At 41.3% G+C, this 228,823-nt stretch overlaps 2 protein-coding genes and 1 pseudogene across 5 annotated transcripts; 1 reads left to right on the plus strand and 2 right to left on the minus strand.

Moving 5' to 3' along the window:
• Positions 1 to 376: 376 nt before the first annotated feature.
• On the plus strand, positions 377 to 136,148 carry cfap46 (cilia and flagella associated protein 46). Of its 4 annotated transcripts, XR_015852520.1 has the most exons (61): positions 377 to 497; positions 1,363 to 1,437; positions 1,515 to 1,633; positions 3,037 to 3,168; positions 4,913 to 4,977; positions 9,480 to 9,644; positions 13,288 to 13,411; positions 18,184 to 18,278; positions 20,386 to 20,511; positions 24,914 to 25,013; positions 26,422 to 26,520; positions 29,473 to 29,663; positions 31,635 to 31,860; positions 34,564 to 34,681; positions 38,786 to 38,915; positions 40,266 to 40,390; positions 41,876 to 41,991; positions 43,124 to 43,230; positions 44,889 to 45,101; positions 45,604 to 45,790; positions 46,571 to 46,717; positions 49,431 to 49,535; positions 50,013 to 50,194; positions 51,744 to 51,875; positions 54,599 to 54,764; positions 55,309 to 55,375; positions 57,116 to 57,251; positions 57,328 to 57,511; positions 59,312 to 59,465; positions 59,548 to 59,562; positions 61,281 to 61,504; positions 64,262 to 64,354; positions 64,996 to 65,163; positions 67,153 to 67,301; positions 69,569 to 69,667; positions 70,745 to 70,805; positions 73,473 to 73,613; positions 73,694 to 73,894; positions 75,146 to 75,252; positions 76,849 to 77,031; positions 78,817 to 78,955; positions 81,585 to 81,779; positions 85,852 to 86,040; positions 88,953 to 89,075; positions 92,940 to 93,122; positions 96,108 to 96,281; positions 97,908 to 98,005; positions 104,665 to 104,735; positions 107,837 to 108,009; positions 108,325 to 108,431; positions 110,918 to 110,994; positions 112,697 to 112,861; positions 113,554 to 113,621; positions 116,384 to 116,489; positions 120,573 to 120,675; positions 120,735 to 120,847; positions 124,262 to 124,343; positions 126,141 to 126,277; positions 127,275 to 127,343; positions 128,671 to 128,833; positions 135,864 to 136,148. XR_015852520.1 is itself a non-coding variant. In XM_088351619.1 (60 exons), the coding sequence occupies exons 2-60, from the start codon at positions 1,389 to 1,391 to the stop codon at positions 128,778 to 128,780; spliced, it is 7,683 nt and encodes a 2,560-aa protein (XP_088207745.1). In that variant the 5' UTR covers positions 377 to 497; positions 1,363 to 1,388; the 3' UTR covers positions 128,781 to 129,232. The 4 variants fall into 4 exon arrangements, 3 of the variants coding, with proteins under 3 accessions (XP_088207745.1, XP_088207746.1, XP_088207747.1); XM_088351619.1 differs by lacking the exon at positions 135,864 to 136,148 and having other exon boundaries at positions 128,671 to 129,232; XM_088351620.1 differs by lacking the exon at positions 135,864 to 136,148 and having other exon boundaries at positions 65,005 to 65,163; positions 128,671 to 129,232.
• LOC148354519 (U2 spliceosomal RNA) lies at positions 63,863 to 64,037 on the minus strand (annotated as a pseudogene).
• A 30,364-nt stretch (positions 136,149 to 166,512) lies between the features above and the next one.
• On the minus strand, positions 166,513 to 194,523 carry valopa (vertebrate ancient long opsin a). Its single transcript, XM_088352109.1, has 5 exons — positions 193,955 to 194,523; positions 183,773 to 183,983; positions 175,695 to 175,812; positions 172,938 to 173,171; positions 166,513 to 167,274 (listed from the first exon to the last, which is right to left on the minus strand). Exons 1-5 carry the CDS (start codon positions 194,316 to 194,318, stop codon positions 167,044 to 167,046), a joined length of 1,158 nt encoding a protein of 385 aa, XP_088208235.1. The 5' UTR covers positions 194,319 to 194,523; the 3' UTR covers positions 166,513 to 167,043.
• Between the last annotated feature and the right edge of the window lie 34,300 nt (positions 194,524 to 228,823).

A 228,823-nucleotide genomic window follows, 5' to 3' on the forward strand; every position in this document is an offset into this window, starting at 1 on the left:
TTGATGTTAGTTTTGCCGGAGATCAAAGCCAGGAGAGAAAGCTTACCACGTGTTGTGAGTCATCATTTTATTCATATATAGTTTCTTTTGTCTTTTATTAGCATATTTGGTATTGGAGTCATCCAAAATTCATTGAAAGTAATCCAGTTAAAGTAACCCTACCCAACCCTGCCCAAATCACAGCAAAATTGTCAAAAAGGGTTGAAAAACACTGCTCTAGCTTTATTGGATAGATAAACGGGGTTTGGGAAATTTGGACGGACGGACAATTAGATCGTTTTTTCTAAGGAGTAAAACATAAATGAAGCGTGAGTGACGAGATGCAGAAAGAGAATGTTCCCCTTTAGTCACTTTTTGCTTGCCGTACACAACACAAAGCGACTTTGTTGCTAGGCAACGGTCACAAACGAGGCACTCATATCGCGTTGCAGAAAGAGAGGGGAAACTAATATAAATAGAAAAGGAAACTACATATTAACTAGATCTCTACAACACAGGTATTTGTAAAGTTTTGTTTTTTATAACCGTACAGAATCAAAGGTAAACTTAGCATAAAAATGTTACAAAGTAGGTCGAGGTGACATCATTAATTTCGTTCTGTTTACTTGCAAACAGGGTTGGGTAGGGTTACTTTAACTGGATTACTTTCAATGACTTTTGGATGACTCCAATACCAAATATGCTCATAAAAGACAAAAGAAACTAAATCTGAATAAATTGATGACTCACAACACGTGGTAAGCTTTCTCTCCTGGCTTTGATCTCTTTGTAATGTAGTAATTTTATTCATTTTTAGTTTCTCGTCTCATCTCATCTCATTAGCTGCACCGCTTATCCTCAGTAGGGTCGCGGGGGTGCTGGAGCCCATCCCAGCAATCATCGGGCAGTGGGCAGGGGACACCCTGAACTGGTTGCCAGCCAATCGCAGGGCATACGGGGACAGACAACTCACTCGCTCAGTCACACCTAGGGACAATTTGGACCGGCCAATTCACCTGAAATGCATGTTTTTGGAATGTGGGAGGAAACCGGAGTGCCCGGAGGAAACCCACGCAAGCACGGGGAGAACATACAAACTCCGCACAGTAAGGCCGGGAGATGGATTTGAACCCACGCAGGAGGTTCCCACGACCTCACCACTGCGCCGCCGTGCTCATATTGAGTTTCTTTTGTCTTTTATGAGCATATTTGGTATTGGAGTAATCCAAAAGTAATTAAAAGTAATCCAGTTAAAGTAACCTTACCCAACCCTGCTTGCAACAGTAGCAAATGGACATTATTTCGACTTCGAGTGACTTTGGTCGTTGTAAAGAAAGTCGCCAATAACTTAGAGAAAAAACTTGTTTATCACTGCTCTTACAGCGCAAGCTGTGCAGTCTGACTCGAAAATGGACCTGGACGTCCTCCAATATTTGGCCAAGGCCAGGAAGAAACAAGGTTTGAGTCCCGACAGCCTCGATTGTCGTTCAAGGACGATATATGTCGTACTGTATTGCCCTTTTCTTTGTAAACAGATATAGGAGCTTTACAAGCAGCTTTTAATGAATTGGAAGAGATGACAGAAGCCGACACAGGGGGCGCTCTCAGCTTTGACCAACATATGTACATCTCCTGTGCAGAAGTTGCTCTGGAGGTATAAAATTTGTTCTATAAAACAATAAATGAAATATTAAATTCTAACTTGTGTAGTTCATACCTGTCGCGCTCCAGGGCTCCATGCCCTTAGAAACGGTCGTATTTTCCCTTACAAAACACAAAATAATCTTATACCATTTATTTTTTTTCCATTTATGTCAGGTTTTCAATGTAAATCTCTTGAATTTCTGTCTCAAGGTAAATACCGGTAGCTTGTTTTTATATTCCTAAATATAAAAACAATCTTTCACACACACACACACACACACACACATGAAGTAACGTTTCAATAATCAGTCTAATTGCATCTCTTGTACGTTTGTCAATCTTATATTCTTTTATTGTGAAATGTTCATGTGTACTGTTTCTCCCTGAAGTATGATAAATTACGCTCGGGCGGGGTCTCTTTCCCTTCTTCAAGATCATGGAGGACATGAGTGAAATCTGCTCTTGCTATGATTAGATTTTAACAATATATATGTATTTTATTTGGGTAAATATGGCCACGAAATAGTCTTAATAATGATTGACTTTAACAATTTATGTAGTTTAACATGTTATATTATACATGTGTTTCCTTATATCATATATATTGTTAATTAACATTTTGTTGTGAGATCCTGAGTTGCTCAACGTGAATGATGTTTATTATAAAAAAGTTCAAAAATGTAGTCTTTTGGACGTTCACTGTAGAAGGAAAAAATACATGCAAATAGAATTTTCTTATTCAAACTATAAATTCATTTTCTGCAAAAATTGTTGTTGGTAATATACTGATTAAAGGGATAACTACAAACCTGTCTTTTTTCATCTTCTGCTTTTATACTTCCTTTTTTTCTTAACTGCTTTATAAAACATCATAGTTCGTAATAGAATGCATCAAAGCAAGTGAGCCGCTTGAGAGCCGGCTCTCTTGAATGAGTCGAGCCGAAAAAGCCGGTTCTCTAAAAAGAGACGGACTTCCTTTCACTACACATCTACCATGGAATGATGCATGATGGGAAATCCCCAGGCGGCATACGCATGCGCACAGTACCATCAAACCGCTGGCTTTGTTTGCAACAACAAAAAAAACAATACCGAGATAGAGGCTACCGCGGCGAACTCGTTTGACATGATTGAGTTGCCGTTCCGTGACAGTCGGTGTATACCTGATGGTACCTATAATTGACATATTTGCGTTTTTCCGTACAAATTTTCTTCTACGTCGTACACGTCTTAAAATGCATATTAAACGCACAGGTCTACAGGTATGACACTAGTCTCAATCCAAACCCATGCAAATAGAACTAATTTTTTTAACCGGATACTTCGTCTAATGCAGGTTTACGGTTAAAACTGCTTGATAAACAAGTGGAGAAATTCATTGAAATGCTAATTGTTGGCTGTATTGTGTTCTAGCTGGGTTGTTTGGAGATTACAGCAGCATGTCTAAAGAAGTTCTTTGATGGCAATCCACCGGCTGATCAATATCTGTGTCGAGCCTTCCTCTGTCACAGCCAGTTGAAGGTTCCCCCACCTACAGGGACCATTGTAAGTTGTATATTTAGGTATAGTTCAAGGGTCTCTTTGATGATTTGATAACATTTATAAAACATTAACAATGCCAGATCATGTGTCCCATTTAAAAATACTCAAGCGTGGTGATTCTCATTTTGACTGTCATTTGTGTCCTAAATAGCGGTTTCTAAACAAGGTGCGAGCAAAGTTCTTTTGTAAAATGTGACAAAATACTGCACATGAGCAGAAGAGCAGCTTCAGCGACAGACTGCTGTCACAGTCTTGTTCCACGGAGATCATTTCTTCCTCATGCCATGAGGCTCTTTAACTCCACCCGGGGGAGTAAAAACCCACAATAAACCCCACCCCCACATTTGCATATTAGCCTATTTTCATGACAGTGTGTATTTTCCGTAGCACTATTTGAATACTCTATATCAACACGTTATATTGGGGGATTTTGTATTCTATATCTTTTGTTTTATTATTTTATTTTTCAACACAAGGACACTGCTGGAAGTGTGAATTTCCCTACGGGGATGAATAAAGTATCTATCTATCTCTATCTATCTGTGTATCTATCCATCTATCTATATCTATCTATCTCTATCCATCTATTTCTATTTATCTATCTCTATCTCTCTCTCTTTCTCTATCTCTCTCTGTCTATCTATTTATCTATATCTATCTATCTATCTATCTATCTATCTATCTATCTATCTATCTATCTATCTATCTATCTATCTATCTCTTTCTTTCTCTCTATCTCTTTCTTTCTCTCTATCTCTCTATCTCTCTATCTCTATCTATCTACAGTGCATCCGGAAAGTATTCACAGCGCTTCACTTTTTCCACATTTTGTTATGTTACAGCCTCATTCCAAATTGTATTAATTTAATCTCTTATCTCAACATTCTACACAAAATACTCCATTATGACAACGTGAAAAAGTGTTTTTTTATTTTATTATTTTTTTTTTTAATGTATTAAAAATAGAAAACTAAGAAATCACATCTAGAATAGAATAGAATAGAATAGAATATACCTTTATTGTCATTGTTACAAATGGGCTAACATATTGTGACAACGAAATTGGGCATGACACTCCAGTTTTACACATTCATAGTGAGGTATGAGCAAGAAGATAAAGGAACAGAGAAGATAATGTTATAAGACAAGGGGGATAAGGCTATAGTTATAATTTACATGGTATTTACACAAGAAATCTCGGCATGTGGGATGTTACATACAGGGTTGTCGTGATAACGTTGGTATCTACAGAAGTATTCACAGCCTTTACCATGAAACTCAAAATTGAGCTCAGGTTAAACCAGCTCAGTAGCCTAGTTGGTAGGGCGCCCGCTCCGAGACTGGGAGGTCGCTGGTTCAAGCCTCGGCCGAGTCATACCTAAAACTTACAACATTGGTACTCATTGCCTCCCTGGCATTAAGGGTTGGAATTGGGGGGTCTGGTCACCTAATGACTCCCAACACAGCAGTTGGGTCTAAAATGGCGGCGCCCTGTTCGGCTGCATAGGCTCACTACAGTTTAACTGTACGGGTCAGGTGTATCGACATTTCCTTCTGTGTGCGTGTTTACAAAGAATGACAATAAAAGTAAATTCTATTCTTATGTTCACATGAAGAGCCATATTTGCATTTGATTCACACTAAGAATAGAGCTGCATGTCTAGCATTTCGGGCGATTTCAGTTGAACATTTTTTTGATCACTTCTAATAGCTAATGTACTATTTTTGTGTGGTTTTCTTTTACAAGGGAGACTTTAAAGACAACATACACTATTGTCTTAAGGCAATAGAGATATCCAAGCGAGAGAAAAGGTAAGTCATCCCTTTAAAACACTATTTTTGCTCATACAGTGGAACCTCGGTTCTCGACCATAATCCGTTCCAGAACCCTGTTGGAAAACCGATTTGTTTGATCACTGAAATCATTTTTCCCATTAAAAATAATGTAAATCGTTTTAATCCGTTCCAACACCCTGAATGTTTCCCTTGAATGTTTAACGTAAACATAAAGCTAACCCAGGCTAATCGTCCGTACGCGTTATCGTACTCTTTCGTACAAAAGATTCCCCTAACATGAACGTGTAAAAATAAAAAAAATCAGGTTTACAAGTGACAACAAGTGGTGAGCGGTTCGTTGGAAATGGGGCTCCGTTACAACACCCTCAATTTAGGGCTCCGTTCCAACACCCTGAATGTTTTACGTAAACGTAAAGCTAACCCAGGCTAATCGTACGTTCGCGTTATCGTAATCTTATGAATAGGATTTCTTACCTTTGTGGTGGTCAGCAGAAGGCGCTCGCACACCTTCTTCATATTTGGTTATTATTTCTTTCTTAAATGCAATAGTTGTACGCACTACTTTTCTTTTTTCACCTGTAGCAACTTTGCCGCTTGCACTGACTTTCTTCGGAGGCATAATTAGGGGCTAAAACACCTGTACGCCGCTCAGCATCGCACCCTAGCGTACGCACTCACGCATTACCAGCGTTCGAACTCCGATTTTTTTGACCGAACAGCAAAGCAAAACTTTCTCGAAATTTTTGGTCGGACACCGATTCGTTCCAACTGAGAGGCGTTCGAAAACCGAGGTTCCACTGTACTTGCAAACCAAGATGCAAAAACAGAAACGTGCCCCATGCATATGCAACCATACCATCTGTAGACAGTGTACACTATGAGTGTATATACTTTCAGATTTTCCACTACATGAATGTTTGAATGGCAAACAATGAATAATTAAACGGTATCTACTTACTTACCACATGACCTCTTATTCACTTTCTTATCTGTCTCGCGCACTGCCCGCACATTCTCAGCGCACAAGAAAATCTAGCCAGCGCACAAAAATCAGGGCTCAAAATTACTAATTAAGAAGCGACTTAAGTCAAAGTTACAGTGCATGAAGGTCAAAATACACGGGTTCCCCTGACATTGTGTCCTAAATGCGGTATTTTGAAGTCGAGTCGAAGGAGAACGAAGTTAAGTAAAGTTAGTAGAGTTTGTCGGGGAACCGGCTTCTTCGGCTCGACTCACTAAAAGGGTCCTAAAGGCTCTTCGGGTTGTTTTTGCTTCTTTAATCCCAACATGACCAAATATTATGTAAAATGATGCACAAAATGACTTAAAGGAAGGGGGGAATAGAACAAAAAAGAAAAAAATACCAAAATGAAAAAGTAGTGAAAAGCTGAGAAAAAAAGAAACAAAAGGAAGAGAAAAAACAAGGAACAATTTAGAAAAAAGCCAGAAAAAAAGAAAGGAAGAAATGTAGGAAAAAAAGTAAATAGAGAACAAAAAGAAAGAAGTAACAGCTCGTAAAAAATAAACACAATGAGATTTTTTTTAAAGGAATTTGAAAAAAAAGTGGGAAAAAAACACGGAAAAGAAGAAAAAGTTTGTGTTGCATTCAAATAATTTCCAGTTATATCAAGTGAATCTTGCTGCCAACATTGTACTTCCACTCAAAAATGTGATTAAATACAGTTCTGTATCTTGGAACCGACTTAATAATCCCCCAAAAATGTTAAAATTATACGACAAAATATATCAGGAAATAAAAAGAAATGGATATCTTGTGAAAAAATTGTAAGAACAAACGACGTTTGTAGGCCGTAAAACCTTTGCTATAGTACATGAGTCAATTCACTCAAAAGAGAAAAATAATTTTGCATTGCTCAGCAAAATGTAACTTGATGTCAAGTTTTGGACATGTTTGATCATTATTTATCTTGCCACACTTGGGATTGCTGTTGCCCACTGTTGTTTCAAGCGTTGCTCACCAACGTTGTGTGAACGCTCAGACCCCTGGAAAATTACAGGGAACATCGGTCTCAGTCCGCACTGGTTTAATTCAAACAACTTTGCGAGGGAAGTGGTTGTTTCACGAGCATATGAATTCCTTGGTGGTTTCTCCGTAAATAGTATAGATGTCAGCAGTGCCTCTTTGCAAAACAAACGCAAAATGTTTCGAGGGTCAAATGTACAAACTCTCAATTAGCACCTGAGGGAATATGGATGATAAAGCAATCCAAGACAAGTGCATAACCCAGTCTCTGAAGAATGTTTTAGTAACACTATAGTCGATGATTCAAAATAAACTTTTTACAAGTCGGGTTATTTCTCTACTGTTGCTCATTACATACAGTTGAAGAAAATAAGTATTTAAACACTGTTGTTTTGCTATTTCTCACTCTTAGAAATCATCATCATTTTTAGAGAGATAGACTAAAAAGAAAAATCCAGAAATCACAATGCATGATTTTTAACGATTTATTTGTGTGATATAGCTGCAAATAATTATTTGAACTCCTGAGAAAATGAATGTTATTATATGGTACAGTAGCCTTTGTTTGCTATTACCAGGGTTACTTTAACTTGATTACTTTCAATTACTTTTGGATTACTCCAATACCAAATATGCTCATAAAATACAAAATAAACTAAGTATGAATAAAATGATGACTCACAACACGTGGTAAGCTTTCTCTCCTGGCTTTGATCTCTTTGATCTCCGGCAAAACGAATGCGAGAGAAACAAAATAAAAATAAATCCAAACAGCTTGCCAACGTCATTTTTGCCGTTCCATGTATTCCGTTACTCCCCAAGCCTGCACAAAATGGAGTCATTTTATTCATATTTAGTTTTCTAATCCAGTTAAAGTAACCCTACCCAACCCTGGCTATTACAGAGGTCAAACGTTTCCTGTAGTCTTTCACCAGGTTTGCGCACACTGCAGGAGGGATTTTGGCCCATTCCTCCACGCAGATCTTCTCTAGATTATTTAGGTTTCTGGGCTGTCCATGAGAAACATGGAATTTGAGTTCCCTCTGAAGATTTTCGATTGGGTTGAGGTCTGGAGACTGGCCTGGGACCTTGATATGCTTCTTACGGAGCCACACCTTGGATTTCCTGGTTGTATGCTTCTGGTCGTTGTCGTGTTGGAAGGCCCATCTTTAATGCTCTGACTGAGGGAAGGATGTTGTTGCAGTGCACTTGTCTTGTCCCATGTGCAACAAAACACCACCAAGATATGATGCTACCACCCCCATGCTTCAAAGTAGGGATGGTGTTCTTAGGATAGTACTCTTCATTCTTCTTCCAGCAAACACCCTTAGTGGAATTATGGCCAAACAGTTCTATTTTGGTCTCAGCTGGCCAGAAAACTTTCTCCCATGACTCCTCTGTATCATCCAAGTGGTCATATGCAAACCTATGATGGGCCTTCACACGTGGTAGTTTAAGCAGGGGAACCTTTTGTCCCATGCAAGATTTCAAACCATGACGTGTTAGTGTATTACCTACAGTAACCTTGGAAACGGTGGTCTTAGCTCTTTTCAGGTTATTGACCAGCACAGTAACTATTTATGAATTAATTCATTCATTTTAGTGGCGAGACCAGATATTATAATGTTACTCTATGTTCTAGGAAAAAAAACATTTTGATTAAATGTATTTTTTATACAACTTTAGCCCTTACGGTCGTTTTCTATTCTATGCACCTCAAATTAATTTTGAAGGAGGGATGCACCTGAACCGGAACAGGATCGGGACCCAAATGCGTGACATTTCTCACAGCCTTTTATTTCTCGAGAAATGGGGAGTCATGCACGTTAGGCAGCAGTCTGGAGTGGAATGATAGGAAGCCAGAGGCTGACGAGATCGATTCCAATTGCCCGAGCAGATATCGGACGGATGGGGTCGATACCGGACAGGACGGGACAGACAGGAATAATATCAAAACTGGATATCAAAATTAAACAGGACAAACTAGACGGGAATGAAACTGGAAATTTATATTAAACAACGGGACAGTCAGGATTAACATCAAAACAGGATATCGAAATTAAACAGGACGAACTTGAGGGGAACGAAACTGGACACCGAATTTAAACAGGACAAAATAAACGGTAACAATACCGGACAGGAAATACCAACAGGAAACAAACCCACGTCTTGCGGGGCAGGGGTTCGTTGACTGACTGACGAAGGACGAGTGAGAACACCTAGCTTAAATAGACGGAAAGCCAATCTGTCAACAAGCCGCAGCTGGTGCCACATGGGCGGGGCCAATTGGGCGCCATGGCAACAGTGACAGGTGCACCCTATAGTGCGAAAAATACTGTTTTGCATTTCACGTTTCTTTGGTTTTTAGGTGAAACAGGAATTTCAATCCATCCCTTCATCCATTATCTGCACCGCTTATCCTCAGTAGGGTCGCGGGGGGTGCTGGAGCCCATGAAACAGGAATTTAAACCAATATATTTCCTTTAATAGACGTTTTTTTTAAAACATGTTGTTTTTCTTTGTCTCCTTGCAGATCTCACTACATTGTGTTCAATGCCTCAGTACTCTACCTCCAGATCGTTCGTCCTCTTTTGCAGCCGGGGCGGTGCGGCCATCTTGTATCTTCCCTCAGGCAGGTGGTCAAAAGTCTGGAATTGGTTGCAGACAAGGACCATAGCTGGAGAGCAGAACTCATGATGCAAGTGGTACCCTTTACACTTTTAAGGTTTTTGATGTATTTGCAGGGATAGCATCCATCCATTATCTGCACCGCTTATCCTCAGTAGGGTCCCGGGGGTGCTGGAGCCCAATCCAGCCATCTCCGGGCAGTGGGCAGGGGACACCCTGAACTGGTTACCAGCCGGTCGCAGGGCACACAAGGACAGACAATTTGTTTGCTCATTCACACCAAGGGACAATTTGGACCGGCCATCCATCCATCCATCCATTATCTGCACCGCTTATCCTCAGTAGGGTCGCGGGGGTGCTGGAGCCCATCCCAGCCATCCTCGGGCAGTGGGCAGGGGACACCCTGAACTGGTTACCAGCCGGTCGCAGGGCACACAAGGACAGACAATTTGTTCGCTCATTCACACCAAGGGACAATTTGGACCGGGCATCCATCCTATCCATCCATTATCTGCACCGCTTATCCTCAGTAGGGTCGCGGGGGTGCTGGAGCCCATCCCAGCCATCCTCGGGCAGTGGGCAGGGGACACAGGGACAGACAATTCGCTCACTCATTCACACCTAGGGACAATTTGGAACTGAAATGCATGTTTTTTGAAATGTGGGAGAAAACCGGAGTGCCCGGAGGAAACCCACACTAGCACGGGGAGAACATGCAAACTCCGCACAGGAAGGTTGGTAGCTGGATTTGAACCCATGACCTCAGAACTGTGCCGCACACGCGCTAACCACCGCGCCGCCGTGCAGGGATAGCATAGAAAGCTAATGAAGCTGCATTCTTTATGTTGCAACAGCATTGTGGCTCCCCAATTAATGGGCTTGTTTCTCATCTAATAGAGCGAGGAAGCTGATGTAAGCTGTCTCCTGTATATGAAAAACACCTCGGGTTCAAATGCTAATTTTGTTTTGGGATAGCAAAAACAATGTCGAATTTGTGTGGCGTTGGGTGTGATGTGACTTTTAATCACAATGGTTCCATTTTTGATGTTAATGCAATGCCAGGTATGCTGTATAATTTCTTGTTAAAAGTGAAATGCTGACACAGGACAAAATCATTTTAGTAGAAACAGAAAACTTATAATGGACTCGCAAAATGGGCTGTTAGAAAGATTGGATTCTGCTGCTTGAAGCGGTCTGTGTTTGGGAGTTTCACTACCCAAAATGATGCTTGCATTGGGGCGGCAGTGGCTCAGGAGGTAGAGCGCTCGTCTTGGGATCAAGAGATCGCAGTTCGAATCCCGGCTTCTCCGTGTTACATGACGTCGTTGGGCGTCACCCCAAGATATACGCAGAGACGAAATATGGCAGAGAGGGAATGCTCCACATACAAATAAACATGACTTGACAAAGGTAAATGATTTCTTGAGTTTCTCCACATAGAAGCTATATTGCTAAGTCACAATTCTTTTGATTGTAGTCCAAGGAACACACTTCAATTGAGGCGGCAGTAGCTCAGGAGGTAGAGCGCTCGACTTGGGATCAAGAGATCGCAGTTCGAATCCCGGCTCCTCCGTGTTACATGTCGAGTGTCCTTGGGTAAGACACTGAACCCCTAATACCCCCAATAAGCAGGTTAGCATGGCCGCTATTGGGAAATGTGAAGCACAATATGAAGCGCTTTGGGAAGTCTTGACTTGAAAAGCGCTATAGAAATGCAGATCATTTCATTTCATTCAGTAAAAAACAATCATGATGACTGATTAATTGCACCTGTGTCGGCTCAGTGGCTTCCTGATTGGTTCCCCGTCCTATCTAAGCTGAGTCCTGTCACTCACCTGTTGTTAGTCCGTCAGCGAACCTCTGTTTCTACAAGGCAAGCACTTTGACTCTGACTCCCGTCCGTCCCGCTTTTTGCACCCGTCCGTTCCTGATCTCCCCGTTTGTCTCCGGCTACAATCTGTTTTTTGACCCCGACTGCGATTGCTCTCCCGTCCTGGCTTACGACCGGTTTTTAAACCCGACCACGTTTTTGCTCTCCTGTCCCGGCTATCGGCCCGTTCTTTCCGTCCTCGACACCGCCATCTCCCGCTCCGGAAGATCCACTTCTGTATTCGGAACACGATCCAATTGTGTGAGCGGCTTGCTTCCTGCGTCCAGCGAGCACTGGATCGCGACGCTGTCCTTCCTTTTTCTATCAGTAAACTTGTGGCTAACGTTACGCATTTGGGTCCCGATTCCGTTCGTCGTGACACAAACATTGATTTGGAATCAAAGTATCATAACAAGGTTAATAAAAAAAAAAACTTGCTTGCGAAGTTTGTACTGATTTTACTTACCGTACATTCTGGACTATAAGCCGCTACTTTTTTCCCAAATTTTTAACCCCGCGGCTTATTCAGAGATGCGGCCAATTTATGTCATTTTTCTAAGGTAAGATTTAGACCGGTGAAATATATGTGCCGAGGAAGATCACTACTTATGAGCGTAAACATACTCTCGTCGTGCAAATTGCACAAAACTGGCTCATGATGCAGTCACTACATCAATGACATCATAATGACATATTTTCTTTACGACATTGAGAAAGATAACTTAGATGTCTTTACCAATAAGGAAGAAGCGGGTGGTCTGCCATGATTCTTTTGATTATGGCTTTAATTTCCTTTACAGACTGATCAGCAGTTATGCGAGTGTGTTACTAGTAGCGTGTTGCTACCTGTCACAGTCACGGTTTAGGATGAAAGTTATATTATTATTATTATTAAAGCTTTGAAAACCCTCTCGATGTACCGTCTTTCTTTGTCTTTCTCAAGGTTTCTCTTTTCTCCTCACACTGAGGTTATTGAGTTTTCCTTGCCCGCATGCTGGTTTAAGATCAGGTAATTGTGTAATTTTGTAACTGTAATCCTGTGCAGTCCTATGAGACATTTTTGTGATTAAGGGCTATATAAATAAATTTGACTTGACTTGACTTAAATATGTGTAATATGTATTTGCAACTGTATATTTTTGTAATGTATTTATTTGTATTTATTTGAGACCCTTATTCTGCACGAGCAAATTAAAAAAGAGGGGCGGAGCAAACGCCAACACGGATGGGAAAGTGGGGACCGGTAAAAGTGAGTTTTTGTGGACACGTCGGACAATAATGAATATATATTTTTCCCACCCTTACCTTTGGAAATATACACTTTTTTCCCTTGGATTACTATCAACAGGCACCTAGAATCTGCAGGTCTGCAACAAATTTTAAGTACCAATATCATTTTGCGTTCATTTTGGCAGCTATGAGTTTTGGACTGTGTGCTTCAATGGAGGACAGTTAGTTTCAATCGCGGGACTTGAAGTTTGGCTTGGATTAATCTCGGTTTTGTTTGGTGTGGGTTCGTGCGGCTTATATACAGGTGCGGCTTGTGTATGGACAAAATCAGGTTTCCTCTTAAAATGTGCGGCTTATAATCAGGTGTGTTCTATAGTCCGAAATGTACGGTAGTTGGTATTGCGGGTGCCTTGACAAGAAACCTAGATAAAGACACTTGCCTGCATTTGAGCCTGCTTTGTTTTGTTTTTGGTCCGTTTGTGTGTCGGACAACTTTTCTTTCTCAATTAGAGTGACAGATCGTCTACGCAAATAAGTTCCAACTTCCTGCTTCCCGACCCGTTTCAAGACAGTCCCGTTCCGTTTCTTGACATTGCTGTATACTTCTGTCCAGGTACCTGGTTGACTCTCTTTTGGATGCTGGAAAAAGTGATGATGCGGCAACTTATGCCAGACTCACTGAGGAATTCATCAGAAAACACTGCCCGCATCTCAACTCAAATGTATTTCGATTACAGGTATGTTGTTATATGTTTTACACATAAAACATCCATCCATTATCTGCACCGCTTATCCTCAGTAGGGTCGCGGGGGTGCTGGAGCCCATCCCAGCTATCTTCGGGCAGTGGGCAGGGGACACTCTGAACTGGTTGCCAGACAGTCGCAGGGCACACAGGGACAGACAACTCGCTCATTCACACCCAGGGGCATTTACTCACTCGCTCATTCACACCTAGGGACAATTTGGACCAGCCAATTAACCTGATATGCATGTTTTTGGAATGCGGGAGGAAACCAGAGCGCCCGGAGGAAACCCACGCAAAACTGGGGAGAACATGCAAACTCCACACAGGAGGTTCGATCTCATGACCTCAGAACTGTGCCGCACACGCACTAACCACTGCGCCGCCGTGCTGCCCGACTTCAAACATCACGATATAAAACTGTTATTTATTTTGAAGCATCAACAATAAGTGGGACACAATCGTGAAGTGGAACACACTTTATTGGATATTTTAAACTTTTTTAACAAATAAAAAACTATAAAATGATTCAGCCCCTTTACTTTCAGTGCAGCAAACTCTGTCCAGAAGATCAGTGAGGATCTTTGAATGACTCAATGTTGATCTAAATGACTAACAATGATAAATGGAATCGACCTGTTTGTAATCAAGTCTCTGTATAAATGCACCTGCTCTATGATCGTCTCAGAGGTCTGTTTAAAGTGCAGAGAGCATCATGAAGAACGAGGAACACACCAGGCAGGTCCAAGATACAGTTGCGGAGAAGTTTGAAGCTGGATTTGGATACAAAAATATTTCTCGGGTAAAAACAGGGGTTGGAGACTACGCGCTACAATAACAGCCGAACTATTGACACACACTGCTCACTCGATATGGAGTTTCTAGCAGTATCGTGCACACCCTTCTATGTACCGGGAGAGTTAACTGTGGTCTTTGTGTTTGCTGTTTACTTTACACCGCTAACCGTTTCACCGGATGCTAACGTTAGCATAGCGCTAAATCCCCTGCCCGCGGCTATCAATAAACAGCAGCTTACACACCCCAACGGAGCTTTATCGTCGACGGCGACTTTAATCAGGCATGTTTATGGACTGTACTCCCAAATCCATTCAATTGTGGACTGAGAAATTTGGAAAAAACACTGGACTATGTGTAATGTAAGATCAAACATCAAACATTCCGGTTGTATCCAGCAACTCTGTTTGTCCCTCACCCCCCTCAACATCTTTTTTGCCGTTCCATGTATTCAGTTACTCCCCAAGCCTGCACAAGATTTAGTCATTTTATTCCTATTTAGTTTCTTTTGTCTTCTATTAGCATATTTGGTATTGGAGTAATCCAAAAGTAAATGAAAGTAATCAAGTTAAAGTAACCCTACCCAACCCTGAGTATAGGTGATAGGAATGAGTGAAGAGGTGTTGTAAAAGGATAGTGGGATGTTTAGACGTGTTCTAAGGGATGAGCAGGGCACCTGTATGATGCGGGAGGGGTAAACCAGCGAAAGCTGTCGGGCCCTGCTGTTGAACAGAAGAGTGTGTTGTGTCACCCTGACCCGAGTGACTCGGCCGCTTTCTTGTGTCCCGTTTCATCTGGAGGGACGAAAGCATGACATACTTAAGTGCTGAGGTGCCTAACTTGTTTGGGTGTTTGGGCATGGTCAATTTTTTGTGTTTTTTTGCTACTTTTTCCTTTTTTTTTTTTTGTATATGTGTTTGTCTTGCTGTTGGTCACCCCTCTTGAGGGATATGACCAAGGTAGGTAGGTAGGTAGGTAGATAGATAGATAGATCATTTATTCATCCCCGTAGGGAAATTCACACTTCCAGCAGTCTACCCTGTTGTTTATTAACAGATTAACATGATGCTTGTAGCGGAGTGGATGACATCACACGCTAGTCCAAAAAGTTCAACATCCTTGCGGCAGATGGAATCTTTTTGCCCAAGGATACACCACCTCGTGTTAGCGAGTCCACCTCCACTCCGATTCCCGCAGGCTTTCGTGCCTCTGTATAGCGTCGCTGAAGCCGGATAGCTCCGGGTGGCTACACGTTAGCGTCCGGGATGCTAAACGTGTGCCACGTTTCCGTAAAAACACAGCAACTGCACTCCCTGTGCGCTTCGATGTTTTTCGCCAGCACAGCCAGTTGGTCTTATTTGGTAGTGATTTCACATTTACCATGATTACGGACGGTACCGAAGACTTATAACGCCGCTTAGCTAGCTCCGGCTCTTCTTCCAACGATAGGCCCCCTCATCACGCCGGTGTTGGAGAAAATGCAGGTTCGATCATCGTTTAAGTCTTCTCTTACGTGATTTAATCAAGTACACGGAGGCCTGCCATGAGGGGGAGCTCTTTATTGCGTCATCCCAAAGAACTCAGAGAACTCCAGACGTAACAATGCTTTTATAGCTTCAATTTGAGTACAACCCAAGAGGCGGCGGAGATCTCACGTAACAACAAGGAAGATGCTGTCGTACCCTTATTAGGACATGTTGTTCGCCTCAGTTTGCTCAGAGAGTCCTCGAAGGTCCCATGCCCTTTTAAGGCTGCCAAGGACCTTCCAGAAATGATGTCAACATTCTCTCACAACTGTAAGCAAGTCTTTCTACATTTCTAAATGTATGCAGATCCATTCTACAAATGCAAGTATATTTTCCACAACACCGGCACGAGAATTCTTCAGGGCAAGGAGTTGATTCCTCAGATAAACGTATTTTTGAGCGCTAAAACCCATGTCCATCGGATAGAAAGTAATCCAAAAGTGTAGTTATCAAACGGGAAGAAAAACACCGAAGATAGTAGCAGACAATAAAACAATAAATCACAAAAAAGTGTGAGATAACAGGGGAGCTGCTGGAAAAGGCAGCCGCTCGGTGGCTGCTATAGACAGATAGATAGATGAATAAAACATTTTACCGAAAAAGACAAGAGTTTAACCTCGTCCAATAATAGTGACGCTTTGGAATTGCAATTTTAGCTCAAATGAAACGTTACGAAACAGGGCTGCAAAACCTACACACCTCTCAGCTGGTATTTTGGACTGTGAGAAAGCAATCGGAGTTGTCTGGAATTGAAAAGGCGCATTCTGCAGATGGCGTGTTACGCGTTCTCCCACTGATGTTCAATTAGAATTCGATCGGGGCTCATAAAATGCCTCTTGAAATTACCCCGATGCTTCGTTCTTTGCCGTTCCCTTGTGTTTTCATTTGCGGTTTGCGACACATTTCTTTCTCTCGAGAATCCACCGGTAGTATTTTAAGAGATGGAACCTTCAAATATATTTGCACACAACTCCACTTTATTTACTCAGCACTTCAAGTCAAACATTACTGCGTATAAAATGTGAAAATACTACGACAAACAAAGCAGTAAATACTAATAAATAACCTAAAAACAGGAAATAACACAAAGCACTTCTTTTTACAGGCCCTGTGGATTTATGTTTATCATATCACGCCATTTTACTAGTACTAGTACTACTAATACTTATGCTACTCATATTAATCAAATACTAATACCTCTATTTAATGACTTATTTGTAATTAACTTCTTAACATAGGGATCCCTATCTTGAATTCAAAATCCCAATACCAAAAAATAAAATTTAAAAAACTGTGTTACAGCCGAAATGTGTAAAACTACTATTAATTCCCCAAATAATCAAGACTTAAGTTAATGGAAATATTTAGGAGAGCAAGGAAAGCACTTTTGACTTTGGGTCCCATTTTGATCCCGAACTGTTCCTGTATCCTGCCTGATTCCGTCCCCTGTTTTGGGTATCGATCCCCGACTACGCTTTGTTCTCCTGTCCCAGCTACAAGACTTGTTCCGATCTCCCACCTCGCTCTGTTCTCCCGCCCCGGCTACCCGACTTGTTCCGATCCCCCACCTCGCTCTGTTCTCCCGTCCCGGCTACCCGACTTGTTCAGATCTCTGAACATGCTCTGTTCACCCCGTCCCGGCTACCCGATTTGTTCCTTTATCCTAAACACACTTACATAGTATTGATTCTGGAAATTTACACTCACATCTACACGATTCTGTCACTTGCCCGCTAATTGCCTTCACCTGTGCCCCAGCTGCCACTCGTTCCCTAATTATCTGTCTCCCTATTTAAGCACTTCCTTCTCGTTCACTCTTGGTCAGTCCGTCAGCGAACCTCAGCGCATGCAAGGCGACCACTTTTCACTTTGGCTCCTTTTTTGATTCCCTTCCTGTATCCTGCCTAATTCTGTCCCCTGTTTCCGGTATCAATCCCCGACCACGATCTGTTCTCCTGTCCCGTCTACCCGACTTGTATTGATCCCCGACCACGGTTCGTTCTTCTGTCCCGGCTACCCGACTTGTTCCAATCTCCCACCACGCTCTGTTCTCCCGTCCTGGCCACCCGACTTGTTCAGATCTCTGAACAGGCTCTGTTCCCCCTACCCAACTACCCGATTTGTTCCGATCACGCTTCATTCTCCCATCCCGGCTACCCGACTTTTTGATCCACGACCACGCTTAGTTCTCCTGTCCCAGCGACCCGACTTGCTCCGATCCACGATCACGCTCTCTGCCTTGCAACCTGTCATCGGCCTCAGAGCTTCCTGTTCCACCTGTCCAGCGCGCACCAGATCACTGTCTTTTCCTCTCGCCCTGACTTCCCCAATCCCTTCATAAAGCATTGTGTGAAACATCACGCATTTGGGTCCATTGCTTGTTCCGGTCGTTCATTGATGATATTTGTGACTTATGCAAACTAATCTTTAACTTTTTTGCCGTAGGTGTGGCACAACCTGTCAAAAAGAGAAATCCTCCTCAAAAAAAGCCGACAGTCTACGACTTTAACTGTTATTTACAAAATGATTCAATTTAGAAGGTAAGGAAACCTGGTCCATAACTATTTGGTTTGTGTGTCTTGTTATTCCCGTCCTCTCTGCATATGTTTTTTCTTAAACTTAAGACTATGTACAGTTATCCCTCGGTTATCGCGGTTAATGGGGACCGAGACCACCCACGAAAACTGAAAATCCGCGAAGTAGCGGCGCCCCTTCAAAAATGCTTAAAAAAACGTATACAGGTATACAGTATACCCCCCCCTGTATACAGTACACCATATAGAATACGGCTAGAGAGAGAGTGAAATTCATGTTATAAAAAAAGAAAATATGTTGTATGTACACGGAATAGGACTGCGGCGAAACCACTACGAACCATTACGTATGATTGTATTAACCGCTCTCAACCACATGCAGCCATCGCAGCTTATTTGGCTTGTTAACACTACCGGTTACATATTGAAAATAAAAACGCTGAAAATGTGATATTGGATGAGTGTTTGTGAAGCGTTTTGGGAAACAACAGTTAAAAAAAATGGTCTGTGTTCATTTGAATGAAAGTGAAAGAGCTACCTTCTGACAATAACAACATACTTTAGCGAGCGGCATCGAACGGCTTGTACAACAAATACAGGAAACCACCCACAATTAGCCGTGTTTAGGTAGGACAAACAACCGCTCGCTTTTGGTATAATAAAGTCAAACTTGAGATGAAATGTGACAGAAGAGAATATACCGTATTTTCCGCACTATAGGGCGCACCGGGTTATAGGGCGCACCCCCAAAAAATAGTTTTTGGTCCTATATCTTCCATAGATAAGGCGCACCCGATTATAAGGCGCTACAATGGGAACGTCGACAAAACAGTCAGATGGTTCAGTCCAACTGATTACCCCCTTAACATTCCCAAAGCTTGCAAAGAAGCAAATACGTGTCGTAGACACGTGTCGATGCGGTGTCCGTACGATGTCACTCAAATGCATCGTTCCATCATTCGGAAGGTTAAAGTCTTGGGATTCAAGAAATGCCAACCATTCCTTAGTTTCTATTTTCTTTTTCGCTCGCAACTTTACTGTGCATATGACAATAAACACTTGGAATTGAGTTGAATTCACTCAACATCAAGATCTTTCTAAAACAAGATACCGGGAAAATATAAAGCCGCGTAACTCACCTAAGTTCTCACGTTCAATAATGATACGCAATCATGGTCTTATTACAACCGTGAGTGAAGTAAATCCAGGAGAGTAGACTATTTACAAATACAGACTAATGAAACATGTTCTTTATGGCGTCGTTTAGCAAGCTTGCTACGCCATTGCTAAACTCGGCCGATTGCAGGGTTTGTTTTGGCCATCTAGCCAATCCGAGGCTCCGAATAACTTCAGCCAATAGTGATCGATTCAAATGATGATTGACACATTGGTTAGCCAATGAAACGCCGGTATATAAATCCCAGCATACACCGCGGACTACTCCACGTTCGGGGTAAAATCGAGTCGGCGGCTGTTGAGTAAGTTGCGAGACCTTGCGAATTTAATATTGAGCCATATATAAGGCGCACTGTGTTATAAGGCGCATGGTCAGCTTTTTAAAAAAAATAAGACTTTTAGGTGCGCCTTATAGTGCGGAAAATACGGTACTTACGTTGCCGAGGTCCTCCATGATAAACAGCGCCACATAAGAAGGGGGTGAGGTGGGAGCAGTTGAAGGGGGGGTTGGTGAGCGAAACGGTAACTCACCATGACTAAGCATTGTGTCAGGGCCTCCCCCTCCCCTTCACAATAAGAGTGTCCACACCGTGTCCTCAGTTGACATAAGCCCGCGCTTGCTCAAGTCAATAAATGCTTTTATTGAGAAGCTAAGGTATAAATTTTAGACCTGCGAAGCTCTGAACCCGCAAAAGTGGAACCGCGAACTAGCGAGGCTCCACTGTACTTTAACATTAATTTTATGTCCAAAACGATTGTTCTAGTGATGTTTTATCAGATATTACAGTTTTAACTATATATGACCTTAATGTCTGACTGTATTGTAATTCCTTTTGTATTTTGATAATAAATAAACATATTCACCGCCTGTTATTCTATTTAATACACAAAACTGTACATGAGATATTGATGATTTCATCTAAAACCCCTGTGATAGGTGGTTGGGAGAAATCAAAGAGGAAGAACTTGCAAAGAAAGACTTGAATGAACTTGAGGAGATCTTCAGTTTACTGGGGGACTCCACAAAAGCTTCTCTTCGAACACCCATCCCGCCAGCTAACAGGTACGTAAGCACTACCTCAAAAGTAGAGTAGGTACTATTCTGTCTTTGCATACTTCGGTACAGTTAAGCGGATGACTCAGGAGCAATGTTCCCTGTCATTTTCCAGGGGTGTGAGCGTTCACACAAAGTCGGTGAGAAACGCTTGAAACAACAGTGAGCAACCGTAATCCCAAGTGTGGCGAGATAATTAATGGTCAAACATGTCCAAAACTTGACATCACGTTACATTTTGCTGAGTTTCCGGCAATGCAAAATGATTTTTCTCTTTTGAATGAATTGACTCATGTACTAGTGCAAAGGTTGTACGGCCTACAAACGTCGTTTGTTTTTACAATTCTTTCACAAGATATCCATTTCTTTTTATTTCCTGATATATTTTGTCGCATAATATTCACATTTTTGGGGGCTTATTTCGTCGGTTGTAAGATACAGAACTGTACTTCCTCACATTTTTTAGCGGAAGTACAATGTTGGCAACAAGATTCACTTGATATCATTGGAAATTATTTGAATGCAACACAAACCTTGTCATTGTGTTTATTTTTTCCGAGCTGTTACTTTTTTCTTTTTGTTCTCTATTTACTTTTTTCCTACATTTCATTCTTTTCTTTTTTTCTGGCTTTTTTCTAAATTTTGCCTTCTTTTTTTTCTCTTCCTTTTGTTTCTTTTTTTCTCAGCTTTTCACGACTTTTTCATTTTGGTATTTTTTTTCTTTTTTGTTCTATTCCCCCCTTCCTTCAAGTCATTTTGTGCACAATTCTATATAATATTTGGTCATGTCGGGATTAAGGAAGCAAAAACAACCTGAAGAGCCGATTAGGACCCGAAAGAGCCGGTTCCTTTTAGTGAGCCGAGCCGAAGAAGCCGGTTCTCGACAAACTCTACTAACTCAACTTCGTTCTACTCTGACTCGACTTCAAAATACCGCATTTAGGACACAACGTCAGGGGAACCCGTGTATTTTGACCTTCATGCACTGTAACTTTGACTTAAGTCGCTTCGTAATTTTGAGCTCTCATTTTTGTGCGCTGGCTAGATTTTCTTGTGCGCTGAGAATGTGCGAACAGTGCGCGATTGCGCACGCGCGCAGCTTAGAGGGAACACTGCTCAGGGGCTATAGTAACCTTTTTTTCTGACAACTATTAACACACAATCACATCCTGAAGACATCGTGCTGAAAAGTTTTAGTCTTTTTACAAAGATATTGTCATTTCTTACACATGGTTTAATGTAATTTACTGTTTATTTTCATTGTTTTTAAAATTCTGTTTGCTCCCCATGTGAATCTATTTTGACTTTTTAAAACCTACAAAGAAATTACTTAGGATGCCAGGGTTGGGTTAAAATTACTTTTATTTTGCACAGTTTTTCGTCATTTTTACTGTTATGGAGTGCGTGTGCACTGTTGCGTCATTGTCACTTTTGTTGTGGATTAAGCAGCTTTGGGGATGACAACAGACATTTGGCAGGATGTTATGAGAGAATGTTGATACAAGACATCACAAGTTGACTAAGCGAGTCGATTCAGAGAAAAAAACACTTTTGGTTCCGAGAAAATTACATGATCTTGTTGAACACAGTATAAATGCCAGCATCTCTTGGACAAATTTCTAACGTGGATGCAATCAAGAGCGTTCCCTCTCTGCCATATTTCGTCTCTGCGTATATTTTGGGATGACGCCCAACGACGTCCTCTCCAAAACTTTTTCATAATCATGTTGCAGTTCTTTGATACCCACACCCTTAAGGATTGATCTGCTTTTAGTAAACTATGTGATTTTAACAGAAAGAGAGGGTTCAGGAGAGGACTTTTAAGTCAAGTAGCCCTTAGTCCCAAAGAGCTGCACAGACTATTGCAAACCACAGACTAATATGACACCATCCCCTGATCTGGAACCAACATGACGGCAAGGAAAAACTCAAGAACTTCAACATGAGAACAATGAAGAAACCTTGGGAAGGGACTGCACATGAGGTTATCCCCCTTACAGGATGACCAGGCTGCAATGGATGTTGCAATAATAAATAATAAACAGATATTGTCAACATAAAATATAGGTTATTCATATGCTATTGAATAGAAGTGTGTTTTAAGTTGAGATTTAAACATTTCCACTGAGGTGAGCGTTCTGCATTGAGGCACCCTGGCCCCAATTGAGAACGCTCTCCAACCTGCAGATTTCTTCTTGGCTCTTGGGATCACTAGTAAACCAGCATTTTCAGAGCGAAGGCTCCGGACCGGGACATACGGGGAAATTAAATCTGAAAGATATGAGGGAGCAAGTCCATGCATGATTTTGTATACTACCAACAGAACCTTAAAATCACATGTTAAGCTAAAAGGGAGCCAATGCAGGTTAGCTCAAATCAGGGTCATGTGATCAAATGTTCTTGTCTTGGTTAAAAGTCTTGCTGCAGCATTTTGTACCATCTGAAGGCTCTTGATTTTGGACTTCGGGAGACCGGAGAGTAGTGCGCTACAGTAATCAAGATGGGAGGTAACAAACGCGTGAATTATAATCTCCGCATCCAACTGAGACAGCATAGGGCGGATTTTAGCAATTTAGAACCGGTGGTTAGATTTTTTCATCTTGAGAATTTTAATGGTCCTCTCCTGTTCTCTTTGCAAACTCAAAAGTCATTCATTTATTCTTGTTTCGAGTACCGTATTTTCCGCACAACAAGGCGCACCGGGTTATAGGGCGCACCCCCAAAAAATAGTTTTTGGTCCTATAGTTTCCATACATAAGGCGCACCGGATTATAAGGCGCTACAATGGGAACGTGGACAAAACAGTCAGATAGTTCAGTCCAACTTATTACCCCCTTAACATTCCCAAAGCTTGCAAATGTGTAGAATTTGTCCAGACTTACAAATACCTGGGTGTGCAGCTGGACAACAAACTGGACTGGACTGCCAACACAGAAGCTCTATGTAGGAAAGGGCAAAGCCGACTTGACTTCCTCAGAAGGCTGGCCTCCTTCAACATCTGCAAAAAGCTCCTGAAAATATTCTATGAGACAGTAGTGGCAAGCGCCCTCTTCTATGCGGCAGCGTGTTGGGGAGGCAGCGTCAAGAAGAAGGATGCCTCTCGTCTCAATAAACTGGCTAGGAAAGCGAGCTCTGTTGTGGGCAAAGAGCTGGACAGCCTAACAACAGTAGCTGAGAGACAGGCACTGAAAAAGCTGAGGTCAATCATGGACAATCCATCGCATCCGCTTCACAGCATTATCTCCGGACAGAAGAGCAGTTTCAGTGATAGACTGCTGTCACTGTCTTGTACTACGGACAGACTGAAGAGATCTTTTCTTCCTCATGCCATGAGGCTCTTTAACTCCACCCGGCAGAGTAAAGGCCCACATTAAACCACACCACCTACATTGGATATTACCGAATCTTACTGCATTATGTATTCTGTGTAGCACTATTTAGTTACTCTATATAACATGCTAAAGTGGGCATTTGCACGTCACACTGGGTATTTGTATATTGTATTCTTTTGGCTTTATTATTGTATTGTTCTCAGCTCAGGGATGCTGCTGGAAATGTGAATTCCCCTTAGGGGATGAATAAAGTATCTATCTATCTATCTATCTAAGACGCAAATACGTGTCGAGAACACGTGCGGATGCGGTGTCCGTACCATGTCACCAAACAAACATTTCTTAGTTTCCATTTTTTTTTTTTGCTGGCAACTGTGTGGACAGCAAAGTAAGAATTTGATTGTGCAGGGAAACGGGGTTCTTTACTGTGCATATGACAATAAACACTTTGAATTGAATTTAGTTTAAAAATAGACTCATCACAGAAACATCAAGATCGTTCGAAAATAAGATACTATAGCTCACCTAAGTTCTCTTGCAGCCATCACGTTCAATAATGATACGTAACCGTGGTCTTCTTACAACCGTGAGTGTAGTAAATCCAGGAGAGTCAAATATTTACAAATACTGAATAGTAAAAAATGTTTTCTCTATGCCTTAGTGCAACCCAACCTGTGATTCACATTCATCTTTTTCGGCCAATTGCAGGCTTTGTTTCGCCCCTTTAGCCTATGCGAGCCTGGAAATGAGCAAAAGGATCCGCCCCCTTTACCTCCGAATAACTTTAGCCAATAGTGACTGATTCAAATGATGATTGACACATTGGTTAGCCAATGAAACGCCGGTAAATAAATCCCAGCATACACCGCGGACGACTTCGCCTTCGGGGGAAAATCTAGTCGGCGGCTGCTTGCCTTAGTTGCAAAACTTTGCGACTAAATATTGATCCATAAATAAGGCGCACTGTATTATAAGGCGCATGGTCAGCTTTTGAAAAAAAATAAAGGCTTTTAGGTGCGCCTTATAGTGCGGAAAATACGGTATTTATTTATATATGAACTCTTCACCTTCTGTTACAGAGTGTCCTTTCTCTTGGAACTGGCTCTGCTGTCTTTACAAGCCAAGAATCACAAAGTGGCTGCAAAATGCTTAAAAAAGCTCAAGTCGGGAGGGGAGACTGTAAGTGTTAAATGTACTCCTTGAAGAAATAGCCTTGAAAAGAAGATGCACATTAATAAACATGTACAATATGTGCCTCTTTATGGGGAAGTCTCAACAAAACGTTAATGTTGTTTTTCCTCATAGAAAGGTGATGATAAGAAACATTCTACACTGCCATACATATCCATTTGTTATGTACCGTAAATTCCGGACTATAGAGCGCACCTGATTATAAGCCGCACCCACCACATTTTAAGAGGATAACCGCTTTTGTACTTACACAAGCCACACCTGTACATAAGCCGCATGCGCCCACATCATAACATGTAGCCCAATCACAAAATTAACCCAAACTTAACCTTAATTAACCTGAGTCCCGCGATTGTAACTAAATATAAAGTCCACAGTCCAAAAACCACAGCCGGCAAAGTGAATGGAAAATTATACCGGTACTTAAGGTTTGATGCAGACCTGCAGAGTCCGGGTACCCGTTGAAACTAATCCAAGGAAAAAAAGTCTATATTTCCAAAGGTAATGGTGGGAGAAATATATATACACTATTGTCCGCCGCGACAACAGGTCTCACTCACCTTTACCCCACTTCCCATCAGCCCGGGTTTGTTCCGCCCCTTTTTTTTAAATTCGCAAAACATATCAGAATAAGTGTCTCAAATAAATACATTACAAAAATATACAGTTGCAAATACATATTACACGTGGTTACACATATTTACAAAGAAAGACGGTACACCGAGAGAGTTTTCAAGGCTTTAATAATAATATTATAACTTTCATTCCAAACCGTGCCTGTGAAGGGTAGCAAAACGCTACTAGGAACACGCGCGCAACACAGCAAATGGGTGTGTTAAAAAAATATACGGTACTTGCAGAAATCACAGTAAACCGTCCTCATCTTCCTCCTTATAACTGACGTCATCAAAGTTGTCTTACCAAGTATGGGAAAGAGACCTTGTCATATAGATGTCGTCCCACGCTTCCTTATTCAAAAACACGCTAGCAACACACTCGCAAAGTCAAGTTTACGTGCGGTAGCTCTGTTTCCTTCTTTATCGGACTGCTCGATTGCTCTTAGCTTGAAAGCTGCGTCATGTGCCTTTCTTATTGCAATTTACATGGTGAGGATGTGTCTATGCTAGTTTAAATTGTGCACAAGCTAAGAAGTTGCAGTCTTCTTCGGCGCATATATTCCACCGGTCTAAATCTTACCTTTTGTACTCGAGCGCCGCTGGCGGCCGTTAGAAAAATGACATCAATTGGCCGCATCACTGAATAAGCCGCAGGGTTGAAGGTTTGGGTAAAAAGTAGCGGCTTACAGTCCGGAATTTACGGTATACATAAATAGCTGCTCGAGTTTCCGTTCCTTATTGCATTAACCACTAAACCTTGAATTGCTCTCTCCCTCTAGAGTATCGGTGAACAAATAATAATGGAGTGTGTCAACTGTGAAATAAACCTACGGAAGAAAGAGACCAAGATAAATGACTATTCCAAAGCCAGCGTGGAGGTGCTCCATCATCAGACACATCACAGGACATATTATTAATCAAAGAGTAACTTTCAGTCGTTTGATCAGCGATTCAAAAGTGAATCATTTTTACCTTGGTGGTTTTTGTCCCTGAACTTTAGCTAAATGGACGGTCATTCTTACTGCAAATTTCATTTACAGTCGCAGTGTTCATTTGAGCTGTGAAAAGTGATGGGTCCCGGGGACTCGAAAATCTATGGGTCCCAACAGAGATCTATGGCTCCCGAAAATTTAGTGTGCTCCATGCCCTTACAAACTGTTGTATTTTCCCTTACAAAACATATTTATTGATGTAGTTTAACATGTTATATTGTACATGTGTTTCGTTACATCATATATGTTGTTAATGAACATTTTGTTGTGAGACACTGAGTTGCTCGACATGATTCAGATTCAGATTCAGATCTACTTTATTGTCATTCTAGTACACGTGTATACAGAACGAAATGTCGATACATCTGACCCGCACAGTTTCCTTGAATGTACAGATATAAGTAAAAGTTGTATTGTATTATGGCTACGTATAGTATTTTACAATAGTGCCGATAGTGCAAGAGGAGTAGCTAACCGGATGTGCAAAATGGGCAGTCAGGTTAACAAGTCAGGTAAACAGTAACATTAACACTGTAACAATAACGCTGTAAGTACAATAGTGCAGAGAGCAAATGTGCAAGGAGTGGCAAGCTATAAAGAACTGCCAGTAGTGCAAAAAGTCAGATTAGCAGCCTTTTAGATTTCGGTTAACTATATGTTAGATTGACCATTTAACAGTCTAATGGCCAGGGGGACTAGACTACTGCGGAACCTGGTGGTCCTGCACCGCACACTGCAGTACCTCTTCCCAGAGGCTAGCAGAGTGAACAGTCCATGATGGGGGTGAGAGGGGTCCCCGATAATGTTCTTAGTATGGGATAGGCAGCGCTTCTGGCCAATGTCCTGAATGGAGGGAAGTGTAGTCCCGATGATTTTCTCTGCTGTCCTCGTTACCCTCCTCACACTACCCCAGTCGGTAGCGCTGCATCCTCCACACCACACAGAGATACAACTGGTCAGGATACTCTCTATGGTGCCCCTGTAGAATGTGATGAGGGAGGGTGGGGGTTTATTATAAAAAAAAGTTCAAAAATGAAGTCGCTTGGACGTTCACTGTAGAAGGAAAAAATACATGCAAATAGAATTAAGTAGAATATTACATTTTCTTATTCAAATTATTCATTCATTTTCTGCATTCAATTATTGTTGGTAGTATACTGATTAAAAGGGATCACCACAAACCTGTTTTTTTTTCATTTTCTCCTTTTATACTTCCTTTTTTTCTTAACTTTTTTTATATAACATTATCATTCGTAATAAAATGCATCAAAGCAAGTGAGCCGTTTGAGAGCCGGCTCTTTAATGAGTTGAGCCGAAAAAGCCGGTTCTCTAAAAAGAGACGGAATTTCACTACACCACTCGAACCCGAGATCGGCGTGCAGACGAAAACTCGAACAGCGAGACCAAAACAACAATGGCGGATCTGCCTGACAAAAAGTTTGGATTGCGGTAAATCTTTGTTAAAAAATGATAATGACAATTTGGTGTCAAAAAAGTTGCGTCCCGGGGACGCACGTTGATTTGACACGATGCGTCCCCAGCAAAAATAATGCGTCCAGGACACAGGGACGCGGGCAAACCAGAACACTGCAGTCGTATGCAAAAGTTTGGGCACCCCTGATTATTTTCAAGGTTTCCCTTTTCAAACGATTGGTTGTTCGGATTAGCAATTTCAGTTAAATATATCAAATAGCCGACAAACAAAGTGACATCTGAGAAGTAAAATCAAGTTCATAGGATTTACAGAAAATTGCAATCATTACTTAAACAAAAGTAAGCAGGTGCATACATTTGGGCATCCTAACCGAAAAATGACATCAATATTTAGTAGATCCTCCTTTTGCAGAAATAACAGCCTCTAAATGTCAAGTCATGTTTATTTGTTTGGCCCTTAATCACAAAGAGTCTCAAAGGGCTGCACAGACCACAGATTATTTTCAAACCACAGACTATTATTTCACCATCCCCTGATCTAAAACCTACATCAATAGCAATAATTACTTAAACAAAAGCAGGCAGGTGCACAATTTTACAAAATATTTGGTCATGTAGGGATTAGGGAAGCAAAAACAACCTGAAGAGCCGTTAGGGACCCGAAAGAGCCAGTTCCTTTTAGTGAGCCGAGCCGAAGAAGCCGGTTCTCAACCAACTCTACTAACTTTACTCAACTTCGTTCTACTTCGACTCGACTTCAAAATACCGCATTTAGGACACAGTGTCGGGGGAACCCGTGTATTTTTAACTTCATGCACTGTAACTTTGGCTTAATTGGCTTCTTAATTAGCAATTTTGAGCCCTGATTTTTGTGCGCTGGCTAGATTTTCTTGTGCACTGAGAATGTGCGAGTAGTGCGCGCAGCTTAGAGGGAACATTGATCAGGGGTGCCCAAACTTTTGCGTAGAATAGAATAGAATATACCTTTATTGTCATTGTTACAAAATGAGTTGAACATATTGTGACAACAGAATTGGGCGTGGCACTCCAGTTTCACATTTAACAGTGAGGACTTTTTATCAAATAATACAACTAATGGGATCCTCAATGTTGAGGGTAGTGCATTTATAGGGGCGGCAGTAGCTCAGGAGGTAGAGCGCTCGTCTTGGGATCAAGGGATCCCAGTTCGAATCCCGGCCTGCCTGTGTTACATGTCGAATTGTCCTTGGGTAAGACACTGAACCCCTAATACCCCCAATAAGCAGGTTAGCGCCTTACATGGCTGCAAGGCCGCTATTGGGAAATGTGGAGCACATTGTAAAGCGCTTTGGGAAGTCATTGACTTGAAAAGCGCTATAGAAATGCGGATCATTTCATTTCATATGTTGTTTTTTTTCATCCCAGGCTCGTTTAAAGGCGATAGGAAAGCTAAACCAGTGTCTGCAGGCTGCTGTCAGAGAAGGGGACCCTCAAGCCGTGCAGGCGGTCTGTGCAACCCAGTGGAGTTTTTGTCTTCCACTCTTGCAGCATAATCTCCGCAGACACGTCAAGGCACCTTTATCACGGGTGGCCCATGCATTAGAGGACATGAATTGGTAAAATATGGCATTGATTTTTTTGTGTTTTTGATTTTGGATGTAGTGTGCGCAGGGTTGGGTAGGGTTACTTTAACTCGATTACTTTTAATTACTTTTGGATTAAATAGGGTAATATGCAATGTGGGGGTTTGGTTGAATGTGGGCTTTTACTCCCCCGGGTGGAGTTAAAGAGCCTCATGGCATGAAGAAGAAATGATCTCCTCAGTCTGTCCGTGGAATCGTTAACTTTAAGCTATTATTTCATATTTTGGCAAGAAAAAACCCTAAACAGACATACAAAGTATAATTGCATTGCAGTAATAAGAACATAATATTTTTATATTTGTTGCTAGCTTGCCTGAATGTTAACTGAGGGGTGTTAGCTAACTTAGCAGGGAAGTTTGTGTCTGGTGAGGCCAGGGTTGGGTAGGGTTACTTTAACTTGATTACTTTCAATGACTTTTGAATTACTCCAATATGAAATATTCTAATAAAAGACAAAAGAAACTAAATATGAATAAAATGATGACTCACGAAACGTGGTAAGCTTTCTCTCCTGGCTTTGATCTCTTTGATCTCCGGCAAAACTAACATCAAATGCCACAGAAACAAAATGAAAATAAATCCAAACAGCTTTTTGCCGTTCCATGTATTCCGTTACTCCCCGAGCCTGCACAAAATTTTGTCATTTCATCGATATTTAGTTCCTTTTGTCTTTTACTAGCATATTTGGTATTGGAGTAATCCAAAAGTAATTGAAAGTAATCCAGTTAAAGTAACTCTACCCAACCCTGCATAAAGGCAGAACATAAAACAGTAACAAGTCCATGTGCCATAAAGGCAGGGTTGGGTAGGGTTACTTGAACTGGATTACTTTCAATTACTTTTGGGAATACGCCAATACCAAATATGCTAATAAAAGACAAAATGAACTAAATATGAATTAATTGATGACTCACAACACGTGGTAAGCTTTCTCTCCTGGCTTTGATCTCTTTGATCTCCGGCAAAACTAACATCAAATGCGGTACCAGCTCGGTAGCCTAGATGGTAGGGCGCCCGCTTTGAGACTGGTAAGTCGCTGGTTCAAGCCTCGACCGAGTCATACCTAAGACTTACAACATTGGTACTCATTGACACCGGCTGAGACGCATTGGACTGATTGCTCTTGGAGTACTTAAGTGCGCTCCTTTGTACTGTTCGTTGCTGGAACTTTTGTTAAACCTGGTTAAACTCCATGAGACTTCTGTTAAAACCTGTTAAATGCCTAGTTCTGCGAATCTGCCCGTATTTGATCCTGTTTTGTTTTTGGTCTGATCCGTTTGTTTGTTTTTGACAACTTGTCTTTTGTTTGGATTTCTAATCCACTCCGCGACCATGGATCCCCAGATCGAGTGTGCGCACCCTTCTCATCTTTCCCCCAATAAATTGGGAGTACGTCTACGCGAATGGGTCCTTTTTTCCTGTTTCCCGCTCCGCTTCCGCCTTTTTTTTTTTTTTTGGAACAATTTTATTGACACTTTTAACAGCAAAAAAACAATGTGAGGCTTGGCAAAGTATCCCGGAAAAACGAAGCAGCGTCAGCCATGCCAGGCAACTTGGGGACATTAGGGGTCAGTGTCTTGCCCAAGGACACTTAGACATATAACACGAATCGAACTTGCGAACCTTTGATCCCATGTCGAGTGCTCTACCTCCTGAGCTAATGCTGCCCCGAGGAGTCTCAAAGTATAAATGCCAGCATCTCTTGGACAAATTTCGAACGTGGATGAAAGAACGGATGCAGTCGAGCGTTCCCTCTCTGCCATATTTCGTCTCTGCGTATATTTTGAGGCGACGCCCGACGACGTCCTCTCCAAAACTTTTTCATAATCATGTTGCAGTTTTTTGATACGCACACCCTTGCTTCGTGTCACCAATGCTTCGTGACATCTATCATATATGCTGTCTTTCATTTCTTTTCTTTGACCAGCAATTTATTTTTTCCAGCTTGCTGTTCCCAGTTCGATGTCAGGTCCACGCAGAGCTGGCAGTGACCGAAGAAGAAGACGGACTCCTTGAGGCTTCCATGACTCACCTGACCAAAGCCATGCAGCTGGATAACGGCACACAAAAAGAAAGGTTGTCGTCAGCTTTCCATCTCCTGCAGCTCAGGAGAAACCTTTATCAAACGCCCTCTCGGACCGAGGATAAAGCCGCCATGCTTATGCAGCAGGTTAGCAGAATATTTTGTCACGCTTTTTTTGAAGCTGCGTGAATTTTTTTCCCATAAAAGGATGCTCGTCACGTTTATTAGGAAGTAATGGAGGCGAATGCAATGAAATCCATACCTTTGCCCGTAAATCACACAATCTATTAAGACAGTTTGATTGGTGGTGCTTGAATGAAATTGTTTTATGGAACAACATTAGTCATTGTTTTGAGGGCGGCAGTAGCTCAGGAGGTAGAGCGCTCGTCTTGGGATCAAGGGATACCAGTTCGAATCCCGGTTCGTCCGTGTTACATGTCAAAGTGTCCTTGGGTAAGACACTGAACCCCTAATACCCCCAACAAGCAGGTTAGCGCCTTACATGGCTGCAATGCCGCTATTGGGAAATGTGGAGCACATTGTAAAGCACTTTGGGAAGTCATTGACTTTAAAAGCACTAGAGAAATGGAGATCATTTCATTTCATTTTTTTCATTTAATTGTTGCTGCATTTCAACGCTAGCTGCAGTTTAGGTCAAAACTATTTCTTCTAAAACAATATTGCGGATTCTTTTTGCTGGGATACTTTGCCAAACAATTCATTCCATTGACTTATTGTGACAACCAGTGTTCCCTCTAAGCTGCGCGCGTGCGCAATTGCACACTGCTCGCACATTCTCACCGCACAAGAAAATCGAGCCAGCGCAGATAAAATGAGGGCTCAAAATTGCTAATTAAGAAGCAAATTAAGTCAAAGTTACAGTGCATGAAGGTAAAAATACACGCTGTGTTCTAAATGCGGTATTTTGAAGTCAATGTCGAGGTAGAACAAAGTTGAGTAAAGTTAGTAGAGAACTGGCATCTTCGGCTCGGCTCACTAAAAGGAACCGGCTCTTTCGGGTCCTAAACGGCTCTTCGGGTTGTTTTTGCTTCTTTAATCCCAACATGACCAAATATTATGTAAAATTGTGCACAACATGACTTAAAGGAAGGGGGGCATAGAACAAAAAAGAAAAAAAATACCAAAATGAAAAAGTAGTGAAAAAGCTGAGAAAAAAAGAAACGAAAGGAAGAGAAAAAAGAAGGAAAAATTTAGAAAAAAAGCCAGAAGAAAAGAAAAGAAAGAAATGTAGGAAAAAAGTAAATGGAGAACAAAAAGAAAAAAAGTAACAAAAAAGTAGAAAAAAAGAAAACGTTTGTGTTGCATTCAAATAATTTCCAATTATATCAAGTGAATCTTGTTGCCAACATTGTACTTCCACTAAAAAATGTGATTAAGTACAGTTCTGTATCTTGCAACCGACTCAATAAGCCCCCAAAAATGTTCATATTATGCGACAAAATATATCAGTAAAAAAAAGAAATGGATATCTTGTGAAAGAATTGTAAGAACAAGAAAAATCTTATTTGTTGCGCAAACATGTAAAACCACATACATTAGTTTTCACAGTCACAACCCATCAAAGGAACAGCATTGCAAAATCGATGTTTTGATTCATTTTAGTGTGGTCCGGTTTTATCCCGGTCTGGTTCTGTTCCCTTATAAACAGAAATAGACCAGTCTTGAATTAAGTACCGTATTTTCACGACTATAAGGCGCACCGGGTTATAAGGCGCATCCTCCAAAAAATGTTAAATATCATTAGGAAGGTTAAACTCTTGGATTCAAGAAGTGCCAACCATTTCTTAATTTCTATTTTCTTTTTCGCTGGCATCTGTGTGGGCAGCAAAGTATACATTTCATTGTGCAGGGAAACGTGTTTTTTTACTGTGCATATGGCAATAAACACTTTGAATTGATTGAAATGAATTTAAAAATAGACTCATCACAGAAACATCAAGATCAGTCTGAAACAAGATACTGGGAAAATATAAAGCCGGGATGGGATAGCTCACCAAAGTCATCTTGCAGCCATCACATTCAATAATAATACGCAACCATGGTAGAGTGTAGTCAATCCAACCGTGTCAAATATTTACACACCAAAACACGCAATAATGCCGACAAATATTAGAAAAAAATCCCCCAAGGAGCATCTGCATCGATGGACGTTTCCTGTTGCTAGGTGTCTGTTTAGTCCCATAATTCCCGTAAATACAGACTACAGTAGTAAAACATTTTTTCTCCATGCCGTAGAGCAACCGAACGTGTGATTCACATTCATCTTTTTCGGCCAATTGCCGACTTTGTTTTGCCCCGCTTTAGCCTATCCAAGCCTTAAAATGCTAAATAGGACCCATCTCCTTTACCCCCAAATAAGTGACCGATTCAAATGATGATTGACAAATTGGTAAGGAAATGAAACGCCGGTATATATATCCCAGCATACACTGCGGACTACTTCGCCTATGGGGGAAAATCTAGTCGATGGCTGCTCGCCTTAGTTACGAAACCTTCCGACTCAATATTGATCCATATATAAGGTGCACTGTATTATAAGGCGCATGGTCAGCTTTTGAAAAAAAAAGAAAGGCTTTTAGGTGCGCTTTTTAGTGCAGAAAATACGGTAATGAATTTCCTAAAAAAATTACTTTCAATATTGTGAAAAATTGAATTTCACTTTTGGTTATTCAGCTCATTTTCTTCCATTGACGGCCGTAAACGTCAACAATCCATTTTGAATTGTCCTAAAGTAAAGTCGTTAAAATTGTTCTACGTGTTATCATTTTTTTCCAGAAATTATCAACAGTTTGTAGTTTGGACACCAAATCTCCTTTTTTTTTCTTCCAGGTCAAGGACAGGCAGCCTCAACAGAACACAGATTGTCGCCCCTTACTCCTGACTGTGGGTCAACTTTTGGCCCCTGCTGATTTTCAGATGGTGCTCAATGCGGACAGCATTTCAAAAAGTACAAATTTGACATTCCATTCATATTTACAAAGTTGTAAAAAGATTTACAGTGGAACCTCGGTTCTCGACCATAATCCGTTCCAGAACCCTGTTCGAAACCGATTTGTTTGATCACCGAAATCATTTTTCCCATTAAAAATAATGTAAATCGTTTTAATCCGTTCCAACACCCTGAATGTTTACCTTGAATGTTTTAACGTAAACATAAAGCTAACCCGGGTTAATCGTACGTGCGCGTTATCGTAATCTACCGTACGAAAGATGACGCTAACATGAACGTGTAAAAATTTAAAAAACAGGTCGTTTACAAGTCATTTAGCACCCGGGTCTCCACAACAAGTGGTGAGCGGTTCATTGGAAAGGGGGCTCCGTTCCAACACCCTCAATGTTTAACGTAAACTTAAAGCTAACGTTTGCGTTATCGTAATCTTATGAATAGGATTTCTTACCTTTGTGGTGGTCAGCAGAAGGCGCTCGCACACCTCCTTCATATTTGGCTATTATCTAATCTCATTAGCTGCACCGCTTATCCTCAGTAGGGTCGCGTGGGTGCTGGAGCCCATCCCAGCGATCATCGGGCAGTGGGCAGGGGACACCCTGAACTGGTTGCCAGCCAATCGCAGGGCACACGGGGACAGACAACTCACTCGCTCATTCGCACCTCGGGACAATTTGGACCGGCCAATTCACCTGAAATGCATGTTTTTGGAATGTGGGAGGAAACCGGAGTGCCCGGAGGAAACCCACGCAAGCACGGGGAGAACATACAAACTCCGCACAGGAAGTCTAGAGCTGGATTTGAACCCACGCAGGAGGTTCCCATGACTTAAACTGTGCCCGAGCCGCAGTGTCTGCACAACGCGCCGCCACCTTGAATCAAGAGTGAACTCATTCGCGTTAACGATCAATTACTTTTATTAAGGAAATAAAAGTCGTCCAACACTCAGGGACAAAAACAAAAAAACAACAGGCTTACAGGCAAACAGGAACTCAGACTAGGAATACTCACAAAACAGGCTTTTACTCAGAACGGGCAAACACAGGTTTCCTCCAGTCAGGCAGAACAGATTAATGCAGAACAGAAAACGCAATGAACCGGCAACCGGCAATACCCACAACCTGCCATTATGAAGCACACAGACAAATTAGACGATCTGCTACAGCCGGTGCCCAGGGGGCGGGGCCAGCCGGTCGCCACGGCGACCATGCTGGACATGACATTTTCAGGAAATTATTGGCGAACATAAATCCATAACCACTTCGTCTTGCATTTGTTGGGAATGTAATAAAACCAAAACCATTCCGTCTTTGTATTTGTTGTGAATGTAATCGAACGGTAATGCACACTGTATATAAATCACTTTTGAGAACTGTTATGCACTCTACCATAAAGCTTATTATACTGAAATAGGCTTTATGGTAGAGTGCATAACAGTTTTAATACGAGCGATTTAAGTAGAAAAAGGAAAAATAAACATGTCACCTGCTGATTTATCTTTTTATGTCGGGCGTACAACTTACAAAACGTCTCCGCCCGGGTGGACGACAACTTTTTCAAGAAAAAAAAAAAAGATTTTTTTTTCAAATCAAACATTTGCTTTATTTTGATTTCGAAATCTTCGTTCGGTTTGTCAATTTGCACACTTGGCAAGCAATCGGAAGCCTGCATCGATTAACTTTGTGCTTCCGGACTTTTCCGAGCATTACAAGAAAAATGGAGAAGCGGTTAGGAATCAAGCCAAAACCTTAGCCCCAGATGCAAGATTCAAAAGAAGCTAACAAAATTGATGACGTTACAAAGCGTAAACGTACATTAAAAGCATGGTGGAAAGAGGGGTTCATGTGGCTTGTAGCAGACATTGCATGAATGAAGATGAGTCAATACAGGTACATACTGATGGTTAGGAATCAAGCCAAAACGTCAGCCCCAGAAGAAAGATTCAAAAGAAGCTAACGAAATTTATGACGGTACAAAACGTAATCGTACATTAAAAGCATCGTGGAAAGAGAAGTTCACTTGGCTTGTAGCAGACGACGCAACGCAAACATTGCATGAATGAAGACGAGTCGATACAGGTACATACGGATGGTTAGGAATCGAGCCAAAACCTCAGAAGAAAGATTCAAAAGAAGCTAATGAAATTTATGACGGTACAAAACGTAATCGTACATTAAAAGCATCGTGGAAAGAGAAGTTCACGTGGCTTGTAGCAAACATTGCATGCATGAATATGAGTAAATACAGGCACATACTGATGGCAGATGGAAAACCGCGATCTCATATACATGCAATGAATGTTATAAGTAGATTTGTAGTAAACTTGATTTTAAAGTGTTGTTCTGTTATATATTCTTATTATCGATCCTTAATACTTTGCAACAATGTTTTTTTTTTGCGATAAGTCGTCTTATTTTGTTTCAAGTTGTGAAAAATGGGGCAAGGCAGAGTTGTCTGCCCTGGTGTCCGCTAACTTTTTGTCATGAGTTCCAGACACTGTTTAAAGGCAATGACGAATGTAATCATTCTTTGAAATTGTTTCACATTTACTGTGGTATCCCCCTATTCAACAGCAGGTATCACCATGGGAGATTATTTCTAATTAAAAACTAATTTAGTTAACACAATGATGGTAGATAACAAATGGAGTGAAGGATTAGCAACAGCACGCATATCTTAGCATTTTAAACCACTCAAGTCAGAATCTCACATCTTAACCCAATTACTGCAGTAAATATTGATGTGACCGTGACCGATGTTCCCTGTCATTTTCCTTACGGGTCTGAGCGTTCTCACATAAAGTCGGTGAGCAACGCTTGAAACAACAGTGAGCAACCATAATACCAAGTGTGGCAAGATAAATCATGATCAAACATGTCCAAAACTTGACATCACGTTACATTTTGATGAGTTTTCCGGCAATGCAAAAATGTGTTTCACTTTTGAATGAATTGACTAATGTATTATTGCAAAGTTTATACAGCTTACAAACGTCATTTGTTTTTACAATTCTTTCACTAGTTTTCTTTTGCTTTTTTTTGTCGCATAATATTAACATTTTGGGGGGCTTATTGAGTCGGTTGCACGATACACAACTGTATTTAATCACATTTTTTTAGTGGAAGTACAATGTTGGCAACAAGATTGACTTGGTATAATTGGAAATTATTTGAATGCAACACAAACTTCTTCTTTTTCCCTGTTTTTTTTCTATTTTTTAATCCCTTTTAAAAAAATCTCATTGTGTTTATTTTTTCCAAGCTGTTACTTTTTTCTTTTTGTTCTCTATTTACTTTTTTTCCTTTGTTTCTTTCTTTTCTTTTTTTGTTTTTTTCCGGAATTTTTCCTTATTTTTTCTCTTCCTTTTGTTTCTTCTTTTTCTCAGCGTTTCACTACTTTTTCATTTTGGTATTTTTTTCTTTTTTGTTCTATTCCCCTTCCTTTAAGTCATTTTGTGCATAATTTTACATCATATTTGGTCATATAGGGATGAAAGAAGCAAGAAAAACCGAAAGAGCCGTTTCCTTATAGTGTGCCGAGCCGAAGAAGCTGGTTCTCGAAAAACTCTACTGACTTTACTCAACTTCGTTCTACTCTGACTCGACTTCAAAATACCGCATTTAGGACACAACGTCAGGAGAACCCGTGTATATTTACCTTCATGCGCTGTAACTTTGACTTAATTCGCTTCTTAATTATCAATTTCGAGCCCTGATTTTTGTGCGCTGGCTAGATTTTCTTGTGCGCTGAAAAGGTGCAGGCAGTGGGCGATTGCGCACGGGTGCAGCTTAGAGGGAACACTGACCGTGACACATCTCAATAAAATCTCGGCAACCTACTGTGTTTTAAATTGTGTTCTTGCTTTATAACCACTTACTTCAACAATACTATCATTGAATTAGGTTTAATCCCTCATACTGTTTTTTCTTTGCATAAACATGCATATTTAATGTATTTTAAATAAGTAATATCCTGTTACTGAAGTCTTGTAAACTGCATCATAACAAACAGAATATTCTGTGCATTTGTGACCTCCGCAACAACTCCTGATGAATTATGAAATAAAAACATTTTAACGCATCCCCTTCTATTTGTCTTGACTAGTAACCAAAGCCAGCGTCGGGTGTGGACCGATCGCTCAGCTCTCCGCCGAGGCTCATAATTACTACGCGGCGGTCCAGAAGTTGGAAGGATACCTCGATCGACAAGGAGAAAACGCAGACAACACAGAAAGGTGTTTTGCGTTTGTGTGTGTTTCCGTGCGAATTGGTTTTGCCGAAAACTGCCCATCTGAATACGGTTGCAATTTGAGAATCATGTTGATAATCTCCAGTTGGATGTGTGCAATATATTTTCGAGTCAAATCATGTTTATTTGTGACGTCCTTAATCACAAAGAGTCTCAAAGGGCTGCACAGATTATTGCAAAGTACAGACTATCATGACACCATCCCCTGATCTAAAACCGACATGAGAGCAAGGAAAAACGCCAAAACTTTAGCATGAGGAAAGTCAAACGAAGTCATGTTTATTTGTGACGCCCTGAATCACAAAGACTCTCAAAGGGCTGCACAGACCACAGATTATTACAAACCATAGACTATTATGACACCATCCCCTGATCTAAAATCTACATGAGGGCAAGGAAAAACCCAAAAACATGTCAAGTCAAATCAAGTCATGTTTATTTGTGACGCCCTTAATCACAAAGAGTCTCAAATGGCTGCACAGACCAGATTTTTGCAAACCACAGACTATTATGACACCATCCCCTGATCTAAAATCTACATGAAGGCAAGTAAAAACTCAAAAACCTCAACATGAGGAAAATGAAGAAACATTAAGAAGGGACCGCACATGAGGTTATCTCTAGGTTTAAGCCTAGATTTAAACAGTTCCACTGAGGTTGCAGATCGAATCTCAGGGGGAGTAGCATTCCAAAGTCAAGTCAAGTCAAGTCATTTTTATTTGTATAGCCCAAAATCACGAAGAGTCTCAAAGGGCTTCACAGATTGTTACACTATATTACACAAACTATTTTCAACCGACAAGAGGAGTAGGTTATTCGTATGCAATGGAGTAGAAGTGAGTTTTAAGTTTAGATTTAAACATTTCCACTGAGGTTGCAGATCGAATCTCAGAGGGAAGAGCATTCCACAGCACCGGTGCCCGGATGGAGAACGCTCTCGAACCAGCAGAAGACCTCTTTGCCCTCGGGATCATCAGAAGACCAGCACTCTCAGATCGTAGGCTTCGGACCGGGACATAGTGGCAGATCAGATCTGAAAGATAAGAGGGAGCATAGATTCAAAAAGATTGTTCTCGGATACAAACCTTACCACCATTTTTTTTAAATTAACATTATTATGATAGTTTGTATTTTTTCCCCAATATTCAAATGAATGTTTTTTGTTTTTTTTACTGAATGCAAGTTTATTTGTATTACTAAGGCAGCCAAATAGGGTACTGTAGCTCCCAAACACCAACCACTTCAAGCAGGAAAATCCAATCTTCTATCTCCCATTTTGCTAGTCCATTATACGTTTTCTGTTTCTACTCAAATTGTTTCGTCTTGTGTTTCCTAGATTGAGGCTGTGGGCCACGCTTGCAAAGACGGCAAGAAAACAGGAGGTCTGGGATGTGTGCAGAGTGGCCGGTCGATTCTGTTTACTGTATGATGAAGCTAGAACCAAGATGTCCAAATGTTATAGTAAGATACTCAAATCTTCTTATATCATACCTGTCAAGCTGTACGTTTTTACCGTACAAAGTACGTTTATTATGCATTTTAAGACGTGTACGACGTACGAGAAAATCTGTACGGAAAAACGCAAATCTGTTAATTATGGGTACCATCCGGTATACACCGACGACCACCAAATGGCAAACTAATCAAGTCAAACGAGTTCGCCGCGGTAGCCTCTATCCCGGTATCATTTTTTTCCGTTGCAAACAAAGCCAGCGGTTTGATGCTACTGTGCGCATGCGTCTGCCGCCTGGGGATTTCCCATCATGCATCATTCCGATGAACAAAGTGAAAGCGGAGCAGTAGGCCTACATTACAACATCGTTTTGAATTTTCTTTGGATACAATCATCGAGTCGCAATGGCGGAACCTGAATTAAAACGCCGTAAGTCATTTTGATCTGAAAACAACAGGCGGGGATGATTGAGTCAATTTTAAATACACGTGGTCTTAAAAACATCCATGTGGTAGTTGTGTAGTGAAAAGAAGTCCGTCTCTTTTTAGAGAACCGGCTTTTTCGGCTCGACTCATTAAAGAGAGCCGGCTCTCAAACGGCTCACTTGCTTTGATGCATTCTATTACAAATTATTATGTTGCATAAAGAAGTTAAGAAAAAAGGAAGTATAAAAGGAGAAAATGAAAAAAGACAGGTTTGTGGTTATCCCTTTCATCAGTATATTACCAACAATAATTGAATGCAGAAAATCCATTTATCTACCTTCCTTCCGTCCTTCCTTCCTTCCTTCCTTCCTTCCTTCTTTCTTTCTTTCTTTCTTTCTTTCTTTCTTTCTTTCTTTCTTTCTTTCTTTCTTTCTTTCTTTCTTTCTTTCTTTCTTTCTTTCTTTCTTTCTTTCTTTCTTTCTTTCTTTCTTTCTTTCTTTCTTTCTTTCTTTCTTTCTTTCTTTCTTTCTTTCTTTCTTTCTTTCTTTCTTTCTTTCTTTCTTTCTTTCTTTCTTTCTTTCTTTCTTTCTTTCTTTCTTTCTTTCTTTCTTTCTTTCTTTCTTTCTTTCTTTCTTTCTTTCTTTCTTTCTTCCTTCCTTCCTTCCTTCCTTCCTTCCTTCCTTCCTTCGTCATATCCCTCAATAGGGGTGACCGACAGCAAGAAAATAATTCTATTTGCATGTGTTTTTTCCTTCTACAGTGAACGTCCAAGCGACTTTTCCAAAATAAGCTTCATTCATGTCGAGCAACTCAGGATCTTACAACAAAATGTTCATTAAAAACATATATGATATAACGAAACACATGTACAATATACCATGTTAAACTACATAAATAAACACGTTTGCAAAAAAAATATGCTGTAATATTATTTTGCAAGGGAAAATACGACATTTTTTAAGGGCATGGAGCCGTGGAGCTTGACAGGTATGGATTCTAAATGATTTTGTCAATTTGTATGAGTTTAGACTCCTTAGTAAATTCCTGGACACGATTGTATATACGCAGAGTCAAAGTGTTCAGAGGAAGACAGTCCTGTGGAAAGCATCACCAGCTTTGAGGAAACTCAACCCTGTGCCAAGAAATTGCGCCTTTTAGCTGAAATCTGCTTCATCACTGCAGAGGTAGGTGAAGATTTCCTTGAATAGCATCTTCGATTTATGGTTTACAGATTTTGTCTATCAGATGTTCTGGAGCAATGAATAAACCAACAAATTGTTTTAATGTCTACCAACTTTATGACCAGGGTTGGGTCGGGTTACTTTAATTGGATTACTTTCAATGACTTTTGGATGACTCCAATAGCAAATATGCTAATAAAAGACAAAATAAACTAGAATAGAATAGAATAGAATATGCCTTTATTGTCATTGTTACAACATGGGATATGCTGTGACAACGAAATTGGACAACTCCAGTTCCACATTTACAGTGAAGATAAGGAAACAAAGAGACAAAGGAACAAAGAACTAACTGACTTTGTTGTAAGTAGGCTTTGTTTTCCTCCGGGGGGGTGATGAGAGGGGGTGAGGGTCAAACATAGTCGCCGGAATGTTTGATCTTACTTTACACATAGTCCAGTGTTTTTCCGAATTGCTCAGTCCACAATTGAATGGATTTGGGAGTACAGTCCATAAACATGCCCGATTAAAGTCGCCGTCGACGATAAAAGCTCCGTTGGGGTGTGCAAGCTGCCGTTTATTGATAGCAGCGGGCAGGAGATTTAGCGCTATGCTAACGTTAGCATCCGGTGAAACGGTTAGCGGTGGGAAGTAAACAGCAAACACAAAGATCACAGTTAACTCTCCTGGTACATAGAAGGGTCTGCACGATACTGCTAGAGACTCCATATCGAGTGAGCAATGTGTGTCAATGGTTCGGCTGTTATTGTAGCGCGTAGTCTCCAACCCCTGTTTTTACCGGAGTCTTCGTCTCGTTCGAGCCGGTGATGTAATGCGGCGTCGGGAAAGCCAAGACTCCGTGATGACAAAAAATACTAAACATGAATAAAATGATGACTCACAACACGTGGTAAGCTTTCTCTCCTGGCTTTGATCTCTTTGATCTCCGGCTTGCCGACATCATTTTTGCCGTTACTCCCCAAGCCTGCACAAAATTTTATTCATTCATTCATTTCATTTTATTCATATTGAGTTTCTTTTGTCTTTTATTAGCATATTTGGTATTGGAGTAATCCAAAAGTAATTGAAAGTAATCCAGTCAAAGTAACCCTACCCAACCCTGTTTATGACTCAGGCGACTGCCCAGAAGTTACAAATGCAAGGTGTGCAGCTCAACAGCCCCGCAGTCCTCCCACAGGATGTGGGCGTGTCTGAAGATGATCCCCACTGGATTATTTACAGGTGAAAGAACACAGTCAAGTTTTCTTGGTTGCCATGGCGCCCATTGACAGATTGGCTTTCCGTCTATTTAAGCTCAGAGCTCTCACTCTTCCTTTGTCTGTCCGTCAACGAACCTCTGCCCCGCAAGACGTGGGTTCTGACTCGGTCCTGTTTCCTGTTGTTATTACCTGGCCGGTATTGTTCTCGTTTATTTTGTCCGGTTTAATATCGGTTTCCAGTTTCGTTCCCTTCTAGTTTTGTCCTGTTTATTATTCTCTCCAGTTTTCGTTCCCGTCTAGTTTGTCCTGTTTAATTTCGATATCCTGTTTCAATATCAATCCTGTCTGTCCCGTCCTTTCCGATATCTGGTCTGACAATTGATATCGATTTTGTCGGTCTCTGGCTTCCTGTCTTTCCACACCCGTCTATTTTTGTCCTGTTTATTATTCTCTCCAGTTTTCATTCCCATCTAGTTTGTCCTGTTTAAGTTCGATATCCGGTTTAATATCAATCCTGTCTTTCCCGTCCTGTCCGATATCTGGTCTGACAATTGATATCGATTTTGTCGGTCTCTGGCTTCCTTTCTTCCCACGCCCGTCTATTTTTGCCCCGTTTATTATTCTCTCCAGTTTTTGTTCCCGTCTAGTTTGTCCTGTTTAATTTCGATATCCTGTTTTAATATCAATCCCGTCTGTCCCGTCGACCCCATCTGTCCGAAATCTGCTCAGGCAATTGGTATCGATCTCGTTGGTCTCTGGCTTCCCGTCTTTCCACGCCAGACTGCTGCCTAATGTGCATGACTGCCCCATTTCCCATAAAATAAAAGCTTCTGTGAGAAACATCACGCATTTGGGTCCTGATCCCGTTCCGGTTCATGACACAAGTATTTGTTAAGAGTTAAAAAAAACACTTGGTGTCCAATACACCAAAAACACTCTTTTATTTATTTTTTTTGTCAATTAGTGGTTGATGTTGTTTTTTTGTCCTGTGACTAAATAAAAAGCCATAACTTCCATCCATCCATTATCTGCACCGCTTATCCTCAGTAGGGTCGTGGAGGTGCTGGAGCCCATCCCAGCCATCTCTGGGCAGTGGGCAGGGGACACCCTGAACTGGTGGCCAGCCTGAGACTCTTTGTGATTAAGAGCGTCACAAATAAACATGACTTGACTTGACATGTTTTTGAGTTTTTCCTTGCCCCCATGTAGGTTTTAGATCAGGGGATGGTGTCATAATAGTCTGTGGTTTGCAAAAATCTGTGGTCTGTGCAGCCCTTTGAGACTCTTTGTGATTAAGGGCGTCACAAATGAACATGACTTGACTTGACTTTCCTAATGCTAAAGAATTTGAGTTTTTCCTTGCTCTCATGTCGGTTTAAGATCAGGGGATGGTGTCATAATAGTATGTGGTTTGCAAAAATCTGTGGTCTGTGCAGCCCTTTGAGACTCTTCGTGATTAAGGGCGTCACAAATGAACATGACTTGACTTGACTTTCCTAATGCTAAAGAATTTGAGTTTTTCCTTGCTCTCATGTCGGTTTTAGATCAGGGGATGGTGTCATAATAGTCTGTGGTTTGCAAAAATCTGTGGTCTGTGCAGCCCTTTGAGACTCTTCGTGATTAAGGTCGTCACAAATAAACATGACTTGACTTGACATCCGTGCTTTCACTTTTACGCAGGGACTGGATCCAAGATCTATCTGCCTACGCAACCTCAACTTTCCTGAGAGCAGCAGAGCTTGGCACGCAGATCAGGGAACCCTGGATCGTGGCAAATTCTGCAATTTATTTATGGAACTACAACAAACACTTGCTGGTTACCGGAGACTATAACTGTCTCATACCCACATTCCAAAGCCTCGTGGAGATGTTCCAAAAGACGGAGTGCACGGGGTAGGGAAGCTTTCTCCATCTTCACAGACACTGAGATTTTGATGATTTCATATTTTCCGAATATTTTTTTAGCTCTTAAACACTAAAATATAAACACCAAATTAAAGTCATGCAACTGTCCCGAATGTTTGGACGAAAAGCAATGGTTTCCCTGTCATGATTACTGATTTGACTCACCTGTTCCCGCTCCTTTGGCGCCAACTGCCTCGGACTCTGATTGGCTCCCTGTCCCTATTCAAACCCACTCTAATCCGTCCCCTTTTGTCAGTCCGTCTGCGAACCTCAGTGAACACTAGGCAAGCCTTTTTTCAATCCTGACTCCCGCCTGTTTTCCTCCCGCCTTCGACCCGTTTTAGATCCTGACCACGTCTACTCTCCTGTCCCGGTTTTTTTCCTCTTTTTGTCCCCGACCACATCAAACCCGTGGAAAATTAGAATGAACTTTAACCCTCAACTTACTGTTAGCATCGATTGCAATTTGAATTTTGTCATCCCTACACAGGAATCATGCTCTTCTGGTACTCCTCTGTGACGCCGTAGCTCGAGGTTTGTACCAGCATCTCGCTTTCCCAGACATGGACCAAGTTTTATCTCAAGACAAAGTCAAAGGCAAATCCGACAAGGCGAACAGTAGTCAAGCCGCTTTGCTCGACCCTGATGCCCTACTCAAGGTCAACAAAGCTTTTGAGGTAAATCGTCTCTTCATCTCAGGAACACAGTGTTGGGAATTAAATATCAAAATGTAGCGTTTACCAAATTGTTCGAATGAGTTATATGACTCCATTAACCTAACACAACCTACATTCACAAAACAATTTATGCGCGCTCATTTTTTGACGGAAAAGATGAACAGGAAAGCAGACATTTCGACACGGGGGCGGATTTAATTTCATTAGTCATTTATATTAGTGTACTCCATCGAAAACGGCCAAATTAGTATCGTTGGAGTCTCTGGGAAGCCCTTATCTCAAGTCCTTTAGCTCTTTTTTTTCTTGACCCATGTCCCCTGCAAGATGGTGTGCCGGCTCCTTCCATGGGCGTGCCAATGAAGCCCCCTGGGCTTCATCTCCGAGAAGAGCGTCGCGACGTCTGGAACAACCAAAACAACACCGAGCGTTTCTACGTCATCAGGGCCTTTCTGTGTCTGGATGTGCTGATTATCTTATCAGCCTTACGTCCCGTTCCCGCCATTGATGAAAACAATATTTTCCACCACAGCCCAGACAGTGAATATCTATGTAATTTGTATTCGATCGTATAAAATCCTTTATAGTCAAATGTATAAAATCCTTCAACAGTTAAAATCATTCCCGCCACAAATTCACAATATATTCACAATAAACCTATTATCAGTCGAACAAATATGTAACTGTTAAGTCTAACCATCAGCGCAGGGTTGTTAAATCAATCTTGTGTTTTCCTGACATACCATCAGATAAATTGTATTAGGTTTTTTTCTTCATGATTAGCTCTGCAACTACGCCCTTTCCATTTCCAACGGCAACACAACCGGAGAGGCAGTACCGATCGCTGTCCAGAAACAACTAGTGGCGACATGGGTACAAATCAAGAACCTACAGCAGCAGACTGGATGCCAAACGGACACTGATGAAAAGGTACCTACTGTTCTCTATGTATGCATTTTTTTTTTTAGTCCAAATCAACACTTCATGGAAAATGTACAATTGTGGAAATGTACTCAGCTTTTGTAATCCATAATTGATAAGAATTACTGATTGCACTAGTTGTTGTGATTAATAACATATAATCTAAATGTCAGAGATGTGGTGTGAGGTTTTTGTATGGTGAGGCACAATCTATCTATCTATCTATCTATCTATCTATCTATCTATCTATCTATCTATCTATCTATCTATCTATCTATCTATCTATCTATCTATCTATCTATCTATCTATGGTATCTATCTATCTATCTATCTATCTATCTATCTATCTATGGTATCTATCTATCTATCTATCTATCTATCTATCTATCTATCTATGGTATCTATCTATCTATCTATCTATCTATCTATCTATCTATCTATCTATCTATCTATCTATCTATGGTATCTATCTATCGATAATATCTATCTATCTATCTATCGATGGTATCTATCGATGGTATCTATCGATGGTATATATCGATGGTATATATCTATGCTATCTATGCTATCTATATATCTATCTATCTATCTATGGTATCTATCTATGGTATCTATCTATCTATGGTATCTATCTATGGTATCTATCTATCGATGGTATCTATGCTATCTATGCTATCTATGCTATCTATCTATCTATCTATCTATCTATCTATCTATCTATCTATCTATCTATCTATCTATCTATCTATCTATCTATCTATCTATCTATCTATCTATCTATCTATCTATCTATCTATCTATCTATCTATCGATCTATGGTATCAATCCATCTATGGTATCTGTGGTATCTATCTATCTAGACATCTATCTAGACATCTATCTATCTAGACATCTATCTAGACATCTATGGTATCTATCTATCTATCTATCTATGGTATCTATCTATCTATCGATCTATGGTATCAATCCATCTATGGTATCTATGGTATCTATCTATCTATGGTATCTATGGTATCTATCTATCTATCTATCTATCTATCTATCTATCTATCTATCTATCTATCTATCTATCTATCTATCTATCTATCTATCTATCTATCTATCTATCTATCTATCTATCTATCTATCTATCTATCTTGCACAAAGCCTCAGTTATTGGTCGACGCTGGCTGAAAAGAACGAGATTTTTCCGCTGGAGGAGCTGTCGTGATTCTGTGTTTCTGTAGCTGCGTTAAAACACGGATCTTTCCTCCTCTGCAAGGTGCGGCGCTGACACGCACTCACACACGAAGCAGAGGAGGAGGGGCGCTACCATAAAGCCCCTAAATAACACGGCGCTACTGAAAATGTCTAAATTTCAAGTAAAAATGCGCTTTAATTTTTTTTTTTTTATTTGAATTATTTTGCCGTGCGCTCGCGTGCCCCTGGTTAACCCCCAGCTAGTGTTCCCTCTAAGCTGCGTGCATGCGTAAATGCGCACTGCTCGCACATTCTCAGCGCACAAGAAAATCTAGCCAGCGCACAAAAATCAGGGCTCAAAATTACTAATTAAGAAATGACTTAAGTCAAAGTTACAGTGCATGAAAGTAAAAATGCACGGGTTCCCCTGACGTTGTGTCCTAAATACGGTATCTTGAAGTCGAGTCGAAGTAAGACGAAGTTGAGTAAAGTTAGTAGAGTTTGTCGAGAACCGGCTTCTTCGGCTCGGCTCACTAAAAGGAACTGGCTCTTTCGAGTCCTAAACGGCTCTTCGGGTTGTTTTTGCTTCTTTCATCCCAACATGACCAAATAATATGTAAAATTATGCGCAAAATGACTTAAAGGAAGGGGGGAATAGAACAAAAAAGAAAAAAAATACCAAAATGAAAAAGTAGAAAAAATTTAGAAAAAAGACAGAAAAAAGAAAGAGATGTAGGACAAAAGTAAATAGAGAACAAAAAGAAAAAAGTAACAGCTCGAAAAAAATAAACACAATGAGATTTTTTTTAAAGGAATTTTAAAAAAAGTCGAAAAAAAAACAGAAAAAAAGAAGAAAAAGTTTGTGTTGCATTCAAATAATTTCCACTCAAAAATGTGTTTAAGTACAGTTCTGTATCTTACAACCGACTAAATAAGCCCCCAAAAATGTTAATATTATGCGACAAAATATATCAGGAAATAAAAAGAAATGGATATCTTGTGAAAGAAAGACATTTGTCGGCTGTACAACCTTTGCAATTGTACATTTGTCAATTCATTCAAAAGAGAAAAATAATTTTGCATTGCCGGAAACTCAGCAAAATGTAAGGTGATGTCCAAGTTTTGGACATGTTTGATAATAGATAGATAGATACTTTATTCATCCCCGTAGATAAATTACGGATGGTACCGAAAACTTTTAACGCCGCTAGCCGCTTAACTATCTCCGGCTCTTCTTCCACGATAGGCCCCTTCATCACGCCGGCACGAGAATTCTTCAGGGCAAGGAGTTGATTCCTTGAATAAACGCATTTTTGTGCGCTAAAACCTATGTCCAGAGGATAGAAGTAATCCATAGTTGCCAAAACTTGGGATTGCCGTTGCTCACTTTTGTTTCAAGCGTTGCTCACCGACTTTGTGTGAACGCTCAGGCCTCTGCAAAATTACAGGGAACATTGCCCCCAGCAGTGGCACGCGTGTCATAGGTTGCCCACCCCTTGGGCATATTATGTGTTCAAGTACAATTCCTGCTCCCTCTTTTCAGAATGAAGAAATGTCTCCAATGATTCGAGTGCTGATCGCCGTGGAGATGCTCCAGTCCTATAAAAATTCAAGTCCCTCCGAGGGTTATGATCCCAGTCTTTCAACGGTACATCCTGGTATTTTAGTCCACTTCATCTGTAACAGTAAATTGAGCTATCTGATTCTTTCAGGGTTAATTCATTTGAAAAAGGTTACACCTGTCTAAATTGTCTTTAACCTTCATGTTCTCCCCCCGGGTTTCTATTCCTTTTTCAGTGTTATTTGTTTTTTTATATATTTCCCCACTGCACTGCCCTTTTCCCAGCTCAATCAACTCAACAAGTTCATAAGCTGTCTTCACCTTCGCATTTCTCCTTCCTTATTATATGTCACCGTCATCCTTGATTGGAGTCATTTTTTAACACTCTTTATTACCTAGATTTGATTAAATCCAGTAATAACTCCTCCGATTCCTGTCATTGAGTCTTCCCAGGCTCCCTCTCCCTCTCTTGCTTTCGTCACTTTCGTCTATCCCTCAGTAGATGATTGATCGTCATTTGCTTCCCGTCTTTCATCACTTTTTTGTCTCTCCCCTGACAAATAGCTGGTGAGCATGGTTTCTAATTGCAACTGGACTGACGCCGTGGTAGAGTTGCAAACTTGGTGCCAGCTTGCTGCTTTCTGCCATCATGCCAAGGAGTACGCTTTGGTCCTGAGTTGCACCGAGCGAGCGATGCAGCTCGAAGATGCTGCATCCAAGTGTCTTAACACCACACCTTGCCTTTTGTAAGTAGGTTGATATCTTGGAATCCGGCATACTGGAAGTAACAGCATTACAAATTATATATATATATATATATATATATATATATATATATATATATATACATCAGCCATATCCCCCTAGTGGGATGTGGCTAGAGTCACTTCTGAGTCTTTTTGGGAGATTGATTTAGAGGAGGGGATTCCCAGCCCCCTCGCTCAACCCAACTGAGGTGTTGGGAGTCATTAGGTGAGCAAACCCCCCATTTCCAACCCCTAATGCTGAACGCCAAGCAGGGAGGCAACGGGTACCAATGTTTTAGTCTTAGGTATGACTCGGCCGAGGCTTGAACCACAACCTCCTAGTCTCGGGGCGGGCGCCATACCCCCAAGGCCAATACAGATTTATATTTAAGAATGAGTGGAGATGTGTTGTAAAAGGATAGTGGGATGTTTGGATGCGTTCTGAGGGATGGGCAGGGCACCCATATGACGCAGCAGGGGTCTTTTTTGCTTCTTTCATCCCAACATGACCAAATATTATGGCAAATTATGCACAACATGACTTAAAGGAAGGGGGGAATAGAACAAAAAAGAAAAAAATACCAAAATGAAAAAGTAGTGAAAAGCTGAGAAAAAAAGAAACAAAAGGAAGAGAAAAAAAGAAGGAAAAATTTAGAAAAAGCCAGAAAAAAAAGAAAAAGAAGACATGTAGGAAAAAAATAAATGGAGAACAAAAAAAAAGGAACAGCTCGGAAAAAATAAACACAATGAGATTTTTTCTAAAGGAATTAAAAAAAAAAGTAGAAAAAAACACAGAAAAAAGAAGAAAAAGTTTGTGTTGCATTTAAATAATTTCCAATAATATCAAGTGAATCTTGTTGCCAACATTGTACTTCCGCAAAAAAATGTGATGAAGTATCTTACAACCGACTCAATAAGCCCCCAAAAATGTTAATATTATGCGACAAAATATATCAGGAAAGAAAAAGAAATGGATATCTTGTGAAAGAATTCTAAGAACAAACGACGTTTGTAGGCCGTACAACCTTTGCAATAGTCTCATCCCATCTCATCTCATTAGCTGCACCGCTTATCCTCAGTAGGGTCGCGGGGGTGCTGGAGCCCATCCCGGCATTCATCGGGCAGTGGGCAGGGGACACCCTGAACTGGTTGCCAGCCAATCGCACCTTTGCAATAGTACATGAGTCAATTCATTCAAAAGAGAAAAATAATTTTGCATTGTTTGATAATTGATTATCTTGCCACACTTGGGATTAGGGTTGCTCACTGTTGTTTCAAGCGTTGCTCACCGACCCGTGGAAAATTACAGGGAACATTGCAAACCACCAAATAATTTTGTTGACTAACAAAATATCGTATAGTTTTGTTAGAGACAAACAGGAAAATACAGTTATTTTATACACAACAATCCAAAAATGTCTTTCTTTTTCGACCCGATTTTATTTATTGTTTTGTGTCATGAGAATACAACACGTTATCATTGCAATATTTGGTTCCGCGTGGCTAATATTTTGGAATTTACGATGACATGATATCATCCATCCTCTAGGTATGGCTTACCTGCAGTAAATGAGATGCTGAGCACGGCAGCCTGCTTGAGGGGGTTGAGCTCCATCCACGAGTCCATCGGAGATGTCAATAATTACAAGACGGCTATGGACATGCTTCTGTCTAGCATCAGGTGATGTCTTTTTTTTAAACCCTATTACCGTAAATTCCGCACTATCAGCCGCTACTTTTTTCCCAAACGTTCAACCTTGCGGCTTATTCAGTGATGCGGCCGATTGATGTCATTTTTCTAACGGCCGCCAGCGGCGCTCGAGTACAAAAGGCAAGATTTAGACCGGTGGAATATATGCGCAGAGGAAGACTGCAACAACATACTCTCACAATGTAAAATGCAATAAGAAAGGCACATGACGCAGCTTTCAAGCTAAGAGCAATCGAGCAGTGCGATAAAGAAGGAAACAGAGCTACTGCACGTAAACTTCACTTTGCGAGCGTGTTGCTAGCGTGTTTTTGAATAAGGAAGCGTGGGACGACATCTATATGACAAGGTCTCTTTCCCGTACTTGGTAAGACGACTTTGATGACGTCAGTTATAAGGAGGAAGATGAGGACGGTTTACTGTGATTTCTGCAAGTACCGTATATTTTTTTAACACACCCATTTGCTGTGTTGCGAGCGTGTTCCTCGTAGCGTTTTGCTACCCTTCACAGGCACGGTTTGGGATGAAAGTTATAATATCATTAAAGAAAATTCTCTCGGTGTACCGTCCTTCCTTGTAAATATGTGTAACCATGTGTAATATGTATTTGCAACTGTATATTTTCTTCCAAAACGTCTCCGCCCGATTGGCCGACAACTTTTTCGAGATTTATTTTTTTTTTCCCCTCAAATCAGACGTTTGCTTTATTCCGATTTCGAAATCTTTTTTCGGTTTACACATTTCGGTGCGTTTGGCAATTTGCATACTCAGCAGCCAATCAGAACCCTGCGTCGAATAACTTCGTGCTTACGGACTCTCCCAAGCCTTACAAGGTCGTTCCTTTGTATATCATGTTCCAAAGTAGACGCACAGAAAACACAAGAAAAATGGAGAAGTGGTTAGGGATCAAGCCAAAACCTCAGCCCCAGAAGAAGAAATATGCAAAAGAAGCTTACAGAATTGATGACGCTACAAAATGTAAACGTACATTAAAAGCATGGTGGAAAGAGGAGTTCACGTGGCTTGTAGCAGACGACGCAACGCAAACAACGTCTCTGCCCGGGTGGCCGACAACTATTTTTTTAAAAAAAATCAAATCAAACCTTTGCTTTGTTCCAATTTCGAAATCTTTGTTTGATTTGGAAATTTGGGAATTTCGGTTCTTTTGCCAATTTGCATACCCGGCAGCCAATCAGAAGCCTGTGCTTCCGGACTTCCCCGAGCCTTATAAGGTTTCGCATTTGCATATCATTTTCTAAAGTAGACGCAGAGAAAACAAGTAAAATGGAGGAATGGTTAGGAATCAAGCCAAAACCTCAGCCCCAGAAGAAGAAATATTCAAAAGAAGCTAACAGAATTGATGACGCTACAAAACGTAAACGTACATTAAAAGCATCGTGGAAAGAGGAGTTCACGTGGCTTTTAGCAGACGACGCAACGCAAACATTTCATGATAAAGATGAGTACATACAGGTACATACTGATGGAAAACAGCGATGTCATATACATGCAATGAATGTTATTCAGATTCAGATCTACTTTATTGTCATTCGTGTATACGTGTATACAGAGCGAAATGTCGATACATCTGAAGATTAACCATGTCTTCGTCAGAATTTTAGCGCAGCAGTTCGTCATCTCGCGGTTCGATGTTACTTCCAGTTGTAAATGGTCCAGTTTATTGTCCAGAGAGCGAACGTTGGAGAGGAAAATGGATGGGACAGGCGTTTTGAAGGGTTTAGCCTTTAGCCTAGCGGTTAGCCCGGCCCGACAACCTCGCTTCCTCGTCCGGTCACGCCGCTCTCTTGCCGCTCTTCTTCGCTGCTTTGTAGGCCGCTGGTTCTTGTTGACATAGCAGACCGTGGCTAATAAACACTCCCGAGTGGTCGTAGCACCAAGCGCCTGATGTCTGGATGATCACATATCCAGCAAAAAAAAACTGCGATCGTATATCAATCTGCAGTTCGAGCCGACTTTGTGCGCCTTCAAAACTGAGTCGAAGACTGGGTCTTATGGCCGAAGTGTAAAAAACTGTAGCGAGCCGATGTAGCCGCAGCCTAACAGGGGCGCCGCCATATTGAATGTAAGTGCATATACGTAATATAAGTAGATTTATAAAAATACTATTATCGGCAGCACGGTGGGGCAGTGGTTAGCGCATGTGCGGCACAGTTCATGTCTTGGGAACCTCCTGCGTGGGTTCAAATCCAGCTCCAGACTTCCTGTGCGGAGTTTGTATGTTCTCCCCGTGCTTGCGTGGGTTTCTTCCGGGCACTCCGGTTTCCTCCCACATTCCAAAGACATGCATTTCAGGTGGATTGGCCGGTCCAAATTGTCCCTAGGTGTGAATGAGCGAGCGAGTTGTATGTCCCTGTGTGCCCTGCGATTGGCTGGCAACCAGTTCAGGGTGTCCCCCTGCCCACTGCACGATGATTGCTGGGATGGGCTCCAGCACCCCCGCGACCCTACTGAGGATAAGCGGTGTAGCTAATGAGATGAGATTATTATTACCATTCCTTAATACTTTGCAACAATGTTTTTTTTTTTTTGCGATGAGTCGTCTTATTGTGTTTCAAGTTGTGAAAAATGGGTCAGGCAGCTTTTCAGAGTTGTCTACCCTGGTGTCCGTTAACTTTTTGTCACGAGTTTCAGACACTGAATTGTACATCACGTTTTAATGTGTATTCTCTTAACAGGTATGCACAAAAAGCTGGGCATTCAGAGCTTTGTTTCACAGCGGCAAGGCATTACTGGAACAACTGCTTACCTTTGACACATTCACCGGAGGAAAGACAACAGCTGAAAGAGCCCTTGGAGGCCATTCTCAATGCCCTCCTCCACACTTATCCCAAACATACAAATGTAAGATTCTCTTTTTTTTTCCCACAACTTTTCAATGACACTTCCTCTTCACAACATGGCTGCACGTAATCTCGTCGCCATCACCGGCAGCCGGTATTTTTGTTAATAGTTAATGATATTTTTCCAAACGAAATTGGTTTCCTTCTTATCGTTCTTGAGTACATAGACAGCATGGCTGCAGACTAATCTATTATTTATGGCATGGTGAGGAGTTGGAAATGTTCTTCCATGCATCTCTTCGATCGGGACATAGCAGCATAACCTTGGTTAAATTTAGATTATGGCTGTCAGTTTGTACATTTTTATGATTAAAACCAATCAAACGCAATATTATCTGAAGAACTGAAACACTGGCACACACGGAGAAAATGGAAAAAGGTTACTTACAGGAGAGCTAAATATAGCGTGTCAAAAAAAATGTCAAAAAAAAGTGTCAAAAACGATAACCGGTGATGCACTTAAGTGCTTTTATAATAAAGAAGTGTCAATAAAGATAGGCAGTGATGCGCTAAAGTGCTAATATCTTTCACATGTCATGTTTCAGAAACAAGACAAAGTGAAACATTTGCAGAAAGGAGTCCCTCTCGGAAGTTCTAAACCTGAAGCACCAAGTAAGAGCTGCATACATTGAGCCCGTTGTGCTTCATTTTATCTTTTGAAGTCTAGATAGATAGATAGATAGTTGTCTAGATAGAAGTCTGAATAAATGTCTAGATGGATAGATAGATGGATAGATGTCTAGATGGATAGATAGATAGATAGATAGATGGATAGATAGATAGATAGATGGATGGATAGATGGATAGATAGATGGATGATAGATATATGGATGGATAGATAGATGTCTAGAAAGATAGATGGATGGATAGATAGATGTTTAGATGGATAGATAGATAGATAGATAGATAGATGGATAGATAGATAGATAGATGGATAGATGGATGTCTAGATGGATGGATGGATAGATGGATAGATAGATGGATGATAGATATATGGATGGATAGATAGATGTCTAGAAAGATAGATGGATGGATAGATAGATGTTTAGATGGATAGATGTCTAGATGGATGGATAGATGGATGTCTGGATGGATAGACGGATGGATAGATGGATGTCTAGATGATTGATGGATAGATGGATGTCTAGATGGATGGATGGATAGATGGATGTCTAGATGATGGATATATGGATGTCTAGATAGATGGATGGATAGATAGATGTCTAGATAGATAGATAGATTTCTAGATGTCTAGATAGATAGATGGATGTCTAGATGGATGGATGGATGTCTAGATGGATGGATGGATAGATGGATGTCTAGATGGATGGATAGATAGATGGATGGATAGATGTCTAGATAGATAGATGTCTAGATAGATAGATGTCTAGATAGATGTCTAGATAGATGTCTAGATAGATTTCTAGATATCTAGATAGATAGATGGATGTCTAGATAGATGTCTAGATAGATCAGGGGTGTCAAACTCATTTTAACTCTGGGCCCACACGATAGAACAAACATTCTGTTGGGGGCCAAACTAGTAGATTAAAGAGAAAGAAAAAGAGAGATAAATAAAAAAGAGAAATAGGCAGGGAAAAGGAGAGAGGGCAGGACGAAGAAAGAAAAAGAGAGGGAGAGAGCGTGAGAATCAAAAGATAAAAAGTCGGGAGAGAGGAGAAAAGTAAGGGAGAGGAGGGGAGGGGGGGGAGAGAGAGAGAGAGAGAGAGAGAGAGAGAGAGAGAGAGAGAGAGAGAGAGAGAGAGAGAGAGAGAGAGAGAGAGAGAGAGAGAGAGAGAGAGAGAGAGAGAATGTCTTTGTTCGAGGCACCTGGCTTTGGCAACATCAAGTTGACATATTTTAACCTGCAGCTTGTTTTTCTCGTAAGCTTCTCTGAGTGTAGTCTCGCCGGCTGGATTCAATCCTTTAGCGGGCCTGATCTGGCCCGCGGGCCGCCTGTTTGGCACCTGTGAGATAGATAGATGTCAAGATAGATAGATGTCAAGATAGATAGATGTCTAGATAGATATATGTCTAGATAGATAGATTTTATTCATCCCCATAGGGAAATTCACTTTTCCAACAGTATCCTTGTGTTGAATAATAAAATGAAAAAATAAAGATACAGAATACAAAAATACCCAATATACAGTTTTGCTATAGAGTATTTAAACAGTGCTACGGAAAATACACACTGTCATAAAAATAGGGTAATATGCAAATGTGGGGGTGGGGTTTAATGTGGGCCTTTACTCCCCCGGGTGGAGTTCAAGAGCCTCATGACATGAGGAAGAAATGATCTCCTCAGTCTGTCCGTGGAACAAGTTCTAACCCATGTGCCTCTGTGAGCAGACGAAGAAGTCCTAACCCTGAAATCCTCGATGTACTGTCTGCTGCTTCAAATTTACATCGATAGAACCGATTACAACGGCGCTTTGCAGTTATTAGACAACGCTGTTCGGGACATGCCCGGTACAAAACACAGACTGTGAGTACAAAGCATGGATTCAAAAAAAGAGGGAAAATGTGACAAAGTTAAAGAGTTTCTTATCTGAACTCAACAGACTTCTGCTGAAATACCGCATCCAGATCAAGGCGAGGCTGGGGGAGAGCGTATTGATGGATATGCAGACCTTACAAGGCAAAGAAGAGCAAAATTGTTCATTAATGTGGCACAAAGCGGCGCTGTGTTCTTGTAATTTGACTCAACAACTGACCTGCTATCAGAAGTCAGTCACTTCTCTCATGGTGAGTTCAAGCACTGCACAACTAGGGTTGGGTAGGGTTACTTTAACTGGATTACTTTCAATTACTTTTGGAGTACTCCAACAGCAAATATGCTAATAAAAGACAAAAGAAACTAAATAGGGATAAAATGATGACTCACAACACGTGGTAAGCTTTCTCTCCTGGCTTTGATCTCTTTGAACTCCGGCAAAACCAGGGTTGGGTAGGGTTACTTTAACTGGATTACTTTCAATGACTTTTGGATGACTCCAATACCAAATGTGCTAATACAAGACAAAAGAAACTAAATAGGAATCAAATGATGACTCACAACACGTGGTAAGCTTTCTCTCCTGGCTTTGATCTCTTTGATCGCCGGCAAAACTAACATAAAATGCAGGGTTGGGTAGGGTTACTTTAACTGGATTACTTTCAATGACTTTTGGATGACTTCAATACCAAATATGCTAATAAAAGACAAAAGAAACTCAATATGTATAAAATGATGACTCACAACACGTGGTAAGCTTTCTCTCCTGGCTTTGATCTCTTTGATCTCCGGCAAAACCAGGGTTGGGTAGGGTTACTTTAACTGGATTACTTTCAATTACTTTTGTATTACTCCAATACCAAATACGCTAATAAAAGACAAAAGAAACTAAATATAAATAAAATTATGACTCACAACATGTGTTAAGCTTTCTCTCCTGGCTTTGATCTCTGATCTCCAGCTAAACTAACATCAAATGCGACAGAAACAAAATGAAAATAAATCCAAACAGCTTGCCAACATCATTTTTGCCGTTCCATGTGTTCCGTTACTCCCCAAGCCTGCACAAAATGCAGTCATTTTATTCCTATTCATCTTCTTTTGTCTTTTATTAGCATATTTGGTATTAGAGTAATCCAAAAGTAATTGAAAGTAATCAAGCTAAAGTAACCCTACCCAACCCTGCTTCCAACTAGGTAGGGTTTTGGCCTTAAATCAAAGTAACTAAAGCAGAACCTCAAACAAAAGGTTTCAATTGCTTCTCAGGTTTCCAAGTAGGGTTTTGAAATATGTTTTTGGTCTATAACTCAAGTTTTAAAGTGTTCCTAGGGTTTACAACTAGGGTTCAAAAGAAGGGTTTTGACCTAAAACTAGAGTTTTAAAAGCACTGCTAGGGTTTACAACTAATGTCTAAAAGTAACATTTTGGCCTGAAACTAAGGTTTTTAAGTGCTGTTAGGGTTTCCAACTAGGGTTTCAAACTAGGGTTTTGGCCTTTAATCAGAGTTACTAAAGCAGAGCGAGGGTTTCCAACTAGGGTTACAAAGTAGGGTTTTGGTCTTAAATCAGAATTTCTAAAGCACAACTAGGGTTTTAAAATAGGTTTTTGTTCTATAACTCAAGTTTTAAAGTGTTCCTAGGGTTTCCAACTAGGGTTCAAAAGTAGGGTTTTGGTTTAAAACTAGTTTTAAAAGCACTTCTTGGGTTTACAACTAATGTCTAAAAGTAACATTTTGGCCTGAAACTAAGGTTTTAAAGTGCTGTTCGGGTTTCCAACTAGGGCTTCAAAGTAAGGTTTTGAACTGGAACTGGGGTTTTAAGATAAGAGTGTTGCATTTGGGGTTCAAACAAAAACACGTACTTGTACTTTGTAAATGCAATATTTGGATGGAGGGATTTTGTTCAACATTAGTGTCCTAAAAACATGACTTTACTACCACCTTGTGTAAGAAAGATGCCATCACAGTGGAGCAGTTGAGTGGAGCATATAGCAAAATAACCATCTAAATAAGTCTTCTGATGTCTATTTTTCACTGTTTTTCGGTATAAAAGTCTGAGGAAAACCAGTGGCAAAAGGTCAGCTTCCTGTTGGGATTCGGAGCTTGGCTCTACTGTCACAACATGTCCATAGAGGAGGCACAGCATCAAGTTCAGTGGGCCATTGATATTTTACTACATTTGGAAACAGAGGAGTCAGAAAAAACAGGTAAGAAATGGTCACCAAATTTTGCTTATTATTCATTGATTAAGGCTAATTTATTTCATTTGTATTTTTTTTATTTCTACAGGTGTTTCTGTGTCAGGTGAGTCCTTCTTTTCTGCTTTCGACGGTGTTAGTTTTGTCTTGTTTTTCAACTGGAGCTACAATAGCTTAGGATTTGGCAAATCCTGAAATTAAACAAACATTTACCGTAAGTTTCAGACTATGAGGCGCACTCAAAAACTCCGAATTTGCCTGAAGTTTGAACAAGTGCCTTATAATCCGGTATACCCTGTTTGCTGATGAAATTTAAAATGCACACCAGTATATTTTCATAATTGATCAGTTGATATTTAGAGCTGATCACAATTGCATCACAATGGTGGCAATGGGGATCAAACCAAGATAGTGGTGGTAAGAGCGCTAAGTTCTAACCACCAGGGCACTAGGAGCATACAGTAGATGACGTAGGAAAATGCATTAGGTCTTATCTCATTATTACATTTTAGTCACTGTACCAGGTACAAATGTTAGAGAATTTTTCAACCAGAAGTGAAGGATTTTATACATTTGACTATAAGGGATTTTGTACGATCAAATACAAATTACATTTAAATGAAAAAGATATTCACTGGCATAGCTGTGGGGCGAGGTCAATGTAACCGGTTGTCAGTCTGTCAGCGAACCACTGTTGTTACAAGGCAAGCCTTTTGACCCGGACTCCCGCCTGTCCCGTTTTTGCACCGGTTTTTCCACTCGTCAATTCTTGATCTCCCCGTTTGTCTCCGGCTCGACCTGTTTTTGTTTTAGACCGCGTTTTTGCTCTCCTGTCCCGGCTATCGACCTGTTTTTCCGTCCTTGACACCGCTATCCCCGGCTACGGAAGATCCACTTCCGTATTCGGATCACAATCCGATTGCGTGAGCGGCTTGCTTCCCGGATCCAGCGAGTACCGGATCGCGGGCGCTGCCCTTCCTCTTTTTATAAATAAACTTGTGGTTAACGCTATTGAAGGATTTTATACATTGGACTATAAAGGATTTTATACGATTGAATACAAGTTACATTTATTGAGTGCAATGAAGATTTTCACCGAGTAGGCTATAGTTCAATGACAGGTCACGCTGTTCCAAATGCAGAATATTTTGACTAGGGAATTTTGATAACAGGACTCTGACGGAAGACGGCAGGCGATGTTTTGAGAACAAGGCCCTGATGACGTAGAAACACTCAGTGTTTTTTTGAGTTTTCCAGACATCGCGACGCCCAGGGGGGGCTTCCTTGGCACGCCCATGGGAGGAGTCGAGACGCCATCTTGCGGGGGGACGTGGGCCGAGAGGAGAAAGCTAGAGCACTTCAGAGAAGGCTACACAGAGACTCGAGCGACACAAATTCGGCCATATTCGATGGAGTTCACTTAGTTAAATTGTTTATGAAATTAAATCTGCCCCCGTGTGAAAATGTCGGCTATTCTTGCTCATCTTTTCCATCAAAAAACGAGCGCGCATTGGGTGAATGTAGGTTGTGTTTGGTTAATAGAGTCAGATAACGAACAATTTGGTAAACGATACATTATAAAATTCAATTCCTAACACTACGCATTTGGGTCCCGTTTCCATTACTGTGATTAAAATTCTACGTGTCCTATAGTCCGGTGCGCCTTATAAATGAGAGAACATTTTACAAAACACTCGTTTTTTAGGGGGTCGCCTTAGAATACAGTGCGTCTTATAGTGTGGTAGATATGGTGAATATAAGAACACATTTGCATACTTATTCCTATTTAGTGTTCATTCCTAGTTTTCTGTTTTTCCCGTCTAGAAGAAGACTCTCAGAAGACCGATCCGGACTCAGTGAAATGTGAAACTCTGGCCCTGGTCCAAGGACTGTCCTTCACACAGTCGGTGTCCAGTCTGAAGGAGGTCCAACGCCTTGACAGTTTGGTACAAGCGCACACACTGCTCGCTGTCATGGCCGACAGGAATTCACCCCAGCACCAGTTGAACCTCCTTCGAGCGTATGATTTTGTCCTCCAAATATGGCAGGTAAGTCCGAAAAAATAACTGAATTCGTGAAATATTTTGCAATAGCATGCCTGTCAACCCCCCCTAAAAAGGATTGCAGTTACTCTTATCAATTGATAATTACCCTTACTAACACTATGTGGCGTGTATTTACACTCGGCAAAACAAAGATAATATGTGTAAAACAAGTTTATTTTAGCCCTGCGACTATCTATCTATCTATCCATCTGTCTATCTCTTTCTATCTCTGTCTCTGTCTATCTCTGTCTATCTCTATCTCGATCTATCTCCAACTAGCTATATCTCTGTCTATCTATCTATCTGTCTATCTGTCTGTCTGTCTCTTTCTTTCTCTTTCTCTCACTGTCTATCTCTATCTCTATATTTCTCTATCTTTCTCTGTCTGTCTATCTCTATCTCTATATATTTCTCTATCTTTCTCTGTCTATCTCTATCTATCGCTGTCTGTCTATCTGTCTCTTTCTTTCTCTCTTTCTCTCTCTTTCTATCTCTTTCTATCTCTATCTCTATATTTCTCTATCTGTCTGTCTATCTCTCTATATATATTTCTCTATCTTTGTCTGTCTATCTCTATCTCTGTGTCTGTCTGTCTCTATCTCTGTCTGTCTATCTCTATCTCTGTCTGTCTATCTCTATCTCTATGTCTGTCTGTCTATCGCTATCTCTATATATTTCTCTATCTTTCTCTGTCTGTCTATCTCTATCTCTGTCTGTCTTTATCTCAGTCTGTCTATCTCTGTCTATCTATCTCTATCTCTGTCTGTCTATCTTTATCTCTATCTCTGTCTGTCTATCTCTATCTCTGTCTGTCTATCTCTGTCTCTCTCTATCTATCTCTCTGTCGGTCTCTATCTATCTATCTATCTATCTATCTATCTATCTATCTATCTATCTATCTATCTATCTATCTATCTATCTATCTATCTATCTATCTATCTATCTATCTATCTACCTAGACATATATCTATCTATCTAGACATCTATCTAGACATCTAGACATCTATCTATTTAGACATCTATCTATCTCTCTATCTCTCTACCCTTACCATGAAGATGAAGGGAATTCAAGGGACGTTCAGTGAGCTGTATCATGGATTTACAATATTGTGGCATGCATACCAATCAAGCAGCACGGCAGAGCAGTGGTTAGCATGTGCACCGTTCTGAGGTCATGAGATCGAACCTTCTTGTGTGGAGTTTGCATGTTCTCCCTGTGCTTACTGGGGTTCCTCCGGGCACTCCAGTTTCCTCCCACATTCCAAAAACATGCATGTCGGGTTAATTGGCCGGTCCAAATTGTCCCTAGGTGTGAATGAGCGAGTGAGTTGTCTGTCTCTGTGTGCCCTGTGATTGGCTGGCAACCAGTCCACTGCCCCAAAATGGCTGGGATGGGCTCCAGCACCCCCGTGACCCTACTGAGGATAAGCGGGGCAGATAATGGATGGATAGACGGATGGATGGATGACCGGTCCAAATTGTCCCTTGGTGTGAATGAGCGAGCGAATTGTCTGTCCCTGTGTGTCCTGCGACTGGCTGGCAACCAATTGAGGGTGTCCCCTGCCCACTGCCCGAAGATGGCTGGGATGGGCTCCAGCACCCCCGTGACCCTACTGAGGATAAGCAGTGCAGATAATGGATAGATAGCATTCCAATTATATAGCAGAAGCTATTAGAAATACAATTCGAATTGTCTTTATCGTCATTAATAACAACATAGTGAAACATTGTTTACAGCTACATGTGTCGGCCTGGAGAGGGGATGGGCACCACCAGTCTGTACTTGCCCAAGACACACCACAGGAAATGGTGCCTCGACCACCCTAGTTGTTAAGGGATCCAAATCATTATTCATTCATATTCATACCAAATTAAAATTTCAGTTCATCCATATTTAAATGCTGTAGTGCAATGAGATTGTTCTTACACTGAGTGTTATCGTAAGTTTTTTTAAAGGATATTGATATCCACTTTTATACACAATTTACACATATTTCTATTTTAGCTGCTTAAGACATAAAAAATAAAAAAAACAATCAATTTTTAATGGTATGTCTGGCTATGTAAAGATATATTAATTCGCACACTGCTTTATAAATGTTTTTGATCATTTCAAATCGTGTACGCCATATTTTATATTTAAATACACAGCTACATACATGGACACTAAATTCACTACAAGTGGGGAAAGAACTAAGAAAGAGGGGGGGGGGGGGTTGTAAGGTTTATTGTTCTATATTCTTTATCAATTATCCATTATCGGTCAAATCATAATGCGCTACAAAGCCAAGAGGCCGAGACATTTGCTCCCAGCCAAGAGGCTGAGTCAAGGTCCTAGCCACATGGCCAAGCAGCGATCAGTGCGAATGCACCGTTCCCGGAGGTACTGCAATACCGGGCCGATGTGTGGAGTGGACAGAGCAAGCTCTTATTCCATCTCCCAATTGCAAAAATCAGAGCAAGCTCCTGACCTATCCAACATATACCGTAACAGTTGGAATCCCACAGCAGGCTCTAAGAAAGATGCTGAAGGAATTGTTTAGTTTTTTATTGTTAAATAATATAAACTTTCAGTCATTCATTCATTATCTGCACTGCTTATCCTCAGTAGGGTCACGGGGGTGCCAGAGCCCATCCCAGCTGTCTTCTGGCAGTGGGCAGGGGACACCCTTAAATTGCCCGTAACAGAGGTTATGAATCATAAACACACTGTGATTCAAGTTTTTCAAAATAAAATAAATTTTCTGTCTTTGTATGCAGGTATCAACAACAGTAGTTTCTGTGACACCAAGTGAAAAAGGCCAGTGCCCCACTCCTGCCGGTAACAAAAAGGACAAAGGCAAAGGCAAGAAAGTAAAGGAAAACATCTACTACCATGTTTTTTTTTTTCTTTGGCTGTACAGTGGAACCTCGGTTTTCGAAATTCTTGCTTCGCTGTTCGGTCAAAAAATCGGAGTTCGAACGCCGGTAATGCGTGAGTGCGTACGCTAGGGTGCCATGCTGAGCGGCGTACGGGTGTTTTAGCCCCTTATTATGCCTTCGAAGAAAGTCAGTGCAAGCAGCAAAGTTGCTACAGGTGAAAAAAGAAAAGTAGTGCGTACAACTATTGCTGATCTTGCCTGCGCCTTCTGCTGACCACCACAAAGGTAAGAAATCCTATTCATAATTCTCTTCTTTATCCTTTTTTTTATTTTTACACGTTCACGTTATCGTAATCTTTCGTACGGAAGATTACGATAACGCGAACGTACCATTAGCCTGGGTTAGCTTTATGTTTACGTTAAACATTCAAGGTAAACATTCAGGGTGTTGGAACGGATTAAAACGATTTACATTATTTTTAATGGGAAAAATGATTTCGGTGATCGAACAAATCGGTTTTCGAACAGGGTTCTGGAGCGGATTATGGTCGAGAACCGAGGTTCCACTGTACTTACTTTTAACGATTGATTGCTACAAACTTTATCAATATCATTGTTTGTTTTTTTCATCTGGTTGCCCAGCCAACCCCGCCGGACTCGAATCCTAAACCTGTCTTGGATTTAACGCTTCCTACTACTCTGGAGTATTGGGTGAAATACACATGCTCGGATCAGGTCCGTTACACCTTCAAAACAAATTCCAACCCACAATGCATCAGTGTTCACAGCATAACCAATCAGGTAAGGCCTAGTTGTTTACGACTCGGTTGAATTTGAAAGGATATTACATACATGTCAAGCTGGACGTTTTTGCCGTACAAAGTACGTTTATTATGCATTTTTGTACTACGTACAAGAAAATCTGTACGGAAAAACGCAAATTTGTCAATGATGGGTACCATCGGGTATACACCGACTATCACCAAACGGCAAATCAATCGAGTTAAACGAGTTGGCCGCGGTAGCCTCTATCTCTGTATCGTTTTTTTCCTTGCAAACGAAGCGAGCGGTTTGATGCTACTGTGCGCATGCGTCTGCCGCCTGGGGATATCCCATCATGCATCATTCAACATCGGATTTCATGTGGTAGTTGTGTAGTAAAAGGAAGTCCGTCTCTTTTAAGAGAACCGGCTTTTTCGGCTCAACTCATTGAAGAGAGCCGGCCCTCTATTACTACTTTGTACCTGAGAACTACTTTTTTGTTCCTGATTAGCAAGACAGGCTAGCAGTTTGAAATCCATTGTAAAATAGTCATTTATGTTATTACTACGTTGTAACAATGTTATTATTATGTCATACCTGTCAACCTGTACCTTTTTGCCGTACAAGGTACGTTTATTGTGCATTTTAAGACGTGTACGACGTACAAGAAAATCTGTACGTAAAAACGCAAATTTGTCAATGATGGGTACCGACTATCACCAAACGGCAAATCAAGTCAAACGAGTTTGCCGCGGTAGCCTCTTTCTCTGTATCGTTTTTTTCCCTGCCAACGAAGCGAGCGGTTTGATATTACTGTGCGCATGCGTCTGCCGCCTGGGATATCCCATCATGCATCATTCCGTGGTAGTTGTGTAGTGAAAGGAAGTCCGTCTTTTTTAAGAAAACCGGCTTTTTCGGCTCAACTCATTGAAGAGAGCCGGCTCTGTACTACTGACTACTACTACTTTGTACCTGAGAACTACTTTTTTGTTCCTGATTAGCAGGACAGGCTAGCAGTTTGAAATCTATGGTAAAATAGTCATTTATGTTATTAGTACGTTGTAACAATGTTATTGTTATGTCATACCTGTCAACCTGTACGTTTTTGCCTTACAAAGTACGTTTATTGTGCATATCTGTAAGGAAAAACGCAAATTTGTCAATTATGGGTACCATCCAGTATACACCAACTATCACCAAACGGCAAATCAAGTCAAACGAGTTCGCCGCGGTAGCCTCTTTCTCGGTATCGTTTTTTTCCTTGCCAACGAAGCGATCGGTTTGATATTACTGTGCGCATGCGTCTGCCGGCTGGGGATTTCCTATCATGCATCATTCCTGTGGAAGTTGGGTAGTGAAAGGAAGTCCCACTCTTTTTAGAGAACCGGCTTTTTCGGCTCGACTCATTAAAGAGAGCCGCTCTCAAACGGCTCACTTGCTTTGATGCATTATATTACGGATCATGATGTTGTATATAGAAGTTAAGAAAAAAAAGGAAGTATAAAAGGAGGAAATGAAAAAAGACAGGTTTGTGGTTAATGTACTATTGTACTTAATTATATTTGCAATATTTTTTCCTTCTGCAGTGAATGTCCAAGCTACTTCATTTTGAACTTTTTTTTTATAATAAACCTCATTCATGTCGAGCAACTCCGTATCTCACAATAAAATCTTAATGAACAATATATATAATATAGAATAGAATAGAATAGATCTTTATTGTCATCGTTCCAAAATGGGTTGAACATATTGTGCCAATGAAATTGGAGGTGGCACTCCAGTTTCACATTTAACAGTGAGGATAAAAGAAAACAAAGAAGATAAAGGTTATGATTTACACAATATATACACAAGAAATGTGGGCACGTAGGATGTTACGTACAGTTTTGGGATCGTATTAGTCTTATCAACGAAACACATGTACAATATAACATCTTAAACTACATAAATAAACACGTTTGAAAAAAAAAAAAAAGATATTATTTTTTTGATTGTTTTATAAGAAACGTGTACTTTTTTTGTACCTAGACCCAGAGTTTGTTTTACCTTGACCTCCTGGAGAAGGAGCTCCACTCTCTCTCATTAGGCCACCTGACCCTGCCTATTATCCACCTCGCTGAGACATTTGCCCATGACCTTTTGGGTAGGAGGAGCCTTTCTGACCTCTATCGACTCAGGTAGAAACACTCACGCACTGCCCCTGACAGTTTAATATGTTTTATTTAGAGGTAAAATCTTGGGCCTGAGCGCGAAAATCGGGTGAAAATATAGAAAATTTGAGTTTGCGTCAGGCTCGGTCTCTCAAACGAAGTGAATTAGTTGGTCTCGAGTTGTTTTGGGCTTTAATACCTGCGGGCCCAGGTCGGGTCGGGCGTTTTTTTTTTTAGGTCCGATCTTACTTCTAGTGCACAGGTGTCAAACAGGCGGCCCGCAGGCCAAATCAGGCCCGCTAAGGGATTGAATCCGGCCGGAGAGACAGCACTCAGAGAAGCACAAGAGAAAAACAAGCTGCGGGTTGAAATATGTCAACTTGATGTTGCTAAAGCCAGGTGCCTCTCACAAAGACACTGTACTAGTATTTATTTCTCTCTCTCTCTCTCTCTCTCTCTCTCTCTCTCTCTCTCTCTCTCTCTCTCTCTCTCTCTCTCTCTCTCTCTCTCTCTCTCTCTCTCTCTCTCTCTCTCTCTGTCTCTCTGTCTCTCTGTCTCTCTCTTCCATCCCTTTTCTCCCACTGTCTCTTTCACTCTCTGTGTCTCTCTTTTTCTCTTCCTTTGTTACTCTTTGTATCTTTCTCTCTCTGTGTCTTTTAACCTCTTTTGCTCTAACTTCCTTTTTTCCTTTTCTCTCTTTTCTCTTTCTCTCTTCATACCCTTCGCGCTTTCTTTTCTCTTTTCTCTCCTTCTGTCTTTCTATTTCTCTTTGGAATACTTTCTTCCTCTCCCTTTCTTTTCCCCCTCTCACACCACGATCTTTTGTTTCTCACGCTCTTTCCCTCCTTCTCTTTTTCTTTCTTTGTCCCGCCCTCTCTCCTTTTCCCTCCCTCTTTCTCTTCAATTGGTATCGATCTTGTTGGCCTCTGGCTTCCTGTCATTCTTCACCAGACTTGTCAATGCAATAGGCCTAAAATGAATCTGTCATCTAATGCAGTGTTTTTCAACCTTTTTGACTAAAGGCAGACTTATTTTCCTGAAAAAATTTGAGGCACACCATCTGTAGAAATGTTTTGAAGATAAATTGCCCATACCAGTTTCGTGTTGTTGATTCTTTACTTAAATTAAACTGGTGTAAATGGTTTTGTAAATAAAGTACTGTACAATTAACATGAACATTTTTATCATCATTTGTGGTCACCGTGGGTCAGTTTAGCGATATTTTATGCTGTTTTTGTCATGTTGAGGTTTTTGAGGTTTTTTTTGCCCTCATGTCGGTTTTAGATCAGGGGATGGTGTCATAATAGTCTGTGGTTTGCAATAATCTGTAGTCTGTGCAGCCTTTTGATACTCTGTGATTAGGGCGTCAAAAATAAATATGACTTGACTTTCCCCATGCTAAAGTTTTTCAGTTTTCCCTTGCCTCCATGTAGGGTTTAGATCAGGGGATGGTGTCATAATGGTCTATGGTTTGCAATAATATGTGGTCTGTGCAGCCCTTTGAGACTCTTTGTGATTAAGGCGTCACAAATTAACATCACTTGACTTGACTTTCTTCATGCTAAAGTTTTTGAGTTTTCCCTTGCCCCCATGTAGGTTTTAGATCAGGGGATGGTTTCATAATAGTCTGTGGTTTGCAATAATCTGAGGTCTGTGCAGCCTTTTGATACTCTTTGTGATTAGGGCGTCACAAATAAATATGACTTGACGTGACTTTCCTCATGCAAAGGTTTTTGAGTTTTCCCTTGCCCCCATGTAGGTTTTAAATCAGGGGATGGTGTCATAATGGTCTATGGTTTGCAATAATATGTGGTCTGTGCAGCCCTTTGAACTCTTTGTGATTAAGGGCCAAACAGATAAACATGACTTCACTTTTTTAGAAAACAAACTAAAAATGAGTAAAAATGATTTTCTAGTAATACAAAACATGATTTGATCCACTCTAACCTTTTTTTCAATGTTTTTAGGGAGATTATCAAGATATTTAAATTATAATTTTTACTTTATTACATTTATTTCATTATTTTATGTTGGTTAATAGGTATTTGTACCTGTTCCTTCTCATGTTCAGAGAATTACTTTATAAAAAGAGAGAAAGTAAATACTGCCACCTATTGGTGTGGATGAATGTTACAGTTGGATGATCAATGGCAAAAAGCTATGTTTTATTTAAATACTTATAAAACAAGAATACATTTTAAAAAATGGGCAATTTCCTGTGGCACACTAGATAAAGTCTCACGGCACAGTGGTTGAAAAACGCCGATCTAATGCAAGGTACCTTCCCTCCTCAGAATTGTTAGGACCTGCTGTCAGCTTGGAATGGAAACTCATTGCTCATATCACGAAAGTCTTCTGAATCTTATGAAAATCCAAGAGCAGGAACAAATTGGGTACGTAAAGGCTGTTTTTTCTGTGGTCCAAGCATTATTCGCCTCCACTCAGTGTTCCCTCTAAGCTGCGCACTGCTTGCACATTGTCAGCGCACAAGAAAATCGAGCCAGCGCACAAAAATCAGGGCTCAAAATGACTAATTAAGAAGCGACTTAAGTCAAAGTTACAGTGCATGAAGGTAAAAATACACAGGTTCCCTGTCCTAAATGCGGTATTTTGAAGTCGAGTCAAAGTAGAACGAAGTTGAGTAAAGTTAGTAGAGAACCGGCTTCTTCGGCTCGGCTCACTAAAAGGAACCGGCTCTTTTGGGTCCTAAACGGCTCTTCAGGTTGTTTTTGCTTCTTTCATCCCTATATGACCAAATATGATGTAAAATTATGCACAAAATGACTTAAAGGAAGGGGGAATAGAACAAAAAAGAAAAAAATACCAAAATGAAAAAGTAGTGAAAAGCTGGGAAAAAAAACAAAAGGAAGAGAAAAAAGAAGGGAAAATTTAGAAAAAAGCCAGGAAAAAAGCAAAGAAATAAATGTAGGAAAAAAGTAAATAGAGAACAAAAAGAAAAAAGTAACAAAAAAGTAGAAAAAAACACGAAAAAGAAGAAAAAGTTTGTGTTGCATTCAAATAAGTTCCAATGATATCAAGTGAATCTTGTTACCAACATTGTACTTCCACTAAAAAATGTGATTAAATACAGTTGTGTATCTTACAACCGACTCAATAAGCCCCCCAAAATGTTAATATAATGCGACAAAATATATCAGGAAATAAAAAGAAAAGGATATCTCGTGAAAGAATTGTAAGAACAAAGGACGTTTGTAGGCCGTACAACCTTTGCAATAGAACATGAGTCAATTCATTCAAAAGAGAAAAATCATTTTGCATTGCCGGAAACTCAGCAAAATGTAACGTGATGTCAAGTTTTAGACATGTTTGATCATGATTTAGTTGCCACGCTTGGGATTGCCGTCGCTCACTGTTGTTTCAAGCGTTGCTCACCGACTTTGTGTGAATGCTCAGACCCCTGCAAAATTAGAGGGAACATTGCCTCCACTACATTGTGTTCTCCCTTGCAGATGCCAAAGAGAAATCACTCTTTTACAAGAGAGAAGACGGCTTTACGAGTCTCATGATCAGGTCAAGCCAAAATCCTTTTTTTTTTTTTTTTTAGATTTTATAGATTTTTTTTAGATTTTTTCTGGATTTTTTGAGTTGGTAAATCAGATGCTGAATCTTACTTCTGCCGTAAAAATGCATTCGATTTTATTGCATATTGATTGAATTGAATTGAAGTGATTACACATTTTAATTAGTCAAACAACTTAAAAATCTCTTAAATTTAATAAATGTACTTCAATTTTTCTCTTGAAAATTGGAAGAAAATATCACTTGAAAGGAAATATCGATTACGCTTTCAATACAGTAACAGTGTTCATTTGAGCTGTGAAAAGTGATGGGTCCCGGGGACTCGCATGCTCAAAAATCTATGGGTCCCAACAGAGATCTAATGGGTCCCCAAAATTTAGTCTTATCGGGGTTGAAATTGTAAATCGGCGACAGATATATGATATAAATCTATATATTCATTCCGTTTTAATCATCACAGTTAATTGGTAATACAAAGCAGTTATCACTTCAGATTTTTCAGTTCATATATTCTTCGTGGTTTGCTGTCCCGCCACAGTTGTAATGCCTTCTCAAGGTCCAATCCATTATCATCCTCCTCATAGCGTCACCAGGAATTTAATTGAGTCCATTATGGTAGAAAAGTCCTTATCTTGCTTAGGAGTATTATTTTGTTTATTTTCTTTCGTCGAAACGTTCGCTTCAGCACACGCTTTTTCCTAGCGTCTCGTGTTTTCCTAGTGATCTTCCGAAGAATTTCTCCGCCGTTTTTTTCGTGCCGGAACTTTTGCCGTTGTTATCACTTTCGGCATTATGTTTCGACTTATTATTGACACTGAGGAAATTACCAATTTTGTGTTGATTTTTACCTTAAATCGACAACAAGCACCACAACAATGACGTCATCTCGAAGCAACGAGATCTCGTTTGCCGAGATCGGCGTGCGGACGAAATTTCGAACCGCGAGACCAAAACAACAATGGCGGATCTGCCTGACGAAAAGTTTGGAGTGCGGTTACTTTAACTTGATTACTTTCGGATGACTCCAATACCAAATATGCTAATAAAAGACAAAATAAACTAAATATGAATAAAATGACTCAATTTTGTGCAGGCTTGGGGAGTAACGGAACACATGGAACGGCAAAAATGATATTGGCGAGCTGTTAGGATTTATTTTAAATTTGTTTCTGTCGCATTTTATGTTCGTTTTGCCGGAGATCAAAGCCAGGAAAGAAAGCTTACCACGTGTTGTGAGTCATCATTTTATTCATATTTAGTTTATTTTGTCTTTTATTAGCATATTTGCTATTGGAGTAATCCAAAAGTAATTGAAAGTAATCAAGTTAAAGTAACCCTACCAAACCCTGACAACAATGACGTTATCTCGAAGCAACGAGATCTCATTGGCCGAGATCGGCGTGCGGACGAAAACTTGAACCGCGAGACCAAAACAACAATGGCGGATCTGCCTGACGAAAAGTTTGGAGTGCGGTAAATCTTTGTTTAAAATCAAGGTAATCGTGTAATAATGACAATTCTGTGTCAAAAAAGTTGCGTCCCGTAGATAGATACTATAGATAGAAAGATAGTTACTTTGTTCATCCCCGTAGGGAAATTCACACTTCCAGCAGTATCCTTGTGTTGAAAAATAAAATGATAGAATAAAAGATATAGAATACAAAAATACCCAATATAACGTTTTAGTATTTCAATAGTGCTTCGGAAAATACACACTGTCATAAAAATAGGGTAATATGCAAATGTAGGGGTGGGCTTTAATATGGGCTTTTACTCCCCCGGGTGGAGTTAAAGAGCCTCATGGCATGAGGAAGAAATGATCTCCTCAGTCTGTCCGTGGAACAAGACTGCTGCTCAAATGTACCGTAAATTCCGGACTATAAGCGGCTACTTTTTTCCCTAACTTTGAACCCTGCGGCTTATTCAGGGATGCGGCCAATTTATGTCATTTTCAAACGGCCGCCAGCGGCGCTCGAGTGTTGCTACCAATAATTGCTTTGTCAAAGCTATATTATTATTAAAGCTTTGAAAACTCTCTCGGTGTACCGTCTTTCTTTGTAAATCTGTGTAACCCATGTATAATATGTATTTGCAACTGTATATTTTTGTAATGTATTTATTTGTATTTACTTTAGACACTTAATTTGATATGTTTTGAACAAAAAATGAGGGGCGGAACAAACGCGGGGTGCCGAGTTTAAGTGGGGACCGCTAAAGGTGAGGGACAGACAAGGAAAGAAGAGGGGGTAAAAAGTTGGTTAAAGAAAAAGGAGTTGCGTAAGTAAATGTCTTCATCTGATATATTTTTCCCACCCTTACCTTTGGAAATATACACTTTTTTCCTTGGATTACTTTCAACGGGACCCGGACTCAAACCTTAAGTACCGGTATCATTTTCCGTTCATTTTGCCGGCTGTGATTTTTGGACTGTGGACTTTAATGAAGGACATTTAGTTTCAATCGCGGGACTTGAAGTCGGGTTTGGTTTAATTTTGTGTGTGTGTTACATGTTTAAATGTGGGCGCATGCGGCTTATATACAGGTGCGGCTTGTGTATGTACAAAATCGGTTTTCCTCTTAAAATGTGGTGGGTGCGGCTTATAATAAGGTGCGCTCTATAGTCCGGAATTTACGGTAATTGTTTTTGTACCTTTCTAGAACTCTGACATGGAGTCCCATCTCCAGAGGAAGAACTTGATTCGTTTGGATATTTGGGTTGACAAAGCGGACGTCTGCCTGGAAATGGGACTATACCAAGGTGCTCGCCAGCTCCTTGCAGAAGCTCAATTGGTCGCTTTGGTGAGTTCATCAACGAAATTTCGGAATGATCAAAAGTCAGCTTTGGTCATCTTCAAGGCTCCTTTGTTGAATCTCATTAGGAATTTGATGACCAGACCGCCATGCCGAGAATTTTACTCAGTATGGCCGGTTTAGCTTGTGTGGAGCAAAATCACACACAGGCTCTTTACCTTCTGGATAAGGCGCAGGTCCTGGGTGGAGATGAATACTTTTGGCACAAATTCACCCTCACGAAAGTTGAAGCTGTAGTAGGCCAGAGAACCCAAGATGCACAAACCAAGGTAAAAAAGATTTTGTGGTAAGACACAATATTTTTTGAGCTAAACAGACATTTATGATTACAAAAGTTGACTTTTATCCTCTAAAAACGTGCAATTAGAACCATACACAGGGTAGGATATCGGGATCATACCAATATTTTATTCATGCAGTCCAAATTATTAAAATTGGATGATTTAATAAAATGTTTCATTTCACAACTGCTATTTAAGGTCAACAAAAACATAGTGCCAGAAAACATCCATAAAGTATTCATTCGGAAAGAGGGAAATTATAATTTAAGGGGCTGTAGTGAATTCATAATCCCAAAGGTGAGAACCACCAGGAAAAGTATGTGTGTGTCTGTGTGCGGGGTCAAACTTTGGAACAATTTACAAGATGTGATCAGACAATGTCCAACTCTTCATGTGTTCAAATTTAAATACAAAAAAAACATTACTGGCGAAATACAGGGATGAAGAAAATGGGATATAAGTGAGATTGGAAATACTGTGAAGTCTCGGTTATCGCGGTTAATGGGGACCGAGACCACCCGCGAAAACTGAAAATCCGCGAAGTAGCGGTGCCCCTTCAAAAATGCTTAAAAAACGTATAGAGGTATACAGTATACCCCCCTGTATATGTTGTAGAAAATAAACTTGCATTTGTAGAATAGATTTGCATACAATTAGAAAGAAATGTAGAAAGACTTGCTTACAGTTGGGAGTAATGTTTCTTACATCTCGGGAAGGTCTCGGCGGACGAATTAGTATAAACAATCCTCCTTAAGGGAGGACAAGAGATAACAGCAAAGGGCAGGGTGACATACACTGGCATAAACTAAAAAACACTTCCAAATAAGGACGGAACCCTGGGCATGTAGGCCTTCAGGCGTGAAAAGGGACGGGGCCAAACCGGGTACACGTGCTATGTTGAAAACTATAAAGATCCGCGCATATCTGTGATTCGCTGAGTCTCTTGTTGAAATTGTGTATCAATAAAAAAGAACTCCCTCTTACGTCATTTGGTTCCTGCATTTCTTTGAACACGTATGAGACGATTCAACAAATTGGTCTTATCTTTATCATATACAGTACACCATACAGAATACGGGTAGAGAGAGTGAAATTCATGTTATGACAACAAAAAAAAACCTGTAAAATATGTTGTCTGTTTACAAAAACAAAGTTGTTGAGTTATTGTTTTTGTTCTGTTTTTATTTCGATGTTCGAATAAAGTTTTCATTCATTCATTCATTCATTTATGTTGAACAGATCGACCAGATAATCAAGCAAGGCTGTGAGGCTTTGACAGTGGTTCTCAAGCAGCGGGTCAACCGGGTGTCGGAGATCACATTTTTGATTTTGTCCTTAGAGATGAGGTAATTGCCAGAAAAGTCTTTTTTTATTAAATGCGTTAAAAACCCGTTTCAATTCGGTGTTGGATTTCGAAAGTGCTTTGCATTCATTTGAAAAAAAAAGAGAAAAATAAGAAAAGCAAAACCCTACTATCTTTTAGCCTAATATTTCTTTGTTTTTTGACAAATCTTGATTGGTCTGTTTTCTCTCTCTTTCTCTCTTTATATTTCTCTCTTTCTCACTTTCTCTTTCTCTCTTTCTTTCTCTCTCTTTCTTTCTCTCTCTCTCTCTCTATTTCTCTCTTTCTTTCTCCCTCTTTTCTCTCTCTTTCATTCTTTCTTTCTTTATTTCCCTCTCTATCTCTCTTTCTTTCTCTCTTTTTATTTCTTTCTCTCTCATTCTCTCTCTCTCTCACTTTCTCTCTGTCTTTGTCTCTCTCTTTCTCTCTGTCTTTGTCTCTCTCTTTGTCTCTCTCTTTGCCTCTCTCTCTCTCTCTATCTATCTCTCTCTCTCTCTCTCTCTCTCTCTCTCTCTCTCTGTCTGTCTTTGTCTCTCTCTTTGTCTCTTTCTGTCTCTCTATTTGTCTCTCTCTTTGTCTCTCTTTGTCTCTCTTAGTCTCTCTTTGTCTCTCTATCTGTCTCTCTTTGTCTCTCTATCTGTCTCTCTTTGTCTCTCTCTTTGTCTCTCTTTGTCTCTCTCTTTGTCTCTTTCTGTCTCTTTCTCTCTCTTTCTTTCTTTCTCTCTCTTTCTCTCTCCCTCTCTGTCTCTCTCTTTCTCTCTCTCTTTATCTCTCTCTCTCTGTCTCTGTCTCTCTGTCTTTCTTTCTCTCTCTTTCTCTCTCTCGCTCTCTCTCTGTTTCTTTTTTTCTTTCTCTCTCTCTCTCTCTCTCTTAATCTCTCTCTCCCCCCCCCCCCCCCCCCCCCCTATTGTTTACTTGGAATCAAACAGGTTTCACGAACGAATTATTTTTCAAGCTGCTTTGTTTATCCTAGAGTAATGGTCTTTTTTATAAACATAAATATTTGTAATATGCAATTTTTCGGAATTCCCAAAAGAAAACAAAATATCACTGGAAAAAAAAATAATTAAAGCGCAAAACAAGAAAGAAAAATTATATTTAAAAACAATACAAAAAAAAACAGAAGAAAAATTCTGAATGAAATTGTTCAATAAAACAGAACATACAAATAAAAAAAAGTAGTCCAAAAATATATATATAATTTTGAAAAAAATCCAAAAGCAAGAAAGAACAATTCTAAAGAAAATTTAAAAAACAAAAATAAACAAAAGTAGTTTAAAAAAAAATAAAGCACCTGAAAAAAACGTTTATTTTCTTTTCAATATAAATAAAAAAAATAATAATAATAAAAAGGAATTTTTTGGCAAAAAACAAAACGGGCCAAATCTGAAATTACAATTATGATACAAACATAATAATACATTCAAACCATAGAACCAACACTTTTTACATGCCTAAGCATTATTCTAACAAATAAAACTCCGTAATACCTATAAACATTCCTTCGTTTTAGGGTATGAAAATTCATGAAAAAGTTGAACCGCATTATAGCGAGGGATTACCGTATATATCCAATCATTTGATTTTTTCCGGTTTCCAGGGGTGCCGTCGAGTGCGTACGCGGCATTTCCGGCAACGAGCCCGGCGTCGCACTCTCCGGTAAAGAACTCCAAATGCTGAAAGCCGCTTGTGACACACTAGGCCAATGCGCCAAGGTTTTTACGCAACTCAACTATCGACCTCATGCTGCAAAGAGCCATGAAGAGTGCACGTATGGTCTCAGGTCAGTGAGATGTTCATTTTAGCGGCTGTGAGAGTTTCCATGTTCCATAAGAATATCCTGTTTAGAGCATCTGTTTTTAACTGTTGGTCTAATTATCTACTGGCAAAAATAACTCCTCCCATGGGCGTGCCGAGGAAGCCCCCCCCTGGGCTTCACCATCAGCAGTACGTCCCGTTCTGTAGACAACATCTTCCAGCACTCATGCCTGCCCTGAACTTTCACTTCTCGTTGTATAAAGGCGCAGTCAGTAAATAACTACAGCATTAAACTCAATAAATGTAACTTGTATTCAGTCATATGAAATCCTTTATAGTCAAATGTATAGAATCCTTCAGTAGTTTACGATATTTTAACGTTATGGTGTGTTATACATTGTGTCTTTTTGCCCCTCGTTATTGTCAAGATTACCCTTTGCCCTTTAAACTCAGTACTCCATTCACACCGGGTCGGTCCGTCAACGAACTTGCGCACTTGCAAGGCAAGCATTTTGACTCTGGCCCCTGTTCTGTTCCAGAACCAACCTGCATCCTGTATCCGGTATCGATCCCATCCGTCCCTCATCCTATTGTTAGCGCGTGTGCGGCACAGTTCTGAGGTCATGGGTTCAAATCCAGCTACCAACCTTTCTGTGCGAAGTTTGCGTGTTCTCCCCGTGCTTGTGTGGGTTTCCTCCGGGCACTCCGGTTTCCTCCCACATTCCAAAAACAGGTTAATTGGCCGGTCCAAATTGTCCCTAGATGGATGATTTAATCTTATGCACAAATATGTAGTACTTATTTTATAGAATTTTGTTACTAATGTTTGATATGGATCTACAACTTTAATGTTTTTATCTCGGAAGTTTGGAACACATTATAACATTATAACCATAGGTTTTGTTGTGGATTAACTGTAAATCAGCAGCCTTGGAGTTGACAATAGCCTATTGTGTGTAAACATCTGGCAGAAAACGTGTTATTGCAGGAGGTCACAAGCTGTTGTGCCGAGCGATCCGGGCCGGAAAAAACATAGTTTGAACACACTATGAATGCTAACGTGAAAAGAAAGAACGATGAATGTTGCTTGAATGAACATTGCTCGAACATTAAACGAACGTTGCTTGCTCAAATGCAATAAAGAGGGTTCCCTCTTTGCCATATCTCCTTCTCTGCGTATATTTTGGGGCGACGCTCCAAAAGTTTCTACCCCCGCCACCGGATTCATGTTATATCCCATGTGATTAACTGTTTTAGAGTTTGGACTGATATTTGAACCAATATAGGGAGAATTTTGCTGTAGGGCATTTTGTTGTGGAAAATGACAGTTGATATTTGATATTACAAACTTCTAAAGTACTATTTATGTCACGGGGTGGACGAGACCAAAATGGAGGCAGGAGGCAGGAAGGGAGAACTCAATTGCGTTGTCGATCAAAACTTGTATTTACCAAAATAAAAGTCGTCCAAAACTCAGGGACAAGACAGAACAAACAGGCTTTCACAAAAAAACGTGCAACCACAGGTTTCTTCCGACTCAAACGAAACAGGACAGAGCAAAACAGAATGGGAAATGCAGACAGAAAATGTAATGAGCCACCACCCGCAAAACCCTTAAGTAGCACATACGCAAATTAGCTGATCTACTGCAGCCGTGCCCAGGGGGCGGGGCCAGCCGGTCACCACGGCGACCATGCTGGACACGACAATTTAAACCTGACAGTTTTGGTTAAAGTTTTGCTTGTTTGTAACTACCTCTTAAAATACTGTTTTGCTTTTTGTTCTGGTTTTCCAATATTACCATCGGAAGATTCTTGGCCAACCAGGCTACTGACAAAAAAGAGAAGCAGCGTTTTCTGCTAGATGGTCTCTCCCATATGCGGTCGGCCATCGCAGAACAAGAGTGTGTGGTCCTCAACGCCGAAGACCTCCTCCAACTTGAAGACGCAGTAAGGCAGGGCTGTCAAACTCATTTTAACTCTGGGGGCCACGCGATAGAACAAACATTCTGTCGGGGGCCGGACTAGTAGATTAAAGAGAAAGAAAAAATATAAAGAAACAAGAGAAAGAGGGAGGGAAAGGGAGAAAGGGCGGGACAAAGAAAGAAAAAGAGAGAGGAAGAGAGCATGAGAAACAAAAGATAAAAAGGAGGGGGAGGGGAAAAGAAAAGGAGAGCAAGAAAGAAATCCAAAGAGAAATAGAAAGACAGAAGGAGAGAAAACAAAATAAAGTGCGAAAGGTATGAAGAGAGAAAGAGAAAAGGGGGAAAAGGAAGTTAGAGAAAAAGAGGTTAAAAGACACAGAGAGAGAAAGAGCAACAAAGGAATAGAAAAAGAGAGACACAGAGAGTGAAATAGACAGAGACAGAGTGGGCGAAAAGGGGTGAGAGAGAGAGAGAGAGAGAGGGGGGGGTACAGTATCTTTGTGAGAGGCATCAAGTTGACATATTTCAACCTGCAGCTTGTTTCTCTCTTGCGCTTCTCTGGGTGTTGTCTCGCAGGCCGGATTCGATCCATTAGCGAGCCTGATCTGGCCCGCGGGCCACCCGTTTGACACCTGTGCTGTAAGGCACCCATTTAATACAAATATAATATCCAGTCTTGAATCACAATGTCAACATTTAACATTTGTATTCAAGTAAAGGGGAAGTTTTATGTAGATGATTTAATCCGACAAGAAATCTTGGATCTGAAAATAATCTACTCCCTGTAATTATTTGACTGTTTTTAGGGTATATTAAAACATTTTAAATTGTGCCCATTAACTTTAATGTCTTAAAAAACTAAGACTCTCGTCACTAAAACATGAATAAATAAATAAATTCTATTACCTACTAGACTACCAAGTTTGATTTGAAATCAGCACTCCCATTCGATATCAAGTTGTCGGAACAACAGTAACAGTAAGTGCCCTGCAGATGGCGCTGCTGCCCTTCTTTTCTGAGGCATCTTTCCTCAAGTACCAACAGCGGTTGAATTTGTGGCTTTATAATATTAGGTATTTTTAAAAAAAAATGCATATTTCATATTTTTGGGGAAGAAATGTGTGTCGACTGAATTGAGAAATAATAATAATTAGTAGATGGATAGATAGATACCATAGATAGATAGATACATAGATAGATACCATAGATACCACTGATAGATAGATAAATAGATAGATATCTTGGATATATATCATAGATAGATAGATACCATAGATAGATAGATACCATAGATATATAGATACCATGGATAGATAGATAGATACCATAGATAGATAGATACCATGGATAGATAGATACCATGGATAGATACCATGGATAGATGGATGGATGGATGAATGGATGATACCATAGATACCATAGATATCATGGATAGATATCATGGATAGATATCATGGATAGATACCATGGATAGATAGATACGATGGATGGATGGATGGATAGATACCATGGATAGATACCATGGATAGATAGATACCATATATATAGATACCATGAATAGATAGATACCATAGATAGATAGATACCATGGATAGATAGATACCATGGATAGATACCATGGATGGATGGATGGATATCATGGATACATATCATGGATAGATATCATGGATAGATACCATGGATAGATAGATACCATATATATAGATACCATGAATAGATAGATACCATAGATAGATAGATACCATGGATAGATAGATACCATGGATAGATACCATGGATAGATACCATGGATGGATGGATGGATATCATGGATACATATCATGGATAGATATCATGGATAGATATAATGGATAGATATCATGGATAGATACCATGGATAGATACCATGGATAGATAGATACGATGGATGGATAGATACATACCATGGATGGATAGATAGATACCATGGATGGATAGATACATACCATGGATAGATACCATGGATGGATGGAGGGATATCATGGATAGATATCATGAATAGATATCATGGATAGATACCATGGATAGATACCGTGGATAGATAGATACGATGGATGGATGGATGGATAGATACCATGGATAGATAGATAGATACCATGGATAGATAGATACATACCATGGATAGATAGATGGATAGATACCATGGATAGATAGATAGATACCATAGATGGATAGATACCATACCATTTTCTCCCACTATGTATCCGTCTCTTTCACTCTGTGTCTCTTTTTCTCTTCCTTTGTTGCTCTTTGTCTCTTTCTCTGTGTCTTTTAACATCTTTTGCTCTAACTTCCTTTTTTCCTTTTCTCTCTTTTCTTTCTCTCTCCATACCCTTCGCGCTTTTCTCTTTCCTCTCCTTCTGTCTTTCTATTTCTCTTTGGATTTCTTTCTTCCTCTCCCTTTTCCCCCCTTCTCTTTTCATACCTTTTCTTCCTCAGGCTATCTCTCTCTCTTTCTTTGTTCCGCCGTCTCTCTTCTTTTCCCTCCCTCTTTCTCTTATTTTTTTCTCTCTCTTTTTCTTTCTCTTGAATCTACTAGTCCGGCCCCAGACAGAATGTTTGTTCTATCGAGTTAAAATGAGTTTGGCACCCCTGCTCTAGTATGACCTCTTTGTGTATTTTTTTGTCTTTTCCAGAGCTGCGGAGTTATTTTATCGCCCAAGTGGACTCTCTTACGCTTGCGTCTCACCCTGGCAGATGTTTGCTTGGCAATACTTGAGGAGCATTGTGAAGAAATCGTAAATCGAGCCCTGGTCAAGGATAAGAGTATCGCTGAGAGAGCCATCGAGGATTTCATGCGAAGCATTCCTGAAACCAACTCCATTGAACAGGTTCACTTTTTAGAAATCACAAAATAATGTGTGTACCGTAAATTCCGGACTATAGAGCGCACCTGATTATAAGCCGCACCCACCACATTTTAAGATGATTACTGCTTTTATACTTATACAAGCCGCACCTGTATATAAGCCGCATGCGCCCACATTGTAACACGTAACACAATCATAGGCTTAACCCAAACCCGACTTTGAATCCCGCGATTGTAACCAAATATAAAGTACACAATTCAATAACTGCAGTCGGCAAAATGAACGGAAAATGATATCGGTACTTAAAATTTGATGCAGATCTGCAGAGTCCGGGTCCCGTTGAAAGTAATCCAAGTGAAAAAAATGTATATTTCCAAAGGTAAGGGTGGGAAAAATATATATCCACTATTGTCGGCCGCGTCCACAAACACGTCTTACCTTTATTCCACTTCCCGTCAGCCCGCGTTTGCCCCGCCCCTTCTTTCTCATTTGCTCGTGCAAAACATATCAGAGTAAGTTTCTAAAATAAATACATTACAAAAATATACAGTTGCAAATACATATTACACATATTTACAAAGAAAGACGGGACACCAAGAGAGTTTTCAAAGCTTTAATAATAATAATAAGTAGCCTAGATGGTAGTGTGCCCGCTTTGAGACTGGGAGGTCGCTGGTTCGCGCCTCGGCCGAGTCATACCTAATTGGTAAAATGGCGGCGCCCTCTGTTGGCTGCGGCTGCATCGGCTCGCTACAACGGGTCAGGTGTATCGACATTTCGTTCTGTGTACATTGTTACAAAGAATGACAATACAAAGGAAATTATTATTTAATTATTATTATAACTTTCATCCCAAACCGTGACTGTGAAAGGTAGCAACACGCTACTAGGAACACGCATCGAACACGTCTGTTAAAAAAAGAAACATACCGTATTTGTAAGAATCATGGTTAAACGTCCTTAACTTCCTCCTTATAATTGACGACATTAAAAGCATCTTCCTCATTAACGGAAACAAACTCTGTCATATAGACAATTTGTGCAAAGCTAAGAAGTTGTTAGAAAAATAGATAAATTGGCCGTGTCACTGAATAAGCCGCAGGGTTGAACATTTGGGAAAAAAGTAGCGGCTTGTAGTCCGAAATTTACGGTATGTGTCATTGTAAGGCGGACATATTAGAGGACACCACACACCTAAGTGCTTTGTCTCAATCGCTACAGAACTTTTCCATAGTCCATAGTTTTCCCATTGAGTTAATACTTTGTAATGCCACCTTTTTCCGCAATGAAAGCTGCAAGTGACTCAGGCACATCGAGAAACTGATATTTTGGCCCATTCCTCCTTGCAAAACAGCTCAAGCTCAGTGAGGTTGGATGGAAAGCGTTTGTGAACAGCAGTTTTCAGTTCTTTCCACAGATTATCAAATGGATTGAGGTCTGGAATTTGACTTGGCCATTCTAATAACTTGATATGTTTTTGGTGAACCATTCCATTGTAGCTTTTGCTTTATGTTTTGGATCATTGTCTTGTTGGAAGACAAATCTCCGTCCCAGTCTCAGATATTTTGCGGAGTCCATCAGGTTTTCTTCCAGAATGGTCCTGTATTTGGCTCCATCCATCTTCCCATCAATTTTAACCATCTTCCCTGTCCCTGCTGAAGGCCCAAACTATGATGCTGCCACCACCATGTTTGACTGTGGGCATTGTGTGTTGAGGGTGATGAGCTGTGCTGCTTTTTTGCTAAACATAGCCTCTTGCATTGTTCGATTTTGGTCTCATCTGACCAGAGCACCTTCTTCCATATGTTTGGTGTGTCTCCCAGGTGGCTTGTGGCAAACTTCAAACGACACTTTTTATGGATATCTTGAAGAAATGGCTTCCTTCTTGCCACTCTTTCATAAAGGCCAGATTTGTGCAGTATACGACTAAATGTTGTCCTATGGACAGATTTTCCCACCTCAGCTGTAGACCTCTGCAGTTCATCCAGAGTGATCATGGGCCTCTTGGTTGCATCTCTGATCAGTTTTCTCCTTGTATGAGCTTAATGTTTAGGGGGATGGCCCAATCTTGGTAGATTTGCAGTCGTCTGATACTCTTTCATTTCAATATTTTTGCTTGCACAGTGCTCCTTGGGATTTTTAAAGCTTGGAAAATATTTTTGTATCCAAATCCAGCTTTAAACTTCTCCAGAAGAGTATCCCTGACCTGCCTGGTGTGTTCCTCGTTCTTCATGATGCTCTCTGCGCTTTAAACAGACCTCTGTTCTCATCTTGATGTTTGAAGTCTGAAATGTGGCAAAAGGTCACAAAGTTCAAGGGGGCCAAATAGTTTTGCAAGCCACTGTATCTGTTTACAACCAATGTTGGCATCTTGAATGGTCACATGATCCCAAACACTTGATCAACACAACTTAGGGTATCTCTGAAAATGGCGTCTGGTGCACAAAGGAATATTGCTAATTGCTCACTTGCATGTTTTACCAAGTCCATGCCCATTGAATATTAAAAGTTTTTTTAGCACTTTGTCATCTATACATAAATACAAACCACTCCAAAACTCAGTTTTCCCCGTACAGGAGTAACAGACACCATGAGAACTTTAAAGGGTGAAGTGCGTATTTTGCATATAAAGCACGTGACCGATCCGGTATGTCTTACGTGTGTGTTAAATTCAGTAATGGCACACGTGTACTGACACTACACCATTTAGTACGGTGTACGTATGAGCAACAGTAAAATGAAACCAACCGGCACGATCAAAGTTGAATGCTGTCATTGCTTTGGACGCTTGAAACAGCAAATCGGCCATTCATTTTTCACAGCTTGAGGACGAATGAATGAATGAATCAAAACTTTATTCAAACATCAAAATAAAATAGAACAAAAACAATAACTCAACAACAAAATAATATTACATATGTTCGAAAAGGGGTAGTAAGAAGCAAATGCTTATATTTCCTATCCCTTCATCTTCCCTATTCAATACGCCAATTATATAACAATTGTAATAATGTTAATAATAAACGTTATGATATAACAATAGCAACAATAACAACAAAGTTAACCATAGTTCCAGATAGATAGATAAATAGATACTTTATTCATCCCCGTAGGGAAATTCACACTTCCAGCAGTCTACCCCGTTGTTTATTAACAGATTAACATGATGCCCTAGGGGTGCTTGTAGCGGAGTGGATGACGTCACACGCTAGTCCAAAAGTTCGACATCCCTGCGGCAGATGGAAGTCTTTTTCTGTGTGTCCAGCGATACACCACCTCGTGTTAGCGAGTCCGTCTCCTCTCCGATTCCCGTAGGCTTTCGTGTCTCTGTATAGCGGCGCTGAAGCCGGATAGCTCCGGGTAGCTCCGGGATGCAATGCACTATTCCCAATCTCTCGTATCACTCATACCCGATTTTCTTCATCCCTGTATTCCGCCAGGAAGGTTTTTTTGTATTTAAATTTGAACAAGTGAATAGTTGGACATTGTTCAATCTCGTCTTGAAAATTGGTCCAAAGTTTGACTCCACACACAGACACACACACACTTTTCCTGGTGGTTCTCACCTTTGGGATTAGGAATTCACTACAGCCCCTTAAATTCTAATCTCCCTCTTTCCGAATGAATCATCTATGGATGTTTTTGTTGACCTTTAATAGCAGAAATCATCTCATTTTAATAATTTGGACTGCAGGAATAACATATGAGTATGAGTATCTCGATATCCTACCCTGTGTATGGTTCTAATTGCACGAGAAGAGGCATTTCATGATGAGAGTGGAAACAAGTTTAGACATGAAGAAGCATTGCTTCAATGTAATTAATAAATCTAATTGCGGAGGTGATATAGTTGAATTTTTGTCCGAGCACATTGCCGTTAAGTACCGTAATCGTTCTCTAATTAGACTTTGCCGCCTCGCCCTCCACCTCTTCCACCCACCATCTTCGCAGTGGATAATGAGCAATAATAACGAGAAGCTCTCCGTTTATTACCCGACTTGTTTTTTTTTTCCCTTTTAATAGCCATAACAAGGACAATTCTCTTATCACACACGAGGTTAAGTTGGACATGGTATCCTTTGATCTTGAACAGGAGTGGATGAATGTGGGCAGCACATTAGGCCAGACTTCGTTGGGCCAGCTAACTGCTGTCAACTCCTGCACCCTGGACGACGTGGAGATGAGAGCTCGTTGCCTGAGCCTGATGGGGAAGACCTTGAGACTGCTGGCGGTGCAAGAGGATCCTGTTTATATGACTTCTCTCTGGGACAGAGACCTCAAAGTACAAAATTAAATTGAAGTTTCGAAAAAAAAATATATATACAGTGGTTCATCGGTCCTCAACCATACTGCGTTCCTGGTTGTTGGTTGATTACCGATTTTTTTTTCCCTTAGGAAACAATGGTAAGTATTTTAATCCGTTCCACCCACGGCTATTTTGGGTTGGGCACCGAATTCCAACTCCTTGTCGAGCAGGAATTGATTCACTTTCCGCCTGGTGTCTTGAGAGTAATCTGTTATTGTATGTAGGTAAAACTAAGGAGATGATAATAGCATGTGCCACTGTCAATTCATGGTAGCGAGGTCAAACTGGTCCAGTCATTCAAGTTTCTAGGTACTTACTTGTCAGCTGACCTCACATGGACTGTCAATTCTATTGATCTCCTAAAGTCAGCCAGACAACGGCTCTACTTCCTTCGTCAACTCAAATCATTGGGAGTCAATTTTTACCGTCCTATCATTGAATCTGTTTTAAGTAGGTCAATCACAGTTTGGTTTGGTCGCGTCAATCATAAAGAATTGTCAAAGATGGAATCAGTAGTGAGGACGGCAGAGGAAATAATAGGTACTGGCCTTCTGTCCCTGCATAGTATCTACATCGGACGAACGAGAAACGTGTTCAAAACGCAAAAGCACCAACCAGGAAAAAATAACTTTGAAAATGATGTACCCCTTCACTCATTGACGGTCCCGAGACAAGTGGCGCTAAAGCTAGGCTAATTCGCGCCTATTCGACTCGGTTAGACTATTTTCGAAACATTGTTTGCGCACATTTTTTGGTCGAACACCGATTTGGTTGAGCAATGAGGCAGTTGAGGACCGGGGTACCACTGTATATATTTTTTAGAGTAGGGTTCAGGAACGTATGGCTTGTGTGCCAGTTATCATTCTTTTCTTAAGAACTGAATCGTAGTTAAAAAATTGACGGTGCTAATGTTCTCTGTTCCGTTTCAGTTTATGCAAAGCCAAGGTGACATCATAGACATTTGGTCTAGTCCTAACTACAATTTAAAGTCACTGTATCACACCAGATCTCGTTTTGGTTGTATGCAATCTTGTGTATGGAAGCTAAGCAATATACTTTGACTCTTCGGACACTTAATGATGAAAACCAACAGAACAAACTGTAAACATCTAGAGACGCCAGCCGAGCCCCCACAGCAATTGGGTGAGCGGTGGGGTAGGTGGATCAGTGCACTCATAATGCACTCCCTTAATACAGCCTTATCTTTCTTGTTTGCCGTATTTGGTGACATTTTTACCAAAAATGGTTGGCACCTTTGTTTTGAAACTGTTATTGACAGAAAAAATGATGGTCTTAATGAGGCAAAACGATCTTAAGTAACAGTGGGAGTGTCACGACCGGTACAAGCAGGGGACCCATTGTGCGTAACGTTTCCCACAATGCTTTATTGAGGGTTCGGGGAAGTCTGGGCGAGTGGAAAAAGACAACGATCTGGTGCTTGCTGGGCAGGAGGAGCGGGAAGTTCTCGTGAACGAAGCGTGGTCAGAGATCGGAATAAGTCTGCCAGCCGGGACGGGATACGGAGCGTGGTCTGAGATTGGAACAAGTCGGGTAGCCTGGATGAGCGGGAAGCCAGGGAACGATACAGGAAACAGAATCGGGCAGGATACGGGTAGGAGAACGGAGCTTGGATTGGTGATCGATACAGGAAACAGAATCAGGATATGGGTAGCCGGGACAGGAGAACGGAGCTTGGATCGGGGATCGATACAGGAAACAGAATCAGAATATGGGTAGCCGGGACAGGAGAACGGAGCTTGGATCGGTGATCGATACAGGAAACAGAATCAGGATGTGGGTAGCCGTGACAGGAGAACAGAGCTTGGATCAGGGATCGATACAGGAATCAGAATCAGAATATGGGTAGCCAGGACAGGAAAACGGAGCTTGGATCAGGGATCAAAACAGGTCGGGATCAAAACAGGAGCCAGAGTCAAACGTGCTTGCCTTGCATGCACTGAGGTTTGCAGACGGACTGACCAGTAATGAACGAGAATAATGTGCTTTAATAGGAGGAGGGCGAATTAGGGAACGAGTGGCAGCTGGGGGTAGACGAGTGAGCGCAGGTGAGGCAAACTGGCAAATCATGACAGGGAGAGAGACAAATTTCAAGTGGCATACAGTGGGAACTCGCTACTTCGTGCTTCGACGTTCGCGGATTCAGAGATTCGCAGGCCTAAAAAATAATAATAATAATATATATATATATATATATATATATATATATATATATATATATATATATATATATATAATATATATATTTTTTTTTAAGCATTTTTTTAAGGGCCGTCGCTACTTCGTGGTTCCATGTTCGCGGGTTCAGAGCTTTGCAGGTCTCAAAAATAATAATAAAATAAAATAATTTTTTTTTTTGTTTTTTTTTTGTTTTTGTTTTTTTTTAGCATTTTTGAAGGGGCGTCGCTACTTCGTGGTTCCATGTTCCCGGGTTCAGAGCTTTGCAGGTCTAAAAAAATATAATAATAAAATAAAATAATATTTATTTTTTTGTTTTTTTAGCATTTTTGAAGGGGCGTCGCTACTTCGTGGTTTCACGTTTGCGGGTTCAGAGCTTCGCAGGTCTAAAAAAATAACAATAATAGAATCAAATAATTAAAAAAAAAACTTTTTTTTTTTTTTAAAAAGCATTTTTGAAGGGGCGGCGCAACCTCGCAGATTTTCACTTTTCGCGGGTGGTTTTGGTCCCCATTAACCGGGTCCCAAAAAAATTCATAATAAATTTCAGAAAAAAAAAAATGGTCACCATTAACCGCAATAACCGAGGTCCCACTGTATTTGTTGATATGGGAAGAAGGCTTTGGCATTATTATCATTTCATAATTTTGATCAAATCATCAAACGTCACAGAAAATCCTTCTCCACAACAGGATGGAACAGGTGCCTTCAGTACCACGCTTACAGATGAAGATTATTCTTCTTCCAAAGAGAAGGAAAGCTCCATAAGCAGTAAAGATTCCAAGATGACTTCTGGAAAAAGCATTGATGTGCAGGTACAGTACAAAAACCTCCTGACCTGTTCTCGTGCAGAATGATCTATTCTCTATAACATCTCTTCAGCCCTGCCCTTCAGCCTCTGTTGCACACTTGAAATAAATGGAGATTTTTTTCTATAATATACATATCGTGACATTGCCCTTGGCTAGCCTGCAGACCGGTTCTAAAAATAGCATGAGGTCATTGTGATTTTTAAGGGGAATTGAAAATGTAAAATGTGGTTTCTTCAGGTATTTTACTTTAATCACTAATAAAGAGGAAGCTGTGAGCTTCAATCAGGTCAGTGACTCCACTAAGGTCAGAGTACTCGGGGGGAAGAGGCCGTTCCTGTAGATGCATTATATATCTTGAGTCTCCTGGGTGAACAATACCTTTTCTACCGCCAACAGCCGTGTGTGCCTGAGACGATGGACCAGGGGCCGGCAACCTATGGCACACGGGCAGGGTTGGATAGGGTTACTTTAACTAGATTACTTTCAATGACTTTTGGATGACTCCAATACCAAATATGCTAATAAAAGACAAAATAAACTCAATAGGAATCAAATGATGACTCACAAAACGTGGTAAGCTTTCTCTCCTGGCTTTGATCTCCGGCAAAACCAGGGTTCGGTAGGGTTACTTTAACTAGATTACTTTCAATGACTTTTGGATGACTCCAATACCAAATATGCTAATAAAAGACAAAAGAAACTAAATAGTAAAATGATAACTCACAACACGTGGTAAGGTTTCTCTCCTGGCTTTGATCTCTTTGATCTCCGGCAAAACTATCATAAAATGTGACAGAAACCAGGGTTGGGTAGGGTTACTTTAACTGGATTACTTCCAATTACTTTTGGATGACTCCACTACCAAATATGCTAATAAAAGACAAAATAAACTAAATCTGAATCAAATGATGACTCACAACACGTGGTAAGTTTTCTCTCCTGGCTTTGATCTCTTTGATCTCCGGCAAAACTAACATCAAATGCGACAGAAACAAAATGAAAATAAATCCGAAACAGCTTGCCAACATCATTTTTGCCGTTCCATGTATTCCGTTACTCCCCAAGCCTGCACAAAATTGAGTCATTTTATTCATATTTAGTTTATTTTGTCTTGTATTATCATACATGTCGAAGTGTCCTTGGGTAAGACACTGAACCCCTAACACCCCCAATAAGCAGGTTAGCGCCTTACATGGCTGCAATGCCGCTATTGGGAAATGTGGAGCACATTGTAAAGCGCTTTGGGAAGTCATTGACTTGAAAAGCGCTCAGATCAGATATTTGGTATTGGAGTCATCCAAAAGTAATTGAAAGTAATCAAGTTAAATAAAGTAAATCTAAATCTAAAAGGCTGCTAATCTGACTTTTTGCACTACTGACAGTTCTTTATAGCTTGCCACTCCTTGCACATTTGCTCTCTGCACTATTGTACTTACAGCGTTATTGTTACAGTGTTAATGTTACTGTTTACCTGACTTGTTAACCTGAATGCCCATTTTGCACATCTGGTTAGCTACTCCTCTTGCACTATCGGCACTATGGTAAAATACTATACGTAGCCATAATACAATACAACTTTTACTTATATCTGTACATTCAAGGAAACTGTGCGGGTCAGATGTATCGACATTTCGTTCTGTATACACGTTTACTAGAATGACAATAAAGTAGATCTGAATCTGAATCTGAATCTGAACCGTACCCAACCCTGTAATGATACAATAAGAAACAAAACATTTCATTTTTTATCATTGAAGTAATTTTCAGGGTTGGGTAGGGTTACTTTAACTAAATTACTTTAAATGACTTTTGGATGACTCCAATACCAAATATGCTAATGAAAGACAAAAGAAACTAAATAGGAATAAAATGATGACTCACAACACGTGGTAAGTTTTCTCTCCTGGCTTTGATCTCTTTGATCTCCGGCAAAACTAGCATCAAATGCGACAGAAAGAAAATGAAAATCAATCCAAACAGCTTGCCGACATCCTTTTGCCGTTCCCTGTATTCCGTTACTCCCCAAGCCTGCACAAAATTTTGTAATTTTAGTCATATTTAGTTTCTTTTGTCTTTTATTAGCATATTTGGTATTGGAGTAATCCAAAAGTCATTGAAAGTAATCAAGTTAAAGTAACCCTACTCAACCCTGCACGCGAGCGCACGGCAAAATGATAATGATTTTTTTTTTTTTTTTTATGAGCATTTTTAGGTGAAATTTAGACATTTTCAGTTGCGCGCAATGTTCCCTCTAAACTGCGCACGTGCGCAATCGTGCACTGGCCACACATTCTCAGCGCACAAGAAAATCTATCCAGCGCAGTTTTTCAAATCGGCTTCTTCAGCTCGGCTCTCTAAAAGGAACCGGCTCTTTCGGGTCCTAAACGGCTCTTCAGGTTGTTTTTGCTTCTTTCATCCCTATATGACCAAATATTACATAAAATTATGCACAAAATGACTTAAAGAAAGGGGGAATAGAAAAAAAAAGAAAAAAATACCATAATGAAAAAGGAGTGAAAAGCTGAGAAAAAAAGAAAAGGAAGAGAAAAAGAAGGAATAATTTAGAAAACAGCCAGAAAAAAAGAGGACGAAATATGAACACGAATTCAAGGACGAGTCTGGAAAGGTAGAGACATTAAAACGTGTTGTGTCCAGGTACGGTAAACAAACGGAGACCCTGAAAACATTTGTCACTGCTAGAATCGCCACCATTGAAGCAAGCTATCACATTGCTCACTGCATGGCAAAGCAAGGAAAACCATTTACTGATGGGGAATATATTAAAGGTGTGTGTGTGTGTGTCTTTCAAGTTTTGTTTTTATTGATGAATGGTATGGTAGCTGTCCATATCACTTGATTTTGATTGTAGTTCATTGTTGATGAAGAAAAGTTGAAGTCATGGATGTCTACAGGCCTTTCCACATGTTGCTCACATTCATTTTTTAGTTTGTTGATGATCAAGAATAGTGGAGGATAAATTGGTCAGTTATACAATTTCAATGTATATCCATGTTGTGTATTCGGACTGGTGTAAAATGACAAATTATGCGCATCATTAATCAGCTTGGTGGCCTTGGGGGTACAGCGCCCGCCCCGAGACTGGGAGGCGGTGGTTCAAGGCTCGGCCGAGTCATACCTAAGACTTAAACATTGGTACCCGTGGCCTCCCTGCTTGGCGTTCAGCATTAGGGGTTGGAATTGGAGGGTTTGGTCACCTAATGACTCCCAAACCTCAGTTGGGTTGAGCGAAGGGGCTGGGAATCCCCTCCTCTAAATCAATCTTCCCAAAAGAGTCAAAAATGACTCTAGCCACCTCCCACTAGGGGCATATGGCTGCGGTATATATATATATAATAATAATAATAATAATTTCCGTTGTATTGTCATTCTTTGTAACGATGTACACAGAACGAAATGTCGATACACCTGACCCGTTGTAGCGGGTCGATGCAGCCGCAGCCAGAGGGCGCCGCCATTATACCAATTAGGTATGTCTCGGTCGAGGCGTGAACCAGCGACCTCCCAGTCTCAAAGCGGGCACACTACCATCTAGGCTACTGAGCTGGTATATATATATATATATAATAATCTTGGTGTGGCACACTGACTTGGTGTGGCACACGGAGACGTTTTGTAAGTTGTCCGCCCGACTTAAAAGATGTTATTTCAGACACTGCTTAGGCACATAAAATCATTTGTTTTTATGTGACGGGCAAAATGCCATAACGAGGGTCCGAAAAGAAACCCCATTCCACATTGAAAAGTGAAAACCCTGTAAGGTGGGACACCCTATCTCGGGGGTCTCCTGTAAGACATGCAGATGTCCCGAATCACAGTTCGAATCTCTTTTCTCTTTTCGCCACGTAGCCCAAAAAGCGGAAAGTCGAGCTGCTTTTGGCCGAAGCCAAGAACGTGCTCTCCCAAGCTGTGAGTTTGTGTCTTCAGCACAATTTATCAGCTTCCATCCTGAGCGACGCTTCTCTCAACATGCTGGAATGTCTCGGCCAGTCGGACCACGAATTGGCTTGCCAATATCTCGCTTTGTTTCAGGTGAGGTTCTTCAATCTATCAGATTTAGGGGTCCACAAATTATTTGAATGAGAAAATTGACCGATTCATCTGAATGTGTACTACAGTGGAACCTCGGTTTTCGAACGCCTCTCAGTTCGAACAAATCGGCGTTCGATCAAAAATTTCGAGAAATTCTTGCTTCGCTGTTCGGTCAAAAATTTCGGAGTTCGAACGCCGGTAATGCGTGAGTGTGTACGCTAGGGTGCGATGCTGAGCGGCGTACGGGTGTAGATCGCCCCCACCCCTTGTGACCAACTGTTATCACATGCGCACTTGCCTCTTTTTGCTTTCGCTTTTAATATCTGTGAACGGAGTGTTTTAGCCCCTAACTATGCCTCCGAAGAAGGTCGGTGCAAGCAGGACAGGTGAAAAAAGAAAAGTTGTTCATTACAACTATTGCCTTTAACAAAGACATAATAGCTAAATATGAAAGAGGTGTGCGAGTTTCCGATCTTGCTAGGGAATACAGCATGCGCCTTCTGCTGACCACCACAAAGGTATGAAATCCTATTCAGAATTCTTTTCTTTCTTTTTTTTTTTTTTTTACACGTTCGTGTTAGCGTAATCTTTAGTACGGAAGATTACGCTAACACGAACGTACGATTAGCCTGGGTTAGCTTTATGATTCGAGGTAAACATTCAGGGTGTTGGAACTGAGCCCAAAATTCAGGGTGTTAGAACGGAGCCCCCTTTCCAATGAAGCGCTAGCCACTTGTGGTGCTAAATGACTTGTAAACGACCTGATTTTTTTAAATTTTTACACGTTCATGTTAGCATCATCTTTCGTACAGAAGATTACGCTAACGCGAACGTACGATTAGCCTGGGTTAGCTTCATGTTCACGTTAAACATTCATGGTAAACATTCAGGGTGTTGGAACGGATTAAAACGATTTACATTATTTTTAATGGGAAAAATGATTTCGGTGATCGAACAAATCGGTTTTCGAACAGGGTTCTGGAACGGATTATGGTCGAGAACCTAGGTTCCACTGTAAGAACTTTCGGATCTTACTCCATATCAATTTTGTTTCTCGGCTTCAAACCAGTCAAAAATCTCTATTTCTGGGTACTTTTCTCTCACCATGGTGTATTGGAAAAAATAAAATAAAAGAAAAAAAGTTTTCCCCATGTATTTTTGTATAAACCCCGCCCCCACGGTCTGCCTACCATTTATTACACACAACCAAATATGCAAACATAAGATGACCCCCTGATTTCAGTATTTTATTTTAAAGTTGTAAATTCGCCTCAAATTCAAGTATATTCATTTGAAAGAATATCTCCATGAAGAGAAATTCAGGATCCTTGTACTCTCGATACCGAGATAGAGGCTACCGCGGCGAACTCGTTTGACTTGATTGATTTGCCGTTTCGTAATAGTGAAGGTGTATACCGGATGGTACCCATAATTGACAAATTTGCGTTTTTCTGTACGGATTTTCTTGTGCGGCATACACGTCTTAAATTGCAAAATAAACTTACTTTGTACGGCAAAAACGTACAGGTTGACACGTATGCTATATAGCCGATACAACGCACTCAAAAGTGCTGTAATATCCCACTCGTGAAACAATTTTTTACAAACATGGTCTCGTTATATTCACAATAATCCACAACGACGACAACAACTGTGTAAAATACTAAGTGTGAATTATCAATGATTGACTTCTGGAAAGAGAAGTCAAACGTTTATAACTCTTTCACAATTTCTAAAAAATTGGCCAAAGTAAAATACACGGTTGCAAAGGTATTTTTAGGGCTGTAAACTGGTTATCTCCAAGCGGCCACTTTTGGAAACACTTTGACATACTTGTAGATAAACATTTGAAATGCAATGTTTAGTTTTTAACATTGTCATCAAGTTTTGGAGTTTTTCCTTGCCCTCATGTAGGTTTAACATCGGGGGATGGTAGATAGATAGATAGATAGATAGATAGATAGATAGATAGATAGATAGATAGATAGATAGATAGATAGATACTTTATTCATCCCCGAAGGGAAATTCACATTCATAATAGTCTGTGGTTTGCAATAATCTATGGTTTGGGCAGCCCTTTGAGACTCTTTGTGATTAAGGGGTATACAAATAAATATGACTTGACTTGACTTTCCTCATGCTAAAGTTTTGGAGTTTTTCCTTGCCCTCATGTAGGTTTTAGATCAGGGGATGGTGTAATAATAGTCTGTGGTTTGCAATAATCTATGGTTTGGGCAGCCCTTTGAGACTCTTTGTGATTAGATAGATAGATAGATAGATAGATAGATAGATAGATACTTTGTTCATCCCCGAAGGGAAATTCACATTTCCAGCAGCATCCCTGAGCTGAGAACAATCGAGAACAATCGAAAATAACACGGGAGCTGCTGGAGTGGCTGCCATTCGTGACGGCGCCGGAAGAAAAGATTCAATTTGAATCATTTACAAACAAACAAACAATTGAATCATGTACAAAGGGGTATACAAATAAATATGACTTGACTTGACTTGACTTTCCTCATGCTAAAGTTTTGGAGTTTTTCCTTGCCCTCATGTAGGTTTTAGATCAGGGGATGGTGTCATAATAGTCTGTGGTTTGCAATAATTTGTGGTTTGTGCAGCTCTTTGAGACTCTTTGTGTTTAAGGGCTATACAAATAAATCTGACTTGACTTAATATATGACTGTGCTCGAGAAGGTGCCGCCATCACTTTGTAGGAAAATATAAAAATCCCCACCTTTCTGAGAACCACCAGGAAAAGTATGTCTGTGTGTGGAGTCAAGCTTCGGAACAATTTACAAAACGAGATCAAACAAAAATGTTGCTGGCAGATCGTGGTATGTGACAACGTGACTAATGCATGAGTATTTAGCAAGTAGAAAATCGCAATTCATGCTCTGCATTTAATAAGTAGCAGAGTAGCGCAGTAATGCACCATGTTCAACAGAATAATGCCATAACCCGTCGTGTCTTGCAATCCTCAGAGTGCTTGTACTGTTGATGTCATGGCGGACGTTCTAAGTCTAGCGTGTGACGACACCAGCGTTTCTCAGCTCTCGGCTCTACTCAACCTCTACAGGAAACTCTTGGTCTCTCAAGAGGGCCGACCCACTAAAGTCTTGGAAGGAGTGAGACACTCCCTGAACAGCATTTCCAAGGTACCAGGTCCCGGACCCCGTCACATGATGAATGGGTTCTGTCACGATAAGTAAACGTCCCCTTAAGGTTAAAAATTTTAGGTTAACCCCAACACTTGTAATAAAAACCTGCACTCAAAGAAGACACAGAGACTTAAGTATGACTTACTTGCAACGAGAGATGACTATAGACTGCCTGTTACAGTCTACTAGACACTCTGAAAAAGTCTATTTCGTCCTTGCCTTTTAATTGTATTGCGCTTGGTAGTCCGGGATTTACAGTACTTTGGTCCTATCCCAATGTTCCTTTTGTCCCCGAAATGAATGTGGAGGGATTACCGTAAACTTCTAGCTAAATTTTAAAACGCGGCTTTTAATCAGGTGCGCTTGAGAGTCCAGGATTTACGATACTTTGGTCCTATCCCAATGTTCTTTTGGTCCCCGAAATGAATGTACAGGGATTACCGTAAACTTCTAGCTAAATTTGAAAACGCGGCTTTTAATCAGGTGCGCTTGGTAGTCCAGGATTTACAATATTTTGGTCCTATCCCAATGTTCCTTTGGTCTCTGAAATGAATGTATAGGGATTACCGTAAAATTCTAGCTAAATTTGAAAACACAGCTTTTAATCAGGTGCGCTTGGTAGTCCGGGATTTACGGTATTTTGGTCCTATCCCAATGTTCCTTTGGTCCTTGAAATGAATGTATAGGGATTACCATAAAATTCTAGCTAAATGTGAAAATGCGGCTTTTAATCAGGTGCGCTTGGTAGTCCGGGATTTACGGTCGTTTCGTCCTATCCCAATGTTCCTTTGGTCCCCGAAATGGATCTATAAGGATTACCGTAAATTTCTAGCTAAATATGAAAACACGGCTTTTAATCAGGTGCGCTTGGTAGTCCGGGATTTACGGTATTATGGTACTATCCCAATGTTCCTTTGGTCCCCGAAATGAATGTATAGGGATTACCGTAAAATTCTAGCTAAATGTGAAAATGCGGCTTTTAATCAGGTGCGCTTGGTAGTCCAAGAATTACGGTACTTTGGTCCTATCCCAATGTTCCTTTGGTCCCCGAAATGAATCTATAAGGATTACCGTAATCTTCTAGCTAAATATGAAAACACGGCTTTTAATCAGGTGCGCTTGGTAGTCCGGGATTTACGGTATTATGGTACTATCCCAATGTTCCTTCGGTCTCTGAAATGAATGTATAGGGATTACCGTAAACTTCTAGCTAAATTTGAAAACACGGCTTTTAATCAGGTGCGCTTGGTAGTCCGGGATTTACGGTATTTTGGTCCTATCCCAATGTTCCTTTGGTCCCCGAAATGAATCTATAAGGATTACCGTAATCTTTTAGCTAAATATGAAAACACGGTTTTTAATCAGATGCGCTTGGTAGTCCGGGATTTACGGTATTATGGTACTATCCCAATGTTCCTTTGGTCTCTGAAATGAATGTATAGGGATTACCGTAAATTCCTAGCTAAATATGAAAACACGGCTTTTAATCAGGTGCGCTTGGTAGTCCAAGAATTACGGTACTTTAGTCCCAGAAATATCAATGAAAGCAGAGCGTGTACACAATTAGTTTTGAAATGATACCATTTGATGTTGCATATTGTAAAAATTCATCTTTTTTTGTAGGCATTTTCCAAACTAACCATCAACCCCAACCACCTCAACCTTTTGGCGGAACTTTCATCGGACCTGAAGATAGTTATACTGCAACACTCTAAGGACGGGTAATGACCAATTTATTTTTCAGTTACTAGGTTAATGCTATCGATAACAAGAGCACCATCTGATTCTTCTTAACAGATTAGCTCACAGCAGGAATTATGTCGAATTATGTCTTTCTACTTGCTCTAGTTAGACAAGTATCAGTGGCGAACTGATTAAATGAGCTTTTAGAGTTCCCAGAGGAATGAAATGCACGCGAGACAATCAACCATCAACTCTCCTTTGATTATAGACCTTTAACCCTAGTGCTGAACACACATTGTGTACCGTAAATAGAAGGCATTTGACCCTCTGCGGAGTAAGTGTCGTGAAATTGAGATTTTAATAATTCACAAAGACCAAAGATGTTATTTTGTCACTCTCATCTGAACAAAATCTCATCTCTGAAATCTATCCATACGATCAGTGAAGCAAATGTATTGATTTTTTATTTGTTTTGGTTATTTGTTTTTAGTTAAATTTTATATATTTATGTATCTTTTTTATTTTTGTTTATCCATCCATGATCTGCACCGCTTATCCTCAATAGGGTCGCGGGGGTGCTGGAGCCCATCCCAGCTATCTCCGGGCAGTGGGCAGGGGACACCCTGAATTGGTGGCCGGCCAGTCGCAGGGCACACAGGGACAGACAATTCGATCGCTCATTCACACCAAGGGACAATTTGGACCGGCCATCCATCCATCCATCTATCCATTATCTGCACCGCTTATCCTCATTAGGGTCACGGGGGTGCTGGAGCCAATCCCAGCCATCTCCGGGCAGTGGGCAGGGGACACCCTGAACTGGTTACCAGCCAGTCGCTGGGCACACGGGGACAGACAATTCGCTTGCTCATTCACACCTAGGGACCGGCAAATTAACCTGACAAGCATATGTTTAGAATGTGGGAGGAAACCGGACTGCCCCCCCCACGCAAGCACGGGGAGAACATGCAAACTCCGCACAGGAAGGTTGGTAGCTGGATTTGAACCCATGACCTCAGAACTGTGACGCACGCGCGCTAACCACCGCGCTGCCATGCTGGCCTATTTTTGTTTATATTTGTTTTTGTTTATATATTTTTTGGTTTATTTGCTGTTTTATTTTTATCAATGTATCAGTTTTTTTTAATCTATGTATTAATTAGTTAAAGAATCCATGAAATGTAATCCTACCAAAATAGAAATCCTGTTTCTTTTAGATAATAATAACTTCCTTCGATCTATTCGCGATTTATCATACTGAAATCATTCACAAAGGCTTGATACTTAATGATAAGCAGTGCCATAGCCTATGGAATAGTTTTTTTTTTCTTTAAGTTAAACAAACAAAAACAAGTATTGTTTTTTTGTTGGGGCACTCAGAAACAACCCTTCTGAAGACGTATTTATACTTAATTTGTATTTTTTTATTCTTTTCTTTTTTTTTTTACCAAGTTTTATTCATTGAGTTCCTGCAGAGTTTCACCCTGATAAATTTGGTAGATGACTTGAACAACAGAATAGTCAAGTCATGTTTATTTGTGACGCCCTTAATCACAAAGAGTCTCAATGGGCTGCACTGATCAGACTATTGCAATCCACAGACTATTATGTCCCCTGATCTAAAACCTACATGAGGGCAAGGAAAAACTCTAAAACCTCAACATGAGGAAAATGAAGAAACCTTGAGATATGAGGTCATCCCCCCTCCAGGATGACCAGGCTGCAACGGATGTTGCAATAACAAATAACAAACATGAAATATAGATCATTCATAGCAAAATAGACCACAGAACGGTAATAGAAACAAAATTAGCTGAAGAACTGTGAGCCGCTGCGTCCATGTGTGCCGCCATCTTAGAACTAGTTTTAGTAAATCAGCAAAGGCCCCTAAAAAAAAAGCTAAGTTTTGTTCTAGTTATTGCTAAACCACTTCCAAGTGTGAGTGAATCATACTGTGTAGCATTGCATTTCTAACTGCTTTTATAAATCACTATTAAATGTAAACTAACCCAGATAAAGCACAGTTGAAATAAAGGATTTTTATCCGTGGTCATGTGTCAAGAACCAGGAACTGGAGGAGAACCCAAATGCGTGACGTTTCTCACACAAGCTTTTTTTTTATGGGAAATGGGTTAGTCATGCACGTTAACCCAAACGGACTGCCCCCCCCCAAGCAAGCACGGGGAGAACATGCAAACTCCGCACAGGAAGGTTGGTAGCTGGATTTGAACCCATGACCTCAGAACTGTGACGCACGCGCGCTAACCACCGCGCTGCCATGCTGGCCTATTTTTTTCATATGTATATATATATATATATGTATATATATATATACAGTGATTCGGCGATTGTTAGGTGGAAGATGTAAGGCAGCCGTCTGGCGACGAATGACAGGAAGCCAGAGGCCGATGAGATCGATATCAATGGCACGAGTAGATATCGGACAGATGGGGTTGATACCGGACAGAACGGGACAGACAGGATTGATATCAAACACTAGAGATCAAAATTAAACAGGACAAAATAGACGGGAACAATACCGGACAGGAAACACAAGCAGGAACCCGGACAGAGTCAAAACCCATGTCTTGCGGGTGCAGAGGTTCGTCGATGGACTGACAAAGGGAGAGTGAGAGCACTGAACTTAAATAGAAGGGAAGCCAATCTGTCAACGAGCGCACACGGGCGGGGCCTATTGGGCGCCATGGCAACCGTGACAAAAAACAATCAGGTCAAAAAAAAATATTACGAACTCTATAAGTAGTGTTACGAGTGTCTGCCATCAAGACGCAGCTTAAATGCTTTTAAATGGACAGACAGGATTGATATCAGGGACTGGAGACTGGAGTCCGATAACAAGCAGGACGACAATGATGGAAACGATACCAGACACTGGAGATCGAAATCAAACAGGACTAACTAGACTGGAACGAACCTGGAGATAAATACCAAACAGGACAAAAATAAACAAGAACAGGAAATACCAACAGGAAACAGGACTGAGTCACAACCAGGTGCAGAGGTCTGTTGACGGACTGACAAAGGATGAGGGAGAGCCATGGCAACCGTGACAGCCTCCTTCTTGTCATTATCTCCAAATTAGCCATAATGTGGAGCTCAAAAACGACATTGTGACCAAATAGGAGATATTTAGCAACTGTTTCTGGTATTTTTACATAAGTGTTCCCAGTTGGCCCCAACCTCTAAGGTTTGCTATTTTAAGGCAGGTTTGATTAATCAGTCCGCAAATGCTGCGCCATTATATTTGCATAATTCTTCCCGAATCATGCAAAATGAACTGTGCTGTAATTTATCTTCCATCCCGAGGGATTTCCTTTTAGACCAGTTTCCACATTTGTTTGCCTAAGCAAAAACAAAAGAAGTGAATAAATAAGGTCCAAAGAAACCAGAAGGCAAGATCACATTCTTGTGTTTTGTTTTTGTTTTCCTGCAATCAATTTACCCTATTATTTATTACCGTAAATTCCGGACTCTAGAGTGCACCTGATTATAAGCCGCACCCACCACATTTTAAGAGGATAACCGCTTTTGTACTTACACAAGCCGCACCTGTATATAAGCTGCATGCGCCCACATTAAAACATGTAACACAATTACAAAATCCACCCAAACCCGACTAAAGTGCAAAGTCTAAAAAATCACAGTCGGCAAAATATACGGAAAATTATACCGGTACTTAACGTTTGATGCAGACCTGCAGAGTCCGGGTCCCGTTGAAAGTAATACAAGGGAAAAAAAATGTATATTTCCAAAGGTAAGTAAGGGTGGGAAAAATATATATCCACTATTGTCAGCCGTGAAAACAAACAGGTGTCACTCACCTTTACCCCACTTCCCGTCAGCCCGCGTTTGCTCCGCCCCTCTTTTTTAATTTGCGAAACATATCAGAATAAGCGTCTCAAATAAATACATTACAAAAATATACAGTGTCAAATACATGTTATACATGGTTACACATATTTACAAAGAAAGACGGTACACCGAGAGAGTTTTCAAAGCTTTAATAATAATAATATAACTTTCATCCCAAACCGAGCCTGTGAAAGGTAGCAACGCGCTACTAGGAACACGCTCGCAACACAGTAAGCGGGTCTGTTAAAAAAAACATACCGTGCTTGTAGAAATCACGGTAAACCATCCTCATCTGTCTCCTTATAACTGATGCCTTCAAAGTCGTCTTCCTCAATATCGGAAAGAAACTTTGTCATATAGACAATTTGTACACAAGCTAAGAAGTTGCAGTCTTCCTCGGCTTATATATTTCACTGGTTCAAATCTTAGCTTTTGAACTCGAGCGTCGCTGGCGGCCGTTAGAAAAATGACATAAATTGGCCGCTTCACTGAATAAGCCGCAGGGCTGAACGTTTGGGAAATTACGGTATATTTTATTTTTACTGGGAACTACTGATACCTGGTAATGCTACCGATTTCTGCAATTTATTTTTTGTTGTACTCGCTGTTTTTACTGGCTGTTTTCTAGTCTTCGTTCAACAATCGCAAGCTTGAAAATGTAAGATATGTCGTGTCCTGCACGGTTGTCATGGCGCCCAGCTGGCCCCGTCCCTTGACACCGGCTGACCTGCATTTTCCTGATTACTCAGGGTACTTAAACCTGCCTTTTGGAACTGCCCTTGGCCAGATCGTTGTTTACCCTTGTTGAAAACTTGTTGATACCAGTTTATTTCTTGTTGTGCTTGTTGGACTTTGTTGCACTTCGGTGTAACATTCTGAGAGATTCCTGCAAGTTCTGTTTCATCCCGTCAAATGCCTCGTCTGTAGTTTTGCCTGCATTTGAGCCTGCTTTGTTTTGTTTTTGGTCCTTTTGTGTGTTGGACAACTTTTCTTTCTGTGGAAGATCGTCTATGCAAATGAGTTCCAACTTCCTGTTTCCCGACCCGCTTCGTGACAAGAAATAATTATCATTATACAGAAAATTCTCAGCACGCTCCCTCAAAGTTGGGGAAGAGATCTTCCCCCAAGTGGAGGAGCTGAAGTATCTTGGGGTCTTGTTCACGAGTGAGGGTAGGATGGAACGGGAGATCGACAGACGGGTCGGTGTAGCGTCTGCCACCATTCGGACCCTGTACCGGTCCGTCCTGGTGAAGAGGGAGGCAAAGATCTCGATTTACCGGACGATCTAGGTTCCCACCCTCACCTATGGTCAGGAACAGGATCCTGGATACAAGTGGCTGAAATGAGTTTCCTCCACAGGGTGTCTGGGTTCTCCCTTATAGGTAAGGTGAGAAGCTCTGTCATCCGGGAGGGACTCTGTGTAGAGCCACTGCTCTTCCGCATTGAGAGGAAGCAGCTGAGGTGGCTCGGGCTTCTGATAAGGATGTCTCCTGGACGCCTCCCTCGGGAGGTGTTCCGGGCATGTCCCACCGGCAGGAGGCCCCGGGGCGATGCAGGACACACTGGAGAGACTATGTCTCTAAGCTGGGCTGGGAATGCCTCAAGATCCCATCGAAGTGGCTGGGGGATAGGGACGTCTGGGCTTCCCTGTTAAGCCTGCTGCCCTAGCGACCCGACCCCATGGATACAGAAAATTGTTGTTATAAGATTAGGTTATCTCTAAATATGATTTATTTTTTTCTTGGGTTGAAGGAAGGGCGGCACGGCAGCGCAGTGGTTAGCGCATGTGCGACACAGTTCTGAGGTAATCACATCGAATCTTCCTGTGTGGAGTTTGCATGTTCTCCCTGTGCTTGCTTGTGTTTCCTCCGGGCACTCCATCAGGTTAATCGGCCGGTCCAAATTGTCCCTAGGTGTGAATGAGCGAGAGAGTTGTCTGTCCCTGTGTGCCCTGTGATTGGCTGTCAACCAGTTCAGGGTGTCCCCTGCCAACTGCCCGAAGATAGCTGGGATGAGCTCCAGCACCCCCGCGACCCTACTGAGGATAAGCGATGCAGAAAATGGATGGATGGGTTGAAGGAAATTATGTGTACTCTGGGTTATGGTATGTGTTAGTGTATTGATGATTACCAGATTTAGGTTTTTATCTCGAAAAAATGTAGCATCTACCATTTTTTATGTTTCCCCATAAAAACTTGGCTTTTTACTTCCTAATGAAATTTTATGATTCAACATGAATTCATATTCAGTTTAGCAGCGTGTGACTCATAGTACTTTATGAATTGTATTTTTAAATAGTTAATGGAATCGAAAATATTGTCATCGCAACATGTCGATAATTCACAGTAAAATAAAATACTAGTGTTTAATTGCTGTTGTAATTCATGTATAATATATGTATAATCAGGGTTGGGTAGGGTTACTTTAACTGGATTACTTTCAATTACTTTTGGATGACTCCAATAGCAAATATGCTAATAAGAGACTAAAGAAACTAAATCTGAATAAAATGATGACTCACAACACGTGGTAAGCTTTCTCTCCTGGCTTTGATCTCTTTGATCTCCGGCAAAACGAACATCAAATGCGACAGAAAGAAAAAGAAAATAAATCCAAACAGCTTTTTGCCGTTCCGTGTATTCCGTTACTCCCCAAGCCCGCACAAAATTTAGTCATTTTATTCATATTTAGTTTTGTTTGTCTTTTATTAGCATATTTAGTATTGGAGTAATCCAAAATTAATTGAAAGTAATCCAGTTAAAGTAACCCTACCCAACCCTGTGTATAATGAATGTCTACCTTACTTCTATGTCTGTGTTTTTAGATCCGGACTTTACGGCGCACTCTACAAGGTTCCAGGATCGACAGAAAATCCCAAAAGAAAATCTTCGCAAGGTTAATATCACTGAACTGAAGAAATTGTTCAACATTTAAAAAACAGACAGAAATTGGTTATCAGTTTTGGTACTGAATTTTAAGTATCCCTCTGGTGGATCGATACAGTATGTTACAAAAGGGAGTACACCTCTCACATTGCTGCACAGATTTCATTATAATGTTTAATTGAACACCACTTAAGAAATATCACTTTGACACAATGGAAAGAAGTCTGTCAACAAAGGGAATGGCTTACTAGAAAGATATTTCTTGGTCTGATGAGACATTGTTTGATCTGGTCTTGTCAATTGTTCCAAAGTTTGACTCCGCACACAGACACACACATACTTTTCCTGGTGGTTCTCACCTTTGGGATTAGGAATTCACGACAGCCCCTTAAATTATAATATCCCTCTTTCCGAATGAATCATTTTTGGATGTTTTCTGGCACTATGTTTTTGTTGACCTTAAATAGCAGTTGTGCAGTGAAAATTTTTGACAAAATCATCTAGGCTGGGATGGGCTCCAGCCCCCCCGCGACCCTAATGAGGATAAGCGGTACGGCTGATGAGATGAGATGAGATCTAATTTTAATCATTTGGGCTGCAGGAATAAAATATAAGTATGATCTCTGTATCCTACCCTGTGTATGGTTCTAATTGCACGTTTTTGGAGGATAAAAAGGGGCAGTAGTCAACTTATGTAATTAGTCATAGAAAAGAGATGTCTCCAATGTTCCCTGTCATTTTCCTTACGGGTCTGAGCGTTCACACAGTCGGTGATAAACGCTTGAAACAACAGTGAGCAACAGCAATCCCAAGTGTGGCAAGATAATTATCAAACATGTCCAAAACTTGACATCACGTTACATTTTGCTGAGTTTCCGGCAATGCAAAAAAAAAAATCACTTTTGAATGAATTGACTCATGTACTATTGCAAAGGTTGTACGGCATTTACAATTCTTTCACAAGACATCCATTTCTTTTTATTTCCTGATATCTTTTGTCGCATAATATTAACATTTTTGGGGGCTTATTTCGTCGGTTGTAAGATACAGAACTGTACTAATCACATTTATTAGTGGTAGTACAATGTTGGCAACAAGATTCACTTGATATCATTGGAAATTTTTTGAAAGCAACACAAACTTTTTCTTTTTTTTTTCCGTTTTTTTTTCTACTTTTTTTTTAAATTCCTTTAAAAAAAATCTCATTGTGTTTATTTTTTCCGAGCTGTTACTTTTTTCTTTTTGTTCTCTATTTACTTTTTTCCTATATTTCTTTATTTTCTCTTTTCTGGCTTTTTTCTAAATTTTTCCTTCTTTTTTCTCAGCTTTTCAATACTTTTTCATTTTGGTATTTTTTCCTTTTTTGTTCTATTCCCCCCTTCCTCTAAGTCATTTTGTGCATCATTTGACATAATATTTGGTCATGTTGGGATTAAAGAAGCAAAAAGGACCCGAAAGAGCCGGTTCCTTTAACTCTACTAACTTTACTCAACTTCATTTTCCTTCGACTCGACTTCAAAATACGCATTTAGGACACAACGTCAGGGGAACCCGTGTATTTTTACCTTCATGCACTGTAACTTTGACTTGAGTCGCTTCTTAATTAGTAATTTTGAGCCCTGATTTTTGTGCGCTGGCTAGATTTTCTTGTGCGCTGAGAATGTGCGAGCAGTGCGCGCAGTTTAGAGGGAACACTGGATGTCTCGTGTTGAACAATTTCATGAGACTCCGACAATTTCATGAAAAAGAAATGATGGAAGAATAAACAATGCGAGAGAGAAGGGTTTGAAGGATAACGTCAGCAAGAGGCAGTGAAGCTGCTCACTGGGACCAATTACGTGTCCTGTGCTGCACAGGGTTGGGTAGGATTACTTTAACTGGATTACTTTCAATGACTTTTGGATGACTCCAATACCAAATAAGTATGCCTGGAGGTAATTTCGGAGGCTAACAATTAAATTATGATTCAGGAATGTAGATAATAATATGATTATAGAGCAAAACAAAGCAATTTAATGAATTTCCACTACAGTTTATTTAACCTGGTAATGGATGGATGGAAACTCATGCAGACTGGTGACCAAATTAGCATTCACTCATTTAAATGATTGATTTCATTATTTAAAAATCTTCTTGCTTTTTATTTTTTCTGAAAATATTTACCCGAATATGGGAATTTTGCAGTTAGATTTGATTATCTATTATAGAAACTGGCTTAACTCCTGTAATGTTCTCTGGTTGATTAATGGTAATCAGCCAACATAGCTACACTGGGTGCTTTGTGAGTGGCTGTTGGCTTCAGCAACAACCAGTGGATGTACAGGGTTGGGTAGGGTTACTTTAACTGGATTACTTTCAATGACTTTTGGATTACTCCAATACCAAATATGCTAATAAAAGACAAAAGAAACTAAATAGGAATCAAATGACAAAATTTTGTGCAGGCTTGGGGAGTAACGGAACACATAGAACGGCAAAAATGATGTCGGCAAGCTGTTTGGATTTATTTTCATTTTGTTTCTGTCGCATTTTATATTCGTTTGCCGGAGATCAAAGTAATCAAAGCCAGGAGAGAAAGCTTACCACGTGTTGTGAGTCGTCATTTTATTCATATTTAGTTTCTTTTGTCTTTTATTAGCATATTTGGTACTGGAGTCATCCAAAAGTCATTGAAAGTAATCCATTTAAAGTAACGCTACCCAACCCTGGTCGCATTTTATGTTCGTTTTGCCGGAGATCAAAGCGATCAAAGCCAGGAGAGAAAGCTTACCACGTGTTGTGAGTCATCGTTTTATTCATATTTAGTTTCTTTTGTCTTTTGTTAGCATATTTGGTATTGGAGTCATCCAAAAGTCATTGAAAGTAATCCAGTTAAAGTAACCCTACCCAACCCTGCATTTTATGTTAGTTTTGCCGGAGATCAAAGAGATCAAAGCCAGGAGAGAAAGCTTACCACGTGTTGTGAGTCATCATTTTATCCAGATTTAGTTTCTTTTGTCTTTTATTAGCACATTTGGTATTGGAGTCATCCAAAAGTAATTTAAAGTAATCCAGTTAAAGTAACCCTGCCTGTGCAGTATGCCTATCTGAGTGTAAATGTATCTGTTGTAGGTCCAGTGAAACACACTCGAGTAGCAAAGGTTCCCGTCTGCCCGAAGGTTTTGCTGGCTCTTCGAGAACAGACTCGGGCTTTCGACCAAAAGATGAGACACCCTTTCCTGAAGGAATCTTGTTTGCATTATGAAAGAACGGAAGGCTCCGAAGAGGATCACAGTTCTCATCCGGTACGTGTTTGACAGCCATGTCATTTGGAGCTAAGATCCCAAATTCGAGTCGGGCCTGAAATGTCAATCATTGTTTTCGGGTTCGGGCGGGGAAAAATCTCCCCACCGTCTACCTTGTCCTCACAAAAAGAAATCTGACATTTTGGGTTTGCTTCGAGCCTCGAATCAAGTGGCTCAGTCTAGATTTTAATACCAGCAGACCCGGGTCTCGTCAGGCTGGATTTTTAAGGCCCGATCGGACCTGTAACGTGATTTGAAGACAGTTTTTGACTGTAAAAGCAACCGCCTGGTTTCTCCTGTTTATTTCCTGAGCAGAGATCCGAAGATGAAGATACTTTAACTCTCCACTTCAGAGAAATCGTTCAACAAATGGAGGATTATTTGAATCCGCTTCTTTCGCAATTTGACTTCACTTTTTTGAGGTATGGTATATCAGATCTATTTTTCCGCATGATTATCATTTTTTTTGTGGTTATATTGATTTTAGTAAATACAAAAATATCAGGGGCAGCACGGCGGCGCAGTGGTTAGCGCATGTGCGGCACAGTTCTGAGGTCATGGGTTCAAATCCAGCTACCAACCTTCCTGTGCGGAGTTTCCTCCGGGCACTCCGGTTTCCTCCCACATTCGAAAAACATGCATGTCAGGTTAATTGGCCGGTCCAAATTGTCCCTAGGTACGATTGGCTGGCAACCAGTTCAAGGTGTCCCCTGCCCACTGCCCGAAAATAGCTGGGATAGGCTCCAGCACCCCCGCGACCCTACTGAGGATAAGCGGTACAGATAATGGATGGATGGATAAAAAAAATATTTTTTTGTTTCATATTCTTTAGACTAAAGGTCTCAAACCTGTTGTCTGCATGTAGCTGAGTAAGACTGGTTCTGAAAGTAGCTCACCAGTGATGGGTCATAGTGATTTTCTAGGAAATCTGATGTCTATGTCAGGACCAGAACGGAGACAGGACCCACTTGTGTTACATTTCTCTGTTTTATTGGAAGAAAGGAAAGGGTGATCCGGTGATCGTTGGTCGCGGGAAGCAGGTCGCTCTGAACGCGGAAGTGGGACTTCTGTGGCAAGCGATGGCGGGGTCGGGAACGAAAAAAATGGGTCAGTCGCCGGGACAGGAGAGCAAAAAACGTGCTCAGGATCAGAAACAAGTCGAAATCCAGGAAACAGACAGGTGCAAAAACAAGGCCCACATCAGTATTGAAATGTCTTGAATACAATTTTCAAAAGTCTTAAATGTCAGGACCAGAACGGAAACAGGACCCAATTGCGTTACGTTTCTCACTAGTTTTATCAAAGGAAAGAGGAACGGCTGCGCCCATAATCTAGCGTTCGCGGGGCGCAGGAAGCAGGTCGCTCTGAACGCGGAAGTGAATCTCCCGTGGCGACCGATGGCGGTGTCGGGAAAGGAAAAAAAAGGTCGATAGCCGGGACAGGAGAGCAAAAGCGTGGTCGGGGTCGGAAGCAAGTCGTAAGCCAGGAAAGGAGAGTAGACGTGGTCAGGATCAAAAAACGGGTCCAAGCCGGGGGACAGACAGGAGCAAAAAACAGGCGGATGTCAGGGTCGAAAAAGGCTTGCCTAGTGTTAACTGAGGTTTGCAGACGGACCGATCACAGGGGACAGATAGGTGTGGGTTTAAATAGGAACAGAGAGCTAATCAGAGTCCGAGGCAGTTGGCACAAAAGGAGCGGGTACAGGTGAAGCATTTCGGTAATCGTGACATTAAAAAAATGTGAACACATTAATACGAATTATATCACTTTGAACTAAAAAAAATTAGTAACATTTATCAATTTACTTTTCCAAAAATTCATCGATTTACTTTCGTGGCAACATTGCGTGACAACAGGGAAGGGACTATCAAATTGGTGATGTGGTTTCAGTCGGGCCTTTCAGAGCAGACGCATGTCTTAGGTCTACCCACAATTCACATGGTACTTAGGACAGACGTTAACTTTGGACAATGGGAAAGTGTCCATTTTTGGAGAAGTGGCTATCCGACTAATGTTTTTGCGATGGCTAAAAACTGACAGGTAATGTCTACTGCAAAAAATATATGCGTTACAGTATTTTGTTTTGTGTTTTTTGTTGACTTGGTCTTACATTTGCTTTAAAAAAAACATTAAATAGTCTTAAAAAGTCTCGAAGTTACCTTGTCTTAATGTCAGGAGCAGAACGGAAACAGGACCCACTTCCGTGACGTTTACCACAAGTTTTATTGAAAGAGAGAGGAAGGGCTGCGCCCCCGATCCGGTGTAGCAAATCGCTCTCGTATTCGGATTGTAATCCGAACACGGAAGTGGATCTTCCGTAGCGAGCGATGACGGTGTCAGAGGCGGAAAACTGGTCGGTAGCCGGAACTGGGAGAGCAAGACGTGGTCGGGGTCGGAAGCGAGTCGTAAGCCAGAACGGAGAGTAGACGTAGTCGGGGACAAAAAGAAGTCAGGACGGGAGAACAGACGTGATCAGGAGCAAAACAGGTCGTAGCCGGAGATGGACGGGAGCAAAAACGGGACAGGTGGGAGTCGGGGTCGAAAAAGGCTTGCCTATTATTCACTGAGGTTCGCAGAAGGACTGACATTAGGAGACAGACAGGACTGGGAGCCAATCAGAACCCGCAGCGGTTGGCGCCAAATGAGCGGTCACAGGTGATTCAAATCTAGCCAGAACGGGAGAGTAGACTTGGTCGAGGGACAAAAGAGGTCGTAAGCCGGGACGGGAGAACAGACGTGGTCAGGAGCAAAACACGTCGCAGCCGGAGACAGACGGGAGCAAAAACGGGACAGGTGGGAGTCAGGGTCAAGTCAAAACAAGTCATATTTATTTGTGACGCCCTTAATCACAAAGAGTCTCAAAGGGCTGCACAGATTATTGTAAACCTTGTTTGTGTTTTGATTTCAGTTCTCAAGGGTCATCTGAGCCAGTTCCTGAAAAGCCCCTTGGCAAAAGTGACGATAAGAAAGCAGCCACAAATGAAGGTGCAGTTTCAATGTTTTATCAATTTTGTTTAGTGAAATGATAACCCAAAACTCTTCTTGTGCAACGCTAACGGTATAAGTTCATTCCGGTTACATCATAAGTATCGTATTTTCCAGACTATAAGTCGCTCCTGAGCATACGTCGCACCAGCCAAAAATGTCATAATCAAGAATGAAGAAAGATATACAAATCGCCCCCGGAGTATAAGTCACACCTTTTCGGGAAATGTATTTGATAAAATCTAAAACCAAAAACGTGCATGTCATCATAAAAATTAATTGAAATTATTCAAAGAAATATTAAACAACACCGGCGATTTCAAATGATCATCACAGTCCTAGAGCACCCTCTTGCTGTTTACTGTATACATAACATGTGAGATTTTTACCTGGTAATAACGTGTTTAAAGTTTCACAGTACCCCCTGCCAAACTATGAAAAACTGTGACTTATAGTCTAGAAAATACGGTATTTAAGCTTAAACATACAGACACGACCCTAGTTAGGATAATCGTTCGTAAGTTGAATTTGGTCGTAAGTTGCTTCTGTCAGAACCAGAACAGATACAGGACCCAATCGCGTGACGTTTTCACACAAGCTTTTTATTTTACGGGAAATGGGGAGTCATGCACGTTAGGCAGCCGGTCTGGCGTGGAAAGAAAGGAAGCCAGAGACCGACGAGACTGATTTCAATTGCCAGAGTTGATATCGGACAGATGGGGTCGATACCGGACAGGAAGTGACAGACAGGATTGACAACAAATCAGGATAATGATAACTAACAGGATAAACTAGACGGGAACGAAAACTGGAGAAAATAACAAACAGGACCAAAATAGATGGAAACAAAACTGGAACCTGAAATTAAACAGGACAAAAATAAACGGGAACAATACCGGACTGAAAATCTCAACAGGAAAACAGGACCGAGTCAGAACCCAAGTCTTATGGGGCAGAAGTTTGTTTGACGGGCTGACCACCGAAGCAAGAGCGTGCTGAGCTTTATATAGACAGAAATCCAATCTCTCAATGAGCCACAGCTGGCGCCTCACGGGCGCGGCCAATTGGGCGCCATGGCAACCATGACAGCTTCAGTGCTATATTTGGTATATTCAATGTTTATATACAGTAAGTATGTTTATGGCTTGTATACGTAACCTGTATTGTTTGTACTGAAAAATAAAATTTTCATAAAATAATATGCTCTATAAAGATGAATAAAGTTAAGTTTAACTTACTTTTGGAAGATGCGCTTGAAGAGGTCCTCCTCCATGGTAAAAAATGGCAGAAAAAAAGCGTCCTGACTATTTTCTCAACCGCATCAAGCTTTTTTATTCCACTTTCATTTAAAAAGAAAAGGCTCGCTTTACACCAACCATATTGAATAGATGCACGAGATATATACAATAAATACATCAAAGTTCTTGGTGTGCTAGAGATACAGTGCAGTGTGGATACACAAAATCCAGGAAGTAGAAGCCGGATTTCTTCTTTGGGGTGGATGCTGGTTGACCTCTCACAGTGCCACACGCCAGTAGTGGCAGAAAGAAGCACTACAGTAATATCCTATACTGAAAAAAATGTTAATATCTAACGTTTTTTTGTAACTCGAATGTTCGTAAATAGGGGAACGTCTGCATATTAATCCGTGATTACAGCGTAATAGTGCCATTTTTTTCATTTTTGTGTGTCTGCTCAGCAGAAATCGGACCAGGAGAGTTTGTCGTGTTGCTGGCGGATTCGAAGTTAATGGAATTGCCGTTGGAGGCTCTGTCCATCTTTGGAGGAAACCTACTGGACTCTGTCTCACGAGATTTCTCCCTCCAGCTTCTTTGCAGTCGTATGGTGAAAGAAGAACCAGTTAAAGGTAGCTCATATTCGAGTTTGCTGTCATTAGAAGTGGACAATGGAAAGAAAATCATGGATAAATACCCACTCACATGACTTAAGATGCCACTCCTTTGCACATCTGTTCTCCTCTGCACTACCGTACTCCAGTGTTATTGTTATTGTATAGTGACTTGTTTACCTGACTGCCCATTTTGCACATCTGGTTAGCTGCTCCTCTTGCACTCTTTGCACTACTATACAAAGCTATAATTATTTAGCATATTATTAGTACTTCAATACTCTAACTCAGTGGTGATTTATTTATGTCTGTACATTCAAGAAAACTGTGCGGGTCAGATGTATCGACATTTCGGTCTGTATAGAGGTGTACAAGAATGACAATAAAGTAAATCTGAATCTGACATTTTCAGAGCAACTATAGCTGCAAATCATCATCCATAGGTTCACGTCCTGCAACAGAAAAGACATTCGTTAAAAAATAGATGTTTTTATTGAATAAAATATGGGTACGCATCTTTTTGGGTCACCCTGTATGAAACAGTCAAAGACATTTAATTAGTAAATTACCTTCCTCCACTGTTTCAGACTATTGCAGGTAAGAAAAACTTAAAAAGAGAAATGAAAGAAATGCCAGTGACTTTGCAGGTATTCTGCAACTCCTGATCTCGGAATAAAGCTGACAAACATGCATGTTTATTCTTGTAACAGTGGAAAAGGAGTCCAAAGGGGCGAAAGGCATGAAAGGGAAAGCCGATCAAAGCCAAGCCATCAAAGCGGTGAGTAAATTGATTTGGGTACGTTCGATAGCGGCAATATCATATTGAGCTGCCTTTGGCATCGGTAATTAGTCTTTCTAAATGCTGCGGGCACCCTTCGGAGAATAGTTATCTTTTCACTACTAAATATATTTTAGTTGTCTAAAAATGGAAAAATTCGCCGTTTGGATAAATTCGATGCCACTATCTAGATTGCTTTGTACAAAAATACCAAGGTGAATTTGTTTTTAATGGACAAACAAGTCGGAAAAGATGGGTTTTTAATCTGGATTTGTAGTCTGATGGCAAGGCAATAAGGAAGTACAGGGCTATAGTTTGTAAGATCCCCAGGTGCAGGTCATGATTTGCCAATTGCCCTCAGCTGTGCGCACTCGTTCAGCCCCAGCTGCCACTCGTTCCCTGATTAGTCCTCCTCCTATTTAAGCACGTCATTCACTCAGGGTCAGTCTGTCCGCGAACGTCAGCGCATGCAAGGCAAGTACTTTTGACTCTGGCTCCCGTTTTGATCCCGATCTGTTTCCTGTATCCATCCCCGATCCAAGTTCCGTTCTCCTGACCTGGCGACCCTTATCCTGCCCGATTCTGCTTCCTCTATCGATCCCCAATCCAAGCTCCGTTCTCCTGTCCCGGCTACCCGTATTCTGCCCGATTCTGTTTCCTGTGTCAATCCCTGATCCAAGCTCCGTTCTCCTGTCCCGACCACCCGTATCCTGCCCGATTCCGTTTCCTGTATCGATCCAAGCTCTGTTCGCCTGTCCCGGGTACCCTTATCCTGCCCGATTCTGTTTCCGGTATCGATCCCCGATCCCTGGCTTCCCGCTTGTCCCGGCTACCTGACTTGTTCCGTTTTCCGACCACGCTCCGTCTCCCGTCCCAGCTGCCCGACTTGTTCCGATCTCTGACCAGGCTTCGTTCTCGAGGGCTTCCCGCTCCTCCTCCCCAGCGAGCACCGGATCGCTGTCTTTTTCCTCTCCCCCTGTCTTCCCCAATCCCTTAATAAAGCATTGTGTGAAACATTACACATTTGGGTCCCCTGCTTGTACCGGTTGTGACACTGCAAGGACCAAAATTGCTGTTATTCACTTTTATACTCGGAGAAAGGGGGCATGCCAAAAACAAAACCTAGAGTAGAAATAAAATGAAAAAATCTTACTCAACTCTAAGGAGCTACAGGGCAATGGCTTGTAAGATTCCCAAGTGCAAGTCATGATTTGCTGATTGCCCTCACTTGCACTCACTCGTTCAGCCCCAGCTGCCACTCGTTCCCTAATTAGTCATCTTCCTATATAAGCAGTAGAAATTCCCTCAAACAAGGATGTTCCCTCCAAACCTGTTCCAACAGAAACCAATATGAGATCCCATTTTCTGACTACGAATCAAGTTATGTTAATTTGTGACGCCCTCAATCACAAAGAGTCTCAAAGGGCTGCACGGACCACAGATTATTCCAAACCACAAACTATTATGACACCATCCCCTGATCTAAAACCGACATGAGAGCAAGGACAAACTCCAAAACTTTAGCATGAGGAAAGTCAAGTCATGTTTATATGTGACGCCCTCAATCACAAAGAGTCTCAAAGGGCTGCACGGACCACAGATTATTCCAAACCACAAACTATTATGACACCATCCCCTGATCTAAAACCTACATGGGGGCAGGGAAAAACTCAAAAACTTTAACATTAGAAGAGTCAAGTCATGTTTATTTGTGACGCCCTTAATCACAAAGAGTCTCAAAGAGCTGCACAGACCGCAGATTTTTGCAAACCACAGACTATTATGACACCATCCCCTGATCTAAAACCTACAAGAGGGCAAGGAAAAACTCAAAAACATGTCAAGTCCAGTCATGTTTATTTGTGACGCCCTTAATCACAAAGAGTCTCAAAGGGCTGCACGGACCACAGATTATTCCAAACCACAAACTATTATGACACCATCCCCTGATCTAAAACCGACATGAGAGCAAGGACAAACTCCAAAACTTTAGCATGAGGAAAGTCAAGTCATGTTTATATGTGACACCCTCAATCACAAAGAGTCTCAAAGGGCTGCACGGACCACAGATTATTCCAAACCACAAACTATTATGACACCATCCCCTGATCTAAAACCTACATGGGGGCAAGGAAAAACTCAAAAACTTTAACATTAGAAGAGTCAAGTCATGTTTATTTGTGACGCCCTTAATCACAAAGAGTCTCAAAGGGCTGCACTGATCAAAGACTATTGCAATCCACAGACTATTATGACACCATCCCCTGATCTAAAACCTACATGGGGGCAAGGGAAAACTCAAAAACTTTAGCATTAGAAAAGTCAAGTCAAGTCATGTTTATTTGAGACGCCCTTAATCACAAAGAGTCTCAAAGGGCTGCACAGATCAAATACTATTGCAATCCACAAACTACTATGACACCATCCCCTGATCTAAAACCGACATGAGGGCAAGGAAACACTCAAAAACATGTCAAGTCAAGTGAACTAATGTTTATTTGTGACGCCCTTAATCACAAAGAGTCTCAAAGGGCTGCACAGACCACAGATTATTCCAAACCACAAACTATTATGACACCATTTCCCTGATCTAAAACCGACATGATAGCAAGGAAAAACTCTACAAAATGAAATATGTACTTTTTAAATTTGATCGATTTTGTTATTGTTAAATAGTCCTAATCATTTTCCCTGTTTGAAGTTGAGTAAATAAACTGTTACTATTTGTGGAAGCGTTATTATCATTTTTCTCATATCTCCAGCTCGCCGCTAGTCAAAATCTGCCTGAAAACACCATCCCAGTGGACACAAGGAACTTCAAATGCATCTTTAACGACAAAGATATTGTCAACACTTTCAGCAATTTTGGTGAGGAAAAAGGAAAGTTTTTTGTTATTTTCCAGGAAACATTGGCCAAGAATGGAGTACCGTAAATTCCAGACTATAGAGCGCACCTGATTATAAGCCGCACCCACCACATTTCAAGAGGAAAACCGATTTTGTACTTACAAAAGCCGCACCTGTATATAAGCCGCACGCGCCCACATAACACAAACACAAAATTAACCCAGACCAGACTTTTAGTCCCGCGATTGTAACTGAATATCCTTCATTAAAGTACACAGTCCAAAAATCACAGCCGGCTAATGAACGAAAAATGATACCGGTACTTAAGGTTTGATGCAGACCGGCAGAGTCCGGGTCCCGTTAAAAGTAATCCAAAGAAAAAAGTGTATATTTCCAAAGGTAAGGGTGGGGAAAAATATATATCCACTATTGTCCGCCGCGTCCATAAACACTGACCTTTACCGGTCCCCACTTCCTGTCAGCTCGCGTTTGTTACGCCCCTTCTTTTTAATTCACCCGTCCAAAACAAATCAGAATAAGTGTCCAAAATAAATACAAATAAATACATTACAAAAATATACAGTTGCAAATACATGTTTTTGTAGACACCATCTAAAAGGGTATTTATTGCATCATGGTTGTACTGTGGTGTAAAAAAGTACTTGAACCTTTTGAAATTACTCAAATTTTTGCATTAAATCACAGTCAAATTTGGTGTTGGTCAACATCACACAGATTTAAACGCTGTTTTAGCTAAAACCACCCATAATTTTGTAGCTTTCCTGTTTTAATGAAAATAGCATACAAAGACTGACAGACGGGGAAGGACTAAGTAACTGAAACCTCGGTAGACTAGTAGTTTAAACCAATTTCTATAAAAGAAAATGTACCTACCTACCTACCTACCTACCTTCACAGCTTGCTAGTTACCGCATATACTCTCATATGGGAAGGATTTTGAATTATAAAATACAATGCTAAAATCAGGATTGGCTTATCTGTGCCTAAAACAAAACGTTCACGTAATGTGTGTGAAAGAGACTACATCTAATTTTATTGTGATTCATCCCGTTTCATTGCTTTTTTCCCATAATAATTTGCAAGAAAGCTAGTGGTAAGGGAAAGGATAGGTGGACAAACTGTCAAGAACCGGAAACGGAGGAGAACCCAAATGCGTGACGTTTCTTCACAGCTTGCTAGTTACCGCATATACTCTCATATGGGAAGGATTTTGAATTATAAAATACAATACTAAAATATGGATTTGCTTATTTGTGCCTAAAACAAAACGACCACGTAATGTGTGTGAAAGAGACTACATCTAATTTTATTGTGATTTATCCCGTTTTATTGCTTTTTTTCCCATAGTAATTTGCAAGAAAGCTAGTGGTGAGGGAAAGGATAGGTGGAAAAACTGTCAAGAACCGGAACAGGAGGAGAACCCAAATGCGTAACGTTTCTCACCCAAGCTTTTATTTTACACGCACGTTAACCCAAACGCCAGTGGTTCGGTGATCGTTGGGTGGAAGCAGTCTGGCATGGAATGACATGGAAGCCAGAGGCCGACGAGATCGATACCAATTGCCCGAGCAGATATCGGAGGGATGGGGTCGATACCGGACAGCACAGGACAGAAAGGATTAATATCAAACACTGGAGATCGAAATTAAACAGGACAAACTAGACGGGAACAATACCGGACAGGAAAAACAAGCAGGAACCCGGACAGAGTCAAAACCCACGTCTTGCGGGCGCAAAGGTTCGTCGGCGGACTGACAAAGGGAGAGTGAGAGCACTGAGCTTAGATAGAAGGGAAGCCAATCGGTCAACGAGCAATTGTCGGCGCCACATGGGCGGGGCCAATTGGGCGCCATGGCAACTGTGACAAAAACAATCAGGTCAAAAAAAAAAAATCTAAAAATAGTGTTACGAGTGTCTGCCATCAAGAAGCAGCTTAAATGCTTTTAAATTATTTTATATTTTTCGTTATTACCAGTATTTTGATTTTTATGATTTATGATTAATCAGTGTTTTTTTGTACATGTTTTGTTAATATTTTGAATACGTATTTATTTTAGTATGTGGCTATTTTTAAGCAGTTTTACAGTGTTCTTTTTACCTCTGAAAAGTGATGGGTCCCAGGGACTCGCATGCTCAAAAATCTATGGGTCCCAACAGAGATCTATGGGCCCCCAAAATTGAGTGTTATCCAGGTTGAAATCGTAAATATAAATCTATATCTTCATTCAGTTTTAATCATCACAGTTAATTGGTAATACAAATCAGTTATCACTTGTTCAGTTCGCAACAATATTGTACATTATACAAAATAATATTGCTGAAATAATTATATTCATCTATATTTTCATTCACTTTTAATCATCACAGTTAATTGGTAATACAAAGCAGTTATCACTTCAGATTTTTCAGTTCATATATTCTTTGTGGTTTGCTGTCCCGCCATAGTTGTAATGCCTTCTCAAGGTCCAATCCATTATCACCCTCCTCATAGCGTCACCAGGAATATAATTGAGTCCATTTCGGCAGAAAAGTCCTTTACTTGCTAGGAGTATTCTTTTGTTTATTTTCTTTCAACACGCGTGTTTTCCTTGCCTTCGCGATCTTCCGAAGAATTTTGTCTGCCGTTTTTTCGTGCCGGAATTCTTGCCGTTGTTTATTTCGGCATTATGTTTCGACTTATTACCGACACTGAAGAAATGACCAATTTTGTGTTGATTTTCACCTTCCCTCGACGACAAGCACCACAAAATAGACGTCATCTCGAAGCAAAGAGATCTTGTTTGCCGAGATCGGCGTGCGGACGAAAACTCGAACCGCGAGACCAAAACAACAATGGCGGATCTGCCTGACGAAAAGTTTGGAGTGCGGTAAATCTTTGTTTAAAAAAAAAAAAGAAAAAGTAATCGGGTGATAATGACAATTTGGTGTCAAACACGTTGCGTCCCGGGGACGCACGTTGATTTGACGCTATGCGTCCCCAGCAAAAAAGATGTGTCTAGGACGCAGGGACGCGAGCAAAGCAGAACACTGGTTTTAGAGCATAGGTGTCAAACAGGCGGCCCGCGGGCCAAATCAGGCCCACTAAGGGAGTGAATCCGGCCCGCGAGACCACACTCAGAGAAGCGCAAGAGAAAAACAAGCTGCAGGTTGAAATATGTCAACTTGATGTTGCCAAAGCCAGGTGCCTCTCACAAAGACACTGTACTTGTATTTCTTTCTCTCTCTCTCTCTCTCTCTCTCTCTCTCTCTCTCTCCCCCCTTTTCTCCCAATCTGTCTCTGTCTCTTTCACTCTCTGTGTCTCACTTTTTCCCTTCCTTTGTTGCTCTTTGTCTCTTTCTCTGTGTCTTTTACCCTCTTCTCCTCTAACTTTTCCCTTTCTCTCTTTTCTCTTTCTCTCTTCCTACCCTTCGCGCTCTTTTCTCTTTTCTCTCCTTCTGTCTTTCTATTTCTCTTTGGATTTATTTCTTCCTCTCCCTTTCTTTTCCCCCTCTCTCACTACTTTTTATCTTTAGTTTCTCTCTCTCTCTCTCTCTCTCTCTCTCTCTTTCTCTCTCTCTCTCTCTCACCCCTATTCTTCCACTCTGTCTCCGTCTCTTTCACTCTCCGTGTCTCTCTTTTTCTCTTCCTTTGTTGCTCTTTGTCTTTTTCTCTCCGTGTCTTTTTAACTTCTTTTGCTCTAACTTCCTTTTTTTTCCTTTTCTCTCCTTTCTCTTTCTCTCTTCATACCCTTCGTGCTTTCTTTTATCATTTTTCTCCTCCTGACTTTTTATTTCTCGTTGGATTTCTTTCTTCCTCCCCTTTTCTTTCCCCCCTCTCTTCCGACTTTTTATCTTTTGTTTCTCACGCTCTCTCCATCACTCTCTTTTTCTTCCGTTGTCCCGCCCTCTCTCCTTTTCCCTCCCTCTTTCTCTTATTTTCTTGATCTCTTTTTTTTTTTCTCTCCAATCTAATAGTCTGGCCCCCGAGGTAATGTTTGTTCTATGGTGTGGCCCCCGAGTTCAAATGAGTTTGACACCCCTGTTTTAGAGAGTCAGCTTAGAATCATCTGTGAACCTGTTTGTGTTTTCTGTCCGGTTTTCCAGAAGGCACCACTCTGGTTGAAAGGATGAAGATGAACTGGAGCGCCTACGGTCAGCATTTTAGCCATTTGTTAGCAGCTTTTGTGGAGATCAAACAAACTTCAAGGTAGGACCCTTGCTTTTTTTCTGACCTCAAAGGAGTTAACGCTCTTGAATTTATTTTAGCTTGAGCGAGCTGGAGAACGTACTATGCAAATGCAGCGGATTCATGTACCTTGGAACGGAACGCTTCTTGGCTCCGATTCCGGCTGTCAAACTAGCAGCCCTCAATTTAGCAGGTAAATTGGATTTTTCTTAATTGTTAATTGCATTTTCCTGGCTTTTTTTCTGTTTCTTTTCACCAATCGCTAGTTTTCTTTACCTAGCAGGGTCCAAACGATCGCAATTGACAAGGTGTCAGGTTAGCCATAAGGCTGGTCTCTAGAGCAGGGGTGTCAAACAGGCGGCCCACGGGCCAGATCAGGCCCGCTAAGGGATTGAATCAGGCCCGCGAGACAACGCTCAGAGAAGCGCAAGAGAAAAACAAGGTTGAAATATTTCCATTTGATGTTGCTAAAGCCAGGTGCCTCTCACAAAGATGCTATACTTGTATTTCTTTCTTTCTCTCTCTCACTCTCTCTCTCTCTCTCTCTCTCTTTCTGTGTCTCTCTCTCTTTCCCTCCCTTTTTCTCTCACTCTCGGTCTCTTTTTCTCTTCCTTTGTACCTCTTTGTCTCTTTCTGTGTTTCTTTTTACCTTCTTTTGCTCTCTCTTTCTTTTTTATTTTTCTCTCTTTGCTCTTTCTCTCACTCACTTTCCCTTCTCTCTTTCTCCCCTTCTCTGTTTCTCTTCTTGTCTATTGTCTCCTTCTTTCTTTCTCTCTTTCTATTGATTTCTCTTTGGATTTCTTTCTTTCTCTTTCTCTCCCTCTCTCACTATTTCTCTTTTTTCTCATGATCTCTTGCTCTCACTCTCTTTTCTCTCTCTCTTTCTCTCTTTCTCTTTTTCTTCGTCCCACCCTTTCTCTTTTTACCTCTTTCTCTTATTTTTTTCTCTCTTTTTCTTTCTCTCTTATCTACCTGTACTAGTCCAGCCCCCGAGAGAAAGTTTGTTCTATCAAGTGGCCCCCGAGTTAAAATGAGTTTGACACCTCTGCTCTAGAGGGACATGTGTGCCACCCACAAGCCCGCTGCTACTGCTTCTCATTATAACACATTTATTATGCATTTTAAGACGTGTACAACGTACGAGAAAATCTGTATGGAAAAACGCAAATTTGTCAATGATGGGTACCATCCGGTATACACCGACGATCACCAAACGGCAAATCAATCAAATCAAACGAGTTCGCCGCGGTAGCCTCTATCTCGGTATCGGGGTTTTTTTTTCGTTGCAAATGAAGCGAGCGGTTTGATGTAGTGAAAGGAAGTCCGTCCGTTAAGAAAAAAAGGAAGTATACAATGAGAACATGAAAAAAGACAGGTTTGTGGTTGAGTGGGTGGGTGGTTGGGTTGGGGGGTTTTGGTAGGTGGATGGATGGATGGACGGGTGGATAGATGGATAGATGGATAGATAGATAGATACTTTATTTATCCCCGTAGGGAAATTCACACTTCCAGCAGTCTACCCCGTTGTTTATTAACAGATTAACATGATCTCCTAGGGGTGCTTGTAGCGGAGTGGATGACGTCACGCTAGTCCAAAAGTTCGACATCCCTGCGGCAGATGGAAATCTTTTCTCTATGAAAATCCAGGGATACACCACCTCGTGTTTGCAAGTCCGCCTCCTCTCCGATTCCCCCCGGCTTTCGTGTTTCCGTGTTTAGCGGCGTTGAAGCCGGAATAGCTCCGGGTGGCTACACGTTAGCTTCCGGAATGCTAAACGTGAGCCACGTTTCCGCAAAACACAGCAACTGCGCTCCCTGTGCGCTTCGATGTTTTCCACCAGCACTCGATGATCTTATTTGGTCGTGAGTTCGCATTTACCATGATTACGGATGGTACCGAAGACTTATAACGCCGCTAGCCGCTTCGCTAGCTCCGGCTCTTCTTCCACGATAGGCCCCTTCATCACGCCGTCACGAGAATTCTTCAGGGCAAGGAGTTGATTCCTTGAATAAACGCATTTTTGTGCGCTAAAACCCATGTCCATAGGATAGAAGTAATCCATAGTGTAGTTGTCAAAACGGGAAGAAAAACACCGAAGATAGGAGGAGACAATAAAACAATAGGGCAGTTGCTGGAAAAGGCAGCTGCTCGTGGCAGCGCCGCTTTGATGATTATAGATAGATAGACCTCGTAGGGATGAATCAAGTTTCCATCATATTCTAACAATATGAGGTTTGAACAATTGTTATCAACACTTTTAACAGCAGTTAACCAATGTGTAAAGGGCACTACTGTCATGTCCTGCACGGTTGTCATGGTGCCCAGCTGGCCCCGCCCCTTCACACCGGCTGACCTGCATTTTCCTGATTACTCCTATGGGTACTTAAACGCACCTTTTGGAACTGCCCTTTGCCAGATCATTGTTTACCCCTGTTGAAAACCTGTTCATGCCTGTTTGATACCTGTTTATTCTTCTTGTGCTTGTTGGACTTTGTTGCACTTCGGTGTAACATTCTGAGAGGTTCCTGCAAGTTCTGTTTAATCCCGTTAAATGCCTCGTCTGTAGTTTTGCCTGCATTTGAGCCTGCTTTGTTTTGTTTTTGGTCCATTTGTGTGTTGGGCAACTTTTCTTTCTCAATTAAAGTGACAGATCGTCTACGCAAATGAGTTCCAACTTCCTGATTCCTGGTCCGTTTCCTGACAAATACTATTGTGCAGGGACACAGCTCTGTCTTCTCAAGTGGGATTGTTAGTTTATTTATAAATATGTTTGTGGTACCAAGATGCGACATCTTTACATTAAATGGATCATGTAACACAATTGGGTAGGGTTACTTTAACTTGATTACTTTCAATTACTTTTGGATTACTCCAATAGCAAATATGCTAATAAAAGACAAAAGAAACTAATTATGAATAAAATTACTAAATTTCATGCAGGCTTGGGGAGTAACGGAATACATGGAACGGCAAAAATGATGTTGGCAAGCTGTTTGGATTTATTTTCATTTTTTTCTGTCGCATTTGATGTTCGTTTTGCTGGAAATCAAAGAGATCAAAGCCAGGAGAGAAAGCTTACCACGTGTTGTGAGTCATCATTTTATTCCTATTTAGTTTCTTTTGTCTTTTATTAGCATATTTGTTACTGGAGTAGTCCAAAAGTCATTGAAAGTAATCCAGTTAAAGTAACCCTACCCAACCCTGGTTTCTGTCGCATTTGATGTTAGTTTTGCCGGAGATCAAAGAGATCAAAGCCAGGAGAGAAAGCTTACCACGTGTTGTGAGTCATCATTTGATTCATATTTAGTTTCTTTTGTCTTTTATTAGCATATTTGCTATTGGAGTCATCCAAAACTAATTGAAAGTAATCCAGTTAAAGTAACTCTACCCAACCCTGGTAATGGCTATGTGACAAAAAGGTTTACAGTCATACAATGTTTCAGAGAAGTCTATGGACTAATCGGAGACATATCGTAAAACAAAGTATCTTTTATTTTTACTCGACGTTATTACAAAAATGGCCGAGGCCAAAATGAACGGTCTTTGTAAAAGTAGGTTTGCTTTGTATGAAAGGAGACGGAGATAACCATTTTCTGTCCCATTCAGAATGCCACATTGCTCTTCTCTTTGACCTGGTCCAAAATAACACCAACGTCCTGCATTCATCCAACCGTGACGTGCACAAAAGGTAAAATAGTCCCTTTTCTTCATTTAAATGTTGATATTTATTATCTATTTATAGTTGACATGAAATGAAATGATCTCCATTTATATAGCGCTTTTCAAGTCAATGACTTCCCAAAGCGCTTTACAGTGTGCTTCACATTTCCCAATATCGGCCTTGTATTGCAGCCATGTAAAACGCTAACCTGCTTATTGGGGGTATTAGGGGTTCAGTGTCTTACCCAAGGACACTTTGACATGTAACACGGACGAGCCGGGATTCGAACTGGGATCCCTTGATCCCTAGACGAGCGCTCTACCTCCTGAGCTACTGCCGCCGCCGTGACATTTTTTTGTCACTGTGGCTCTTTTTTGAAAATGTTTTAAAATGTAAGAAGATTGCGTGGAAAATGCATACTGTATCAGTGTTCTGGTTTGCCTGCGTCCCTGCGTCCTGGACGCATCATTTGTGCTGGGGACGCATCGTCTCAAATCAACGTGCGTCCCGGCACGCAACTTTTTCGACACCAAATTGTCATTATTCCCCGATTGCTTTTTTTTAACAAAGATTTACCGCACTCTAAACTTTTCGTCAGGCGGATCCGCCATTGTTGTTTTGGTCTCGCGGTGGTTGTCGAGTGAAAGAGAAGTATGCCTCCGTAAAAACAGTTGGTATTAGGTGCAAATCAACAAAAAATTGGTAATTTCTTCAGTGTCGGTATTAAGTCGAAACATAACACAGAAAGTGGTAAAAACGGCAATCATTCCGGCACAAAAAAACGGCGGAGAAATGCTTCAGAAGACCGTGGAGGCAAGGAAAACACGTGTTTTGAAGCAAACGATTCGACGAAAGATAAACAATTCTAATTCTATATTTTTTTTTTATCATGAAAAATCTTAACTTTTAGACAAAAATCACCATAGCAACAAAAACTTGAGAACAGCAAAAACTGTAGTCTGTACAGCCCTTTGAGACTTCTTGCGATTAAGGGCATCACAAATAAACATGACTTGACTTAAGGTTTTTGAGTTTTCCCTTGCCCTCATGTAGGTTTTAGATCAGGGGATGGTGTCATAATAGTCTGTGGCAATAATCCATGCAGCCCTTTGAAACTCTTTGTGATTAAGGGCGTCACAAATAAACATGACATCACTTGACTTTCCTCATGTTGAGGTTTTTGAGTTTTTCCTTGCCCTCATGTAGGTTTTAGATCAGGGGATGGTGTCATAATAGTCTGTAGTTTGCAATAATCTGTGGTCTGTGCAGCCCTTTGAAACTCTTTGTGATTAAGGGCGTCACAAATAAACATGACATCACTTGACTTTCCTCATGTTGAGGTTTTTGAGTTTTTCCTTGCCCTCATGTAGGTTTTAGATCAGGGGATGGTGTTATAATAGTATGTAGTTTGCAATAATCTGTGGTCTGTGCAGCCCTTTAAGACTCCTTGTGATTAAGGGTGTCACAAACATGACTTGACTTGATTTCCTCATGCTAAAGTTTTGGAGTTTTTCCTTGCCCTCATGTAGGTTTTAGATCAGGAGATGGTGTCATAATGGTCTGTGGTTTGCAATCATCTTTGGTCTGTGCTGTCCTTGGAGACTTCTTGCGATTAAGGGCATCACAAATAAACACGACTTGACTTAAGGTTTTTGAGTTTTTCCTTGCCCTCATGTAGGTCTTAGATGGTGGGGGATGGTGTCATAACAGTCCGTAGTTTGCTATAGTCTTTGAACTGTGTAACATGACTTGACTTTTGGTTTTAAAGTTGGAATATTTGGTTGTTTTACCAGGAGGTCTAACCTTGCCATTATTTTCCTTTAGGGCAGGACAGCGTACCCTGGAAAAACCCTCCGAGGTCGCTCTGCTCTTGAGCCTCAATGGTGTCAACTGTATCGTCCTCAACCAATGGCATAGCAGCCTCCAGCAGAACTCCGAATACATGACCAACTTTTTGGACAGTAGGCTCTCAATATATTTAATTTCTGTCCATGTTTTGATATTCTCCTTTTTAGACTTTAGAGCAGGGTTCAGCAACCTTTTGGGTGCGGAGTGCCACTTTCAAATTTCCTTGTAAATCATTGTGCCACACCAAGATTAATGACTCACACAACATTTTTTTTTAATATCCAACAGAGCTGTCATTTTACAACAGTCCAATGGATAGACATTTTAATCGTCAAGGTTGGGTAGGAATACTTTAACTTGATTACTTTCAATGACTTTTGGATTACTCCCATACCAAATATGCTAATAAAAGACAAAAGAAACTAAATAGGATTAAAATGACTCCATTTTGTGCTGGCTTAGGGAGTAACGGAATACATGGAATAAAAAAAAGTAATATGGTAAGCTACTATACCATTAATCAATGATATCTTATTGCAGAAAATATCAAAACTTGAAATAGCAGCAGCAAAGCAGAAGGCACGCTATCTTCTTTAAAATATTTGCCATCAGTAAATGGTTTTCTGTCCTTTGCAATGCAGTGAGCAATGTGATAGCATGCTTCGGTGGTGGTGTTTTTAGCAGAGAAAATGTTTTCAGGGTCCGTGTTTGTTTGCCGTACCTGGACACAGCGCGTTTTAATATCCCCGCCTTGAATTCATGTTCATGTTTCGTCTCGTAATGACGTTTAACACTTGATGCGCGAGGTACAACGCTATCGGGGCATAATGCACAAAACAACACGGTCATTTTTTGCACAAACCTCCAGTCATTTGCCCACGCAGGCTGAAAATAATGTGATGTTTTCGCACGATAACCCTAACGTAAAGCCTTTAAATAAGACGGCGCGCAAAATTTGAGGTGAAAATGCGCATTTTAAAGTATAATCATTATTATTTTGCCGTGCGCTCGCATGCCACTGGTTAACCCTTGCGTACCACTGGTGGCACGCGTGTCATAGGTTGCCGACCCCTGCTTTAGAGAATTGATCATTGACGATGTGCGTTGTAGGTTTTCTGAGCGGCAGACAAACTTCCGGACAGATAGTCCATTTTCTTCGGCGTGAGGACGATACCACAGGTAGCTTCTTCACCATGCCTAACTTGTCAAACAATACAGCATACAGTGGAACCTCGGTTCTCGACCATAATCCGTTCCAGAACCCTGTTCGAAAACCGATTTGTTTGATCACCGAATATCGTTTTTCCCATTAAAACTAATGTAAATCGTTTTAATCCGTTCCAACACCCTGAATGTTTACCTTGAATGTTTGACGTAAACATAAAGCTAACCCAGGCTAATCGTACGTTCGCGTCATCGTAATCTTCCGTACGAAAGATTACGCTAACATGAACGTGTAAAAATAAAAAAAATCAGGTCGTTTACAAGTCATTTAGCACCACAAGTGGCTAGCGCTTCATTGGAAAGGGCGCTCCGTTCCAACACCCTGAAAGTTGGGCTCCGTTCCAACACCCTGAATGTTTACCTTGATTGTTTAACGTAAGCATAAAACTAACCCAGGCTAATCGTACGTTCGCGTTATCGTAATCTTCCGTACGAAAGATTTCGCTAACATGAACGTGTAAAAATAAAAAAAAAGGATAAAGAAAAGAATTATGAATAGGATTTCTTCCCTTTGTGGTGGTCAGCAGAAGGCGCAAGATCAGACTCTCGCACACTTCCTTCATATTTTGCTATTATTTCTTTCTTAAATGTCAAGTCAAGTCAAGTCAAGTCATTTATTTTTGTATAGCCCTAAATCACGAAGAGTCTCAAAGGGCTTCACAGATTGTTACACTATATTACACAGACTATTGTCAACCGACAAGAGGAGTAGGTTATTCGTATGCAATAGAGTAGAGGTGAGTTTTAAGTTTAGATTTAAACATTTCCACTGAGGTTGCAGATCGGATCTCAGGGGGAAGAGCATTCCACAGCACCGGTGCCCGGATGGAGAACGCTCTCGAACCAGCAGAAGACTTCTTTGCTCTCGGGATCACCAGAAGACCGGCACTCTCAGATCGCAGGCTTCGGACCGGGACATAGCGGCAGATCAGATCTGAAAGATAAGAGGGAGCAAGTCCATAGTTGTACGCACTACTTTTCTTTTTTCACTTGTAGCAACTTTGCTGCTTACACTTTCTTCTGAGTTATAATTAGAGGCTAAAATACCCGTACACCGCTCAGCATGGCACCCTAGCGTACGCACCCACGCATTACCAGCGTTCGAACTCCGATTTTTTGACCAAACAGTGAAGCAAGAATATCTGGAAATTTTGGGTCGGACTCCGATTTGTTCGATCTGAGAGGCGTTCGAAAACCGAGGTTCCACTGTACTTGTATATTCAATCTTGCAAATCGGTTTTGGAAAACAAATATTTTAAAAGTCAAGTGTTTTTCTCTGCAGATCACAGTTCCGGCTCTGATTCAGAAGTGGAGAGTCAGCGAAATAACGATTTAACTCCATCGGCTTTCAATTGTGTTCTTTATGGAATCCCAAATGTGGCTGGCACATAAAGATATTGAGTTATTTCGGACATTTGTTGTACATGAAGATTTGATGACTACAGGTACTCACTCAGTGCATTCTCTTTTTAATTTGAAGCTAAATTTAGACATAAATAATTAATAATATCACCTAATGAAAGTATGTAAATGCTAAAAAGAAGGGGGCCACGTACTGAACCCTGTGGAACACCACAGGTAACACGAAAGGGCTGAGATGTCATCTCATCATATTTAACAAATAACAAAGATAAGGAAATGGTAAAAATATTCAGGTTTCTTCATTTTCCTCGTGTTGAGGTTTTTGAGTTTTCCCTTGCCCTCATGTTGGTCTTAGATCAGGGAATGGTGTAATAATTGTAGTTTGCAATAATCTGTGGTCTGTGCTGCCCTTTGAGACTCCTTGTGATTAAGGGTGTCACAAATAAACATGACAATCTTTTGACTTGACTTTCCTCATGTTGAGGTTTTTTAATTTTTCCTTGCCTTCATGTAGGATTTAGATCAGGGGATGGTGTCATAATAGTCTGTAGTTTGCAATAATCTGTGGTCTGTGCAGCCCTTTGTGACTTCTTGTTATTAAGGGCGTCACAAATAAACATGACATCGCTTGACTTGACTTTTTCTTCATGTTGAGGTTTTTGAGTTTTTTCTTGCCCTCATGTAGGTTTTAGATCAGGGGATGGTGTCATAATAGTGGGCTATAAAGGGCTGATGTTCGTTTTGCCGGAGATCAAAGCCAGGAGGGAAAGCTTACCACATGTTGTGAGTCATCATTTAATTTAAAGCTAAATTTAGACATAAATAATTGATTAGTGTCAGGGAACAGGTCGGGAAGCAGGAAGTTGGAACTCATTTGCTTAGACGATCTGTCACTTTACTTGAGAAAGAAAAGTTGTCCGACACACAAAAGGACCAAAAACAAAACAAAGCAGGCTCAAATGCAGGTAAAACTACAGACTAGGCATTCAACGGGATGGAACAGAACTTGCAGGAATCTCTCAGAATGTTACACCGAAATGCAACAAAGTCCAACAAGCACAATAAGAAATAAACAGGTGTCAAACAGGCATGAACAGGTTTTCAACAAGGGAAAACAATGATCTGGCAAAGGGCGGGGCCAGCTGGGCACCATGACAACCGTGCAGGACATGACGGATTAGTACTTATACGGACCAGTTGAATTAATGTTACTCTTCAAAAAACATGTTTTACCCCTTGCCAGAATATTTAGTTCTTTTCAAGTATTTCACCATAGGTTTAACTTTGTCTGCCGCCAAATTCAGAAACATAATTCTTAAAATTAAAGGTAGAACAAATTTACAGTTTTTAATAAAAGAATAAATCTTAAAATGAGAATAAAATATCTCATATTGGATGTTTTGTTCACTTTTTTTTTTTTTTTAAACAAAACAATTATAACAAAAAAAAATCCTCAGCAAATGTCGTATCCAATTGTTTATAATCGTTTTTCAAATTTTTATATATATATATATATATATATATATATATATATATATATATATATATATGGCCGCGCGGTGGTCAGCGCGTGTGCAGCACAGGTCTGAGGTCACGGGTTCAAATCCAGCTACCAACTTTCCTGTGCGGAGTTTGCATGTTCTCCCTGTGCTTGGGTGGGTTTCCTCCGCGCTCTCCGGTTTCCTCCCACATTCCTAAAACATGCATGTCAGGTTAATCGGCCGGTCCAAATTATCCCTAGGTCAGAATGAGCGAGTGAGTTGTCTGTCCCCTGTCCCCTGTCCACTGCCCGAAGATAGCTGGGATGGGCTCTAGTACCCCCGCGACCCTACTGAGGATAAGCGGTGCAGATAACGAATGAATAAATATATACATATATTTGGGAATGTATTAAAGCAATCTTATCAGAAAGCTTGTAAAAAAATATTATTGTTGTATTATCGTACATTAAAATTGTAATAACCATGTAAAGCCCTGGCAGATAAGTCTCCAAAATCCTTGTGAAAAATATTCCTCAAATAGCAAAATTATTCAAAGAATGAGATCTCAATTTGGAAAAAAACTATTAACACAATTTTAAAAATGCTCAAAATTTGAAAAATCTTTTGGTTTTTGCAGTGTACCTTTCGGCAAGTCTCACCGTTTCCCAAAAGAAAAGGACTCAGAATCTTCTTTGAGACTTCTGCATTTGTGGATAAAAAGTTTTTTTCTACACAATCTCAAGAGGCACAAAAATGCAGGATATCATCGGTGCCCTGCAATGTTCCCTCTAAGCTGCGCGCGTGAGTTTTTAGAGTTTTTCGAGAACCGGCTTCTTCGGCTCGGCTCACTAAAAGGAACCGGCTCTTTCGGGTCCTAAACGGCTCTTCAGGTTGTTTTTGCTTCTTTAATCCCAACATGACCAAATATTATGTAAAATTATGCACAAAATGACTTAAAGGAAGGGGTAATAGAACAAAAAAGAAAAAAATACCAAAATGAAAAAGTAGTGAAACGCTGAGAAAAAAAAGAAACAAAAGGAAGAGAAAAAAGAAGGAAACATTCAGAAAACAAAGCCAGAAAAAGAGAAAAGAAAGAAACAAAGGAAAAAAGTAAATGGAGAACAAAAAGAGAAAAGTAACAGCTAGGAAAAAATAAACACAATGAGGCGGCAGTAGCTCAGGAGGTAAAGCGATCGTTTTAGGATTAAGGGATCCCAGTTCGAATCCCGGCTTGTCCGTGTTACATGTCGAAGTGTCCTTGGGTAAGACATTGAACTCCCAATTACCCCCAATAAGCAGGTTAGCGCCTTACATGGCTGCACAGATCACGGCCGCTATTGGGAAATGTGAAGCACAATGTAAAGCGCTTTGGGAAGTCATTGACTTGAAAAGCGCTATAGAAATGCAGATCATTTCATTTCATGAGATTTTTTTTAAAGGAATTAAAAAAAATAGAAAAAAACAAGGAAAATGAAGAAAAATTTTGTGTTGCATTCAAATAATTTCCAATTATACCAAGTCAATCTTGTTGCCAACATTGTACTTCCACTAAAAAAAAGTGATTAAATAGAATAGAATAGAATAGAATAAAATATACCTTTATTGTCATTGTTACAAAATGGGTTAACATATTGTGACAACGAAATTGGGCATGACACTCCAGTTTTACACATTCACAGTGAGGTATCGTGCAACCGACTCAATAAGCCCACCAAAATGTAAGTATTATACGACAAAAGATACCAGGGAAAAATAGAAATGGAAATCTTGTGAAATTGTTGTAAAAACAAATGACGTTTGTAGGCCGTACAACCTTTGCAATAGTACATGAGTCAATTCATTCAAAAGAGAAAAATCATTTTGCATTGCCGGAAACTCGGCAAAATGCAACGTGATGTCAAGTTTTGGACATGTTTGATAATTAATGATCTTGCCACACTTGGGATTATGGTTGCTCACTGTTGTTTCAAGCGTTGCTCACCGACGTGTGAACGCTCAGACCCGTAAGGAAAATGACAGGGGACATTGGTCCCCTGTGACATGTTCAGTAACTTCACTAGTCAGATGTGACGAGACTATCGATAAATGTATTGGCGGCATGAAGCATGTCAGCAAAAATCCATAAATTAACCGTGTCACATTTCAAGCCTGCAGGCTTCAAAATGGCGGAAGAAATTAGCAATCTGGCTCCCTTGTCAGTGCAAATGAAGATCAGCCAGTTAGTCCCGATTTAAAGCCGCTCAAAAGGTCTTGATGCCAAGGTGGAAGTCGAGACACATCTTGTGTTGGATTAGAGAAAATAGTGCATATACAGTGATGCCTTTACTTACGAATTTAATCCGTTCTACGAGTAGCTTGGTACCCTGAAAACGCATTTCGAATTTAAATGAACTAATCTGTTCCAATCCCAGCAAAAGTAAAGTCTATTTTGGTAATAAATCATAAAAGAGCATCACAATACGAAACAAATACATGTTAAATTAGATTACTAATTAATTAGAAAACGAGAGGCACATCATGTAAAAAATGAAGAATAAAGGTTGAGTCGTGTTTATTTGTGACGCTCTTAATCACAAAAAGTCTCAAAGGGCTGCACAGACCACAGATTATTGCAACCACGGACTATTATGACACCATCACCTGATCTAAAACCTACATGAGGGCAAGGAAAAACTCAAAAACCTCAACATGAGGAAAATGAAGAAACCTTGAGAAGGGACAGTCTCAAAGTGCTGCACTGACAACCGATTATTGCAAACTACAGACTATTATGACACCATCCCCTGATCTAAAACCTACATGAAGGCAAGGAAAAACTCAAAAACCAGAACATGAGGAAAGTCAAGTCAAGTGATGTCATGTTTATGAGGGCAAATAATATAATAAGCCCTTTGAGACTGTCCCTTCTCAAGGTTTCTTCATTTTTCTCATGTTGAGGTTTTTGAGTTTTTCCTTGCCCTCATGTAGGTTTTAGATCAGGGGATGGTGTCATAATAGTCTGTGGTTTGCAATAATATGTGGTCTGTGCAGCCCTTTGTGACTTCTTGTGATTAAGGGCGTCACAAATAAACATGACATCACTTGACTTGACTTTACTCATGTTGAGGTTTTTTAATTTTTCCTTGCCTTCATGTAGGTTTTAGATCAGGGGATGGTGTCATAATAGTCTGTAGTTTGCAATAATCTGTGGGGTGTGCAGCCCTTTGTGACTTCTTGTGATTAAGGGTGTCACAAATAAACATGACAATCTTTTGACTTGACTTTCCTCATGTTGAGGTTTTTTAATTTTTCCTTGCCTTCATGTAGGATTTAGATCAGGGGATGGTGTCATAATAGTCTGTAGTTTGCAATAATCTGTGGTCAGTGCAGCCCTTTGATGCTTTCCCGTCTCAAGGTTTCTTCATTTTCCTCATGTTGAGGTTTTGGAGTAATCCAAAAGTCATTGAAAGTAATCAAGTTAAAGTAACCCTACCCAACCCTGCTCATTTGTGATCATGTATCATCAGAGCAGCCACAAAACGAGAGCATTATTCATCCCCTATTCCAAACATGTACATAGCCTTCAGGTTCTTTAACCAGGTTTCACAGTAGTACTATTTGTTCTGGCTGTATCCAGTGAGACTAGAGCAGGACTGTACGCAATTTGACCTTTGCATGTGCTTCATCTATGCATGTAGGTCAGTTGGAGAGTACGCCCGGTATGCAAACCTTTTAAGCTGGGGGCTTGGAAGAGAGGATATGAAAATGTGTTTAAATTAAATGTAATATTAAATAGCTGTTTGTAGGATTGATGTGTCCCGCCGAAATGGGCGAGGATGGATTATTATGCGGCCTTTGGAAATGTCAGTAATTAGTGGCATTTGTTGTTTGGTTCAGAATGAGCAATAAAACATTTGTTTTGCTCGGTTTGAAATCAGGCACATCAAAAAAAAAGGAGCTTATTTTTACTTGAATTCTATTTATTGTTTACATATGAACTGCATCTGTAATGGAGTTCCACAGGGCTTCGTATTGAACCCCCCTTTTAATTTATTCATTCGATCTACATGCAGAGAATTAGAGGTATTATAGGTGTGTATAATTTGATCACTACAAGCACAAGGAAACACAGAACCTACTGACACTTAAAGTGACCAAAAAGTACAATGTATCTTTTTATTTTTTTTTACAAAGCCTTTCTAGAGTCGAGTGTCATCCGCGTAGGAATGAACACTCATATTATACTTGCGAATAATATCACCTAATGGAAGCATGTAAATACTGAAAAGAAGGGGGCCAAGTACTGAACTCTGCGGAACTCCACATCTAACACTAAAGAGCTCAGATGCCATTTCACCATATTTAACACACTTTGTCTTATCTAAATGATAGGATCTGAACCATGAGAGGACGTTTCTTGAGAGACCAATTAAAGCCTTTCTAGAGGTTTTTGGTTTTGGGGTAACCATAACAGCAAATATCATACAAGTATGTCACTTTTCTTATGTTATGGGTCTTGTTATTAGAAATAAATACCAATTCCTTAGCTTGTGAGTATTTAAAAAAATGCAGGTTTTCATGATATTTTATTTTAACTCCAAACCTCAGCATGAGGAAAATGAAGAAACCTTGAGAAGAGGGCCGCACATGAGGTGTTGGAAAAATACAGGTCGAGACTTCTTCTCGCACGCGTTCAAAGAAATGCAGGGATCAGATGACGTCAGAGGGAGTTCTTGTTTTATTGTTACATCTTCAGCGTCACAAGAAAACTCAGAAAGTCTCAGACATGCGTGAGTTCTTATAGCTTTCATAGCCCACCCCGGTTCAGCCCCGTGAGAGGGCATACGTAACTTCTTCGGAAATGTTTTTCCCTCAGTTTTCTCAGAAAGTATTGGCAGGTCAAACGCTTGCCTTAAGGAGGATTGTTTGTACTCATTCGTCTGCCAAGACTTTCCCGAAAGTCTGATGTCAGCACGTTTCTAATTGTCTGTACTAATTCGTCTGCCAGGACTTTCCCGAAAGTCTGATGTCAGCACGTCTCTATTCCACAACAAATGTCATCCCCCTAGTACAGGCTTTAGACTATTATGACACCATCCCCTGAACTAAAACTTACATGAGGGCGAGGAAAATTTCAAAACATCGGCATGAGGAAAATGAAGAAACCTTGAGAAGGGGCCGCACATGAATCAAGTCATGTTTATTTGTATAGCCCTTAATCACAAGGAGTCTCAAAGAGCTCCACAGACCACAGACTATTGAAATCTACAGACTATCATTACACAATCTGATCTAAAACCTACATGAGAGCAAGGAACAGCATTTAGATGGACCCTTAATTAACGTTTCGGTCTTTTCAGGGTTCAGGCGCAAGAAGTTGAGTGACATCCATTCTTTTATCTCAGTGAGGCAGGCCTCCAGATTTCCACAGTTTAGTGTAGCAGATTCCTCCATCGGAAGATATAGTCGAGTGTCATCCGCCTAGCAATGAAAACTGATAGTATATTTGTGAATAATATCACCTCATGGAAACATGTAAATACTGAAAAGAAGGGGGACAAGTACTGAACCCTGTGGAACTCCACAAGTAACACTAAAGAGCTCAGATGCCATTTCACCATATTTAACACACTGTGTCTTATCTGAAACGTAGGATCCGAACCATGAGAGGACGGTCCTTGAGAGACCAATCCATTTTTACAGCCGAACTTGTAAGATATTATGGTCCACAGTGTCAAGGGGAGCTGTCAAAGATCCAGCAGCAGCAACAGAGGTGAAGCGCCGGAGTCCATTGCCAGTAAAGATCATTAATTACCTTAACATGTAGTACAGGCTACAGACTATCGTCACGCGATCCCCTGATCTAAGACGTACATGAGGGCGAGGAAAAACTATAAAACCTCAGCATGAGGAAAATATAGGTCATTCATAAGCTATATATAGCCCAGATTTAAACAGTTCCACTGAGGTTGCAGGCTGAAATCACATACATCTGTATCTGTTTTTGTTTATTTGTTCAAGTATAAAGTTTTTACTGAAAATATTCTTTAAAAGAAGATGATTTTAATAAAAATCTGTTGTAATTTTCTGTCATGATTACCGATGTGAATCACCTCTGCCCGCTCCTTTGGCGTCAACTGCCGCGGGCTCTGATTGGCTCTCTGTCACTATTTGAACTCAGTCCTGTCAATCCCCTCTCGTCAGTCCGTCTGCAAACCTCAGTGTATACTAGGCAAGCCTTTTTCGACCCTGACTCCCACCTGTGCAGTTTTTGCTCCCGTCTGTCTCCTTGGTAATGACTCGTTTTTGATTCCGACCACGTCTGCTCTCCCACCCCGGCTTACGACCTGTTTCTGAACCCGACCACGTTTTTGCTCTCCTGTCCCGGCTATCGACCTGTTTTTCCGTTGTAAACGAAGCGAGCGGTTTGACGCTACTGTGCGCATGCATCTGCCGCGTGGGGATTTCCCATCATGCATCGTTCCGAGAAAAAAATATATGGTGTTAGATTATTTTGTATTTTGTAAGGGAAAATACGACAGTTTGTACGGGCATGGAGGCCTGGAGCTTGACAGGTATGGAAACGTAACGCAATTGGGTCCTGTTTCCGTTCTGGACCTGACAATTTTCAATAAAACAGGGTAGTAAACTACAGAATATTTTCCACCTCACTTCCTCCATTTCCCTCTTTTTCTCTCTATTTTTTCTTTTACTTTTCTCCTTTTCATTTTCTCTCCCTCTTTCTCTCTCTGGTCTGTATCCCCTCTCTTTCCCTCTCTTTCTTTTTCTGTCTCTCTCTACTCTCTTTCCTTTCTCTTTCCCTCTCTCTTTCTGTCTCCCTCTCTCTCTTTCTCTTTCTCTCTCTCTTTTTGTATCCCTCTCTCACTCTCCCTCACTCTTTTTCCTTTATCTTTCTCTCTTTTTGTATCTCTCTCTCTCTCTCTCTCTCTGTTTCCCTTCTCTTTCCCTCTCTTTTTCTGTCTCTCTAACACTCTTTCCTTTTTCTTTCCCTCTCTCTTTTTGTCTCCCTCTCTCTCTTTATTTTTCTCTCTCTCTCCTTTTGTATCCCTCTCTCTTTCTCTCTCTCTGTTTCCCTTCTCTTTCCCTCTCTTTTTCTGTCTCTCTCTCTAACACTCTCCTTTTTCTTTCCCTCTCTCTTTTTGTCTCCCTCTCTCTCTTTATTTTTCTCTCTCCTTTTGTATCCCTCTCTCTCTCTCTCTCTCTCTCTCTCACTCGCTTTCCTTTCTCTTTCTCTCTTTTTGTATCCCTCTCTCTCTCTCTCTCTCTCTCTTTCCCTCTTTTTCTTTTTCTGTCTCTCTCTCTCTTTCTTTCTCTTTTTCTCTCTCTCTCTCTCTCTCTCTCTCTCTCTCTCTCTCTCTCTCTCTCTCACTCCCTTTCCTTTCTCTTTGAAACGGATTACAAAAAATATTTTAATCACAATCTAATTATTCTCTGCCATAAACATACCCATATATATTAATGTCTCAAATCCAAGTCAGAGTTTCTATGTTGCTACCCTGATGTTGCTACCCTAGACAAGCTTTACTATTTTTTTCTCAGAAAGCTTTTATAACATTAGCGCTCGTTTCTTTTCCCATTTAATTATGTTTACCAGGCTGATATAACAAAGCCCTTGCGTTCTAGTTATTTCAGTTTCACCTTTCAAACCGAATGCAATCGAGTTGATCCTATAAATATAATGTCTTAATTAACGACTCACTCCTTTTCGAGACACATATAAAAAAAACCTTGAAAACAAAATTAATCCTTATGCCATGACATATTTATCGTAACCGAAATGTTAGTCATTGGTCCTTCTAAATGCCGGGACTTATTCGCAAAAACTGCTGTGAACATTGACAAATGTCACATCACACAGAGTGACTCAGTTAAAAATTTAGGTGTCATATTTGACCCTGATCTATCCTTTGAGATGCATGTAAAGCAAATTACTAGAACTGCCTTCTTCCATCTTCGCAACATTGCTAAAATCCGTTCAATACTGTCTCAGTCTGATGCGGAAACAATAATTCATGCATTTGTTACCTCCCGTCTCGATTACTGCAATGCACTACTCTCCGGTCTCCCGAAGTCCAGAATCAAGTCTCTTCAGCTAGTACAAAATGCCGCAGCGAGACTTTTAACTAGGACAAAAAAGTACGATCACATAACACCGATTTTGGCTAACCTGCATTGGCTCCCAGTTAGCCAAAGATGTGACTTCAAAGTTCTCTTAGTATTGTACAAAATCATACATGGACTTGCTCCCTCTTATCTTTCAGATCTGATTTGCCCCTATGTCCCGGTCCGAAGCCTACGATCTGAGAGTGCTGGTCTTCTGGTGATCCCGAGAGCAAAGAAGTCTTCTGCTGGTTCGAGAGCGTTCTCCATCCGGGCACCGGTGCTGTGGAATGCTCTTCCCCCTGAGATTCGATCTGCAACCTCAGTGGAAATGTTTAAATCTAAACTTAAAACTCACTTCTACTCCATTGCATACGAATAACCTACTCCTCTTGTCGGTTGAAAATAGTTTGTGTAATATAGTGTAACAATCTGTGAAGCCCTTTGAGACTCTTCGTGATTTAGGGCTATACAAATAAAAATGACTTGACTTGACTTGACTTGAAATTCCGGACTACAAAGTATATATGATAAGCCGTATGCGCAGATTTAAGATGGAATCTCACTCTCATTAGAATTTAAACATCCTTAAATATGAACTCTTTCACATGTCTTTTCATATATCCTTTAGTGTTGCCTGTGGTGTTCCGCAGGGTTCAGTACTCGGCCCCCTTCTTTTCAGCATTGACATGCTTTCATGAGGTGATATTATTCGAAAGTATAACATCAGTTTTAGGCAGCACTGTGTGTGCGGCACAGTTCTGAGGTCGTGGGAACCTCCTGAGTGGGTTCAAATCCAGCTCCCGGCCTTACTGTGCGGAGTTTGTATGTTCTCCCCGTGCTTGCGTGGGTTTCCTCCGGGCACTCCGGTTTCCTCCCACATTCCAAAAACATGCATTTCAGGTGAATTGGCCGGTCCAAATTGTCCCTAGGTGTGACTGAGCGAGTGAGTTGTCTGTCCCCGTGTGCCCTGCGATTGGCTGGCAACCAGTCCAGGGTGTCCCCTGCCCACTGCCCGATGATTGCTGGGATGGGCTCCAGCATCCCCGCGACCCTACTGAGGATAAGCGGTGCAGCTGATGAGATGAGAACATCAGTTTTCATTGCAGATGACACTCAAGTATATCTTCTGCCACACTAAACTGTGGAAATTTGAAAGCCTGCCTCACTGAGATAAAAAAATGGATGTCACTCAACTTCTTGCGCCTTAACTCTGAGACAGGGTTGGGTAGGGTTACTTTAACTGGATTACTTTCAATTACTTTTGGATGACTCCAATACCAAATATGCTAATAAAAGACAAAAGAAACTAAATATGAATGAAATAGGCTTGCCTAGTATACACTGAGGTTTGCAGACGGACTGACAACAGGTGACAGAAAGGAGTCTGTTCGAATAGGGACAGGGAGCCAATCAGAGTCCGAGGAAGTTGGCACCAAAGGAGCGGGCACAGGTGCTTCACATCAGTAATCAAGCGCTGTGACAGCAGGCCATGTGATCTGCTCATATTCGCGCAGATCACTCGTTGTATAAGCCGTGTTGTGGAATGTGGATAACTAATGATAAGTATGTAGGCATCTGGTGAAGGTTGTGAGATGATGTTGTTGCAAGAGGTCACAAGATGATATGAAGAGCTGAACTTTATTGAAGAACACTATAAAAACTAATGTTGAATGTCTGAAACATTGAACATGTCCCGAATGCAATGAAGAGAAGCCCGTTTCCCTTTTTGTCATATATCTTCTCTGCGTATTTTTTGGGGCAACGCCCAACGACGTTTTCCCCAAAAGCTCCAGTGTTGAAAATGTAGGAAAAAACTAGCAGCTTATAATCCATTCTGTAAAAGAATATCTTAATAATTCTTATTACTTTGTACATGAAGTCGTCAAATGTGGAAAAAGTCCCTTTCACTTAGTGATGTTGCATGATCAGATTTGATTTTCATATGTTGGGACTTGATCTTGACTTGACCTCTGTGAGCATCTGGTTCCGTGTCTGTCATGCCTCAAGGTGGACATGAACTGCTCCGATGTGTCAAACAGAGCAGCAAATCGGATTTCTTCTTATTTTTAACCCAACTGGAATCCACAGGCATGATTTTAACAACCGTCATACGATGATTGATAAAATAATAAAGCGACATTTAGCCACTTCGCCTCCTTATTGCAAATCGGGGTAGCCTGTGCTAAATTGTAATGATACACAAGAATGTTTCTGGATTGCTCCGAGTTTGTAATCCCATTATTATTGGCGGTAAAAGGAAATAAAACCAACAGCATCAAAATAAAATGAGATGTGTTCCCTCTCAAAGTTACTGAATTATAACTGGAATCGATAAAACGACGTATTTCATTCAGATGCTGTAAGTTTGAAGTAATCATATAGCTGGATGACTTTTGTTTAGATGGAACTCAATTTTCACAGGATTTTAGTCATTTGGGAGCAATGCCGATACTCTTCAGAATATTAAAGAATCTTTGCAAGCATTTCTTTGATTATTGCTCATCATTTTTCTCACTCACACATTGTGTGAGACAGAAATGGAGAAGTAGTGGAACTGAGCAAGCGTGCGGATAAGAGAGTCCTCGGTTGGTTTGGACACGTGGAGAGGATGGATAAGCAAAATTTTGAAGAGGATCTACAGAGCAGTAGTAAATGGAAGGAGACCAAGAAGAAGGCCGCGAATGATGTGGATGGATGTTGTTATGAGTGCGCTGGAGGAAAGAAGTCTAAATGTAGTGGAAGCTAGAGCTCTTGGTGGTGTTGAGTGGAGAAGTGTTTGGATGTTTGGACATGTTCTAAGGGATCGGCAGGCTACCTGTATAATGCCGCAGGGGTAAACCAGTGAAAGCTTTTGACTATCAGTGAAGGTAACGGGGTTGTAACGTCAGAAAATGTATTTAGATTGTCTTGCTACTGAAAAAAATGACGCCAATAAACTGCAGATGAACAAGTCTGAAAAGGAGGGCTTTGAGTATGTCACTCAATTGATCTATCAATCTATGCATCCCCACTAACAAAGTTTTCAGGTTACGAAGCTAGAATGAGTTGAATTTGTAAGTAGAGGTGCCACTGTATATATATGAAATTAATAATGTGTATCGTAAACATCCATCCATCCATTATCTGCACCGCTTATCCTCAGAAGGGTGGCGGGGGTGCTTTAGCCCATCCCAGCCATCTACGGGCAGTGGGCAGGGGACACCCTGAACTGGTTGCCAGCCAGTCACAGGGCACATAGGGACAGACAATTTGCTCGCTCATTCACACCAAGGGACAATTTGGACCGGCCATCCATCCATCATCTGCAACGCTTATCCTCAGTAGGGTCACAGGGGTGCTGGAGCCCGTCCCAGCCATCTTCGGGCAGCGAACAGGGGACACCCTGAACTGGTTGCCAGCCAATCACAGGGTACACGGGGTACACAGGGACAGACAATTCGCTTGCTCATTCACACCAAGGGACAATTTGGACCGGACATCCATCCATCCATCCATCATCTGCACCGCTTATCCTCAGTAGGGTCACGGGGGTGCTGGAGCTCATCCCAGCCATCTCCGGGCAGCGGACAGGGGACACCCTGAACTGTTTGCCAGCCAGTCGCAGGGCACACAGGGACCGACAATTTGCTCGCTCATTCACACCTAGGGGACAAGTTTGACCGGCCAATTAACCTGATACGTGCCCCGAGGAAAACTAAGCAAGCACAGGGAGAACATGCAAACTCCGCACAGGAAGGTTGGTAGCTGGATTTGAACCCATGACCTCAGAACTGTGGCACACACGCGCTATCCACTGCGTCGCCGTGCTGCCCTATATCCTAAACATTTATAATCATATAATTACATATTGACTGTCTGGTCTGTCTGTCTGTCCGTCCGTAGCTCTCTTTAGCTCTCTCTAGGTCTCTCTTTATCCCTATCCATCTATTTATGTATGTCTGTCTGTCCATATCAATTTATTGAAGTGGAATTAAAAAGGTAAACATTACACTTGAAGTGTGAATTTTAAATATACTGTATGCTTTTGGGGCAGCACGTCATTGGCAAATTTGCATTTTTCCGTATAGATTTTCTCGTACGTCGTACACGTCTTAAAATGCATCATAAACTTACTTTGTACGGCAAAAACGTGCAGCTTGACAGGCAGTGTCCCTTCTAAGCTGCGCGCTTGCGCAATTGCGCACTGCTCGCACATTCTCAGCGCACAAGAAAATCTAGCCAGCGCACAAAAATCAGGGCTCAAAATTACTACCGGTAATTAAGAAGCGATTTAAGTCAAAGTTACAGTGCATGAAGGTAAAAATACACGGGTTCCCCTGACGTTGTGTCCTAAATGCGGTATTTTGAAGTCGAGTCGAAGTAGAACAAAGTTGAGTAAAGTTAGTTGAGAAACGGCTTCTTCGGCTCGGCTCATGAAAAGGAACCGGCTCTTTTGGGTCCTAAACGGCTCTTCGGATTGTTTTTGCTTCTTTAATCCCAACAAATATTAAGTAAAATTATGCACAAATGACTTAAAGGAAGGGGGGAATAGAACAAAAAAGAAAAAAATACCAAAATGAAAAAGTAATGAAAAGCTGAGAAAGAAAGAAACAAAAGGAAGAGAAAAAAAGAAGGAAACATTTTGAAAAAAGCCAGAAAAAAAAGAAAGGAACGTAGAAAAAAAGTAACAGCTCAGAAAAAATAAACACAATGATACTTTTTTTTAAAGGAATTTTTTAAAAAGTAGAAAAAAAACACAGAGAAAGAAGAAAAAGTTCGTGTTGCATTCAAATAATTTCAAATGATATCAAGTGAATCTTGATGCCAACATTGAAATGAAATGAAATGATCTGCATTTCTATAGCGCTTTTCAAGTCAATGACTTCCCAAAGCGCTTTACAATGTGCTCCACATTTCCCAATAGCGGCCTTGCAGCCATGTAAGGCGCTTACCTGCTTATTGGGGGTGTTGGGGGTTCAGTGTCTTACCCAAGGACACTTCGACATGTAACACTGACAAGCCGGGATTCGAACTGGGATCCCTTGATCCCAAGACGAGCGCTCTACCTCCTGAGCTACTGCCGCCCACTTCCGGTACTTCCGTTAAAAATAATTTAATAATAATTTCCTTTGTATTGTCATTCTTTGTAACAATGTACACAGAACGAAATGTCGATACATCTGACCCGTTGTAGCGAGTCGATGCAGCCGCAGCCAACAGAGGGCGCCGCCATTATACCAATTAGGTATGTCTCGGCCGAGGCGCGAACCAGCGACCTCCCAGTCTCAAAGCGGGCACACTACCATCTAGGCTACTGATGTGAACAAGTACAGTTCTGTCTTATGCAACCGACTCAATAATCCCCCAAAAATGTTAATATTATGCGACAAAATATATCAGGAAATTAGAAGGATATTTTGTGTAAGAATTGTAAGAACAAACGACGTTTGTAGGCAATAGTACATGAGTCAATTCATTCAAAAGAGAAAAATAATTTTGCATTGCCGGAAACTCAGCAAAATGTAACTTGATATCAAGTTTTGGACATGTTTGATAATGACTTAGTTGCCACACTTGGGATTGCCGTTGCTCACTGTTGTTTCAAGCGTTGCTCACCGACTTTGTGTGAACGCTCAGACCCGTAAGGAAAATGACAGGGAACCATGTTGACAGGTATGTACTTCTGTCAGAATCCATCACACTGACACGTTTACATATATACTAAAAGACCTAAATGTACGGACACAGGCTTTTGGACCATGTCCGTTTCTTCGTCTTGTCTTCTACTTTCTCCTGAGATCAAATATTAATACCAAAAGGATGATGAAGTGATGACAACTTATAAATTAATGATGGGATTTAGCATGTTGGGATATCGAAAACACGAATGTACTTTTTCGTCTTGTAACTAAAGGACATCAACCCGACACCTAAAGAGTAGGAAATGTGAAAAACCGGCACTAGGAGTACATGCTTGTCAATCATATAAGCAAGGCCATGAACAGGTTTGGGTAGGGTTACTTTAACTGGATTACTTTCAATTACTTTTGGAGTACTCCAATATCAAATATGCTAATAATAAACAAAATAAAATAAATATGAATAAAATGATGACTCACAACAAGTAGTAAGCTTTCTCTCCTGGCTTTGATCTCATTGATCCCCGGCAAAACTAACATAAAATGCGACAGAAACCAGGGTTGGGTAGGGTTACTTTAACTGGATTACTTTCAATGACTCTTGGATGACTCCAATACCAAATATGCTAATAAAAGACAAAAGAAACTAAATAGGAATAAAATGATGACTCACAACACGTGGTAAGCTTTCTCTCCTGGCTTTGATCTCTTTGATCACTGGCAAAACTAACATAAAAAGCAGGGTTGGGTAGGGTTACTTTAACTGGATTACTTTCAATGACTTTGGGATTACTCCAATACCAAATATGCTAATAAAAGACAAAAGAAACTAAATAGGAATAAAATGATGACTCACAACACGTGGTAAGCTTTCTCTCCTGGCTTTGATCTCTTTGATCACCGGCAAAACTAACATAAAAAGCAGGGTTGGGTAGGGTTACTTTAACTGGATTACTTTCAATGACTCCAATACCAAATATGCTAATAAAAGACAAAATAAACTAAATAGGAATAAAATGATGACTCACAACACGTGGTAAGCTTTCTCTCCTGGCTTTGATCTCCGACAAAACGAACATAAAATGTGACGGAAACAAAATGAAAATAAATCCAAACAGCTTTTTGCCGCTCCGTGTATTCCGTTACTCCCCAAGCCTGCACAAAATTGAGTCATTTTATTCCTATTTAGTTTCTTTTGTCTTTTATTAGCATATTTGGTATTGGAGTAATCCAAAAGTCATTGAAAGTAATCCAGTTAAAGTAACCCGACCCAACCCTGGTCATGAAACATGACATCACGCCATTAAAATTAAAATGGATGAATACAATTAGTACTTTAAATTTGCTTCTTTTACTTACACAAATACCGTAAACTCCAGACAATAAGCTGCCACTGTCAAGACAGGAACGGAAACAGGACCAACTTGCGTTTCTCACAAGTTTTATTAGGAGAAAGAGAAAGGGTTGCATCCGGTGATTGCTGGATGCGGAAGTGGGTCCTCCGTTTCGAGCGATGGCGGCGTCGGGAACGGAAAACGGGTCAGTAGCCGGGACAGGAGAGCAAAAACGTGGTCAAAGTTGTAAGCGAGTCGTTAGCCAGGAAAGGAGAGTAGGTAGACGTGGTTGGGGACAAAAAGAGGTCGAAATCCGGGACGGGAGAGTAGAGGTAGTCGGTATCAAAAACGGGTCGAAGCCTGGGGACAGGCAGGAACAAAAAACAGGTGGGAGTCAGGGTCGAAAAAGTCTTGCCTAGTGTTAACTGAGGTTCGCAGGCGGACTGACAAAAGGGGACGGATAGGAGTGAGTTCAAATCGGGACAGAGAGCCAATCAGAGTCTGAGGCAGTTGCCACCAAAGGAGCGGGCACTGGTGATGCTGTTTTTCTACATTTTAAACACTGCGGCTTACAATACGTAACGGCTCGGAAAAAGTAAACACAATGAGATTTTTTTTAAAGGAATTTAAAAAAAAGTAGAAAAAAAAACACGGAAAAAAGAAGGAAAAGTTTGTGTTGCATTCAAATAATTTCCAATGATATCAAGTGAATCTTGTTGCCAACATTGTACTTCCACTAAAAAATGTGATTAAGTACAGTTACAACTGACTAAATAAGCCCCCCAAAATGTTAATATTATGCGACAAAATAGATCAGGAAAAAAAATAAATGGAAATCTTGTGAAATAATTGTTGTGAAAACAAATGACGTTTGTAGGTCGTACATGAGTCAATTCATTCAAAAGAGAAAAATAATTTTGCATTGCCGGAAACTCAGCAAAATGTCAAGTTTTGGACATGTTTGATCATGACTTAGTTGCCACACTAGGGATTATGGTTGCTCACTGTTGTTTCAAGCGCTGCTCACCGACTTTGTGTGAATGCTCAGACCCGTAAGGAAAATTACAGGGAACATTGGTAGTGGGTCTCCTCTCTATCAATTTTTCATGTGTGCCGGGGATGGGAGAGCTTAAGATGCAACTGATCCTGCCACTCAACCCTCAGCCTCACCCATATGCATGCATTTACATCAAGAGTCTCGCTGATTTATTCATACATTAGATTTATTGATAATTCTTATAAAATTGAGTTTACTTTCAGACATGAGCATTTGCCAGCTCGTTTTATGGCTGTTAGCTGGATTTACATAAGGTTTAGCATGTTTTGTCATCACAAAATTGATTTGCCTAATCTGAATCAATGAAAATGACTGCAATTATATTTAGATTGGAGCTATGTTTTATATATTTTTTTTTCGTTACGGAATGCAATGTTGGTTAATTATGCAATCAATTAATTCTTATTTAATATCTCAATCATTTAAATATCAACTCCGCAAAAAAATGTAGAAACATTAGCATATTTTATTTGCGTGACTATTATTATTTCAACATTTAGTGTCAGGATCAGAACGGAAACAGAACCCGATTGCGTAACGTTTACGACAAGTTTTATTGAAGGAAAGAGGAAGGTCTGCGTCTACGATCCGGTGTTCGCTAGGCACGGGAAGCAAGTCGCTCTCGTATTGGGATTGTGATCCGTATACTGCAGTGGATCTTCCGTAGCGAGCAATGGCGGTGTCAGGGGGCGGAAAACTGGTCGGTAGCCGGGACAGGAGAGCAAAAATGTGGTTAGGGTCAGAAACGGGTCGTAAGCCAGGACGGGAGAGCAGGCGTGGTCGGGATCCAAACAGGTCGTAGCCGGGGACAGACGGGAGCAGAAACAGGACAGAAGGGAGTCAGGGTCGAAAAAGGCTTGCCTAGTATACACTGAGGTTCGCATACGGACTGACAACAGGGGATTGACAGGACTGGGTCCAAATACTGACAGGGAGCCAATCAGAACCCGTCAGTCACAGCTGAGTTACATCAGTAATCATGACATTTGGATCTTTAACACCTTGTGTAAAAAAAATGAACTTCACAACAAAATGGCATGCTAGGCCCTCTATCTGTAACACGATTATTAGGTTTCTTTGAAATAATAATCCGAGAATGATTTCATCATGGGCTGCACAGCAGCGCAGTTCTGAGGTCATGGGTTCAAATCCAGCTACTGGACTTCCTGTGCGGGGTTTGTATGTTCTCCCCGCGCTTGCGTGGGTTTCTCTTCCGGGCACTCTGGTTTCCTCCCACATTCCAAAAACATGCATTTCAGGTGGAATGGCCGGTCCAAATTGTCCCTTGGTGTGAATGTTGTCTGACCCTGTGTGCCCTGTGATTGGCTGGCAACCAGTTCAGGGTGTCCCCTGCCTACTGCCCGAAGATAGCTGGGATGGGCTCCAGCACCCCGGCGATCCTACTGAGGATAAGGGGTGCAGATAATGGATGGATAGATGGATGGATGGATGAATGGCCGGTCCAAATTGTCCTTTGGTGTGAATGATCGAGCGAGTTGTCTGTCCCTGTGTGCACTGCGATTGGCTGGCAACCAGTTCAGGGTGTCCCCTGCCTACTGCCCGAAGATAGCTGGGATGGGCTCCAGCACCCCCGCTACCCTACTGGGGATAAGCGGTGCAGATAATGGATGGATAGATGGATGGATGGCCGGTCCAAATTGTCCCTTGGTGTGAATGAGCGAGCGAATTGTCTGTCCCTGTGTGCCCTACGATTGGCTGGTAACGAGTTCAGGGTGTCCCCTGCCCACTGCCCGAAGATAGCTGGGATGGGCTCCAGCACCCCCGCGACCCTACTGAGGATAAGCGATGCAGATAATGGATGGATAGATGGATGGATGGATGGCCGGTCCAAATTGTCCCTTGGTGTGAATGAGCGAGCAAATTGTCTGTCCCTGTGTGCCCTGCGACTGGCTGGCAACCAGTTCAGGGTGTGCCCTGCCCACTGCCCAAAGATGGCTGGGATGGGCTCCAGCACCCCCGCGACCCTACTGAGGATAAGCGGTGCAGAAAATTGCATCATTAAATCTGTACAATATTCACATCAGCATGCATTACTGTACTTACAGCCACCACTAGTACAGGGACAGTAAAATACAGTTTTTGACATTTAACACAGGCGTTACAGACTCCATCTGGACCAACATCCATCATAAACACAAGATGCATTGCTAATATCGATCGGATCAACATGGCAGTGGAAAAGGACCTTGAAAGCACCAGTATCCGAGACAGACAATCGAAGTTACAAGCAATTGACTTTCTTGGGTCATCACCTGATGCCTTACTTTACGGAGCTCAGAATAGATTTCTACAACAAAGTAACCCAAAGATTTTTTATCTATATTTCTGAAACTGGAAAGCCATAAAATCTTCCAGCCAAGTATTTTAAATATGATTACTCTTATCGCGTTCACAGGTGGGAAGAAAGAATTAAAATATGGGATTACTTTGCAACTGAATAAGAGAAGCCAATTTACCGTCAAGGTGTCAAACTAACAGACCCCGTTTTGGCTGAAAACACGGTTATAGAATATACCTTTATCGTCAATTTTACAAAATGGGTTTAACATCTTGTGACAACGAAATTGGGCATGGCACTCCAGTTTATGAGGATAAAAGAAAACAAGAAAATGCATGCGCACAGTAGCATCAAACCGCTCGCTTCATTTACAACGGCAAAACAGGTCGGTAGCCGGGACAGAGGAGCAAAAACGTGGTCGGGTTCAGAAACAGGTCGTGAGCCGGGACGGGAGAGCAGATGTGGTCGGAATCACTAACGGGTCGTAACCGGAGACAGACGGGACCAAAAAACAGGACAGGTGGGAGTCAGGGTCGAAAAGGCTTGCCTAGTATACACTGAGGTTTGCAGACGGACTGACGACAGGCAGTTGGCGCCAAAGGAGCGGGCAGAGGTGATTCACATCGGTAATCATGACAGAAAATTAGAACAAATTTTTAGTAAAATCATCTTCTTTTAAGAATATTTCCAGTAAAAAAGTTATACTTGAACAAATGAACGAAAACAGATATACAGTGGAACTTCGGTTCTCGACCATAATCCGTTCCAGAACCCTGTTCGAAAACCGATTTGTTCGATCACCGAAATCATTTTTCCCATTGAAAATAATGTAAATCGTTTGAATCCGTTCCAACACCCTAAATGTTTCCCTTGAATGTTTAACGTAAACATAAAGCTAACCCAGGCTAATCGTACGTTCGCGTCATCGTAATCTTCCGTACGAAAGATGACGCTAACATGAACGTGTAAAAATAAAAAATCAGGTCGTTTACAAGTCATTTAGCACCCGGGTCTCCACAACAAGTGGTGAGCGGTTCATTGGAAAGGGGACTCCGTTCCAACACCCTGAACGTTGGGCTCCGTTCCAACACCCTGAATGTTTACCTTGAATGTTTAACGTAACGCTAACCCAGGCTCATCGTGCGTTCGCGTTATCGTAATCTTCCGGATGAAAGATAATGCTAACATGAACGTGTAAAAATAAAAAAAAGGACAAAGAAAAGAATTATGAATAGGATTTCTTACCTCTGTGGTGGTCAGCAGAAGGCGCAGGCAAGATCAGCAATAGTTGTACGCACTACTTTTCTTTTTTCACCTGTAGCAACTTTGCTGCTCGCACTGACTTTCTTCGGAGGCATAATAAGGGGCTAAAACACTTTGTACACCTATATTAAAAGCGAAAGCAAAACGCGATAACAGTTGGTCACGAAAAGAGCCATCTTCACCCGTACGCCGCTCAGCATGGCACCGTAGCGTACGCACTCAGGCATTAACGGCGTTCGAACTCCGATTTTTTGACCGAACAGCGAAGCAAGAATTTCTCGAAATTTTGGGTCGGACACCGATTTGTTCGAACTGAGAGGCGCTCAAAAACCGAGGTTCCACTGTAGTTAAAATGTACACAATATTTACACAAGAAATGTGGGCATGTAGGATGTTAGATACAGTTTGGTATCGTATTTGTGCAATATGCGTTAGGTGCAAGAAATAGTCAACATTGTGCAAAGAGACATAGGCATGAATACAATTTTACGTCTGTATGAGGTAGTGTGTTTGCAAGAGTTTCAGTTTTTTGTGCGGTGTGTGTTAAGGGTGGTCATGGCTCTGGGGAAGAAACTGTCTCTGAGTCTGTTTGTCTTTGTTTTGTGTGACCTGTAGCGCTTGCCAGAAGGCAGCAGGTCAAAGAAATGGCGGCCGGGGTGAGAAAAGTCCTTGATTATGTTTTCTGCTCTGCTAAGGTAGCGAGAGCAGGCAATGTCTTCCAGACTGGGTAGAGAGCAACCGACGATTCTCTGGGCTGTGTTGATGACTCTCTGGAGTGTTTTCCTGTCTGCGTCTGTGCACCCAGCATACCACACCGTAATGCAGTATGTTAAAATGCTCTCCACTGTGGCTTTGTAAAAGGACACCAGCAGCTGCTGTTTCAGATGATTTTTCCTGAGCACTCTCAGGAAATGGAGTCGCTGCTGGGCCTTCCCTACCACCGCTCTGGTGTTTGCATGACCAGGAGATGTCATCTGAGATGTGCATACCTAGGAATTTGAAAGAGTGGACTCTCTCTACACAGTCTCCTTTTATGATGAGTGGTGCTGGGTTCCTGCCTTTCCTCATGAAGTCCAGTCTGAGTTATTTTGTTTTTGTGGTGTTCAGTATGAGGTGGTTTTTCGAACACCAGGTTGTCAGTGACTCCACCTCATCCCTGTACGCGCCTCTTATATGGAAGTGCGTTAAACAAGTATTTTCTCATTTGAGAAACTTAAGATGAAAACCCACGGAGCAAACTATAAACATCTCAAAATTTCAGTACAGGATTCTGATTGGTTGTGCTGTAGGAATGGGCGGAGCTCTGCACACACTCCATCTCCCCTTTGCACAGCGCTGTATGCATGGTGATTAAGTTGTCCTTGTTTGCAGGATTTTGTGACATTTTTACGAATAAACTTTACTCGCACCTGTTTTGAAACAATTATTTAGATGAAAATGACAAGTCAAAATGAGCCTAAACACTCTTTTGTAACTGAGGGAGGGAGACAAATTTTAAGTGGCTTCACAATGTCCCTCACACACACCCGTTTATTCACACACAATTTGTTTTCTTTTTCATTTTAAAATAATAATATTCTCTAGTATTTGATTTTGCTCATTTTAAAAATTAACATTCCAAAAAATAGATTTTTATATAAATGTATATATATATATATATATATATATATATATATATATATATATATATATATATATATATATATATATATATATATATAATACTTAGGTACGTAATTAGGTACTTAGGTAGATACTTAGGTAGGTACTTAGCTACTTAGCTAATTGGGTACTTAGGTACGTACTTAGGTAAATACTTAGGTATTTAGGTACGTACTTAGGTAAGTAATTAGGTACTTAGTTAGGTACTTAGGTACGGACTTAGGTGCTTAGGTACGTACTTAGGTGCTTAGGTACGTACTTAGGTACGTACTTAGGTACTTAAGTACTAAGGTACTTACTTAGATACTGAGGTACGTACTAAGGTACTTACTTAGGTATTGAGGTAGGTACTTAGGTAATACTTAGGTACTCAGGTATGTACTTAGGTACATACTTAGGTACCTAGGTATTTAACAAGCTTCCATATAAAGGATACTACTACTTTGGTACTTATGTACGTACTTAGGTGCTTAAGAACGTACTTAGGTACGTACTTATGTACGTAATTAGGTACGTACTTAGGTACATACTTAGGTATGTAATTAGGTACTTAGGTAGGTGCTTAGGGACGTACTTAGGTACGTACTTAGGGACGTACTCAGGTACTTAAAAAAACTGAAATTAGTGAATTATCAATCATGGAACTTTTTACTATGTTCCTTCTGTGAGAACAACCCTTTGGGCAAGAAAGATAAAAACATCAAAGAAAGCAAAGATCATACATTTTGTCTTTTAAAAAATAAACTTTAATACAGACATTTTACATCTTGCATGCACATGACCGATGACATGCAGAAAATTCGAAAGTACTTTCCTGAAGAAGACGCGTACAAGAATGGACAGTATGAAATGCAAAATACATCTGGCAATATTTTCATCGAGACGGACAGAATTTTAAAGAAGACGCTTAAAAAAAACACACCCGGATGTTGCCATGTCATTTTAATGGCAACCCATAAAGTGATGACGTGATTTAAGATTAAAGTATTCGTGTTACATAAAATATTTACTTTATTAATAAGGTGCTGACTCGTAAGGTGCTTCACATAGCAGAGTTTTATTTTATTTCTATTATTTTTATTATACCTCTTCATCCAACTTGGACTATAAGAACTATACAACAGTGTTTCTTAAATGGGGGTTGGGAACCGATGCCCATATAAGGCTATTTTGTTTTGCTCGTGAATTTTTCGCTAATTTTCTCAAAATATTATACACAAAATGCCTAACCGACGCTTATGTTTGAAGAGGTTGGGTAGGGCTACTTTAACTGGATTACTTTCAATGACTTTTGGGACACTCCAATACCAAATATGCTAATAAAAGACAAAATAAACTAAATAGGAATCAAATGACTCAATTTTGTGCAGGCTTGGGGAGTAACGGAACACATGGAAGGGCAAAAATGATGTTGGCAAGCTGTTTGGATTGATTTTTATTTGGTTTCGGTGGCATTTGATGTTAGTTTTGCCGGAGATCAAAGAGATCAAAGCCAGGAGAGAAAGCTTACCACGTGTTGTGAGTCATCATTTTATTCCTAGTTAGTTTCTTTTGTCTTTTATTAGCATATTTGGTATTGGAGTCATCCAAAAGTAATTGAAAATAATCAAGTTAAAGTAACCCTACCTGACCCTGGTACTTAGGTACTTAGGTACGTACTTAGGTAATACTTAGGTACTCAGGTATTTAATAAGCTCCCATATAAAGGATACTACTACTTAGGTACTTAGGTACTAAGGTACGTACTTGGGTGCTTAGGTAGGTACTTAGGTACGTACTTAGGTGTTTAGGTGGGTACTTAGGTAGGTACTTAGGTATGTACGTAGATACTTAGGTACGTAATCAGGTACTTAGGTAGGTACTTGGGTATGCAATTAGGTTCTTAGGTAGGTACAGGGTTGGGTAGGGTTACTTTAACTGGATTACTTTCAATGACTTTTGGATGACTCCAATACCAAATATGCTAATAAAAGACAAAAGAAACTAAATAGGAATAAAATGACTCCATTTTGTGCAGGCTTTGGGAGTAACGGAATACATGGAACAGCAAAAATGATGTTGGCAAGCTGTTTGGATTCATTTTCATTTTTTTTCTGTCGCATTTGATGTTCGTTTTGCCAGAGATCAAAGCCAGGAGAGAAAGCTTACCACGTGTTGTGAGTCATCATTTGATTCCTATTTAGTTTCTTTGGTCTTTTATTAGCATATTTGGTATTGGAGTCATCCAAAAGTCATTGAAAGTAATCCAGTTAAAGTAACCCTACCCAACCCTGTCTCAGAGTTAAGGCGCAAGAAGTTGAGTGACATCCATTTTTTTATTTCAGTGAGGCAGGCTTTCAAATTTCCACAGTTTAGTGTGGCAGATTCCTCCATCAGAAGATATACTTGAGTGTCATCTGCAATGAAAACTGATGTTCTCATCTCATCAGCTGCACCGCTTATCCTCAGTAGGGTCGCGGGGATGCTGGAGCCCATCCCAGCAATCATCGGGCAGTGGGCAGGGGACACCCTGGACTGGTTGCCAGCCAATCGCAGGGCACACGGGGACAGACAACTCACTCGCTCAGTCACACCTAGGGACAATTTGGACCGGCCAATTCACCTGAAATGCATGTTTTTGGAATGTGGGAGGAAACCGGAGTGCCCGGAGGAAACCCACGCAAGCACGGGGAGAACATACAAACTCCGCACAGTAAGGCCGGGAGCTGGATTTGAACCCACTCAGGAGGTTCCCACGACCTCAGAACTGTGCCGCACACGCGCTAACCACTGCGCCGCCGTGCTGCCTAAAACTGATGTTATACTTTCGAATAATATCACCTCATGGAAGCATGTCAATGCTGAAAAGAAGGGGGCCGAGTACTGAACCCTGCGGAACACCACAGGCAACACTAAAGGATATATGAAAAAACATGTGAAAGAGTTCATATTTAAGGATGTTTAAATTCTAATGAGAGTGAGATTCCATCTTAAATCTGCGCATACGGCTTATCATATATACTTTGTAGTCCGGAATTTACGATAAATATGTCATGGCATAAGGATTAATTTTGTTTTCAAGGTTTTTTTTATATGTGTCTCGAAAAGGAGTGAGTCGTTAATTAAGACATTATATTTATAGGATTCGGTTTGAAAGGTGAAACTGAAATAACTAGAACGCAAGGGCTTTGTTATATCAGCCTGGTAAACATAATTAAATGGGAAAAGAAACGAGCGCTAATGTTATAAAAGCTTTCTGAGAAAAAAATAGTAAAGCTTGTCTAGGGTAGCAACATCAGGGTAGCAACATAGAAACTCTGACTTGGATTTGAGACATTAATATAAATGGGTATGTTTATGGTTATTATTGAAAGAGTCCCTGAATGATGTTGACGCTACTAATCTGGACTTTGGGGGATTGTATCTAGTTTCCATCTTTCTTTCTTTTGCAACTTGTGAATTCCTAATCCCAAAGGTGAGAACCACCAGGAAAAGTATGTGTGTGTCTGTGTGTGGAGTCAAGCTTTGGAACAATTTACATGACGAGATCAAACAATGTCCAACCTTTCACTATTTCAAATTTAAATACAAAAAAAAACATTCCTGGCGGAATACATAGATGAGGAAAATGGGGTGAGTGATACGAGAGATTGGGAATAGTGCAACCATAGTTAACTTTGTGTTATTGTTGCTATTCTTATAATTGTTATCATTAATATCATTACAATTGTTGTTATATAATTTGTGTATTTAATAGGGAAGATGAAGGGGTTAGGGAATATAAGCATTGGCTCCTTACTACCCCTTTTCGAACATATTATGTAAAGTTACTTTGTAGTTGACTTATTGTTTTTGTTCTGTTTATATTTTGATGTTCGAATAAAGTTTTCATCCATTCATTCAACTTGCCACGGTCTAGAAATAATTCATTTAAAAAAATAGACACACCCAGAGTAATCTCTGACAGGCACGAGATAATCGGATAAAAGGGCGGGAGGAAAATATTTGACTTGACAATCACATTTAAACACTCCAGAGCTATTCCATCGTATTTCGTAGTCTTTATTTCTGTAGGACATAGATCTGCAATCGATATTGATGATGCCAAAAAGACACATGTGATCTCAACAGCCGTTTTATACCAGTGAAAATCATATCTGTCTCAAAACGATCAATTGAGATTAACAACGATGGCGAAGCAGCACGATGTCTCAATTACGGACGCTTTGATAGTTTGCTGTACTCAGGGTTGGGTAGGGTTACTTTAACTGGATGACTTTCAATGGCTTTTGGATGACTCCAATACCAAATATGCTAATAAAAAACAAAAGAAACTAAATAGGAATAAAATGATGACTCACAACACGTGGTAAGCTTTCTCTCCTGGCTTTGATCTCTTTGATTTCCGGCAAAACTATCATAAAATGCGACAGAAACCAGGGTTGGGTAGGGTTACTTTAACTGGATGACTTTCAATGACTTTTGGATGACTCCAATACCAAATATGCTAATAAAAGACAAAATAAACTAAATAGGAATAAAATGATGACTCACAACACGTGGTAAGCTTTCTCTCCTGGCTTTGATCTCTTTGATTTCCGGCAAAACTATCATAAAATGCGACAGAAACCAGGGTTGGGTAGGGTTACTTTAACTGGATGACTTTCAATGACTTTTGGGTGACTCCAATACCAAATATGCTAATAAAAGACAAAAGAAACTAAATATGAATAGAATGATGACTCACAACACGTGGTAAGCTTTCTTTCCTGGCTTTGATCTCTTTGATCTCCGGGAAAACGAACATCAAATGCGACAGAAACAAAATTAACATAAATCCAAACAGCTTGCCAACATCATTTTTGCCCTTCCTTGTATTCCGTTACTCCCCAAGCCTGCACAAAATGGAGTCATTTTATTCCTATTTAGTTTCTTTTGTCTTTTATTAGCATATTTGGTATTGGAGTAATCCAAAGGTCATTGAAAGTAGTCAGGTTAAAGTAACCCTACCCAACCCTACAGTTTACAATATATATGAATCGTGTGCAATAATAACTTTTGTTTTATTGAAATTCCTGCTGAAATGTGTTGTATAGTTTTTGTGTAAGTCTCCTGCAATGATGAGTCCAACAGTGTCACTTGCTGGAATGGGGTAAGGTTTGGTTTGGCTTTTGATTTTTGAGCTGCTAACGGTAAGACATGATCTTTTGGTGCTCCGCAAAAAGTTATTTTTAAACATTAAAACCACAGCTGACAATGTGATTGATATTGTCAAGCTGTTTGGATTTATTTTCATTTTGTTTCTGTCGCATTTTAAGTTCGTTTTGCCGCAGATCAAAGAGATCAAAGCCAGGAGAGAAAGCTTACCACGTGTTGTGAGTCATCATTTTATTCCTATTTAGTTTCTTTTGTCTTTTATTAGCATATTTGGTATTGGAGTCATCCAAAAGTAATTGAAAGTAATCAAGTTAAAGTAACCCTACCCAACTCTGGTTTCTGTCGCATTTGATGTTCGTTTTGCCAGAGATCAAAGAGATCAAAGCCAGGAGAGAAAGCTTACCACATGTTGTGAGTCATCATTTTATTCATATTTAGGTTTTTATTTGTCTTTTATTAGCATATTTGGTATTGGAGTTATCCAAAAGTCATTGAAAGTAATCCAGTTAAAGTAACCCTACCCAACCCTGCATTTTATGTTAGTTTTGCCGGAGATCAAAGAGATCAAAGCCAGGAGAGAAAGCTTACCACGTGTTTTGAGTCATCATTTTATTCAGATTTAGTTTCTTTTGTCTTTGATTAGTATATTTGGTATCGGAGTAATCCAAAAGTATCAAGTTAAAGTAACCCTACCCAACCCTGGTTTCTGTGGCATTTTATGTTAGTTTTGCCGGAGATGAAAGCCAGGAGAGAAAGCTTACCACGTGTTGTGAGCCATCATTTTATTCATATTTAGTTTATTTATCTTTTATTAGCATATTTGGTATTGGAGTCATCCAAAAGTCATTGAAAGTAATCCAGTTAAAGTAACCCTACCCAACCCTGGCCGTACTAGACTGGTCACGATTTTAACACCACAAACACTATCTCCAAAACATAGTACACCATTTTGGGCGATACAGAAATAGAGAAATAGAAAACACACATGCACCATCAAGACAAGTCAAAACAAAACATTATTGGACCGTGGACTGTACAGAAGCTTTATAACACAGGTGTCGAAAAGGCGGCCCACGGGCCAGATCAGGCCCGCAAGAGAAAAACAAGCTGCAGGTTGAAATATGTTAACACAGACACTGTACTTGTATTGATTTCTCTCTCTCTCTCTCTCTCTCTCTCTCTCTCTCTCTCCCTCTTTTCCACCCATTTTCTCCCACTCTTTGTCTCACTCTTTCACTCTCTGTGTCTCTTTTTCTCTTCCTTTGTTGCTCTTTGTTTCTTTCAATCTCTGTCTTTTTAACTTCTTTTGCTCCTTTTCTCTTTTCTCTTTCTCTCTTCCTACCCTTTGCGCTTTCTTTTCTCTTTTCTCTCCTTCTGTCTTTCTATTTCTCTTTGGATTTCTTTCTTCCGCTCCCTTTCTTTCTCTCTCTCTCTTTCTCCCTCTTTTCCACCCATTTTCTCCCACTCTTTGTCTCTGTCTCTTTCACTCTTTGTGTCTCTTTTTCTCTCCCTTTGTTGTTTTACTCCTTTTCTCTTTTTTCTCTCTCTCTTCCTACCCTTTGCGCTTTCTTTTCTCTCCTTCTGTCTTTCTATTTCTCTTTGGATTTCTTTCTTCCGCTCCCTTTCTTTCCCCCCCTCTCACGACTTCTCTTTTTATCTCTTTTGCTTCTCACGCTCTCTCCCTCTCTATCTTTGTCCTGCCCTCTCTCCTTTTTCCTCCCTCTTTCTCTTACTTCTTTCTCTTTCTTTTTCTTTCTCTTTAATCTACTCGTCCGGCCCCCGACAGAATGTTTGTTCTATCGTGTGGCCCCCGAGTTGAAATGCTTTAGAAGATGGCCGTTATTAACGGTATTTCAGTTTCTTACGCGGACTTCTTTTGTGCCGCAGTCATGTGACCTTGGAGAGTATTTCTTAGAATGATGGAGGGCAGGATACCAGGAAAGTATGAATGAAAACGTATAATACAGTGTATAGGAAAACTATTGGCACATTGTCTTAAACCGTATAGGACGCACAACATTTATAACAGTTAGAAAATGTCTTTGTCCATTGGTTCATGAAGGTGGACGTGGAGACAAGTTCTGTCTTTAATAGAAGATCCCGCACATCACAAGAGTCTTTGATTGGACAGTCACGATTTATAGACGTATGTAGTATGGCACAATTTTTTTATGAAATGAAATGATCTACATTTCTATAGCGCTTTACAATGTGCTCCACACTTCCCAATAGCGGCCTTGCAGCCATGTAAGGCGCTAACCTGCTTATTGGGGGCATTAGGGGTTCAGTGTCTTACCCAAGGACACTTCGACATGTAACACGGACGAGCCGGGATTCGAACCGGGATCCCTTGATCTCAAGACGAGCGCTCTACCTCCTGAGCTACTGCCGAGAAACAAGCAATGGAGAGCGGCGGTACGGGGGTTAAAACGTAGGCCCGTGTTCCGTCCCTACTTTTCTGCTCAGGGTACCACACTTTAGTGTTGCTTTCTCCTGAACGAGCAGTTAAGTTAAGACAATCATATTATAAAATGTGTTACTGTTTACTTTTGATGGTAGAGTTTCATTTTCTTCCTGTAGTTCTCTTGTTGTTGGTGATAGGAATGAGTGGAGAGGTATTGTGAAAGGATAGTGGGATGTTTAGATGCGTTTTAAGGGATGGGCAGGGCACCTGTATGCTACGGCAGGGGTTAACCAGTGAACTCCATGTCAGGTGAATTGGCCCGTCCAAATTGTCCCTAGGTGTGAATGAGCGAGCGAATTGTCTGTCGCTGTGTGCCCTGCAACTGGCTGGCAACCAGTTCAGGGTGTCCCCTGCCTACTGCCCGAAGAAAGCTGGGATGGGCTCCAGCACCCCCGCGACCCTACTGAGGATAAGCGGTGCAGATAATGGATGGATGGATGGATGGATGGATTGATGGATGGCCGGTCCAAATTGTCCCTTGGTGTGAATGAGCGAGCGAATTGTCTGTCCCTGTGTGCCCTGCGACTGGCTGGCAACCGGTTCAGGGTGTCCCCTGCCCACTGCCCGAAGACAGCTGAGATGGGCTCCAGCACCCCCGCGACCCTACTGAGGATAAGTGGTGCAGATAATGGATGGATGGATGGATTGATGGATGGCCGGTCCAAATTGTCCCTTGGTGTGAATGAGCGAGCGAATCATGTCATGGGAACCTGTCGTGGGTTCAAATCCAGCTCCAGACTTCCTGTGTGGAGTTTGGATGTTCTCCCCGTGCTTGCGTGGGTTTCCTCCAGGCACTCAGGTTTCCTCCAACATTCCAAAAACATGCATGTCAGGTGAATTGACCGGTCCAGATTGTCCATAGGTGTGAATGAGCGAATGAATTGTCCCTGTGTGACCTGGAACTGGCTGGCAACCAGTTCAAGGTGTCCCCTGTCCACTGCCCGAAGAAATCTGGGATCGGCTCAAGCGCCCCGCGACCCTACTGAGCATAAGCGGTGCAGATAACGGATGGATGGATGTTTAGTATAAGGGGTAACACCTCAGCGCAGTGGTTAGCGCGTGTGTGAGGTCATGAAATCCAACCTTCCTGTGTGGAGTTTGCATGTTCTCCCCGTGCTTGCATGTTCTCCCTGGTTTCCTTCCACATTCCAAAAACATGCACGTCAGGTCAATCGGCCGGTCCAAATTATCCCTAGGTCTGAATGAGCGAGTGAGTCGTCTGTCCTCTGTCCCCTGCCTACTGCCCGAAGATAGCTGGGATGGGCTCCAGCACCCTGGAGACCCTACTGAGGATAAGCAGTGCAGATAATGGATGGATGTTAGAAATATGTCGATAGTGTGCATTCTCATTTCCACTGCTTGAATTATATCTAAGCAATGAAGGCATTCGGGACTTCCCCCACTGAAGATCGACCGGACAGATGAAAGTATTTCCCTTTGCTTGTCAACACAGTTGGAACAAAAACACAAGTGTACAAATTCAGACTGGGTTTCCAACTTTTTGATTGGACTGGAGATTTCCCAGCCAAAATAAAACGGCATAGGAAAACAATGCTTCTTCCTCTGCAGGCATTCGTCTCAGAGTTTGAAACACAAAGGAAATAGTGTAGATCAAACGTGTCAAACAGGCGGCCCGCGTGCCGGATCGGGCCCGTTCAGGGATTGTATCCGGCCCGCGAGACAACACTCAGAGGAGCGCAAGAGAAAAACAAGCTGCAGGTTGAAATATGTCAACTTGATGTTGTCAAGGCCAGGTGCCTCGAACAAAGACACTTTACTTGTATTTCGTGTTCTCTCTCTCTCTCTCTCTCTCTCTCTCTCTCTCTCTCTCTCTCTCTCTCTCTCTCTCTCTCTCTCTCCCACCCTTTTTCCCCCACTCAGTCTCTGTCTCTTTCTCTCTCTCTGTCTTTTAACCTCTTTTGCTCTCACTTCCTTTTCTCCATTTCTGTCTTTTCTCTTTCTCTCCTTATACCATTCGCCCTTTCTTTTCTCTTTTTTCTCCTTCTGTCTTTCTATTTCTCTTTAGATTTCTTTCTTCCTCTCCCTTTCTTTTCCCCCTCTCTCACGACTTTTTATCTCATTTGTTTCTCACGCTCTCTCCCTCTCTCTCTTTCTTTGTCCTGCCCTCTCTCCTTTTCCCTCCCTCTTTCTCTTATTTCTTTATCTCTTTTTTTCTTTCTCTTGAATCTACTAGTCCGGCCCCCGACAGAATGTTTGTTCTATCGTGTGGCCCCCGAGTTCAAATGAGTTTGACACCCCTGGTGTAGATGAAAGGCTGAATTTTTTGGTCGGGACTAGCCCTCAAACTCATGCTGTGATTTTCCTGAAGGTTCTATCATACCTGTCAAGCTGTACGTTTTTGCCGTACTAAGTACGTTTATTATGCATTTTAAGACGTGGACGACGAACGATAAAATCTGTACGGAAAACGAAAATTTGTCAATGATGGGAACCATCAGGTAAACACCGACTATCACCAAACGGCAAATCAATCAAGTCAAACGAGTTCGCCGCGGTAGCCTCTATCTCGGTATCAGTTTTTTTTCGGTTGCAAACAAAGCGAGCGGTTTGATGCTACTGTGCGCATGCGTCTGCCGCCTCGGATTTCATGTGGTAGTTATGTAGTGAAAGGAAGTCCGTCTCTTTTTAGAGAACCGGCTTTTTCGGCTCAACTCATTAAAGAGAGCCGGCTCTCCAACGGCTCACTTGCTTTGATGCATTATATTACGAATGATGATGTTGTATACAGAAGTTGAAAAAAAAAGTATAAAAGGAGAAAATGAAAAAAAAGTTTGTGGTTTTCCCTTGAATCAGTATATTACCAACAATAATCGAATGCAGAAAATGAATTCATAATTTGAATAAGAAAATTCTACTTAATTCTATTTGCATGTATTTTTTCCTTCTACAGTGAACGTCCAAGCGACTTCATTTTTGAACTTTTTTTCATAATAAACCTCATTCATGTCGAGCAACTCTGTATCTCACAACAAAAATAAAGTGCAGCTTGCATTTTTGTGGCACGCTTTAGTTTGTGCAGGTGTGTTGAAGAACACATCAAAACAAAGCCAAGATTATATTTACAAATGACTCAACAGTAAAGCGCAATTTCTTTTCTGATAAATATCAAGGGCTAAATTTGATTCGAATTTGAGCACCGCTTCTGATAAAAGCTTGATTTTGTATTTATTCCGGCTCCCTGACTTTGTCCTCCCTTCGACCGCGCTTTGATCTCCCGTCCCGGATATTTGACTCGTTCCTGCCCATCGACCACGCTCCGATCCCGTGAGCTCCCTGCTCCTCCTGCCCAGCGATCGCCGGATTGCTAGCGCTTGCTTTCTCAGCTTCCGCGATAAAGTTTTTTGTTAAACGTTACGCGTTTGGGTCTATCATCCGTTCTGGTTCTGACATTTCCTTGTCCTTGTACCATCCCCTGATCTAAAACCTACATAAGGGCAAGGAAAAACTCAAAAACTTTAGCAAGTCAAGTCATGTTTATTTGTATGGCCCTTAATCACAAAGAGTCTCAAAGGGCTGCATAGGTTATTGCACAGACTATTATTATTACTCATGTAAGTTTTAGTCAGGGGATGGTGTCATAATAGTCTGTGGATTGCAATAGTCTTTGATCTGTGCAGCCCTTTGAGACTCTTTGTGATTAAGGGCATCACAAATTAACATGACTTAACTTTCATCATGCTGATATTTTTGAGTTTTCCCTTGCCCTCATGTAGGTTTTAGATCAGATGATGGTTTCATAAAAGTCTGTGGATTGCGATAGTCTTTGATCTGTGCAACCCTTTGAGACTCTTTGTGATTAAGGGCGTCACAAATAAACATAACTTGACTTGACTTTCCTCATGCTAAGGTTATTGAGTTTTCCTTTGCCCCCATGTAGGTTTTGGATTAGGGGATGGTGTCATAATAGTCTTTGATCTGTGCAGCCCTTTGAGACTCTTTGTGATTAGGGGTGTCACAAATAAACATGACTTGACACGACTTTTCAAATACTAAAGTTTTTGATTTTTCTCTTGCCCCCATGTAGGTTTTAGATCAGGGGATGGTGTCATAATAGTCTGTGGATTGCAATAGTCTTTGATCAGTGCAGCCCTTCTAGACTCTTTGTGATTAAGGGCGTCACAAATAAACATGACTTGACTTTTCTAATGCTAAAGTTTTTGAGTTTTCCCTTGCCCCCATGTAGGTTTTAGACCAGGGGATGGGGTCATTATAGTCTGTGGATTGCAATAATCTGTGGTCTGTGCAGCCCTTTGAGACTTTTTGTGATTAAGGGCGTCACAAATAAACATAACTTGACTTGACTTTCCTCACGCTAAAGTTTTTGAGTTTTCCCTTGCCCCATGTAGGTTTTAGATCAGGGGATGGTGTCATAATAGTCTGTGGATTGCAATAGTCCTTTATCTTTGCAGCCCTTTGAGACTCTTTGTGATTAAGGCTGTCACAAATAAACATAATTTGACTTGACTTTCCTCATGCTAAGGTTATTGAGTTTTCCTTTGCCCCCATGTAGGTTTTAGATCAGGGGATGGTGTCATAATAGTCTGTGGATTGCAATAATCTGTGGTCTGTACAGCCCTTTGATACTCTTTGTGATTAAGGGCGTCACAAATAAACATAACTTGAATTGACTTTCCTCATGCTAAAGTTTTTGAGTTTTCCCTTGCCCCCTGTAGGTTTTAGATCAGGGGATGGTGTCATAATAGTCTGTGGATTGCAATAGTCCTTTATCTTTGCAGCCCTTTGAGACTCTTTGTGATTAAGGCTGTCACAAATAAACATAATTTGACTTGACTTTCCTCATGCTAAGGTTATTGAGTTTTCCTTTGCCCCCATGTAGGTTTTAGATCAGGGGATGGTGTCATAATAGTCTGTGGATTGCAATAATCTGTGGTCTGTACAGCCCTTTGATACTCTTTGTGATTAAGGGCGTCACAAATAAACATAACTTGAATTGACTTTCCTCATGCTAAAGTTTTTGAGTTTTCCCTTGCCCCCTGTAGGTTTTAGATCAGGGGATGGTGTCATAATAGTCTGTGGATTGCAATAGTCCTTTATCTTTGCAGCCCTTTGAGACTCTTTGTGATTAAGGCTGTCACAAATAAACATAATTTGACTTGACTTTCCTCATGCTAAGGTTATTGAGTTTTCCTTTGCCCCCATGTAGGTTTTAGATCAGGGGATGGTGTCATAATAGTCTGTGGATTGCAATAATCTGTGGTCTGTACAGCCCTTTGATACTCTTTGTGATTAAGGGCGTCACAAATAAACATAACTTGAATTGACTTTCCTCATGCTAAAGTTTTTGAGTTTTCCCTTGCCCCCTGTAGGTTTTAGATCAGGGGATGGTGTCATAATAGTCTGTGGATTGCAATAGTCCTTTATCTTTGCAGCCCTTTGAGACTCTTTGTGATTAAGGCTGTCACAAATAAACATAATTTGACTTGACTTTCCTCATGCTAAGGTTATTGAGTTTTCCTTTGCCCCCATGTAGGTTTTAGATCAGGGGATGGTGTCATAATAGTCTGTGGATTGCAATAATCTGTGGTCTGTACAGCCCTTTGATACTCTTTGTGATTAAGGGCGTCACAAATAAACATAACTTGAATTGACTTTCCTCATGCTAAAGTTTTTGAGTTTTCCCTTGCCCCCTGTAGGTTTTAGATCAGGGGATGGTGTCATAATAGTCTGTGGATTGCAATAGTCCTTTATCTTTGCAGCCCTTTGAGACTCTTTGTGATTAAGGCTGTCACAAATAAACATAATTTGACTTGACTTTCCTCATGCTAAGGTTATTGAGTTTTCCTTTGCCCCCATGTAGGTTTTAGATCAGGGGATGGTGTCATAATAGTCTGTGGATTGCAATAATCTGTGGTCTGTACAGCCCTTTGATACTCTTTGTGATTAAGGGCGTCACAAATAAACATAACTTGAATTGACTTTCCTCATGCTAAAGTTTTTGAGTTTTCCCTTGCCCCCTGTAGGTTTTAGATCAGGGGATGGTGTCATAATAGTCTGTGGATTGCAATAGTCCTTTATCTTTGCAGCCCTTTGAGACTCTTTGTGATTAAGGCTGTCACAAATAAACATAATTTGACTTGACTTTCCTCATGCTAAGGTTATTGAGTTTTCCTTTGCCCCCATGTAGGTTTTAGATCAGGGGATGGTGTCATAATAGTCTGTGGATTGCAATAATCTGTGGTCTGTACAGCCCTTTGATACTCTTTGTGATTAAGGGCGTCACAAATAAACATAACTTGAATTGACTTTCCTCATGCTAAAGTTTTTGAGTTTTCCCTTGCCCCCTGTAGGTTTTAGATCAGGGGATGGTGTCATAATAGTCTGTGGATTGCAATAGTCCTTTATCTTTGCAGCCCTTTGAGACTCTTTGTGATTAAGGCTGTCACAAATAAACATAATTTGACTTGACTTTCCTCATGCTAAGGTTATTGAGTTTTCCTTTGCCCCCATGTAGGTTTTAGATCAGGGGATGGTGTCATAATAGTCTGTGGATTGCAATAATCTGTGGTCTGTACAGCCCTTTGATACTCTTTGTGATTAAGGGCGTCACAAATAAACATAACTTGAATTGACTTTCCTCATGCTAAAGTTTTTGAGTTTTCCCTTGCCCCCTGTAGGTTTTAGATCAGGGGATGGTGTCATAATAGTCTGTGGATTGCAATAGTCCTTTATCTTTGCAGCCCTTTGAGACTCTTTGTGATTAAGGCTGTCACAAATAAACATAATTTGACTTGACTTTCCTCATGCTAAGGTTATTGAGTTTTCCTTTGCCCCCATGTAGGTTTTAGATCAGGGGATGGTGTCATAATAGTCTGTGGATTGCAATAATCTGTGGTCTGTACAGCCCTTTGATACTCTTTGTGATTAAGGGCGTCACAAATAAACATAACTTGAATTGACTTTCCTCATGCTAAAGTTTTTGAGTTTTCCCTTGCCCCCTGTAGGTTTTAGATCAGGGGATGGTGTCATAATAGTCTGTGGATTGCAATAGTCCTTTATCTTTGCAGCCCTTTGAGACTCTTTGTGATTAAGGCTGTCACAAATAAACATAATTTGACTTGACTTTCCTCATGCTAAGGTTATTGAGTTTTCCTTTGCCCCCATGTAGGTTTTAGATCAGGGGATGGTGTCATAATAGTCTGTGGATTGCAATAATCTGTGGTCTGTACAGCCCTTTGATACTCTTTGTGATTAAGGGCGTCACAAATAAACATAACTTGAATTGACTTTCCTCATGCTAAAGTTTTTGAGTTTTCCCTTGCCCCCTGTAGGTTTTAGATCAGGGGATGGTGTCATAATAGTCTGTGGATTGCAATAGTCCTTTATCTTTGCAGCCCTTTGAGACTCTTTGTGATTAAGGCTGTCACAAATAAACATAATTTGACTTGACTTTCCTCATGCTAAGGTTATTGAGTTTTCCTTTGCCCCCATGTAGGTTTTAGATCAGGGGATGGTGTCATAATAGTCTGTGGATTGCAATAATCTGTGGTCTGTACAGCCCTTTGATACTCTTTGTGATTAAGGGCGTCACAAATAAACATAACTTGAATTGACTTTCCTCATGCTAAAGTTTTTGAGTTTTCCCTTGCCCCCTGTAGGTTTTAGATCAGGGGATGGCGTCATAATAGTCCGTGGATTGCAATAGTCTTTGATCAGTGCAGCCCTTTGAGACTCTCGGTGATTACGGGCGTTACAAATAAACATGACTTGACTTGACTTGACTAAAAAAATAAAAGTACGAATTGCGAAAAAACAAAAAAAAACAGCTTTCATGTTTTTAGCTCAAACCCTTCTCATGTATTAAAACACATCAATCCAAAGAAGGGCCATGGCAGGATTACATGGGACACACTTTGTTCTCTGGGATCGGAAGCTGGGCAAAGGAGTCGGTCGGAGAATCTTCAGACCTTGGTGATGCGGTGCCGCCGATGGGGATGCGGGCCGCAATGGCGGCCATTTCTCCTGTTTGACTGTCCGCTGTGATTCCCGGTCGCTCTGATGTTTGGTTCATGTTGCTCTCTGGCATTGGCACCACGCCCGTGAAGAGCTGAATGATGCATTTTCTGAACTGAAGAGAAAAGCAGAGATAGTCTTCAGTGTGCATCACGTTTTAGGGGAATGAATATATGTCAGGATTACTGAAACCCCCGTCTTTCTGTCACCGGTTGTGAGTCTGTCTGCAAACCTCAGCTACGCTAGGCAAGCTCTCGGTCCCTGACTCACTCCTGTTCTGACCTGTTTTCTGGCTCCGACCCATTTTCTGATCCCGACCACGATTTTTCCTCTCCTGTCCCGGCTACTGACCTGTTTTTTCCCGCTCTCGACACCGCCATCGCTTGCCACGGAAATACCACGTCTGAGCAACCTGCGACCAGCGATCTCCAGATAGCGTGTACAATCCTCCTGTTTTGCTCTCGCCACGATCTGTTTGATTTTGACCACTTCCGCGTCCCGAGCAATCTACTCCCCGCAACCAGGGTTGGGTAGGGTTACTTTAACTGGATTACTTTCAATTCCTTTTGGATTACTCCAATAGCAAATATGCTAATAAAAGACAAAAGAAACTAAATATAAACAAAATGACAACATTTTGTGCAGGCTTGGGGAGTAACGGAATACACGGAACGGCAAAAATGATGTTTGGATTTATTTTCATTTTGTTTCTGTGGCATTTGATGTTCGTTTTGCCGGAGATCAAAGCGATCAAAGCCAGGAGAGAAAGCTTACCACGTGTTGTGAGTCATCATTTTATTCCTATTTAGTTTCTTTTGTCTTTTATGAGCATATTTGGTATTGGAGTAATCCAAAAGTCATTGAAAGTAATCCAGTTAAAGTAACCCTACCCAACCCAACGATCTCTGGATCGAGTGTGCGCTTCTTTCTTTTCTCCCCAATAAGTGAGTAACGTTACGCGAGTGGGTTCTTCTTCCTGTCCTGGTCCTAACACCCTTCACCCGACCTATCTTTTTCTGGCTTTTTTCCAGCTCGATAACCAAACACTAAACAATAAAAAAAAGGATTTGATCGCTCACAAGGGTTTAAAAACAACGGTTCTGCTCAATGTTTCTCCATATACGATAATCCCATTATTGTAAATCGTATCCGGCCCGTGACGTCATGACAAGAAATGCCGACTTCTTCCTTTAAACCAGGGGTGTCAAACTCATTTGAACTCGGGGGCCACACAATAGAACAAACATTATCTCGGGGGCCAGACTATTAGATTGAAGAGAAAAAAAAAAGACATCAAGAAATAAGATAAAGAGGGAGGGAAAAGGAGAGAGGGTGGGACAAAGGAAGAAAAAGAGAGAGATGGAGAGAGCGTGAGAAACAAAAGATAAAAAGTCGTAAGAGAGGGGGGAAAGAAAAGGGGAGGGAGAAAGAAATCCAACGAGAAATAAAAAGTCAGGAGGAGAAAAATGATAAAAGAAAGCACGGAGGGTATGAAGAGAGAAAGAGAAAGGAGAGAAAAGGAAAACAAGGAAGTTAGAGCAAAAGAAGTTAAAAAGACACAGGGAGAGAAAAAGACAAAGAGCAACAAAGGAAGAGAAAAAGAGAGACACGGAGAGTGAAAGAGACGGAGACAGAGTGGAAGAATAGGGGTGAGAGAGAGAGGGAGAGAGAGAGAGAGAGAGAGAGAGAAACTAAAGATAAAAAGTCATGAGAGAGGGGGAAAAGAAAGGGAGAGGAAGAAATAAATCCAAAGAAAAAGACAGAAGGAGAGAAAAGAAATCGCGAAGGGTAAGAAGAGAGAAAGAGAAAAGAGAGAAAGGGAAAAGTTAGAGGAGAAGAGGGTAAAAGACACAGAGAAAGAGGCAAAGAGCAACAAAGGAAGGGAAAAAGTGAGGCACAGAGAGTGAAAGAGACAGAGACAGAATAGGAGAAAAGGGGTGGGAGAGAGAGAGAGAGATAAATACAAGTACAGTGTCTTTATTCGAGGCACCTGGCTTTGGCAACATCAAGTGGACATATTTCAACCTGCAGCTTGTTTTTCTCTTGCGCTTCTCTGAGTGTTGTCTCGCGGGCCGGATTCAATCCCTAAGCGGGCCTGATCTGGCCCGCGGGCCGCCTGTTTCACACCTATGCTTTAAACTGTAGGAGTTTGGATTCCGTCTTGTTTGTTTGCGTCCAGGTTTCATGTTGACAGAGGCTGACCCATTTAAAGAAGTAAGAAGTAGGACACTCCCATGGACATGCAGACAGCATGCAGTTCCCTGCAGGGGACGCTGATCTAATGGCTTTTTTTGGAGGGATGCAATCACACACTTAGTCGGTTGTGTGTTGCATACATATTTTCCATTTAGGAGGTTACATGCATGATATGAAGGAAAAATAGAAATATATATGTTTATACTGTACACACACATACAACTGGTCATTTATTGGGAAACAATTAGGTTATGTATGCTGTATTTCACACCTAGGCCTTCAGTAGTGCTAAATGAAATGATCTGCATTTCTATAGCGCTTTTCAAGTCAATGACTTCCCAAAGCGCTTTACAATGTGCTTCACATTTCCCAATAGTGGCCGTGCAGCCATGCTTATGGGGGTATTAGGGGTTCAGTGTCTTACCCAAGGACACTTCGACATATAATAATAATAATAATAATAATTTCCTTGTATTGTCATTCTGTGTAACAATGTACACAGAACGAAATGTCGATTGCACCTGACCCGTTGTAGCGAGCCGATGCAGCCGCAGCCAACAGAGGGCGCCGCCGACCACTTTTTAAGTCTTAGGAATGACTCGGCCGGGGCGCGAACCACCGACCTCCCAGTCTCAAAGCGGGCGCCTTACCATCTAGGCTACTGAGACACGGAGGTGCCGGGATTCGAACTGCGATCTCTCCTGAACCACTGCCCCGACCCTCAATTACTTTTTTATGACTACAGCTGGAGCACATTTAAAAAATAATCAATAATAAACTCAAACAATTGCAATTTTTTTTAGAAATTTAGCAACATTTTATTCAGCAAAAAAAATAAAGAATAAACATTTTATGTTTTTGCATAAAAGCCATCCACTTCAAAAAGATTTCAATTACTCTGTCAGAGATTATCCTTGCATTTTCATCAAGGATTTATTTTTCTGTTAGCATCAAAGCTAATGCTAAAAGTTGAGCCTGTCCTGTCGAATTTCTGGCATACATATTTATTCGATTTGAGGGTGAAAAAGAGTTTTTTCTCATCTTTTTCATTGCGATACTTCCATTCCCGCCCCTAGCCAAGTTTGTGGAACCGCTGACATATCCTTGCGCCTTCTAGAAGGCCCTACCCCGCCAACTTGAAATCTATATGGTCAAACCAACATTTTTATCGAAACTAAAGTGTTGTCTCAGGGCCTGCAGAACTGATTGTGAAGGCCGCCGGGGAGATTTCTGACCCTGGGAACAAGTCATGGCTGAAATATGATTGGTTAAATGCTTAGCTATGAAAGCACACGTCTGGAATTAGCACAAGCAGGGGGAAAGCGATTAAAGAAAGCTGACATACAATTTTGGATTATTTAATAAGTAATTATGGACAAAATATTACGAACATCAGATGATTCAGATACTTTTTAGCCCAGTGTCCTGGATATAAAGTTGAATACATGTTAAATGGTTATAATTATTCGGTGTTAAGTTCCTTCTCATTTAACTTCAGAATTTTTGGATTTTCTTTGTCAAAATCTCTTAATTTTTATATATTGCATGTATTATTATTATTACTGCTCAAGGTTAAGTCAAGTAATGTTTATTTGTATAGTCATTAATCACAAAGAGTCACAAAGGGCTGCACAGACTATTGCAAACTACAGACTATTATGACACCATCCACTGATATAAAACCTACATGAGGGCAAGGAAAAACTCAAAACCAATTAAATCATCTATATTTGTGACACCCTTCATCACAAGGAGTCTCCAAGGGCTGCAGGGACCACAGACTAAAAGAAAAGGCAAGTAAAATCATGTTTATTTGTGACGCCCTTAATCACAAAGAGTCTCAAAGGGCTGTACACACTACGCATTATTGCAAACTACGGTCCACTATTACACCATCCCCTGATCTAAAACCTACATGGGGGCAAGGGAAAACTCAAAAAGTCAAGTCAAGTCATGTTTATTTGTTTGGCCCTTAATCACAAAGAGTCTCAAAGGGCTGTACAGACCACAGACTTTGCAAGCTACAGACTATTGTGACACCATCCCCTGATCTAAAACCTATATGAGGGCAAGGAAAAACTCAAAACAAATTACATCATCTATATTTGTGACACCCTTCATCACAAGGAGTCTCCAAGGGCTGCAGGGACCACAAACTATTGCAAACTACAGACTATTATGACACCCTCCCCTGATCTAGAAACCTACACGAGGGCAAGGAAAAACTCAAAAACTTCAGCATAAGGGAAATAAAAGAACCTTGAGAAAGGACCGCACATCCCCATCCAGGATGACAAGGCTGCAACGGATGTTGCAATGACAGACGATAAACATATATTGGATATTCATAAACTATAGAATTGTCACGGTTGCCATGGCATCCAATTGGCCCCGCCCGTGTGTCACGGTTACCATGGCGCCCAATTGGCCCTGCTCGTGTGGCGCAAGCTGCAGCTTGTTGACAGATTGGCTCCCTGTCAGTATTTGAACTCTGTCCTGTCAGTCCCTATTGGTCGGTCCGTCTGCGAATCTCCGTTTTTACACGGCAAGCTCTTTTTCGCCTGTCTTGTTTTTTGCTCCTGTTCGTCTCCCGCTACGATCTGTTTTGATCTCGACCACGTCTGCTCTCCCGTCCCGAATTACGACCTGCTTTGATTTCGACCACGTCTGTTCTCCCGCCGAATAACGATCCGTTTTTGATCTCAAACACATCTACTCTCCTCTCCTGGTTTTTCGACTTTTTTCCGTTCCCGATACCGCCACCGCTCGCCGCGGAAGTGGGACTTCCTATTGCCCGCGACCAGCGATCACCAGATCGTGTGTGCAATCCTTTCCCTTCTTCCCAATAAAACTGTGAGAAACTTTACGCAAGTGGGTCCTGTCTCTGTTTTGGTCCTGACAAGAATAGAAGTGTGTTTTAAGCCTATTGTTAAACAGTTCCACTGAGGTTGCAGATTGAGAGTTCTTTTGGTCATGAAGTCCATCCATCCATCCACTATCTGCACCGCTATCCTCAGTAGGGCCGCGGGGGTGCTGGAGCCCATCCCAGCTATCTTTGGACCGGCCAATTCACCTGAAATTCATGTTTTTGGAATGTGGGAGGAAACCGGAGTGCCCGGACGAAACTCACGCAAGCACGGGGAGAACATACAAACTCCGCACAGGAAGTCCGGTAGCTGGATTTGAACCCATGACTTCAGAACTGTGCCGCACACGCGCTAACCACTGCGCCGCCGTGTGTGCATGTTATATGTGATGTCTCAATTAAGTTGATGTAAACCGTGTCTCGATCTAACTAAGTGCTCCAGGAATTCCAGGGCAAATCTAAATGAGACAAACGCAATACGAATATTAGCGGCGGCAGTCGTGATGCGCAACGTTCCAAGCATAACTTACTGTAGGTGGGTTATGCATTTTTCAACAGGACCTCATATGGACAATTGTACCAACTGAATTGCACGTCTTATTTATTCATGTGACATGCATTATTTAGAAAGACGCAAACGAGACATCTCGAGATCCGCCGCGTATGTACGCGGCGAGCGACGTGTCTAGCCTCCGATGTTCAAGGAGAAACCTTACCTGTCTGTTCATGAAGACGTAGATAATTGGGTTGTAGACCGTAGCCGTTTTGGAGAAGAACGCGGGGATGGAAGCCAGCCTGGCGTCCAATTGGATACTGGGATTGATGGTAACCAGTATGGCGAAGACTGCGTATGGTGTCCATGCTACCATGAAGGCTATGATCATGACGATGACCATCCGGGTCACTTGCCGTTCTGGCTTTCTGGCAGTGGCCAGACGACCGTGGGACACCTGGAGGGAATATATTTTATTTAGGTAGTACTTGTTGTAAAGGTAAAACTCCATTTTTCTCTACTTATATCATAGGAAATGTATACGTTATTTTTTTTTCATTAATTCAAAATGTATACGCCCATTTTGGCTCTAATCCAGATCGTCTTGGTCACTTGTAGTCGTCGACAACGTCATCGTAGATTGCTAATACAATGGTAACTCAAGCCTTTTCCGACCCTGACTCCCACCTGTCCCGTTTTTTGCTCCCTTCTGTTTCCGATTACGACCCGTTTCTGACCCCGTTTTTGCTCTCCTGTCCCGGCTATTGTCCTGTGTTTCCGTCCTTGACACCGCCATCGCTCGCTACGGAAGATCCACTTCTGTGTTCGGATCACGATCCCAATACGAGAGCGACTTGCTTCCCGTCTAGCAAACTCTTTCCTTTGATAAAACTTGTGAGAAACGTAACACAATTGGGTCCTGTGTCCGTTCTGGTTGTAACTCGTACTGTTCACTTAAAATTAAAGTTGCTGTAACTTTAAATCAAGGTACACACACAAAATATATACTACTCAATTGTATTCCTTTTTTAATTGTTCAACCTATAGTAGTTTGCATGTGCAAACTGGACGAGGTGATGCTGGTCGGTAAGCAGCCGCGGCGGTGAGCAGTCACGAGTCTTAAGTGGTCTTGAGTGGTCTCTAGTGGTAGCTTCTGGGACTGCTCGTGAACTGGATTTTTCTTTGAATACTGAGATTTTTGTTCCAAAAAGAACTTCTAAAAAAACTATACATATATTTCTTTTTCCCACTTTTTCCTTCTTTTGTTTTTTATTTTTCCTTTTTCCTCTTGTTCTTCTTTTGTTTATTTTTTTGATTTCTTCTTATTTTTTCCCATTTCTTTCCTTGTCCTGCTTTTCTATTCCATCTGTTTACCCTTTTTGTTTTACTTTTCTCCCGTTTTGTTTCTTTCCTAGATTCTTCCATTTTTTTCTTAAACTTCCTTTTTCACTCTTTTTTTAATTTAAAAAAAATATATGTTTCTTCTCTTGTTTCATTTTTCATGTGTTTTTTTGTTTAGCTCCCCCTTGTTTTGTTCAAAATGCTCCATAAAAAGTTGTTTTAAATGGATTAAAACACCAAAAACATTGTGAAGAGTCGTTAGGGGAGCCGAAAGGGCCGGTTCTCAAAAATGAGAGAGAATTCTCATTGCAACAACAGAGGCATGCCTTCCCATTATGGACGGCGCACGCGCACAGCCCCAAAACAGACACTTTGTTGACACAAAATTGTCATTATTACCCAATTCCTTTTTTTTTTTTTTTTTTTTTAAACAAAAATTTACCGCACTCCACACTATTGGTCTCGCAGTTCGAGTTTTCGTCCGTACGCCGATCTCGGCAAACGAGATCTCGTTGCTCCGAGATGACGTCATTGTTTTGGTGGTTGTCGAGTGAAAGAGAAGTATGCCTCCGTAAAAACAGTTGGTATGAGGTGCAAATGGACAAAAAAAATGGTCATTTCTTCAGTGTCGGTAATAAGTCGAAACATAATACAGAAAGTGGTAACAACGGCAATCATTCCGGCACGAAAAAACGGTGCAGAAGACCGCGAAGGCAAGGAAAACACGTGTGTTGAAGCGAACGATTCGACGAAAGATAAACAAAAGAATACTCCTAGCAAGAAAAGGACTTTTCTGCCAAAATGGACTCAATTGTATTCCTGGTTACGCTATGAGGAGGATGATAACGGAGGCTACATGCTCTGAGATGCGTGCACCCAGCGTGACAAAAAAACTATTGCATAAATCATTTCGCAATAATAACTTTCAGAAAAGCGCATTGGATCGGCACAATGACAATGAAAACCGCAAATTAGCTATGGAAATTCCGTTGCTGCAATTGGACCTCGAGAAGGCATTACAACTGTGGCGGGGCAGCAAACCAGGAAGAATATACGAACTGAAAAATCTGAAGTGATTAAAACTGAATGAAAATATGGATTACTATAATTATTTCAGCAATATTATTTTGTATAATGTACAATATTGTTGTGAACTGAAAAATCTTGAAGTGATAACAGATTTGTTTTACCAATCAACTGTGATGATTAAAACAGAATGAAAATATAGTTTTACATCATATATTTGTCGCCCATTTCCAATTTCAACTTTGATAAGACTAAATTTTGGGGAGCCATAGATCTCTGTTGGGAGCCATAGATTTTTCAGCATGCGAGTCCATCACTTTCCAGAGGTAAAATGAACACTGCTGACACACATACTGTGCTGTAGGGGGCACCAAAATAGTGTTCCCTGACAGAAAATATATGAATGGGAAAGCATATGCGCTGCCCTAAACGCTGTTAGTACTAAATCAAATCTTCTTTGGATGGGAAATGTTTTTTATCGCTCAATAAAGGCAATTGCAATCATTAATAAGGGGCTAAATCATCTAAGGTTGACAGGTATGAAGTTTAGATTTTTTTAAATTCAGAAAAAAAACATGATTTACTCATCAATTGTACAAAAAAAAGCACTGACCTTCCGAAGTTTCCGCAGGAGCTTCCCGTAGCAGAAGATGATAAGCCCGAGAGGAAGAATGAAACAAGTGGAGAAGAAAGTGATGATGTAACTGTGGTCAGTAATGTTGGTTGAATACCTGGTAAAAAACAAATAATATGTTACATTACCACTGGTGTTCCTCAGGGCTCCTTACCGGAGATCCTATTTATCAGTTAAACAGGAGATCCTTTTGCGTGGCTTTACCGAGAAAAAAAGGTAGACGCCTTGCATGGATGACTCCCTATTGGTGTGTGAGTGTGTGTGTGTGAATGGGTGTGAAGTGTGAAGCACATTGTAAAGCGCTTTGGGAGGTCTTCATTCACTTAAAAAGTGATATATAAATGCAGACCATTTACCATCTACTATTTAGATTTTTTTCACGGTTGCCCATTACCCTCACTTGGCCCCGCCCGTTTGGCGCCAGCTGCGGCTCGTTGCCTGATTGGCTTCCCTCCTATTTAAACTCGGTGCTCTCATTCACTCCTTGTCAGTCCGTCAACGAACCTCTGCACCCGCAGGTCGTGTGTTTTGACTCCGGTATCCTGCTTGTGAATCCTGTCCGGTATTGATCCCGTCCATCTCGTCCTGTTTGATATCTGACTCCAGTCCCCAGCGTCTGGTATCAATCCCGTCTGTCTCATTCTGTCTGATATCTTGCTACATTCTCCAGTATCCTGTATTGATCCCGTCTGTCTCGTCCTGTCTAATATCTGACTCCAGTCTCCAGTATTGATCCTGTCAGTCCCATCCTGTCCGGTATCGACCCCGTCTGTCCCGCCCTGTCTGATATCTTGCTACAGTCTCCAGTATCCTGTATTGATCCCGTCTGTCTCGTCCTGTCTAATATCTGACTCCAGTCTCCAGTATCTAGTATCGATCCTGTCTGTCCCGTCCTGTCCGGTATCGACCCCGTCTGTCCTGTCCTGTCTGATATCTTGTTACAGTCTCCGGTATCCGGTATCGTTCCTGTCTGTCTTGTCCTGTCTAATATCTGACTCCGGTCTCCAGTATCCAGTATTCATCCCATCTGTCTCGTCCTGTCTAATATCTGACTCCAGTCTCCAGTGTCTAGTATCGATCCTGTCAGTCCCATCCTGTCCGGTATCGATCCCGTCTGTCCAGTATCTGCTCGTGTATTTGGTATCCATCCTGTCTGTCTCATCCTGTCGGGTATGGACCCCATCTGTCCGGTATCTGCTCGTGTATCTGGTATCGATCTTGTCAGCCTCTGGGTTCCTGTTTTTCCACGCCGGAATTCTGTCTTACTTCTTCTGCCCAGCGATTGCCGGATCACTGGCGTTAGTGTTCACGCGCATGACTGCCCCATTACCGTATAGCATGTGTGAAAACGCTACGCATCTGGGTCCTCCTCCTGTTCTGGTTCTGGCAACGTTCCAGTATATACAGACAAAAAAGTCCTCTAAAAACATTCAGAACTATAAAGTATTGCCTATTGGTCCTCATGTTCAAAGGTTTGAGAGCGTAGTTACCGCACTGGCCTATGTTAACGCACCGTGCAAACTTCTCTATGTTCACTTTTGATTTCCATCATATTTATCACAATTTAAATACTCATACATTATTTATGTTGCGAAATTATTCTTGGGTAACAAGATTAGTCATGTTGAAAAGTGGCAAATGCTAGCAAATACATTTTCCACCCCAAGACTTTCATCATTTTCTACTTTGGAATTCCGAACGACTTTTTGTGGTATTTGTATGCGTTAGTTTTCGTTTTCTTTTTCAAAAACATTGTTTAAAGGGACCGTATGTATCATTTAGCACCTCCTAGTGGTAAAAATAACAATATATATTTAAATAATAAGCAAATCTATGAATGTGCAAAATTTGGAATATTTGTAAGTTAAAAAGTTGGTGCTTTCGAGTTTCCGTAGATTTGTCACGACAGGTACAGGCAGTGGACCCAAATTCGTAACGTTTCACAAAATGCTTATTTAGGGATCGGGGAAGTCAGGGCGAGTGGAGGAAGACCGCGATCTGGTGCTCTCTGGGCAGGAGGAGCGGAAAGCCCTCGAACAAAGCGTAGTCAGGGATTAGAAGCAAGTCGGTCAGCCGGGACGGGAGAACGGAGCGTGGTCGGAGATCGGAAGCAAGTCAAGCAACCGGTACAAGAAACGGAGCGTGGTCGGAACAAGTCGGGTAGCCGGGACGAGAGAACTGAGTGTGGTCGGAGATCGGAAGCAAGTCAAGCAGCCGGTACAAGAGACGTAGCGTGGTCGGAGGTCGGAACAAGTCGAGTAGCCGGGACGAGAGAACGAGCGTGGTCGGAAATCGGAACAAGTTGGGTACCTGGGACAGGAGAACAAAGCGGGGTCGGAGATTGGAACAAGTCAGGTAACCGGAGATGATCGGGACAGGGGATCGATCCAGGAAATTGTAAATACCGGTATATAAATCTATATATTCATTCCGTTTTAATCATCAAAGTTTATTGGTAATACAAATCAGTTATCACTTCAAGAGTTTTCAGTTCACAACAATATTGTACATTATACAAAATCATATTGCTGAAATAATTATATTAATCTATATTTTCATTCAGTTTTAATTATCACAGTTAATTGGTAATACAAATCTTTACACCGCGGTTACATTGGCGCTGCCACGAGCGGCTGCCTTTTCCAGCAGCTGCCCTATTGTTTTATTGTCTGCTCCTATCTTCGGTGTTTTTTCTTCCCGTTTTGACAACTACACTATGGATTACTTCTGTCCTATGGGACATGGGTTTTACCGCACAAAAAATGCGTGTATTCAAGGAATTTCAACTCCTTGCCCTGAAGAATTCTCGTGCCGGCGTGATGAAGGGGCCTATCGTGGAAGAAGAGCCGGAGCTAGCGAAGCGGCTAGCGGCGTTATAAGTCTTCGGTACCGTCCGTAATCATGGTAAATGCGAACTCACGACCAAATAAGATCATCCAGTGCTGGTGGAAAACATCGAAGCGCACAGGGAGCGCAGTCACCGTGTTTTGCGGAAACGTGGCTCACGTTTCGCATTCCGGACGCTAACGTGTAGCCACCCGGAGCTACCCGGAGCTATCCGGCTTCAACGCCGCTATACAGAGACACGAAACCCGGGGGGAATCGGAGAGGAGGCGGACTTGCCAACACGAGGTGGTGTATCCCTGGATTTTCACAAAGAAAAGATTTCCATCTGCCGCAGGGATGTCGAACTTTTGGACTGGCGTGACGTCATCCACTCCGCTACAAGCACCCTTAGGGTATCATGTTAATCTGTTAATAAACAACGGGGTAGACTGCTGGAAGTGTGAATTTCCCTACGGGGATGAATAAAGTATCTATCTATCTATCTATCTAAATCAGTTATCACTTCAGATTTTTCAGTTCACAATATTGTAAATTATACAAAATAATATTGCTTAAATATTCGTCTATATATTCACACAGTTTTAATCATCACAGTTAATTGGTAATACAAAGCAGTTATCACTTTAGATTTTTCAGTTCATATACTCTTCGGGGTTTGCTGTACCGCCACAGTTGTAATGCCTTCTCAAGGTCCAATCCATTATCATCCTCCTCATAGCGTCACCAGGAATATAATTTAGTCCATTTTGGCAGAAAATTCATTTTCTTGCTAGGAGTATTCTTTTGTTTATTATCTTTCATCGAATCGTTCGCTACAACACATGTGTTTTCCTTGCCTTCGCGATCTTTTGAAGAATTTCTCTGCCGTTTTTTCGCGCCGGAATTATTGCCGTTGTTATCACTTTCAGCATTATGTTTCGACTTATTACTGACACTGAAGAAATTACAAATGTTTTGTTGATTTGCACCTAATACCAACTGTTTTTTTCGGAGGCACACTTAACCTTCACCTTCCCTGGACGACAAGCACCACAACAATGATGCTATCTCGAAGCAACGAGATCTCGTTTACCGAGATCGGCTACAGACGAAAACTCGAACCGCAAGACCAAAACAACAATGGCGGATCTGCCTGACAAAAAGTTTGGAGTGTGGTAAATCTTTGTTAGAAAAGAAAATCGGGTAATAATGACAATTTTGTGTCAACAAAGTTGCGTCCCGGGGGCGCACGTTGATTTGAGACTATGCGTCCCCAGCAAAAATCATGCGTCTAGGACGCAGGGACGCAAGCAAAACCAGAACACTGCATATGGTTGAATGTTTGAATTCTGGCAGAAAACTCCACTGTAAGTGGGTCAGAATTGGCACCAGGAGCAAGAAGTAGGACGTTAATATCATAATACCTAAGCAGAATCCAGATAGATTTGTATCATAGGAGGGTGCACCACGTGTTTGTGAGGTAATCCCCCTAATGAGATGCCGACTGCTTCTTCGAACATGTTGTGCTGTGTGCATGCCGATCAGGGTTGGGTAGGGTTACTTTAACTGGATTACTTTCAATGACTTTTGGATTACTCCCATACCAAATATGCTAATAAAAGACAAAAGAAACCAAATAGGAATAAAATGACTCCATTTTGCGCAGGCTTGGGGAGTAACGGAATACACGGAAGGGCAAAAATGATGTTGGCAAGCTGTTTGGATTGATTTTCATTTTGTTTCTGTCGCATTTTATGTCAGTTTTGCTGGAGATCAAAGAGATCAAAGCCAGGAGAGAAAGCTTACCACGTGTTGTGAGTCATCATTTGATTCATATTTAGTTTATTTTGTCTTTTATTAGCATATTTGGTATTGGAGTCATCTAAAAGTAATTAAAAGTAATCCTGTTAAAGTAACCCTACCCAACCTTGGTTTCTGTCGCATTTGATGTTAGTTTTGCCAGAGATCAAAGCCAGGAGAGAAAGCTTACCACGTGTTGTGAGTCATCATTTGATTCAGATTCAGTTTCTTTGGTCTTTTATTAGCATATTTGGTATTGGAGTCATCCAAAAGTCATTGAAAGTAATCCAGTTAAAGTAACCCTACCCAACCCTGGTTTCTGTCGCATTTTATGTTCGTTTTGCCGGAGATCAAAGAGATCAAAGCCAGGAGAGAAATCTTACCACGTGTTGTGAGTCATCATTTTATTCCTATTTAGTTTCTTTTGTCTTTTATTGGCATATTTGGTATTGGAGTCATCTAAAAGTAGTTAAAAGTAATCCAGTTAAAGTAACCCTACCCAACCCTGGTTTCTGTCGCATTTTATGTTCGTTTTGCCGGAGATCAAAGAGATCAAAGCCAGGAGAGAAAGCTTACCACGTGTTGTGAGTCATCATTTTATTCCCATTTAGTTTCTTTTGTCTTGTATTATCATATTTGGTATTGGAGTCATCCAAAAGTAATTGAAAGTAATCCAGTTAAAGTAACCCTACCCAACCCTGTTGCCGATTGCCGGTTCATACTTTAATAAGGTTAAAAAGCAATTCCGCGCTCAGGCGGGTCTTAAAAATCCGTCTGCCTCAAAACAAGCTCCAAACGATACTCACCTTGATAGGAAATGGATGTGGTTGATGACTGAAAACCCTAAAGAGTGTTTTATGACGCAATTGAATGTCGGTGAAAATTGTTACTTTAGGTCTGTAGTTTGATGTTATGATAGATACTGCAGTCACCTGTAACCCTGAGCAAGATAAATGATAGCTAAGGGATGGACAGATGCTTGCTGCAGGTTCTCCGCTCTGACTCTTCTGTCGTTTTGTGAAAAGCTTGCTGTGGATTACTATATCTGTATTCCGATAACCAATCCCACTTTTATTGGTAATCAATATAATTTTCTGTATTCATACATTTATGGCATCCATATGTACTGAGATTGAGGTAGAGCAGCTTCAGCGACAGACTGCTGTCACAGTCTTGTTCCACGGACAGACATGAGGCTCTTTAACTCCATCCGGGGGAGTAAAAGCCCACAATAAATCACACCCCCACATTGCATATTACCCTATTTTTATTACAGTGTGTATTTTCTGTAGCTCTATTTAAATACTCAACACGTTACATTGGGTAGTTATGTATTATATTCCTTTTACTTTATCATTGTTTTATTTTCAACACAAAGATACTACTGGAAGTGTGAATTTCCCTATGGGGATGAATAAAGTATCTATCTATGTATCTATGGTATCTATCTATGGTATCTATCTATGGTATCTATCTATCCATGGTGTCTATCTTTCTATATCTATCTATCTCTATCTATTTATGGTATCTATCTATCAATGGTGTCTATCTATCTCTATATCTCTCTCTATCTCTCCCTCTCTATCTATGGTATATATCAATCTATCTATGGTATCTATCTATCTTTCGTATCTATCTATCTATCTCTCTATCTCTCTATCTATCTCTCTATCTCTCTATCTCTCTCTCTCTCTCTCTCTCTCTATGATATACCGGTATATCAATCTATCTATCTATCTATCTATCTATCTATCTATCTATCTATCTATCTATCTATCTATCTATCTATCTATCTATCTATCTATCTATCTATCTATCTATCTATCTATCTATCTATCTATCTATCTATCTATCTATCTATCTATCTATCTATCCCATTGTGTTTAAAAAGAACCCTACCTGAGTTAAACGAGAGGACTTTTACGCTTGTCATGGACTGTTGACCATTACAACCGTCATTTTTAGACATACGGATGTGTACGGGGTGACCTTGGAACCAGGACACCAGAGGCCTTGGATTGTTAATCAACTTTGTGGTCGTGTCACCAGACTTCGCAGGTTTTGAACAGTAAAGGGACACTTTTCTGTTTTCCTTCCAAAGCACATACTCTTTAAGCACATTGTGGGATATTAAACTATAATCATCAGGGTTGGGTAGGGTTACTCTAACTGGATTACTTTCAATTACTTTTGGATGACTCCAATACCAAATATGCTAAAAAAAGACAAAAGAAAATAAATATGAATAAAATGACTAAATTTTGTGCAGGCTTGGGGAGTAACGGAATACATGGAACGGCAAAAATGATGTTGGCAAGCTGTTTGGATTTATTTTCATTTTGTTTCTGTCGCATTTTATGTTCGTTTTGCCGAAGATCAAAGAGATCAAAGCCAGAAGAGAAAGCTTACCGCATGTTGTGAGTCATCATTTTATTCCTATTTAGTTTCTTTTGTCTTTTATTAGCATATTTGGTATTGGAGTCATCCAAAAGTCATTGAAAGTAATCCAGTTAAAGTAACCCTACCCAACCCTGCACATGGCACAATCATGTCCATTTGCAAGAAAGTTTGATCACATGACCCTTATTTAAGCTAACCTGCATTGGCTTAAGATGTAATTTCAAGGTTCTGATGGTATTTCTTCGTTTTCCTCATGTTGGGGTTTTTTAGTTTTTCCTTGCCCTCATGTAGGTTTTACATCAGGGGATGATGTAATACTGGTCTGCGATTTCAGATAACCTGTGGACTGTGCAGCCCTTTGAGACTCTTTGTGATTAAGGGCTATACAAATGAACATGACTCAGAACTTTTTGTTTACAAGGTAGCACTATGCACTATTTTTTGCCGCACTGTCTACACGTGTGTATTATTGTAGTGTGTCCTAGCATAATGTTTTTTTTTTATTTTCTAGACACTGAGAGCTGAAAGAAAGGAATTTCAATTCTGTTTTTTTTCCGTAGAATTAACCATAAAGCTGACTTGACTAATCCAGTGAGCCTTTATAGAACCAAAAATATAGTAAATACATTCGGCAATGCAAAACTATACGTAACCATATATGAATGAATAGATTCATTTTAGTTGCGAAACCAGATTCCCTAATTCTTATATTCTGTTTTAATCCCAAGCCTTTATAGTGTGATGTGCCTTATATATGAAAAAAAAATCACAACTGGGTAGTTATGAAAGTACTTCTTGGTGATGGGAATAAGTGAAGAGGTGTTGTTAAGGGATAGTGGGATAGACAGGGCAACTCTATGATGCGGCAGGGGTAAACCAGTGAAAGCTGTTGGGCCCTGCTGTTGAACAGAAGAGTGTGTTGTGTCACCCTGACCCCTGAAAGTAATTGAAAGTAATCAAGTTAAAGTAACCCTACCCAACCCTGGATTTCAGTATGTCTGTTCCACACATATATTCCACAAATTTCTTACCAGTCCGGCTCACAGGTTGTTCCTATCTTGCTGACGGTGTATCGGTTCCAGCCCAAGACCGGAGGGAAGGTCCAAACGAAGGAAAAGATCCAGACAAAGAGCAGACCGGTGATGGCATGCCTGGCTTGAAGTCGAATGTTACCGAGCGGTCGGCAGATCACAAAGAAGCGTTCGAAGGAGAGAATGGCCAGAGACCACAGGGCCACAATTCCTGGGGTGAAAAGGAGATAATAGACTCATTGGTGTGTTGCACAATACCAAATAAGGATATGCTTACTTTACTTTAATCAGTGTTGGGACTAATGTATTGGAAATTTTCTCTGTAACGAGTACTGTAACAAGTGATCGATAAAATGATGTAACTACATTGTCGTTATTAAATTGTGTGTCACCGCTGGGTTCCAGTATCCTCCGATTGCTATTAACACCTATGTGCTACAACAGGCGTGTCAAACTCATTTGAACCCGGGGGCCACACGATAGAACAAACGTTCTGTCGGGGGCCGGACAAGTAGATTAAAGAGAAAGAAAAAGAGATAAAGAAATAAGAGAAAGAGCGAGGGAAAATGAGAGAGACATAGATAGATCATAGATAGATAGATAGATGTCACTCTACCGTGCAGTGCAACCAAAAACGAATGCTACGAAGCATGAGGAAAAATACAAACTATGAAAACTCAAAGTGTTCAAACCGCACCATATTTCTTCTCATTTTTTTGCCCAGACTTTCGCAAGGTTTTTGTTTTTTTGCAGGTACCCGTAGCAGCAAAATAGCGGACAATGATGTCAGCCGCCTTTTGCTGAGCCTTGGACTCCGGCGCTTCATCACTTTTGCTGCTGCTGGACCTTGGTGCTGCCTTTGACACTGTGGACCATAATATTTTACTAGAAGGGTTGGAAAAATGGATTGGTCTCTCAGGAACTGTCCTCTTATGGTTCAGATCTCTCAGGTAGGACGCACTTTGTTGAATATGGTGAAATGACATCAGTGCCCTTAAGTGTTAACTGTGCTGTTCCGCAGGGCTCAGTACTCAGCCCCCTTCTTTTCAGCATTTACATGCTTCCATGAGGTGATATTATTCGCAAGTATAATATCAGTTTTCATTGCTACGCAAATGACAAAATGTCCTAGCCTGCAAGTATTTAAATGAAAAAAATCACGTTTATATGATAGCTCATATATTTTCTGCATAGTATTTAAATCGATTACGTTTTCTTTTGAATGGATTAAGTGTTTTTACCACAATATGGCGAAATGACATCTGGGCCCTTTAGTGTTGACTGTGGTGTTCCGCAGTGTTCAGTACTTGGCCCCCTTCTTTTCAGCATTGACATGCTTCCATGAGGTGATATTATTTGCAAGTATAATATCAGTTTTCATTGCTACGCAGATTACAAAACGTCCTGGCCTGCAAGTATTTAAAAGAACAATTCACGTTAATATGATAGCTCATATATTTTCTGCATAGTATTCAAATCGATTACGTTTTCTTTCGTTTTAAGTGTTTTCACCACAGTAGGGTGAAATGACATCCAAGCCCTTAAGTGTTAACTGTGGTGTGCCGCAGGGCTCAGTACTTGGCCCCCTTATTTTCAGCATTTACATGCTTCCATTAGGTGATATTAATCGAAAGTATAATATCAGTTTATGTGTTTTTACCACTAAATAGTTATATTACATAGTTGATTATTTTTTTTATCATTGATAATCAATTACTTGGATGTCTTTTGTAGAATTTGTGTCCAAACTTCCTTCACACAACGTGGTGTGGTATCATCACCCCTATTGAAAATCGCTTATCGTTTGTTATCCAGCACAGAAATCAGATTACAAACAAATTTCCCGAAATGTTACAACGTTAAGCGCGTTTGATTTCTGCATTTACTAATATATTTGAAATGACTTCCCTCTCTGATCTGAAAATTGTATTACGCTTAATCACATTACGCTTGGGCGCAGTTATAATGCCCCCTACAGTGTGGCTATTTATTATTTTTTGACATTGGATCTCCATTCTGGAAAAGCAAAGGCTTGCCAGCAAAGTTAGCCAGAAATAGTGAAATGATCCGGGGGTGGCTGAATTAGACTGAAGAGAGAGAAAAAAAAAACCTTCTCTTTAATTATGGTAATAACTCACTCTCACCAAGCGGGTAATTACCTTTCCCGGTGCAACCACAGACCCTCGGCGTCTGAGGGTTTGTGTGGAGAACAAAAGCGAGTGGTGGAAACCAGGATGTACAATTATGTTTAACGCATTAAAACATGGAGCCCTACAAAGATCCACTAATGAAACCTGCACTTTTTTTTGTGTGGTGTTTTTTTAGTAGCGCATAATAGCCCAAATGGTGCATTGAAATAGAAAGACATGCACGCTGAGCACCGTTCATTCACACGGTTGAAGCTCGTTGGAATCAGTTTCTCATTCATCCACGCACACCAACCAAACACCTGTCGAGGTATTAAATCAGGCATGTCAAACATACGATCTGCCCCGAGAAGGATTTTATACATTCGACTATAAAGGATTTTATACGATTGAAAACAAGTTACATTTATTGAGTTGAATGCAAGATATTCACTGACTGTTTTTCTTCAAGGTACATTAGAAGGTTAGGCTGTGTGGAATGCATCAGACGTATTTCTGATAAGAGAATTCCTGTGAGTGCTGACGGAGAAGGCCAGAAGCACAAGGACAGACATCGCGACGCCCTTCGGCGAGGAGGTTGTGAAGCCCAGGGGCGGGCTTCCCTGGCACGCCCATGGGAGGATGCGGCACACCAGCTTGCGGAAAAACGTGGGCCGAGAGAACGAGAGAGAAGGCTTGTCAGAGACTCGAACGACACTTATTCGGCCTATATTCGATGGAGTTCACTTAGTTAAGTAGTTTAAGAAATTAAATCTGCCGCCGTGTGAAAATGCCGGTCTCTTGTCCATCTTTTCCATCAAGAAACGAGCGCGCATTGTTAGGTGAATGTAGGTTGTGTTTGGTTAATGGAGTCAGATAACTGATTTGAACGATTTGGTAAACGATACATTCTGATATTTAATTCATAACACCCGCTATAATTCTCTAGGTGAGATGAGCTCTCTATCTCTCTCTACCAGTAACCAGCACCAATCATTTTAATCCTCTGTCACTGAACCCTGTACCAGTCTGTTCTGGTTGGCCACCAGCTGTTCTGAATTCCCTCTCTTTTTAAAGCCCTGCCTTACAGCCTACCTTTGTCAGATTGTCTGCAAAGTCTACACCCAGAACCTGTTTGTCCGCGCTTCTGACTCAGAACATAAACCTGTTTGACCCTTCTGCATTCTCTTCTGCCCAGGTCTTCCAGACTCGTGTTTTACCTACTCCAAGACCTACCACACCAACCTTGTGGCTTGGTTTCCTCTTCGTTCCATCTTTCAAGCCATCTTCTGTAAAGGTAGTCCCAAGTCTCCATTTAAAGATTTCCCATCCCCCCATCCCTGAATAAGCTTTCTTAATGTGATCTGTGATACTAGATTATTCTCTCAAATGTTATAATTTCACAAGAGTTTTCATTTTGTGCATTTTAAACTGAACTATTCTTCCATAAAACTGCAAATTATTTTTTTTTAAACGGGAAATTTTGTTATTTCTTAATGGAACTTTTTTTCACTTTAACTTCAAAGTTATGATTTCACAGGAGAAGTGTTTACCCCCATATTGGTCAATGTTTCTGGTTTGTACTGTCAGGTTTGGTTTAGTTTGGACATTTCTTCGTTTTGTGAACCCTTGTTTGTCACTTTGTACCTCCTGTTGTTATTAAATACTATCCCTCTTTTTAAGCACCCCTTCCTCCAGCTCCTGCTTCCCCCACATGGGTCCATCATCCCAATAAAACCGAGAGAAACGTTACGCGATTGGGTCCCGTTTCCGTTCCGGTCCTGACAATCATAATAAATCCCCAGCAATGTATTTCCATCTAAAGGAAAACAATATATATATATCGGTGACATTTTTAAAGGATTTATCGAAAAAATAATCTTATAATATTATCTGTTTTAGTATAGGTCAAATCAAGAGTTTGGCGAGTAAACTCAGTTTTAATCTAGTTGATTTGAGATTATCTGTACATTCAATTACTTGAAAATCAGTTTATTTGAAAAACTGAGACTGTATATTTTTGTAATCATTTTAGGTTTCTGATTTTTTTTCACACTTCTGATAACAGTGATGATATTTGTCTGCTATGACATCATTCGAGTGATGGGCCCCAACAGAGATCTATGGGTCCCCAAAATTGCCCTTATATACTGTCGTATTTTCCCTTACAAAATACAAAAAAAATATATATATTTTTTTCAAACATGTTTATTTTTGTAGTTTAACATGTTATATTGTACATGCATTTCCTTATATCATATATATTGTTAATGAACATTTTGTTGTGAGACACTGAGTTGCTCGACATGAATGAGGTTTATTTAAAAAAAAAGTTCAAAAATTAGGTAGTTTGGACGTTCACTGTAGAAGGAAAAAATACATGCAAATAGAATTAAGTAGAATTTTTTATTCAAATTATGAATTCATTTTCTGCATTAAATTATTGTTTGGTAATATACTAACCACAAACCTGTCTTTTTTTCATTTTCTCCTTTCATACTTCCTTTTTTTTCTTAACGTCTTTATGCAACATCATAATTCGTCATATGATGTATCAAAGCAAGTGAGCCGGCTCTCTCTAATGAGTTGAGCCAAAAAAAACGGTTTTCTAAAAAGAGACGGACATCCTTTCACTACACAACTACCACGGATTAATGAGCTGAGCCAAAAAAGCCGGTTCTCTAAAAAGAGACGGAGTTCCTTTCACTACACAACTACCACAGAATTGATGCATGATGGGAAATCCCCAGGCGGCAGACGCATGCGCACAGTAGCATGAATGAGTTGAACCGAAAAAAGCCGGTTCTCTAAAAATAAACGGACGTTCACTACACAACTCGAACTCGAGATTGGCGTGCAGACGAAAACTCGAACCGCGAGACCAAAACAACAATGGCGGATCTGCCTGACGAAAAGTTTGGAGTGCGGTAAATCTTTGTTAAAAAAAAATGTAATCGGGTAATAATGACAATTTTGTGTCAAAAAAGTTGCTTTGACACTATGCGTCCCCAGCAAAAATCATGCGTCTAGGACGCAATGACGCCGGCAAACCAGAACACTGGTGACACTGTCAATTTCAAGAAAAAAACAGCAAGTTCAGGAGGTAGAGCACTCGTCTTGGGATCCCAGTTCGAATCCCGGCTCATCCGTGTTACGTGTCGAAGTGTCCTTGGGTAAGACACTGAACCCCTAATACCCCCAATAAGCAGGTTAGCGTCTTACATGGCTGCAAGGCCGCTATTGGGAAATGTGGAGCACATTGTAAAGCGCTTTGGGAAGTCATTGACTTGAAAAGCGCTATAAAAATGCACATCATTTCACTTTCATTTCAATACTGATGACATGTAAGCAAAAAGCACGGAAATGACATTTAAAAGAGTATTAGGTCTAGAAGAGGGTTGAACGCCTTATTACCTGACTTAGAATTCGAGTGCGTGGCTAGCTTATAGTACATACCTCAGCCCTGAGGATGACATTGGATCAGTTTAACACAGCCAGTGACGAAGTTTCACTTTGCCATTCATAAAGACCGACAGTGTTCCCTGATTGGGATGGTTCATGTTGGGTTCTGTTGGGCCTTCTTCCAACAGGGGGCAGCGGTGTGTCCGGTATCCACAAACCTGTTCCCAATTATCCTCAACCTTTTGTAAGATTTTTTTGGACAGCCCATGTTGTCGGACAAGCTGATTGGTGGTCACTCCCTTATTAAACCCTCGGCTTTCAAGAGAATCCCGTCAGATCGTTGCATACTGTTGCCTTCTGCTCAGTTAACCTTCTAGTCTGACTCCATTTTCGCTACAGCCTTTTCCCTGCCTGATTTTTTGTTACCGACCTGTTTCTGGACCTGTTTTAATTCCGCTACCATGTCAGGTCTGTTTTCTTTTGTTTCTGTCATGGTTGCCATGGCGCCCAATTGGCCCCTCCCGTGTAGCGCCAGCTGCGGCTCGTTGAAGGATTGGCTTTCTGTCTATATAAGCTCAGCGCTTTCACTCTTCCTATGTTAGTCTGTCAACAAACCTCTGCCCCGCAAGACGTGGGTTTTGACTCTGTCCGGTTCTCTGCCTGTGTTTCCTGTCCAGTATTGTTCCCGTCTATTTTGTCCTGTTTAATATCGATCTCCAGTTTCGTTCCTGTCTAGTTTGTCCTGTTTAATTTCAATATCCAGTTTTGATATCAATCCAGTCTGTCCTGTTAGTAGATAAGTCGACTCATCGCAAAAAAACCCGTTGTTGCCAAGTATTAAGGAATGATAATCAGAATATATGACAGAACAACACTTTAAAATGAAGTTTATTGCTTTTATTGCTTTTAATGTACGTTTACGCTTTGTAGCATCATCAATTTATTTAGCTTCTTTTGAATCTTTCTTCTGGGGCTGAGGTTTTGGCTTGATTCCTAACCATCAGTATGTACCTGTATCGACTCGTCTTCATTCATGCAATGTTTATGTTGCGTCGTCTGCAACAAGCCACGTGAACTCCTCTTTCCACGATGCTTTTAATGTACGTTTACGCTTTGTAACGTCATCAATTTTGTTAGCTTCTTTTGAATCTTTCTTCTGGGGCTGAGGTTTTGGCTTGATTCCTAACCACTTCTCCATTTTTCTTGTGTTCTCTGTGCCGCCACTTTGGAAAATTATATGCAAATGCGTGACCTTATAACGCTCGGGAAAGTCAGGAAGCAGGAAGTTATTCGATGCAGGCTTCTGATTGGCTGCCGAGTATACAAAATGCCAAACAAATCAAAATTTCCAAACCGAAATAAATATTTCATTTTGCATTTCACTTGGGTATGAAATGAGGCCCCTTTTCAATTGGGCGGCATTAGCTCAGGAGGTAGAGCGCCTTGAGATCAAGAGATCGCAGGTTCAATTCCCGGCTCTTCCGTGTTATAGGTCAAAGTGTCCTTGGGCAAGACACTGAATCCCTAATGCCCCCAATAAACAGGTAAGCGCCTTGCATGGCTACCTCCCTATTGGTGTGTGAATGTGTAAGTGTGAAGAGCATCAGAACATGCAACAAATTCATGTTAAAATTAGATGACTGCACAATAAACTTAAAAAAAATAAAGAATAAAGGAAATAATAGAAATATTTGTTTACCTTTTTGCTTCATATTTCTTGAAAAACTGATCCAATGTCGTCTGCTTTTGCTGGGTTTTAACAATCAGACAAAGCAATAGCCCGACTTGTCAACACCCTTACGAGAGATTCCTTTCCACAAGTTCCGTGATTGGTGTGTGAGTGTGTGTGTGGATGGGTAAATGTGAAGCACATCGTAAAGCGCTTTGGGAGGTCTTCATTGGCTTGAAAAGCGCTATAGAAATGCAGACCTGAACGAATTCTAACCTCAGCAGATGCACATCACAGATCTTGGACCAATTCACTGACTTAGCTGAAGTTTATCTGAGGTCTCAGCGTTGGTAACTCACTTAAGATAAGTCGTGCACAGTCATACTCTAGATGATTAGCATCTGCTGAGGATGGGAAATTCAGCTTCTTGGACCAACTGACTTTGTTGCTTGTCCATTGATCAATTTTTGGCCGTCTTACAGAGGTTACGGTAATCAATTTAACTTCAAGGGTTTTTCTTTAGGGCAGCACGGCGGCGCAGTGGTTAGCGCGTGTGCGGCACAGTTCTGAGGTCATGAGATCAAGCCTCCTGTGTGGAGTTTGCATGTAATCCCCGTGCTTGCGTGGGTTTCCTCCGGGCACTCGGGTTTCCTCCCACGTTCCAAAAACATGCATGTCAGGTTAATTGGCCGGTTCGAATTGTCCTAGGTGTGAATGAGCGAGGGAGTTGTCTGAGATCAAAGCTCCTGTGTGGAGTTTGCATGTTCTCCCCGTGCTTGCGTGGGTTTCCTCCGGGCACTCCGGTTTCCTCACACATTCCAATATCATGCATGCCAGGTTACTTGGCTGGTCCAAATTGTCCCTAGGTGTGAATGAGCAAGGGAGTTGTCTGAGATCGAACCTCCTGTGTGGAGTTTGCATGTACTCCCTGTGCATGCCTGGGTTTCCTCCGGGCACTCCGGTTTCCTCCCACATTCCACAAACATGCATGTCCGGTTAATTGGCCGGTCCAAATTGTCCCTAAGTTTGAATGAGCAAGCGAATTGTCTGTCCCTGTGTGCCTTGCGGCTGGCTGGCAACCAGTTCAGAGTGTCCCCTGCCCACTGCGCAAAGTTAGCTGTGATGGGCTCCAGCACCCCCGCGACCCTACTGAGGATAAGCGGTGTAGATAATGGATGGATGGATGGGTTCCTCTTTACACCAATTTTACCTGAGAGAATTTACGCAAATTTTCTTTAACGTATATGTGATTGACTTTGGCAAAAGGACTTCCATGTCAAAGAAGACAAATGTTCCTGACTTCCCTAAATGTCAAATTGTAGTCCAAGTGTATTGAAATTTGTGATTTTTCTCAACAAATTACGCAATCCCTATGTGTCAAAACTTGAACAGATTGCTGTTTCTCAAAACTCAGGATTCTAACATGATTATCATCATTCCAGCCATCCATTATCTGCACCGCTTATCTTCAGTAGGGTCACGGGAGTGCTGGAGCTCATCCCAGCCATTTTGGGGCAGTGGACTGGTTGCCAGCCAATCACAGGGCGCACAGAGACAGACAACTCACCCAATTATTCACACCTAGGGACAATTTGGACCGGCCAATTAACCTAATATGCATGTTTTTGGAATGTGGTGGGAAGGGCGGTGAGAACATGCAAACTCCACACAGGAAGGTTCGAACTCATGACCTCAGAACTGTGCCGCAGACCCACTCACCACTCAGCCGCCGTGCTGCCCATGATAATGTTCAAATTTATATAATTCCGTGAAGTTTTGATATAAAAACTATGTATTTTAAATAGTTTTTAAATTATGTACAGAAATTGAATATATATATATATATAGGAGTATTTTAATTTTCATTGGTCGACACGAGGATACTTTTTATCACATACTCCTTTGCATTAAAGGGACATGGTGTAATATTTATTTCCTTCTATTGGTACAAACAAACTTTCATTTAATAAAAAAAACAAAAGATTGATTTGAATCTTAGGAAAAAATACATGAACGATGATCCCAAGTCGAGAAATTAATATTTCTTTTAACATATTGGAAACCATACCTAAGATCGCCACCATGTTATCTCGGTATCGTTTTTTTTATTTTTTTTAAAGCGAGCGGTTTGATGCTAATGTGTGCATGCGTCTGCCGCCTGGGGATTTCCCATCATGCATCATTCCATGGTAGTTGGGTAGTGAAAGGAAGTCCGCCTCTTTTTAGAAAAGCGGCTTTTTCGGCTCAACTCATTAAAGAGAGCCGTCTCACTTGATTTGATGCATTATATTACAAATTATTATGTTGTATAGAAAAGTTAAGAAAAAAAAGGAAGTATAAAAGGAGAAAATGAAAAAAGACAATTTTGTGGTGATCCCTTTAATTAGTATATTACCAACAAAAATTGAATGCAAAAAATGATTTCATAATTTGAATAAGAAAATGTATTATTCTACTTAATTCTATTTGCATGTATGTTTTCCTTCTATGGTGAACGTCCAAGCGACTTCATTTTTGAACTTTTTTTATAATAAACCTCATCCATGTCGAGCAACTCAGTATCTCACAACAAAATGTTAATTAACGATATATATGATATAACGAAACACATGTGCAATATAACATGTTAAACTACATGAATAAACACATTTGAAAAAAAAAATATGGTGTAAGATTATTTTGTATTTTGCAAGGGAACATACGACAGTTTGAAAGGGCATGGAGCTTGACAGGTAAGTGAGACAGAACGGAAGAAAAACAGAGGAGGGGAGAAAGAGAAAAAGATAGGTGGAAAGGAGAACGAGCCAAAGAGAAAGAAAAATAAAGAGAAAGAGAACGAGGGAAAGAAAAAGAACGAGAGAAAGAGAGTGTAGGGGGAGCCGGCTCTTAGAAGTGAACAAAGAGAGTCGGCTCATCGCACCTTTTCATTTGCGAATGACCCATCACTCGCGCAAACTTCCACGAACCCGAAATTCTTGCACTTACCGAAAAAAGTGACAGCGAATCCCTCGAGCACGCACGCCCACCGTCCCAGGAAGAAATAACCTCTGGCGTTAGTCAGGAAACTTATGAGTCCACCCGTCAGGGAGACCAAAAAGTCCGCAATGGCCAAGTTGACGATGATGTAGTTGAGCGGTTGCCTCAATTGCTTAAATTTATACGTCGCAAACATGACCAAAAAGTTTTCGCTCAGGGAAAGAGAAGTGACCACGAACATGAGCAGCGCCAAAATGGTGAAGTTCCATTGCGCGATGTTGCGGATGGGTCCGGTAAACGGGTCATCGACCGGACCCAAATCGGCCGCTTCGGTGTAGGACACCGCATTCACGGACAGACTCAAAGCCTCCATAGTCCATGACCACCCGGTTCCGACTACTTGCTACACGGGATCCGGACTTGGTTTATATTCGGGAACTTCACGCGGAGTGCGCACCCCACGCGTGGCGCGATTCGATGCATTGCGTTCTGAAAGTGCAAGAAAGTGCGGAGAAAATCATGAAAAGTTGTTGAAAAGGGAGAGGAAGGTTAAGGGAGCCTGGAGACTTGCGCGCTTTGCTCCCTGCGAGCGGCAGTGAGGTGAGGGTGAGGTCTTCGAGTCTTATAGGCGAGGGATGAAGATGAGGAGGGTGGTGATGATGATGCTCCTCATGAAGATGATGGTGATGATGATGCGAGTGATGAAGATGATGATGCTTCCTTCCAGTCCAGTGAGCTCCAGGGTTGGGTAGGGTTACTTGAACTGGATTACTTTCAATTACTTTTTGATGACTCCAATACCAAATATGCTAATAAAAGACGAAAGAAACTAAATAGGAATAAAATGATGACTCACAACACGTGGTAAGCTTTCTCTCCTGGCTTTGATCTCTTCCATCTCTGGCAAAACAAACATCAAATGCAGGGTTGGGTGGGATTACTTTAACTGCATTACTTTCAATGACTTTTGGATGACTCCAATACCAAAAGTGCTAATAAAAGACAAAAAGAAACTAAATAGGAATAAAATGATGACTCACAACACGTGGTAAGCTTTCTCTCCTGGCTTTGATCTCCGGCAAAACTAACAGTAAATGTGACAGAAACCAGGGTTGGGTAGGGTTACTTTAACTGGATTACTTTCAATTACTTTTGGATTACTCCGATACCAAATATGCTAATAAAAGACAAAAGAAACTAAATAGGAATAAAATGACTCCATTTTGTGCAGGCTTGGGGAGTAACGGAATACATGGAACAGCAAAAATCTGTTTAGATTTATTTTCACTTTGTTTCTGTCGCATTTTATGTTCGTTTTGCCGGAGATTGAAAAGATCAAAGCCAGGAGAGAAAGCTTACCACGTGTTGTGAGTCATCATTTTATTCAGATTTAGTTTCTTTTGTCTTTTATTTGCATATTTGGTATTGGAGTCATCTAAAAATCATTGAAAGTAATCCAGTTAAAGTAACCCTACCCAACCCTGGTGAGCTCACAATAGACTCAACCGATATACAGTAATCCCTCGGTTATCGCGGTTAATGGGGACCAAAACCACCCGCGAAAAGTGAAAATCAGTGAAGTAGCGACGCCCCTTTAAAAATGCTTTAAAAAATAATAATAGTAATAACATATATATATATATTTTTTTAATTATTTTATATTATTATTTTTTTTTTTTTAGGCCCAATTATGGGGACCAGAACCACCCGCGAAAAGTGAAAATCTGCAAAGTAGCGACGCCCCTTCAAAAATGCTTAAAAAAAAAAAATGTGAGAAACGCAACGCAAGTTGGTCCTGTTTCCGTTCCTGTCTTGACAGTGGCAGCTTGTTGTCTGGAGTTTACGGTACTTGTGTAAGTAGTTAACACTAGGCAAGCCTTTTTTCGACCCTGACTCCCACCTGTTTTTCTCCTGTCTGTTCCCCAGCTTCGACCCGTTTTTTATCCTGACCAGGTCTACTCTCCCGTCCCGGCTTTCGACCTTTTTTTGTCCCCGACCACGTCTACTCTCCTTTCCTGGCTTACGACTCGCTTACAACCCCGACCACGTTTTTGCTCTCCTGTCCCGGCTACTGACCTGTTTTTCCGTTCCCGACGCCGCCATCGCTCAACACGGAGGACCCACTTCCGCAGCCAGCAATCACCGGATCGTGGGCGCAACCCTTTTTCTTTCCTAATAAAACTTGTGAGAAACGCAACGCAAGTTGGTCCTGTTTCCGTTCCTGTCTTGACAGTGGCAGCTTGTTGTCTGGAGTTTACGGTACTTGTGTAGGTAGTTAACACTAGGCAAGTCTTTTTCGACCCTGACTCCCACCTGTTTTTCTCCTGTCCGTTCCCCGGCTTTGACCCGTTTTTTATCCTGACCACGTCTACTCTCCGTCCCAGCTTTCGTCCTCTTTCGTCCCCGACCACGTCTACTCTCCTTTCCTGGCTTACGACTCGCTTCTGACCCCGACTACGTTTTTGCTCTCCTGTCCCGGCTACTGACCCGTTTTTTTACGTTCCCGACACCGCCATCACTCGCCATTCGCATTCAGTGTGACCTGCTTCCCGCGTCCAACAATCACCGGATCGTTGGCGCAACCCTTTCTCTTTCTTCCGATAAAACTTGTGAAATACGCAACGCAAGTGGGTCCTGTCTCTGCTCTGGTCCTGACAAAAACAATAAAATCTAGGAGAAAAAAAGATATCCTGCACAATGATTAAATTACGGATTTTCTTAAAAACTTACTCTTAGTAAGGAAAAAAGACATCAATGGATTTTGAACTCGCAAGGAAAACAGGAGAGACCCAAGGTGTCCAACATTAAAAACCGAATAAACTTATCAAAAAATGTTATAAGTAATTGAAATTTTGATTCAACCATTGAATAATTGAAACAATAAATATATACCCCAATCTTGTCCTTCCCCCCTTAATAACATGTGTCTGTATAATCACTGGAGCAAACCCCCTGAATATCTATGTCTGAATAAGTTGTGAGATTTATCTATAGGAGGCATCATGGGCCATAGTTCATCCATACACATGGAAAATAAGAAAATGTGTACGTGTCTGTGTAGTCAATGACTTGAGAATGTCAAGTACCCAGCGGTCTGGTTTATGGGTAAAAACAGACTGGACAAAGACAGATGCTTTGGCTTGGGGATGCATAATATACTGTATTCAAAATTATTTCATTTTTCACCTCTCATAAATACTTTATACGAGTTAGACTAACAAATGGCGGGTTATGCTAATCTCACACTGCAAAAACTACAATTTTTGTTACATTGGCTGATTATTTTTATGATGTATAAATAAAAGACTTCCTAAGAATATTATACTTTAATGGTCTTGACTATCCCTCCATCCATTAGCTGCACCGCTTATCCCCAGTAGGGTCGCGGGGGTGCTGGAGCCCATCCCAGCTAACTTCGGGGAGTGGGCAGGGGACACCCTTAACTGCTTGCCAGCCAATCGCAGGGCACCCAGGGACAGACAATTCGCTCGCTCATTCACACCAAGGGACAATTTGGACAGGCCATCCATCTATCCATCCATCCATCCATTATTTGCACCGCTTATCCTCAGTAAGGTCGCGGGGGTGCTGGAGCCCATCCCAGCCATCTCCAGGCAGTGGGACACCCTGAACTGGTTGCCAACCATTCACAGCGCACACACTACACAGCTCATTCACACCAAGGTACAATTTGGACCGGCCATCCATCCATCCATCCATTATCTGCACCACTTATCCTCAGTAGGGTCACGGGGTGCTGGAGCCCATCCCAGCTATCTTCGGGCAGTGGGCAGGGGACACCCTGAACTGGTTGCCAACCAATCACAGGGCACACAGAGACAGACAATTCGCTCGCTCATTCACACCAAGGTACAATTTTGACCGGCCATCCATCCATCCATCCATCCATTATCTGCACCACTTATCCTCAGTAGGGTCGCGGGGGTGCTGGAGCCCATCCCAGCCATCATCGGGCAGTGGGCAGGGGACACCCTGAACTGGTTGCCAGCCAGTCGCAGGGCACACAGGGACAGACAACTCACTCGCTCATTCATACCTAGGGACAATCTGGACCGGCCAATTCACCTGAAATGCATGTTTTTGGAATGTGGGAGTAAACCGGAGTGCCCGGAGGAAACCCACGCAAGCACGGGGAGAACATGCAAACTCCGCACAAGAAGCTCTGTAGCTGGATTTGAACGCATGACCTCAGAACTGTGCCTCACACGCGTTAACCACTGCCCCGCCGTGCTGCCCTGGTCTTGACTGACAAAATTTGATATCGTTACAATATGAGTGTCAGGACCAGAACGGAAAAAGGACCCAATTGCGTTACGTTTTATTGGAGGAAAGAGAAAGGGCTGCGCCCACGATCCAGGAAGCAAGGCACTCTTGTACTCGAATGGTGCGCTGAACGTGGAAGTGGATCTTCCGTAGCGAGCAATGGCGGTGTCAGGGACGGAAAAAAACGGGTCGGTAGCCGGGACTTGGAGAGCAAGGCGTGGTCGGGGTCGGAAGCGAGTCGTAAGGCAGGAAGGGAGAGTAGACGTAGTCTAGGACAAAAAGAGATCGTAAGACGGGACGGGAGAGCAGACGTGGTCGGGATAAAAATGGGTCAAAGCCGGAGACAGACGGGAGCAAAAATCGGGACAGGTGGGAGTCAGAGTTGAAAACGGCTTGCCTCGTGTTCACTAAGGTTCGCAGACGGACTGACAAAACAACAGGACCCACTTGCGTGACGTTTACCACAAGTTTTATTGAAAGAGAGAGGAAGGGCTGCGCCCACGATCCGGTGCGGGAAGCAAGTCGCTCTCGTACTCAGATCGTGTCCATATAAAAAGAGGAGCTGATCGAGTTGGCGCCAAACGAGCGGGCACAGCTGAGTCACATCAGTAATCATGACAATCCCGTGATCTTAGACAAACATGCGGGCAAGGAAAAAGTCAAAACCTCAGCACAAGGAAAATAAGGATGACCAGGGTGGAACAGATTTAGCATTGGGTAACAGTACACAAAATATCATGAACATCAATAAAAAAAAGCAACAGGTAATATGCTGAAATTTCTCCTCAAAGTCCATGACAGCAACGACGCAGCTTCCCTTCTCTGCCTGCTCGTCTTCTCAGGATACTTGGTACCAGATTTGCATGTACCCCCTTCCCACCTATGACCATTTTAAAGTTTCAAATGTAAGAAAAAACACAAAAATTGAAGTAAAACTTATCCGAGCTTGTGGGTTTACGACGCGCACTGTGATTGGCTCATCGCCTTTGAAGGCAAGGCTTACCCTTTAGTATTTTTTGCTTGTAATGTGAATATATTATAGTCTGATTTATTGGAAATCACTGCATTAAACTACATGTGTCATTTAATCACCTTTCAAAACCAGGGGTGTCAAACTCATTTGAACTCGGGGGCCACACGACAGAACAAACATTCTGTCGGGAGCCGGACTAGTAGATTAAAGAGAAAGAAAAAGAGAGATAAAGAAATAAGAGAAAGAGGGAGGGAAAAGGAGAGAGGATGGGACAAAGAAACAAAAAGAGCGAGAAGGAGAGAGCATGAGAAGCAAAAGATAAAAAGTCATGAGAGAGGGGGAAAAGAAAGGAAGAAGAAGAAAGAAATCCAAATAGAAATAAAGAGACGGAAGGAGAGAAAAGAAAGCACAAGGGGTACGAAGAGAGAAAGACAAAAGAGAGAAAAGGAAAAAAGGAAGTTAGAGCAAAAGAGGTTAAAAGACACAGAAAAAGAGAGAGACAAAGAGCAACAAAGGAAGAGAAAAAGAGACACAGAGAGAGAAAGAGACAGAGACACAGAGTGGAAGAAAAGGGGTGGAAAAGAGAGAGAGAGAAATAAATACAAGTACAGTGTCTTTGTTCGAGGCACCTGGCTTTGGCAACATCAAGTCGACATATTTCAACCCTCAGCTTGTTTTTCTCTTGCGCTTCTCTAAGTGTTGTCTCGCGGGCCGGCTTCAATGCCTTAGCGGGCCTGATCTGGCCCGCGGGCCGCCTGTTTGACACCTGTGTATTAAACTATTGTTTTTTCATTCCTTTAAAATTGACATCCTTAACTTAAAGGTGGGCAGCACGGCGGCGCAGTGGTTAGCGCATGTGCCGCACAGTTCATGTCATGGGAACCTCCTGCATGGGTTCAAATCCAGCTCCAGATTTCCTGTGCGGAGTTTGTATGTTCTCCCCGTGCTTGCGTAGGTTTCCTCCGGGCACTCCGGTTTCCTCCCACATTCCAAAAACATGCATTTTAGGTGAATTGGCCGGTCCAAATTGTCCCTAGGTGTGAATGAGCGAGTGAGTTGTCTGTCCCCGTGTGCCCTGCGATTGGCTGGCAACCAGTTCAGGGTGTCCCCTGCCCACTGCCCGATGATGGCTGGGATGGGCTCCAGCACTCCCGCGACCCTACTGTGGATAAGCGGTGCGGCTAATGAGATGAGATGAATAAAGGTAAAATAAAGTATTTTGCTAATTCCCCTGGTAATGTCGACCCTCCGGGAAGAAAAGTTAGACACTAATTGGATGTGGTCTTTTGACTTTTCCTGACCAAATCACAAGGTTGTACTTGGCAGCCGTGCTTTCCAAAATCTGCCAAACAAAGTCAGTCATACAGAGGAAAGACCAAATAGACAATAAATCCTCATTTAGGGTGCGGTCACTGGTCTGTGACAAGTTGGCTTCCAGTAGATGGAACAAGATGAAGGACCAGGCCAAAATGGAGGCCAACGTACTTGGATTGACCTCTTGACAGAATTAAAAAAAAACAACCTTGGTTTGGTTTTGTGACCTTCAAGTTGGAGCAGAAGTCGTCTTGATGATAAAAAAGTCTTCTCGTTTTATAAAAATAATTAGGACAAACAGATAAGACAGTCAGGTTTTCAAGTCAAATGATCTTGTCCCACTAGAAGACTGGCAAAAGGGAGATTTTATATTATTTCGCGTCGGTAACGGTGTTCGTTTTACCGGTAAAAAGTGATGGGTCCCGGGCAGTGTTCCCTCTAGGCTGACATTCTCAGCAGACAAGAAAATCTAGCCAGCGCACAAAAATCAGGGCTCAAAATTACTAATTAAGAAGCGACTTAAGTCAAAGTTACAATGCATGAAGGTAAAAATACACGGGTTCCCCTGACGTTGTGTTCTAAATGCGGTATTTTGAAGTCGAGTCAAAGTGGAACGAAGTGGAGTAAAGTTAGTAGAGTTTGTCGAGACCCGGCTTCTTCGGCCCGGCTCACAAAAAGGAACCGTCTCTTTCGGGTCCTAAACGGCTCTTCGGGTTGTTTTTGCTTCTTTCATCCCAAAATGACCAAATATTAAGTAAAATGATGCACAAAATGACTTAAAGAAAGGGGGGAATAGAACAAAAAAGAAAAAATACCAAAATGAAAAAGTGGTGAAAAGCTGAGAAAAAAAGAAACAAAAGAAAGAGAAAAAAAGAAGGAAAAATTTAGAAAAAAGCCAGAAAAAAAGAAAAGAAAGAAATGTAGGAAAAAAGTAAATAGAGAACAAAAAGAAAAAAGTAACAGCTTGGAGAAACAAACACAATGAGATTTTTTTTAAAGGAATTTTTAAAAAAAAAAAGTAGAAAAAAAACACCGAAAAAAGAAGAAAAAGTTTGTGTTGCATTCAAATAATTTCCAATTATGTCAAGTGAATCTTGTTGCCAACATTGTACTTCCACTAAAAATGTGATTAAGTACAGTTCTGTATCTTACAACCCACTAAATAAGCCCCCAAAAATGTAAATATTATGCGACAAAATATATCAGGAAATAAAAAGAAATGGATATCTTGTGAAAGATTTGTAAGAACAAACGACGTTTGTAGGCCGTACAACCTTTGCAATAGTACATGAGTCAATTTATTCAAAAGAGAAAAATCATTTTGCATTGCCGGAAACTCGGCAAAATTCAACGTGATGTCAAGTTTTGGACATGTTTGATAATGATTTATCTTGCCACACTTGGGATTATGGTTGCTCACTGTTGTTTCAAGCGTTGCAAACCGACTTTGTGTGAACGCTCAGACCCGTAAGGAAAATGACAGGGAACATTGGTCACGGGGACTCGCATGCTCAAAAATCTATGGGTCCAAACAGATCTATGGCTCCCCAAAAATTTTGTGTTATCAAGGTTGAAATCGTAAATCGGTGACAAATATATAATATAAATCTATATTTTCATTCAGTTATAATTATCAAATTATTAGTTCATTTCTGCATCAAATTATTGTTGGTAATATACCGATTAAAGGGATAACCACAAACCTGTCTTTTTTTATTTTCTCCTTTTATACTTCTTGTTTTTCTTAACTTCTTTACACAACATAATTCGTAATATCAATCATCAAAGCAAGTGAGCCGTTGGAGAGCCGGCTCTTTTTAATGAGTTGAGACAAAAAAAACGGTTCTCTAAAAAGAGACGTACTTTTGACCACACAACTCGATATCGGCGTGCAGACAAAAAGTCGAACCGCGAGACCAAAACAACATCTGCCGGATTGCCTGACGAAAAGTTTTGAGTGCGGTAAATCTTAGTTTAAAAAAAATGTAATCGGGTAATAATGACAATTTCGTGACAAAAAAAGTTGCGTCCCAGGGACGCACGTTGATTTGAGACGATGCGTCCCCAGCAAAAATGATGCGTCTAGGACGCAGGGACGCGGGCAAACCAGAACACTGCCGTAAATGTCATGATTACTGACGTGACTCAGCTGTGCCCCCTCATTCGGCGCCAACTGCCACGGTTCTGATTGGCTCCCTGTCACTATTTGACCCCTGTCCTGTCAGTCCGTCTGCGAACCTCTGTTTTTCAAGGCAAGCCTTTTTCCACCCCTGACTCCCACCTGTCTGGTTTTTGCTCCCGTTTGTCTCCCGCTACAACCCGTTTTTGATCCCGACCACGTCCGCTCTCCCGTCCCGGCTTACGACCGGTTTCTGACCACGTTTTTGCTCTCCATGCTGGTTAAAAGAAGCATATGCATAAACATAACCTCATGTTAAAACTAACCGTACCCTTCAGTTTTTTCTCCCGTTAACATCGATGTTCCGCAGTAAATATTTGTTTATCCTTTGCACACGTTCTAGCGAAAAAGCCGGATGCATGCATAAATGAGAAAAGATTTACGACTTGCTCGAGAATTCCATTAAACGCTGAGGAATTTAGCGCCATGTTTACAACCTCAATTGCCCCGGGATTGAATTAAGAAACATGTTTTTCCCTTTCGGAATCATTTTCCTCATTTTCTTATTTATCACGCCATTATCTCATCTCATTCGCCGTACCGCTTATCCTCATTAGGGTCGCGGGGGGGCTGGAGCCCATCCCAGCCATCTCTGGGCAGTGGGCAGGGGACACCCTGAACTGGTTGCCAGCCAATCGCAGGGCACACGGGGACAGACAACTCACTCGCTCATTCACACCTAGGGACAATTTGGACCGGCCATCCGTCCATCCATTATCTGCGCCGCTTATCCTCAGTAGGGTCGTGGGGGGGCTGGAGCCCATCTCAGCCATCTCTGGGCAGTGGGCAGGGGACACCCTGAACTGGTTGCCAGCCAATCGCAGGGCACACGGGGACAGACAACTCACTCGCTCATTCACACCTAGGGACAATTTGGACCGGCCATCCGTCCATCCATTATCTGCGCCGCTTATCCTCAGTAGGGTCGCGGGGGGGCTGGAGCCCATCCCAGCCATCTCTGGGCAGTGGGCAGGGGACACCGGCCAATTCACCTGAAATGCATGTTTTTGGAACGTGGGAGGAAACCGGAGTGCTCGGAGGAAACCCACGCAAGCACGGGGAGAACATACAAACTCCGCACAGGAAGTCTGGAGCTGGATTTGAACCCACGACAAGTTCCCATGACATGAACTGTGCCGCACAAGCGCTAACCACTGCCCCGCCGTGCTGCCCCACGCCGTTATAGTAATTTTTTTTACATGTGTTAGTTCTTTCGTCATTCTAGTTTATATTTTTCGGACTATTTTTCTTCTTTGGTTCTGGAAAGCAAAGTGCAAGGTTTATAGGCTGGGTTGGATTATAAATCCCCCCAAAAATTGGCATGTTTTGCTCATGGGCTTCTCAGATCCCTTTGAGTGCTTCCGACAGTTTTCAGGGATATTATAACTCAATTAAAAATGGAAACTAATAATGAGGTTACGTAACCCCGCAAGGCACTTTCAAACCAACCCCAAACATAATTAGAATTCATTTTATAATAACAATCATGCGCAACGATTATTAATACCTTAAATTGCCTTTTTTTAAAATTGCATTGCTGGATTCATCATTTGTATTTGCGTAAGGTTTTGCTGAAGTTACCCGGTTGCTTCCAAACGGGTTTCCAATTTTAACCGCGCGATGAAAATGTGATCTTCAACGATAAAGAATCAAATCAAAGTGGAAAACAGTATTAGGTCGACAGCCGATTGTACAAATCATCCTGCTTAAAAGGGTGAGAAGGTATGATTTGCTCACTCTTTGAGCCCCAGCTGCCACTCATTTCCTAATTACCCCTCTTAAATAAATTCTCGGTCACTCTTGGTCGGTCCGTCAGCAAACCTCTTAACATGCAAGGCAAGCATTTTTATTCTGGCTTCCGGTATCCTGTATCAATCCCGTGCCCCTGGCATCCCGATCATCTCCGGTTACCTGCCGTCTCTGATCTCCGATCATGCTCTGTCTCCCGTCCCGGCTGCCTGACTCATTCCGATCTCCGACCACGCTCTGTTTCCAGTCCCGGCTGCCCGACTTGTTCCGGTTCCCTATCCACGCACCGTTCTCCTGTCCCAGCTACCCGACTTGTTCTGATCTCTGACCATGCTCTGTCTCCCATCCCGGCTACCCGACTCGTTCCGATCTCCGACCGCACTTCGTTTCCCCGTCCCAGCTGCCCGACTTCATCCGATCCCCGGTCCACGCTCTTTTCTCCTGTCCTGCCTACCCGACTTCTGATTTCCGACCACGCTCCGTCTCCCCTCCCGGCTGCCCGACTTGTTCCGAACTCCAACCAGGCTTCGTCTCTTGTCCCGGCTACCCGACTTGTTCCGATCTCCGACCGCACTCCGTTCTCTGTCCCGGCTGCCCGGCTTCATCCGATCCCCAATCCACGCTCTTTTCTCCTGTCCTGCCTATCCGACTTCTTCTGATTTCCGACCACGCTCCTTCTCCCATCCCGGCTTCCCGACTTGTTCCAAACTCTGACCAGGTTTAGTCTTCCGTCCCGGCTGCTCGACTTGTGCCTACCCGACTTGTTCTGATTTCCGACCACGCTCCGTCTCACGTCCCGGCTGCCCGACTTGTTCCGATCTCCGACCGCACTCCGTTCTCTGTCCCGGCTGCCCGGCTTCATCCGATCCCCGGTCCACGCTCTTTTCTCCTGTCCTGCCTATCCGACTTCTTCTGATTTCCGACCACGCTCCTTCTACCATCCCGGCTTCCCGACTTGTTCCAAACTCTGACCAGGTTTAGTCTTCCGTCCCGGCTGCTCGACTTGTGCCTACCCGACTTGTTCTGATTTCCGACCACGCTCCGTCTCCCGTCCCGGCTGCCCGACTTGTTCCGATCTCCGACCGCACTCCGTTCTCTGTCCTGGCTGCCCGGCTTCATCCGATCCCCGGTCCACGCTCTTTTCTCCTGTCCTGCCTATCTCGACTTGTGCCTACCCGACTTGTTCCAATCTTCGATCCCTGCACTTGGTGATCTTTAAACATAATCTGCAAAAAAATTCTTTAAAAATGAAACTACAGTATGAACTCGCATATAAGCCTGCATTGCATATAAGCCGACCCCCTAAACCTCCTTAAAATAGCCACATACTAAAAGGTTGGTGATGTCTCACATGTTGCTAAATCTTAAAAATTAATTTCAGTTGTTTCGCCTTAAATTTAAAGCCTGAAATGCGGCTATAGGACAAAACGTTTTGTGGGCGGGGTCATGATTTCACCAGGTCACAATTACAGGCCTCTCTCATTGGTGGTGGACTCAACTATATCCAGAACTTCTCTCCAAAAAATTCCCAGGATGGTTTTCCCTAACGTCGCCCAAATGAAGGTTGCTTTCCATGACCTTTGAGCTTCGTTCCTGGCGGTCATAACCAGTGTTCCCTCTAAGCTTGCGCACTGCTCGCATATTCTCAGCGCACAAGAAAATCTAGCTAGCGCACAAATTTTACGGCTCAAAATTACTAATTAAAAAGTGATTTAAGTCAAATGTATAGTGCATGAAGGTAAAAATACACGGGTTCACCTGACGCTGTGTTCTAAATGCGGTATTTTGAAGTCGAGTCGAAGTAGAACGAAGTTGAGTAAAGTTAGTAGAGTTTTTCGAGAACCGGCTTCTTTGGCTCGGCTTACTAAAAGGAACCGGCTCTTTCGGGTCCTAAATGGCTTTTCAGGTTGTTTTTGCTTCTTTCATCCCTATATGACCAAATATTATGTAAAATGATGCACAAAATGACTTAAAGGAAGGGGGGAATAGAACAAAAAAGAAAAAAATACCAAAATGAAAAAGGAGTGAAAAGCTGAAAAAAAGAAACAAAAGGAAGAGAAAAAAAGACGGAAACATTTAGAAAAAAGCCAGATAAAAACGAAAAGAAAGAAATGCAGGAAAAAAGTATATAGAGAACAAAAAGAAAAAAGTAACAGCTCGGAAAAAATAAACACAATGAGATTTTTTTACAGGAATTTAAAAAAAGAGTAGAAAAAAAACACGGAAAAAAGAAGAAAAAGTTCATCTCATCTCATTAGCCACACCACTTATCCTCAGTAGGGTCGCAGGGGTGCTGGAGCCCATCCCAGCAATCATTGGGCAGTGGGCAGGGGACACCCTGAACTGGTTGCCAGTCAATCGCAGGGCACACGGGGACAGACAACTCAATTGCTCATTCATACCTAGGGACAATTTGGACCGGCCAATTCACCTGAAATGCATGTTTTTGGAATGTGGGAGGAAACCGGAGTGCCCGGAGGAAACCCACGCAAGCGCGGGGAGAACATACAAACTCCGCACAGGAAGTCTGGAGCTGGATTTGAACCCACGCAGGAGGTTCCCAAGACATGAACTGTGCCTCACATGCGCTAACCACTGCGCCGCCGTGCTGCAGAAAAAAGTTCATGTTGCATTCAAATCATTTCCAATGATATCAAGTGAATCTTGTTGCCAACATTGTACTTCCACTAAAAATGTGATCAAGTACAGTTCTGTATCCTACAACCGACTCAATAAGCCCCCCAAAATGTTAATATTATGCGACAAAATATATCAGGAGGTAAAGAGAAATGGATAACTTGTGAAAGAATTGTAAGAACAAACGACGTTTGTGGGCCATCGTACATGAGTCAATTCATTCAAAAGAGAAAAATCATTTTGCATTGCCGGAAACTCAGCAAAATGTAACTTGATGTCAAGTTTTGGACATGTTTGATAATGACTTAGTTGCCACACTTGGGATTGCTGTTGCTCACTGTTGTTTCAAGCGTTACTTTGTGTGAACGCTCAGACCTGTGGAAAATGACAGGGAACATTGGCCATAACCTAACATAGACCTTTAGCAGTCTCGCTCCTAAACATGAAAAGAGCAGCCAGACCCTGCAGCTTGCGTGTAGTTGTGCTGCTGTCCTGACATCCTGTGACTTCATTAGCTAAGTTGGGTTCTTTTTTTTCCCCCGCCGCTTACGTAAAGCAGACATTGTATCAGACCTCACTGGTCTCGACTTCCAAAAGCTGCACTTGGACTCTGTTGCTCCTCATCCTGTTATTGTAGCAACAAGACGGGATTTGCCGTGTTTGTGCAAACGTGTTGCCATCATGACTGCTCATAACTTTCAGGGGATTACTGACCTCCGTGTTAGGAAATCCGTCTTTGTTTTGAAAAACTATCAACCTCGATCTATTTTAACTTCCTGCCCGAAACATTGAGCAGGTTTTATTAAAAATTGGATGATGAGCACGATAAGACAAATTGAGGAGACGGACATGCATCCATCCATTCATCCATTATCTGCGCCGCTTATCCTCAGTAGGGTCGCGGGGGGTGCTGGAGCCCATCCCAGCAATCATGGGGCAGTGGGCAGGGGACACCCTGAACTGGTTGCCAGCCAGTCGCAGGGCACACAGGGACAGACAATTCGTTCGCTCATTCACACCAAGGGACAATTTGGACCGGCCATCCATCCATCCATCCATTATCTGCACCGCTTATCCTCAGTAGGGTCGCGGGGGGTGCTGGAGCCCATCCCAGCAATCATGGGGCAGTGGGCAGGGGACATCCTGAACTCATTACCAGCCAATCGTAGGGCACACAGGGACAGAATACTCGCTCGCTCATTCACACCAAGGGACAATTTGGACCGGTCATCCATCCATCCATCCATTATCTGCACCGCTTATCCTCAGTAGGGTCGCGGGGGGTGCTGGAGCCCATCCCAGCTATCTTCTGGCAGTGGGTAGGGGACACCCTGAACTGGTTGCCAGCCAGGCGCAGGGCACACAGGGACAGACAATTCGTTAGCTCATTCACACCAAGGGACAATTTGGACCGGCCATCCATCCATCCATCCATCCATTATCTGCACCGCTTATCCTCAGTAGGGTCGCGGGGGTGCTGGAGCCCATCCCAGGGGACACCCTGAACTGGTAGCCAGCCAGTCGCAGGGCACACAGGGACAGACAATTCGCACACTTATTCATAACCAAGGGACAATTTAGACCAGCCAATTAACCTGACATGCATGTTTTGGGAATGTGGGAGGAAACCAGAGAGCCCGGAGGAAACCCACGCAAGCAAGAGAAGAACATGCAAACTCCACACAAGAAGGTTGGTAGCTGGATTTAAACCCATGACCTCAGAACTGTGCCGCTGATGCGTTAACCACCATGCCGCCGTGCTGCTCGACATGCATACAATGGCCAGTTTTTTCACACACCACATTTCGGGAGGTTTACCCTTATGTGGTGTTAGGGTCTCCGGTGACCTTTCTCGAGGTTATAAACAATGTTCCCTGTAATTTTCCTTACAGGTCTGAGCGTTCACACAACGTCGGTGAGCAACGCTTGAAACAACAGTGAGCAACGGCAATCCCAAGTGTGGCAACTAAGTCATTATCAAACATGCCCAAAACTTGACTTCAAGTTACCTTTTGCTGAGTTTCCGGCAATGCAAAATGATTTTTCTCTTTTGAATGAATTGACTCATGTACTATTGCAAAGCTTGTACGGCCTACAAACGTCGTTTGTTCTTACGATTCTTTCACAAGATATCCATTTCTTTTTATTTCCTGATATATTTTGTCGCATAATATGAACAATTTTGGGGGCTTATTGAGTCGGTTGTAAGATACACAACTGTACTTAATCACATTTATTTAGTGGAAGTACAATGTTGGGAACAAGATTGACTTGGTATAATTGGAAATTATTTGAATGCAACACAAACTTTTACTTCTTTTTCCCTGTTTTTTCGTTTTTTCTATTTTTTTAATTCCTTTAAAAGAATTGACTGTTTTGTCCACGTTCCCATTGTAGCGCCTTATAATCCGGTGCGCCTTATGTATGGAAAATATAGGACCAAAAACTATTTTTGGGGGGTGCGCCCTATGACCCGGTGCGCCTTATAGTGCGGAAAATACGGTACTTTAAATAAGTCTACTTTAAAGAATTGCTGTGCGCAATGATGTCTGAGTGAGCGTTTGCAAGTTCGTGAAAAGGCATTATCTCTAAAAGCGTTTCTTGAAAGGTACTAATGTTTCGGGATGTTGAGCACAAGTGTGAATGCAAAGACGATAGACCTGGGGGAAAGAAGAAGGCGATTTGATTTATGTATCCTGATTTTGAACATCTGTTTTTGCCACTTATAGATGCAGTAGTGCAGCCGGCACAGGAAATGCACAAGGCTTCGCTTTTGCAATTTGTCCTTCCTTCTAAAAGACTCCACACGTTTCAACAATGGAGCTACGAAACATGGACCACTAAAGTACAGCAGGTTGTCAATGGAGGTTCTCCGAAGACTTTGAGACGTGTCTTGTTTGTTCCTTGTTGGAGTCTACAATCAAGGTCCCTTCTGAGATGACCGTGGTATTTCCTGGAAAGTCTATTCCGACAAAAAATAAAAAATAAACCTTCAGGTCAGCCGCACAACAGGAAAGAACTTGAAAGATTGAAACAAACCTATAGAATAGAATATACGTTTATTATCATTTTTACAAAAGGAGTTAAGTCAAGTTAAGTCTTGTTTATTTGTGACGCCCTTAATCACAAAGAGTCTTCAAGGGCTGCACGGATCAAAGACTATTGCAAACTATTATTACAGACTCTCATGACATCATCCCTTGATCTAAAACCTACATGAGGGCAAATAATACACATATTATCAACAGGGTTGGGTAGGGTTACTTTAACTGGATTACTTTCAATAACTTTTGGATTACTCCAATACCAAATATGCTAATAAAATACAAAAGAAACTAAATATGAATAAAATGATGACTCACAACATGTGGTAAGCTTTCTCTCCTGGCTTTGATCTCTTTGATCTCCGGCAAAACTAACATCAAATGCGACAAAAACCAGGGTTGGGTAGGGTTACTTTAACTGGATTACTTTCAATAACTTTTGGATTACTCCAATACCAAATATGCTCATAAAAGACAAAAGAAACTAAATATGAATAAAATGATGACTCACAACATGTGGTAAGCTTTCTCTCCTGGCTTTGATCTCTTTGATCTCCGGCAAAACTAACATCAAATGCGACAAAAACCAGGGTTGGGTAGGGTTACTTTAACTGGATTACTTTCAATAACTTTTGGATTACTCCAATACCAAATATGCTAATAAAAGACAAAAGAAACTAAATATGAATAAAATGATGACTCACAACACGTGGTAAGCTTTCTCTCCTGGCTTTGATCTCTTTGATCTCCGGCAAAGCGAACATAAAATGCGACAGAAACTAAATGAAAATAAATCCAAACAGGTTGCCAACATCATTTTTGCCGCTCCATGTGTTCCGTTACTCCCCAAGCCTGCACACAATTTAGTCATTTTATTCATATTTTGTTTATTTTGTCTTTTATTAGCATATTTGGTATTGGAGCAATCCAAAAGTAATTGAAAGTAATCCAGTTAAAGTAACCCTACCCAACCCTGATTATCAACATAAAGTATAGATTATTCGTATGCTATAGAGTAAAAGTGTGTTTTAAGCTTAGATTTAAACATTTCCACTGAGATTGCAGATCCAATCTCAGAGGGGAAGAGCATTCCACAGCACCGGGGCCCCCAATGGAAAACACTGTCGGATTTCTTCTTGGCTCTTGGGATCACTAGTAGACTAGTGTTTTCAGAGCGAAGGCTCCGGACCGGAAGATAGGGCGAAATTAAATCTGAAGTCACGGCATTTAAATGCACCAATAACTAACATTTCGGTCTTTTCAGAGTCAAGGCGCAAGAATTTGAGTGACATTCATTATTTTATCTTAGTGAGGCAGGCCTCCAAAATTCCACAGTTTAGTGTGGAAGATTCCTCCATCAGAAGATATAGTTGAGTGTCATCTGCGTAGCAATGGAAACTGATATTATACAAAAATATCACTGGAAGCATGTAAATGCTGAAAAGAAGGGGGCCAAGTACTGAACCCTGCGGAACACCACAGGTAACACTAAAGGGCTCAGATGTCATTTCACCATATTTAACACAGTGCGTCCTATCTGAGAGGTAGGAACTGAACCATAAGAGTACGGTTCCTGAGGGATCAATCCATTTTTCCAACCGTTGTAGTAAGATATTAAGGTCCAGCTGCAGCAAGAGTGATGAAGCGCCGGAGTCCATTGCCAGTAGAAGATCATTGGTTACCTTAATCAGGGCTGTTTCAGTAGAGTGGTTAGCTCTAAATCCTGATTGCATTGACTCAAAAAAATTGTTAGGTGTTTATTGACAAAAAATAGCTGATAATTCATCAAAAATGTATTCAATTTTGTCACATGGCCTATTTTTTTTTTTTTTTCAAATCAACTACGCACACAGGTCAGATTTCAATATCAATAATACCTCAACAACCTTTACACATTCCTTGTCCGATCCCAAATAACAAACACGGTCAAAAACATCTGAAGTGGATTTCTAATAGCATAGGCAAGACAGGACCAAATTTGATTACAGAAAACACGAGATAACGGAAATCCCTGGTGACGGTGCCAAGACAAAACAAGATAACAAGATTCAGCGGAGCTTGCATGAGGAAAGTAGGAACACAACCACAACCCAAAGTACTAACGACGCAGTAAAAACAAAAATATGTTGAACCCAACATGGGGACAAAACCATTTTACAAAAAACTTAGTGTCAGGAACCAGAACAGGATCAGGACCCAAACGCGTAACGTTCTCCCACAAGCCTTTTATTTTACGGGAAATGGGAAGTCATGCACATTAGGCAGCGGTCTGGTGTGGAAAGACAGGAAGCCAGAGACCGACGAGATCGATTCCAATTGCCCGAGTTGATGTCGGACAGATGGGGTCGATACCAAACAGGACGGACAGACAGGATTGATAATGAAACAGGATATCGAAAATAAACAGGACAAACAAGACGGGAATGAAAACTGGAGAGAACAATAAGCAAGACAAAAATTGACTCGAACAAAACTCGAAATCAATATTAAACAGGACAAAAATCAACGGGAACAATACTGGACTGGAAATACCAAACTGTCTTGCAGGGCAGAGGTTCGTTGACGGACTGACAAAGAAAAAATGAGTGCACTGAGCTTAACAAGACGGAAAGCCAATCTGTTAATGAGCGGCAGCTGGCGCCATACGGGCGGGGCCAGTTGGGCGCCATGGCAACCGTGACACTTAGAAGTTCTGTGGAAGTTTTGAACACTTAGAACACTCGATGGTGGCAGCACGGCGGCGCAGTGGTTAGCGCGTGAGCGACACAGTTCTAAGGTCTTGGGAACCTCCTGTGTGGGTTCAAACCAGCAACCGGACTTCCTGTGCGGAGTTTGTATGTTCTCCCCGTGCTTGCGTGGGTTTCCTCCCACATTCCAAAGACATGCATTTCAGGTGGATTGGCCGGTCCAAATTGTCCCTAGGTGTGAATGAGCGAGCGAGTTGTCTGTCCCTATGTGCCCTGCGATTGGCTGGCAACCAGTTCACGGCGTCCCCTGCCCACTGCCCGATGATTGCTGGGATGGGCTCCAGCACCCCCGCGACCCTACTGAGGAGAAGCAGTGCAGCTAATGAGATAATGAACACTCGAAGGTAAGCCAAGCGAAAAAATTTTAGCCTTACGAACCTTGATTTCTGATAGGCCACAGCTACAGGACAGTAGACCACACCCTTTCCCCATCAGGGCTCAGCCAGTAAAGTAGTTGTCATGTATGTGTATGAAAAATGGCTCGGTGGCGCCCCCTGCAATGACAAAAGAAAATAGAATCCTGGCACATTTGATTGAAAGCTATGAAAAATGACCTGATCCTGTTCTGGCTCCTGACACATGATGGTTTTAGATCAGAGGATGGTGTCCTAATAGTCTGTAGTTTGCAATAGTCTGTGGTCTTTACAGTCCTTTGAGACTCCTTGTGATCTAAGGCTTCACAAATAAACATGACTTGACTTGAAAGCAAGGTAGTCCTTGTATAAAATTTTGCAAGGGTTAAAACCGGTAGATATGATTCCGTCCTTCCTCTCCAACACAGGAATAAATCCAACGTGAGGGATGGGGTTTCTCCGTCGTACTGCTGTCGCAAAGAGGTCACACTAATTCATTCTTTGTGACGTTACAATCAGAAGGATCGATATTCTCCATCAGCACCCGGGATTCAAGCACATGACCTCTGCCATTCCTGCTTTTTATTTTTTTCAAGAATTCAGCCTTATACCCGGTTCGGGTGCTACAACTTACTTAAAACGGTTGTCTTGATTGAGGCCTGGCTGGATAGCTCTCTCCGTTAAAGCAGGATATCGAAAATAAACAGGACAAACAAGACGGGAACGAAAAATGGAGAGAGTAATAAGCAAGACAAAAATAGACTTGAACGAAACCAAAATCAATATTAAACAGGACAAAATAAACGGGAACAACACCAGACTGGAAATACCAACAAGAAACAGGACCAAGTCAGATCCCACGTCTTGTGGGGCAGAGGTTTGTTGACAGACTGACAAACGGAGAGTGAGAACACTGAATTGAATTAGAAGGAAAGCCAATCTGTCAACGAGCCGCAGCTGGCGCCACATGGGCCGGCCAATTGGGCGCAATGGCAACCATGACACGAACTTTTAGGTCATTGATGGATTTTGCCAATTATAAAACCCGCCATTAGCGATTGATGATCCAAATCTTGCGTCAAAACCAGAGAAAGAAGAAAAAGAAGAAAAAAATACATAAAAATAAATACAAAACAATGATAAAAAAAGAACAGAAAAAAGGGATCCGAGCTCCTTTTTCCTGCCCCGGCTACCCGCATCCTGCCTGATTCTGTTTCCTGTATCGATCCCCGATCCAAGCTCTGTTCTCCTGTCCCAGCTACCCGTATCCTGATTCTGTTTCCTGTATCAATCCCCGGTCCGAGCTCCGTTCTCCTGTCCCGGCTACCCGTATCCTGCCTGATTCTGTTTCCTGTATTGATCCCTGGTCCACGCTCCATTCTCCTGTCCCGGCTACCTGTATCCTGCCTGATTCTGTTTTCTGTATCGATTCCCGATCCAAGCTCCGTTCTCCTGTCCCAGCTACCTGTATCCTGCCTGATTCTGTTTTCTGTATCAATCCCCGATCCAAACTCAGTTCTCCTGTCTCGGCTACCCATATCCTGCCTGATTCTGTTTCCTGTATTGATCCCCGATCCCTGGCTCCCTGCCCGGCCCGGCTTCCCAACTTGTTCCGATCTTCGACCATGCTCCGTCTCCCGTCCCGGCTGCCCGACTCGCTACCCGAATTGTGAAGTTACCCTGTCCCGGTTTTTTCGTTTTTGTTTTCTCCGTTCTTCGGAAAGTTTGACAGGAACCCTAACGAAACTTTCTCACGAGTCAGCCGAAACGTAGCTCAATCCGTGATGAATAAACGACTCGAAACATCACGCCGAGCCCGGGTGACCTATGGGAAAACGTCTGAATCGTTCCTACACCTCCAACCCGAGCTAATTCGCTGGGTCTTTGAGACATCAAAGAGCCGGCGTTCCCGACCGCCGGCGCTTGTTTAGATGACACTCAGTCCGGGACCTTTCTCCATATGCCAGTCGTCCCAGTGACATTACACTTTGCTCCCGTCTAGTTCATTTGCTTTCCTCTTATCTGCCACATGAGAGGACCAGACAACCCCCTCCCATCGGGAGACAAATGAAAAGTGTCAGCGCTTTTTTTTTTCCTCTCCTTTCTTCCACGAAAACCCAAGCGCAGGGAACAGACTGGCATTTATCGGCCATCAGTTGATTGGTCAAGCCGGTACCGACATATGCATATGAGCTAACTTCGTTTATTTCATCGGCAAATGAAAAACCCGGGAACCTTGCTCCCTCTATTCTTCGGTTCCCATGTGTTGCTTTGTAAGGGATTCTGTCCCTTCTACAGATAAGTCGTGTTTGTCAGATTCCAGTCTTGTCCCGTATCTTAATGACCTATGTAAATTCTAATTGAGCTCTTTGTATCCCTCTGAAGGTTGATTGTGTAGTATTATTCAATGAGGGTGAAATGATGTGATTACGCTGGTAAACTGTTAATTATAGCCTCTAGGAATTGTGCTGGATTGCTATCAGGGTTGGGTAGGGTTACTTTAACTGGATTACTTTCAATCACTTTTGGATGACTCCAATACCAAATATGCTAATAAAAGACAAAAGAAACTAAATATGACTAAAATTATGACTCACAACACGTGGTAAGCTTTATCTCCTGGCTTTGATCTCTTTGATCTCCGGCAAAACTAACATAAATTGCAAGGTTGGGTTGGGTTACTTTAACTGGATTACTTTCAATGACTTTTGGATTACTCCAATACCAAATATGCTAATAAAAGACAAAAGAAACTAAATATGAATAGAATGATGACTCCCAACACGTGGTAAGCTTTCTCTCCTGGCTTTGATCTCTTTGATCTCCGGCAAAACTAACATCAAATGCGACCGAAACCAGGGTTGGGTAGGGTTACTTTAACTGGATTACTTTCAATTACTTTTGGATTACTCCAATACCAAATATGCTAATAAAAGACAAAAGAGACTAAATATGACTAAAATTATGACTCACAACACGTGGTAAGCTTTCTCTCCTGGCTTTGATCTCTTTGATCTCCGGCAAAACTAACATAAATTGCAAGGTTGGGTTGGGTTACTTTAACCGGATTACTTTCAATGACTTTTGGATTACTCCAATACCAAATATGCTAATAAAAGACAAAAGAAACTAAATAGGAATAAAATGATGACTCACAACACATGGTAAGCTTTCTCTCCTGGCTTTAATCTCTTTGATCGACGGCAAAACTAACATAAAAAGCAGGGTTGGGTAAGGTTACTTTAACTGGATTACTTTCAATGACTTTTGGATTACTCCAATACCAAATATGCTAATAAAGGACAAAAGAAACTAAATATGACTAAAATTATGACTCACAACACGTGGTAAGCTTTATCTCCTGGCTTTGATCTCTTTGATCTCCGGCAAAACTAACATAAAATGCAGGGTTGGGTAGGGTTACTTTAACTGGATTACTTTCAATGACTTTTGGATTACTCCAATACAGAATATGCTAATAAAAGACAAAATAAACTAAATATGAATCAAATGATGACTCACAACACGTGGTAAGCTTTCTCTCCTGGCTTTGATCTCTTTGATCTCCGGCAAAACGGACATCAAATGCGACAGAAACAAAATGAAAATCAATCCAAACAGCTTGCCAACATCATTTTTGCCGTTCCATGTATTCCGTTACTCCCCTAACCTGCACAAGATTGAGTCATTTTATTCCTATTTAGTTTCTTTTGTCTTTTATTAGCATATTTGGTATTGGAGTAATCCAAAGGTCATTGAAAGTAATCAGGTTAAAGTAACCCTACCCAACCCTACAGTTTACAATATATATGTAACGGGTATAATAATAACTTTTGTTTTATTGAAATTCCTGCTGAAATATGTTGTATAGTTTTTGTGTAAGTGTCCTGCAATGATGAGTCCAACAGTCCCACCTGCTGGTATGGGGTAAGGTTTGGTTTGGCTTTTGATCTTGTGACCAGAAGGTTAATTTTAAACATTAAAACCACCGCTGACAAATCTCTCAACATGCACAGTAATGTGATTGATGTTGTCAAGCTGTTTGGATTTATTTTCGTTTTTTTGTCGCCATTTATGTTAGTTTTGCCGGACGTTGCATGTTGTGCTAAAATGCTAATTCCCCTTATAGTGTTGAAAGCCAGCAGAGGAGCTCACCACGTGTTGTGTGTGTGACTCATTCATTTGCAGCAACTGAGATAAAAACCTCATCATCCAGTCCAGCGTGAATGTGGCCAGACAGGCGGCCCGCGGGCCGAATCAGGCCTGCTGAGGGATTGAATCCGGCCCGCAAGATATCGCCGAGGGAAGCGCAAGAGAAAAATGAACTGCAGGTTGAAATATGTCCACTTGATGCTGCCAAAGCCAGGTGCCTCTCAAAAGCTTTACTTATATTTCTCTCTCTTTCTCATTCTCCCTCTCTTCACTCCCTTTTCTCTCACTCTCTATATCTCACTTTCCCTCTCTCTGTCTTTCTTTTTTTCTTTCATTGTTTCTTTTCAATTTTCTTCGTATTTTTACCTTTTGCCTTCTCCTGTGCTCCCCCTTTCAGCCACAGCTGCCACTGTTTCTTTAATTAGTCATCCCCCTATTAAAGCACGTCATTCTCGTTCACTACTGGTCAGTCCGTCTGCGAACCTCAGCGCATGCAAGGCGAGCACTTTGATCCCGAACTATTTTCCGTATCAATCCGCGATCCGGGCTCCCTTCTCCTGTCCCGGCTACCCATATCCAGCCTGATTCTGTTTCCAGTATAAATCCGCAATCCAAGCTCCGTTCTCATGTTGCTCTCTCTTCCTATTTCCTTTTCTCTCTTTTCTCTCTTTCTCAATTTCTTGCTTTTCCCCTACTCTTTTCCTCTCTTTCTCGCTGTCTCTCTTTCTCTTTTTTCTCCTCTCTCTTTCGATATCTCTTTGGATTTCTTTCTTTCTCTCTCTTTCTCTTTTTCCCCCTCTCTCACTAGTTCTCTATTTATCTCTTTTGTTTCTCACACACTCTCTCTCACTCTTTCTCCCTTTCTCTCTTTTTTGTCCCATGCTCTGTCCTTCCCTCTCCCTATCTTTCTCTTATTTCTTTCCCTCTCTTTTTCTTTGTCTCGAATCTAGTCCGGCCCCCGAGTTGAAATGAGTTTGACACCCCTGGTCTAGAAAATATTCCACATACGTGACATAATTTTGACATAAATCCTGCTAAATTCAATCTGGTGAACTGGATCAAACATGAGTTTTCCCGAAGGCTTCTTTCCACTCCTTCTACAGATGTTCAATATGATTTTGTTTAGGTCAATCACAGTTCAAGGTTATCTAACTTTATAGTCTGACCAGGGTAGAAAGATAGATAGATAGTTAGATGGATACCGTAGATACCATAGATACCATAGATAAATACCATAGATACCATAGATACCATAGAAAAATACCATAGATAGATACCATAGAGACATTAGATACCATAGATAGATACCATAGATACCATAGATAGATACCATAGAGAGATACCATAGATAGATACCATAGATAGATAGATACCATAGATATATACCATAGATAGATAGATACAATAAATATATACCATAGATAGATACCATAGACACCAAAGATAGATACTATAAATACATTAGATACCAGCGATAGATACCATTTATAGCTACCATAGATAGATAGATACCATAGATAGATATATAGATACCATAGATAGATACCATAGATAGATACCATGGATAGATAAATAGATACCATAGATAGATACCATAGATAGATACCATTGATAGATACCATAGATACATTAGATACCAGATATAGATAGATAGATACCATAGATACCATAGATACCATAGATAGATATATAGATACCATAGATAGATACCATAGATAGATTATAGATACCATGGATAGATACCATAAATAGATACCATGGATAGTCAAGTCAAGTCAAATTTATTTATATAGCCCTTAATCACAAAAATGTCTCAAAGGACTGCACAGGATTACAGTTACAAAATTACACAATTACCTGATCTTAAACCAGCATGCGGGCAAGGAACAACTCAAAAACCTCAGTGTGAGGAGAAAAGAGAAACCTCACATGTGGTAGATAGTAGGTAGATACCATAGATAGATACCATAGATAGATAGATACGATAAATATATACCATAGATAGATACCATAGATACCAAAGATAGATACTATAAATACATTAGATTTCAGCGATAGATACCATAGATAGATAGATGGATGGATAGATAGATAGATAGATAGATAGATAGATAGATAGATAGATAGATAGATAGATAGATAGATAGATAGATAGATAGATAGATAGATAGATAGATAGATAGATAGATAGATAGATAGATAGATAGATAGATAGATACCATTGATAGATACCATAGATAGATACCATAGATACCATAGGTGAATACCATAGATAGATACCATAGATACATTAGATACCAGAGATAGATACCATAGATACATTAGATACCAGAGATAGATAGATAGATAGATAGATAGATAGATAGATAGATAGATACCATAGATACCATAGATAGATACCATAGATACCATAGATTCCATACATAGATACCATAGATACCATAGATAGATACCAGAGATAGATACCATAGATAGATACCATAGATAGATATATAGATACCATAGATAGATACCATGGACGGATACCATGGATAGATATATAGATACCATAGATAGATACCATAGATACCAGAGATAGATACCATAGATAGATACCATAGATAGATAGATACCATAGACAGATATATAGATACCATAGATAGATACCATAGATAGATAGCATGGATAGATATATAGATACCCTAGATAGATACCATAGATAGATACCATAGATAGATACCATAGATAGATACCATAGATAGATACCATAGATAGATAGATACGATAGATATAGATTCAAGAGAGCCCGTTCCAGGTGCAGCAAAATTCAACGTCCCCTCCGCTTTTCACAGAAGGTTCTTTTCCCGATATGCTGCTCACAAGCATAAGACCGACAGTCTGTTTACAAGTTGTAACAACACCTATGGTGCTAATTAGAAAGCACACATTAGTCCAACACGTCCATAAGACAGATTCCTCACGGCGACCTCGCCCTGAGACCCTCTCGGGAGACACGTTTCTACGGAACACGTGACGCTAAATGAGTTCCCCCCGAGGTGAAGAGCAGCTGGACGCCTGTCGGGACCGTCAGCCAAACCCGGTCTGGATGCCCTTGATGCACGTCTCGGTCTTCAGACATATCCGGAAAAGTCAACGGCGTTTCATGCTCCCTCCGACAGTGTTCCCTCTAAGCTGCTCGCACATTCTCAGCGCACAAGAAAATCTAGCCGGCGCACAAAAATCAGGGCTCAAAATTACGAATTAAGAAGCGTCTTAAGTCAAAGTTACAGTGCATGAAGGTCAAAATACACGGGTCCCCCTGACGTTGTGTCCTAAATGCGGTATTTTGAAGTCGAGTCGAAGTCGAACGAAGTTGAGTAAAAATAGTAGAGTTTGTCGAGAACCGGCTTCTTCGGCTCGGCTCACTAAAAGGAACCGGCTCTTTCGGGTCCTAAACGGCTCTTCGGATTGTTTTTGCTTCTTGAATCCCAACATGACCAAATATGATGTAAAATGATGCACAAAATGACTTAAAGGAAGGGGGGAATAGAACAAAAAAGAAAAAAAATACAAAAAAGGAAAAAGGAGTGAAAAGCTGAGAAACAAAAGGAAGAGAAAAAAGAAGGAAAAATTTAGAAAAAAGAAAAGAAAGAAATGTAGGAAAAAAGTAACAGCTCGGAGAAAATAAACACAATGAGATTTTTTTAAAGGAATTTAAAAAAAAAGTAGAAAAAAAACACAGAAAAAAGAAGAAAAAGTTTGTGTTGAATTCAAATAATTTCCAATTATATCAAGTGAATCTTGTTACGGGCAGCGCGGCGGCGCAGTGGTTAGCGCGTGTGCGGCAAAGTTCTAAGGTCTTGGGGATTTCCTGCGTGGGTTCAAATCCAGCTCCAGACTTCCTGTGCGAGGTTTGTATGTTCTCCCCGTGCTTGCGTGTTTTTCCTCCGGGCACTCCGGTTTCCTCCCACATTCCAAAAACATGCATTTCAGGTGAATTGGCCGGTCCAAATTGTCCCTAGGTGTGAATGAGCGAGTGAGTTGTCTGTCCCCGTGTGCCCTGCGATTGGCTGGCAACCAGTTCAAGGTGTCCCCTGCCCACTGCCCAATGATTGCTGGGATGGGCTCCAGCACCCCCGCGACCCTACTGAGGATAAGCGGTGCAGCTGATGAGGTGAGATGAGAATCTTGTTGCCAACATTGTACTTCTACTCAAAAATGTGATTAAGTACAGTTCTGTATCTTACAACCGACTCAATAAGCCCCCAAAAATGTTAATATTATGTGACAAAAGATATCAGGAAATAAAAAGAAATGGATATCTTCTGAAAGAATTGTAAGAACAAACGACGTTTGTGGGCCATCGTACATGAGTCAATTCATTCAAAAGTGAAAATTTGTTTTGCATTGCCGGAAACTCAGCAAAATGTAACGTGATGTCAAGTTTCGTTGACGGACTGACAAACGGAGTGTGAGAACACTGAATTGAAATAGAAAGAATGCCAATCTGTCAAAGAGCCGCAGCTGGCGCCACATGGGCCGGCCAATTGGGCGCAATGGCAACCATGACACGAACTTTTAGGTCATTGATGGATTTTGCCAATTATAAAACCAGCCATTAGCGATAGATGATCCAAATCTTGCGTCAAAACCAGAGAAAGAAGAAAAAGAAGAAAAAAATACATAAAAATAAATACAAAACAATGATACAAAAGAACAGAAAAAAGGGATCCGAGCTCCTTTCTCCTGTCCCGGCTACCCGCATCCTGCCTGATTCTGTTTCCTGTATCGATCCCCGATCCAAGCTCCGTTCTCCTGTCCCGGCTACCCGTATCCTGATTCTGTTTCCTGTATCGATCCCCGGTCCAAGCTCCGTTCTCCTGTCCCGGCTACCCGCATCCTGCCTGATTCTGTTTCCTGTATCGATCCCCGATCCAAGCTCCGTTCTCCTGTCCCGGCTACCCGTATCCTGATTCTGTTTCCTGTATCGATCCCCGGTCCAAGCTCCGTTCTCCTGTCCCGGCTACCCGTATCCTGCCTGATTCTGTTTCCTGTATTGATCCCTGGTCCAAGCTCCATTCTCCTGTCCCGGCTACCTGTATCCTGCCTCTTGTCGGTTGAAAATAGTTTGTGTAATATAGTGTAACAATCTGTGAAGCCCTTTGAGACTCTTCGTGATTTAGGGCTATACAAATAAAAATGACTTGACTTGACTTGACTTGATTCTGTTTTCTGTATCGATTCCCGATCCAAGCTCCGTTCTCCTGTCCCAGCTACCTGTATCCTGCCTGATTCTGTTTCCTGTATTGATCCCTGGTCCAAGCTCCATTCTCCTGTCCCGGCTACCTGTATCCTGCCTGATTCTGTTTTCTGTATCGATTCCTGATCCAAGCTCCGTTCTCCTGTCCCAGCTACCTGTATCCTGCCTGATTCTGTTTTCTGTATCGATCCCCGATCCAAGCTCCGTTCTCCTGTCCCGGCTACCCGCATCCTGCCTGATTCTGTTTTCTGTATCGATCCCCGATCCAAGCTCCGTTCTCCTGTCCCGGCTACCCGTATCCTGCCTGATCCTGACTTTGTGTAAACGCTCAGACCAGTAAGGAAAATTAGAGGGAACATTGCCCTCCGACCCGTTGCCCTCCTGCTGCAAGCGCATCTGCGTTTTTTGCGTATGTGTGGCTGAATGAGCTCTTGATGTTCTTGTTCATGCTTGAAGTAACAGTACACGGATGTCGTATAGTGTGTATATTTCTTAAGCGTATACATCTGTTCGATGTGTAGACGTTATAATTGGCTGCAATCCCTCGCTGTATCACTGTTTTTTTTTGCGTTTTTTTTCTAGGAACGGGAACAGGATCAGGACCCAATCGCGTGACGATCTCACACAAGCCTTTAGTTCACCCATTGCCCCTACTCTTTTTCTCTCTTTCTCTCTGTCTCTCTTTCTCTTTTCTCTCCTCTCCTGTATCTATCCCCGATCCAAGCTCCGTTCCGTTTCCTGTACCGATCTCTTTCGATATTTCTTTGGATTTCTTTCTTTCTCTCTCTTTCTCTCTCTCTTTTTCCCCCCTCTCTCACTATTTCTCTATTTATCTTTTTTGTTTCTCACACCCTCTCTCTCACTCTTTCTCCCTTTCTCTCTTTTTTGTCCCATGCTCTGTCCTTCTCTCTCCCTATCTTTCTCTTATTTCTTTCCCTCTCTTTTTCTTTGTCTCTAATCTAGTCCGGCCCCCGAGTTGAAATGAATTTGACACCCCTGGTCTAGAAAATACACTACATACGTGACATTCACACACACTCACACACCAATAGGGAATCAGCCATGCAAGGCGCCTACCTGCTTATTGGGGATTCAGTGTCTTCCTGGAGAGAGTGAAGAAAAACGGGAGGAAGAAAAAGTGGAGGAGCGAACAAAGAGAGAGAAAGTGGAAGAATGGGAGAAAGAGAGTAGGAGGAAAAGGCGGACAGTGAAAAGAGAAAAAGGGAGTAGGAAAACAATAAAAAGAGAGAGAGAAAGAGAAAATGAGGAAAAAAAGAGAAAACAGGACAGGATCAGGACCCAAACGCGTGACGTTCTCACACAAGCCTTTTACGGGTAATGGGGAGTCATGCACGTTAGGCAGCGATCTGGCGTAGAAAGACAGTAAAGCCAGAGACCGACGAGATCCATTCCAATTGCCGGAGTTGATACCGGACGGATGGGGTCGATAGGACAGGACAGACAAGATACAACCAAAAAACTTTTGCAACTTAAATTAGCCAAATTAAAAGTCCTTTCATTATAACACAGTAATAAAATAATTGAACATGATTGAATATAACTTGAGGAGCGTTCTTATGACATAAATAGGTAATAAACTAGTAACCCACTTTACTCGTTTAAAAAAAATAATGAATTCGCAGCTTCAAAAATGTTTATGAACACCCCGTCATTTTCAAGATGAGGAAACATAACTTAGAAAAAAAATTCTACTATAGGGAAATACCAACATGGTGATTTTCTTTCTTGTTTCCAGACGGAAAACAGGAAATCCGAGCTTTCGCCATAAGAATTCCTCGGTTGCAAAATTTAATTGCAAGGTCACAAGTTTATCCATTAATCCATAATGAGGACAGTTGCATGTTCGCGTTCCAAGATAAATCATGGAGAGGGGGCAGCTAAGAAAAGCGACGGGGGGCCCGACTAGGCGCAGCTGTTTGCCCCGAGACGCGAAAAAACGGGGGCCGGATCTTCTGCTAGCATCCTGCGTCATCACCAACGTACAGCCAAGTGGCTAGCATCCCTCCTCCATCCCCCACAACTGAAAACTTAAGTTATTTGTTTTGTTAGCCTTATTCGTTTGTTACTTTGTTCCTTGCGTGTCCAATTCCGGTTTGGTCTTCGTTTCTGGTTGCGATCATGTACAGTTTGATTTTGTTTGGGCAGGAGGAGTAGGAAGCCCTCACAAACGAATGGTGGTCGGGGATAGGAAGCGAGTCGGGCAGCCGGGACGGGAGACGAAGCGTGGTCGGAGATCGGGACAAGTCAGGTAGCCGTGAAAGAGAACGGAGCCTGGTCGGAGATTGGAAGCAAGTCGGGCAGCCGGGACAGGAGAACGAAGCGTGGTTGGAGATCGGGACAAGTCAGGTAGCCGTGAAAGAGAACAAAGCCTGGTCGGAGATTGGAAGCAGGTCGGGCACCCGGGGCGGGAGACGCAGCGTGGTCGGAGATCGGGAGAAGTCAGGTAGCCGTGAAAGAGAACGGAGCCTGGTCAGAGATTGGAAGCAAGTCGGGCAGCCGGGACGGGAGACGAAGCGTGGTCGGAGATCGGGACAAGTCAGGTAGCCGTGAAAGAGAACGGAGCCTGGTCGGAGATTGGAAGCAAGTCGAGCAGCCGGGACGGGAAACGGAGCGTGGTTGGAGATCGGAACAAGTCAGGTAGCCGTGACGGGAGAACGGAGCGTGGTCGAAGATCGGAACAAGTCAGGTAACCGGAGAGGATCGGGAAGCCAGGGACAGACGAGCAGGATACAGGACAGAACGGGACGGACGGGAGCCAGAGTGAAAAATGCTTGCCTTGCATGCGCTGATATTCGCTGACAGACTGACAAGGAGTGAACAACTTGCTTGAATAAGAGGAGGACTAATTAGTGAACGGGCGGCAGCTGGGGTTGCTGATTGTGTTATTTGTTTTTTGAGCCTTATTTGTTTGTTACTTTGTTCCTTGCGTGTCCAATTCCGGTTTGGTCTTTGTCTCTGGTTGCGATAATGTCTGGTTTGATTTTGTTTGGGCAGGAGGAGCAGAAAGCCCTCGCGAACGAAGCGTGGACGGGGATCGGAAGCAAGTCAGGCAGCCGGGGACGATCGACTTAATCACGACTCTTTGTGATTAAGGGCTATACAAATAAACATGACTTGACTTGACTTGCTCTCTCCTTGACTTGTGTGAGTACGTCACGCGTTTGGGTCCTGATCCGGTTCTGGTTCTTGACATGACCACATTTTTATTAATAATGCCCTACAGTTATCATTACAGGGAAAAGGAATTGCTTTCCAGAAAGCTTTCCTTGGTAACCCAATACCCCCAACACAGGTCATGTATGAAACAGAATGTGATTTAGTGGTCAGTGAGTTGAGCCGATCAGCCAATCATGCGGACATCCCCCAGCGAGCTTTCGCAAAAAGCAAGCTGCTCTTCGGCTCGGTGATTCATGGCACTTTTATTGACAATTCATCGAAATAATATCAAGGGTTTTTTCTCCAGCATTAGGCAAAAGCATACCTGTCAACCTTACAAACTGTCGTATTTTCCCTTAGAAAATACAAAATAATCGTACACCATATTTTTTTTTTCAAACGTGTTTATTGATGTAGTTTAACATCTTATATTGTACATGTGTTTGGTTATATCCAGGGTTACTTTAACTGGAATACTTTCAATGACTTTTGGATGACTCCAATACCAAATATGCTAATAAAAGACAAAAGAAAACTAAATGTACACATGACCACCGTTCTGAGGTCATGGGTTCAAATCCGCTACCAACCTTCCTGTGCGGAGTTTGCATGTTCTCCCCGTGCTTGCGTGGGTTTCTTTTGGGCACTCCTGTTTCCTCCCACATTCCAAAAACATGCATGTCAGGTTAATTGGCCGGTCCAAATTGTCGAGTGAAAAAAGAAAGGTAGTGTGTACAACTATTGCATTTTAGCAAAGAAACAATTGCAAATTATGAAGGAGGTTTGCGAGTGTCTGATCTTGCTAGGGAATACAGCATGGCTAAATCTACGATCAGTACGATACTAAAGAAGAAAGAGGCTGTGAAATCGAGTGATGTGGCTAAGGGAGTGAGTGCTATAAGCAAGCAACGGTGGTCCACCTGCGCCTTCTGCTGACCACCACAAAGGTAAGAAATCCTATCCATGATTCTTTTCTTTATCCTTTTTTTAATTTTACACCTTCATCACCCCCCCTCGGGAGGAAGCAAAGTCAGACAGTTAAAACATGTTCTTTGTTACTTTATCTCTTTGTTCTTTATCCTCACTGTAAAATGTGGACCTGGAGTCGACCAATTTCGTTGTCACAATATATCCCATGTTGTAACAATGACAATAAAGGCATATTCTATTCTATTCTATTCTATTCTATTACAATAACGCAAACGTACGATTAGCCTGGGTTAGCTTTATGTTTACAGGTAAACATTCAGGGTGTTGGAACAGAGCCCAACATTGAGGGTGTTGGAACGGAGCCCCCTTTCCAATGAACCGCTCACCACTTGTTGTGGAGACCCGGGTGCTAAATGATTCGTAAACGACCTGATTTTTTAATTTTTACACGTTCACGTTAGCGTAATCTTTCGTACGGAAGATTACGATAACGCGAACGTACGATTAGCCTGGGTTAGGTTTATGTTTACGTTGAACATTAAAGGTAAACATTCAGGGTGTTGGAACGGATTAAAACGATTTACATTATTTTTAATGGGAAAAATGAGTTCGGTGATCGAACAAATCTGTTTTCGAACAGGGTTCTGGAACCGATTATGGTCGAGAAGCGAGGTTCCACTGTATGGGCAAAAGGCTCCGGTGATTGTTCACTGGGGTTAATGAAGCAAAAGCCATATGTTGTCATCAATGCCTCTGCATGACTAAATCGGGAATTGAACTGTTGACAGGCTGGGAGTCGATGCATGAAACGTGGGGATGCAAACAATCCGCAGTTCCTTTTGCCGCCTGTTCCTGCACTTAGCGACATAGCTGACAGGAAGTGAACCAATTTATTTTGAAATCACGCATAGTCACTTAAGACCTGATGAGGTTGTGTTAGGCACAAAAATGCACCAAAAAATATCAAATGTTGACCCGAAATTGATATTCTTTTAAGTGGGGTAGGATTGGGAGATACTGGGATTTGTGGTATCCAACCGATCCCATGCTAAGAACATTATCGGGGACCCCTCTCACCCCCATCATGGACTGTTCACTCTGCTAGCCTCTGGGAAGAGGTACTGCAGTGTGCGGTGCAGGACCACCAGGTTCCGCAGTAGTCTAGTCCCCCTGGCCATTAGACTGTTAAATGGTCAATCTAACATATAGTTAACCTAAATCTAAACGGCTGCTAATCTGACTTTTTGCACTACTGGCAGTTCTTTATAGCTTGCCACTCCTTGCACATTTGCTCTCTGCACTATTGTACTTACAGCGTTATTGTTACAGTGTTAATGTTACTGTTTACCTGACTTGTTAACCTGACTGCCCATTTTGCACATCTGGTTAGCTACTCCTCTTGCACTATCGGCACTATGGTAAAATACTATACGTAGCCAATTACAATACAACTTTATTTATATCTGTACATTCAAGGAAACTGTGGGGGTCAGATGTATCGACATTTCGTTCTGTATACACGTGTACTAGAATGACAATAAAGTAGATCTGAATCTGAATCTGAATCTGAATGGATACCATAGATACCATAGATACCGTAGATTTATACCATAGAGACCATAGATACCATAGATACCATAGATAGAGATAGCTAGATAGATAGAGATAGATGGATAGATACCATAGATAGATAGATAGATAGATAGATACCATAGATACCATTGATACCATAGATAGATAGATAGATAACTTCTTAGAATCAGGTGCCCTATATAGTCCAGTATGTTTCTTTGCACAATTCTTAAAAAATAAAATCAGTAGTGCAAAAAAAGTGTAACCACTCGCATCATAATAATTGGATCAATCTGCCCCATCCTTAACATGGGGGTCATCGCTCTTTTATTGTGTGCCATGAAAATTCAATGTCTTCAAACGGGTAAAACCAGGATTGTTGTGGTTACAAATCCAGTCCTAATTTTTGGAACGGTTCCTTATGTGTGAGTCAACATTTTCATAACATTGCAATTACGCTTTACCTGCACAGGCTTATCAAAGATTCCATTATTATTAAAAAATAATAGAATTAATATATAGTGTTTG

This window comes from Urocampus carinirostris, chromosome 13, assembly GCF_059441175.1.
Source record: "Urocampus carinirostris isolate Australia breed hairy pipefish chromosome 13, RoL_Ucar_1.0, whole genome shotgun sequence".
In the NCBI taxonomy this organism is placed as follows: domain Eukaryota; kingdom Metazoa; phylum Chordata; class Actinopteri; order Syngnathiformes; family Syngnathidae; genus Urocampus; species Urocampus carinirostris.

Excerpts from the sequence above, each read along its gene's own strand:
- cfap46 (XM_088351619.1), top strand. The coding sequence starts at position 1,389 with ATGGACCTGGACGTCCTCCAATATTTGGCCAAGGCCAGGAAGAAACAA. Across the intron at positions 13,412-18,183 it reads CAAATGTATTTCGATTACAG|GTGTGGCACAACCTGTCAAA; the intron begins GTATGTTGTTAT and ends TTTTTGCCGTAG. Across the intron at positions 124,344-126,140 it reads AACCGTGACGTGCACAAAAG|GGCAGGACAGCGTACCCTGG; the intron begins GTAAAATAGTCC and ends ATTTTCCTTTAG.
- valopa (XM_088352109.1), bottom strand. The coding sequence starts at position 194,318 with ATGGAGGCTTTGAGTCTGTCCGTGAATGCGGTGTCCTACACCGAAGCG. Across the intron at positions 173,172-175,694 it reads TCCTGCGGAAACTTCGGAAG|GTGTCCCACGGTCGTCTGGC; the intron begins GTCAGTGCTTTT and ends TATTCCCTCCAG. Across the intron at positions 167,275-172,937 it reads ACGTCTTCATGAACAGACAG|TTCAGAAAATGCATCATTCA; the intron begins GTAAGGTTTCTC and ends TTTTCTCTTCAG.